At 36.2% G+C, this 272,426-nt stretch overlaps 43 protein-coding genes, 2 long non-coding RNA genes, 1 other non-coding gene and 2 pseudogenes across 79 annotated transcripts in view; 27 read left to right on the top strand and 21 right to left on the bottom strand.

The window, feature by feature from the left end:
• Positions 1-3,924: 3,924 nt before the first annotated feature.
• LOC147534465 (putative transferase At4g12130, mitochondrial) lies at positions 3,925-7,621 on the top strand. The gene is made up of 6 exons (XM_086648208.1): positions 3,925-4,181; positions 4,857-5,670; positions 6,215-6,468; positions 6,593-6,691; positions 6,888-7,046; positions 7,239-7,621. The coding sequence occupies exons 2-6, from the start codon at positions 5,171-5,173 to the stop codon at positions 7,481-7,483; spliced, it is 1,257 nt and encodes a 418-aa protein (XP_086504334.1). The 5' UTR covers positions 3,925-4,181; positions 4,857-5,170; the 3' UTR covers positions 7,484-7,621.
• A 2,381-nt stretch (positions 7,622-10,002) lies between these two features.
• LOC147534466 (putative calcium-binding protein CML13) lies at positions 10,003-10,755 on the top strand. Its single transcript, XM_086649118.1, has one exon. It carries the CDS (start codon positions 10,086-10,088, stop codon positions 10,527-10,529), a length of 444 nt encoding a protein of 147 aa, XP_086505244.1. The 5' UTR covers positions 10,003-10,085; the 3' UTR covers positions 10,530-10,755.
• A 2,475-nt stretch (positions 10,756-13,230) lies between these two features.
• LOC147534467 (small ribosomal subunit protein uS15-like) lies at positions 13,231-15,195 on the top strand. The gene is made up of 5 exons (XM_086646002.1): positions 13,231-13,449; positions 13,543-13,615; positions 13,714-13,852; positions 13,959-14,145; positions 14,978-15,195. The coding sequence occupies exons 1-5, from the start codon at positions 13,427-13,429 to the stop codon at positions 15,009-15,011; spliced, it is 456 nt and encodes a 151-aa protein (XP_086502128.1). The 5' UTR covers positions 13,231-13,426; the 3' UTR covers positions 15,012-15,195.
• Positions 15,196-15,588: 393 nt separating this feature from the next.
• Positions 15,589-17,857, top strand: LOC147534468 (chloride conductance regulatory protein ICln-like). The gene is made up of 7 exons (XM_086650130.1): positions 15,589-15,968; positions 16,064-16,187; positions 16,353-16,470; positions 16,579-16,638; positions 16,736-16,759; positions 16,908-16,987; positions 17,702-17,857. The coding sequence occupies exons 1-7, from the start codon at positions 15,802-15,804 to the stop codon at positions 17,771-17,773; spliced, it is 645 nt and encodes a 214-aa protein (XP_086506256.1). The 5' UTR covers positions 15,589-15,801; the 3' UTR covers positions 17,774-17,857.
• A 2,974-nt stretch (positions 17,858-20,831) lies between these two features.
• On the bottom strand, positions 20,832-23,306 carry LOC147534469 (UDP-glucuronate 4-epimerase 3-like). The gene has a single exon (XM_086646000.1). It carries the CDS (start codon positions 22,374-22,376, stop codon positions 21,066-21,068), a length of 1,311 nt encoding a protein of 436 aa, XP_086502126.1. The 5' UTR covers positions 22,377-23,306; the 3' UTR covers positions 20,832-21,065.
• A 1,950-nt stretch (positions 23,307-25,256) lies between these two features.
• On the bottom strand, positions 25,257-29,808 carry LOC147534470 (3-phosphoshikimate 1-carboxyvinyltransferase 2-like). The gene is made up of 9 exons (XM_086646858.1): positions 28,993-29,808; positions 28,103-28,669; positions 27,437-27,681; positions 27,065-27,218; positions 26,735-26,949; positions 26,533-26,650; positions 26,219-26,429; positions 25,708-25,769; positions 25,257-25,608 (listed from the first exon to the last, which is right to left on the bottom strand). The coding sequence occupies exons 2-9, from the start codon at positions 28,445-28,447 to the stop codon at positions 25,390-25,392; spliced, it is 1,569 nt and encodes a 522-aa protein (XP_086502984.1). The 5' UTR covers positions 28,448-28,669; positions 28,993-29,808; the 3' UTR covers positions 25,257-25,389.
• Positions 29,809-32,090: 2,282 nt separating this feature from the next.
• Positions 32,091-35,174, bottom strand: LOC147534471 (uncharacterized). Of its 3 annotated transcripts, none has more exons than XR_015228290.1 (4): positions 35,069-35,174; positions 34,882-34,957; positions 33,808-33,894; positions 32,091-32,376 (listed from the first exon to the last, which is right to left on the bottom strand). It is a non-coding gene; the product is annotated as an uncharacterized LOC147534471 (long non-coding RNA). The 3 variants fall into 3 exon arrangements; XR_015228291.1 differs by having other exon boundaries at positions 33,808-33,891; positions 35,069-35,155; XR_015228289.1 differs by lacking the exons at positions 34,882-34,957; positions 35,069-35,174 and having other exon boundaries at positions 33,808-34,875.
• Positions 35,175-36,036: 862 nt separating this feature from the next.
• Positions 36,037-40,374, top strand: LOC147534472 (amine oxidase [copper-containing] gamma 1-like). 2 transcript variants are annotated; one of them, XM_086646860.1, is made up of 6 exons: positions 36,037-37,757; positions 38,149-38,262; positions 38,441-38,890; positions 39,107-39,204; positions 39,617-39,967; positions 40,291-40,374. In XM_086646860.1, exons 1-5 carry the CDS (start codon positions 36,414-36,416, stop codon positions 39,825-39,827), a joined length of 2,217 nt encoding a protein of 738 aa, XP_086502986.1. In that variant the 5' UTR covers positions 36,037-36,413; the 3' UTR covers positions 39,828-39,967; positions 40,291-40,374. The 2 variants fall into 2 exon arrangements, with proteins under 2 accessions (XP_086502986.1, XP_086502985.1); XM_086646859.1 differs by having other exon boundaries at positions 40,317-40,374.
• Positions 40,375-41,457: 1,083 nt separating this feature from the next.
• On the top strand, positions 41,458-51,352 carry LOC147534473 (putative serine/threonine protein kinase IRE). The gene is made up of 18 exons (XM_086646861.1): positions 41,458-41,513; positions 41,550-42,274; positions 42,414-42,481; positions 42,578-42,751; positions 42,864-44,219; positions 45,163-45,335; positions 45,546-45,798; positions 45,963-46,055; positions 46,139-46,279; positions 46,365-46,457; positions 47,101-47,302; positions 47,426-47,511; positions 48,036-48,124; positions 49,283-49,334; positions 49,418-49,474; positions 50,163-50,336; positions 50,424-50,504; positions 50,802-51,352. Exons 2-18 carry the CDS (start codon positions 41,803-41,805, stop codon positions 50,889-50,891), a joined length of 3,654 nt encoding a protein of 1,217 aa, XP_086502987.1. The 5' UTR covers positions 41,458-41,513; positions 41,550-41,802; the 3' UTR covers positions 50,892-51,352.
• Positions 51,353-52,078: 726 nt separating this feature from the next.
• Positions 52,079-55,507, bottom strand: LOC147534474 (uncharacterized). Its single transcript, XM_086650131.1, has one exon. The coding sequence runs from the start codon at positions 55,505-55,507 to the stop codon at positions 52,079-52,081; it is 3,429 nt and encodes a 1,142-aa protein (XP_086506257.1).
• Positions 55,508-55,982: 475 nt separating this feature from the next.
• On the top strand, positions 55,983-59,112 carry LOC147534475 (protein GRAVITROPIC IN THE LIGHT 1-like). Of its 2 annotated transcripts, XM_086647587.1 has the most exons (3): positions 55,983-56,299; positions 56,494-56,544; positions 57,542-59,112. In XM_086647587.1, the coding sequence occupies exon 3, from the start codon at positions 57,608-57,610 to the stop codon at positions 58,862-58,864; it is 1,257 nt and encodes a 418-aa protein (XP_086503713.1). In that variant the 5' UTR covers positions 55,983-56,299; positions 56,494-56,544; positions 57,542-57,607; the 3' UTR covers positions 58,865-59,112. The 2 variants fall into 2 exon arrangements, with proteins under 2 accessions (XP_086503713.1, XP_086503714.1); XM_086647588.1 differs by lacking the exon at positions 56,494-56,544.
• Positions 59,113-60,601: 1,489 nt separating this feature from the next.
• Positions 60,602-61,536, top strand: LOC147534476 (pectinesterase inhibitor 9 pseudogene; annotated as a pseudogene). The gene has a single exon (XR_015228238.1). The product of XR_015228238.1 is annotated as a pectinesterase inhibitor 9 pseudogene (transcript).
• A 2,493-nt stretch (positions 61,537-64,029) lies between these two features.
• LOC147534477 (uncharacterized) lies at positions 64,030-69,640 on the top strand. Of its 3 annotated transcripts, none has more exons than XM_086646862.1 (6): positions 64,030-64,150; positions 64,288-65,122; positions 65,394-67,573; positions 67,658-67,759; positions 68,336-68,513; positions 68,580-69,640. In XM_086646862.1, the coding sequence occupies exons 2-6, from the start codon at positions 64,315-64,317 to the stop codon at positions 69,362-69,364; spliced, it is 4,053 nt and encodes a 1,350-aa protein (XP_086502988.1). In that variant the 5' UTR covers positions 64,030-64,150; positions 64,288-64,314; the 3' UTR covers positions 69,365-69,640. The 3 variants fall into 3 exon arrangements, with proteins under 3 accessions (XP_086502988.1, XP_086502989.1, XP_086502991.1); XM_086646863.1 differs by having other exon boundaries at positions 68,583-69,640; XM_086646865.1 differs by having other exon boundaries at positions 68,598-69,640.
• An 876-nt stretch (positions 69,641-70,516) lies between these two features.
• Positions 70,517-71,282, bottom strand: LOC147534478 (auxin-responsive protein SAUR36 pseudogene; annotated as a pseudogene).
• Positions 71,283-73,630: 2,348 nt separating this feature from the next.
• On the top strand, positions 73,631-73,704 carry TRNAI-UAU (transfer RNA isoleucine (anticodon UAU)). Its single transcript has one exon. It is a non-coding gene; the product is annotated as a tRNA-Ile (tRNA).
• A 558-nt stretch (positions 73,705-74,262) lies between these two features.
• LOC147534480 (putative serine/threonine-protein kinase At1g54610) lies at positions 74,263-81,792 on the bottom strand. Of its 2 annotated transcripts, XM_086646867.1 has the most exons (9): positions 81,291-81,603; positions 79,910-80,499; positions 79,255-79,539; positions 78,149-78,466; positions 77,515-77,742; positions 76,653-76,753; positions 75,564-75,660; positions 75,069-75,485; positions 74,263-74,858 (listed from the first exon to the last, which is right to left on the bottom strand). In XM_086646867.1, exons 2-9 carry the CDS (start codon positions 80,375-80,377, stop codon positions 74,652-74,654), a joined length of 2,121 nt encoding a protein of 706 aa, XP_086502993.1. In that variant the 5' UTR covers positions 80,378-80,499; positions 81,291-81,603; the 3' UTR covers positions 74,263-74,651. The 2 variants fall into 2 exon arrangements, with proteins under 2 accessions (XP_086502993.1, XP_086502992.1); XM_086646866.1 differs by having other exon boundaries at positions 79,910-81,792.
• Positions 81,793-82,745: 953 nt separating this feature from the next.
• LOC147534481 (Acyl-CoA N-acyltransferases (NAT) superfamily protein) lies at positions 82,746-85,853 on the bottom strand. 2 transcript variants are annotated; one of them, XM_086646868.1, is made up of 5 exons: positions 85,319-85,853; positions 84,729-84,781; positions 84,138-84,320; positions 83,527-83,747; positions 82,746-83,064 (listed from the first exon to the last, which is right to left on the bottom strand). In XM_086646868.1, coding segments are annotated over exons 1-5 (915 nt in total). In that variant the 5' UTR covers positions 85,775-85,853; the 3' UTR covers positions 82,746-83,062. The 2 variants fall into 2 exon arrangements, 1 of the variants encoding a protein (XP_086502994.1); XR_015227402.1 differs by having other exon boundaries at positions 82,936-83,064; positions 83,527-83,978; positions 85,319-85,829.
• A 668-nt stretch (positions 85,854-86,521) lies between these two features.
• On the bottom strand, positions 86,522-87,915 carry LOC147534482 (uncharacterized). Its single transcript, XM_086650549.1, has 2 exons — positions 87,656-87,915; positions 86,522-87,297 (listed from the first exon to the last, which is right to left on the bottom strand). Exons 1-2 carry the CDS (start codon positions 87,846-87,848, stop codon positions 86,624-86,626), a joined length of 867 nt encoding a protein of 288 aa, XP_086506675.1. The 5' UTR covers positions 87,849-87,915; the 3' UTR covers positions 86,522-86,623.
• A 2,281-nt stretch (positions 87,916-90,196) lies between these two features.
• LOC147534483 (Mitochondrial transcription termination factor family protein) lies at positions 90,197-92,757 on the top strand. The gene has a single exon (XM_086646357.1). It carries the CDS (start codon positions 90,431-90,433, stop codon positions 91,802-91,804), a length of 1,374 nt encoding a protein of 457 aa, XP_086502483.1. The 5' UTR covers positions 90,197-90,430; the 3' UTR covers positions 91,805-92,757.
• Positions 92,758-93,520: 763 nt separating this feature from the next.
• Positions 93,521-99,257, bottom strand: PEL1 (Eukaryotic release factor 1 (eRF1) family protein). 2 transcript variants are annotated; one of them, XM_086646359.1, is made up of 17 exons: positions 99,040-99,257; positions 98,836-98,942; positions 98,677-98,759; positions 98,230-98,305; positions 97,903-97,977; positions 97,772-97,828; positions 97,531-97,576; positions 96,960-97,035; positions 96,285-96,360; positions 96,113-96,145; positions 95,923-95,991; positions 95,214-95,320; positions 94,939-95,011; positions 94,767-94,805; positions 94,486-94,580; positions 94,203-94,309; positions 93,521-93,895 (listed from the first exon to the last, which is right to left on the bottom strand). In XM_086646359.1, the coding sequence occupies exons 2-17, from the start codon at positions 98,884-98,886 to the stop codon at positions 93,822-93,824; spliced, it is 1,137 nt and encodes a 378-aa protein (XP_086502485.1). In that variant the 5' UTR covers positions 98,887-98,942; positions 99,040-99,257; the 3' UTR covers positions 93,521-93,821. The 2 variants fall into 2 exon arrangements, with proteins under 2 accessions (XP_086502485.1, XP_086502484.1); XM_086646358.1 differs by having other exon boundaries at positions 98,836-98,937; positions 99,040-99,215.
• Positions 99,258-99,838: 581 nt separating this feature from the next.
• On the bottom strand, positions 99,839-102,587 carry LOC147534485 (protein-S-isoprenylcysteine O-methyltransferase A-like). 2 transcript variants are annotated; one of them, XR_015227878.1, is made up of 4 exons: positions 102,278-102,514; positions 101,349-101,592; positions 100,413-100,783; positions 99,839-100,376 (listed from the first exon to the last, which is right to left on the bottom strand). XR_015227878.1 is itself a non-coding variant. In XM_086649023.1 (4 exons), exons 1-4 carry the CDS (start codon positions 102,408-102,410, stop codon positions 100,183-100,185), a joined length of 597 nt encoding a protein of 198 aa, XP_086505149.1. In that variant the 5' UTR covers positions 102,411-102,587; the 3' UTR covers positions 99,839-100,182. The 2 variants fall into 2 exon arrangements, 1 of the variants encoding a protein (XP_086505149.1); XM_086649023.1 differs by having other exon boundaries at positions 99,839-100,273; positions 100,655-100,783; positions 102,278-102,587.
• A 537-nt stretch (positions 102,588-103,124) lies between these two features.
• On the bottom strand, positions 103,125-105,659 carry LOC147534486 (uncharacterized). Its single transcript, XR_015227879.1, has 2 exons — positions 105,485-105,659; positions 103,125-103,903 (listed from the first exon to the last, which is right to left on the bottom strand). It is a non-coding gene; the product is annotated as an uncharacterized LOC147534486 (long non-coding RNA).
• Positions 105,660-109,964: 4,305 nt separating this feature from the next.
• Positions 109,965-116,777, bottom strand: LOC147534487 (uncharacterized). Its single transcript, XM_086649165.1, has 5 exons — positions 116,469-116,777; positions 113,472-113,671; positions 112,969-113,070; positions 110,292-110,343; positions 109,965-110,173 (listed from the first exon to the last, which is right to left on the bottom strand). Exons 1-5 carry the CDS (start codon positions 116,557-116,559, stop codon positions 110,061-110,063), a joined length of 558 nt encoding a protein of 185 aa, XP_086505291.1. The 5' UTR covers positions 116,560-116,777; the 3' UTR covers positions 109,965-110,060.
• Positions 116,778-117,678: 901 nt separating this feature from the next.
• LOC147534488 (protein NRT1/ PTR FAMILY 5.10-like) lies at positions 117,679-120,143 on the bottom strand. The gene is made up of 3 exons (XM_086648310.1): positions 119,620-120,143; positions 118,851-119,398; positions 117,679-118,739 (listed from the first exon to the last, which is right to left on the bottom strand). The coding sequence occupies exons 1-3, from the start codon at positions 120,016-120,018 to the stop codon at positions 117,911-117,913; spliced, it is 1,776 nt and encodes a 591-aa protein (XP_086504436.1). The 5' UTR covers positions 120,019-120,143; the 3' UTR covers positions 117,679-117,910.
• Positions 120,144-122,637: 2,494 nt separating this feature from the next.
• On the top strand, positions 122,638-125,543 carry LOC147534489 (protein NRT1/ PTR FAMILY 5.10-like). Its single transcript, XM_086647201.1, has 4 exons — positions 122,638-123,044; positions 123,181-123,424; positions 123,764-124,314; positions 124,461-125,543. Exons 2-4 carry the CDS (start codon positions 123,338-123,340, stop codon positions 125,272-125,274), a joined length of 1,452 nt encoding a protein of 483 aa, XP_086503327.1. The 5' UTR covers positions 122,638-123,044; positions 123,181-123,337; the 3' UTR covers positions 125,275-125,543.
• Positions 125,544-125,546: 3 nt separating this feature from the next.
• On the bottom strand, positions 125,547-128,708 carry LOC147534490 (protein NRT1/ PTR FAMILY 5.10-like). The gene is made up of 3 exons (XM_086647199.1): positions 128,053-128,708; positions 126,909-127,474; positions 125,547-126,375 (listed from the first exon to the last, which is right to left on the bottom strand). Exons 1-3 carry the CDS (start codon positions 128,452-128,454, stop codon positions 125,574-125,576), a joined length of 1,770 nt encoding a protein of 589 aa, XP_086503325.1. The 5' UTR covers positions 128,455-128,708; the 3' UTR covers positions 125,547-125,573.
• Positions 128,709-129,600: 892 nt separating this feature from the next.
• On the top strand, positions 129,601-132,087 carry LOC147534491 (protein NRT1/ PTR FAMILY 5.10-like). The gene is made up of 3 exons (XM_086647200.1): positions 129,601-130,113; positions 130,480-131,021; positions 131,247-132,087. Exons 1-3 carry the CDS (start codon positions 129,727-129,729, stop codon positions 132,055-132,057), a joined length of 1,740 nt encoding a protein of 579 aa, XP_086503326.1. The 5' UTR covers positions 129,601-129,726; the 3' UTR covers positions 132,058-132,087.
• A 4,825-nt stretch (positions 132,088-136,912) lies between these two features.
• LOC147534492 (exosome complex component RRP45A-like) lies at positions 136,913-142,685 on the top strand. Of its 2 annotated transcripts, none has more exons than XM_086647202.1 (10): positions 136,913-137,131; positions 137,354-137,500; positions 137,602-137,811; positions 138,276-138,371; positions 138,457-138,571; positions 138,678-138,758; positions 138,867-139,052; positions 140,285-140,565; positions 140,927-140,985; positions 142,091-142,685. In XM_086647202.1, the coding sequence occupies exons 2-10, from the start codon at positions 137,364-137,366 to the stop codon at positions 142,324-142,326; spliced, it is 1,401 nt and encodes a 466-aa protein (XP_086503328.1). In that variant the 5' UTR covers positions 136,913-137,131; positions 137,354-137,363; the 3' UTR covers positions 142,327-142,685. The 2 variants fall into 2 exon arrangements, with proteins under 2 accessions (XP_086503328.1, XP_086503329.1); XM_086647203.1 differs by having other exon boundaries at positions 136,931-137,131; positions 137,344-137,500.
• On the top strand, positions 142,091-149,441 carry LOC147534493 (TOM1-like protein 5). Of its 6 annotated transcripts, none has more exons than XM_086647204.1 (11): positions 142,091-143,826; positions 143,956-144,068; positions 144,402-144,607; positions 144,816-144,894; positions 145,137-145,235; positions 145,319-145,432; positions 145,636-145,793; positions 146,366-146,441; positions 147,499-147,584; positions 148,290-148,451; positions 148,610-149,441. In XM_086647204.1, the coding sequence occupies exons 3-11, from the start codon at positions 144,507-144,509 to the stop codon at positions 148,941-148,943; spliced, it is 1,209 nt and encodes a 402-aa protein (XP_086503330.1). In that variant the 5' UTR covers positions 142,091-143,826; positions 143,956-144,068; positions 144,402-144,506; the 3' UTR covers positions 148,944-149,441. The 6 variants fall into 6 exon arrangements, with proteins under 6 accessions (XP_086503330.1, XP_086503332.1, XP_086503335.1 ...); XM_086647206.1 differs by having other exon boundaries at positions 142,108-143,826; positions 144,405-144,607; XM_086647209.1 differs by having other exon boundaries at positions 143,498-143,826; positions 143,978-144,068; positions 144,405-144,607.
• A 1,552-nt stretch (positions 149,442-150,993) lies between these two features.
• Positions 150,994-156,434, bottom strand: LOC147534494 (Tetratricopeptide repeat (TPR)-like superfamily protein). 2 transcript variants are annotated; one of them, XM_086649075.1, is made up of 6 exons: positions 154,200-156,320; positions 152,429-153,443; positions 151,923-152,039; positions 151,576-151,779; positions 151,108-151,485; positions 150,994-151,024 (listed from the first exon to the last, which is right to left on the bottom strand). In XM_086649075.1, the coding sequence occupies exons 1-2, from the start codon at positions 155,954-155,956 to the stop codon at positions 152,690-152,692; spliced, it is 2,511 nt and encodes an 836-aa protein (XP_086505201.1). In that variant the 5' UTR covers positions 155,957-156,320; the 3' UTR covers positions 150,994-151,024; positions 151,108-151,485; positions 151,576-151,779; positions 151,923-152,039; positions 152,429-152,689. The 2 variants fall into 2 exon arrangements, with proteins under 2 accessions (XP_086505201.1, XP_086505200.1); XM_086649074.1 differs by having other exon boundaries at positions 151,923-153,443; positions 154,200-156,434.
• A 191-nt stretch (positions 156,435-156,625) lies between these two features.
• On the top strand, positions 156,626-162,419 carry LOC147534495 (MLO-like protein 4). Its single transcript, XM_086647213.1, has 14 exons — positions 156,626-157,490; positions 157,622-157,679; positions 158,378-158,622; positions 158,725-158,841; positions 158,943-159,000; positions 159,331-159,422; positions 159,555-159,629; positions 160,210-160,295; positions 160,417-160,466; positions 160,545-160,585; positions 160,682-160,885; positions 161,142-161,209; positions 161,297-161,357; positions 161,766-162,419. Exons 1-14 carry the CDS (start codon positions 157,365-157,367, stop codon positions 162,195-162,197), a joined length of 1,713 nt encoding a protein of 570 aa, XP_086503339.1. The 5' UTR covers positions 156,626-157,364; the 3' UTR covers positions 162,198-162,419.
• A 657-nt stretch (positions 162,420-163,076) lies between these two features.
• LOC147534496 (transmembrane 9 superfamily member 1) lies at positions 163,077-169,721 on the bottom strand. Of its 2 annotated transcripts, XM_086647212.1 has the most exons (13): positions 169,313-169,721; positions 167,892-168,084; positions 167,699-167,803; positions 167,457-167,474; positions 167,265-167,362; positions 167,033-167,185; positions 166,705-166,839; positions 166,286-166,452; positions 165,312-165,406; positions 164,733-165,106; positions 163,900-164,173; positions 163,339-163,455; positions 163,077-163,286 (listed from the first exon to the last, which is right to left on the bottom strand). In XM_086647212.1, exons 1-12 carry the CDS (start codon positions 169,406-169,408, stop codon positions 163,388-163,390), a joined length of 1,776 nt encoding a protein of 591 aa, XP_086503338.1. In that variant the 5' UTR covers positions 169,409-169,721; the 3' UTR covers positions 163,077-163,286; positions 163,339-163,387. The 2 variants fall into 2 exon arrangements, with proteins under 2 accessions (XP_086503338.1, XP_086503337.1); XM_086647211.1 differs by having other exon boundaries at positions 163,077-163,455.
• A 2,983-nt stretch (positions 169,722-172,704) lies between these two features.
• LOC147534497 (leucine-rich repeat transmembrane protein kinase family protein) lies at positions 172,705-176,491 on the top strand. Its single transcript, XM_086648068.1, has 2 exons — positions 172,705-175,588; positions 176,033-176,491. The coding sequence occupies exons 1-2, from the start codon at positions 173,050-173,052 to the stop codon at positions 176,338-176,340; spliced, it is 2,847 nt and encodes a 948-aa protein (XP_086504194.1). The 5' UTR covers positions 172,705-173,049; the 3' UTR covers positions 176,341-176,491.
• A 267-nt stretch (positions 176,492-176,758) lies between these two features.
• Positions 176,759-182,365, top strand: PTP1 (protein tyrosine phosphatase 1). 3 transcript variants are annotated; one of them, XM_086647218.1, is made up of 10 exons: positions 176,798-176,991; positions 177,075-177,166; positions 177,587-177,683; positions 177,827-177,909; positions 178,052-178,192; positions 179,241-179,375; positions 180,275-180,423; positions 180,499-180,640; positions 181,726-181,815; positions 181,964-182,365. In XM_086647218.1, the coding sequence occupies exons 1-9, from the start codon at positions 176,799-176,801 to the stop codon at positions 181,795-181,797; spliced, it is 1,104 nt and encodes a 367-aa protein (XP_086503344.1). In that variant the 5' UTR covers position 176,798; the 3' UTR covers positions 181,798-181,815; positions 181,964-182,365. The 3 variants fall into 3 exon arrangements, with proteins under 3 accessions (XP_086503345.1, XP_086503344.1, XP_086503342.1); XM_086647219.1 differs by having other exon boundaries at positions 176,759-177,166; XM_086647216.1 differs by having other exon boundaries at positions 176,811-177,166; positions 181,892-182,365.
• Positions 181,726-189,074, top strand: LOC147534499 (protein PSK SIMULATOR 1-like). 2 transcript variants are annotated; one of them, XM_086647215.1, is made up of 14 exons: positions 181,726-181,815; positions 181,964-182,025; positions 183,451-184,039; positions 184,735-185,060; positions 185,166-185,258; positions 185,347-185,437; positions 185,693-185,786; positions 186,466-186,563; positions 186,769-186,838; positions 187,192-187,295; positions 187,801-187,917; positions 188,003-188,079; positions 188,188-188,232; positions 188,339-189,074. In XM_086647215.1, exons 3-14 carry the CDS (start codon positions 183,734-183,736, stop codon positions 188,850-188,852), a joined length of 1,935 nt encoding a protein of 644 aa, XP_086503341.1. In that variant the 5' UTR covers positions 181,726-181,815; positions 181,964-182,025; positions 183,451-183,733; the 3' UTR covers positions 188,853-189,074. The 2 variants fall into 2 exon arrangements, with proteins under 2 accessions (XP_086503341.1, XP_086503340.1); XM_086647214.1 differs by lacking the exons at positions 181,726-181,815; positions 181,964-182,025 and adding an exon at positions 182,840-183,204.
• A 2,590-nt stretch (positions 189,075-191,664) lies between these two features.
• Positions 191,665-192,574, top strand: LOC147534500 (uncharacterized). The gene has a single exon (XM_086647220.1). It carries the CDS (start codon positions 191,700-191,702, stop codon positions 192,342-192,344), a length of 645 nt encoding a protein of 214 aa, XP_086503346.1. The 5' UTR covers positions 191,665-191,699; the 3' UTR covers positions 192,345-192,574.
• A 9,343-nt stretch (positions 192,575-201,917) lies between these two features.
• Positions 201,918-212,196, top strand: LOC147534501 (DDB1- and CUL4-associated factor homolog 1-like). 5 transcript variants are annotated; one of them, XM_086645679.1, is made up of 15 exons: positions 201,974-202,392; positions 203,189-203,270; positions 203,482-203,598; positions 203,701-203,879; positions 203,977-204,718; positions 204,802-204,899; positions 205,005-205,428; positions 205,526-206,128; positions 206,228-206,410; positions 206,530-207,102; positions 208,622-208,732; positions 208,848-208,966; positions 209,063-210,659; positions 211,318-211,976; positions 212,099-212,196. In XM_086645679.1, exons 1-14 carry the CDS (start codon positions 202,226-202,228, stop codon positions 211,969-211,971), a joined length of 5,649 nt encoding a protein of 1,882 aa, XP_086501805.1. In that variant the 5' UTR covers positions 201,974-202,225; the 3' UTR covers positions 211,972-211,976; positions 212,099-212,196. The 5 variants fall into 5 exon arrangements, with proteins under 5 accessions (XP_086501803.1, XP_086501805.1, XP_086501801.1 ...); XM_086645676.1 differs by having other exon boundaries at positions 202,027-202,392; positions 205,002-205,428; XM_086645677.1 differs by having other exon boundaries at positions 201,918-202,392; positions 211,318-212,196.
• Positions 212,197-217,997: 5,801 nt separating this feature from the next.
• On the top strand, positions 217,998-219,083 carry LOC147534502 (Cox19 family protein (CHCH motif)). The gene is made up of 2 exons (XM_086650279.1): positions 217,998-218,172; positions 218,978-219,083. The coding sequence occupies exons 1-2, from the start codon at positions 218,087-218,089 to the stop codon at positions 219,081-219,083; spliced, it is 192 nt and encodes a 63-aa protein (XP_086506405.1). The 5' UTR covers positions 217,998-218,086.
• Positions 219,084-223,458: 4,375 nt separating this feature from the next.
• LOC147534503 (putative magnesium transporter NIPA4) lies at positions 223,459-228,039 on the bottom strand. The gene is made up of 9 exons (XM_086648650.1): positions 227,576-228,039; positions 226,833-226,889; positions 225,988-226,078; positions 225,753-225,913; positions 225,508-225,635; positions 225,267-225,404; positions 224,665-224,757; positions 224,313-224,418; positions 223,459-224,047 (listed from the first exon to the last, which is right to left on the bottom strand). Exons 1-9 carry the CDS (start codon positions 227,739-227,741, stop codon positions 223,950-223,952), a joined length of 1,038 nt encoding a protein of 345 aa, XP_086504776.1. The 5' UTR covers positions 227,742-228,039; the 3' UTR covers positions 223,459-223,949.
• Positions 228,040-230,977: 2,938 nt separating this feature from the next.
• LOC147534504 (uncharacterized) lies at positions 230,978-237,988 on the top strand. Its single transcript, XM_086645692.1, has 8 exons — positions 230,978-231,848; positions 233,528-233,619; positions 234,098-234,245; positions 234,876-235,007; positions 235,097-235,246; positions 235,424-236,914; positions 237,036-237,166; positions 237,420-237,988. Exons 1-8 carry the CDS (start codon positions 231,738-231,740, stop codon positions 237,565-237,567), a joined length of 2,403 nt encoding a protein of 800 aa, XP_086501818.1. The 5' UTR covers positions 230,978-231,737; the 3' UTR covers positions 237,568-237,988.
• Positions 237,989-238,177: 189 nt separating this feature from the next.
• NDHT (Chaperone DnaJ-domain superfamily protein) lies at positions 238,178-239,487 on the bottom strand. 2 transcript variants are annotated; one of them, XM_086645699.1, is made up of 3 exons: positions 238,910-239,374; positions 238,817-238,879; positions 238,178-238,710 (listed from the first exon to the last, which is right to left on the bottom strand). In XM_086645699.1, the coding sequence occupies exons 1-3, from the start codon at positions 239,302-239,304 to the stop codon at positions 238,290-238,292; spliced, it is 879 nt and encodes a 292-aa protein (XP_086501825.1). In that variant the 5' UTR covers positions 239,305-239,374; the 3' UTR covers positions 238,178-238,289. The 2 variants fall into 2 exon arrangements, with proteins under 2 accessions (XP_086501825.1, XP_086501823.1); XM_086645697.1 differs by having other exon boundaries at positions 238,817-239,487.
• Positions 239,488-239,649: 162 nt separating this feature from the next.
• On the top strand, positions 239,650-241,684 carry LOC147534506 (uncharacterized). Its single transcript, XM_086645700.1, has 2 exons — positions 239,650-239,809; positions 241,187-241,684. The coding sequence occupies exons 1-2, from the start codon at positions 239,737-239,739 to the stop codon at positions 241,399-241,401; spliced, it is 288 nt and encodes a 95-aa protein (XP_086501826.1). The 5' UTR covers positions 239,650-239,736; the 3' UTR covers positions 241,402-241,684.
• A 300-nt stretch (positions 241,685-241,984) lies between these two features.
• Positions 241,985-245,184, bottom strand: LOC147534507 (putative alkaline/neutral invertase D). 4 transcript variants are annotated; one of them, XM_086645693.1, is made up of 6 exons: positions 244,956-245,184; positions 244,580-244,913; positions 243,748-244,530; positions 243,221-243,652; positions 242,569-243,127; positions 241,985-242,432 (listed from the first exon to the last, which is right to left on the bottom strand). In XM_086645693.1, exons 3-6 carry the CDS (start codon positions 244,159-244,161, stop codon positions 242,137-242,139), a joined length of 1,701 nt encoding a protein of 566 aa, XP_086501819.1. In that variant the 5' UTR covers positions 244,162-244,530; positions 244,580-244,913; positions 244,956-245,184; the 3' UTR covers positions 241,985-242,136. The 4 variants fall into 4 exon arrangements, with proteins under 4 accessions (XP_086501819.1, XP_086501820.1, XP_086501821.1 ...); XM_086645694.1 differs by lacking the exon at positions 244,956-245,184 and having other exon boundaries at positions 243,748-244,383; positions 244,654-244,900; XM_086645695.1 differs by lacking the exon at positions 244,956-245,184 and having other exon boundaries at positions 243,748-244,269; positions 244,654-244,899.
• A 3,071-nt stretch (positions 245,185-248,255) lies between these two features.
• On the bottom strand, positions 248,256-252,012 carry LOC147534508 (uncharacterized). Its single transcript, XM_086649407.1, has 3 exons — positions 251,706-252,012; positions 250,136-251,271; positions 248,256-249,832 (listed from the first exon to the last, which is right to left on the bottom strand). Exons 2-3 carry the CDS (start codon positions 251,224-251,226, stop codon positions 248,593-248,595), a joined length of 2,331 nt encoding a protein of 776 aa, XP_086505533.1. The 5' UTR covers positions 251,227-251,271; positions 251,706-252,012; the 3' UTR covers positions 248,256-248,592.
• Positions 252,013-255,121: 3,109 nt separating this feature from the next.
• On the bottom strand, positions 255,122-258,661 carry LOC147534509 (uncharacterized). Of its 3 annotated transcripts, none has more exons than XM_086650821.1 (3): positions 258,493-258,661; positions 257,132-258,238; positions 255,122-256,822 (listed from the first exon to the last, which is right to left on the bottom strand). In XM_086650821.1, the coding sequence occupies exons 2-3, from the start codon at positions 258,226-258,228 to the stop codon at positions 255,580-255,582; spliced, it is 2,340 nt and encodes a 779-aa protein (XP_086506947.1). In that variant the 5' UTR covers positions 258,229-258,238; positions 258,493-258,661; the 3' UTR covers positions 255,122-255,579. The 3 variants fall into 3 exon arrangements, with proteins under 3 accessions (XP_086506947.1, XP_086506948.1, XP_086506946.1); XM_086650822.1 differs by having other exon boundaries at positions 257,132-258,241; positions 258,493-258,654; XM_086650820.1 differs by having other exon boundaries at positions 257,132-258,656.
• A 249-nt stretch (positions 258,662-258,910) lies between these two features.
• LOC147534510 (lysM domain-containing GPI-anchored protein 1-like) lies at positions 258,911-262,005 on the top strand. The gene is made up of 5 exons (XM_086649408.1): positions 258,911-259,741; positions 260,775-260,892; positions 261,018-261,179; positions 261,288-261,319; positions 261,581-262,005. The coding sequence occupies exons 1-5, from the start codon at positions 259,063-259,065 to the stop codon at positions 261,826-261,828; spliced, it is 1,239 nt and encodes a 412-aa protein (XP_086505534.1). The 5' UTR covers positions 258,911-259,062; the 3' UTR covers positions 261,829-262,005.
• A 1,456-nt stretch (positions 262,006-263,461) lies between these two features.
• LOC147534511 (basal transcription factor complex subunit-like protein) lies at positions 263,462-270,101 on the top strand. The gene is made up of 13 exons (XM_086647605.1): positions 263,462-263,801; positions 264,365-264,539; positions 264,915-265,018; positions 265,117-265,393; positions 265,526-265,572; positions 266,048-266,085; positions 266,163-266,208; positions 267,008-267,061; positions 267,165-267,233; positions 267,832-267,908; positions 268,840-268,935; positions 269,472-269,588; positions 269,735-270,101. Exons 2-12 carry the CDS (start codon positions 264,509-264,511, stop codon positions 269,542-269,544), a joined length of 912 nt encoding a protein of 303 aa, XP_086503731.1. The 5' UTR covers positions 263,462-263,801; positions 264,365-264,508; the 3' UTR covers positions 269,545-269,588; positions 269,735-270,101.
• Positions 270,102-271,486: 1,385 nt separating this feature from the next.
• LOC147534512 (elongation factor) overlaps positions 271,487-272,426 on the top strand; it is a 2,587-nt gene continuing 1,647 nt past the window's right edge. Inside the window, exons 1-2 of one of the 2 annotated variants that reach the window (XM_086647607.1) lie at positions 271,487-271,640; positions 271,683-271,982. In XM_086647607.1, coding sequence (XP_086503733.1) covers positions 271,698-271,982 — 285 coding nt within the window. In that variant the 5' untranslated portion in view covers positions 271,487-271,640; positions 271,683-271,697. Of the gene's footprint in view, positions 271,643-271,674; positions 271,983-272,426 lie in introns of both variants that reach the window. The other variant, XM_086647606.1, reaches the window with a different exon arrangement.

The raw sequence follows: 272,426 nt of genomic DNA on the forward strand, positions 1-272,426 counted from the left end.
TTATACAAAATTTGTATTTGGATGTGATGTATGTGGCATTATTTGAGTTGCGTATATACATACAATACTAAGTTCATACAAAATTGTGCTCGATTTTATGTCTGTATGCTTCTTTGTGTGCATAACATTTATGCGCCCAAGTGTTTTTGTTGTATTTTAGAATTAATATTCTGTGAAACTATTGTGTTACAATTATGTGTGTTTAGCAACAAAAAGATCTGTGTTTATGGGTGCAGGTAATGAATTATACCGTGGTATTTTTTTTTTTCTTTTTTGAATTTGCTATTTTCAGATGAGGAGATTTTATACAAATATAAACTTTTGTCATGTGATTGTTTGAGTACAAATACTAAATTATGTTTGTGTCTGGCGTGCTACATTTTTACGTCTGTACATGCAAGAGTTGTTTTCTGCTGTAATTTTTCGATTGTTTGATTCAATTTCCTTTACTGGGTCATTTATATGTTTGGCTATTGTTTTGAAAAAGCACATGAAGTTACAACTCAAATAGTTAGGGTAATGTAAATTGTACCCAGATCTTATGCCTGGCACCGGCATGAATATTAATCCAGAAGCTTTCGTGCTAAGTACAAAAAAAGTGAAAAAGACTGATTCGTCTGATTTCACATACACATGATTCAGGCACAACATATTTGTTGAAAAGGAAATGCCTAGCGGTCAAATCAACTTCTTTCTTAAACTCCAAATGTTTTGCATGATCATCTTGCTCAACTTGCTTACCGACATTGGGTTCAGTCTCTATATCCATTTGTCTTCTTAGTTTTGTTGGTTAACTTAAATCTACACTTGTTTTAGTTCCGTATTCTTCTCTCATTTGCGCAGCAAGTGTACCAAGGAGCTTCGGCTTATATCTAGGAATTGCACTTCCTTGCTAAGTTTCTTTTCTTCGGTAAAATGTATGATAAGGTTTTAGCAGTATCTATTAATTGATTTAATATTTTTGCTATCTATTTAGAACAGTACCTTTTTATGTAAATTAGTATTTTGGTCGACTTTTCTTTATCTTCGTCACTGGATTTATAGTTTATGCGAAATTATTATTTCGATGTGTTGTAATTGTGTGGAGTAGTATATATATTGCTTGATGTTTTTGAATATCATGCGTAAATAATAGTTTGTTGGTTGTTTGTATTAGGATAGTTTGTTGGTTGTTTGTATTAGGATTTATTGATTTAATCTTTTTCTGTTTGTACGAGTAGTATGTTATTGGATGTGTTGTAACTATATTATTGTTTTAGTATATGTCCGATATCAATTTTGTCCTTTGGTTAATGTGCTCCACTTTTTGTTTGTATTCTTCTTTTTGTGCATAAAGATTGTTTGTACGAAGTGTTTTGAAGTATTTCGTATTTTAGATTCATTATTTTGGTGTATTTTGGGTTTTCTTTTGTCTTGGAAGCTACATTAATGTTGAAACCACTTAGATCTTGCCTCTCAGTGATATGTTAGGAACCATATATAGACTACATAAACTTAATTGAATCAGATGATTACTTAGGTGGTGTTTGTTTTTTTTCTTGAGTCTGAATCTGAATTGGCTGAATTATTTTACAAATTAGATGTTTGTTTTATGAATCTGAATTATTAGGTCTGAAATAAAATTTTGACAATTATACCCTTAATACCCTTAATTAACATTTCGGGTCACAAGAAAGAAGAAAATCCCATCCCTCTCTCTTTACATGGAAGTCTGAATAAAAACATAGCATATTAGGGTTTTTGTAGAGCCTGACATATTAGGGTTCTTTTCTCCATCCTTTTCACATTCCCAATGAAAACAGTCCCCCTCTTCATCCCTCTCCTTCTCCCTCATCCTCGATATGTAGATGGGTTCGAAGATCTGACGAGGGTTTACAAATCTTTCCGAGATGGTTGTGTTGTGTGCTCTGATTGTAGTCACGGTGTGTGGTGGTGGCGATCTATTGTCTTGGTGGTGGTTTGTTTCTTTCTCTATCTCTCTGCCTCCCTCTTTTTCTTTCTATACAATCGAAAATCAACAGCTACATTTTGCGGCGGCAGTGGTGTATTTTGTGGTGGTTGTGATTTGGACGATTTATCTTGTATAAATTTCAAGGTTCATAGATCCGATGAGGGTTCCCTTTAGATCCGAGTTCTAGCAAGACTACTACTGCTTTATAGTGGTCCTGGTGGTCCGGTTTGTGGTGGTGTGGTTTCTAGTGGTGGTGCACTTTGTTTGTGGTGGTTGTGGAAATTTGTTTATGGTGGTGGCGGTGGTGCAATCTTGGTTGTGGTGGTGGTGGCGGCAGAATAAATATGAGAGATTTGTTTTTTAAAAATTACATGGGTACAATTGTCATTTCATTAATTTCAGAAATTTGGTTTGGTTTTCAGACTTGTTTTGAAGTCTGAAATAATTGGGCTCTTTTTCAGCCCATTCAGTCAATTTTATAATTCAGCTAACTGTTCAGATTTTTATAAATTAAAACACAAACATCTGAAATCTGAATCGAGTCTCAATTCAGATTTCAGATCTGAAAAAATTAAAAAACAAACAGCACCTTACTGTATTGAATGCTTCTGAGTCCATGAAAGTGAACCCTAAAATCCATAGTAACAACCCTTCTATAGGTCATGAACAAGTATCGAATGCTTTTGAGTCCATGAAAGTGAACCCTAAAATCCATAGTAAAAACCCTTCTATAGGTCATGAACAAGTACCTATGGAAGGATGCTACAAGCCTTTCAGTTGTAGTTCATCTTGAAATAGTCCATGACAGAGCAAATATTGGATGATTTCCCTTACAAATCTCATTTCAAAATATTAAGCAGCAAATATGCGGAGATTAAGGTGGGAATTGGTTTAATCACAAATACTGGTAGGGAGCTGGTTTATTCTTGTGCTTTGACATATGATTTTGGAGGTGTTTGTTCGGTTTACGCTTATGGTTAATGCCTCTGTTTGTTTGGTCTTAATCATCAATAATAAAGAAAAGAAGAGATTGAAGCAGAACTAATGTCAATCATGTCGCGTCTATTTCAGAGTCAAGTGTGGTCATCATAGGAAAAAGAAAAAAATGGTATGGAACAAGAAAAATTAGACAGACTCCAAATCAAAATCTAATATGGCTTGTTACAATTCGTGCTTCCGATGATTTTGATCTACTGAATCGCGAATCACGCGAACCCACATAAATTTTTTACCTCGAGTCTGTCTAGTTTTTTCTTGTTCCCTTACGATACACATTTGAAATTGTCGTCCAAGTTGATAAAACAAAATCCTATTACAAAGTGCACTGAAAAGTAGTAATTCATGAACCCTAATCTTGAACCCTAATCTTGTAGTGCATAAAACTAATGTTTACTAAGAAGTTTAATTCTCTCAACATTTCCTTAAAAGAAAGGTTCATGGCCCAAAATCTAAAACAACCCAAACTGCTGCCACTTTCATCACTGCACAAAGAAATATTCTCTGCAATTTCTCCAAACGGTTGTAAGAAATAGAGTAAAGGCAACAGCTTCTTCGTTGGAGTTGGCCGAGGAAAGAATCATGAAGGTTTCCTTCTTCATCTTGGAATCCTATATCTTTGGTTTGGTTCTTCATCAAAGGTTGATTTTTGATCATGCAGTTGCAAGTCTGCATATGAAAAGCAAGCAGTGTGATAAGTTGATTTTCAAATAGTTGCATATAACCCATAATTGATAATTTTTATAACTACCAAGCATCTCAGCAAGTTTTATTGGAAAAGGGTTCAAGCCTTTGTAGTTATCTGCATTGTTCTAGCTTTTTAATGCCCAAACCCAAATCTATGGGTATGGAGTTTTATTCGCAGTGAAGACTCCACGAACCCACCCAAAATGGCTCAACACATGTTAAGTTTGAGCACACACCAATAGGGCAGGCTATAGGCGCTTAAGAACCGTCAAATAGAGATGGGTGAATTCGATCTATTTGAAAACTTTACTCTTCGTTCCGCATTGACAATCTGAATGTCCTAAAAAGGAAAAGCAGAAGCTGGAGCAAAGAGGAATATACATAAGTACATAACTGTAAAATGGAGAAAACTAGGGCAAGTCGAACTGTAAGCAGAGTTACTGCCTACTTCCTCTTTTGGTCGAGTCTCGGGATCTGACGGACGGATTTTAGTTTCTGCACGAAAAAGTCTTTCCATGAGATATCAGATTTGTGGGGGTGTCTTTAGGCTTTAGCAGCGCCCTTAGGGGTGGGAAAAAGATCCGGAAGACCGCTATCCGACCCGTTCGACCGAGATAAAAAGTGTCCATGGACACCCGATGGTCATAACGGTCAGTGTCCGACCGGCCCGAAAGAATTGGCGGACGGTCACGGTCAAAATTCTATGTCGAAGGACCGACCGCTGACCGACCGGTACGAGTGACCGAATAGGTTGACCGACTAAATTGTCCTCATTTTTAGAAGTTGACCGTTGAATTTTATAGACATATGAATATATGATGATCGTTGGCTATAGTCATATAGTCCTCTGGAAGACCAAACATTAGTGCATGGCTTAATTATATCTTGTCAAATGATGATCCACTGTGTTTTTTCTTTTTTATATTTACTTTTGATTTCTTGGCTAAACATCTTCATTTGTAAGTAATTTTGTTTGTGGTAATAAAAATAAAGTTCTGAATTAAGTAAATTTATTGGAAAGTCCGGACCGAGACCGTCCGGTGTCCGACTGGACCGGTAAAATAAACGGTCTTGGACGGTCAATGGACAAAGAATTCTTGAGAGTGACCGTCCGAGTCCGCCCGAGTAAATAGGTGGTCACCAACAGTTTATGTCCGAGTCGACCGGTTCGATGAAGTTAGAGTCCGATACCGACCGGTCCGGACCGATTCCCACCCCTAAGCGCCCTTGCACTGAAATTTTTTCTGTCAGATTTGCTTTAAAATGTAAAAAAATTCTCCGTTTGACTTTAATGTAACAGTGAATCAGCTCACATTACCAGATGTCTGAATTCGGATCCGATTTCCTGACCCGGTAGAGTACTTGGCAAAACCCCACAAACTCTTTCTCTCCACGTATCAAATTTTCTGATGAGGAGGTAAAGGTATTCATCAATCTCTCCTTCCAAAACTCTAATCTTCATTTCTTGAATCCCCTTCCCCATCAAAACCTACAAAATTAAAATTACACTAAAATTTCTTGATTACCCACAAAATTATGATGAACAATTTCAAGAACCCATCTTCTCAAATCTACAGAACTTTTCTCTGTTACAGAAGAAACCTCCATAGCTCATCTCAGAAGCTTTACCCTAATAATCATCAAGAACAAGAGAAAACCCATCTTCAAAATGTGGGTCCAATGGCTTCTCTTCTTAAATCTCGATCTATTATTCGATTTCGAGGTCCTGATACTGTTAAATTCCTTAAAGGGTTATTAACAAATGATATTCGAAGATTTAGTGAACCGATTGGGGAAAAAACATCTTCTCTCTCTACACCTAATCTGTCTACAGTATCAGAACCTCCACTTTATACTGCTATGCTTACTCCCCAAGGGAGATTTCTTTATGATTTGTTCCTTTATAGACCTTCTAGGTCTTGTGAGAAGCTTGATAGAACTGGGTCTGGACCTGGTTCAGACCCAGATGAACAGTTTGATTTGTTTGCTGATGTTGATGCTACAGTATTGGATGAGCTCTTGGATTGCTTCAAGAAGTAAGTTTGTCACCCATTTTCTTTGTTTGGGTATTTGAAGTTTTGCTTAATTTAACTGTTTAGAAATGGGTTATTCTGATTTCTATATATATGGTTGCCATTGATTTAACTGTGACATGGACAGTGGTAATGGTAGTGCTATCAGTATGAGATGTTGGGTACGATAACTCTAGGAAAGTCGTACAGGCACGGGCACACGATAAAGGATATAAATGCGTCATAGATTATAGTTCTTATTCTACTAGTAACGTTTTCACTTCACAGTCAACAATGTTATATTGTACGTTAATGGCAGTAGCCTGAGTCGTATTAATCTCACATTGTACCCATTATCCACTGCATTGAGTAATACAATTGCCGTAGTATCAGATATGGGTATTTGTATCTCACATTAGAACCATTATCCATGTAATATAAGACGCTAACACATTGAAATCCGACCTAACTAAATTCATAGACATCCATTATGGTGTAACGGACCTTATCTGAGGTTAGTAAGCAAGCTTTAGTAGTATACATTCTCTTATGCATTTCGGTGCTGCAGATACAGATTGAGAGCAAATGTTGATATTGAGAATATGACCGAGGAGTTCTCGTGCTGGCAACGTTTCGGTGGAAACGTTGCAAGCAAGTCTGCTTCCTCAGAAGAACCTGAGGCTGCGACTCTTGGTTGGGGTGGTGGTGTTGACAAAGCCGGTGCATCATCCTCAAGAGGAAACAATCTTGGGTGGCAGTGGTACAAGGATCCCAGATTGGATATTCTTGGTTTCAGGGGGATTTTTCCCTCAAATACAATACGTAAGTTTGTCCCTGAATTTTTTCTTTCCCTTTATGTACAAGTTGTTCAGCTTCACCATTTGCGTAATAGATTCATAAATCCCATGGTCGGTTATGAACTCCAAAGATTGGTTGTCCCTTTCAGCACCATTGGTTGAGGCAGACAAAGAAGCCGATGAACGCAATTACTTGGAATGGAGGGTAGAAAAAGGAGTTGCAGAGGGCTCAACTGAGATACCAAAAGGTATATTTATTTGTTTCCTCAGTTGGCAGCTCTTCTAGGCCATTCCTTTCTGGGTTTGTTTTTACGGCCAGTTGTTTCCAACTTGTCTATTTGTTTAATTTGAGGAAGATTAAGCTGAGTTGGTTTAATTGGACTAGTTCTGACTACTTGTTTTACTACTAGCCTTGTTCTGAACTTTTTATTCTTCCTTTCTTAGGTGAGGCTATTCCACTTGAATACAATCTTGTTGGTTTAAAAGCTATAAGCTTCGACAAAGGATGCTATGTGGGCCAAGAGTTTGTAGCTCGTACACACCACCGTGGTGTTATTCGCAAGCGCTTGATTCCTCTTAAATTTGTCGATAAGAATGGAAAAGGTAAATATTACACTTAGGTAGTGGTTGTTTTTCCTCTAAGTCAGATCTGAAGTCGAAGTTTGAATTGACTCTGGTGTTATCCTCGTCCGAATATCTAAGTTGGATTGATTTTGGGTCCATTTGATTTAGATTAGACAACGACAAAAAAACAACAGCTTAATAATTCTTCTTTGGCTTTGGACACAATTGCAGAAGTACAGCAGAAGGTAGCTCCAGGATCAGAAGTGGTGGATACTTCATCGGAGAAGAAAGTCGGGAATGTCACGACTGCACTGGGATGCAGGGGGATGGGTCTATTGAGGTTAGAGGAAGCCTTTAAAGGGTCAGGCAACCTAGGTATAAAAGGACAAGATGATGTGAAGATCGACGTTATTCGACCCGAATGGTGGCCTCCTGAATGGTTATCAGATTATCAACATCAGAGTGCTGTTGCTTAGAATTTGTAATTCTTGGGGTAGTGAAGAGATAAAATTTTGCCAATCATAATATGTGCTATAAACATGTATCTCTCATGAGGTAAGATTAGTACCTCACTGAACCATAAAATAATAAGTTATCTAGATCAAGTTATAGCATCTTCCTTGTCTAATTCAGTTTCTGCTGTATTAATCCAAGTTTTTCATTAGTACCAAAGATCAGAATCTGAACTGTGGCAAATGAAGCTCAAAAAGCAGTTAAGTTCAACCTTAGATTTCTCACTTAACATCTTAAATAATTATTTAAATATAATTCATAACAAATTCTATAGCAATTTGAAATATATAATCCAAGATTTTTGGTAGTTCAGTCATCTGGCTCTTACTAAATTAGTTATAATAGCAGTAATTGGATTTTTCACATGAAGTATAGCTTTCGTGATTAGTAGGAAAAATTACTAAATAACAAGTTTTAAAAAGAACTGATAAATAATTGATATCCGATATTCTTTTTTTGAAGTAATTGATATCGGATATAATACACGCATTTTATTAGATTTTGGGTTTGGATCTTTGTATTATAGAACCGAAACTAGACTTATAATTTTTAGTGGGTTCCGCTTCTACATAAGTCACATATCCGATAGCTGCTATCAACTTGTTGACAATCGTTGCAAGTTTTTCTTCGATGATCTTTAGTCTAACATCTTTCAAACTTGCGCTCTATATTTTTCAGGGTGAGCCCCTATATGTAAGGGGTTTCTAGCTCAAATTTTTTTCGGGGTGAGCCCCTATATGTAAGGGATTCTAGTTCAATTTTTTTTTCGAGGTGCACCCCTTTAAGGGGTTTGTAATTCGATTCTAAGGGCTAAGACTCCCTTATCCCCTTTCCCATTCTTTTCTCAATGAATGTGTGTAGGTCACGCTTCAAAAAGGCCATTCAAGACCTTCACTTACTTGTGTGATTCCCTATCCGCTCGCGCTTTTTATCAGCAATCAGACGCTTTGCCGGGACACACCATAGGTTGGACCAACAAGCCATTGGTTCTGCACAATAGCAGGAAATTTTTTATTGAATAGGCAAGCTAGCCTCATACAAGTTTCTCAATTGCTTTTCTTTATCCTATTGCATATATTTCTACAATTCAAGAATCACATCTCCCCATAATTCTCTTTCTCCATTGATTTATTTGCCTCCTCTCTCTGTTTATCATTGTCTTGGGTTGTTGTATTGTATGACATTGTATATAATGTCTCTTATGGTCGTGCTAATACATCTTTTTACATGTAAACTGATTCTGAGAAAGCGACAAAAATTGAACGCTAGAGATATACCACTTTTCATAATTTACACTTATAAACTACAAGAGATAACATCCATCAAAACTCACATCTTTTTTTGAAGTACATCTCCCAGAACCGTAGGGTGAGGAATGGACAACCCATTGAACTACAACTTATTGAACTACAACCTAATGGGCGGTGCCATCGAGCTGTCCGGGTACGCGAAATTTATCTTTTAATATGGAATCTAACGGAAAACACTAATTAGGATCCAACTCTTAATCGAATAATTAACCACTTAATCCGGAACTAAACCTCCTTTTGTGTTTAAAATTAAAAAGAAAGCAGCATAATAAAACACACGAAAAATTGAATAAAACGAAGGTGGTTAGTATAGGGACATGGATAAATAGTATAGGGACATGACCAAAACATCATATTTTTAGATTTAAAGTCCCTTTACCAATTAGCAAATAGACATTGTTTTTAGAGATTTAAATCGAATAAATTAATTTTTATTTGGATAAAAACTAAGATTAAAACAATACAAGTATCCATGTTTTCTTTTATTTTCATGTTCTTCCTTAGATCCACAAATCCTATTTTTAACCTAAAAACAACCATCATCTACAAACAACCTATTCTATAAAACAACCATCACTTATAAACACTACATTATTATTTACTTTTAATTGTTCTCCAAACAAAATCCTATTTTTAAGACATTTGATATTTAATCTTATTAGTGTGTAATGTTGATTAAATCTCTTAAAAAGTAAATATTTCGGCTACTATGTTTACTTATTTTTATTTGTCTCCAGAATTTCGGTCATTGTGGTCGAAATATTAAACATATTTCGACCATAGTGGTTCAAAATATGTCCAAAATTTCGATCAATATTCATATTTCGACAATAGTGGGCGAAAGTTTGCGCATATTTCGACTATATTGGTCGAAATTTTGGCCATATTTCGATTACGTTGTCCGAAATTTTTCTGTCAAATTTGATTTCATTATTTGTTCCGTGCTTTTAGATAGAGGAAGAGATTTTGACTATTAAAATATTTTATCTTTTTGTGGTTAATTTTAAATATGAAATTATTATCAATATTGTCATTCGAAAATCGAAAGTGGATATATAATGATTTATTTAGTTTTTCTGAAAAAAATGTCTACTTACTAAAAGGACTAATGTCCCTTTGCTAATCGTGTCCCAATACACTAGAGACAGGTCCCTTTACCAAAGACCAAAACGAAGGAGCGCCACTCGCATCATTTAGAGAGAGAAACAAAAAGTTGTAGAGAGAGAAAGAGATCCATTAATTTGCAGAGAAGAAGATGGGTAAAGATCTAAACGAAGATCAAGTAGCTTCAATGAAAGAAGCTTTTACTCTATTTGATACAGATGGTGATGGTAAAATAGCAGCATCTGAATTAGGGATCTTAATGAGATCTCTTGGAGGTAACCCAACACAAGCTCAACTCAAAGAAATTGTTGCTCAAGAAAATCTTTCTTCCCCATTTGATTTCCCTAGATTCCTTGACCTAATGAGCAAACACATGAAACCTGAACCATTTGATCGTCAACTTCGTGATGCATTCAAAGTTCTTGACAAAGAATCAACTGGGTTTGTCTCCGTTTCTGATCTCCGTCACGTTTTAACTAGTATCGGCGAGAAACTTGATCCTGCTGAATTTGATGAGTGGATCCGTGAAGTTGATGTTGGATCTGATGGTCGGATTCGTTACGATGATTTCATCATTCGAATGGTCGCCAAGTAAATCGAAATCAAAAACCCTATCCCTAATTCTAATACTATCTGTTTGCTTTTATTTGGAATTTCTAGGGTTTGTTTTCAATGCTTTTTCTCTAATCTAATTGTTGTTTTTCCCTTCATTATGTATTAGGGTTTCGTTTTGTGTGCATAACATAAATATAAGTATCTTGTTTGTGGGTCTTATGGAAACTTTTCTTAAGCAATGAAATTTCTACTTTTGCTTGTTCTTATCTCTAATTGTGTTTGTTTTCTAATTGAGCTTCCATAGTTTATCTTTGAGTTATGTCAATTGATGAAAATTTTAATTTAAATAGTTTTAATCTTTGTAACTTGATCATTAGTTGAAGCATTGTTAGAAATCATTTAGTAGCACAATTATGGTTGTAAACAAATCTCATTTTCCTCATGGATTTAAGGCATAAGAAGATTGTGTTTGAGAGCATTTATTTTCATGGAAATAGGTATGTTTAAGAGAAATCGGCTAGTTTCCATTGTCGTCTTGGAACGTGGCCACGTGGGCCTCCTAACTTAAAAAATTAAAACGTTTCCGTAGGATCAATGCAGAAAAGGATTTTCCATGTCGATGTAGTTGTTTTTAACAATGGGAGGCGGTCCTTCGAGGTAGTAAAGGACAATAGGAGTTGTCACTTGATTGACTTGTCGCTCAAAAGGACGATTGAGTGCTGTTACGGTACACTTATATTTTGCCTTGAGACGTGCACATTGATGTGCATCTAATGTGCCTTTTCAAACATTGCATAGGATTTACGTATTTGGTGTCTGCACGAAATCATTTCCATGAAACTTACGGAAATCATTTGAATGAATATTGTTTCTTGCAGTTGCCAACATATACAATCTCAGAGGCAAGCCTATGTAACATCAAAATCTTATAGGGATATTGGCTTAAGGTGTTAAACCCGTTCGATAAAAAATGGAACTTTGATCAACAATTTTGGTTGTTTACATGGTTTTGTTTTTCCAACAGAGTTAGATCCCAAAACAAGTCTTCCTCTCTAAAACTCAATAGATGTCCCTTTGGATCTGTAATTAAGTCTGAATATGGCGGGAATCTTGCTTAAAGAGTTTAGTAGAGCTAAATGCTTGGAAGGATCAAAACTATAGAAGTAATTTACACACAGCTTAGATTTCGAACGCAAGTCGATGAATCCGTTGCGAAAATAAACACAGTAAGTAGTTGATATTGAGCAGCAGCAGATCATATTGACCGTAGGATGACTCTCGATATGACCTACATATTGGGGATAATGTCGGAAAATATGGGGGGAAAATATAGCACTGCAGTTTGAGCACTTCAGGTAGCTTTGCTTGTTCAGAACTATGCTATGTTTGTGCTTTCATTCTGAAGAAGGCGGTAACTTTGCTTGTCCAGAGCGATGGTGAGTTTGTGCCTTCATTGTTCAGAAGGTGTTAGTGCTGCCGGCTTAGAGGTCAGAGCTATGTATCGTGAATCGTTACTTCATTCAGCAGGAAGCGGTAGTGTTGCCTGCAGCAGAAGGGGGAAGCTTTTGGTTTGATTCAGTTTTCGGTCTCAATCTAACTGATATCTGTTAGTTTTGGAGAGATTACAGTTTGTTTATAGTTGTTCATAATGATCTGAAACTCTTTTACTTCTTGCTGCCAACTCTATTTAGGAAAAAGAATGTGCTATTTCAAATCACTTGGAACAGATTTGTAGATTAGTAAAACTAAGTTCACTAACATAAGATCTGCACTGTTTTAACATGTCTTTTAGCAAAAATGAACAGGAAATAGGATCGTCATTTCGCGATGTCGCCCAACTTTTTTTTTTTTTTTTTTTTAAGGTCGAATGAGTTGTATTACCGAAGTAACTGTATTAAAATAAGGGCGTTCTGTGCTATCTGCTTACTGACTTCCTTTTTCGGAAGGAACACAATTGCTTTCACTTCTACCATATCTTGTAAACGTAGTAGTCTTCATGGTTACTCTGTTCTTTTTCCATAACACATTATTGGGTGATATAGTCTCCCAGTGTCTCCACTTCATGTTCTACATCAGTATGTTCAATTGCCGAAAGCAACTTTTGTTTTTTTCTTCCCATTAACTAGTTTTTATCGAGTACTTAAGTGTCAAGATTCACGCTACTTATGTGCCGTAGAATTAGGTGATCAATTGATCTTAGTTCATACTTCGTGTACTTAGTTTTTATCGAGTACTTAAGTGTCAAGATTCACGCTACTTATGTGCCGTAGAATTAGGTGATCAATTGATCTTAGTTCATACTTCGTGTACTTAGTTTTTATCGAGTACTTAAGTGTCAAGATTCACGCTACTTATGTGCCGTAGAATTAGGTGATCAATTGATCTTAGTTCATACTTCAAGAAGGTATCAATTGGAAATCAGACATAATTGTTACATTGGATGAATGACAAAAAAAAGATGTAAGTACCACAACAACCTGCGAGATAGTGTCTCCGACATAACCGAACAATTACAAATGTTGGTACAATGGACAAAATCGTCTACAGTTTTGGACATTTATTTTGTATTAGTTATGGGAGTGTATAAACCTAAACATAAGTAGTTATTTTGCTATGAAATGAAGTTCCAAAGGATGTATTGAACAAACAAAAGGGACCAAAACGTCTAATAGTCAATATGTAGGGACTCATCGGAAATTTGCTTTTATTGAAAGCGTGTTTAGTAATCGTGTGAGCCTGATGAGGGGTAGCTAGGGAATTACGAGAAAAGGTTGAGTTAACTAGTAGGGTTTGAGGAAATTCCATGATAAAAACCCTAGCATTTTCTTTTTCGTATATTAGGGTTTCTGGTGTTGAAGGTAAGTTCCAGCTGCGGGTTAGCGAGAGAGAACCAGAGAAGCAAAGAGACGAAGATCAGAACAACCTCAATCGTCAATCATGGGTCGTATGCACTCAAAAGGGTACCTCTTAATCTCTTCATTCCTTACTGATTTCTGGTTTTAATGGTGTTCTTATCTCTAAACCTATGTTTCTCTCTCTTCTTCCCTTCACAGTAAGGGTATGTCCTCATCGGCTTTGCCGTACAAGAGGACCCCTCCCAGTTGGTTGAAGATTTCATCTCCAGATGTAAGAAACTCTAAAAACCCTAACTTTTATTAACATTATATCTTAAAATGCATTAAAACCCTAAAACTGAAATGGGTTTCTTTGTTTTGATTTTCTAGGTTGAAGAGAACATCACCAAGTTTGCAAAGAAAGGTTTAACTCCTTCCCAGATTGGTGTGATTCTTCGTGATTCTCACGGTATTGCTCAGGTTAAGAGTGTTACTGGAAGCAAGATCTTGCGTATCCTCAAAGCAAAAGGTATAAAATTGTATAATTAAATCTTGGATTTGTTCATTTTGAAGTTTGATTTGTGAACTTTGAAAAAGTTGAGATTTTTAATTTGTATTTGTTCTGTTTTATATAGGACTTGCACCTGAAATCCCTGAGGATCTTTACCATCTGATCAAGAAGGCTGTTGCAATTAGGAAGCATTTGGAGAGGAACAGGAAGGATAAGGACTCTAAGTTCCGTTTGATTCTTGTCGAGAGCAGGATTCATCGTCTAGCTCGTTACTACAAGAGGACTAAGAAGCTTACCCCTACCTGGAGATAGTAAGTCCTTCTAACCCCAGCTTATATCTTCAGTTAAATTTCGCTTTAGTAATTCCTTATATTTATAGATCTATCTTACTGCATTATATCTGATTAGACCGAATTAAAACATAGTGAGGTCTATTAGTGTACATAATCGTGTTGGGTTTGTTTGTTCGTAATTTATGTTTGTTGTGATTAGATATGTGGGTGTCTTATGTCAATCAATCTTACAAACGTAGTACGCAAATAGGTTTTCTGCTTAAATTTGGATGTTCGTAAAGAAATATGTAACATGGTTTTGAATACGATCGGTTTCTTTCTAGAAAATAAAACCATAGCTTGTATTTTACACGGACATTGTTGGAGACAATCTATCCTAGAGGTTTTCTGATTTATATTTTGGTGCCAACTAAGAACCCATTAGCTGGTTAGAGTCTAACTTGCAATTCATCGAGTTGGAGAATCTGACTTTCCAAACCTTGTATAGATTTTCACTATTTATCTAATGTAAAATTCTACTCCTAGCCTGACAAAATTTTCTCTTAGACCGACCTTAATAGCTTCTAGTACTTTTGACTTGTACTAATGTAATCAAACTGCGGGGTAGCCTTCATTGACCGGCTCTCTATATCTGCACAATAGCCGAAGATTTAACTTTTGGAAGTACTAGTTCAATATAGCTGAGTGTTTCAATTTTCAAGTGTGAATGTGTGATGGAAGTAGTCTTGTGATTAATTGTTATGTAGTTTGGATCTAGATTAATAATTGCCGAGCGAATCTGCCATTCAAGCATTTTGATGTTCTTATTAGTAGGCAAATATTCACTCAGAAATTGATTTCTGTTTTGCAGCGAATCAACCACTGCTAGCACTCTTGTGGCTTAGAGGAGGGAGGTAGATTGTATCACATCAACCAGAAGGAAGTTTTATTGGAATTTATTTCTAGATGAAGAATTTATTTTTGTTAAGATGAGCACCTTTAAAGAACAGTTTTGTTTTGAATGTTCTCTTTGTGTTAGCACAATCAACCTTAATTTGACAACCTAAATTGTTTCTTTTTTGTTTGGTATTTGCTGCTCTGATAATTACTTCCGTTGTCTTAGACTTTGTTTGAGTTCTAGTAATGGCCTAATGGAAGCTTGTGTTTGTGGAAGAAATATGTTGTAGAAGAGGTTACGTGGTAGCGGTGAATGAAAATCGTTGTGGTATACACTTCACCCTAAAACCCTCAGGAATCTTGGGTAGGTCTCCTAGAGATATTTTGTGGCAGACCACCATGAATTCTGTCAAGGTCCTGGAAGAACTTGATAGTCTTTGAACTTGCAAAATGACTTATGTTATGTGGATAACTAATTATCCTATACGGTTTTTATTTTTCGTTGTTGAAAAAGACATGCATGACCACGAGTCACGACACGTTTAAGTGACTATGGATCACAGAGCACTATTGATGCCAACAAATGAAATGGTTTGAGGAAGGGGTTGAATCTCAACCCTGTTCAAGAAATGAACTCTCCAATATGTATCATGACGCTCAATGAGCACCATTATCTGTAGAATCGGTTCTCTATTCTGGTTCGGTTCTGATACGACGTATTTTGCCGCCTGAAAATCATAAAATCCCAAAACACCTTCCAAAATCAAACAACATTCTGAAGTAGGGAGGGTTTAAGAAATGGTTACTGGTTTAAGGAATTTCACAGACCGAGTCGGAGATGGTGCCGGAAAACCACTTCTTCATACTGAAAACGGCGAGGAATTGATTCATGTCCAATCCGGAGTCGCCATTGTTCTCGGAAGCCGACCTCCTGAATCGTCTGGAACTCTTCACATATCTTCCAAGTAATTTCCCATTTTTTTTTATCTTGAGAATCTCTGTTTTCTCTGCCCTCTTGGTTTTTTGCACTGAAACTGTTGTGAGTGGTAATTTTGTGCAGGAAAGTGGTGTGGTTGAGTGATGTAGAGAGAGAAAGAGGTTATGCTGTTGATTTCTTATCTATATCTCTTCACGCTGTCTCTAGAGATCCTGAAGCTTATTTCGCCCCTTGTGTTTACATTCAAGTACTCTCAATTTTCTCTTCTTTCCAATTGGTTTATTTGATGATCTCCATGGGGTTTCTAATCCTGGTCTTCTTTGATGAAGAAAAAAGTTAGGGTTTTTCTCAGTTTGGGAAGGAATGGTTCTAAATTTTGTCAACTTCTTTTTTTCTTTTCTTTTCTTGGTAGATTGAGACAGAAGAAGAAGAAGAAGATTCAGATTCAGACTCGGACACAGAAATTAATGAAACACTTGACTTATCCAAGATAACTGAAATGAGGCTTATTCCATCTGATCCTAACCAATGTACCCCTTCAAGTCTCCATCTTGCATTTTTTTCAGTTCAAACTATTAGATGAAGAGTATGTACCTTTTGACGTGAAAACCCTAAATTTGTTCTTTGTTATTGTGTAGTGGATGATCTTTTTGACATTTTCTGTCAATGTGCTGAGCTAAATCCTGACCCCGATCAAGGTTCTTTAACTTCATCGTCTCCTACTAGTATTACTATTATTATGGGGATATGCGAAGTTGAACTTCTTGTGACTAGTCTATGTTTGTCTCTCTTCAGATCATGATGATGAAGAAGATGACTAGATGAGCATAACTGGGGTTTTGGTGGTGCTGAGATGGACGGAGATGGTATGGTTTTAGCTCAGTTTAATAAAGATTGATATATCTCTCAAATCATCTTCTTATTCGGTGCTAATTATTTGGATTGATATGCATTTTCCTCTTTCTAGACGATGAGGATCCCGAATGGCTTGCAAATCCAATTGGTCAATCAAATGAGGATCATGATCTATCACGTTCAGTGCTTGAGGTATGGGTTCTGTCACTAATCGTCACTTCAAATGAAATTCTTTACTGTCTACGTAGGATGCTTGTTGAGTAGATTTTGCTTTGCCTTCCACTATCATCCCTTTTCTTCAGTTTAACCGGATAACCTAGTTCTACTGAGTTTTGGTATCTTTACCGTACCATGACTATATTGTTTTCTTGGTGGGTGTACTCTATCGAATAAGAACTAGAACAGATATACCCGTCAGTTGAACCCTTCGTGACTGGTTATATATGATGTGCTTTCTTTTACCTTGGAGTAATAATACCCTTAGCCACCTCACATCATCTAAGGAACAAAAAAAACCGCATTGAACTATGGATATAGTTTTTCTGATGAGAGTCTGAGGCAAAGAGGGGTCTTGGTGAAAGTCAAATTGGTGTATATTGCTCTTCCGAGGACCGCATTATGACTATAATAGACTCGATAAGATAAAGAACAGCAAGATATCCTTCAATCTCCATGATAAGCCTAGATATGAGCACTCATACTGACCAAGGTATCTTGGATTCATCGTTGATGAATTTATACATCGAAGTAAGGAACTAAGGATTATATGAGCTGTTTCACCATTTCTTCCTGTACATACAATTTTGAATGAGCATAAATACAGCTTTTTAACACTTTCCAGTTCTGAAAACTATATTCTTATAGTTTTGTTTTTTGAATGATTTATCTTCTTTGTACACATAACAGCTTCAAATTGAGGATCAACGCTTTGAAGATGCCGAGGAAACCGTAAGTGGGGAAGGAAGAGGACCAAATTGAGCTTTTTGACTATCAATTTTGAACCCTTTTCTGTATTTCTCAACTGATTTTGTTTGTTTTGTTGCCGTTGAGAGTAGATTATGAATTCGGTTTGTAATTTTTCAGCGTTCGGTTTCTTTGTAGTCAGCATAATGTCAAGGCTCATAAACTCATAACAAAAAAAGGGTTGACTATACAACCACTTAAATATGCAATTAGAGTAACAACTTTGTTGGGCTTTGATATGAAGTCCTTTTTGTGTGAACTAATGCTCACAAGAATAACAGATGAAATGACTAATCCGATTTGTTCGTGGAGTTCTTCCAGTTGATTAGATCACAAGTCTATGCAGCATTTGATGATGGCCCTTTCACTCTGTTTTGGATTTAGATATAATTTGAATATTCATTTTCTCTTCTTCTCTACTGACTTCAAATACATAAAAGCTGATGCTCTTAAGAGTGTAACTGGAGTGTTTTCTGCTCTTACAATCAGGTTTCAGAAGTATTCAATGAACTTTGATCTAACCAAGTTCTTTTTCTTTTTGATTAACTATTGATCTAAAAGTTCTTAAATATGATAATTGGAGAAAGGAAGATTGTGTGTGTTTTATGTGGACGTGAAGTTTTCTAGATTAATCTTCGTATGGTGACGCGTTGACACTGTTAAACCCAGTACGCAACCTGACTCGATCTAAAAGAGCCTTTCCAATTGAAATTTAATTAAATTCCACATGATTTTTAGAATTTAAAGACAACTCTTGGATGCAAAATTTAAAATTATGTTGTGAAGATAATGTGACACTATTTAATTTTAAGATGTTTAAACTAGTACCAATGTTTTCTCAACAAAAAAAAAAAAAAACTAGTACCAATGTTTGCAATATTAAAAAGAAAAAGAAAATACTCCATCGTCACTAAGTAATTTCTAGAGTGCCGCTTTGGAAATATCTTTTAAATAGAAAATTTAAAGTTGTGCCACGAAAGAACATCTAAAACTTAAAGACGAGAGTTTTCTTGAATTATACAGTGGAGATGTTCTAACTTTAAATCTAAATCTAGTACTCGTCTCGATCAAAGTGGTCATGGTCTAAATTTATTAGCTTATAGCTCTGCTTGAGCCTGCCTGATCTTAGTTGCCAGAGTTCGGATTTTTTTGGTCTAAAGAAATGATAGTCAGCTTGGACAATGGGTTACTTTTTTTGTTGCAAGAGCCTAGATATATTATAAGGCCAAGGATGAAATTCCCTCTCCTTCACGAAGACTGCAGAACTCCACATAGTACGGACTTCAAACCTACTAGATGATAGCCAACAGACGATGGGGCAGAAACTCACTCAAGCAAAAAATGTACTTCTCTTTTTGTTAGTGACTCGAATGCTAAAACAACAATCAAGACAAAATTCGAAGGTGGTGCTGAGATGGACTATCTAATAAAATCTCGTTCTCTTATTATTCTTCCCCTTTCAACCAAGAGAGCGTCTCGTTAACTTAATTACCCACTCTTCAACTGACATGCTACCCATTACAATTTATTTTCAGCACCGATTATCCCGTTCCGTGTTAGTAAAATGGATTTGATCTAATCAAACACTTCTACTCGTATCTTCTCTTTCTAGCATCCTGGGTTTCACGATGCAATTCTAGAACCTGCAATTTATATCAAACCTATGTTCTGCACACGTTGGTATTTTTGTGTCGCATGCTAAGATATTAAGAATGGACCACCTGTTGTAAACTTGTAATTGCATAGTTATCTTTCCTACTTCTGTTCCCACCTCCTAAGTCTACGTGTGTTACTTTCACTTCCCATATTGTTTTCTAGAGAGTCTATCCCAGCAAGATATAGACAAAGTAAAAAGGAAAGGGATACTAGATCTACTCAAATTTCTAGTGAAATCCACTTCACAAATACTTTGAAAGAAGAAACTCGTAGAAAATCTGTAAATAACTCACCTTCAAAATCCAACTTAAAGAGGAAGAGATGGAGATTGACATTCTCCGAGGGCGAACAAAACGTGCAACCGATCAGGTAGCACACATCGGAAGTGGAACACCAGATCGCCGAGAGTCTACCAGAAGGTGAATCATCTCTTAGCACATTCTAACAGCTTCTGTAGTTCATGACCAGGCCATGTTGTTGAAACTGGTTAACTTGATGTAGCAAAGGAAACAACAAGACGTGTTAAACTATTTCAACCTCCACGAAAACTATTTAGCTCTCGAAGAGGCAACTCTTCAACATCCTCAAAATCTAACATATTTTGATATCGCATAATAACCATATTCCATATTAGCACAATTACATTTATCAATACCGGCTAATTTTGGTAACTTTCATGGATAGTTTACACTCATAATGAAAAAATTCATCCAGAAGTAATGAGAAGATGCGACTAGAAACTGCAAGACAACTACTACAACGGAAGGGTCATGGATAATGAGTAACATATGTACATCCCCATTGTTGATTAACAAATCGAAAAAACATTCATACAGCCCAATTACAACAAATATAAACAAGATTCATTTTCTATGAACACGTTTGATCCACCTCATTTTCATTTAATGTTTTATAGTTTCAAAATTTGTGGAAAACAATATCAGCCACATAATAGAGTCTGTTGTATTATTGGTGTGTTAATGGAATCACTCTTAACAAATCGTGGATTCAATAAGCTACACCTGCATTGTTATAAAGATAATGACTTATAAAGCGTGAAAGGAAACAGTAAGGATGACATGGAACTAGTTTATTAAGAAAATGAATAACATAAGAGTTAAAGCGAAGGGAAGAAGTCAAAAATGGAAAGACTTAATATACCACAATCATAATGTTTTCGACCGATTTAATCACTAAGACTACGAAATAACGTGAACAGGTGTAGTTTAACTATTTAGGAAAACTAACTATTACCCAAAGTAACATAACGATGTTTTATTGGAATCATGTCAAAGATATCCATCAAACAGCATATGCGTGTTTTTTGACGACGTGAACTTTACAATTCCAAAGCTACAAATAACATTCCTAAAGCTAATAAATGAACACTAAAAACAGAAAAAGGAAAGAAGTAATATGTGATGCTTATGATTTTCTTTCGATTCGGAACTAGAAATAACCTGCAAACCATGGCAAACGTCCACGAAAACCTTTCCCTCGCATAATTCTCATTTCCTCTTTATAGGACAGTATTAGAATATATTGAAAAAGAGAAACAGACAAAAGAAAGGTAAATGGCAAAAAAAAAAATATAAGAATCGAAAGCAGAATTTAAATGGATCTACCAAACAGCACCAGAGTAAGCATAGATTCACCCGGCGCTTTTCTTCCCAGTGCCATAGTAACTAAGGTACCACCTCACAAATTTCTTCAACCCCGTTTGTAGATCTGTAGTGGGTTTATAACCAAGCTCCATCTGAGCCAGAGTTATGTTAGCATGGGTAAATTGCACATCTCCATTTCTCGGCATTTTCAACATAACCCGATTAGCTTTTACCTTCAAAAGCCTCTCCAAAATGCTAACTAGCTTTGTTACAGGCACGGGCGAAGTGTTCCCCAAATTGAAAATCCTTAATTGAGCAGGTCCTTTCTTCTTCCCACCAGTACCAGTACTTTTCTCAGCAGTATCTAATGAACCCAAACATCCCTTGACAATATCATCAATGTAAGTAAAATCCCTAGCAACAGTTCCATGATTTGGACCTTCAAAGATCGGAATCGATTTCCCTTTCAAAATATCTTTAGTAAAGAAAAAATAAGCCATGTCTGGTCTTCCCCAAGGACCATAAACTGTAAAAAACCTCAACCCGGTAATCGAAAGACCGTAGATATGATTATAAGTATGAGCAATTTCTTCACCAGCTTTTTTTGTAGCAGCATAAAGACTAGCTGGTTGATCAGTTCTATCTGTTTCTGAAAATGGTACTTTAGAATTCAATCCATAAACAGAACTAGATGATGCCCAAACAATGGCAGGTTGTGGGTTTGCAGATTTACAAATTTCAAAAAGATTAACTAAACCAGCAATGTTACTATTAACATAAGAACTAGGGTTTTCCATTGCATACCTAACACCTGCTTGAGCAGCAAGATGCATCACATGAGTAAATGGAACAACATCAAAAAGCTTCTTCAGAAGAACTGAATCATTAATATCTCCTTCAACTACGAAAACACCACTTCTTTCAAGCAAAGCTTGGCGAGATCTTTTCAGAGAAATTTCATAATAGTCATTGAAATTATCAAGACCAAGAACTCCATCACCACGGCGTTTCAAAGCAGCGGAAACATGAGTTCCGACGAAACCAGCGGCACCGGTGACAAGTACAGTAAATCCATTCCGAGATCTAACACGAGCAGAAGATCGAACTCGTTTTTCCCAATTAGAACCTCCCCAAGTTGAAGAAAGATATCTTCGTGAAGAATCATTGGAAGATGAAGGTGATGATCTGAGGAAGAATAAGATTATCAAACCAACAAAAAGACATGACCAAAAAGTAAGCTTGGCGAGAGAAAATTGCCATCGAAGACGATTTATGTATGGAGATTTGTCCATTTTGAACTTTCCAGGTGTAGAAGGAATGTTATCGAGATGTGATGAATTTAGTTTCAGCTGTGTCATTTGCAGATTAAAAATATCTTCCCTTTAAAACCCTACCTCTTCTCAATTTCTTCTTCTTCTTCTACAAAACTGATAATTAGGGTTTCCAGAATTAGGGTTAAGGTTAGAAATTTCCTTTTCTTCTTCAATTCTCTTTTCTTGTTTGCTCAAAGGGGTAAAGTTTGTAAATTTGGATCTTCTTCTTCACTCTTCTTCTTCCTTACATATTTTTGGGAATCTTATGGTTGGTTATTTGGAGGAAGGGTTCTTGCTTTTTCTCTCTTTGGGGGTGATTTTTTTTTTTTAGAGAGAGAAAGAAAGATGAGAGGAGAAAAGATGATGATAGAAGGAGGAAGACAAGAAGGCAAAGAAGGTCATGTGGTTGTGATTTGATTTTATCTAAAAAAAATTTACTCTCTCTCTCTCTCTAGATTTGGTTGCACTATTAATGGGGGGGTGGGGTTATCTAAAACCAATCTGAATGATCAAATGAAGAGGTGTTTAAATGTGTTAATTGATTGGATGGATGACCTTGAATTTCTCAATTCTTTGTTTTCTATTCTCCTCCTTTGGTTTTTGATTCATATAGTGAGTGGCAAGGATGATGACTAAATAGTGGGTGTTGGGATTTGAGTCTTTTAGGGTTTGGTGGAGATCATTTTTCAAACATTACTTATAAGGAAATGCAGTTAGAAGTCACCATGGATTTTCATCAAAAAAAAAAAAAAAGTCACCATGGATACTGACAGGAGCAACTTCGTCGGTCACAAATTTTGAAGTCATGATCGATACTGACAAGAGCAACTTCGTCGGTCATGTGATCACCACCTATTAGAAGAATAAAAATCACGGCCAACAGTTATATTCTATATTGACTCCAAGTCATGAATTTTGAGAATTTGTATAATAATGTTACAAAGAATTTGCGCCTAGTACATATATTGGCAATACTTCACATGGTCATTATCATTCCTTTTGCCGCTTTCATTTAGTTGGGTTTCAATATGTGATGGTTTTGAAATTGTTATGTATTTGTAGTTTCTACTTTATACATACATACATACATACGATAATAATGACCGCGACAAGATTGAGAAAATGTGATGACAAATTTGTTTGTTGTACTACTCGCAATTCTTAACTAGATACGTGTTAAGTTAAATATTGTTTCTAGTTTTGACAAATAATTTCGAATACCTTATTGAATGTGTGAATGTGTCAATTCCAAAATTTCTTTGTTAAATGTAAAGCTCTTTACAATTTACACATGTGCAAAAAATTATAAAATTTATAAGGCTAATTTACTTGTAATGAGAGAATTATAATAATCATAGGGTGGGATTTGATATTTTTTTGTTATTAATTACTATAGCGATTCAACAGTTATTTCTGCATTATAATTATATATATATATAATATAATATTGTCGAATGCTTCACAGGGAAATATTTAAACAGGTTGAGAAATATCTTTAAGTTTGGTTTAGGAGATAAGTGATCTTATAATATAATTAATAGATGTCTTATAAGGCCACCTACCACAAAAGAAAATTAAGAAAGAGGAGAGAGAGAGAGATAATTTTGAAAGAAAAAAAAAATTATGTAATGTTTAGCTGACGAGATGTTAATTTAGGGACCAAATGATCCAATGGAACAATCGAATTACTGGATCCAAAATAATAATAGTTTCAATTCAAACCTTTTTTTTTTTGGTGAATATAATATGCACTTCTTGAAGAAAGTAAAGGGGTAGAAAATTATCCTGAAAAAACTAAGTTATCTATAAAATCAACTTTTGGTGGATACTTAGCATTGAAGCTATATTATACTTTTTGTATGTTTGCTTAGGAAACAATCAAAACATACAACTTTTCAATATTTTGTACTTAAAACTCGTAATCGATATCAATAACAGAAAATGAAAAGTTAGTGCTAAGTATACATACTATTAAATTGAATGTTTTGATAGAATTCTATGACATGATTTCAACGGTTGATTTGTTGATCATTTAAAATTTCAGATGTTACATCCATCAATCCTAAAAATCAAAATTTGCAATTTCACTTCAACACATTGTAATAGATGTAATATTGGATGGGTGGGGGAACATCATTCAACGTAATTGAGGCATTAAGAAGGTAAACGATAAAAGTTTCTTCTTTTATTATTGTTACTTTGATTTCACTGGACCAAAGATTCCATGATTCAGCCTTGATTGTGTAGGTTAACAGATTAATAAACAATGGAGATCTCAAGTTTCTAGACTAATAGAAATGTCAATGCAAATTAGAAAGGTAAAATTCATGTTTGGCCCCTACTTTATGACCACGAAGTGACATTTACTCCCTCCTAGTTTGTTGTAGTTCGGCTTTTCTGACTATTACATCCAATTTTTGTTAGTGGTAACTTTTTGTCCCATAATTACCCTATCCTATCTTCTCTATCTTCGTTTTTATGTTCTCCATGCTTTCTCTCATCCTCTTCTTCTTCTTCTTTCAACTTCTTAGTCCTCTCCGTTTCATCTTCTTCTCGAATGAACCCTAAGAATCTCTATTGATGGAAGTTTTCAACAAAAAAAACACAAGGGACACAAGAGACGATTGCCTTCGCCTCTTTGATATCTTTTGAAAATAATTAACGTGAAAGATAAAAGCGCCTGTCTTCATAACATTTCTCTAGTAATATAAGGCACATGTCTAGCGAAGTCTCGAGTCAATATATTGATAAAACAAACTTACAACAGTTATTCAAGAGTTCATTTTTATATGAAATCTCACAAATCTCTCTTTATCCCCACCTTGAAAACTATATGTATAAATTACACATCAATCCATGCTAACATCAAACCTAGATATTGGAATAATTTAAAAGAGAGACAGAGACAATTAATAGAAAGGCTAATGTGGAATTTGTAAGAACATATTATAAAAGCAAATCAATGGTAAGTTGTGGTAACAAATACTTAATTCCTCACTTCAATTACTAAAATTTGATATTACAACAAGGCACATATTTCTCTCTAATGTTTCATTGTTCAATGCTTTGTAAACTTTTTAAGAACTTCGAAGTAGTCAGGAAAAGTCTTACGAGTACACCCGGGATCTTTAATGGTGACTGGAACATCTGCACAAGCAGCAAGCGAGAATGCCATAGCCATTCTGTGATCATCATATGTGTCAATTGCCGTTACGTTTAGTCTCTCTGGTGGAGTTATAATGCAGTAATCAGGTCCTTCCTCCACAGTTGCACCAAGCTAGAAAATAAATCCAAACGCGAGAAATTCAACAACATGATCGATAAAACCCTAAGCAGAACTAGATTAAATGGGTAAAGTTAATGACAGGAAACTAACCTTCCTCAGTTCAGTACATATTGCGATCATTCGTTCAGTTTCCTTCACTCTCCAGCTTGCCACTGACAAAAAGGAAAGATGAGTAAGGATCGAAGTAACATAGTTTACTGTGTTAATATAAGCGATGTAGAGTAACTTGATGATTAAATACTATGTTGGTTGTTCAATTTTCAAAACTCACCCTTCGCTAAAAATCCCACCGGCAGTTGTTACTAATTAGGTTTTTGAACTACTAGGTTAGTAACTCAAAACTTACTGTCGGCTAAAAGGCCCACGGTCTGTTGTTACTTATCACTAATTTTGAACTACTAGATTGGTTGTTCAAAACTAGATTGGTTGTTCAAAACTTACCTAAACCCTAGTTTTTGTTTAGGTAAAAAAACATTATGTTAGCTTTGTTATTTGTCATCCAAACCAACTATGGAACACATCAAATGGTAAGTGTGAAAAATGTAGAAGGATACAAAAAGGTTATTATGTACTCTTCAATGAAACCTTAGCGACAACTTACCATCTCTTATAGCAGTTGGGCCATCAGCGAAAAGTGCAACTACAGCAAGAGTCATGGCAACATCAGGCATTTTGTTCATGTTGACATCAATGGCGCGCAAGTGTTTCCTTCGGGAAGGATCTCGTGGCGGGCCTGTGACAGTTACACTATTTTCGGTCCAACTCACTTTAGCTCCCATCTTTTCAAGAACTTCAGCAAATTTCACATCTCCCTACAGTACCAGGTAAGAAATTTTGGGTCATGAGAATACAATAAAATAGATAAATTAGGGTTTAAAGCCAGATGCAAAGATGCATAAGAAGCCCCATTAGTACCTGCAGACTGCTAGTTCCACAACCTTCTACGGTGACAGTGCCACCGGTAACTGCTGCACCTGCGAGGAAGTAACTAGCACTTGATGCATCTCCTTCTACATAAGCCTTTCCTGGAGACCTGTTTAATATTTTTCGCTTTGGTTACTTTCGACTAACTATGGTTGCACAAAGGATTTGAATGATTTTACTAAATCAAACTTACTTGTACTTTTGACCACCTTTAACCGAAAATCTATCCCAGCTATCATTGTGTTCCACTCTGACACCGAATCGTTCCATCAATTTTAAGGTCATCTCGACGTAAGGGACAGAGATTAGTTTATCGATAATCTCAATCTCCACGTCTCCTAGAGCCAAAGGAGCTGCCATTAGCAAAGCTGTCAAGTATTGACTACTAATAGATCCAGAGAGTTTCACCTGTAAATGGAAGCATAGAATATAAGCATGAACAATTCAGGCGTTTGAGGAAGATGATTTTAATAACAAATTTACCAGAAAAAGAACACGCGGAGAAGATAGATATAAACCTCACCTTTCCTCCAGGAAGGCCACCATTTGCATTAATACGAACAGGAGGACAGTTAGTGCCCAAGGAACAATCTGCATCCGCACCAAGCTGCTTTAGACCCACAACCAAGTCCATTATTGGTCTCTCTCTCATTCGTGGGACTCCATCAAGCACATAACTATATTAATTCAAATTTAAGAAAGTAGTCAGATTAGTAATCTTAATGAAAACATAACTGTTTATTATGATTCGGAACACTCTCTATGTGCCTCTAACAGGTCAGTTGGCTAGAATATGAGAAAGACAAACAATTTCAAAAGAAGCATCGATTTTCTCGATACAAATCATCTTCTTACTATATCTTTATCTAAAAGTAATTAAATTGAGATAGATAACCTGGCATTTCCACCAGCAACAGTAACTGCAGCAGTCAATGGACGCATTGCTGTCCCAGCATTCCCCAGAAAAAGCTGAATTTCCTCTTTCGCTTCTTTTGCGACAGGAAATTGTCCACTGCAACCTTCTACAGTCGCTCTTTTATTCTCTTTGTCTTCTTCGACACGTAAGCCAAGTACTTCCAGAGCACGAAGCATATAATGGATATCTTCACTATCTAACAAGTTGTCCACCACAGTAGTTCCCTGATAAACAATAGAGGGAATGTAAAGTTTATTTTGAAAGCTTATACGATAAAAATAAAGCGAACACTACAATAATGCAAGACTTTAGAAGGTTAGCCTAATTTGGTTGAATTCACAGAAGATGTATAGAATATCAACTTTGATCCAGAACCTAATCTGAACATATAATTATATCAAAATTCACAAGCAAACAGCTGAATGAGACTAATCATGATTCATGATTTGATTAGATTATGAAAACACAAAAGGGCTATAAATCAAATAACTCAAATTTCAATCCTACTTCTCCAATATAAAAAAGATCGAACACAATCTCTAACCCAACTCTCTAATTCATATTATAACTCAATTAGCAAACATGAAATTAATTAAAAATTGAAACTTTAGATAGAAATGAGGAGAGAGAGAAGAAGAGATTAACCTCAGAAAGAGCAGCAAGAAGTAAGATCCGATTCGACAATGATTTAGAACCAGGTAGCTTAACAGTACCAGAAATTTCATTAATTGGTTGTAACAAGATCTCAGGTAAACTTGAAGAAGATTTCTCTTTCATTTTAGCAGCAATTGAAGCAGAAACCCTTAATGGAAGAAAATTTCTACCTGATGAATCTCCAATAACCCTTTCATACTTCAAATTACCACCATTTTTTCTCAATCCAGTTCCAATCCAAACATAATTTAAAAGAGATTTGGGTTTATGGGTTTTAGGGAGAGTATTGAAATTGCAATTACTCCTTTGAATAATGTTGTTACTAACTTGCGCCATCTCTCTCTCTCTCTCTCTCTACTTTCTCTCTAATGGTGGTTGTAATTTAACCTACCAAAAAAACTCCCTCCTGTAAAACGAGTATTTGAATAATGAAGGGTGCGCACGTTAAGCTGAGAGTTGCCTCCTTCTACGTCTCTATCTTTCTGTCTACTCTCTTACCTACCCAACCTCAAGATCTCATGAGGACCCGTTTACCCGGAATTATTGACCCGGTTGGTACTGGTTTATTTGGGACTTGGACCATTAAAACATCATTTTACCAAAATTCAATAAATCATAGATCTTCGTTAGACAATCGAATATGTGATCTTCGAGTTTCAGAGTGGATGACCAACCACTACACCAAAATATAGTGAATGTTTGTTTTTATTTTTTTGTCGAAGTTCATTAGGGTTAGTATAATGAAATTTTAAATCAACATAACTATATAATAAGCCAGTAAGTACATTATTTTATAATAATATCACATAGTTCAGTAGATTTGTGGTCATCTAACTCAAAACTATTTGACAATGATTGGAGTGAACCTTCGCATTTGTTACTTTTTTTTTTTTTGTTGTTACTTACTCAAATCAACTGTTTTCTGTGAGTTTGTTCTCACGCGCTTTATTCATATGTGACATTTTTCAGTCTAACACGTGTCTTTTTTTTTAGTATAGGAAACATGTGCAACTTCTAAATTTATCACTTTTGGTCTAACTTTATGCCATGATAAGTTTGTAGCCATCAAATTCAAAAATTAATTGGCGATGAATGAAGGATGAACTACTCTAAGTGATTAGACCGCCATTTTTTCGTGCAAGATTATTGTCGAATATATAGGTTCAATTGATGAAATACTTCCTTAGTTCCTCTCACCCCATAGATAGAATGTGTGAAAGAATTCGGGTTTATGTTTCAATAACCAAACCCAATATCAAAGCCTCTCCCACATGTGTCCAATGCTCCAATATGGGGTTGGTGAGTTTTTGTGTGGTCGAAATGGGGACGAAACTGATGAGAATTGAAACCTACCAACCTACCAAATGCTACACAAAACCTAAAAACCCACGTGCACTAAACAATTTCTCTCTTAGACTCACGTGCATAGTTATTCTCCTCCTCTGTGGGTATAGGAAGGTGAAGGTTTATCTGGATTGGCCATGGGTTTTCATCTTCTATCTCTCCTTCTCTATGTTTACTTGTTTAGGCTTGTAGAAAAACCAGTTGAACAGTTTTGAGTCCTCTACCATTTTTATGCCCATGAAGACGAAGTGAAAGGGTGGAGAAGGAGTATTTCGTCAAGCAAGTGAAGGTACTAGTTAAGCCTTGCTCGAGTGAAATAAGCGCGCGGATAATAGACAATGATTTCTTTATAGCGCACTAATTTTGGACATAAACTAAAATATACAAAGCTTGAAGGAGTAAAAGTAAAACAATCCTTTTAACATTTTATTTACGTGGAGTCTCATTCATATCTTGCGCAGGTCTTATTATAGTTGGTGCATGACAACTAAATGAATCATAAGAAAGTTCAGTTTTCCCCCTAAAAAGTTGTGCCACTTCCATTTGTAGAGAATGATTTATAAGATAATCTAGGGTTTAGTTATGTTTAATTGAAAGGTCTCGTATAACAAAGAATCACAAGAGTCCAAATGTTTATGGGTATCTAATTTCCTTAATATATAAAACTATATTAGTTTTCTATTTTCACATATTTAGGATGGAAGGGAGTAGAGTTGAGATGTTGGAGGAATCTGAATTGAATTTATTGAAAACAAAACTTCAGGTAATAACTTCCTCTCCAGAAAGTGACGGATGAGTTTTTTTTTCCTTGCTGAATGAATCTAACAGAGGGATTTTACTATTGATGGCTTGTTCCCTCTTCTTCCAACTAAGACACACTTATGGAGCCCAGTTTAAATTGCTTTGAGATGGTTTTAAACTACTGCCTCAATTTTAAAACCAAATGAAGCCAAATATGTGAAGAGAAATGCTGTTTGGAGCCCGAGGGAAAAGCGAGGTGAAAAGCGAACTAATAGGATGACGGCACCTGGCGAAAATCACGTGCAATTCTGAAATTATACAGAATTTACATTTAGATCCTCAACTTCACCGTGTTTAGCAATAAGTTCTTATTCTAAAATATGATCTGGACCGTTGAGGAGGCCAACCGTCCAGATCATTTCTCTCGTAAAGCAACTACCCAACCCAATCTCTCTCTCCTGTTCATTTGTGACATCAATCTAATAATCTTTAAGCAAACCTAATAAAATTATTTAGATCAATATCACCTCCTCCATTAGTTAACTATTCTTAACCTGAAAACAAGAATTTATTACTGTTGATGATGACGTCGCTGTTGCGGTCGCCCTTTGTTGTTGTTGTTGTTCTTGTTGATCCAATGAAGCAGCAAGATCGAACGACGATTCGGTTGATTTTGAATTCAAAATAAGATCATTCATCTTTATTGATGGTGACATAGGAAACAGAGGAATATGATTAATTACCTTCATATGATTTTTTTTTTGTTTCATCAGATAATTGCTCAACTGGGATTAATTCAAGTTAAGAATAATCGATGTTCTTCTTCCGTCCATGGAGTCCCTAATCAACCATTACAAAACCCTAAATCAAAGCAATTTGACACATAAAGACACAGAGAGAGAACTGAAATTTACCTCGTTTCCTATCACGGATTTCGGTGGACTTATGAACAACATCATCAAAGGCATAACCGGCGGCAACATCGAGATTTGATACATGAAGTTGTTTATACAGAGAAAGATTACAAACTAACACACTTGACAAATCGGATTCGGATTAGAGAGAAAAATAAATTAGGGTTGTGTAGTTGATTTAAGAGAGAAATGATCTGGACGGTTGGCCTCCTCAATGGTCCAAATCATATGTTAGAATTAGGACTTATTGCTAAACACGGTGAAATTGAGGATCTAAATGTAAGTTCTGTATAATTTCAGAATTGCACGTGATTTTCGCCAGGTGTCGTCATCCTATTGGTTCGCTTTTCACCTCGCTTTTCCCTCTCGCTCCAAACAACGTTTCTCATATGTGAACTATTTAGTAATAGAGTATACTGACTCATTCAAAGTTAGACTCACTCAAGATAAGTTTAAGTTTGTTTTTTCGTTATTATTTGATAAGCATATATAGTTATTGTAAATCTTATGTCTGTACATCAGTTACTAAAAGATATTGGAGATTGAGAGAGAACGTAGAGAAAAAAGGTTTCTCAAGAAGGAAGCGTGTGGGAAGACTTCGAGATGTGCTTAAAGAGGGGAGGCGCCTATAGACGCTCTCTTAAAGGAAATGAGCAAAATATAACAGGGATGGTCCGGGCCCAAACAACCAAAGCGGTCACTTTGCGCCCCAACCATATAAGGGCCTCCTATTTCTATTTTTGCATGTCATTTTGCAAATAGTTACAGTATTATATTTTTAACAAATTTTAGACATAAATTGTGACGCCCCGTGTTCCGAGACACGGTTTGCCCGGCAGTTTATAAAAGAAACTAAGTCTCAGTCTCGCTTAAACAGAGTTTCTAAAATAAACCAAAGCCAACACACTTATCTCTGTTATCAAACAAATAAAATGAAGCAGCGGAAATCTAATAAGAAATCATAGTTTTTGAAAACGAACTAAAAGTCAAAAAGACGAGACTAAATTTCGGCAGAGTTTCCTCTGTAAATTGAGTCTATAAAACCTGTAAAACCTGCCAAAACATACATATATACATGCACATAAACTCATATCACGACAAAACAAACTACAAACCCCAAACATCTCGCACCTACTATATACTACAGTGATACATATATATTCTTCGTTCTGATAATATACATAACTTCAAAATATACAAAAACAAATCGATCTCACATCACCAGTTGCTCACAAGCAAGATTAGATCGATCTGGAACTATAGTACCTGAACAAAAACAAATGAAGGAGTGAGATAACTCGAAAGTTAGCTCAGTAGGATACCTAGACATCCTACCCGCACCACACAGCAACATTTTAATAAAACAATAGTTTAGGTGATACAATATTACAAATAGATATTATGCACATCAAGCAAGGCAATACAGCAAGATAATTCTTCTAGCTTACCAAGATCATGACTGAATACGCCCTCAGTCGGGGTCACCTACTATTCGGCTAGGAAGAACCGTTAGGCCTTTGTTAGTACGTAGGCAGGCGGCGCCTTATCTAACAGTTGACTACTGCAGTGTACACATGGATCCACGTAATACCCCGGTAAGAGCTTCCGTAACTCTCCCTTCGTCATCATCGCCCATCGGGCTGGCTTGTGATCTCAATACGCATCGAATAGTAAATCTCACCCAAACAATGATACGCTTAGAATATGTCATGACTTACCCAGACGACTATAAGAGTATCGTCGCTTAGTAGAGCCATATACCCACGGCGATACAATTATCTCGTCTTGAGGCGCGTCCTATCTCCGGCCAGATCTGACGCTTCCTCGCAAGGTAACTCATTGACCATTCGAAGAATACCCAAACATATGCATGAACCTATAATAATATTAAATGATCTGATAGGCTCCCAAAGCTACAAGAACAGAGCCCTCCTAACAAGTCCCATCAACCGAAGGAGAAGCGCGTTCTTGTGTCTCAAGGTAGGGTAAACCCTGTTTAAAGCCAAGCTTTTACAAGTTTTCACTTTCAGGGATTAAGTATTTTCTTTTAAGAAAACTTGGGTAAACACCCTCTTTCGGTTCGGTGAAACATTGTACGTATCAAACACAAGACATTACAGAATTCAAACCACACTTACCAGTGGCTTCGCAGAATAAATAAACAAACATGGCATTGGGTCAGTCCCCTAATCACTCCAAGGGTCGGAATACCCCAACTCCCATCCTCTCAGGACCCCATTCCGGGTAAACTAGAATGGTCGTTACCAAACGGCTGGCCATGCACCGAGTGTAACCCTTGACATAATTCATGGCTAATCCATAACGTAAAATAAACAAGGGGACCAACCAATGCCCGTCGTAAAACAACCATTACACGTAACACAGATCAAGCGATTCCGCCTCCATGTTATACACGCCGCTCAAGCGATTCCGCCACCACGTGTTTACAATTCACACAAAACGATCACACAGATCAAGCGATTCCGCCTCCATGTGATTATTTTTTCAGAAAAACCAATTTGTTTTTAAAAGAGAAACATCCATAACATAGAGCACACCACATACATACATATCATACCATATCATATCATAAATTGAACTAGAGAACTATAAAAGGAAGAAAATGACTAACTATATATATATATAATGGTGAAACGGGGAATACCCGTGCTCCAAGTAAGATTCATAGGATCCTACCTCAGATGTAGTACACTTCCGGTTCGTTGTCGTCCACCTGAGATTCGGACTCCTCGGGTCTCTCTTCTACGTAGTATTCGCTTCCTGCTGAAAGTACAAGGAACAAGACGGTCAATTGACAGTCAGAAAACTGTCTGAGGAGATCTTGCAAACTAAGAAGACAATATATCTGAAGAACCCATAAACGATATAACATTCATTACTTAGCTTGCGTCCTAAACCATTGGACGATTCCATAAAGTCTATTATGTGATTCCGAGGTCACAAGAGTCACCTTCACTCTGACAACACGAATATCTTATTCACACCCTTAATATACAAATCCAACCTATATTAGGTTCCGTTATAAACCAAACTATTCTGAAGTTGTTCCTTGTAACGAAATCGACTATACCGAGTACTTTCGACCATTTAAAAACTTTCGTTGTCATACTCAATTAAGTTGAATCATATATCGCTTAAAGTATATTTATGCCCTTAACATGTTCTATCGGTTCTCTTTGCTAAAATCCGAATGAACCGTATCCAAAATGCATAAACACACAAAGTAGTCTTAATTGCGCACTGCGCACTCAAACAAACAATACTCTTTAGTCCTTAATCCGATTCAACTGATTCTTAAGTTTTCGGAAAGTTAACTTCACTCCTAGCGTTTCATTCTCAGGTGTCTTCTCCTAATTACGACTAAAACATACCGGAAAAACGTAAAAGATACGCAGCAGTGCATCAGTTTTACTGCTCGTATGCTGCATACTCTAACCATCATATCATCCTCATCCGAACTCCGAATAATCATTATAATATGTTTCTGGAATCGGAACGAGACGAGCTATAATATCTATGAAGACTCGAAATTCTTCCGAAGCCTTTAGGACTGTCTAAACACCCAAAAACAGTAGCAGTTTTGTTCTTAAACCTACTGTTTTTCATCAAGTCTTGACCTATTCATCCACTTGATTCTTCATACATAACTTCATAACTCTTTAAGTTAACTAACATCATAGAATCACACATAAAGGTAAGGAAATACCCTTAAAAATTCATTATACAACCATAGGGATCAAAATTTCTTACCTTGATTCCAATAAAATCGATTTCAATAGCTTTCCCTTGATTATTCTCTTCCAATTCCTCCTCAATTCACCAAGTTCTTCAAGTAGTAAAGAAAACTTCCATTAGAACTCAATTAATCAATCATAGAGAGAGAAAATTAAGTTTCCATCAAAAACCTAAACAAAAAAAACTGAAGAACAACACTTACTTCTTGATTGAACTCAAAATTTCTCTTTAAAATTCACCCAAACTCTCAATCTTAATCAATTTCTTCCCTTGAGCTTAAGCCCTAATTTCAGTCAGTTTGAAAGAGAGAAAGAAAATCTGATTTTTTTTTTTTTGGTTTCTCTCTTATCCAATCGAATTTACAGTTTAGTCCCTCAATTTCTATAAACTTGCAAAGCAACCCCTAAATATTTCCTGGTCGTAGAAAACACCCTATTTTCTGCACCAGTTGTTTATTTAGTCCTTGTCCTAACTTTCTCTAAACTTCAAATGGCCCTTCGCCTAACCTTAGTCTTATATTTTCTGAATCGAAAGCACGGGACGTTACATAAATCAAGTTGTAGCTTAGTGGTTAGGTGTTTAAAACTTGAGTAGAAGGTTGAGGGTTCAACTTTTCTCATCTAATTTTGTTTCATTTTTGAATTTTTCAAGTACTCTTCGTTACAATCTAATTTGGTTAGGTGTTTACTAACCAAACTTGAGCAGAAGGTTGAGGGTTCAACTTTTCTCATCTAATTTGGTTAGGTGTTTACTAACAAACCCTCACGGACTAAGAGTTTCGTAGACAATCTCAAGAGTTTAACTTTTCTCATCTAATTTTGTTTAATTTTTAAAACTTTCAAGTACTCTTCGTTACATGCTAAAATACACCATTGATGTCTCGTTTAGGGAATACGTCTGCAACGATATTTTGCATATTCTTCTTGGTCCGTAATAATAGCATCCAGAAAAGCTTCTTCCATACAAGAAAGTCATGTGTGAAACAACCAAGCAAACGTCTCCGTGTCTTCACTAACAGAAAAGCCATGTGTTAAACTCTATCAAATTCCATCCCAACCTGCTCTAACCCCCCAATCTACACCTTCATGTTGGTTGCACGTGTGCATATTGTACTTTTCACGTAGAATTTTGGTGTATCAAAATACAAGTAATTTCAAACCTTATGTAGTTATGCGAAGTAGTTGAAATTTGATTTTGGCCCGCCCAATACACCCTTTATAGAACATATTAACACAAAGTATATTGTTTCAACAACAACAAAAGAAAAAATTTCAACAAAAAAAAAAAAACAACAAAAGAAAAAAAGTATATGATGTATAAACAGCAGAAGGGTCGAACCCACAAGAATATTCTCAGTCCCCACTCTGAGTCATATCCCACCAACCCTATAAACAAACTTTTTCCATTTGGTGATGTAATTGTGAAAGAACCCAAAGTTTCATGACTCATCCCTCTCCTCTTGTCACTCCCCTTCACTTGTTCCACCTCTATAAATCAGTGTATATCTTCACAAACTCTTATCATCTATTTCTAGAGAGAGAAGAATCATGGAAGCAAGATCTCTTATCCGTTTCTTGTTTATCTTACTAGTAACTACTCTTCTACTTCTCCTCTTTACTCGTTCATGGCTTCATATTATCTCAAATAAAACCAACTTAGTTGATCTCAATTGTTTCAATTACTCTCCATGGTGCACCTCAAAAAACCGATTCCAACCCAAATCCCATAATCTTGTTCTTAATCCAAATGAAAAAACAAGAACCAAATCAACCCAAAATCATAAAACTCAAATTCCACATCACCCTTTAGACCCACTAACAATTCAAGAAATCAACAAAGCTAAAACCATTCTCTTATCTTACCCACCTTTCACTTCATCTTCATCTTTCACAATTCAATCTTTAACTTTAGAAGAACCACAAAAATCCCAAGTCTTAAATTGGAAGAAAGGTAACCCACTTTTACCTAGAAAAGCCTCAATTATTGCAATTCTCAAAAGTCAAACTCATTCTCTAATCGTTGACTTAAAGTCAAACAAAGTCATTAGCCATGAAATTAGTCAACCCAAAAATGGGTATCCTACTATGACTATAGAAGATATGAATTCAGCAACATGGGCTCCACTTTCTGATCCTAATTTCAACCGTACGATCATTAATCGTGGGGTTGATCTTAAAGATCTTGCTTGTTTACCAATCTCAACCGGTTGGTTTGGTAAAAAAGAAGAAGAAAGAAGGTTGATTAAAGTCCAATGCTATAATATGAAAGGTACAGCCAATTTTTACATGAGACCAATTGAGGGTTTGACAGTTTTGATTGATATTGATACAAAAGAAGTAGTGGAAATATCAGATTTTGGCCTCGAGATACCAATTCCAAACGGGTCGGGTACAGATTACCGATTTTCAAAGCAGAACAAACCATTACATATGCGGGTTCTTAACCCGATTTCGATTGAACAACCTAAAGGTCCAAGTTTTGTTATTGAAGATGGGCATATGGTTAAATGGGCCAATTGGGAGTTTCATTTAAAACCCGACCCGAGAGCTGGTGTGATTATATCTAAGGTTATGGTTAAAGATTCAGAAAGTGGGGTCTTAAGAAATGTTATGTATAAAGGACTTACTTCTGAATTATTTGTTCCTTATATGGATCCTACTGATGCTTGGTATTTTAAGACGTATATGGATGCGGGTGAATATGGGTTCGGGTTAACAGCTATGTCACTTGACCCGCTTAATGATTGCCCTCGATATTCTCGTTATATGGACGGAGTGTTTACTGCTTCTGATGGGACACCATTTGTTCGATCGAATATGATTTGTATTTTTGAGAGTTATGCTGGTGATATTGGTTGGAGACATGCTGAAAGTCCTATAACTGGAATGGAGGTAAGATCCAACGAATAGACAGTAATTGCCAGACAGTGTTAAAAGAAAAGATATTCGTGTTTACTATTGGAACTATCGTCTAAACAATGGTTTTAACTTTTAAGCAACGTAACAAAATTGATTTTACCACAAATAACAAGTGCTTTTGAGTAACTTTAGAAGACAAGTTTTGATATGGTTTTTCGCCGTACGATAATTAAAAAAATCCTTCCCAATATGTTTTTAGGGTTATCAAAATAGTAACCATTCGACCGTTCAAACAAGATAATAGAAACGATTATAAAATCTCTCTATTCTTTTTCATAGTTCCAATAATGTGTACAATTTTCTTTTTTGATGTTGAGATATTGACGTATGGTGAATTGAAGGTTTTGGAATATTTGGTTTTCAGATAAGAGAAGTGAGGCCAAAAGTAAAGTTAGTGGTTAGAATGGCAGCATCTGTCGCTAACTATGACTATATTGTCGATTGGGAGTTTCAAACTGATGGACTTATTCGTATCAAGGTAGTATTCGTCCGCTTTACTTTCTAAATTATTCTTATTCAATTTAATATTCTTTATTTAATATTATAATACTAGTCTTATTAGAAGATTCAATGGAATCTATTAAAATAACTTTGTCTAAAATGGAATATATCTCTAGTTGCATAATAAAAAATCTAACCATGAATAATTCTAACAGGTTGGGCTTAGTGGAATTCTTATGGTGAAAGGTACCCCATACGACAACATGAACAAGGTACCCGAAAATGAGAAACTTTACGGTACCCTTTTATCAGAAAATGTCATCGGTGTAATCCACGATCACTACATAACATTCTACCTTGACATGGACATTGATGGTACCAACAACTCCTTTGTAAAGGTAAATCTAATAAGAGAAAATACTTCGCCGAAAGAATCACCAAGAAGAAGCTACTTGAAAGTTGCTAAACATATAGCCAAAACAGAAAAAGAAGCTCAAATTAAGTTGAAGTTATACGAACCATCGGAATTTCATGTCATTAATCCATCTAAAGAGACTAGAATCGGGAACCCGGTTGGTTATAAAGTTGTTCCTGGTGGTACTGCTGCTAGTTTACTTGATCATAATGATCCACCACAGAAGAGAGGAGCTTTCACTAATAACCAGGTGAGAAAACAGTTTCCAAGATAGTGTTTTGTTTTTCCTCTAAGTTAGAACTGAAATGTAACTCGAGTCATGAGTGTTTGTTTTAAGTGATTCGTTATGTCTGACCAGTCTGAATGGTTGATTTTGAGCTCGACTATTCAGATTCAGACGAGTCAAAAGAGTATTATGTATATGAAACATGAATGCATTTGTTAATCTGTGTTTGGTAAAAATCAGATATGGGTGACACCTTACAACCCTAGCGAGCAATGGGCAGGAGGATTATTTGTGTACCAGAGCCATGGGGAAGACACTCTAGCTGTTTGGTCTGAGAGGTGAGATTCATTTGTCATCTTATAACGTTCTTATTTTCAGTCTAAGGTATTTTTTTTTTCTCTATATCAAATCTGAGACTTGACTCGATGTTAAACTGACTCCAGTTGGATTTCAGAATGTTTGTTTTTGTCTTACTCGTCGAATAGCTAATTTGGGTTGACTTTGAATCATAATTTGCTCAAGTTCACACATATTATATAAGCTTTGCACATAATTGGCATGTCTGTTTCACTAAGACTGACAGGAACTTGGAGTTTCAGAACCGAACAAGGCTCTGGCTCAACCCGGGCCAAGTCAGGGCCGCGTCACGAGCCCAACTGCTTAGAGATATAATATGGTTCTTGTTTTTGGCTTCTATACTACATTACTCCTTATATAATTGTACCTAAATGGGATTGCTATAAACTGCAGGGATCGACCGATAGAGAATAAAGACATTGTGTTGTGGTACACATTAGGATTTCATCACATACCTTGCCAAGAGGATTACCCAATCATGCCGACTGTATCATCGAGCTTCGACCTAAAGCCAGTAAATTTCTTCGAAAGCAATCCGATCCTCCGAATGCCACCGAACCTTGAGAAGGATCTACCTGTTTGCAAAGCTGCTGCTTCTGCTTGAGTTGACGTGTAGTTTAGTAATTACATTAGATTTAAAATGTGTGTGCATCTATGTAAGAGTATGAATCTCTATATGTATGAAGAACAAAGTCAGAGGACACATCAAGTAGATCTTATGTTATTCTATGTGTGTTTGTATATGTATCTACTATTATAAGGCAGCTGAGAAATAATATGGACACATAATTTTCACGATTATATCTCTTGTCGATTCAATTTAAAGGGTAGCCAGAAAAATTGAAGTGCTTTAAATTATGAGTAGATGTTATATCAGTTCCAGAAGATGATTATGATTTGTGGAAATGGTCTACAAAATATAAAATATTGTTGCGGGAAAAAACAAAAAAATATGCCTCATTTCATGAATGTGGGTTTGTTTCAACACAAGAAAATTCATGAATGGGAGTCTATATTCAAGTTTAGATGTTCAACAAAAAAAAAAAATATTCAAGTTTAGATGTCAGTGTCACTCTTTTGGACGTTTGTAAAGATATTTCTCTATTTTTGTACCCATCAACTTTGAGGACGTTATAGACTGAATTATGTCATTTTTGTCGAAGCTAACCACAGGTGGTCCACTTTACTTTTTTTTTTGTTGAAATGTGGTCCACTTTACTTTTTTTTTTGTTGAAATGTGGTCCACTTTACTTATTAAAAAAAGTTAAAATCATATAAAAGGACTAGGTGTAGACGGGTGTGGTGAAAATCATATTACTACAAGGATATTTTTTTCATCAAAAAAAAAAAAAAAGGATATTTTTCTATTTTTTCTTGGAATCTGAAGAAATAGAAAGAAAATAAATTAGAAGATGAAGACAAAAATATGTAACTGATTTAAGTATAAGAGGGTGGGTGGGAGCGATTGTGAAGAAGTATTTTTTGAATAGAAATTATAGAATCAATTTTCCGAGTGAATATATGCTAGACATGTTATAGAATTACAAAAGATAATCATTAAGAATAAAATTTATGGAAATGAGTTTTGGCCTCCATTAATTGAAGTCCTTCGAAACAAGAAGGATAAATAAAGAAGATGATGATGAAGAAGAAAGAGAAAAAAACTCGAGAAAGGTAAATAAGAAAGTGAGCTAGATGAAGGTATTTAAAGAAACATCAAAAAAAGAAATCAATCAATGGATGGATGCTTTTAAACATAGGGCCACCCAATCATAAACTTCACAGCACTAAGCCAAAATGGACATCACTAGTGTCTGATCTATTTTCTCATTTGTTTTCTAATACAATTATTATAGGCTGTCTGAATATTTGGGGCAAGATCCAAGGTGGATGATCATATCGCCCAAGTCCCAACCAATTGACATCGACATCTTTAGTACGATTTTCTCATCTGTTTTCTAATACAATTGTAATACGGTGTCTGAATATTTGGGGCAAAATCCAAGGTGGGCGATCATATCGCCCAACTAATCAAAAAGAGAGAAAAATAGGGAGCAAAATCTAGTTGTCCACCGGCCCAAAATTTGAAACCATTGTTTATGTCTGGGTGCCTCTATAGCCGTTGCTTTCGTGTTATCCTTCGCTCGATCCGAGGACCATGGATAAGGCGGTCCGAGGACACTCGCAATGTGCTGAATTCGTATTGTTTAAGTCCAATATAGATTAGACCCAGTAGGAGTGGCTTGGGATTGTCATTCATGTTTCTGATACAGATGTGCAACGTGACAAGGTATAAGTTGAAGTTTTTTTTTTGTTTGTTGGCAAGGTATAAGTTGGAGTTGGATGAGATATCGTCAGCTCACCCACTCAAACTTTCAAACCGTCTTGACAAACAAATGTTTCAGTTAATCTATTCCGCATATCAACCGTCGATGTTCGAATTTCCCGCGAAAAACTCATACCCTCTTTCCCCTCTCTCTCTCTCTCTGTCTACTTTCTCTCTCTATTCTCTTCCACCATTACTCAATCACAGACTCTGATCAACCCCCCATGAACAACTGAAACAACACTAATCATCGATGTCCATCAATCCATCCCCAACATCATCATCATCATCATTAGATGATCCAATCGACGATCAACAAGACGGTGAGTCCAAAGATCAAGAAGATTCATCTGAACCACCAACACCATCGGAAAAGAAAGATTTAATTTCTGTTACCAAATCCAAGCTCAGAAAAATCCCTCCAATCCCAATTCATCGACTCAACAGTCATAAAGACGAAACCCTAGATCGAATTTCTGAAAATGAAGAAGAAGGAGAAGATACTAATAGCGATGACTATAATGATGAATCTGGTGGTGGTCTTGATAATTCTTATCTTATTCTTGCTTCAGCTCTTGGACTCAATCATATTAAAACTCGATCTGATTCTCCTTCTTCTATTCTTTCACGATTTTCAACCCCTTCTACCGTTTCCCCTCTTGCCGACAAGATTGATCAAGATTCAGCTAATGTGATACCTAAATCGAGTCTTCCTCGTGAATCAGGTAACGAAACCCTAACCAAAAAGATCAAAATTTTTTTTGTTGATTTGTTCTTAAAATGTAGATTATGGATGTGTGGTTTGATCAATTTATTGAACTTGTAACTGTAAATTTGACCTAGCTTGAATAAATTATATTGCAGTGAGAAAGAATCAATTGATCCATTCAAAGTCAGTAAGAATTCCATTTGTTTGTTCTCCAGAATTGCAGGTAAATATTTAATACTAGATGGAGATTATTCTATTTGAAGATGGGGATAAGTTGAAATTTTGTAGCTCAAAATGTTTGATGATTTACTTTGTTTAGGATTTCCACACTGCCAAGGAAATGCAGTCTCCACATTTTCAGGCTATAGTGAGGGTTAGAAGTGGTCGGCGGAAGAGAACTCCTGCTGACATTAAGAGCTTCTCTCATGAACTAAACTCGAAAGGTGTCCGTCCTATTCCATTTTGGAAGTCTCGCACATTAGCTCATCCCGAGGTAACTTTGGAGTTTTTTGTTCAGCTTCTTAGCAACCCTTTTTGTTGCTTAAATTTCTTGGAATTACTTATCTTGATATGTGTAAGTATTTTTTCTACTCTCAACCTTGCAGGAGGTTATGGCCATTATTAGGACAAAATTTGATCAACTAAAGGAAGAAGTTAATTGTGATTTAGGTATCTTGGCCGGTGATTTAGTGAGCTTACTCGAGAAGAATAGGCAGGAAAGTTCAGAGTGGAGAGAGACTTTGGAAGATTTGTTGGTTCTAGCCAGGCAGTGCGCTATGATGTCGCCTAGTGAGTTTTGGACGAAATGTGAAGGAATAGTTCAGAAACTAGATGATCGGCGTCAAGAACTTCCGTCGGGGATCCTTAAACAAGCTCATACCAGGACTCTATTTATCCTCACCCGGTGCACTCGTCTCCTGCAATTCCAGAATGAGAACATTTACCAAGATGAACTTGGACAAAATCAGCTGAGTGATTTACGGGTCTATCCTGGAAAACGTTCTGGTGATGCGCGTCAGGGCTTTACGAGCTCATTCAGCGGAGAGGAAATTAATCAGAAACACGAGAAGAAGTCCCAAGAACATGAAAAAAGCAGTCCGAACCAAGAACACAATTATCAAGATTTGAGTAACTCTAGTGGTCCTGCTGATACTGGGACTCCTAAAAGTGTTGATTCTTGCAGGAACCGTATCTCCTCTTGGAAGAAACTCCCATCTGCCGCTGAGAGGAGCCAAAAGAAGGGCCGTAGTGAGGTTAGTACCCCTTGCAAAAGAAACTTGGACTCCTTGAAACATTTAGATATAACAGGATTTGGCGTCGATGAGAATAATGAAAATGTCAATACCCCGGACTGCTTCAGTGAAAGTGAAGATTTTGATACAAATGTGAAGAAGGTAACATGGGGTAAATTGGGTGATCAGCAAAGCGTACTATATGAGAATTCAATGATATGTCGGATTTGTGAGGTTGAAATACCAACGGTGCATGTTGAATTTCACTCTAAAATCTGCGCAATTGCTGATAGATGTGATCTGAATGGCTTAACAGTGGATGAGCGTCTTGAAAGAGTTGCTGAAACTCTTGAAAGGATACTCGAAACATACACACCAAAGAGCTCAGAAGGATGTCCTGAGGTTGCTAGAACATCTACCTCTAGTACAACTGAAGAGGCTGATATTTTATCTCCTAGACACAATAACTTGTGTCACGGGTATTCCGAGCACATGGCGGACAGGGTGGACTCTGTTTCTGAGGCCGATGATGCATTTGTGACGAATGAGTGGAAGGCTTCAGTTACCATGCCGCGTAAAAAACATTCTATTTTTATACCTGATCAGAGTATAAGAGCTTCATCAGGAAGCATGACCCCTCGCTCCACGCTGTTGACACCACGGACTAGTCAGCTTGAATTATTACTGAGTGGAAGGACATTGTTTTCGGAGCATGAAAACTTTCAGCAGGTATCTTCTTATTATTATGTGTATCCTTCTCTATCTCCCGACAGAGAATTTCTTAGTTAGTATAATCTCCGAAAAAAATGAACAATGCTAATGCCAAAACATCCAAACCTGGAGTAGCCATTATTTCGGAGTTTCCAAATCTGACAGATTTTCATAGAATGGTTGTTTTTAGGATTTTTGTTTGACTCTAAACAAGAAAATAACTTGGTGTAAGTGAGGATCAACAGCTGACTAACTCATTTGGTTAAGTAACCTTTTGTGCTTCCCAGTTTTCATATATCTCGTCTTTATCTCTATGAAAATTAACCTTGGAATTGACTGATGTGAATTAGTTAAAAACTGGAAAACATAACTTCCTACCCGTAGATCTCAGACTTACCTACATTAACTTAATCTTTTGATGTACCCGAGTTTTAAATTTTGTTCATTCTATATCTCGGTCGGTCAGTTTGGAAATGGAAATGTTTTGTGGGACATTTTTTTTATTCTCCAAATAACTTTTATGGCAGCACAGGCAGGGATATTAAACATTAAAGCAACATAAAAAGCATATTATTTTGCTGTAGTAATAATTAATGAGCATAAATGAAAAGTAGTTAATAATTACTTTAGTAGCGAGAGAATCAAAACTTTAATTTGATTCTCTTTCCACGTATAAGAAAGACTCTCCATTCACCAGCTATGATCACAAAATGATCCAAAGTAAATACATTTAGGAGGATGTCCTCAAGAAAGTGATATTATATTTCTTTCATTAGCATAGTACTTTCTTTATCTGAATTTACTACCACAACATCTCTATGACATATTTCTTTATCGAGGAGTTTATACCAAACAAAATTCAATACTTGTCACAAATACAAACAAATACTATCCATATTTTCTTTGTTATAAACTGATAAGTATTGCTATACTAAAATATTCATTTACATTTGAGTGGCAGATACACCAACTATTGGATATTGCTCGTTGTGTTGCCAGTGTGAACGCCACTGACTACAACGCGTTGGAATATTTGGTTGATCGCTTGGAAGACTTAAAATATGCTATACAGGATAGAAAAGTTGATGCACTTCTTGTTGAGACATTTGGAAGACGGATAGAGAAACTGTCACAGTAAGTTAAATTCTTACTACAAATCGAATCCTCAACTATTATACTGGAATATTGTGCAACTGATGCTTGTTGTTGGATTATCTTTGTGGTAGTATTAAGAAATTTCTTCCATTTTGTTACTAAATTAGCTTTTTTTATTCTGTATTATCTACCAAAGTAGAAATGTAATGTTCAGTATATTTGATCTAAAAAGTGTCTTGAACTCCACAGGGAGAAATATGTACATCTCTGTGGGCAGATAGATGATGAAAAAGTATATTCATCTGGTAGTATAGTTGATGAAGATAGTTCAGTGGAAGATGAAACGGTCCGTAACAGCCACAGAGCAAGCCATTTGAGTAAAAATGGCAAGGAGAGAACATCTATAGAAGATTTTGAAATAATAAAACCAATCAGTCGTGGTGCTTTTGGTCGAGTATTCCTCGCAAGGAAAAGAGCAACTGGTGACCTATTTGCTGTAAAGGTGTGTGAACAAACATCCTCGCCTCATCTAGTTTGAAATTTATTAGTTTCATGATTATGTTGTCTCCAATCTTTTCTATAAATCCCAAGCACTAATGGGTTGAACTATTCTTAGTGAATTACTCCTTAACGACTAATAGAACATGACCATGAAAATTTGTATAGGTTCTGAAGAAGGCGGACACGATTCTGAAAAATGCAGTTGAGAGTATTTTAGCTGAGCGTAACATCCTAATGTCAGTTCGCAATCCTTTTGTGGTGAGTGTTCTGTTGATTTTGAACCCTTTGAGATTACTTTAAATCGTTTCTCTAATCTGTGTTCGAAATCCTATCATGAACAGGTCCGGTTCTTCTACTCCTTCACTTGCAAGGAAAATCTATATTTAGTTATGGAGTACTTGAATGGAGGAGATCTGTACTCTTTATTGAGAAACTTAGGTTGTTTGGAGGAAGATATGGCACGTGTGTATATGGCAGAACTCGTAAGGACATTTTCCTTCACATAGTGTAGCTCAAATATCTTAATGCTTGATTCTTTTTTTCTTTCCTATTTTTTACTTCACTCAGGTTCTTGCGTTGGAGTATTTGCATTCCGTGAATGTGATTCATAGAGACCTAAAGCCAGACAACTTATTGATAGCTCATGATGGTCATATCAAGGTCTATCTTGCAATTCTATTTTTTTCTCTTTATTTAACATGCTTGTGTCTCTACCGTGACGCTAGCATAGGTTGTGGTACTTGTATGCTGACTCGCATGATTTGATAAAATTTATGATAATTTGCTTTTCCTGATTCAGTCTTTTCTGATCATGCCATATGTAAAGGATATTGGGTTCACCTGTTCTATAGCACTCGAATGGTCTTAGGCCTGGACTTGAGCAACTTATTTACATCAAAAGATCTGACCACACCCTAATACACCCTGCTATCACCCATAGTTTGATTTCCAGCCACAACAAATGCTGATTCGGACTGGATTTGCCTGTATAAATGTCGCCAATCCTGCATGGAAGACTCAGGAACTTATCTTTGTGCTTATACTTGATCTGTTTGACCTCAGTTACGTTACAAGATACCCCACTGAACCGTAGGACCGTCACCCATTTGGATTTCGAAACACTTCCAACTAGTTTCTTGAATTAAGCTTCTTAACTTGGTGGTGCTTTAAGTGAAATTTGTAATCTGGCCCATCTATGACACTGCTGCCGGCGCATTTTTTTTCAAGACCTTTACTCTGGTCATTAAGTGTTACTTTATGCCGCATCTCACAAGTCCTAAATTCACACTCTCTTTTGTTACAGTTGACAGATTTTGGGCTTTCGAAAGTGGGTCTTATTAATAGTACTGACGATCTATCAGGTCCGGCAAATACTGCTCCTCTAGGAGACGATGAACCAAAAAGTGCAGCAAAACAAACAGCTCAACGAGAACAGCGCCAAAAGCAAGCAGCTGTCGGTACCCCTGATTATTTGGCGCCTGAGATACTTCTAGGAATGGGACATGGTTTGTAGCTTCTATATGTTCACTGGAGGTTATATGTTTAATATGGACCAGTTTTCTTGATCTTTCCCTCGATTGTTACATTGACTGTTGCTTGCCTTTTGTACTGGGTTTTTGGTTTTTTAGGGACTACTGCAGATTGGTGGTCTGCTGGTGTAATTCTTTTTGAGCTTCTTGTTGGCATTCCACCTTTTAATGCTGAGACCCCACAGGTAGACTTATGATCTTTGAAGGAAGAAAGACTTTCTAAATGTTTCTGTTACCGCTTCGTTTGATTAATAACTTTCCCTCCTTGCTAAGGTTATTCACAATACTTTCCAAATATTTCTGGAGAATTTGTTATTCTTCATTTTCAAAAATGAAATACATATTCTTGATGAGAAATGCATAAAGAGATCGTAGAATTTGAATGAAATGTAGTATCTTTTCTTGGTTTTTTTTTTTCTGACAGAGGCATTAATGAATTGGAAGATAGTCGCCATGTTCGCTTTTTTCATAGTATCAGATCCTTGAAGGAATGTACTGGTTCTTTTAGATTCTAGTTTCTCTTATAATGGCTGATTTAGATATCCTCCCATACTCTTACCAATTTTTTATTTTGCCACCACCAACGCTGTATCAGCACCATATAGGGGAGTACATGTTTTTGGATCTCTTGGTGATTGAGATTTTCTGATATCATCTCATATTGCTTGGTCAAAAGTTGATTACTAATAGATTGTATTTTACTTCACAGCAAATTTTTGATAACATAATGAACAGAGATATAACTTGGCCTCAAGTACCAGAGGAAATGAGCCCTGAAGCATACGATTTGATTAACCAGTAAGATCAACTAAATCTTTTCCTTTTTTTTTTTTTTTTTTATAAATATAATTATGAAATATTTTATCTGTAATGGGGAAAAGTTTGAGCATGTAAGGGGGTCGAGATAGAAGATTGCAAAAGCGGTAGTCCAAGGATACCCCATAGTGACCTTTAGGAGACACAATATAAAGCATTGGACTCTGTCCGAGCACCATTTGTGGATACGTTCTATTTTAGGACATGTCAGCATGGTTCTGAAAGAGGACCAAAATCTGACCACCGAGGATCGAGAGCTGCTCTCAGTGGAAAGCAACATGATGCCACCTAACCAAGTTGAGTTTCTTTCTCGCAAATATGTCGACGTATAGGAATTTGCACCGCCTACTAAATTGCTTTTGTTATTGGAGCCTGTTCAGTATGTTAGTTTTTCTTTCATTTCAAAGGGAATACAATTGAGGCACCACGGAGACAGTAACCGGAGTACGACATTACCATCACTCACTACACACATGATCTAAGATCTCGTAACAACTTAACATTTTGGTTAAATGAAAACCAAGACATTTTGGTTAGGCTCATCGGCAGTAGAAGTTGGAACCAGGACTTTCTCAAAGGAAGCGATACAGTTTACCAACTGGGATAGGCAACTGTCTAGTGCTCCTTTATTAGTTATCTTTCTTGTTTTCTCTTTCTCTTTCAACAGTTTCTTAATATAAGATCTACTCAAATGTGGCAGTATATAATCAGTTTGTATTCCATGTTTCAACTTTTCCGTATTTGTTCCTATGCTTCGAATGGGCCACCTATAGCATCTGTCGCCATGACATTCTATTTTCTTATGCACTTCCTAAGGGAAGAAAAGATTATCCACGTATGGTACCCCTCCTTTCTTGCTCTACGTGGAAGTTGTAGAGGTGGGGTCTCCAGTTATATATGTAGTATTTATGATTTTATCTGGTAGGTGGATTTGAGGTTTCCATTATGGAGGCCTAGTGTTGTAGAAATTGATAGTCTCTTGCTTTATATGGAATATTTGGACAACAGATTATAGATGCATGATAGGGCCTAGTCTGTTTTTCTTTTTAAATGATTAATAGGACGCTGCTTCTCCGGTAGGTACCAAGTCACCATTTTTACAATTCTTAGAATGCTGATCTTTTTTTCCTTTCTCGTTAGGCTACTTAACGAAAATCCTGTCCAGAGACTTGGAGCAACAGGAGCCAAAGAGGTAAGATCGTAAATATCATTGTGTGTAGTTACTGCCCGTTTGTTGTAAAACAATAGTATCACGATTTACGACCATTATGGCAGGTAAAGAGGCACCCTTTCTTCAAGAACATCAACTGGGATACCCTAGCAAGACAGAAGGTGATCCGATTAAACTCAGCTAACATATTACTTTAAATTATCCAATTTTACAACACAAATGGAATTCCTAATTCTGTCTCCAGCTTGTTTTAGTACAGAGTCTTGACATTAATAAGTACCTGGATAGCTTATACCAGAACCTTTAGTTACTGTAAAGCTGTGTTTTGTAGCGCCTTTTCATTCCCGTGGAAATAGATGACGTCCAAAGAAATAGGATAGTTTCTATTGTTTGATAACAATAATATTCACATGGCAGTCTGGGCATATTAACTTAAAAATAGTAAAAGAAAGTATGGTTTTTAACATCTTCCGCGGAATCCACTTCTTCACTTTCTCCATGGAATCACTTCCAAATAACTCGTCGAAATAAAAACAGTTCCATAGAACACATTCCCTGTTACCAAAACAACATTTGAAAAGATAACCAAATGGATCGGAACCACAACGCAAAATTTCATTATTCTTTTCATCCCACAGTTGCCTTGCAACATTTCTTTGTTGTACCTTTGTATGTAAAAAGTTTTTATACTGACTAACAGAAGATTAATACCTCGGTTCTTGTTACACCTTTACTTAGAATTTGTAATTGTCAATTAAATGAGTTCCCGCTTCCACAAAGTTCAATATCTATCCTAAACTGAACCCTTTGACAACTCTTAAGATTCTCGGGACAATTCTTTATTTGCAGGCTGCTTTTATTCCAGCAACAGAGTGTGCATACGATACAAGTTATTTCACAAGTCGTTATATATGGAATACAACAGACGAACATCTCAGTGTAGCAGCTAGCGATTTTGATGACATGACGGAATCCAGTTTGTCATGTAGCAGCAGCTCCTACAGCAACCAGCATGATGAAGATGTACTCCTAACAAAATTCATATTTTTAGCACATAATTCTGATGTTTTCTTGAACTTCCCATTTAACTATTGTATTGGCATGAATCAGGGCGACGAATGTGGCAATCTGGCAGAATTTGGAAAACCTAGTCTTCAAGGGAACTACTCCTTCAGTAATTTCTCCTTCAAGGTAAAATCTCCCTACCCTAGTACTTTTTTCTTGCAGTTCCGAGTGGTTTTCTTAATTGGATTAGACGAAGTCCTTAAAGTTAAAACTTCATTGTTTTTCAGAACAATCAAACTTCCTATTTGTTTGGTAAACCTTGTGTCAAGAATGTTTCATGATCATTCAGTTTTGAATTATAATTAGGTCTAGAACTAGAAGAAGTTCTCATGATAAGGATTTCCATATGATATCCGAAATTCAGTAACTCAAAATCTTCATATAAATTTTGTAATCTCATATTACATCTTGTTATGTGATCAGAACTTGTCTCAGCTGGCTTCAATCAATTACGACTATCTAGTAAAGAGTAGCCAAGAATCAGCAGAAGGCTCCAAAAACTTGGTCCCATGACTACATCAACTGTCGCTTCAGAACAAGGTTGCTTCATCCCAATCCACTTACTATATGCTTAAGTGCTTAACCATCTATTATCTCAGGCCATTCTTATCGAATGGCAGTTATTTGAAGGAAGTTCGAAGCCATATCGTTTTTTTAGCAATTTACAATGATAAAGCTGGCCAAATATTAACCGCTTCTTCACCATTTCACCTATTCTTTCATTCTTCACCATTTCACCATATCCTTACTTTCGTTGCAACATTGCGATTTTCTTCTTTTGAAATGTTAGCCATATAGCCTGTGTATATATGTGTATGTGTGTGTGTATGTGTGCCCTCTCTCGTGATATCAATTTAAATTCAGAAATGTTATCCTTTTATTTTTCAATTTATTGTCACATCAAATCCAATATTACTTTTTCTATAGCATTGGCAATATAATATGGAATTTATAAAGCTAGTAAAATGTGATAATCTCACATTGTAAGGGAGAGAATCCAAAACTTGGGTGATAAATGCACGTTCAAGTTTATAAAGGAGAAGTGTCAAGATATTTTGGGTAGGTCTGTTAGTCTTTGTTAAAAATAAAATTTTGTATATGTTGAATGGGTCGGAGTGTCTAAAAGCTAGAACAACATAATATAGATTCACCATGATATTTTCACTTCTACTATTCAGCCGGCCGTGTGAGGGCCTGATGGGGGTCCGGGTTGAACGCCCATACTGGCCCCCCACCAATAGGGGCACATGTCCCATTTGGGCATTTCCTTAAAAGGTTCAAACCGGTTATATAGAAAAAAAAATGCTTGCTAAAACAGAAATATTTCTTAGCTTAATTGGTCAAGAGCGCGAGTTTCACATTTGCGATGCGAGTTCGAATGTGACTTTATGTATGGTGTGCTTTCATAAGCTGGGTCCTTTTTATTGTACGAAAAGGCTCAGATTCAAATTTAGTACGGCCTCCGGATTCTCAACAGCGGATTAGATGCCCGGCCAACTCAACATATAGTAGTTTACATAATTTGGTAAAGTTTTTTTTTTTTTTTTTTTTTTTTTTTTTTTTTTTTTTTTTGAGTAAAACCTTACTAAACCAAATAGTATGTTACATCATAAAGCCCCAAAAGAAACTACAACTAACCAGTTAACTTAGGGAGCACAACATAACAAAGATTAACATCACAAGGTACTAAAATTTAACTTTTAAGATTGAAGGGGGTAAACCGAAGAAGCCAGAAGGTGTGCATCCTTATTCTGTATTCTCGGACAATAACTGATAGACACGTGTTGTCTATTAGCCCTCACTCTTAAACCATCGATTTCTCTGATCAATCTCCACGGCGGATCAATATCTGCCGTTGAAATTAGGTCTAGCAACACTCGGCAGTCTCCTTCTACTAAATATTCTTGCAACCCTAGATCTTGTCCTAACTCCAATCCACATTCGAATCCCTTCATTTCCGCATGCAAAGCTGAGCTTGGTTCCAGACTCCATGTTTTCGTCCCAATCGTTATCCCTTCACTATTTCTAGCTAAGGCCGCACAAGATGCTCGATCTCCTCTAAAAGAGCCATCAAAGTTTACTTTGATTTGCCCCATCGGAGGAGGGATCCACTCGGTTATCTGCAAAACAGAGTTAGGGGATGAAGGAGGAAGAAGATCAGTAACATACCTCATATTCTCTTTTGCCGACCACCAACATTTATTCAAATCAACCGATTCATGTCTGAAATGACGATTGTTTCGAGTCTTCCACCACTCCCACATAAGATAAGTCAGCTTAAACCAGCTTTCTTTCCCATTTTGCTTTTGTTCTAATAATGAATGCAGTGTTCTTACCGGATCTTCATGGATATGTTGCAGATGTTGAAGTCCTGCTTCTTGAATAAGTTCCTTGTATTTCGAACACTGGGCAAAAAGATGGGTCGAGGTTTCATGTTCGTTTTCACTGCACATTAAACATACCTGAGGTATATGTTGAACTCTTCTTCCTATATTGTTAAGGGTAGGTAAGCCCTCATGAACTAGTCGCCAAATAAAGAGTTGTATCTTCGGATTCATATCTGGAATATTCCAGAACCTCTTCCATTGAAATGTTTGAACTTGATTTGACATTAGAGGGATGGTTTTGATCTCGGTATAGTATGATTTAGGAGAAAATTTGCCATTTTCTTTCGGACACCAAATAAGGGTGTCACTTTGAACTCCATTACCAATGGCCGTTTGTCTAATTGCTTGAATAGATTCTGTTGTAAAGTACATTTCTATTAGCTCCATATTCCACTGTCTTGTGTCTTGTCTGATCAAATCAGAAACCAAAGTGACATTAGTAGGAAGATTAATGACTAACATTGGGACTTTATCAATCAAATTAGGGACCCAAGGGTCCTCAAGAATATTGATCGATCGACCATCACCTATTAACCAAATCACATTCTTTCTCATAATAATTTTAGAGTTATTTATCGCCTTCCAAAAAGGGGAGGAAGTTTGATTTGGGTTAGATAACCAAAAACTTGCACCTTTGAGATATTTTGCCTCTAAAAGCTTTACCCAGATTGCATTTGGAGAGGTTAGAAATCTCCATACTATCTTTGCTATCAATGATTGATTTACTTCCCTGATTGATCTTATACCCAGTCCTCCTTTCTGCTTAGCCGTAGTGATGATCTCCCAATTTGTGAAATGGATTTTTCTTTCATGTTGAGATTGATCCCACCAGAATTCTCTTTCAATTCTTTCTAATTTGTCAACCACTTGGATAGGTAACAGTTGATAACTACATGGATAGGTGCAAAACGACCCTAAAATTGCTTTAACTAGTACTGTCTTGCCTGCTTGTGAAATGAACTTCTGTTTCCATCCTGCTAGAGCACTTTCAAATTTTTCAATTAACCACTTATGATTCTGTACTTTGTTTCCTGGTTTGAGTATTAATGCCCCCAGATATTTTTCTCGATCATTCATAAGAGGAGCTCGGAGTCTAGTGGTGAATTGATTCCTTGTTGCTTCTGGTACACCTCGGCTAAAATATAATGAAGACTTTGAATAGTTTACCTGCTGACCTGAAAAGCTTGCGTATTCATTCATAATTTGTATAATAGCATTTAAATTTTCAGTAGTAGCTTTACCGAAAATAATCAGATCATCAGCAAAGAGTAAATGTGTAATACTCGGGCTGGTCTGATTAATTTTGTAACCTGTAAACACTTTTTGATTCTCATAATGATTAATCAGGAGAGAGAGAGACTGGGAGGATAGAATGAAGAGATAGGGTGAAAGAGGGCAACCCTGTCTTAGGCCTCTAGAGGCCTTAAAATTTCCAACCCTCTTTCCATTAATTTGGATGTTAAAGGTAGCCGAGGAGATACATGACATAATGAGACTCAAAATGAGTCCATTAAAACCAGAGGCCTTGAGGACAAGTTCTAGATAAGGCCAGCTTACTCTATCGTACGCTTTGGCCATGTCCATTTTCAGCGAGAAAGTCCCTTTTTTAGCTTTTGAGTTATGCATAGAATGCAGGAGTTCTTTGGTAATTATGATATTGTCCATTATCTGTCGATCCGGGACAAATGCATTCTGGTTCCACGCAATATTGTTTTCTAAAAAAGGTCGGATTCGGTTAGCTATTAATTTTGTGATGAACTTATAAACCGAATTGCATAAGGAAATCGGCCGGAATTGAGAGGCCATACTCGGGTTTCTAACCTTTGGGATCAAGGCAATTGTAGTAAAATTTAGAGACGGATTGATACTACCTGATTGAAACGCCTCCTGGATATACTGAATAAGCTCTGTTCCAATAATCTCCCAATTATGTTGAAAGAAGAAGCATGGGAGACCGTCTGGTCCTGGACTCTTTATTGACCCCATTTCCATAACTACTGCCTTGATTTCCTCAGCCGAAGGGACCCTCGAGATGTTGGCCATCTGTTCCGTCGTAAAAACCTTGTAAGCATTGATGATTTCGGTTGGAGGTGGGATTACCTGCTCCTCATTAAATAAGTTCTGAAAATAATCAATCAATTCACTAGATATTTCATCCTCATTCCTGGATAGTTGACCATTTGACCGCATAAGTTGATGAATCTGATTTTTCTGTCTCCTAGTAGACATTGCAACATGGAAGGCCCTTGTATTCCTATCCCCGTTTCTCACCCATTTCGTTCTGGCTCTTTGTTCCGCTTTAGTACATTGGATATTTTCAAGATAAATGATTTCTTCTTGAATTTTGCTCTCGATGTGGAGTAAGTTATCAGTTGGGGTTAGTTGTTGGATATCCAGCAGTCTATTTCTTAAAAAAGTTAATCTGTTTTTAATAAGCCCGAAAGCTTTCCTACTCCACCTTTTAATTGAGTCTTTAACCTTTTGAATTTTTTCAAGAAAAGATCCTGTTTCTGCTTCCCATTTTGTTTGAAAGACGTTTGAATACTGTTCATGCTTTGTCCAGAATGTCTCAAACTTTGCTATTGTTTGAATTGGTTGACCTTGGACTTGTAATTTCAAGAGAATCGGACAATGATCGCTATTGTAACATGGTAAGTGAAATACACCGGCCTCCGGATAGTGAGTAAGCCATGTTGCGTCACACAATACTCTATCCAATCTCTCTTTTGTTAGATGATGCATTGCCTTCCTGTTTGTCCATGTAAACGCCGGTCCATTAAATCCCAAGTCCAATAGATGGGCGTCTCGAATAAAATTCTGAAAAGAATTCAAAAAAGGAATGTTAGGTGAGCCCCCCCACTTATCTGCCTTATCCGCTATTGCATTCAGATCTCCAATACAACAATAAGGAGTATTAAGATTTTGAATAGTTGTTTTTAAGTGGTCCCAAAATTGTTGTCTATCTTGAATTCTAGGTGGCCCATAAATACAAAAAAGATTCCAGCAAATCACACCCTGAGGATAAGCAATAGTAACATGAATTAGATTCGGTGAATGGGATATAATAGTAACATCAAGAGAATTGCACCAGTGGAGTATTAACCCACCACTTCTACCAACTGAAGGTACATAAAAATACTTAGATAAATTATTATTAATAAAACAAGAAAACGGATTATAAGTGGAAATTTTAGTTTCGGAAAGAAAAACCAGTGACGGTTTGGTAAAGTTAGAAGACCAATTTGAGAGGGCAACCGACCAGATCGGATTCGTTTCTTTCTGCCTATTCCCCAAAAAACTCTAACCCTTAAAATTTGGGGCCATTCGAACTCGAGGAAGAGGAAACCTCTGACTCTTCAGACTTGGCTCTCTCAGGTGGTGTAGAGAGAGAGAGAGAGAGAGAGAGAGAGAGAGAGAGAGAGAGAGAAGAGTGCGTGTGGAGGAAAGAACTCTGAAAGGAGCAACTAATTTGAGTAAAGAAGAGAAGAACTCCCCCGAGTCACTGATTATTTCAGTCAGCTATTTAAGTTTTAGGTAAATAAATCTTCATCTTTTACACTCAAATTATATTATGCTTTTACTTTATAGTTCTAATGGAGTACTGTGATTATCTGTCTAAGATTCTTATGGTCTTTGTGGTATGGGTTAGGGAAGACTGTTCTTGAGGAAGATTTATATGATGTGAATAAAAATACCCAGTAATTGTTTTCTTCTATTGTTTGATTTAGGTTTATTATGTTCGTTGGGTACTTTCCATTGTTAGGATGCCATTGATTTAGGTCAGTATATACACTCCTTTTAATACTTCATTTTTGTTTATTTTTCTTGCTGAAAAAGTGTTTATAGATGTCTCAAATTGGTTATATGTGTTCATTTGACTATGGTGGTTAGTGAATCTGGTTATCAAGCTCTATCTATATCAGTACATTGATCCTTTTTTTTATCTCGCCGAAGTTTTGATCTTGGATCAAGAGGCTTCTTTAGTTCATATTCTCATCTTCAAAACCCATATAGGGTTTCTGAATTGTAAAAATGTGGGGTTTATCATAACCTAAACCTTGAATACCGATCGGTTTTGAGTAGGAATACTAATGTCTCAACAATAGATTGCTTGGGTTAATATTTTAGCTCTCCCTTTCTTGTATATGCACTTAGGATCTTAAATAACTTCTTTCATATGGATTATAAATGGATTAGGGTATTGTTGGCCCAATATTTTGAAATTAGGATTGTTCTTTTAGGGTCTCAAAATATGTAGTACAGAGGATTCTGAATATTGCGGGTGCGGGATAGAGTGGCAAGACGATAGTTCAGAGGACTAGGTGTTTGGCATCTCATCGAAAACACACTTGCACCCTTCTAAGTTCTAAACATGCAGCCTCAGCCCTCAAGATTTGACTGAAAATGTGGCATACCATTTCTTTGATTTTGTGAATCATGACTCATTATTAATAGTTTTAGTTTAGCGTGATTGGTAATATTTTTCAATGTTGTTTTGGTCTTTCCATTTTGTATCAAAATCGTTGTCAGCAATATGCTTCTTCTTTTCAGAAGTATCATGTCATAATAATGTTTGAACATACGTTTCAAAAAAAATAATGTCTGAAAATTCAAGTCTCATGCTCTCTAGCATTTCCATAGGAATGTGCTTCTTTTTGTTCTTTAGCATAATATATTTTGTGTTGGCTGGCTTCCAAAACTGATACGCAATATTATTAGATTTGTCTGATTTTGAATCCTAAAGGATGATATCTATAATTGTTGGTGATTTTACAGGTTTAGTTTGAGTGTTGTTTTCTCCGACGCCAAACCAAGCCTTAAACTTGCTCGGACGTAGAAGCTATGCTACCCACAGGATCAAAAGATACACAAGTTCATGATAGCAACAACCAAAAAGTTCATCCTCAACCCATGGAAGAAACTATGAATCAGAAACCAGAACCAACTGAAGCTCTGATATCTAAGGTTTTTAATAATATCTCTGCTCTGAAATCAGCCTACGTCCAGCTCCAAGCTGCTCACACTCCTTATGACCCTGACAAGATTCAAGCTGCTGATAAACTTGTGATTTCCGAGCTTAAGAATCTATCTGAACTCAAGCATTCCTACAGAGACAACAACCCAAAACCTGTTTCTGTTTCTCCTCAGGACTCCCGTCTCGTTGCAGAAATCCAAGAACAACAGAGTTTGTTGAAGACCTATGAAGTCATGGTGAAGAAATTTCAATCACAGATTCAAACAAAAGATTCTGAGATACAACAGTTGCAGCAAAGGATTCACGAATCAAACCAGAAACGGGTGAAACTGGAGAGGAAGCTCAGGCTGAGAAGCTCGTCAACGATAGGATCAGAAGACCTTGGAGACGAAAATGGATTCTTCTCAACAGAGTTAACACCAGATCTCTTTACATCTGCTGTAGAATCAGCTTTCAAAGCCATCCATGATTTCTCTAAACCATTAATCAACATGATGAAAGCAGCAGGTTGGGACCTCGATGCAGCAGCTCATTCAATCGAACCCTCAGTTGTTTATGTCAAAAGAGCGCACAAGAAATATGCATTTGAATCCCATGTCTGCCAAAGAATGTTCACTGGGTTCCAAGAAGAAAGCTTTGGGATTAAGCAGGAGAACCTCACAATCTCCGGCGACAGTTTCTTCCATCAGTACCTGGCAATGAGAACTATGGATCCTTTAGATATCTTGACCCAAAATCCTGATTCCATTTTTGGAAAATTCTGCAGGAGTAAGTACTTGTTAGTTGTTCCCCTAAAGATGGAGGCTTCATTCTTCGGAAATGTGGACCAGAGGAACTATGTTCTAGGTGGCGGGCACCCGAGGACACCTTTCTATCAGGCGTTTTTGAAACTGGCAAAGTCAATCTGGTTGTTGCACCGGCTAGCTTATTCTTTTGATCCAAAAGTCAAGGTTTTTCAAGTTAAGAGAGGTAGTGACTTCTCCGAGGTATATATGGAGAATGTGGTGAAAAATGTATCTGGGGATGAGAGTGGCGATGAGAACCTGAAAGTTGGACTCATGGTTATGCCTGGCTTTTGGGTAGGAGGTAGTGTGATCCAGTCTCGTGTTTACCTCTCGGCGTGAAGTGCATTGGGGGGGGTTCAGCTCATCATATATAAATATATGTATTTTGATTATTTATTTGTTGTTGCTTTGATTTTCTCTGTAAAATATGTCTTGGGAGGTCTGATTTCTGTTGTCACAAATAATAGGATCTTGTTAATGTTTAAGATTAAGATGGTTTGTAATGAAAACTAGAATTAGATCTGAATTGTGGTGTTTAGTGGTGGAAGAGATCAATGTGGAATATATTAGATCTTGTTTTGTTAAAATTTCTATTTTTTTATGTATCTTATTTGGGTGTGCTGGGATCTTATTGAAGAGAACTTTTAGGGTTGTATAAAGAGTGTTTCTAGATGAAACACAAAACACTCTTTTGTATGTACAAGTAAGCATCAAACTTTCAACTTTAGTTTCATTTTAAAGCATCAAAATTTATCAAAAACATTCTTTCAACTTTACATCTACCTTACACCTTATATATAAAATATACAAAACTACCCGAAAACAAAAGAAACCCTTTCGAAAACAATTCTCAAACCAACCCCATTGCACAAACTTACTTAACTTTTCTCCTTTTCCTCCTCAATGTAATTAACATAAACATTTTGGTGCAACTGACGGTCATACAAAAAATCTTGTTGTGTAATCGAAATACCCAATTTAATGCTATGAATTAGTACTATATTCATAAGAGATGAAGTTCAAGGAAGTCTCAAAAGGTTAGCTCAACTTGCATTATCACTGAGTGAATCAAATGCAAGTTCCACTAAAAATTTCATAATTAGGTTGACAAAAGATAATGGGGTCAAAGATCAAGAACAAGAAGCTGCTAAAGAATGTTATGGTATATATTTGGCCCTCTTTAAAATTGGCTAACTTCTGCACTTCTTAAAATATCCTTCAATTTAAAAAAAAAAGAAAAAATATCCTTCAAAAATTTAGACTTTGGTTGAAAAGGATTTATACACTTTTTATAGGCTTCAGCTCCCCGTGGTATTTTTGTAAAATATCTAAGAGAGGAAAGACGAAATTGACCTTATTGACCAAAACGCAATAGTTTGAAATATTAGGGCTGCTATTAGAATAGAGTTGTTAGGGTTGCACAAATGACTAGCGTTACACTTGCTTTGGTTAATATGTTTGGTAATTGGTACCAGGCCCTATTAAAATTAGGTTGCAATCGTATTAGAGCATCTCCAATGCAACACTCATTCTTAAAATTCAATTTAGATTTTGAAGATGATGTGGCAGTAGTTAAATAGAAGTTTTTCAAGAAGAGACTCTATTTTCAAAGTATTGTCGTCTTGAGATATCTCTAATTGTTTAACTCATTACTTTTATAATTTACACCAATAATATTTAGTCTTCATATATCTTCAAAATAACTGATTATTGCTTTACAAAAATTATCATGCCACATATGTAAACCAAACAAAGTGATAGTCTGAATTGAAATTTGACACATAGGACGAATAAAGTTTTGCACTGAAGATGCTCTTAGTATAGTTAGAGTTTATCTCTAAGTATAAAATCAAGAACATCTTTAGTTATCATTTTTATACCTCCAAAAGATTGCAAGGTCTGTAAGACCATAAAAAGGACTTGAAAAAGAATACCATCAATAAAGTTGTATTATTCAATGAAATTGGTAGGACAATATCCACTTTCATCCAAGAAAAAAATGTAAAACTTTGAAGTATCAAATATCAACTTTTTAACTTTATAGCTTTCGTGTACACATTGACACAATAACATTAACATACATCTACATAAACCTCAACTCTCTTTCTTATTATCTCCCATCTCCACTTTCAAAAGCCACACATCTCCAAAAAAACCCATGGCAAAAATTAACCTACTTCCATTTCTCCTTTTCCTCTTCCACCTTCTCCACACATCTTCAGCCACAACTCTCCCTAAAAACTCCGGCCGCCCTACCGATTTCATTGAAACATCTTGTGGTTCGACCGAATACCCGGAGTTGTGCTTTCAATCACTCTCTGTATATGCAACCAAAATTCAACAAAGTTCCAAACAATTAGCTCAAACAGCCTTGAAAGTGAGCCTAGCAAGTGCAAGATCTGCTAAAAACTATATCTTGGGTATGATGAAAGCTAAAGGAATTAAAGGAAGAGATATCCAAGCTATGAAAGATTGTGTTGATAATATGGGTGATAGTGTTGATAGGTTGAGCAAATCCATAAAGGAATTCGGGCAAATGGGTAGTAGGGTCAAGGGAAGACAGAATTTCATGTGGCATATGAGTAATGTTCAAACTTGGGTAAGTGCTGCACTTACTGATGAGAATACTTGTGGTGATGGGTTTTCGGGTCGTGGGTCGGATCCACAACTTAAGGCTGCTATTATGAATAGGGTTGTTAAGGTTGCTCAAGTTACTAGCAATGCTCTTGCTTTGGTTAATCAGTTTGCTGATGACAAACATCATTAGCTAGATCCTTAACTTAGTTAGGGACTTAGGGTTTTGTTTATGTTCCATCCACGTTTGATATAAGTGTCATATGTGTGTGTGTGCGCGTGTTTTTATGAAGGCGTGTTTTGTGAAATTTGATGAATCTGTAATAAGTGCTAATGTAACATAATACAAAGCATTATCTGTATTTGTTTCTCCCTTCTGTTTAAGCTTGTATTGTTTAGTAAAATATCTCCTTTAATGCTATAAATTTGTAACAAAATATCCATCATGCTTTGTCCTTTATGTTGTCTTTAAATTTTACATATGAAAAGATAAGATCAAATTATTTTTGGGTATAACTTTTCAATCCTTATCATATTAACGACGAAAAACACTTAATGTTGCTATTGCAGCGCAAAAGAAGAAAAAGTGCTCGGAGAGCGTGTGCTTGATTGAAACAAACAAAAACTCCAAAACCCAATCGGGGGGTGACTGAAATAGGTAAAGTGAGAAGATTATGGTACTTAGTTCCAGTGAGAGCCGCGAGCCGCTCATTGCGGAGTCAGAGGTAGGAAGTACGATAATAGTTTATTTTCTAATTAATTATATTATTCAAAAGGAATTGAGGGGGCCGATTGGTGAAAATTTGTATTGTGCAAGTTGGTCCCATGAAACAATAAAGACAATGAAGATTGTGTGTAGAATATAACATAACCTTGGGGTTATCCAAGGGGACAAACCTGGGTAACCATGAGAGTGACTAATGTTTTTGGTAGAAGTTAGCACATTTTTGTTTGGTTATAACAAGTGGGGTGGAGTTTAGTTGAGTGAAAGAAAGGATTAGAGACTGACAAGTTTTATGAAACAGACCAGATTCAACAATATCTGTTTTTTTTTTACTGTTATGAGTAATTAAAGATTTGGAAGCCATAGAAAATTAGTGAACCCTAAGATTGAGTCTCCCATTTTTTTCATTTATATTATGAATACCTTAAGCTACAAATACTTAACAATGATTTAGAGTTATACCAACCAAAACACAATTATTTAGAGTTGTAACCAATTTTAGTTTGGAGATTTGATTACTTTCTAACACTATGTTTTTCAACTATGCATTAGTGAAAGAAAGTTAGGTTTTTCATCCATCACATATATTCACATGTAGAAACATGTCTAGAAGTTCATCATATTGGATAAAATATTGGTTGAGAGAACTTTGATATCGCAACGCAACTGTTTCTTGAGATAGTAAGAACTTCTCCGAAAATGACATTAGATTATTAGTCTTCGAGCATGTGACATGTCTCTTAATGCCATTAAAAAATTCCTTGACCATTTTAAAATTTGAGGAAATGGGTTTAACCTTTTCAAAGCAATTAATGGTTGAACCAAAAAGAAAATTGTGTTATAGAGATTTGGAAGTACAAGCACCAAACATGCATCTCCAATGCAAAACTAAAAAAAAAAAACAAATTGTCTGGTGTGTCAAGGTTCAATTGAATTTCTCTTTTTCCTAGATCTCAGTGTTGAGATCTTCAATTCAAATGACATCTTCAATGCAACACTCTAAAAACTTAAAAATAATTTAGGTGGCATTTTCTTAATGGTTAGATTTGCTTTTAATATTGAGTGACCAAGTGAGATCCTCAAAAGAAATCTCAAATATTGAGTTTCTTCTTAACATATCTCAACATTAAATGATGCCACGTCATTTTGAGATCTAAATTGAGTGTTGCATTGGAGAGGAGTTTTTTATAAAAAATTCAAAAAAAATCTTAGGTGGCACTTTGAGTTTTTCAATTTGAATGCTGCATTGGAGATGCTCTTAGGTGACACTATTGGGATTCTTAATTCAAAATACTTCTCCAATGCAACACAAAAGAAAATCAACATTTACTTCAGAGTTACTCTTGTTTTTTTTTTTTTTATATTTTATATATAAAATAATTGATGTGGACCAATTGAGATACAACAATAATGTTGATATATACTAAAAAAAAGTCAACAGTTGAGTTTTCTTTTGAGATTCAAGTTGAGTGTTTCATTGAAGAGTGTTTTTTTTGTTAAAAACTCAAGTGCCAATTTGAATTTTTAAAGTTGAGTGTTGCATTGGAGATGTTGTTACACGTATCTCAAAGTAACATATTTCTTTTACTTTTATCAAGTTAAAGTTAATTTTTCTTCACTAATTATATCAATTCAAGATTTGAAATTTCGAAAGCGTCCCATAAGTGTTAAAAGTGTCTCAGTCTCTCACAAACTTCCTTCCAATAGTTCAACCTAAAAAGGGAGATGCGTTTGTACCAGCATTCAAAATTTCTAGCAGTATTGTCCGCTTTGACATTCTACCTCGTGAATTTAAAATCCTTGACTAGGAAGGGTTACTTGAGCCTTTATCAAGGACACTACACTTCGTTTCTCATCACTTTGAAATTGTTTTTGAACAAAAAAGAAAATGTACAAAGTCAATCCTCCTTAAAGAATTTTTGTTTTGTGGAAGAGAAATGTGTATGTATTGTATGAATTGTGCAAAGTATTATTCTAAGAAAGATATCCTCCTCGGTTATTAGACATTTATATGAAAGAAATAGTGAGGGAAAGGGACTTAGGAGTGCAAAACAGTGAGGAGGGTCTATAGTTATATTGGCTGTTTGGACTTTGGAGGTGCATTTAGTAAGGGTGCCTTGTGTGAGCCCAACTCGAGAATTGGGTCCAAATGATTTTATAGGCAGGACTTGGGGGGTTTATTTGATAAGCATATCAAGAGTCGAACAGAGAGGTTAGTTCGGATCTAGATAATAAAATATTCATTTCTTCTGAAACGAGGAGAGAGAAAGAGAAGAGAGTGGCACAAGGAAACAAGAGAGAGAGAGAGAGAGAGTTTGCTTTTACAGGTAGATTTTTGTAACTATTTGATTGTGCTTTTTTATCTTCTACTTGGGGTTTTGATTGTTCATATAGAAGTTTACATCTTTTTCCCCTTTTCATTTTGATTTGTGATATTTGTTCATCTTCTTTGTGATCATTACAGTTTGGCTTGATTATCTGTTGAATTGAAATGATGGGTCTTGGTTCTTTTGATTATGGTGGTGGTGGTGGATCTTCCACTGCTTCCTCATCAACCTCAAATTTGTCTCCTTTAGCTCCACCTTTTACCATCGATCATTCTCTCCCTAAACCTAACTCCATACCCTACCGATTTGATCAATCCCCTTTTCAAAACCCTTTTCGCTTCTCATCTTCTGCTTCTAGCGGCAATGACTGGTCCAATCTTCACCCTTCTCCACCACCAAAACAACCATCTCTCCCACCTCTTACTTCATTTTCCGACCACCCCAATTTGGAATTTGATTCCTCAACTTATGCAACTAATCTTGATCCTAATAGCACTAGGAGCGGAGGATATGTTCATCATAAACCCTACTACTACGATTCTCCACCTGTTAACAACCTTGGTGGTGGTGGTGGTGGCAGTGGTACCCCTACTTCTAATTCGACCTCCTATTGTTTTCCACACAGTCAAAATTTGGGTAAAGCATCAAACAATTATTATAATGAAGTGGGTGCTGATATTTACTATAATCCGACTCAACTCTCGCCAGCAATTGGCGAAAGAAAAACTAGTCATGTAGTAATCAAAAACCGTGATGGTTCCGATGTCTTAACAATGTCGAGTGGAACCCCTTTTGAGATGTCGACTCCTGTGCTTAACACCCACAACTTTTCTGATGTGGGCTATCATCCGCCATGGGGTGGCTTGTGGAATGGGAGTAATGCATGGAGCGAGCAAGGTACTGGGAATAATCTTGAAGATGGGTGCTTCGGCTGGAACGAGAAGTTACATACTGGTTCATCATCTTTCCAAGGTATTATCGTTTTTCTCTCTCGTGGCGTTGGGTATAGTGCATTTTAAAGTTTTTCATATTCTTCACTCATCAATTGTTGATTCTTTCATGAGATACCTCCTGTTTGATAAATGGATGACTGTCGATCCATGTAACCTATTGGTAACCGTACTTAAATATAATACTTTCATTCTTTCAGTATGTGATGGAATTATATTATCCCTTTGATTAATGAATATACGCCAACCTTTAGCTATGCCACAACTTCTTATTTGGTTTTTCACTGTTACAGGAGCTCAAACTGAAGCCGATACTGTTGCTTGTAACAAAGAGTCTGGGGTTTTGCTGACAAAACCTAACGAGTCTTTAGCAGGGAAATTCCACATTGGGCCAAGAGACACAAACATGCTAAATCTGAATTGCTCATCATCAATGTTTGGCTCCTCTTCAGAGTTTCCCCAAATGTCTGAAACTCTTTATCCTGAGGGGTCGTACCCAGGAGGTGTCATTAACACATGGAATCAGCTTAATGCAAACAGAAACCCATCAAACATGGGCTTGTCCCTGCTAGATTCTTATGCAGGTGATCAGACGATCTTTTATCCATCCACGACAAGGTCTCCAGTGGGTTCAATATCTAAATTTCCAACCCACGGCACAACTATTTCCGCGCCTAAGATCTCACATATATCTCCAAATGAGCTCATGGACCAGCGTGGAAATGCGTTAAGCGACGATGCGAACCCTGCAAATTATTCTTACTTCAACACCAAAACGAAGGATCCTCCTATACTTCCTAAGATCTCACATATATCTCCAAATGAGCTCATGGACCAGCGTGGAAATGCGTTAAGCGACGATGCGAACCCTGCAAATTATTCTTACTTCAACACCAAAACGAAGGATCCTCCTATACCACCTAAGATCTCACATATATCTCCAAATGAGCTCATGGACCAGCGTGGAAATGCGTTAAGCGACGATGCGAACCCTGCAAATTATTCTTACTTCAACACCAAAACGAAGGATCCTCCTATACCACCTAAGATCTCACATATATCTCCAAATGAGCTCATGGACCAGTGTGGAAATGCGTTAAGCAACGATGCGAACCCTGCAAATTATTCTTACTTCAACACCAAAACGAAGGATCCTCCTATACCACCTAAGATCTCACATATATCTCCAAATGAGCTCATGAACAAGTGTGGAAATGCCTTAAGCAACGATGCGAACCCTGCAAATTATTCTTACTTCAACACCAACACGAAGAATCCTCCTATACAACCTAAGATCTCACATGTATCTCCAAATGAGCTCATTGACCAGTCTGGGAATGTGTTTGGCAACAAGGAGAGTCGGGCAGATTATTCTTACTTCAACACGAACAGGAAGGATCCTCTTATCCGGTTGAGTGTTGTACGCGAAGAAAATATTGCTGATTTAGGTAGTGTACAAAACTTGATGGATAAAACCAATCACACTTTTACTTCCCCAGGAAAAGGTTTTCCTTTAAACAGTAATCCAACTGCCGACAAGTCCTGGAAAAACGATTTCAATCGAAAAGCATATCAAGTTAACCAATTTAACTTCGCTGATGATTCGACTTTGACACCTGCAGCAGCTGCTGCTGTAGCTGTAGCAGGGGATTCTGTGGATACATTTGATCAGTTTAATCCTGCTGTGGATTCACCTTGTTGGAAGGGAGCTCCCACTTTTCATTCTTCTCCATTTATGTGCCAGGAAGCTGGGAATTCGTCTAATGCTTTCAAATTTCAAGCGTCTCAGGACTGTCCCGTCAATGATGGATGCCCTATAACCATTTCTTCCGGAAACATAGTTTCTAATGACACTGATCTCTCGGTGGATTGTAATTTGTCATTTGCTTCCGCAAAACCGTCTGTGGACGTGAGCAACAAGAATACGATTCACTTTTCTTCTAGCACTTTTCTGCCTGCCGACTCAAAATGTAATTCAGACATCAATATTTTCCAAATGGTTCAATCGAGTAATGAAGAAGTCGAAGATACTTCTTCTAAAGAGATTAGGTCAAAGCGTAAAGTTGGAGTTTCTGGGATTGACATCAACATTGCTCCACAGAATGGTTCATCTCCTGTGCAATCCAATGCTGAGCTAAAGCTCTCAACTTCTCCATGCTCTGAAGTTACTGAAACTATTGAGAATATTGAAGTACTTGATGAAGATTCTGATATTTCAGCTAATAAATTGGAACCAAAGTTAGATACTCGTCTGCTAGTTAATTCAATGCATAACCTGTCAGAGTTGCTTCTTGCTACTTGTTCAAATGGTGGGAACGAATTAGAGGAACACGACAGAGAGGTTCTTATGCGTGTCATTAATAATCTTAATACCTGTTTTTCTATGAAGGTTGGGCTACTAAAACCAATGCCCAAGACACATTTTCCACAATCGACGGGATCTTGTGTCAGAGTGTCATCTCATCTTGACAAGGTATGGTAATTTGATTATTTAAAAAATATATGGAACTGTTAATCATCTTCAGTGGAGGTTATTTTGGTTTTCCTTATAATACAGGTCGCATCTTTGGTCAGTAAGAAACATGGCATTCTCTACGATTTTCATCCCCAAATTGGTAATCCAGATAAAGACTCTGAGAAAGATAATGGTGTTGCCCAGGTATTATTGGAGCTATTTTTAGTAACAACATTTGCCAGTCCGGAGTTCAATTTTGAAACTCTTCTTCAAATAGTAAAAGTACTTTAATCTATTCATATATATATATATATATATATATTGAAACTGGTTCTGGTGCTGGTATTGGCATTTGACATCGACACGAGATTACGAGGTGTCGAATACTGCAGCCTAAAAAGATCCCACAATGGGGATACGATTTCTTGTCTTAGATATTAGTACATTTATTTTGCAGTCATAATTTATTTTTTTACGGTTGGATCGACCTTTGTTAACTTTTACTTGAGGTAAGATTAACATAAAGTTACATTTTGTGGAGGTAAGATGATTATTTGCAAGTACACACGAGATCTAAAAACAAACTACTCATTTGTATACATTGAAGGGCTTGTTTGACTGTGAGTATCCAACAAGTACCTACTATAATATACTTCTACCTGTGTTCAGCACAGTGAAAAATACATAATGGAAGAGTATTTCAAGTTACGTAGTTACACTTAAAATTTGAGAAAAAAACTGACTAAGACAGAAATTATATCCTCTTGTTCCAATATGTAGCTCAAAAATGTGCTTTTGAAAGAACACGTTCATGACAAGGAAGAACCAGTCCTTGGTATTCAAGTGTACAAGAATTTATGGCTCGAGGCAGAAGCTGCATTATGCTCCATGAGATACAACACTCGCCTTGAAAGCATGAAACTTAAGATAGCGGAATACAAGCTGCAACAGGAAAAAGGTGATTAATTTTTTCCCTTAATCTGATTCTTAATCCCTTTTTGTGGTATTATAAAGATTTCTGTAGCAGGATCATATATAGCAGAGGAGTTCGCTAATGTAGATAAACAATCAAGCTTGAAGGTCACCCATGATCAGAGCAACTTTAAAACATCATCGTCCAATATTAAAGGCACTATTACAAAGACTTCTACCCAAAAAGCAAATCAGTCGAGTACCGCGAAACAAGATGACATTGATACTTCAGTGATGGCCAGACTCCAAATTCTGAAATGCCGGGTTGACAACTCCAGTAGTTCAATGACTATGACAGGGGTGGGATCAATCAAGGATGGACTCAATGCAGAGAGCGTGGCTACAAAGACTTCTTTTACCCAGGAAGCAAATCAGTCGACTGCTAACAAACAAGATGAAATCGATGCTTCTGTTATGGCCAGACTCCACATACTGAAATGTCGGGTTGACAACTCTGGTAGTTCCATGACTACGACGGAGAAACAAATTCCGGGATCAGCCAGTAACGGACTCAATGCAGATGCTGCCGAGAAATCATTCGGCTCATGTGACGGATGGATCAAACCTAGGTCCATCACCCAGGACATATCAGAAGATGGATCATCAGTTGGATCATCAGATGGATCATCAGATGTGAATGCTCAATCCACAAGTTCAAATTCCTCCAAAGCCGAACCTGCGCTTGATCATGATGTCCCTCGAGAACAAGTAACAGAAAAAGAGTTCAGAATATGCATCTCAGACGAAGCCATTATTGAGTCGTACATACTTCCAGGTGGTAGATATGATCATCCCTCATCAGACTGGGAGCATGTTCTTAAAGACGAGCTCATCTGAACCGAACCACATTTGGATCAAAACCTTTTGGTAGGTACCTCTTGACAAACTTCTTTACAGTATTTGCATAGAATATGTGGTTGGAAGTTTAAACTTGGCACATTAGAATTGACAGCTCTATCTGCAACAAGCTTGTGTATACATCTCAAACTTATTTGCGTGTTCAGTTTTAACTTGCATATCATTAAGCTTTCATTTTCTTTGTCAATACTCTATTAGTTCAGAACTTCAGATGACTTCTGTTCTTTATGTATATAGTATAATTTTCTTGAACAAGCTTTGCTATGCTCCTCTTTGAGTTGATCACGAAATTAGTTTTGAAATTTGAAATGTGTTCTTAAGCCTGTCCTTAAAGAGACTTCACTTACTACCATACTAGTATAGATAGTGGTAGTCGATTGTCGCTTAAGAGAGGGTTTAGAACCTGAGTTAAAGGTGTGTGCTCAAGTTTGATAATTGTCAAGGCTTTGTGGGCATGTTTGTAGAACCCTCACTAGGAAGGGAAGTTCTGTACCCATGGACTTGGTCTAGGTCTCAAAAGTGGGTACAATGTAGATTACTTGCTAGACCTTGGGACAAAGATGTTGAAAGCAAAAATTGATGAGAGAAATAAAAAGTGCAGGGCTTTGGGGAAAGCTAAATAGTTTCTGGGGTGCGAAGACTTGGTCAAAAATTGGTCAATTTTGTTTGACAATTTTATTTAGGGGGAAAGCAAAATAGTTTCTTCACCTCAGCTCCCTCTCTCCACCTCACTTCTCTCTCTCCACCTCATCTTCTCTCTCCCTACCATTCTCTCTCTCTCTTCTCCGATTAGGTCGCTGGCCAGAAAATTTCCCGGGCGGCGAATTTTCCGAGCGGCGACTATGAAAAAATAAAATAAAGAAATTTCACTCACTCTCTCTCTCTCTCTCTCTCTAAACTCCCTCCTTCGCTGGAGTTCCGATTTGTTGAAGAAGAAAAAATAATTAGGGCTGTCTGGAGAAGTCAAAATAGCAAACGGTTGATTGATCAAACCGTTTATAGATGAGGTCAAACTCCTTTTTATCCATTTAGGAGGAAGACAAAAGGACTAAGAATCATAACATGGGTGAAAGTCACCCCAATCCACTCCATAGTTTTGAAATAACATTTACAGTGAGTAACAAAAGACAATGACGAAAATGCCCTTTTGTTTTTTTCATAAGGGATCTGAACGTTAAAAACTCAAAGAAACAAGTCCTTTAAACTAATCTAAAATCCTCTATTACATCCAATATTAACAGAAAATTATAAAAGAGGACAAACACGAAACCAAAAGATTGAAACAACTAGGTTCTATTATCTAATAACCCATCACAGTGAGATCTATTTATTTGCCATAATAACTTCTGCCAGCGTCGATTCTTGTTTTCACAATCTCAAACTCAGAAATCTCACAAGGAATCGTAATTCCACCAGGATGTTCAAATCCGTATTCCTTTTCAGCTTCTCTAAGTAGCTTACCGAATAATGGGTGGTTAAAATAAAAAACCGGAACCAAGACCCTATAATTATCATCATCATCTTTATCTCCTATGTAAACAGCTAAGTGTCCTTTAGGAACCGAAACGGGTTTCGGGTTATTAAACGGATCATCATGACCCAATCGACTATAATCTCTAGCTGAACTTTTAGATAAACAGAGTTCTTTAGCTCCTCGTTTCAAAGACTTCCCCCAGTTGTAAATTTTCGCCATTGTCTTGCTTCTATTTTGATTATTTGAATAACCTAATTGATGGTACCCATATTGTTTTCTTCTGGGTTTTAAAACCCATTTGAAGACCCGACAAATTCTTCGCCCAATTAGCTTGAATCCTCTTGTTCTTCTCATAATTTGCTTTTTTTTTGTAAGAGTTTGAGTAGAGAGAGAAAATGGGTATGTAATAGTGAGACAAGGATAGAAGTTAGGATAATTTTCTGATTCAAATGAAGCTTTAAATGATCTGATTTATAAGGAGTTATTGGGTTGAGACTTGAGAGTACTAATAAATACTAAGTAGAGAGAGAGAGAAAATGGTCGGCAGGTGATGAGGAGTCAATTTGTCTAGAGAGAGAGAGAGAGAGAGGTTGGAGAAGAAGGAAGATCTGAGAAGATTATTTAAAATTAGATACTAGAAGAATGGATGCTTCGAGGGAGCCAGTAGAATTGGAACTCAACGTTTTAAAAAACGGTTAAAAAAAGAATAAGGTGTGAGTCAACTATACCTGTCTAAATCTCATAAAAAGGCTATAGTTGTTGCTACTCGTGGCTCTCAGTCTCAGGGAACAAGATCATTAACTATCAACATTATACAAGTAATTTAATTAGAATACTATTATAACCCATAATGTAAGAAATGGGTAAATTTGTTTTTTTTGGAAACTTAACTCCATATAACAAAAATGGGTAAATTTGTTGTATAGAAATTAGATAGATAGAACTACTCAAATATTTATTTGATCTTTGAGTGTTAGGAACAAATAGTTATTTTTGATCAACCGTCCATTTGACTGTAGATTAACTTACCTATTGTACTTATTTTGCACATTCTATAAAAACTCAACACGGATTGAGGCTAACCTGAGTCTCATCAGACTGCTCAGTCTGAGACCTACGAGAAATGTCAAGAGTAAAGGTGGCCCCGAAGGGGCGACTTTAGAGGTGGCAATTCTTTGTTGTGTTTTTGTGTTTTGTAAGTACTTATTATTCGTTTCTACGTGAATTTGTTGTTTTTTCGTGTTTTGTAAGTACTTATTATTTATTTCCATGTGAATAGTAAGACTTGGATTAAACTAGAGAAAGAAAGAAAATAAGGTGCCCTTCTCAAATTGACCAGTCTAAGACAATGCTATGGGCCTTAGACTAAACCAATCTGAGGGTCTCAAACCCTTCCAGCTAGGTCTCAGATCCGAAGAAATAAAGAAGAAAACATCAAACTCTCCAAGCTAGGGACTCGAGCCCTTGCATCAACAACCCTTTTGTTGTATAAAAGAAGAAGAAAAAACGAAACCATCTATAAGCAAGCTTAGAACTTCAAGCTCCAAAGGTAGTCTTAGGTTTGTCTTGCAAGATCTTTGAAGAGAGAGAAAGTAGAAGAAACAAAGAAGAAGGGTCTAGGGGTTGCGTTCGGAGGTCCCTAGAACAACTTTGGGGTCTGTATGGAAGTATCTACAAAAGGAGGCCCTAAGAGCAATTTGGTTATTTTTAACAAAAGACCATCACCATTTCCGGTGGATCAAAAACAACAAAAAGTCTCATGGTTGGAAAACAAATGTTAAAAGATTAGAAGAAAGAGAGGTGGAAATAGGGAGAATGAGAGGGTGAGGGAGGCAGGGTGAGAGAGAGAGAGACATCTCTTTTAAGTAAATCCCCTATGTTGGGATAAGTCGGTCCATTAAAGAGCATGGTCTTATCTACTTAGGACTATTTGGATATGGGCCGTCCAAATGATATAACCATGTTGGTCCTACAACATATTTCTTTTTTTTTATTTTTGTTGTTATGTTTGTATTTCTTTTTTGTATCTCAAGTGTTTTATGATAACATGGTATTTCAACTTCAGCCCTTCTCTCTCGTAAAAAAAAAAAACTTCAGCCCTTCTAAATGCAAGATATATAACTTAACTACTACATCCTTACGGCATGGTTGTTATAATAATGAAAAAGGAAAGATATTTTATATCACTGAAGAGCCAAATGCACGGATGAAACATTTTCTAATTACAAACAGGTCAGACAAGAAAAATACACTAACAAATCAGAGTTTGGTTGTTGTTAGACTGGATTACTCGTGGAACGAATCTTGGGGTTAGTGTGGGGACTCGACAAATCAGAACTTTTTTTATATGGATGCTTCACCTTCCATAGACCCTAAAATTCTGCTGCCCCATTCTATATAATAACGAAATTGATATTTAATTAATAAATTTTCTTTACCCAAAATAAGCTTAGTTAGTATAATTCTCTTAATTTGGACGAAAAAGGATGAGAAAAAGAATAAGAAGTCAAATTCTAATCATATAATGAATAATTCACTCTTTGCCGACTATTTGATCCAACTACAATCCATATTATGTGTATTTTTATATAACTTACTAAACTTTTGACATATTTTATATATGAAAATTTATAAAAGCAAAACACTTCATTATTGACATGGAAAAATTAGTCAAACTTCAAATTCTAATATAGAATAGGGACAACGTAGGATTCAGTGAAGGAAGAACATCAGAGGATACTTATAAGTTAACTAGTAACTTATATATCAGAAGTCCCGTAGCTCAGTTGGTTAGAGCGTTGGTCTTATGAGCCGAAGGTCGCGGGTTCGAGCCCCGCCGGGACTATTAGTATATTATTATTCTTTTTTGCCGTCACTAGTTTTCAGCTTACCCAATTGACAAAATAGCTCTAGCAGAAGCAAACCTCATCATTTGTGACCATCTCACGTAGATGTAGACCTATTATCACCTTGGTTGAGAAGCACTCTGAACATTTCTGATATTTCAGATGATGTTACGTGCTATAGAGTGTGCAGGCCGACCAATATCATAGTAACGAAGGGCTAATGAGTCTTCTCATTTTGGTATGGGTTTTAGATTTGTCACCAAACTTAGTAAATATCGGAATCTTTTGGGGGAACTAGTAATTTTCACCGAGAACAAAACTCTATGCATGTTCGACCTAGGTGTTAAAAGCGAAGACAATGTCGATAACTGCAATCGCTTTGAAGCATCAAAAATGTGAAGTTACACTTGAAACGAGTGAACATAATAACCCTCAAAATAGTTCAACATAAAATATAAGATTCTCCGCAATCTTTAAAAAGAGTTGAACTTAAATTGGGGAAGAGGACTAGAGAGAATAATATAACCACAAATCAGTAGAGTAAGCTAAATCAAATATATGGTACCTGTATTCATAAATTTACTAAACTTAGGAAAATTGGTTCTCCATTACATTGAAACTAAACTTTTTTTCCTGTACAAAAGATGATTCCTTGCCACCAGAAATACACAAACGGAAACGAATCCGTAAAGATCCCTAGACAATAGATCTTGAATTACATTGACCAATGATGGTGAGGTAAAATTAGTTCTTGGTTAGTTGGTATACTGAAACGACACAATCTTTCTTTCAAAAAGTCGATACCTACTTACCCAAATAGCAAAAAAAGTGTAATATTAGCTCTTCTTTTTGTTGAAATGAGAAAAAGATTTGAAGTGAGAGCACAACTCCCGTCCGGACAGACCAGTGAGGACTCGAATAAACAATGTAAAAGCAGTTCAAATATTTATTTACTGCAGTTTCTTAGGGCAAGAAGTGCTTCAGACTGGCCATTGTCATCATAGGTTTTCTTCATCTTTGACCTGTCGATACGAGCTTTGCGGACAGCCTCTTGAATTTGCCGCTCGTGCTCTTCAAGTATTTCATCCATGTTTCCTCCTGGAGGCATTAGAAGTCCAGAGAAATTGATCTTGTTCTTCTTACTGACATAATCCTGAGATCACAAAAGGCAAATTTTAAGTACATCACAACTTAACTGCACATTATAAACATCCAAATAGTGTCCAATATTGTCATGTGATGCATCTAAAATGCATCATCTATTTGGGATTGCCAAAATATTTTCTAATATTGCAAGAATTAGATTCTTCCTGGCTTAAGAACTAAAATTGAGCTACTTTGTATTGATTAAGTTACTACTTACTGTTGTGGAGTCCTTCCTGTACACTCTATCGACTTTCATAAAGGAAGAAGTTGGGCCATTCATCAAATGGTGGGTCCGCTCCCGTCTTTCAGATGGATCGACATCATCGCGTTGATTATGTCTTCCACTCAGTTTATGTTCAGACAATATGGCTTCCTCAGACATGCGAGATTTCCTAGTCGTTGACTCTGGGCCATTTCTAGAACCCGGCACGTGAACATGGGCCTCCTGAGTATCGAACTCCACTGTTTTCAGCCTCGAAGATCCAAATACACCAGAGTTCATCAAGGGACCAGAAAGAGAAAAACCATTTTGTGCAGTCCCTCGGGGAGGTTTAATAGGAAATTTCGATCCACCATCCTTGTGTTCATTGTATTTTTGGCTAGTGCTTTTTGGGCTTGTGCATTCATGACGTTTCTGAAACATCCAAAGATACTCAAGGTAAGACAAGAAATCACAGAAACCATTAGAATCTGAAAGAGCCAAGTAAGAGACCTCAGCATTAGAGTCTGGTGCTAGCACTGCTTGAGGATCTCTAGAACCCCTTCTCAGAGATCCAGATCCATGACCTTTTACTGCCGCTGCTCTTTGCCTGATACCAAGAAAGTTTAAGTGAATGTTAACAAAAGAAACCCTACTTCCATTGTACAGCATGAAATTATCGCTACCCTTGTTCGGATATTTTGCGAATCTACAACTCCAAATTTGGCATACTAAAATCTTCAGCCTCAATTTACCAATTCCTTATTTTTTTGTGAACATATAAAGATAAAATAATTGAGTAGTTAAGTACAAGATTGCGTAGTGAACTAGTTAAAATGGTTGAGCTTTTGAGTTTTATGGAGATGAAATTGTTTCAGAGTAATTGCATCTATTCTGCTGCATGTATATGCACCATAAAAACATATATCTGCTCTAGAAAATGCTCCAAACTGTGCCACGTCAAGAAAGTAGCATATTGAAGACATACAAGTGTATATGCCTTGGTACCACATAATGAGCATGGTAGCATATCGCACATGGGTACCCATACTACATAGACGAGTAACGCTAGGCTAGGTAATGATGTCACTCGGAACGTATAATAGCATATCGCACATTGGTACCCACCTGGGTGAGAGAAGTTAAGTGAAATATGTTCGGAAGGAGGAAAAAAAGACAAGAGAATTTCAAGGTAAGAGCGATAAGGCTATCAAGACAGACGGTTCTTCATCTAATCCCTTGTGACCGTGTCTCTCATCTCATTTCAAGAAGAAAACAGTCGATCATTATCCAGACCTAGAATGAGTAGCAGGGAAAACTAGGACTTCCGAGTAATCAACTGACACTAAACCTGTCTCACTGGTGCCTACATCGGCGAATCTGAGTGAGGAGCAAGATCCAGGTACTCACCAATCACCACAAACAGGCATCATTAAATATATGAAGGAACAAAATATTATTTGACTCTAATCGCGGCTATTAAAGTGCATCATACGGTAGTGCAAGCAACCTTCACACATCAGAATTTCCCTTCCCGTCATTTCTGTGAGGAGATACATGCATACAAAAAAAAATTGTACAGAATTTGATAAAACCACATACCTTCTAGCTTCATCACCACGAAGTTTGGCATCGAACTCCTTGCTAGGTCGGTATTTAGGCAAACTGGATGGATCACAGGGATAAGGCCTTGTTGTAAAAAACTGGACAAAAAAGGATATCAGGTGAAGTAGTTGGAGCAAGTAAATACGACAGTGTTCAAAAAATCATGTTTTTGTCCAAAGAAGTCAGACATGCAGCATGAAGATCCAAGTTAAATCTTAAAACAAATGGGAAGTTTCTATAGGTATATTCCTACACTATGTAGTCTATCTCGGCCGAGATGGCCGAGAATCTCGTGTCTCGGCTCGGTCTCGGACCTCTCCCGAGACGATACTCGACCGAAACACCGACTTAGGGTTTGGCCAAGTTTCTCGTCTATCTCGACAGATCTAGACCGAGACGACGCTACTTGGCTTAGGCCGAACAGCAGCTTTAAATTTTCTGGAGTTTTCTTTTTGGACACTTTTAATCCTAATTGCATTACTGACTATTTATTACCTTCTTAACTATTTACTATATTTCCAATCAATCTAAGATAATTAGCGATAATATAGTATAGATAGTTTAGGTCTTTTGCCTAATAGGAGCTAAAGAAGAGTGAAGGTTATCTTTTAGGTCTTGGTGCAGGAAAATATTGTACTTGCTGTCTCGGCCGCTTTTATCGGCCTAACTCAGTCTCGGAACGGTCTTGGCCTTCGGGCGGACCGAGACCAACGACATAGCTCCTAAAAAACATTATAACAGGTATTCAACTTCAAATCATGCAATACCAATAATTTTTCCTCCACAAATGTTACAAGCAACTATTTTATTGAAAACAATTTCTTGGCAAAATTGAACCTGGAAAGGAAAACAAAATTACCTCACTTTTGAGTGCTGAAGTTGCTGATTTCCGACCTTCTGGTTCTATTGAGAGGAGGACTTCAATGAGGGACAAAGAGGTAGAAGGTATGTCCTTGAAAAACTCAGCCACACACCGCCTATAAGGTTGTTGAGGTTTGAAAATTGTAGTATGAGGTAATCTTGCCTTTCTCCAATATTCCTCAGATGGGGAACCACAAAGTTTAAAGATCTTATGCAGTTGCTCAACCTATTAAGTATTAACATGAACAAAAAATCTTCAAACACAGACGAGGCCCCGCAAAAAGATCAAACAAATGCATGTTAGTGTATTTCTATGGGCAACAAAATTTGCTTCTTAGCAAGAGATCTACCAAAATTTCATAGTTAAGAGCCAATTTATACATTTGGCTTATAAGATTTTTATTTTGAAACTCCACATGAATTATATCTTATGCAGTTGCTTCAAAATTGACCCACAAATCTAGGTATCAAACTGTAGTACCAGTGTGGTTGAAGAATTGGTGCGTAGGATGTGAAATGCAGTAGACTAAGATAGGAAAATCAAGAACCCGAAAAGAGAATACGAAGTTGTTTTTATACCTAAAAGTTCAAGCAATAAGCAATTCAGCTAGGGGTGTATGAAAATGATATACCTCCGTTCTTCCTGGCATTATAGGCTTTCCAACAAGCAATTCAGCAAGAATGCAACCAGCACTCCATAGATCTACACCAGCCCCATATTGTGTCGCACCGAGCAAAAGCTCAGGAGGCCGATACCAAAGAGTTACGACACGACTTGTCAATGGCTGTTTCTGGTCAAAACGGAAAAATGTTGCCAGACCAAAGTCAGCTATCTTGAGGATACCATTATTGTCAATCAGAAGATTTGAACCTTTGATGTCTCGATGCAGGATGCCACGACTATGACAGTGTTCAAGCCCGCAAAGTAGTTGTTGCATATAGCACTTGATCTGCAATTTCAGCACAGGCACTTCCAAAATGAGACAACACTAAATAATTTTACAACCAAAGAGTGTTCATATGCCAAAAGTAATTTAATAAGCTAAATCAAGCTTATCAACAATTGTCCTGTTCTGTTTTGCTTTCTAGTAAATCGAGTTACTTGTCTAGAAAAAAGACTATTGCGATATCCTTGAGATTTAACTACTAAGTAGGTGTGATGTTGGATATCAGACCATATCACCCCAAGAGGCGATCAATGATAAAGGAAATTTGTCCAAAGAACTACTTTCCTGTTGGTCTTGGTTAAAAATACATTCCATATTTTTCTAGCATCGTGCATACCTGCGCATACTTGTGCAGACTATGTATGTGCATATCGTAGAACTACATAATAGAAGTGAAGCTATGAAACCATTACTTTGTGGCCTGTGCATACCTTACACAGAAAGTTGACGCAAAAAAGAATTAATGGATCCTCTCGAGAGAAAAAAAAAAATTGGCCTCGGAACTTACTGTCAATTTTCCTTAAATTTTAATGCGAATCTATATGGTAAAATAATACGAGAATACAAGGATATGTACATTTATTTTGGAAGTATATACAAACATTTATAGATAATATCACAACATCAAGTCATCAACAACATTGAGTATGATTAACACGTGTTACTGTCCAGAATATGTCAATGTTTTGCTCATCATATAACTTGACAAATACTACTTCCTGATTAAAATATGCACATGTAGAAATTCAAAATGCATCATTTCAAAAAAATGTAAAAGAGAAAGCATATACCTGTGATTCAGTGAAGTTAATATCAGGTGATGCTGCCAGTCCAGTAAGATCGTGATCCATGTATTCAAATACAAGATACAAGCTAGAAGACATCCGGGATGTGACAAGACCCTCAAGCTTTATAATATTTGGGTGATCAAGCCTACGCAGAATGTGAATTTCCCTCGCCATAAATCTAACACTCTCAGGATCCATATTAACAAACTTAACTTTCTTTAGTGCAACAATTTTTCCCGTTTCAAGGTCGCGGGCTCTGTATACACTGCTATAAGTTCCCTGCCCAATCTGCAGAAATGCAATGCCACTCGATTAAAACCAACGAACATGACCTTTTTGCTTATTCCGAGTTTCATGGATTCAGAGAATGTACATTTTTTCCTTAAACAAAAATAACAGAGATTCTAGCAAAAAGATCTTCGCATTTAGCATGGATTCAGCTCATATTTGAAATGAAGATAATTGCCCAGTATCTCACTGACGAAAAATATAAGTATAACGACTCCAATCCTCATCAGAACCAAAACTATATGTTATCAAACCTCTATCGAAATGCGAACTTTTACAGTCAGTAAGTATATATTTAACAACAATCAACTTGATATAACCTAATTTACAAAAAAGAAGCAATGGAGCTAACAAATTAACAATGACTTACTTGGTCTAATTTCTCAAACGAGTCCGCTCTTCTAGGCACCCACCCTTTAATAGCTTCCGCAGCAACTGATGTGAGCCAAGATGGCCAACCAGCAGCAACCTGTTCTCTCTCAGCAGCACGAGGCATACTAACAATCCTCGATACAGGTGGTTCTACTATATGCAACTCATTATCTGTTGTTGCCCGTCTTTCATGGTGAATTGTAATGGGTTTCTCCTCAACTAATGGCCTCTTCTCTCCAGCATCGGATAAAATCGAACTAGAGGGCACAATTTCTTCGGATGATCCATTCGATAATAACCTCATTCTTGCTGCATTAGACCCATTAGTACTACCATCACCATCGATCGGTAATTTGATTGGCTCTCTCTTAGAGGAAGCAACCAATGATTTCGAAGATTTCCCCCTCCTTTGAGTTTCGACATACCCATCTATGTTTGAAGCCCTTTTTGAAGAAACACAACCCATAATCCTAATTCACATAGACCAATTCTTAAACAGGTAAGGAGCAAGTTCCTATAATTCTCCCCAAAATTTTGTCCTGTAATTCGAGCAGATATATCTCCCTGAATGACTGAATAACATCACCCCTGAAATCCAAAATTCAAGTTAACCAAAGCAAAGCTCTGATCGCCTGCGATTTTTGAATCTAAAACCCTAAATTTCACACAAATTCACGACTTCCACCCAATATACCTCTAGACAAACCAGCTTACAGATCCCCAAAACCCTATAATAGCAAAAACTAATTGTAAATATTTCTAAATGTCAAGTATTCAATAAACCCCAATAGGAATCATTTGATAAAGAAAAGGTTCCAAGTCCTGAAATATCCAAATTCTTTTTCAAATCAGAATTTTTTAAGAAATAGAAACCCAGATCCTCAAATTTGAACCAGTCAAGTAAAATCAATTTAATTGACAAAGAAAACAAATGAAAGGTTGAAATTTTCAAAACCCCAGATTAAGTGATTGAAAAAACAAAAGGGTGAAACCGGATCAGAACTTCATCTAATGAAAACAGGAATTCAATCAAAACCCAAGCTTATAAAAGCTTAGGGTTTTTTTTTTTCTAGACTTCAATCTGAGGAAACAAAATTCTCTATTCACTACAAATTCTCGAAATCAGAAATAAATTAAATAAATAAAACTGACATAAATAACAAATTTAAAATACCAAAAAAAAGGGCAAAACATTAAATAAACGAAAAATCGTGTTCGAAAAAAAAGATTGGGTTGGAGTATAATGATGAATGAGGTGGTAAATTTTAGGAGAGAAGAGATAGAGATAGAATGAGAATTTTTAGGATATGGGTGGAACCCTAAAACCGGATTGGATAGCTGGGAGATAGATAATAAAGAGATGGGCGAAGCTGACGCACTTGTTTGTATATCTGTTTCTTTATCTTCCCTCACTTCTTCTTCTTCTTCTTCTACTTGTTAGAGAGAGAAAGTCTACAGCTTTGTTTCAGTCAGTCATTGAAGTAGGTAATTTTAGTTTAGAGAGAGAAAGTAAATGGAGAAGAAGGTGTTAGAGAGAGAAGGACGAGACCTTCCCGCGAGGGAAGGAGTGGAAATGGGCGGAAGCACCGCGGGAGCGAGCCCATCTGGTCTCTCACACCAGACGTGATTGCTCGTTTTGGGTCCCATGGTGGTCTCTCACACCAGAGTTGTGATACAGATTTATGTGACTTTGAGTGATTCGCGTCCTCGACAAGCAATATAAGATTTCTGTTTAGAGGTTCTCTAATTCTTTTCGTTCTCTAGAATTGTTCTTAATGGGTTGAATTGGACAGGAATGAGACGTTTATCAGTAGATTGTTTGATTAACGATTATAAAAATTGGAGAATCGTAAATCCGCTCATTTTCGAAATTTGGATTCTAACTCTAAGCAAAAATCTTATTGTATTCGAAAATGTGATTCATGATATATGTTTGTATACTAACAGTCATTGTAGTATGTGATTTGTGGTAATAATTTTGCATTGAACCACAAAAACCATAGCTTAAGAGTGTTTCTTCGAGATATTTTGTAGTTGTATCAAAATAATTTTTTTAGATGTGACATTATAACACTTTTTTGTTTTTGGCGTTGGGATGTGGACTAACCAAACACTCTTTTGATTTGCGGTTGGGATGTAGACTAACTAAAGACTATGCCACTATTTTTGTTTTTGCCGTAGGGATGTGGACTAACCAGACACTCTTTTGATTTGCGGTTGGGATGTAGACTAACTAAAGACTATGCCACTATTTTTGTTTTTGGCGTTCGGATGTGGCTAACCAAACACTCTTTTGATTTGCGGTTGGGATGTGGACTAACTAAAGACTCCTTTGACTGTCACTAACACCAGTTCTTTGCTTTCCATCATTTACAATGTACCTGTCGACATTATGGCCTGCGATATACAACGTTTGCCACGAGTTTCTTTCGTTGTCGGGAACCTTTTACCCTACTGTAGGATATTCTTCTTTTTCCAAATGAGCGAGAACTTCTGAAGGAAAAAAACGAATCTCTGTAAACCTGGAGTTAGTAGCACATAAAGAGGCAACTCAAATGATCCATAAAGGTTACTTGTTGCCTCTTTACTTTCTAAGGAGCTATTCCCTTTTAGGATGGAGCTAATGGCAGAGTTGGCAGAGAAACGCGACTTTGCCAAGAAAGTCTTTTTCATGCATTGAGCCGACTATACTTGGGTCTGCTTGGTTAAAGGTATTGGAATGACCAAATAGGCTACACGTATTAGTTTGACATCTTAATCAAAACATACATGACATGTTGAACAAAAAAAAAAACTAAATTTCGGGTTTGGCGTGGAGACACTTATACATGATATGCCAGTAACATCGGTATGTAAACCTGATAAATAATGCAACTGAGCAACGTTATTACACATTGTAAACTATGAAAGATTAAGCATTGGCGAACAAAACATTTATGTTGCGACCAGAGAAATCTTTGGTTTACGTATGACTATAACTGCAAAAACTAGAAAAGGGTGACCCTGCAGCCGCAGTTAGAAGTGTTATAGAAAATGATGTCAATTTTACTCCAATGTGATATTTTATACACCATTAATCTTGGATATTACATAATGGATTCTTCCAAAGCACTATGATATGGAAATATAGTTCTCTTTAAATCTTTACAAGTTCTGCAAAAGAAACACCATAGCCAAAGCATTAGTCTTTAGTTCAAACACATGCCACAATGAAATGTACAAAGTCTAGGTGTTGGGTGGTCTTGGGCCTCTCTTACTCCAAAAGCTATATCAAGAGGTAAGGCTTCTCCCACACTTATTAACGCACCCCCTGCCCCTTCCACAACCAATGTGGGATTAACCTAACACTAGGTAGTGGGGTTATTTCTTTTCTCAATATCTGAATCTGACTCATATTCGACATACTTATATTTCGATTCAGACTCAAAATAAGTCTGATAGGCCGAAGATAACTGCTTTGATGAGTTGAAAGGTGGCGTGGAATTGGATATATTGGTCGAAGTCAGTACCCCGAGTTAGACTTCAGATATGTAAACTTCCAAGTGTTCCATTTTCATATGTTTCGAATTGCAGAACTAAAACTAAATAGAAAAAAATGTTAGATTGTATACATACAAGAAGTAGAATATCGTTTGATCATAAGAACACGCCTCTTTCTTCCGATCCAAGTGGTCAACCAGACAGGATCTTTTGAAACTATTTTATACCCAGCATTGAAGTACAATTTACATGCTGCCGAGTCATCTTCATAGGCCCTTAAAGCAAGGTACTCGAAACCCCAATGCTTTGATAAGAAGTCACAACCTTTAAGCAAAGCAGTCCCTACTTTTTGCCTCCTGTAATAAACAAAACCCAAATTAACCTCCTCAAAATGTAACTCATTAGCATGCTGTAACCACATAGCTCGGGCATCAGAGTTTCTGAAGTCGATAAGCCTTGGGCATTCTTTCCTCATCAGCTGGTTTTCAGAGAGAATTAGGCCCAATGCCATGGAATCTAACATGCTATTAGACCTAGCGTGTCAGGGATGTGAAGGTTTGTTCTCGTACTGTCAAGTGACTCTAACCCTGCCATTAAGGGAGGGGGGTCTTAGCTTTATCCCACATTGCCTGAGCAATAATTTGTAAAGTTGATAATTATTTTGGCAAATAGGCTCTCGAACCAGAGACTAGAGGGTGAACAACAACTCGGCAACCACTCCATTCAAAGACGGTTGTCAAATTTACCTGAACTCTTTGAACACGGCTATCCCAGAAACATAAAGATATTCTTCAGCTCCTTCGAGATGCTGAAGCACCTCTTTGTCTCTCAAGACTGTGACATCGGCAACCCCGACAAGTCGGCTGCCTTGCTCCGGCCTAGGAAATGTATTAGAAGCATCTGCAGGCTCGGCAACCAAACAAGCATACCTGACAAGCAAATACCCACTTTAATTCAAGCACCAAGCCGATGATCTCTGGGAAACAAAAAACTGCATTCATGACCTTTTTAAGGAACCCTGAAACAAATGGAAAGTCCCACACGATGAAATTTGCCATCAAAGAAGCTCGAATTCATAGATGTTCTCTTCCACTATTAGCATTGAGGCCCTTTTGAGCTAAACTTCCGCACTTAACCCCGAAGAGGTGAAGTTGACTATTCATTTACTTAATATGTCGATCATTAGAACCGATTTGAAGACCAGTAAAGCAAGATTAGGCAATTGACGACTAAAACGGCTCAGCGAGTTAGAGACTGCTCTTTGTGGTGGTCCTCCACCAAAAAGAGAGTGCCTTTAGCAACAAAGTGGAAGAAAAAGTACTAGTTTGGTGTCTTACCTGTTAGGTGCTGAGTTTCTAATCTTGTATAGAAGTCCAGAGAGTACTTCAGCCTGTATTGATATAATGTTAATTAAGATATGATCATAAGGGAAATGTATTGCACAACATTTTAGGTCTGCCATTGTCTTACGTCTGAAATATTTTAGCGAGTCAAGACATGATATATATGGCATCTTTTAATAGAAGTCCTTCTGTGATTGAAAAATATTAGGCACATTCACTCTACGTACGCAAAATATAACGTTACTAATCTCTATACAAGTTCGAGTTTTTAGATAAAACAACTGCTAAATATGATGTCAGTGTGGGTAGATGAGGGATTGGGAACCTAGTTATATAAAGAAATGTACAAAAAGTTTTGACTTAACTTTTGACTTGCTGACTCATTTTCTTACGTATTAAAGCCCTAAAGGGGTTGAAAGTTTGACCACAATCTAGGCGGTTCATTATTGAAAAGTGAGCCAATAAGTCAAAAATTAAGTTTTACATTTATATATAGAGAGAAAGAGAGACTATGCATTTGTTATTTGGGAGGAAATGGAGAAGGATGAAAATCAACCTTGAACTACTTTGTAAAGTGTACTAACCTTGAAAAATTCAAAGAAGATATCATTGAAGAAGGGCATTGGGTCATGAAATGCTTCAGCTTGAATTTGAACTACTTCTCTCATCTCTTCATTATCCTCTTTAACCAACCTTCTCACTTCCCACCCAAACTCACTAACTCCAAAAATATCCTCATCCTCAATAAACCCAATTGTTGAGGAGGTGGTATTAGAAGAAGAAGAAGAAGAAACAATAACACCCCTTCCATGTTTTCTCTCCAAATTAACCTTCCTCAGCTCCTTCTTACTTTCTCTCTCATCCCCACCAAAAATGTCACAATTTACACCCAAATATACCAACTTAATATTACTACTTTTATATCTATAATTACAATTACTAGTTGAATGCCATCTTGAAAAATTAGCCTCGTTTGAGTTTGATTTTAGATGAGGGAAGAAGACAGGAGGGTCTATGAACATGGAATGGAACTTCAACATGAAGGATAAATCTAGCAAATTGATTCTCAAATATTGATACCCTTAACTTAATTCAAGTAAGATTATGTATACTAGACACTTGGCACTAATCTACTGGTTAGGTAATCTAATAAATTCTTATCAAGTCTTGGGTCTAGGCAATTGTAGACCATACACGTGACAAGATGTTGTAGGTTATGTGGGGTGTGTGGTACAAGGTGGGAAAGGACAAGTATGATGGAGATGGAGATGGAGTTGGTGAGTGCTTTCAAGTTTAAAATGGTCCAAATTTTAGTAGATTCTAAACCCTAAATAGACTGTGGTCTGAATTTTGGGTTTGTATGTGAGTTTTGCAAATTTGTGCCAACTTTGTACAAACTTCTCAAAACTACTCTGTTAGTATTTTAAGGGTTTATTTTTATCTTCGTAAGGTATAATTATTTTGCGCTTTTAAGTTAGAATTTTTGACTAATGAAAATTTTGCACAAATTTGTAGTAATATGTACTATATTAATCTGTGTCAATCTTACTTTCTGCAGAGTTACCAACTTCTTTTTTCTCAAAAAATGGTTTCAAAGAGTTTTGACCATTTTTCACTTTTCTAATTACAAAAGATAGCATTTGACAATTCGATTTATGAAGTTTGGGCTAGTTTACTAAAATCAAGTTTAAACTTCAATTTTATGCCAGTGGTATTATGATTATCATCCTTTTTCTAATTTACAACATCACATTAAATAACATGGATACACGATGAAGATATAATAGTATACAGTTGACATTTACACAATCACTAGACTACAGACGAAACGAAACTCCACAAACAGAAGAACAAATTTACTTAGAAGTCTTGTAATTAAACACCATCTATCAGCTCGAGCTTAAAGGGCTTTGATCCATCTGAAACCTCCCAATATCAGTTTGACCAACTGATAATGTTGTAACTAGTCTTTGACAACGTCTTTTATACAGATTTTGTTGTCTTGATGATTGATAAAATGGGGTTTCATTAGAAGGATGACATTGATAATGGTGATTAAGATTACCAAGATTGTATAGTGATGAAGAACTATTGACTCTTTCAATCTCCTTAGTGACATTATTCTGAATCTTCTGATAATTGTTTGATATGAAATTACCTTCATGTTGATTGTTAATATCAAATGGGTGGTTTTCATGGTGAATTGATCTTGGGGATGATTCATTTGAAGAACTAATACCGAAGATTGATCTACTCATATTATTCTTCAAGTTACAAGAATAATTCCCATTTATGGCTTCGATATAGCGTTTTTCAATATCGAATCTATCTGGAAAAACTTGGGTGTTGATGAATATTGGGGTTGAAGGGAATAAGAATGCACGAAATCTTGACGTATTTCCATATTGGGATGATTTTGTTTCCCAGAGATCATACTCATCAAACATGTGGTAAAGATCATTATCACAAGTGACAGAGACTAAAATCTCTAAGTCTTCTGGTATAACTTGGTATTTGAGTACCATTTCGCCATTAGAGAAGGTATTAAGCTTCTTCATGAGCTCTGTAAAGGACCAGAGGAAATACAAATAAATGGTTAATTGTTAGTTTGGATTGCCATAAGCTAGCAAACCTTTTACCTCTAAAATGTGGAACAAGGCGATGGTCTATATTTGTCAAAAATACTATACACCCCAAGACGGCTCCAACGACCCTAGGTCGAGGACCCTCCATGGCGATCCATAGGTCGAAGACCGAGGTGGTGGTCTATGTAGGATGTCTAGTCCTCGTGGAAGGATGACGAATTCGAAATTTTACAATTAGGCCCTCTTTTGCCAGGTCCCTGACATGACATGGGCATATGAATTAAATATTCGGCCTGAAATGACCCTATGAGAAAAAGAGAGAGAGAGAGAGATTGCTTGAGAAAGTAATGTCGCGTTCAATAGACACAACACGAGTCTCCCCTCCAAAATATTTTAGTTGACCATCTGATGCTCTCGGCAATATTTTTCCGCCATGGCTGCACAAAAACTTCACTTTATTCCTCGGCGAACACACTGGTGTCATCATTGTAACCTCCACCACCTCTCTTCCACCTCCAATTGCTTCCATCACAACCCTAATAAAATGTCTAAAACAACCTCTTGAAATTGATCAGTTTACAAAGTAAATTGCTTAAACTCAGAGATAGAGGAATAACAAGTTCTCTTTTGGAGGAAAAGTATAAGAAAAATTTATGATTTTCATAAACAATTTCTGGTTTTATAAGTAAGAAACTAAATTAACAAATTTGCTTTTTGGATTAGTTATCCCAGATTAGAAGATTGTGGTTTTTTACATTTAGTAAATAAAATGGATAAATTAGTGCTTGGCCATTGAAGATGAATCAGTACAGTTGGGCTAACTGATTCTAAGATAGTATAAAACTTATCCTAATCTTTTTGGTTAATTTAGTTTGCTTTTAACAAGGGATAATGACATAATGTGGACAACTATAAATATTTGGGATAAATCGGCACAAGAGTTTGACAGATTACAAAAATGCATTTGTTCCAAGTGATAGACATAAAATGATTTTCAACAAAAAAAAAAAAAAAACATAATATGATGAACAAAATGTTATGAATCTTTCAAATGTTATTTATGTAAATTATGTAGTAAGTACACCACCTCTTACTGCTGTTGTGGTTGGACATCCACTCTAATTGTCCGGATGTCACAAATTTAGGGTAAATATTGATCTGTAGGGTATTTTGTTTGACCTCTAGAGTCTACGATTAGACGTTATGATAATGTCTGAATCGAATGAAAACAATGAGTAGCAGACAGGGGGGAAATAAGGAAGCCTAATCCGCTATTAAGGTTCATGCTAGGTGATCCTTCTAGTGTGTTGCCAGACCCGTATAGTATATCCTTTACGCAAAGCTAACAAACTTGACATGTGACATGTCTTACGTCTAAGCAAACCAGGCCAGTTTTAGGCGGAACAACGGAGTTACATGCCAACCAGACCCAGACCATTGATCGACACTTATTTTAAACACAATATATTATATATTTAGTTTCCGGAAATTCTAGATAAACTAGTAAATTCAACCCACTTGACAAATTGATCAAGAAAATCCAATACATGTTTTGAAAGGTTCACGATCGTTACTACTGAAACAACCAATCTCTCGTTTACAAAACGGGATCATAGAAATCAATAAATTCACTTCAGATTCCTCCAACATCTTAAATCTACCCCTATTTAAAAATTTGAAAACTAATATAGTTTTATATATAAAGAAAATTAGATACACAAACATTATTGTGATTCTTTGTTGTAACTTGTAAGAGACCTTTCAATTATACTCAAGTGAACCCTAGATTATCTTATAATAATTCTCCAGACAATTTTAGAACTTTTCATATGATTCATCTAGTTATCATGCGCGAACTATAATATAGTTGAGCAAGATACGAATGAGACTCCATGTAAATAAAATGTTAGATTACTTTACTCCTTTAAGCTTTACATAATTTAGTTTATGTTCAAAATTAATGCGCTATAGATAAATCATCGTCTACTGGCTACGATCACACAATTCAAGTAAAAGAAGAGGCAATCCCTGCCGGCATTTGAACAGACAGAACGTCTCGCCCTCGCGAAGCACAGTTGGAATCATCATCCTACCTATTTCACTCGAGCAAAGCTTAGCTAGAATTTTCATTTGTTTAACAAAATACCCTTTCTCGGTCCCTTCATTTCAATAATTAAACTATGTAAGAGAAGTCTAAAATTTGGGCCCAAATACAAAAAAAATCCACTCGGGAATAATAATGTAAAAAAAAAATCCAATTTTTAAATTGTTGGCAACACTTTTAAAACTGTTGACAACGCTTTTGAAACTGTGACAACATATATAATTATGTTTTTTTTTTACAACATATATAATTATGTCGATATTGCGGATTAGCCCTTATGTTGTTAATTTTGTTACATATTGGTCCTTTATTGTTTTACTTAACTGTAATTCGTAACTGAACCATGTAACTTCTTTTTGATGTAATGTATTTGGCTCAAAAAAAAACAAGACAAATCTATTTTTTTCAGTAATCTCACTTTTACCCTTCTATATTTTTTTTATGAGATATATTAGAAGCAAATCACTACAATATTCTCACTCTTACCCTTCTATGTTGACAACATATACAATAACGTCATGACTTGTTATCAAATGTTAACAATATATATAATTGTGGTGACTTGTTATAAAATGTTTACGACATATATCATTATGCTCTTAACAACATATATAATTGTCGTGACTTGTTATAAAATGTTTACACATATACCATTATATTCTTAACAACGTATATAATTGTCGTGACTTGTTACAAAATGTAAGTGTCAGTCAATGTGTTTGTCAAATGAAAAGAAAAAATCCAAATATTTTCAAAAAAAATTTTGAACAAAAACAAATTTGTTGACACATTTACAAAATTAAATTGTTGAGAGCAAACTGTGATTTGTGCAGAAATTTTCAAAAATGTTTAAGTAAAATTGTATCCGGAGAAAATGGATATTTTGTCAAAACCCAAACGCCGTTCTAAGGTAAACCTTCACCTAGCCTTCCATGCAATTCGAGTGATTTTTGTTTGTCCACTGCCACCAATTTCAATTCTTCTCTCAAATCGGTGAAGCACCAAAAATGGGGACTAGGGTTTTCACTGGAGTGGCTTTTAGTCGATGGATTTCATCTTTCCATCGAAACCCTATTAACCCTAAACTCAGTATCCGTTGCTTTTCCATCAACCTTGTTCATGCTGTCGATATATGCCCACAATTTAATGACGAGCTAAAGCAAATAAGTTCAATTTCTAATCTGTTGCAGAGGTATGGGTTTCCCTCATCTCAAAGTCATTACTTTCTGCAAAAAAATCCATTTCTGTTGAATTTCTATGTGCTAGATGTGGAAAAATCTCTGGGTATTCTCTCATCATCGTTTAGATTATCACCTAAATCAATTATATCATTATTGTCTGCTTGCCCAGGGATTATAGAACTAGAATTCATGATGAAATGGAAAATGGGGTTTAAGGAATTAGGGTTTTCTACTGTTTCTCCATTTCTAATTCAGAGTGTTCTTGAACACAGTAGGAAATTTCAGCTAGAGCCTACTGATTTGAACACTAGTTTACAGATCCTTAAAGATGTTGGTTTTAGTGATAAGACTATAACTAGGGTTTTAGAAGAGTTACCTAGAGTAATCAGAATGAAGAAGCATGATATCCAATGCCAGGTTGAGTTTTTCAAGAGAATTGGGTTTCAGGCTAATGAAATTGACAAGATTTTCAGTCTGGCTCCAATTATTTTAGGATTTAGTATTGATGGTAGGATGACACCTCTATTTAGGGAATTCACTGATTTAGGTTTTAAAACTGATGAAGTGAAGAGAGAGATCGTCAAAAACCCTAAAATTCTGACCATGGAATTAGGTGAGCTCTCTCGATGTCTCGATCTTTTGAAATCTTTGAAATGTCGAACTCCGATTCAGGCTAAAATTCAAAGTATAGGAGCTTTTCGAGCTGCCATGGAAGTAAAACTGAAAATCGATTGCCTCTGTAAACATGGATTGATACACAGAGACGCGTTTAAGGTGGTGTTGTACGAACCCAGAGTCATTATATACAAACTGGAAGATGTAGAAAAGAAGATTGAGTTTTTGACACAAAAGATGGGTTTGAATATCAATTGTTTGATTGAAGTTCCAGAGTATTTAGGAGTGAATTTTGATAAACAGATTGTACCTCGATTCAATGTAATTGAGTTTTTGAAATCAAGAGGTGGTCTTGGTAGAGAAGTGGGTTTAGAGGGTCTTATAAAACCTAGTCGGCTTAAGTTCTACAATATGTATGTGAAGCCATATCCGGAATGTGAGAAAATCTACTGCAGATTCTCAACAGAGAGCGAAATTAAACCACGGCATTCAGTTGGACTATGGAAGTTGTTCAAGCCTCCAAGTTACATAGATTCTGATGATGATTTGAGAAATATGAAATCGTTTATGAAGAATCTTGTTTGATATCACTACTATGTCTTGCTCTATTTGGTACCTCTTAAGTTGAAACTATACTCGCTCTTTCTTTTGCCTTTTAAGTTCTCACATGCACATTTGTGATGTGAACTCTGTGGATATCCTGATATAGTTGAGGTGGCTTCTCTCCTGTTGAAGCAGTTCTTAGAACTTGTGGAAACATGGCCAAGTTTTATATTGGTCGATGTTTTGGGGAGAGAAGAAAAGTTTCCGGAATACAAAGTTTCATAGGGTGTGGAAGTCGGATATTTTTTCCCAAACAGACTTTTTTTTTATGTTGCCGGCATGGAATCATGCACGGGTTCTGCACAAGCCATTAATGTGTGAACGAGTCGGATTCCTGTTTCTTGAGAGTCGACAAGAACAAGAGGATGAAAATGAAGTTGGTCCTCCTGATCCCGGTGAGATGAGGTTTTCAATAGTTTCTTTACTGGTTCACGAATTGCTCCTCCAAGAATACCAGAAGAGGGTTCCGACAAAGGGGCAATCCCCCTCACCTGAACCATGAGAGAAGAAAGAGAAGAAAAGAAGAGGGAAGAGAAAGGAAAGAGGGAAGAAAAAAGAAAGAGGGGAAGAAGAGAGAGGCCGCAGTTGGTAGCGGAAGTGTGGTTGGAGTTGATGGTGGTGGTGGGAGGGGTGGTGGGAGGGGAAGATGAAAAAAGGAAAAAATTGAATAAAAGTATTAGGAGTGGATGTTGGAGGAAACAAGAGTCCTAATTTATTTTTATTTCCACCTAAATTTGTTTACTTCGGAAAAAAAATTTATTTCCTCAGAGGGGCAGCAGCCTTGATATATTAGGGAAATAATATGCACTTAGAAATTTAGGCAGTTGTACTACTTACAAGTAATAACGGCTATATATTTATACTAGCATTGTGATTTTTTTTGTGGTATCAGACTTTTTAATTAAATTCAAGTAAATTCTAGATTAGCTTATAAAGGATTCTCTAGAAGTAAAATTGGGGAAGTTTGTGAGTAAAAAATGAAAACATTTCTTATTGATTCATTAAGTTGTCATGCACAAACTCTAATAATAGCTCTTTTTCAACCAATTGAAAAAAAGTTTTAGCCTTCCGCCCTAGAAGTCAAGGGTTCGAGGCGCGCTCACAATAAAAAAAAAAAAAAATTACTCACAGAGGGACAACTAAAATAGAGTATAATTCTAAAACAAAACTTGGAGCCAAATCGATCAGTTGGTAACAAATTTTGGGTCAAAACAAAATTAACCTAATTAGATGTATGCATATTTATTTTCTTCCTCTCCTTGGATAAGGGAAGAGATAGAAAAAAAAATAGAGGCTTTTCTGTTCTTTTCTCTAAGATGGAGGTTGCCGATTAAGAAATTTAAGCCGAGAACCTTCTGCCAGAGAAGAAGGGTGAGCTAGAGAAACAAAGTAAAGGTAGATGAGAATGAGATGAAGAGGAAGAGAGATGAGAAGATAATGTTGGTACTAATATTTTAACATTTTCTCGGGAATAATTCCATTTGGCCTCCAAGGATGCTTCCAGAAAGAAAGTTCACTTTAAAAGCCCAATTACACTATCAGAAACTTATAGGGTCAAAAGGCGAGTTGGTCACAAATAGGGGACTTAAGCAGAATTCACTATTACAAGAAATCAAGAATAATCCATGGTTAAACAAATATAAAGAAAAGCAACTAAAACAAGTAATTGCATCCAAACAAATAAAAACACCAAAGATATTTTATCAGACTTGATACTTGATAGCCATAATGAATGTAAAGTTTCATGTATTCACAAATTTTTTTAATACAAATACCTCCGATTAACGAGCAATTATAACCTATTACTGTTACACTCCTCAAGTCATGACTGCTACTCCCTGCTTTCGATTCCAACATCAATAATATATAAAAATGTATAAAGAAACGATCATTTAGCATAAATATTTTATGTTTATTGTACAAAGCAATGAGAAGACCAAATAATTCTTTCTTTTTAACAACAAATCTCATCTCTGCAAAATTAATCCTCATTCCTTACTCACACCTCGATATCTTCCAGATCCGGGAGGGGGAATCGAAGAATAGCTGCAATCCCTGTCAGTTGTGCCAACTCTGTTTTTCATAACAAAATGCATACAGAAAAGAAAAAAAAATCAAAATACAACATTTAAGTGCAAAATAAAATGAATTTCACTCGAGAAAAAAAAATTGATCAATTGTTCATAAACGTCGCATGTTCTTTTATCTTAAGAGTCAAAGTAAATGGTTTGATCTTACTTCAATTCAAAGCGCCTCCATGTTTTGTGAACACTTTCTCACTTTTCTTTGTGCATCTTGGTTTAAAGTAATGATCGCTTGAGTTTTAAAGACCATGAAAAAGATTTACTGAGAACGAAAAGCGAAGTAAGAGAGAGCTTACGTTCTCCAGAGACATGCATTGAAGAAAATACATAAGCATTTCCACCCATATCTTTGACAGACTTCACCAAATTAACGTATTTGCGCCTTGTTGCTACGTCAGCGTTTCTGCAGTTAAGATCACACGCAGTGTTAGCAATGGGTGGAGCTGGTAGCAGCCAAGAAACTAAGTTTCGATGAGCTTACGGGCCCGGGTTTTCATTCTAACAATATAGAATTCTTTTTCTTCTATACAGTAATTTGTTTCTATAACTCAATTCATTAAAAGGATTGTGCATGATTACCTTAAAAGATCATCTGTAATAAGAAGTGTTTGGACAGCCATCCTCTCATGGGCAACCTCAACATGCTTTGGACCGTAGCAGGCACGATCTTGATCCTACAAATCAACAAACTCAATCGAATTATGCAAGAAAGACAAGACTTTGCAGACTACATAACCGAAATTGGGGAATCAATGGAAAGTAGTGTGCCAGTCAGGAAACCAAAAAGGCAGCACAATTAGCGGCTATACAGAACCATAGATTAGCTGAATTAAAAAAAAAATAAGAGAGATTGAACATACATTTGAGAGCATGTTGAAGAAATCCTTTAGGGCACGAACCTGAATTAGAAAAGACCAGATGGAATATGTGAATATAATACTGCTTATATATGAATTACAGCTTGTGTGAAATAATGAAAATAAAAATTGCAGAAGAGAGAATCAAGAAATTAAGAGTTCAGTCGATCATTACCTCTTTAGCTGCTTTTGTATCTTTTATCATATTCATAACGTTTGGAGCATCCAGAACCTCCCTTAAACTATGCCTATGCACCATCAAATTGATTTGTCCAAGTAAGGAACATGCTACTAACGAGTAATTAACTTGGCAGTTCGAAACCACAACATGCTTATGAGAGAAATTAGAGATCAAGTATCTGGCGATACAATCATAAATATGAATGTCAAACCAAATTGTGATCTCTGGTTCAGACAAGCTACTAAAAAGCTCAGAATTCAAAAGCATACCTGTATCCAGAAGTTGTATGAACGAGTATTATACGTGATTTATTTTCAATGATTGATCTCAACTGTCTTCTTTCTGCCTCCAGTAGCAAGTATTTATGGAATTGTTCCTACGATACATGGAGTACTTAGTAACTGTTTCAAGATGAACGATACTGGAGTACAAAAAAAAAAAAGAAACAAAAAAGAGAGAACGACTTTCCAGGCTTGGACGAAAAGAAAACCTCGATCATCTATTTGCAACTGAGGTATACCATGATAATGTGAAATATTTCGTAGTTTCATTGTAATATGCAAGTTATTTAAACTAACAGTGCAGATCGGTATCTCATCTTTACTGAGATAACAAAATAAAAGGAACTTAAAAGCATTTAAGAAGTCTAGCTGCTACAAGTAACAAAAAGAGTCTTCGCGTCTACACCAAAACCAAGGCGTTTCGTTATATATATCACAACTGAGTTGGAAAACTTTGTCCAATTGAAGACAACTAGAGGTACATGAATATACAAGACTAAATGAGACCAAAAATTAACTAAAGATAAATAAATAAAAGCTACAGTTTTCTTTTCAATTTTGACATCATAGGGTATGACGACGAGCCCATCCAAGGGGTTTCATTAATAAGACATGTAGTAAAATGAACTCAGAGGAGGTTAAGAGTTAAGACTTCCACTAAGAAAGTAAAAATAAAATGTACGAAGTTAATGCATACCCTTGTGAATCCTGGACTTGCAATGACAACACATCTTACAACCTTAAAATCAACCTGCCTCAAGAAAGTCTGAAACAATGCATAATTTAACACTGTTAGGAAGCTGCATCATTGATTCAATAGTGTGCAGAACATAACAACCGCTCTTCCACCCCAAAACAAGCAGTTAAGAAATATAAGTAAAACAAACCTGTAAAACATTCTCGAAGAACTTATTCAATGCCTGCAAAATATAAATTACAAAGTCAGATACATCCGTTATTCCAATCATCCCTCTCTACGATGTATTATCATCCCACCATGGCATTTAAGTAATAAGAGGTTCCAAGTTGGAGATACACATAAGGAGCTCAAGAGCTTACCGTCTCATAACCAGCAATGGCAGGACCATGTTTTCGTGGTATAGAATTTTCAATCCTGGAACTGGATGTTGTAACACTGTTTAAGAAACACCCATGTTAAAACTAGTACCACATTATATACCATGCAACATGATCACTTTCCAGTCGATATTGCTAATTTGTTTGAATAATGAATACATTACATTTAGGTTCAAACTTGAAAAGAAATAAAGTTCATTGGAAATAGCATGTGCTGTAAAAAAAAATTGGCAAACTAAGAAATCCTTGGTCTTCAGTCTATGACTGTACAGTTGTAGCAACCAGATAAATTGTCTAAAAGAATGCCATATTTCTCTTTAGGAATCTTAAGAATAAAAAGAATGGATATTACTGCGCTACTTCGTCTTGAGCTATAAAACACGTTTCTTTAACCAAAAGACATGTGACGATAGCTGGCTAAACAAAAGATCTTTGTCAAGAAAGAAGGTATATTGGGGCAACATTGCAGTCTCACATATCAAATTCTGATATCTACTTCACACCTAAGCATATAGAGATTCTTTTTGGTTTATTAATCAATGAATAAACAGATATATTCAACTAGAAGTAAATTACTCTACATTCTACACACGTCATTAACACCTAAGTCCCCCAAACAAAAATGTAACCTCAACAAATTAAATAACAGTAATCTACCTTTTGCCAACAAGAAATATTTGTGCTAATCCTTCTTGCATCAAAGCCACAGCGAGGTCAGCACTTGCAGAAGGATCTGGAGTTTGGGACAACAAAATTCTATGTAATGATATTCGCTCAAAATAATGGTTTACAGCTGTGTACATTGTTCAAACAAATCGTCTGACTGCAAAAAGAAGTATGGGTCTCACTTCGTAGTCTTCTTAACAGAACACAACATTACTAAGAGGACTAGAAGGCCAAAAAAAAAAGGTGGATTTATCTACCAGCAAACACTTCATAGACTATTCTTATAAAATCAACTATTTTTTACAAAAAAATTGAAAGTTCACCGGTAAAGAAACTATCACTTTGACTATAGAATTTAAACCAAACTTCGTAGTTCCCGAGTGAAGATTATCTATTCTGAAAATTATGTTGATGTTACTGCGGAACTCTTTTTCCGATAAAAGCAAATAACAGCTTGTATTACACAAACAGAAAGCTTCCATGATACTCCTGTCGTGTAACAAAAATATAAAAGTTTCCAAGATTATAGTTACATCATGTGAGAGAGAGAGAGAGAGCGTACCACAGGCTTGCTGGAGCACATCTAGTGCGAAGGAGTCCCAGACAACCTATGTTGTGATGGAAATGGAAAAATCGTAACTGGTTAGTACTATATAGCAACTATCTAGTTACAATGTTGTCTTTAAATACAATACGAAGAACCGTTGGTGCAACTGAAGAAAAAGTGCTTTGTGCTTAAACAAAATTCTAAGAGATAATATATTTGAGAGGAGTAAAGGGGAAACTAAACCAATACCACATACCTTTCTTAGGACAAAATATCGATGTAGCTCGACTTCAAGGGTATGGTAAGACCCAATCTAGAAACATGAGAACACGTGTCAGCAGCAGTAGTTCGTGAAGCAAATAGCTTTTTGGGGGGCACAAATCTCACCTTCACATGTTCATTCTCCAAAATATTCTTTCCACGTATACGAAGGACACCCCCTTCTTTGTCATATTCGACGGCCTACGTTAACAATACCAGATAAGGATATACGAACTTGCAAAAGAAAAGAAGACCTAATAAGACATAAGAAGATGTTGTCGAATGTCGATATATACTCTATCTTTTTATTCATTACTAAACAACCTAAAATCTAGTTTATAATTCAAAGAAGAAAAACAATAACAAAACAGGATCTTACACAAAACCTAAACTATTTGAAGCTCATGTAACCTTTTTTTTGATATTTTATTATTGGCCTAAGCATTGATTTACCTCAACTCTAACTTCCAGCTTGAGCTTAAGACGCTCTGCGTCCCTTCCTCCAGAAGCATCCTCTCTGAGAACTTTTCTGTAGCGAACAACGAAATAATTATAAATAGCCCAAATTTGTACATCAAATAAAATACCCATAGGAACCATCACTAAGGGCCAACCGCCAATCAAAGAAGAAAATAATCTCATCAAATTTTCATTAAGGGATTCCAAAGTTAATATTATTTTGCTTTTCTCCAGTATCACGCACTTAGATTCAATAGATATTGTTAATTAGAATCATACCCAGTTAGCTAATTTAAAATTCTGAGTCATAGTTATTCAAGGCTACTCTTAAGCAGATAAATTCTACCCTTCTCTCTCTATATATATATATCTCTAGAGTCTAGATAGATAGCTTAGAGAGAGATATATCAGAAAAGATTGAAGAACAGAATTAAAGAATACCTGACTGTAATAGCCAAAACAGTATCTCCTCTAGCTATCAAGTTATAAGCAGTCCATAAATCATCAGGTTCCTCAGGAATCATCTGTAAAACAAACAAATTGAATTAAAAACAGCTACTTTACTTTAAAAAATCATTTTTTTTCTCCAATTTTGTTTACCTTGACACTTCCAGGACCATCAGTAACGACATCTTTACGAACTATCTTCATTGTTAAAACCAATTCAGAGAAATTCAATCTTCTTCACTCCACCCTAAAACCCTAAACTAACAGTATAATCAAACAAATATATCAATTAATTAAAAACACTAGTCAAAAGAAACCCTAATTTGATTTCATACTTGTTGAAGTAACTATTTTTACCTGATTTGTTGTTTTTCAGCGAAGGCACGGAGATGATTTAGGGTTTTTGAAGGAGGTGAATCTCAGAATTCTTCGATTGAGAAAGTAATTGAGAAGATAAATCCGAAAAACTTGTGAAGTAGGAAAACTCCTTTCCTTTTCGGAGAAGTATCCAATTTCCAGTCTAGTCAGCTTATGAGGTGGACTCAGAATTTTGTAGTATGAATATCTGACCGGTCAGTAGTGAACGGTTGAGATTCTATCAATGTCCAAGCATAGGGTGGAAGAAATATAACACTTAAAACTCCAATTCGGTTGACCTAAGTCATTTGTTTTTTTCTCTCAACAAAAAAATAAAAATAAAAGTCATTCGTTTTTTTATTTCAAAGAGTAATTCTTTTATCATGTTAGTACTTTTTATATGGCTTTTGTTGTTTGACCCACCTTTTGTTTGTCATTTTTTGTAAAGATTTAAAAGCGAAAAAATAGAGTCCAGTATGTGTCAGGAAATGGACAATTAGTCTTTGACAATGCGAAGGCTAACCTTAAATTTTGGACAAATTTACTCGGCAAAACAAAATAATGGATGGGAGGTCTAAAATTAATTTTTGTGACAAAAAAACTCATCCACTTGTGGAGCTCCTTGAGTTCCCTCGATGCATTGTGTTCGTCCATAATACATTATGAATTTTCCGTGAATTCCTAGAATGCATTATGATTTTGTTTTTTTAACTCAAATACAGTATCATTTTTCCTCCTAAACTGATTTTTTGTGTTTGTTTTCGTCATAATGCGTTAGGAACAAAAATAATACCCTATGAAAAAACAACACAACATAATATTGTTTATAATAAGTTAAGAGCTGAAAATAAATTCAGACAACTATATCAAAATGAATCCATCTACTTGTTTGATAAGCTTTCAACGCGATTATCCATTAGAGACAAAAATTTACAATTAGTTCATCCCTAATTCTCTCAACATGAACAAGAACCCAATTCCGATTCTGTTTGATAACTAAACCAAGGCAGTACGCTGCAGAAACTTCAGCTCACCATGTTATTTGTTCAGCCTTGTCAGAATACACCATATAAATAGAGTTGAAGCTTGTTCAAGTAGTGATACAATGTTGATGGGGAAGGAGCTTGTCAGTTTTGCAAGTATTCATTTCACGAATGGCACACCTGATGGAACTCGATTCGCATATTCCTCGTACTGAGATCCGAAAAATTGCCTCAAGAAGAACTCCTCATATCTGTTTCTCAAAATTAAAGAAATCACCTCAGCATTAAAGAGCACAATGCCCTTCGGGGTAAAATATATAGTACTTCGCCCATGAATGATTCATTACAGTGTCGCTCTCCTGTATATATATATATACACACACACACTACCTGCTTCCTTGATTCAGATATTCTGTAATAGAGATTTTGAGGCTCAAATTCAAATCAATCCTTGAACACAAGTTGTTCGTATACGAGGCTCAACAAGAAACTAGCAGAAATGGACGGTTCAGCGTAATTTGGTAGTAAAGAATCTAGAATGGAAGTTAATAACCTCGTTGATATAGTATGGTGTTATAGTTCTGTGACTATGAGTTACTTTTTCTTTATTTGTAATATAAAGGAAAGGATACGGTATTCGGGTTGAAAAGAAGCGCCAAGTAACAAGCAAAAATGCCACCGTGCATAGAGGATTGCAAAGCATTATCTGGGTTGCAGTTGCCCAGATGAAAAATCCACAGTATCCAGGATGACGCATATACCTGTTAATCACAAAGGGCAAAAAGGAACACCCATCTTTTTAATTCAAGCTAGACTATGGAGAAAGAAAATGATACTACAAAGGTTGACAGCCAAAAAGTAACGGAGTTTTTAAACAATGCCATCACATAAAAGTATTTGGACGTACAAAAGAAGCAGCCATTAGCCTCAACTGATGGCATTCGTTTTTATTAGATGGTTTACCAATACAGACACCATACAGTTGAAACTTCACAATAAGAGTAGATCTTGATGCCAAAGATTTGCATGAATTCACATCTTCCCTCTAAAATTTTGTAGGAAAATATTTTTATTTCCACAAAGTGCCGGCTTTACATAAACACAATGTTCAACCCCCCGCCTCAGCAACCCTAGATTGTCAAGTCTTTTGTTATATTCCTTGACGATCCATCACTTTTACTTTTCCCCTTTTTAAACAAACTAAGTACTTGTTACTTTTTTGTAAAATTAAGGCGGCTAACGATTATAAAGAGCCTCAAACGCTCCATACCATGATAAAACACTTCTAAAGGTGAAATTTAAATGTACTCACAAATTTGAAGTTACCTGTAAATTCCATGAGTAACCAACTGATGATGGTCTTCGTGATAAATCTTGATCAAGTGTGTGAACGCACGACCGGCCGTTATTATTGCAACTTTACGTATGATCTCGCCAACTACCACCAAGAGAAGGCCAATGTTGCTTATCCACCAGTGCTCTTTCAATTGAGGGAAAAAAGATACCTCAACTATGTACTCGAGCACAGAGAACCCCATTGCCAGAACATACTGCTTGCTGATCAAAAGAGCTGCAGATAAATCAAGATCTCTAAATTCCCTTATACAGTAACTACCCTCTTTTGAAACTTAATTAGCTAGGTGTTTTTCTGTTATACAGTTATACTCCTATGTATTCTGACTTCTGAGAAGACAAATTGGTAAAAATTATACAATCACAAGTAATAAGAACCATCTTATGTCTATATGCAATGTCAGATGTCTTGTGTTCGAAGCTGTTGAAAGTCATAATCGAACACTAGTCAGTCGACCAAGGAGTAGCAGCTAGTTGAGAACTAGTCCCCATGGTCAGCATTGGTCAGCCATATATATAGTCACAATAGGAATCGATATTATGATGAAATAAGACAACTTTAGCATATCGAAATGAATATCGACATAATTAAACTAAATATCATTTTCCTTGATCTACTTGGCAAACTCAAATCTTTAAGAATCATGTTTCCCCAAGGAATTCCACGAAATTCCTTGGTTTGAGAGGATTGTGGTTAAAATGAGGAACCAAAAATTCCCAACTGCGCCAAAAATTTATAGATAAGTTTCTCTCACTCCTGATGGAATTTCTGATATTCTGAGGATTGGCTGAACTATAGATGGATTCATCCAAAATAGTGGAAATTGAAACAAGGAATCATTCAATACGACCAAATAAAAAATGAAGTTTAAAACTGAAGAAGAAGAAAAAGAAGAACTTACAGCTAAGAGGAACGTTAAATTTTCCATGGAAAATAATCGCTAACAAGTACTCAGAACTGTGAAAGAATGCGATAGTCGTGAACATCTGGGATAACTGCCTCCGAGCTGTATAATTGCTTAAGATTTCTTCCATTCTCCTCTGAAGAATTATCCAAATCTTCTCCGTGATGAATCTATTATGAAATTTTTAGGGTTTATTCAGTTGAGAAAGAGAGAGAGAGAGAAGAATCCGATTCCCCTTCTTTTTCTTCTTTCTTCCCCACCCAACAGTTCTCACAAGCTTTTGAGTTTTATTTGCAACTTACCCCTCGCATAATGTGATCAATTGAAAAAGACCCCTTTTTAATTGGTAATTTTAGACTCACCCCTTCTAATTGAAGGATTCCGTCCAATAAAGTAATTTCATCTGTGGCCAAATTGATATTACCTCCTTCTCTCTCTTATCATTTATCTTCTTCACTCAAGTGTAATCTCCTCACCTCTTTTTCTGAAGTGTAAGACAAGGCCAATTATTATGTTGACCCTCATTAAAGTTCTCAAGATATTTTCGAGATCGACATATGTATTGATACAAAATGCTAACAAAGAGTCGAGGTATGATGCAGCACCCTTGGCTAGCTAATTGAGCATCTCCAAGGTACAAGCGATCTTTAGAAGAATATGACAGTTTTAGTGGCACTCCCAAAATTCTTTTATTCCCCTAAAAAGCTTGCTTTTCCACGTTTCATTTTTCATTGCAATACCCTCTTCTTCTCATAATGACTGCAGTATTCTTTTCGATCACATTTTTCTTTACATTTGAGAGCAGCAGAACACATTGAGTATCAAGAGGGAAAACAACAACAAATTTCGGCAATTTGGAGGTTGATTACAAATTTCTTTCCTCTGTTCCTCTAAAGAATTGAATAAAGTGACAGATTGAAGTTCTAAAAGAAAATGACAGATTAAAGCATTTTCTGTCATCCAAACAAAAGAAACAATATAAACCAAGATAAGGAAGAAATTCTCCAACAAACCCACAAGTAACCCGACAAATTACCCGAGAACGGTTCCATTCTATTAACAAAGTTGTGATCAACAAAATGTAATTCATGTCTAAATACCAAACAAGATGAATCTCACCAAGGAGTCCGAGTTAGTAATACCTTAAACCATGGAAGTGGGGATATTGTTACACTTCCCTTCCAACCATGTCAATCTTCTTTCACTTTTCAGAGATATGAAGGTCTCTCTAGCATTTGGATTCTCAAATAGATCCAATGCATCAAAGTATACTCGTTGGTCGATTCCCTGAATCTCGTCTAACACTTTAATACAAGTGCTGATAGAAAACCGATCTTCATTTTTCGCCATTGCAGCTGCCCTAGCCTTTGAAGCAGCTGCTATTTCTAACATAGCTTCAACTATAGCGTCACCGGGACCTTTACGGGTTTTCTTTCGACGACCTGGACTTGAAGCAGCTGTAGATCGACGCTTGTTCTTTCCGTTTGATATATCTATATCATCTCCAGAGCTTGAAGAAGCATCACCTTGGGGAGCCATCATCAGACCACCAGGACTAATAGGAATATTTGCGGTTTTAGCACGTTCGAACAGATCCAAATCCCACAAACTCTATGTCGCTGTCTTTGTAATACCAAAAAGATTATCATTTTCAGATTGTTATGGTTACAAAAATATTCAATTCAGTTAATAAAAAGAAATAAAACAGAGAAGGTGTATTAAGTTCAGTAGCATTCTAGCTTTGCATCAATATTATCAAATAATAAAACCGGAAAACTCTGTTTATCTTAACTCAGTAGTAAGTACATAGTACAAATAATGATTTTTCTCAAGTTAATGATAAGGCAAGTAAATTTATGGTTTCCGTTGAGGAACAGAGAACACATTTAATTGCATAAGAGCTAGAAACACCTCATGAACCGAGAAACCCAAACTTTAAGAAACTTAAAGACTAAGTTTACCAAGACATCTTATATCTTCACCCAAACCTTAATAAACCGAGAAACCCCTAACAACCCGAGAAACCCAAACCTCGATGACATGAGCCATACAATAGCAATCAGGAATTCAGGATCAAGGAAAACAGACTTTTATCTAATTGTGGGATCTTTAAGCTGGCATAGCCTGACCCTATGTAGCAAAGTCAAATCAGAGGAAATAACAATTATTTTAAGCCTAAGACTGAACAACAATAGTGATAATGTCTATATCTTGGGGCCTTGTGAAGTATCTCGGCTTCTAGGTAATGTTGTTTTCGACATGGGACTCCAAGAGTCATTACATTCATTAATCATTATGGCATGGAGCCATGGATACATAATGAATATATAATATGAAGATACATCATAAATTGAATAAGCCTGATGACTGGCATAAAGACATATAAAGACCCTTACGGCCATCCCAAGGGGTTTAAAGCACATTTCTTCACCATACCTTTAGGTTATTGATAATAATTGATATCCTAACAGAAGTCAATAAATGGTGGAATTCTGCTTCCATCGTGAATCGAACATGTGACGTCCATGTTTTCGGAGTAGATGCACAACCAACTGAGCAAGCAGTTGTTTGCGCCTTCTGGGTAATGTTCGACAAAGTTCCTATGAGGTTATGAGTCATATAATGACCAGCCACTTTACCTAGTTCAACTAACATCGTATACGAAAAAGGACCAGAAAACACTTTTATGTAATTGTTGTGTGATTTCGAGTTCATTAAGAAAAAACGTATTTTACAAAAAGTTCTAAAGACATTAAACATAGAGAACTACTCCATATAAAAGTAAATTGACAATTAATCAATTTCAGTACTAACAACTAAACGGATGAAAAATAGCTTGTTCTTATAAGTTACGACAAACAATTGTTTAGTGATCTTGTTATGACAAACTAAATACCCACCACGTATCTAGGAGAAAACAAACTTATTCAAACCCTAATAGTACTACTAAACCCTAATACAGGTACCAAATTCAGACCTTTATATATCTTTCAAATTGGAACCCTAAAAGTATTCAGATAACTTTCTTCTCCAAAATTACTGAACAATCAGTAATCGTTAATGCAAGTCAAGTAGAAAGCACTTTATTGAATAATTTCGAAGAATAATCTTAAAATTAGAACCAAGAAATAACGAAAAGAAACAAATACTAACCTAAACAACTAAAGATAAGAAAACGTCGTAACCCTAAACGAAGGAACTTACCTCTTTTTTCCTCCCTCTCTTTCTCTCCTCCGGCCGCGTCTGTCTTCTGATAGTTCAAACTCGGTCAAGAAAATAAAGGGTTATTTCTTGACTGGGCCAATAAAATGGGACCAGTTTTCTATATGGCCCCTAAGTTTGGAGAAATGTCGAAATGACTCCGTTTTGAGTTATCTCGATTATTTGATTGCAAGTCCAAAGTAAGTCAGATTTGATTTATGAGGGCAAGCGAGAAACTTGTCATACTTTGGAGGATCAATCGGACAATAAGCCAAAAAACAAAATAAAGAGACAGATGTTATAGGATGGTGCGAACCAGCCTTCCGGGCTGCTAGTGATACTGTTCATTTTGGCACACCTGAGCTTCACGGTTTTAAAAGTCTCACTAAGGAAGGGTGCTTAACCTCTTAAGAGGAGCACCACACTCCGTCTCGCCACCAATGTCGGATTGCTTTACAACAACATCGTTAGTTTTGGTTATTTCGATTCTGGTGCAGAGTTCTTGTAGACCCAGTAGTAGGAAGGGCGTGGCCTATTGATGGGAGGGAAAAGCCCGATCGTTGACACGTTTGTTCGAGTTTAGTGAGGCCCGTAAGCGCCCAAACCCTGGTATTAGAAATTACCCAATGTCATACAGAAAGCCCAATGTACCAAATCATCTACATGCTCATATATCTCGTGCTTGGGCAAGTTATGTTGGATTGATGGTAGTATTTGAACAAAAGTTTGCTCGGCGATCCCTCCAAAAGTCGCATGGCTTGCCGAATTTTGTGCACAATCATCTTTGGTAAAAGCTTCCTTGAGCTATTTCAACCAAGGATTCCACCTTTTTGTAATGGTTGAACTACATAATGTTAAGCTGAGTTCTATGTATTACTTAACCTTCCAATTCTGTTGTGTAGATTTGCAACCTTGTAATCTTGTTTCTCATTTTGCTAAATTAAAGTTTAGTCAAAGTAGCTAGTAGAAATTTATAAAAGATAATTAAAGAATTAAGGGGAGTTAAATAGAAAATAATATGAAAACCTTAAATCGACGATACAATTCTATTTTCGTTCGACTTCACTTACATTTGAAAACCCAATACCCAAACACCTAATGTCCAGCTGATTTGGTGGGTCTTCGTCCGGGCTTTGAGCTGTCCAGCTGATTTGGTGGGTCTCTGTCCAGGCTTTGAGCAAGAGAGATTTGAAAAAACCCACCTGAATACCCTAGTAGCCGAAGAGAAAATTCATCGCACCCGCCTCAACCCGATACATCACTCACTACCCATGGCTACATGTGATCAGTAGACCGTTTGACCCTCTTTAGCATTTCTATCAGTAAACTGTTAGATCAACTTTTTAACGTTCGTTCTGCCTCTCTTCAGTTTTCTTTCCCATCTCTGACTCTTTCTGTCTCATTGCAGAACATATTTGAGATAGAGCCCTTTTTAAGCGAAGAAAGCCCTAGATGGTTAAAGTCGTCTGCTTTGCCAGGGTTGAGCTCCTCGCATGTCCATAACAAATTGATAATTATAGCAATTTGAATACAGCTTTTGGTATCAAGGAATACAAGTCTTAGACATAGATTCATTTTCTTTTTTTGTTGAAACTAGACAGATATGTTAATGATTTCATAAATCCGAGAATCATTTCTTACTAATTTTCTCTATGAAATCTTCGCAAGATGTGGTAAAGTTGATGCTCAATCACCACTGTTCTATTTAACCTCATTCCTCATTTAGGTCATATAAGATTTTCTTTCCTTTAGGTGGACATGGATCACACCAGTATGAGCAATGAGCCTCTTCTTGGTCATGTTTTCTCTAGGTGGATCACAAGAATATGGCCTCATAACTAGGAATTCCAAGAAAAAAAGAATAACGTAAGCCACGGAAAAGAACCCTACTTACTTCCACTTTCACCATGATAATAAAGGTTGTGCTGCATGTACAATCCCAGAAGAAATCCGAAAATCTTAACATCTTCTCTATCTAAATGCAGAAATAATGTACAAAGTATATACTCGAACGACAAGGTAAGTTTTTTTTGAGGACATACATGATAGGTTTGTTAAAATAAAAAACAATAATCATAGAGAAGAAGGAAGAGGAGAAACATTGTGGAGGCTATGAATTTCATTCTCTTAAACTAGGGTTACAACTTAACAAATATATATTAATGATAAAAGACTAAAAGGCCCTTAAAGGGCAAATTACTAAACAACTCCTAACTATTATATATATTATTCTAACACCCTCCCTCAAACTCACGATGCGACTTTGAAAAGTATCGAGAGTTTGCTAACTAAGCAACGAAAGCGTGGAACCGAGTGTGACTTGGTGAACAAGTCACTGCGAAAACAAATACTGCAAAACTGCTAAACCAAAATCCAATATCCGATACTGCCAACCAAAGTCCAATATTGCAACTGCCAACCAAAATCCAAAAACTCGATGTTGCCAACCAAAATCCAATATCCAATACTGCAAACCAAAATCCCTAAAACTACTAAACCAAAATCCGATATTACGAACCAAAATTCAATACTGCAAATTACTGTCAAACTGCAAACGGAGAAGAAGATGCGATCGTTGGAGAGAAGAAGATGCAAATGCAATATTGCCCAAAGGAGGAAGAAGATGCAAATACAATATTGCCCAAAGAAGGAAGAAGATGCAAATGCAATATTGGCCAAAGAAGGAAGAAGATGCAAATGTAATATTGCCCAAAGAAGAGAAGATTCAAATGCAATATTGCCCAAAGGAGGAGAAGAAGATTGAATGCAATATTGTCCAAAGGAGGAGGAAGAAGATGCAAATGCAATATTGCCCAAAGAGGAAAAGAAGATTCAAATGCAATATTGCCCAAAGAGAAGAAGAAGATTCAATGCAATATTGCTCGAAGGAGAGAAGAAGATGCAAATGCAATATTGCCAACATTCAAATGCAAATCAAAATCGCCAACAAATTCACTGCCAACAAGTTTCATGACAAATCCAAAACTACTTTCAAATTTTCAGTAATACCACCTCCTCCAAATTCTAGAACCACCTTATCCAAAACCACTCAAATCAAATCCCAACCAAAACTATCATTCAATTACTTCCTAAACCATTCAATTTCAATACCGCCAACAATTTTAAATCGCCGAAACCATTCAATACTACCAATTAATACCATTAAAAACTACGGATCAAATCAAAACAGGATTTCAAAACTAAACCACCTTCTTCTACCCCCAAAAATCACCAAACAGACTATCTAAGGAAATACAAAGAAGAAGTAGGAAGTAACAATACCAGATCTGCAATGAGAAATTTTCTTGCGGAAGCCAAACGATCCGTTGAGAAATATAATTCTCCAGCTAGCGAAACAAACTCCCCTTCTTCTCCAACAATGAAACCACCCAAAACAAAACCACATTCTCTAAAACCGCCTCCTTATCCCCATGAGAACAACCAACAAATCCCACTTTATAAACCACCATCAAATCCTCTTCTTCCTTATTTTTCAAAACCTCTTTAAAAACTACCTTCTCTTACCTCCAAGAAAACAAAACTATTACCTAAATCAAATCCCAAACTTCCCTCCAACAAAAATTACCCAGCAAAAATAAAACAACCAACTACTGTTTTCTTGTTCTTGATCCGTCAAAACCGGCCTTGGGAAAACCACCTGGCAATTTCCAAATCAAAACCACCTAAAAAAACTACCCAACAAAAATCAAAACTGCCCAACTCAAAAAACCGGCAACACGTCCAACCCTTCTTCTACCATACAAACCAAAAACCATAATCCAAAAACCACATTTTCCAAAACCACCTAAGTGCCGATTCTTTCAAAAACCGCAGACCACCTTACCAAATCAAAATTAAACCACCTATCAATCTCGTCAACACCACCTCTTCCTTTATTACTAGCTCAAAAACGCCTCTTCCTTTAATCCACCAAATCATATCCATCCAATTCCAAAATCAAAAACGCCCAAACTTCTTTTTCAAATCCCACAAAACAGCCACTTCACAATTCCACCAAACAAGAATACCTTGTCCGAATTCCCAACAAACCAGTCAAGCCTTCCACAAACTAACCTTATTCCTTCGCACTAAACAAATCAACAAACCACCTCACCAAAAGGCCAACCAAATCTCCAAACAAAAAAACAACCTAAATATACTACCTAACAAACTTCTTTCTAATACACCCTAATGATGAAAAAACTTTCTGAGATGTAAGGCTCTGATACCATGTGAAAATCAATAACAATAATCATAGAGAAGAAGGAAGAGGAGAAACATTGTGGAGGCTATGAATTTCATTCTCTTAAACTAGGGTTACAACTTAACAAATATATATTAATGATAAAAGACTAAAAGGCCCTTAAAGGGCAAATTACTAAACAACTCCTAACTATTATATATATTATTCTAACAAGGTTCTTCAATAGGAAACTAATTCTCTATAGAAACTCATAGTACTCTGTTTCAGTGTCATCTCGTCTAGTGATATCATGCCAGTAGTAGAATCTATATTGATTCTGTATGTGTTCTTCAGACACTAGTTCCAACTTACAACATGGCCATATTCAGAAGGGTGTTACCTACCTCCATACCGTGAAACAAGTGCCGAACGATAAATTGCAGCAATATGAAGGCAAAAGATGAGGACTATGATAATATCGTCCAAAAGTCCAATTACTCCGAAGATTGCTGTAGCAAATAAGAGAATCCTCGGTGTAAGTTTGTAGCAGACAGACATCCCACAAGTTCAAATACATAGTTACTTGCATAAATAGGGGTTGGGACTATATGGTATAGAGTAAAATACCTTCAGGAATTATGTCGATTGGGCTGATTACGTAGACGACACTCAACAACATCTGCAAATATTAGTCAGTCAGGTATAGCTGGAGACACAGGAAAAAAAATCTAGAAGTGCAGATAATTTAATCGAATGCCAATATAGACAATTCTAATGCAGTTTTAGCAACAGAAGCAATTACTTTTCAGTTTTCATATGGAAACAGGAAATTGAATTTACTACAAAATATTTGGAAAGCTTCAAAATGGTTTAACGGATCTGCATGCACATGGAGAAGACTTCAGCAAGAACTTAATTCCTAGATTAAGAGAGTATTAACTACAGTGGCCGAGGTATATGTTTTTAAAGAGGATAATCTCTATGGTGGAAAACAATGACATGCGTATACAGTACAAAAACTAAGTTCAGTATCCTTTTCCGTTCCACGATTTGTAAAAACAAGAAGAAATCAAAACCATTGAAGCATATCGCATAGCGTTTATATTGCGTTTCCGGATATTACTTTCCGTATCAAACACAATAAATAGGAAGCTGGTTAGCCAAGTTAGCACCTACGAATGAAGTAAAAAGTTCAAGTATACAATATGTCAAATAACTTTAGCAGATTAATACCATAAAAGAATAATTAGACTGTTTTCTATGTTGTTCTTTTCAATAGTTAACAATGTAAAAGGAAAGATCAAATGATTAATTTGACAAGACATTCTGATGGCAAAGGAAGACAAGTAAAATGCTGATAGGTAAAAAGACTCGAATTATATATATTCATGATGGGGATTGGAGGAGAAACAATTCAAACGAGCAATAACTACGATTATATGCAAAGGGATCATACTAAATCAACAACCCGAAGATGAGTTATGACGTAGGGACGCGAGCAATTCACGCAACTTGAATGACCTCAACTACTTGTTTTACATCTATTCACTTTTCAGTTATTACAGTCGGTTATTCTAGTTTGATTTACCTTCCAAATGTCCTAGGAACTAGCTATTTGCGCAAGTACTGTATGATTGACAATAAACATCCTCTTGTGCATATCGTGTATTAATGCCCTACTATTTGTGCAAGTACTTAGATTAAGAAGAAGCATCATCTTGTGCAAAATTTTAACTCGGTCATTCTAGAGTTAATGTAACTATGGGATAACTACTTTCACAAATTACTGCTCCATTGCTAGAATGGAGATGTAACTATACAAGAACCTGTGATTGGATTTTTAAGTAATTTCAAAATAAACGATTCTCAACAAAATCTTTCAATTTCTTAGGTTACTTAATGTTATGAAATATTGTATCCCTCGCCCCGTACCGCGTACTAAATTCCTCGTACCCTTTTTGGGTGGGTTCACGTTCAAATACTCCATATTTGGTGCACTGGAATTCTCTGTCTTAATTAGACCAATTTCTTTGTAAGAATTTATAAGCTCGATAGGTTGAGTAGTTAACTATAAGATTTTCTTCTTCAGCTAGTTAAGAACTTAAGATATTATTATTCAAAAAAAAACTTAAGATTTTAAATTTTATGGAGATAAACGTCTAAAAGTTGATGTAGCTAATATATATGTATCCTGAAGAGTATATTTGGGTTTGAAAAATAATCTAAAATGCATTGCAACAAATTAGTGTATCGAAGAGGTATACCCTTAGTGTACCAGATACTCCCATGGTAGTGTACCGCGTATCAGTACCCATACCACGTAACGGAGCAATCCGCGTACCTAATATTGGAACGTTACCGTGTCAATTCTGTGCATTTCTATCTCTATATAGTACATTGAATGTACAATTGTACATAAATGGCTATAATAGAGTTCATATTAGGCGTATCAACAATTACTCTAAGAGGAATGCTTAAAGTGGTGCTAAGGACTTAACAACTATCCTGTATTGTGCTTATCCTCAACCTGGACAAGCTTCACATTGAGGCATTGACAAATAACAAAAATTTCCTCTCGTAGAGATGCTAGGATCATGAAAGATCACAATCGAAGACTTCAATATTTGTAAACACTTACCATCTGTAGGGGTTTCATGAAAAACCAAGATGGGCACAACTAATGTTGCGGAATGATGAAATCGTGTACCTGTTTATATTCTAGAATCGTACCAGGAATTCATATTTTTGGATATATCCACATAAATCCTAGGTTATTTTCTATTTCGTACTAAGTTAATCCAAGACTCTTTTCCACGGATGATTTTCTAGTCACACTTGCCTAGATAATACGTAGAATACGATAATTTCATGTACGTCGTACTAGGTTATTCTGTAAGGTGTTAACTCGTGTGTTCTAGTGAATTCCGCCCTTTCCCTTAATTTTTCCTTTTTTGGTCGAGACTCTAAGAAGCCCTAAGCCCCTCATATTACGGTAGCTTGAATATAGATGTTTCACATTGTAACTGAATCCCATGGTTAATGATTCAACTCACGATTTTACAATTTAGTAAACGATTCAGCAAGAAAGTAGTTAGATCCAGTTGAGAACGGATCAACTAAGTTATCTGAATCGATTTGGTTGCGATCTGATTCGACTCATGATTTAAATCACAAAATGTAAGATTTTAACATCACTAGGAACACCAACAAAATAAGCAAATTGTATGATTTCAACATCACTACGCACAGCAACAAAATAACCAAAATTCAGAAGTTTATCATATAGTTATTCCATGAACTTAACTGCAAACAACACGCGAGCCCTGATAACAAGAGGAAGAGATCTTTGAGGATCCAGCAGTTCCCGGAACAACCGTCGCAGGAAAAACGGTAAATCCCGCACTCTCTGTGTAAAACATGTATCAGAAGCAAATGTAGTACATAAAATATCCACCGGATCTACCATTAGCTTCCTGGCAAAAAGTAATTGATAAATGAGCAGAGACTTGTGGACCAGAAACTGACATGGTAATATAAGGGATCGGATGAATAATTAGAACTACAGTTAAGAGAAACTAATAATCGCATACAGCAGCCTTTAGCAACACAATAAGAACCAACATAGATCTTTAATAACTTCCAAGAAGCTAACTTTGAAACTGCAGAACAGCAGCGGGTACAAGTAGACAGAAATATGATAATCTTGTTTCACTTCTAGACTACACTTAAGGTAATGCATGCAACAAACATGATGAAATATGTCATCTGAAGAAAGCTGGGAAGTATCATGGATATATAAGGCCTTACCTGACTAAGATTACGCGTTCGTCCACCAAATAAGCGATTGTACCTTTCGACATTTGCCCGAACCTCGCTAGCCTCTGTATCATCCTGATCTTCGGCAGATGCCTCGGAAGGTACCAGCAAATTTATCAAACGACGACATATAGGGCACTTGCATGGTTGAACTGCAGACCCATAATGCCAAACACGAAGTATACAGCTACCTGAAATGATATAACTAATAATGTATACTAATAGTAGGAGTTAAAACTAATAATTTACAATTATATATTAGAGGGAAAACATGCTCCTCTAATTAAAACTACGCTTAAACTAACAGATATAGTGAACATGAATTTGTGCCTAGAGGCAGCTTAATGTAGATTTAAAAATATCAATTTAGGTTTACGTAGATCAAGAATTGCATTTCGGAAGCAAGTTCGGAAGTTACTTCAACGTGTGTTCCTTACAATGGCACAGTCTGGATGATATGACTATAAAACTGACTCTATAAGTATCTCGGTCTTCACTTTTACTGGAAAGAAAAGGTGAAAAGAACAGACAGTCTATAGCTCCTGAAACCTGATCAGTTTTCTTTATCACTACAGTTAGCTAAACTTACACGATCCTGCTCATAAGTTACTACTATTAGAAGGATAGAAACTTCCTATACAAATGTACATAATACAACATAGAGATAGGAAAAACTAGAGACGTATGCCTATTACAGAGGTGCATTTTCATACCTCGATGCTTACAAGTACCTGACCAACTACTGAGTCATTTCAGCGTCTCGGGGCAACATTGTAAAAGTCTGGATCCATGATACTATATACACATAATATAACCACTTTAGCCATGTCTGTATTCTATATCTCTTGTCTATCTACTCTAAGTCACCATGACATGAACACGACCCAGAAGTTACTAAGGTTTGTGCACACTGCACATTTCGAAACTTCCAGTCATTGCTGCTACTTATAAACATGATAAGGTATACCAGAGCACCAACTACAAAATGGATATTGTCAACTCATAAACCACCAATATCGTCTTGAAATCTCATTCTCGCAATTGGACACTCATGGATAATTTCAAAATCATAGTATAAACTATCAAGGTTCCCTTTGGGTACCAACACGACAGAGCTCTCATCGAGTTTAGAAACATGTGTAACAGGTTTGGTGGTAACATAAGGTAGTCAGCCTTTTGAGGCTTATGCATGTTCAAATATCTACAACTCGGTTACCAAAGATACTAGTTTTCTCGAACAATTTGCGCTAAAATTGTTTATACAATCAGATGCTCCATCAAAATCGTTCAAAACGAAGAAATAGAGGAATCGCGTCATGTGATTAGTTGATCAAGCTATATTTCACAATTCCATCTTATAAGTTCTACTAGTAAGTGTATCCTCAGTCAGTGAGCAGTGTTATTTATTTAAGTGTGAACCCATGTGCCATTTACTGATCAGCACGCATGAACTTGGCAAAATAGGAGTCAATATATCTATATCTCTGGCTCTGCCATCTAGGGATCTTTTGCAAATCTTTGCATCCCATTTATGCCTTTAGTGGTGTTTATTTAAGTTGGACCAACTTCTGATCATCACACTTGAAAAAATAGACGTGGACATTAGTAACTAAGTTTAAAACAACTTTAAATACCAAATTTTGTCATGAATCTCGCTTTGGTTGAGTGATAACATGTATGTCTCTCGAATGGAGAACCCGAGGTTCGAATCTTACCATTTCCCCAAAAACAAACAAATTTTGTCAAATTCAAATGGGTAACTAGGAATTGGTCAATACCATAACACTCTCAATTGCACAAACAGGAATTGAATATTTTGCAGAAATTCTTATATACCATGCAAAGGCTTAAAGTTTATCTCCGGATTGGGGTTGTCCTAATTAGCATGAACAATGTCATTATTGTACAAAAAGAAACCCTAAAATTGTTAGTTAAAGAAGAACATAAATAGAGTTTCACTATATTGGCATAATCTCTATATTTTATTAGTTTTAAATTTATAACTTATTATTTTCACTCCTTAAATAGAGTTTCACTCCAAACGTCCAACCTCTATATTGGCATAATCTCTATATTGGCATAATCTCTATATTGGCATAATCACTATATTGGCATAATCTCTATATTGGCATCTCCAAACGTCCAACCTCTATATTGGCATAATCTCTATATTTTCACTCCTTAAATAGAGTTTCACTCCAAACGCAAAACACTATTCAAGTCTCTATATAGGCATCTTTGTTATTTTATTAGTTTTAAATTTATAACTTATTATTTTTATTACTTATAACTTCTAAAATTTGATAAATTAAATATAATTAATATAGATTACATATAAAAACATTATATTAAAAAATACATATAATATTAGAGATATTACAATGCGTACGTTACTACAAATCTTAGAGATATTACAATGCGTACATTACTACAAATTACAAAAATATAAACTAATATTGTTACGTAACTACTCTCGTAAAATTATTTAGTACTCATGTAAGTCTCCACCTTCGCCTCCACTTCTAGATTCGCCTCCATACCCACCTTCGTCTACACCTCCATACCCACCTCCGTATCCACCACTTCCGTATCTACCAATTTTGTATTTTGTTACGTATTTTATGTTTATTAATAAAATTTTAATTATGGCCATTTATAATTATATAATTAATTAAATAGTATTATTAGTTTACTAGAATACAAAAGTAATAGGACACAAGTGTCAATTCATAAAAGATATTAAGGACTCAAGTATAAATTTTATGGCAACCAAGGACCAAAAATCTATTATGTCAAATCAGCTCTATATTATAGAGAAGTAGAGGAGCCTTTGGAGCTTCAAAATCTCTATTTATGAAGAAATAGAGCACTTTTGGAGATGCTCTAAACATACTAGAACAATGGAGAGTGAAGGTTGCAGAATAAAAGATCACCATAAAACGTTAACATCTAGGGTTTAATGAGATTTGAAAAGGGGTAAAAACTTACTGCAAAACCAGTGAGAGCAGTTAGCTTGGCAAGGAAGGTTGAAATTATCATGGCAAACAGAACAAATATCATTCTCAGGAGGTCCTTCCATCTCTGCTCTCTATCTTCTTCTTCTTCTCTCTTCTCGCCTGTGATTTTCTTGATGATTCAAATGCAAATTACCATCTATCTATCTATCTATCTATTTCTCTCTCTCTCATATTCTGACAGTCTTTCAGTTTCCTAGCAAAAATTCAAAAGAGTCGGTTTCTGGATTGAATGAAAAGACCTGACAATTTGAGGCACCTGGTAGGTGATACTCATGGACTCTCACTCAGACACTCCATTGATAAATGGGATTTTTGAGTTTACCCCCTAAAAAATTGTTAATTGAGTTTACCCCTCAAAATTGGTAATGGGGGTTACCAATTTGGACCAACTACTTTTGCCAACAACACTAATAAGCTTATGTTTGTAATCTCAACAAAAAAAAAATATGTCTGTCATACTAGAAAAGAATGCAATTACAAGGAAAGGAATAGTGATCCTATAATGTAATATCTGCTTTAATGTTTTGGTTAGAAATAAGCTTGGTAGAGATTAATGTTTGTTTCTACTAAATTTCATAATAGTGTTCAGACATAGAAAGAAGTGAGACTTCTAATGAGAGGGGAGAATCCTAACCGAGACAAAATCATTTTTTGCTGATTTTATCTTTGATAGAACTACACAACAAAGTACTTAGTAACTAGATATAGCGTGTGCCTTCAGTATAAATACTATCATTACAAATTACAAAATCATATTACGCCGATTTTATTTCTGAACCCGATACATTACTACCTCTGTATGCCTATATATGCCGCCCAATTCACCCTAGCCTACCCTATATACACTACGGAATAACTCTCCAAATTTACTATTTCGTAGTTTTGCCCCATACGAAATTATCCTTAGGCCACCACATGTGATAAGTAGATCGTTGACCCCCTTTTTAACATTTCTATCAGTGAAATGTTAGATCTACTTTCTAACTTCCGTTCTGCTTCTATTAAGTTTTCTTTCCCATCTCATACTCTCTTTCTGTCTCCATTATGAAGTATTTATACTGAAGTCACACGTTATATCAGTCTAATGAAGCTTATAAACATCAAATAGCAACAAGAACAGTTGGGTAGCTAAGAAATTATAGCATTAATATAACCAGGCAAACCATAATAAAAGCTAAAAAGACCTAAAACTACCTACTTCATTTCATCATTTGTACAAAAAACTTAATAACTACATGGCTTTTTTTCCCGATAAAATATCAATCTCGTGCAAACCAAATCTATGACCTCCCCCCTTAAGAGGAGGTGTCCAATGCAGCTTAAACCACTGTGAGCATTAAACACATGCCATTTATTCTTCAACATGTAGTATCTATAATTGAATTATCACTGGTATTACAATATAACGCACTCTTAATCTGAAAGACATCTCTTATACAAATATATTTTTGAAAAATATATGTGAGCAGATAATTGTACTACGCACAGTCCAGCAAGAAGCCAATAGAAATAATCAAGATGCCCTCGGTTTAAATTGTTCGAAAACCAACCATCTTGACCACTTCCACTAGTTACCTTCTCAATGATAGATATGAGGATTCCACTAAGGAAGCTCCCAATGCCAAGGATGCTCAAGTATATGGAAACACCTACACTCCTTAACCCATCAGGTACTTGGTCATAGAAGAATTCTTGCATCCCAATCATGGTAAAGACTTGAGTTAATCCAAGCAAAACATATTGTGGAACCAACCACCATATACTCATAGGAATAATTTTTTCGGGTGAGTCCATTAACCCGAACTTCCCAACTATTTCTAGTCTTCTCTTTTCTATTAAAGCTGCTACAACCATGGATATTATCGAGACAAACATGCCACAACCAATTCTTTGAAGAATTGAAATGCCGTTCGGTATTTTAGTAAAAGTTCGGGAGAAGGGAACGAAGATTCGATCGTAAATTGGAATAAATAGAACAAGAGATAAGTATATAAAGGTTTGAAGTGATGCAGGTGGTATTTGGAAATTTGGTGTTATTGATCTGTCCATTGTACTACCTTGTTTGGTGAAGAAAGTCCAAGATTGAGCAAGCACAACTGCATACATCAAACAAGTAGCCCAAATTGGTGTCAAACGCAATAGTGTCTTTGCATCTTCCACTTGGCTAATTTTACATTTGTTTCCTTGCTTTCTTGAATCACCTAGTTCATTTGGTACATCAATCAATGCTTTGTCTAGGAACCTATCAATGACAAAGAGATGAGTCAGAAATCATGAGTCAAACAAAAACAAACATTTTGGAATCGGACTTCAATAAATACAGACTCCGAGTCAGAAAAATTGCTTATCTTACTTGAATTGATGAGTACCAACTCGAATACTGTGCGACTTTCCACTTTCCTCATCTTGGTCAATGGGCGAGTCGGCTGATGTCATTCTCCAATTCTTGGCTGCTAGAACAAATACTTGGGCTATTCCTAATAACGGATTTTCCTTTTCTTCGTTCACACTATATCGATAAGTTTTCGTTCCTAGTAACAAAATAATGAGTGCTATTGCCATGGCAATGCAAGGAATACCATATCCAACGCCCCAACTAAAATTATCTTGAATATAGATCACAAGCAAGAGAGAAATGCAACTACTAATGCATATAGTAAAGTACCACCAATTGAAGAATGAACTCTTCGACTTGGATTCTACGATATTTTGTCCATCAAATTGATCTGCTCCGAAAGCTTGTGCACATGGCTTGAATCCAGCCTTACCAATTGCTACCAAATATAATGAAAAGAAGAAGAAGGCGACTCGAAAAGAATTGCAAGAAGTGTCTTTGAGACTATTATTTTTAGTACATTCATGAGATGGAAGAACTGCTGAAATAGTTACCAATCCAAGTCCCTAAACACAACGCAAAAGAACATAATTTATGTACTTGTTAGAAAGACTTCACTAGCTAGCCATACCAAAATTAAAGAAGCCAATAAAGCCATTCACTAGTGCCAAATTCGTCACGAAAAGTAAAACTGTCTAATGCTATAAGTTTTCAGTATACGTAAATTGATGTAAACTTGTTGGCAGTAAGAAAACAGCTAAAAGTAGAGAGTAAAAATCGAACGAACCAAAACGTAGATAAGAGAAGAGAAGAAGATGGTATGAAATCGACCGAGATAAGAATCAGCAACAAATGCACCAAAAAGAGGAAGCATCCATGAAACACCAGTCCAAGCATTTATGCCGACAACAGCATCAACAGTTGATTGTTGAAGAGGACCAGTCAAATATGTTATGAGATTTGAAGAAACTCCATGAAAAGCAAAAGTTTCTCCAAACTCAGCTGCAACTACTAGTGAAGCTGATTTCCATCTACCAAACTTTGTTCTATCATTCACTTTCTCCCCTCTATAATCTACCACCCCTTCTATATACTCAATACTACTCTTCTTCAACAAAGGTTCATTCATGTACCCACTTTCATCAACCATAAGTTCATTGGCAACAACATTAGCATTCATGGTCATTCTCTTTCTCTCTCTAACTCTTGTCCTTCCTCTCTCTCTCTCTCTCTCTCTCTCTCTCTCTCTCTAAAGCTAAAGCACAAAAATTGGGACCTTCAAGGCAATCAAGATCCAGTTAGGGGACCTCTAAAATCTAGCACTTCCCTTTTTATTATATAAGAGGCAAATTCCCAAATAGACCCCTAGTTTATGACCAATTTTTCTTTTGGTCTCTTACATTTCGGGATACTCTAATTTGGTCATCTTTTCTAACTTCCTAAGCTTTCGTTGTTAAATGGTTCTTTTATTTCCGGTTCAGCCGTCGTATTAATTTGTTTTTTAACTTCGTTTCTTCTCTTGCATCTCCACCTCCATCTCCTGGATATTTGTTAGTGGAGGTTCATGTATTTTTCAATTTCTGACTATTTTCTCCTCATTTTTCTCTTTGTGTTTTTAATACAGTTATTTTTAGTATCCACATTGATCTATGTGATTTCAGCAACGAAGAGTTTAGGATTCCTTCCCTCAGAAAGATCGCCTTCCTGGGAAAAGAAAACCCTTCACCATGAAGGAGATCTTACGCTTCCTTGAAAAACATAGAGATAAAAGGAAATGAGATTTTAGAACAAGGATAAAGAGGAAAAGCGGTAGAATCCTTCGTGAAGGATCTTCCTCCTGGCGAAAGATAAAGAGTACAAACAAATGTTAAATCATAACTTTTTTTAATAAATGAATATTCAATTTCGTTCAACTATAACTGATCATACAATGTGTTCTTAGTTTTTTTTTTTTTTTTTTGATGAAAACAATGTGTTCTTAGTTAAAATTTGGTAAAATTTATTTCTTATCGCGTATCTTAACATCTAATACATGAGAAATACTACATTTCTTAATATTCAAACTAAAAATAGAGAATTTTACAATACAAACATTTCTTGTTATATCTATCAAACATTATTCTAACCATATCGTTCCACAAATTTTTAATAAAGTTGCAATTGGTTCATAGATTTCATTTCCATATTAAAACAGGGACCGACAAATAAAATGTTGCCGTGCAAAAGAGGGGATTTTTATCCTACAAAGAGAAAAGTGATATTTGACTCTGACATTAGTAATAGGTTAGCTATTTAACAAGTTTAGGTATATTTTCATGACAATTCCAAACTTAAATGCCTTGAATTGTGTGATGTCAAAATCAGTGCTACTTCCTATGTCTTACACAACAAAGTCCGTGAGTTGCTTAACAAAAACAAAAGGTTAGTGTATTTTTTTCAGTTTGCCCCCTAAATTGCAACTAACTAGCTGTCTTGCCCCATATCTGTTAAGGTTTGTTTTGGTCCCAAAGGTTAAAAGTTTTGAAATCATCTTTCTATCTCTCTCTTACACTTCACTTTCTCACTCTTCTACTTCATCTTTCCTCCCTACCTCATCTCTTCTCTATCACTAAAGTCGTCGGCAGAAGGTCGTCGACCAACAACTTTCTTCAAGGATTTTAAAAAAAAATCTTCTTCTTTTTCCTCCCACCACTATCACCACCTTTTAAATGATCTTAATAAGATAGAAGAGCTAACGTGCAAACTCTAATGGTAACAAGAAAATCACAATATGTTCCCAATATGAATGGAGAAGCTAGGGCGACATAAATGAAGTTCACCCTACTGTTAATTCACTTCCATTCAATTACAGCAAGAGTTCTACCTCTACTTGAATCTAAAAGGAGGTAACTTGCATGAATTCGAGGCAAATTTCAAAATGAATTTTGGGGGACAAATGTTGAATTTTGACAGTTGATGTAAGGAAGACAAGGAAATTGAGACCAAATTGGAATTAAAAGGAGAGATGAAGAAGGAAATTGACTACCATGACTAAACGTCTATGACTATCATCTGCATATCTCATATGTCTGATACGCTAAATTTAGTTATTTGAAATGAAAAAAAAAAGATGATAGTCAAAATTTTCCACGGCTTTACCCAACACTAGAACTTGAATTACTGATAAGAAAAAATCCATCCCACGAAAAAAAAAATTTGGTTTTCACGTCTAAGTATTTTCACAATAGAACCCACCCTAAAAGAAAGCATTATTTAAAAGTCACACAAAGTTGTAATTGAAACCTAGTAAACCTATAAGTGTATATACTACAGTTGTATTTTATTCACATTGTAAATCTTTTCTGTATTAGAATTTGTTGCTCCTCTTTAGGGCAGCTTGACCATTACATTTACATGGTATCAAGAGCCGCCTAGCACCCTTCATCAAAAAAAAAAAGAGCCGCCTAGCCTAGGGTTACTCAATATTCTTATTGTTTTAAGTGTCATCATTCCTTGGGTTTTCTTCTTTTCTTTTCTCTCATGGCCGATTCTACTCAACATCCTTCTTCTCCAAGTTTGAAACTAAAACTATATTGATACTACTATAAACTTGGGTTTCTCAATATGTGTTGTTTGGACTTGCTGATGTGCCGAAAGCAGTATTTGACAAATCAAATGCACTACCTTTGCTAAAAATTGCTCTTCCTATACCAAAAGCCAATAATAAGTATTCAACTCTCTTAGTGATTGTAACAATTTTAGTGTCTTATGTGCTTAAAAAAAGCATATTACGAAACCCAAGTTTATAATAGTATCTTTTTTTTGTGAGAAAGTTTATAGTAGTATCATAACTTCAAAATATAGTGTTAGCAACCAGAATATCACATAAATGAAATTTGTGTTTGTCAATAGGATAACTCTTCACCTATAAGGGTAGTTGTGTGGGTTGTCAGAAGAAGTGAGATTCTTCATGTCTCTGGCTTACACAAGAGACATTCCTAAGACAGTGTTTAGAAACAAAAGGGATTATGGCAAGTTGATATCCATTTCTAGAAGTTTTTACTTAGAAAGTGATGACTTCATTACTTAATTTGATGAATGATTTAATTCTGTTTAGCCCAAAAAGGATTCCACTAATTGCTCCAAATGAAGTTTTTAAATTCATAAGTTCAAAGAAAATGGGTTAGTCTTTAAAGAAAAAAAAGGGTGGTGGAATGGTGAACTCCGTCGGAGGTGGTGGTTCTAGTGGTGATGGTGGTTCTAGTGGTGGTGGTGGTGTAGTGGGCGAGAATATTAATGATGAGTATGTAGTGGAAGGAGTGGTTGATTATAAGGGAAGGAAAGTTACAAACAGATATAAATTTGGTAGATGGAGATCTGCTGGTTTTATTTATGGAATTCAGATTGCTGAGAGTTTGGCTATCTTTGGCATTGGTAGTAACCTTATAACTTATCTCACTGGTCCTCTTGGCCAGTCCACTACTTCTGCTGCTAAGAATGTTAATGCTTTATATGGTGTTGCTTCTATGCTACCCCTACTTGGTGCATTTGTTGCTGATTCTTATATTGGCCGATTTCGTACTATCTTCATTTCTTCTCTTCTCTTCATCCTGGTCAGTCTCTCTCTCTGTCTCTTGGCCGATCATCGAATTTCATGTTGATTTTGGTTAAAAAGACATGTTAATATCTCTTTAGGTTTGAATTTCCTATGCAAACTGTGCAAAACCGCGCAAAATCATAAAAACTACGTACCGACCTTAAACAGTACATACTTGTACAAATCTTACTTTACGCAGATCCGTCCGTACAAAACCTTATATAGGGATCGAGCTAAAGCTTTAAAAAAATTGAGGGATCGATCCTTTTTGACAAAAAAAGAGTTGATCTAGAGAGTTTTGGCTATTTTCACATCATTCGAAATGTTATTTAAAATTATTTGTATGCAATTGTAGGGACTTGGGATATTAACAGCACAACCAATACTTCTATCTCATGGAGGCTCAAACCATGAAAAGACCACCTCTTCCTCAAATCGATTACAATCAGTCATATTCTTCATATCTCTATATATAATAGTAATTGCTCAAGGTGGATACCAACCGTGTTCCCTAACTTTTGCAGCAGATCAGTTTGATGGATTAGACCCAGAAGAATCCAAGTACAAGAGCACATTTTTCAATTGGTGGTTCTTTGGATCATGTGCTTGTAATACAGTTTCAATCTTGATCTTGAACTATATTCAAGATAATTTGAGTTGGGGTCTTAGTTTTGGTATTTCATGTATTTGCATGACTTTGGGGTTTATTATTTTCTTGCTTGGAACCAAGACTTATCGATATAGTATAAAAAAAGATGGTACCAATCCATTTTTAAGGATTTGTCAAGTATTTGTTGCAGCGTCAAAGAATCGGAAAACTGATATTTCACATGTTAGTGACGATGTTGAAGAATCGGGAAATAGAAGGCCTTCTGCCATTAATGACAGTAGTTCTCAGCAATTCAAGTAAGTAATATTCAAAGAAAATTTGTTTAAGCAAAAATGACGTGGAAATTAACCATTGAGACATATCGATTCGATATGGGCATCTCATAAATCTAAAAAGTGCCTCATATGTGATATCATTGTATCCTTTTTTTATATTGATATAGGTTTCTTGACAAAGCCTTGATAGCAAATGGTTCAAGAAATGGTCCAACCATAACTTTGAGTCAAGTAGAAGAAGCAAAGGCAGTGTTAAGGTTGGTTCCCATATGGGCTAGTTGTTTACTATATGGAGTTGTGTTTGCCCAAGCATCAACATTCTTCACCAAACAAGGCAATACCATGGAGAGATCAATAACACAAAATTTCAAAATACCAGCTTCGGCACTCCAATCATTTATCGGCATATCGATAGTTGTCTTTCTTCCTATTTATGACCGAATTTTTGTTCCGATAGCAAGAAAGTTTACAGGTGACAATTCGGGTATAACAATGCTTCAAAGGGTCGGTTGTGGAATGGTTTTGTCAGTGATCTCCATGGTTGTAGCAGCTATAGTTGAAAAGAAAAGACTTCAAACTGCTTTAGACTTCGGGTTAGTTGATGTGCCGAAAGCAACAGTTCCGATGAGCATTTGGTGGTTGGTTCCTCAATATGTATTGTTTGGACTTGCTGATGTCTTTGCCTTGGTTGGTTTACAAGAATTCTTCTATGACCAAGTTCCAGATGAGTTGAGAAGCGTTGGTGTTTCTCTCTACTTGAGTATCCTTGGCTTAGGAAGCCTATTTAGTGGACTTATGGTATCGATCATCGAAAGCATAACAAGCAAGGAAGGAACTCAATATAGTTGGTTTCAAAACAATCTCAATCGAGCACATCTTAATTTGTTTTATTGGCTTCTTGCCGGACTTAGCGTGATTGAGTTGGTTGCCTACTTGTACTTTTCAAAATCTTATAAGTATAAGAAAAAAGACTCATTGTGAGGGATTAGTTTCAATCTTATGGGTTTGAAAGTATATAGTTGAAAATTGTTTTGATTATAGATGTTTGATTCTTTGGCCCTGCCCATTTATGTTTTGTTACTTTAGTCATATAAGGATGGTTATCAATCAATCAATGTATTGACCATTCCGGTCCGTTTGTTTCGAGAGATAGATGATTTCTATGAAATAGAGAATTCATTGATCATGTACTTCTAAACCCACAGACTTATATACTCTTAAGATTTTGATTATTCGGTTGATTTGCTTAATTGTGTTAAAACTTAAAGTAGTCTGATTCTTTATTTTCTTTTATACACATAAGATTGTGAAAAGTACAAATAAGCAGCGAACTCTATTATACTTAGTCCAGCAAGAAGCCAATAATAGAAATCAAGATGAGCTCCATCGAGATTGTCCGAAAACCAACTACACCTACTGCCCATGCTTGTTACATTTTCGATGATAGATACGATAGCGCCACTAAGTAAGCTTCCTATACCGAGGATACTCAAGTAAAAAGAAACACCCACACTTCTTAATTGATCTGGCACTTGATCATAGAAGAATTCTTGTAAACCAACCAAGGCAAAGACATCAGCAAATCCAAACAAGACATATTGAGGAATCAACCACCAAATGCTCATTGGTACGGTTGCACTCGCCATGTCAACTACACCGAATTTTAGAGCAGTTTGAAGTCTTTTCTTTTCAACTATAGCTGCTACAACCATGGAGATCACTGACAAAACCATTCCACAACCAATCCTTTGAAGCATTGTTATACCCGAAGTTTTGCCAGTGCAAATTCTTGCAATCGGAACAAAAATTCTGTCGTAAATGGGAAGAAAGAGAACAATAGATATACCAATAAATGACTGAAGTGATGCAGCTGGTATCTTGAACCCTTGTGTTATTGATCTGTCCATGCCATTGCCTTGCTTGGTGAAGAATGTTGATGCTTGGCCAAACACAACTCCATATATTAAACAACAAGCCCATATTGGAACCAACCTTAGGATTGCCTTCGCTTCTTCCACCTGACTCAAACTTATGGTTGGACCATTTTTTGAACCATTTGGAATTAAGGCTTTGTCGAGAAACCTATATCAATAACACATTGACTCTCGTATCAGGTTATTTAGCATACCATATAAATTGGAAGTGATAGACTCCTTAATTAGAAATTTACTCTGAGTCTGAACCGAATGACTACTGACACAATCTAAGCTTTTGAAAATATAATTGATCACGAAAATATGTGGTTTAGTAAGTTTCAAGGTCTTTTTCATGGGTTAGTGGATCTTTTGCTAGGAACAAAATCCTGTAGGGCTTGGGTTTGGGTGTCTAAAGTAAGATAATATCAATTACTGCTAAGGCTTGAGTCGTTGCAGGTGAATACAACTCATCTATGATGTAGCTTGTGCTATAGGTGCAAGCACAAGCTTAGTAGATTTTGAGGCCTTTTGTGGGGTGGTGAATCCTTCTGCACTGCACAAACCCTGTACCTGTTGGGCTTGGACTTGGGAGTTTAAGCAAGACAATATTTATAACTGTTAAGACTTTTCGTGACATCAATGCTAAGTTAGACTCTTATTAAAACTCTAAGAAATGAAAGTTCTTCGAATTGAACTTACTTGAATTGGTGGTGAGCACCAATAAGGAATGAAGACTTTGTGTTTTCTTCTTCAACATCATCAAACCCACATGATGCATCAATCTTCCAATTCTTTGCAGCTACAATAAAAACTTGGCAAACCCTAAAAAAATGATTTGTCTCATCATCTTTGAGAGTATTACTATATCTATAACTCTTAGATCCAACCAAGAAAATAACAAGTCCACAAGCAATTGAAATACATGAAATGCCAAAACTAAGACCCCATCTTTGGCTATCTTGAAAATAATTCAAGATTAAGATTGAAGTTGTATTGCCTAAGCACAATGCAAAGAACCACCAGTTAAAGAATGAGCTCCTATACTTTGATTCTTCTATGTCTCTCCCATCAAATTGATCTGCTGCAAAAGTTTGTAAACATGGCTTATATCCACCTTGAGCAATGGCAATGATATATAGAGATGAGTAAAATATGATTAACTTTAATGGAGTTGAATTAGGGCAAGAAGAGGTATTCTCAGTGCTACTGCAGTATGCTTGGTTGCTAGATGGTAGAACAGCTGATAGAGCCAATAACCCAATCCCCTGCCATTACACCCAAGTACTTATAAGTTAACATTTTTATGAAAAAAAAAAGAGAAAGGGAATTTCTATAGCCTCCCCTGTTCCATATGTAACCCTATAACACAATCACTTGGTGTCTGGTCTCGAGTTATGCGTTAAGCAAAAGATATACTAACAAAATGCTAAACAACCCATGTAGTTATTTAGGGATTCTGGAATTTGTATTATTTGATTAACCAGAATTGCTTTGAGATTTTTTTTTGTTAGAAATTTTAAGCTTAAAACCAACTATATATGATATATGGCCTCGAAGTCCCTTTGTGGTTTCAAGCTGAGGCATGCATGGCTTTCAGGACGGACCCAAGTATTTCAGGCCAAAATCTCTGGTCATGTCCTTATCACTATTGTTAAAAATTATTAACATCCCCATTACATAGGAATATCTCGCGTATTTAAATCATCGGATAATTAATTTGGGGCCTCTTCCGCCTGGGCCAAAAGCAGCCTAGGCGGGTCCTGCTCACTTTGCACCAGAGCCGGCACAGAGAGAGAGAGAGAGAGAGAGAGAGGGAAAGTAGTGAGAGGGAGAGATGACCGACCAGAAGGTAAAAGATAGAAGAGATGAAGATGGTACGAAATCGTCCAAGATAAGAATCAGCAACAAAAGCACCAAGCAAGGGAAGCAAGGAAGCAACACCAGCCCATACATTAATATTCTCAGCAGCAGAAGTAGTAGACTGGCCAAGAGGGCCAGTAAGATAATTCATGAGGTTTGAAGATATCCCACAAATAGCAAAACTCTCAGTAATCTGACATCCAATAACAAAACCAGCTGATTTCCATCTCCCATATTTATATCTATCTATCACTTTCCTTCCCTTATAATCAACCACTCCTACTATCACTTTATTGTTATTATTACTATTATTCTCCCCCAACAACAACAAAACTTCATCACTTCCACCAGCACCACCATTTGTGTCAGAGTACTCCATAGTCATCTCACCGCTGCTCCTGGCTCAGGCTCTACCGGAGGAAACCTTCTCTCCGTTTCTCTACTTATATTGAAATAAAAGTGTCTCTTCCAGATGTGTTCTTAGTTTCATTTTATGTGTCCACACTAGGTGAAGAACGTTATAAATCAATTAATGAGTGGTGGGTCCAACCAATTCGACAAATATTTGAGTTTTTGCCCGAAAAAGTGGATCAGAATCATAAGAAAAACCAAACTGGACGGCCGATTTAGCATATGATCTGTCTCTCTAAGATATACGGGCGAAATAAGTCTATCCACCTCAGATTTCAACTTGATATTCGGCCTAGTTTTTTGGACACGATATCAAAAGTTTCATATCAAAAAGTGTAATATGATATAACGAGGGCATTTACCATTTACTCAAAATATGACTTTGAGGATGATATTAGATCACTATCTAGTGTAATAGTAGTAGATAATTATAAGAGATTTCCTAAATATATGAAATTATATCTTTTGGATCTTCAAATATTTTATACTCTTCTTGGTTGTTGGATCTCTCCTATTATCAGTTTGTCTGATATTATGTACTTTTCTCATTAATGTTTGTTGATTTCGATCTCATTAGATTGAGGTTCCTTTTGAAAATTAATGAAATAGAGTTAGTTTCCTAGATCATATTGTGGGAGCTTCTTTGTACTAACTCATATTTAGGAAGAAATAATATAGATTTGGCTGAAAAAACAAACAAAATCCTACAATATTATTTCACAGTATCCAAGAAGCTTCATTCCCCTTTCAACAAAAAAAAAAAAAAAAAAAAAAAAAAAAAAAAGAAGCTTCATTCCCATGTATTTTTGTCCTAATATTGAAATAGGTATTGGCTCTTTTTAGTCACTAAAAATATAAAACATTATGACTAAGATCTCTCCCATCATTATTTGTAGAGACAAGAAAATCCTAGGCATATTTGAGGGGGAATTCCAAATCTATGGTTGGGATTTCCCTAAGAGGAAGTTAACAAATCAATCTCAGCTATGGATTTGGGATTCCTCTTAAATGTGTATGAGATTTCCTTGGCTTATGTCTATATTATATTTATATGGGCTATGTGACACTTTGTTGGCAGCCCTACCAGGATTTATTGGATAACCTTAACCCTTAATATTTTGTTGTGCCAATTTCAAAACTATGAAACCAAAAGATGTCTTTTTGACACATAAGTTGCCAGGTTTGTAAATCCAGCACTTCTAAACAAGAACAAGCAAAGAGAGCTGAGCAGAAGAGGGGTGGTGGGATGTTTGACTCTGCCAGAGATGGTGGTGGTGGTGGAAGTTCTGAATCTCTATTGTTGGGGAAGAATAGTAGTAGTAGTAGTATGGTGGAAGGAGTAGTTGATTACAAGAAAAGGAGAGTGATTAATAGAAACAAGTTTGGTAGATGGAGATCGGCTGGTTTACTTATTGGAGTTCAAATTGCTGAGGGTTTTGCTTTTTGTGGGATATCTTCAAACCTCATAACTTATCTCACTGTTTCTCTTGGAAAATCTACTACTTCTGCTGTTGAGATTGTTAATGTCTGGTCTGGGGTTGCTTCCATGCTTCCTCTTGTTGGAGCTTTTGTTGCTGATTCTTATCTTGGTCGATATCGAACCATCCTTATCTCTTGTCTTCTCTATCTCCTGGTTAGTTTCATTATGTTCTTCGGAAAATGTTATTTGGCCTAACAAAAAGCGACCCCAACCAAGGCAAATTGTTGATGTCATTCTGACATGTCATGTGCAAAATTTGCTTTGTCAGACCACTTTTTATCGGGCCAAGTAGCATCGTTGATGTGCTTTTTTACTTTTTCTCCTTCTCTTTAATTAAGGTTGTGAATAGGGCCCGGCTAGGTGAACAGGCCAGTGGACTAGGGATGGGCTCGCCGTTTGGGAAGCTGAAACCTGGATCTAGGCCGGGCCGGTTTACACCACTACTTTCTTATATATGTCTAAGCAAGTTTGGTTTATTTCTGAAAAAACTCACTAAAACTTTTCTGCATGGAAATGTAGGGGCTTAGTCTATTAAGTCTATCAGCTATTCTACCTTCTAAAGGGCCAGAGAGTTGGAATGACAATGAAAAGATAACTTCTCCTTCCCCTTCTTCATCTCCATTACAATTAATCATATTCTTCTCATCTCTTTATATAGTAGCAATTGCTCAGGGTGGATTTAAACCATGTGTTCAAGCTTTTGCAGCAGATCAATTTGATAAACGAGATAAAGAAGAACGCAAATCGAAGAGCTCATTTTTTAATTTGTATTGCTTTGCTTTATGCTCGGCTGATACGGCTTCAGTCTTGATTATGAACTACATTGAAGAAAATCTTAGTTGGGGTCTTAGTTTTGCTACTTCATTTGTTTCAATGGGTGTGGGATTAGTTTGTCTCTTGCTTGGAACCAAGACATATCGATATAGTCTCGAAGAAGATAAGATAAACCCAATTCTAAGAATTGGTCAAGTGTTTGTTGCAACTGCAAAGAATTGGAGAATTGAAACTCCATGCATTCTTGAGGATGTCGAGGAAGACGGAGAAGGGGATGAGCATCTCAAGTAAGTTAAAAATTCCCTAAATTGCCTAGGTACTACCTCCGATATATAGGTGCCAAAATATCGTAGTAACTAGACTTCTTACTTTGCAATCTCTGAACTACTACTTTTCGTTAATCATCGTAATAAACTTGAACGTATGTTTACTTTCAGAGCGGCTAACTCTTGTCTTTGTACCATTGCTAAGGTATCGTGAACCTCTAATGTTGATTTATATTGATGATATAGGTTTCTCAACAAGGCCTTAATTCCAAATGGTTCACAAACTAGTCAAACCATAAGCTTGAGTCAGGTGGAAGAAGCAAAGACAGTGTTAAGATTGGTTCCTATATGGTCTTGTTGTTTAATATATGGAATTCTGGCTGCACAACCGTCAACATTCTTCGTTAAGCAAGGCGACACCATGGACAGATCAATAACACCAACTTTCAAGATACCATCTGCATCACTTCAGTCCTTTATTGGCATATCTCTTCTTTTCTCTGTTCTCATTTACGATCGAGTTTTGGTTCCAATAGCAAGAATTTTCACTGGCGAACCTTCTGGCTTAACAACACTTCAAAGAATTGGTTGTGGAATAGTTCTGTCCGAGATTACCATTTTAATAGCAGCTATAGTTGAAAAAAGAAGACTTCAAATTGCTCTTGAATTAGGGTTAGTTGACATGCCAAACGCGACAATACCAATGAGCATTTGGTGGTTGGTTCCTCAATATGTCTTATGTGGACTTACTGATGTCTTTTTTATGGTTGGTATGCAAGAATTCTTTTATGATCAAGTGCCGGATGGGTTGAGAAGTATAGGGCTTGCTCTATACTTGAGTATCCTCGGTGTAGGCAGCTTACTCAGTGGAGTTCTTGTATCTATTCTTGATAAGGTAACAAGCACAACTTGTCAGTATAGTTGGTTTTCGAACAATCTCAATCGAGCACATCTTGATTTCTTTTATTGGTTTCTTGCCGGACTTACCATAGCAGAGTTCGTTGCATATTTGTACTTCTCGAGATTGTATGTGTATAACAGAAAATACTTGGAATGAATTAAGAATTGTTTTTATTGCTAAACAAAAGTTTTGAACAATAATAATATAAATCAATGTGTGGAGTTTTGATTTTAAATTTTGAGTGACTAGGCAGAGTTAAGCGTACCCCGATTCACAGGTAGTATGTGTTCATGTGATTCACAAGTGTGACTAAAGTCCAACATAGTCTCCTCGTTAAATCAATCAAAATGGTTGTAACTATTGTCAAACTTGTCATTGTGTGCTACTAAGCACAACAAAACCTAAACGATTTAAAAACTACTGCCAGAACCACCATGTAAAATTTCAAATCTCCTAGATCATGTTTCACCAACTAATGCTTCCTCTCCGATGATACAGTCATACGAAGGAAATGATTACATTTCCAGACTATTAAGTAAGTGGAGTAAATAGTGTGAGAAGGGTAACTAGCAACCAAGAATATAATGTCTAGGTCCTCTCCAATCATTGCCAATTAGTTTTGAGTTGGATGACCAATAATTTAAGAAATAGAACATAATATGGACACTGTCACATCACTTATTCTACTAGATCTTTTGACGCAACAGGAAATATGATACAAAGCTTAGAACGTCGACTAAAGCTTTGAGATTGATAAAATCTCTCACTTCGGATGAAAAAAACAAAACAAAAAACTCTATCGAATAAACTGGCTTGATTGATTGACTGTTTAAAACTTGTAGAGAAATCTCTTTGTATAAGAATTAGGTTTCCCAACTCTAAACATTTCCTAGATCACATTCTAAACTAATACTATAAAAATTGAATCCAAAACCTAGATAGTTCCCTAAAAACATAAAACTAGTAAAGTATGATATTTTTCTATTAACTTAAAATATTAAACTATTAAAATTACTTAATCCTAATTATCACATATTCATGAAATATCTCCTGAAAAACTCCCAACCTAAACAAGACAAATTCTTTGTGATACCCTAAGAGTGTAATGTCGCTTTTACTTCATTTGAGTTTGTCTTTTAATAGAAATATATTTGATACAGTATTATATCAGATTTATTTATAGTAGTAATATATCCATTTTGAGTTTCCTAGATAATATTGTTAGATTTCTATGATCATTAAGTGTTTCAATTTAATTCATTTCCATGAAGAAAACCATAAAGATTTGGCTGAGAGAAATTAACAAAATCCTACATTTTAATTAGTGTCTTGACAAACACAATATTTTGATCCGACACCATTGACAGAGTTGAGCGAAAGAGCGGTGGCAGGATGACGAACTTCGGCGAAGATGTTAATGGTGGTGGCGGTGAAGTTTTGTTGTTGGGGGGAGAATGATAGGAGTATAGTAGAAGTTGTTTTTTTTTTTTTTTTGTTGAACTAGAAGGAGTAGTTGATTACAAAAAAAGGAAAGTGACTAATAGATATAAGTTTGGTGGATGGAAATCTGTTGGTTATCTTTTTGGACTTCAAATTATCTGAGTCTTTTGCTTTTGTTGGGATATCTTCAAACCTTATAACTTTTTTTTTAATTGGTCAGCGTGTCTCGAACCCCTGACCTCTAGGATGGTAGACTATAACTCTTACCACTTCAAACAAACCTTATAACTTATCTCACTGACAATTTAGGACAATCTACTACTTCTGCCGTCGAGAACATAAATGTCTGGCATGGTGTTGCTTCCATGCTTCATTTGCTTGGAGCTTTCGTTGCTGATTCTTATCTTGGTCGATATCGAGCTATCTCCATCTCTTGCCTACTTTACCTCCTGGTTAGTCTCACTCTGTCTCAAACCTCTCTGGGCTTGCCCATTGGCATCCAATTCTTTTTAAGAACAGAGTTTTAGCAAAACAGAAATCCTGGTTTCCAACATAGAATTATGCCAGAGACAAAATTTGGGTTGGTCTTACTTAAGAATTTGTCAATATTTTTTTCGGCTAGGAAAAATCTGAGCAAACTATGAGGCATTCTTCCATTTTACGGAGTCTATTCAACTTAGGTGTTGTTTGTTTTTTTTTAAATTTCAGATCTGAAATCTGAATTGAACTCCATTTCAGATTTCAGATGTTTGTTTTTTTATTTGAGAAAATCTGAAATGTAAGCTGAATTAAGCTCATGTCTGAATAAGCTGAAAACTAGTCCATATTTTTCAGATTTCAAAAGAAGTCTGAAACAAGGGCCCAACATCTGAAATATGGTCAATGTCGATTATACCCTCGTCATTAAAAATGTTCTCATGTTCAACTCTTTCACCACCGCCAGTAAGCAGACCACCACCACTAGGCCGCCGCCGGACCGCCGCCGCCGCCACCACAAAACAACAACAACAACAACACCACCACTAGACAAGAACACCCCCACAAAATAACACCACCACAAAACCACCACTAGACAAGAACACCACCAAACACCACCACCACAAAACCACCACCAGACAAGAACACCACCAAACACCGCCACAAAACCACCACCAGACAAGAACACCGCCACCACCACAAATCCACAACCAGATAACAACACCAGTAGTCGCACCAGACAATAACACCCTAACCCACGACAAACCACCACCTTAAAACTTTTTAACTTCCCCAATCTGTCGTTAGAGAAAGAAAGAGATCAAGAGAGAGAGAGGTCTTGTCAGATCTTAGTAGAGAAAACCGAGAGATCTCACAGACTATTCGATTCGAGAGAGAGAGAGGATGAAAGAAAGATCCAGTCGGATCTTTGTTACTGTTATAGAGAGAGGAACTTGCCGGATATTGTTTACCGTCAGAGAGAGAGGGGCTAGAAAATAACTCATCGGATCTTCCATTACTGCCTCGCCGGAGAGACTGATATAGAGAGATTTGGAGAGAGAATGGTTGTAGAGAAGTGGAGGAAGAGAGAGAGAGAGAGGATTAGGGTTTCTCATTTATTCAGAAGAGATTTTTAAGGGTATGTTATTCGTTCAGAGTTTTTTACTAAATTTTTTTTTTGTTCCGGACTTCCAAGATCTCATAACTTCTAAGTGTTCTGGCACATAAATGTTCAAAACTTTAAAGGTTCAGAAACTTTAAAGTTTGAAACTTTTAAAAGTCCGGGACATTAAAGTTTTTAATCATTAAGTTCGGAAACCTTTTTATTAAAAACTTTGAAAATCAGAAATTTTTTGTTAAAATCAAACTATATTATTTCAAATCTTAGCCGTCCAAACTAATGTTTGATATTACAATGAACGTTATATTATTTTAAGAGCTAAACTAGATTTTTGAATGAAAGCTCAGGACGTTTTCATATTACTAGCTATAATATTCCAATAAATAGAGTTTAATTTATATGTACAAAGTATTATTTTAAAATTTAAGAAGAAAATAAAAAGGTAGGCTCCCAAAATAAATACTAAACACATAGACGTCTTCGACTCGCGTAAAAAGAATTAATAAAAGTAAAAAAAAAAAAAAAAAAAAATCAATTGCTTATATGAAAAAATAAATTTTTTAAAAGAGGTGGATGTTATGGAGACAAACAAATTATATTAGGAGTTCGGGGAGGGGGGGGGGGGGGGGGGGGAGAGTTTTGAGATAAGGAGAAATCAACAACATTAAAGAGATAAGAAAAAAAAAATATTTTTAGGTACACTCAAAGTAGGAATTCAAAGATCCACCTGTTTAGGTGGATCTTTGAATTTGACTAATTTATGAATAAATTTGTCTCAAAAAGTCCTTGGGCCAGATCTTTGATTAAAAGTTCTTAATTTTTCATAAAAAATGAATAACGCGTTCTTTTAAAATTCTTAAAAAAAGATCTGAACCAATAACACGAAACTTTAAAGTTCTTAAATAAAGGTCTGAACCAATAACACAAAACTTCGAAGCTCTTAAAAAAAGGCCGAAACCAATAACGCCAAACTTCAAAGGTCTTCAGAACTTTGTTGTGAAAGAATTAGGGTTTTTTTATTTTTAGAAATGTCTTTTTGCCTTATATATGTCATTGGGGGTATAAATGTCCAAACCTTAATTCAGACCTAGTAATTCAGATTTAGAAAACAAACATCTGACTTGCAAAATAATCCAGCTAATTCAGATTCAGCTAATTCAGTTCAGCAAATTCAGATTCAGCAGTTTCAGATTCAGACATAAAAAAAAAACAAACAGCACCTTACCCATTTGCGTAGATGGTCAACTGAGTGTGCCTTTGTAACGAAGAAATGTTAAAAGATCTGAAAAATAGGGTCGATGGCAGGCTTAATTCTTAAAAGAAATTCTAAAATTAAGTTTCTTGTATTGAATTGTAGGGTTTCTGTATATTAACTCTATCAACTACTCTACCTTCTCAAGGCCCGGGAAATTGCAATAGCAATGAATAAATCACCTCCTCCTGCCATTCTTCATCTCAATTACAATTAATCATGTTCTTCTCATCTCTATATATAATAGCAATGGCTCAGGGTGGATACAAGCCATGTATACAAGCTTTTGCAGCAGATCAATTCGATAAACGAGATTGAAATGAATGTGAATCCAAGAGCTCATTTTTCAATTGGTGGTTCTTCGCAATATGCGCGGGTAATTCAACCGCGGGCACCATCATGAACTACATTCAAGATAGTATAAGTTGGAGTCGTAGTTTTAGTCTTTCATGTGTTTTCAAATTTTCTCCATTATTATTTTTTTTGTTTTTATATTTATCTTTGTAAAATTCTCTCTACGATAACATCAAATTAAATTTTATATTTGAAACTAATAATTTATAGTTAAAAATTTAAATCAAAATTTCACACACGTACATCAATCACGTATATAATTTGGATTTGAAAGCTTATGTTGAGAGTCCAATTTGGAGTTGAAAAAATTCAAAGACCCTCAAAATTGGTAGGCCGAGCGAGCCCCTTCATTTGGACGTGCTCTTAGAGAAGACTGAAGAGAAAGAGGGTGTTTATACGAAAATTGAATTTTTGGGTCGAGAACTGTCCAGGCCCACTCAACTTGACCTGTGATGAAATCAGTCTCTCTCTCTCTTCCTTTAGCCCTAATCGATCAACACAGTAGAGAGAGATAGAGAGGAAAACGAAGAACACTTCTCTTCTCCAACTGTAATCTTCTTCTTCTTCTTCCATCATCTAACTTCAAGGTAACTCTTTTTCTTTGTTTTCATCATCTTCAATAGTTCTATCTCTTCTCCCCACTTATCTTACTCTTTTTTCCCCCTATGTTTTTGCCTCTTCTTCAACAAGTTTTCAGCAACAATTAGTACAGGTTTTGGGGTTGGTTGTTTCTTCTCTTATACTATCAAATAAGTCTTAGAAACAGTATAATTTCTATAAATGATTCAAGTTTTTTTAGTTTATTGCAGAAACTAAAAAATGGAGCAAAGATTAGCTAATAAGTGGCATATGACAGTTAATGAGAAGAAATTCATCGAGACTGCTTTGCTTTCTGACCTTAGAGTTGATGGTCGTCGTCCTTTTGATTATCGTCGCTTAACTGTTAAATTTGGGAGGTAACGTCTCACCTTTCAACCCATACTTGTATATTGGTCCTTAATTTCTTCCTTGTAGGGAACTCTCAATCTACATTTTATTTGTTTTTGTTGCATTACAGGGAGGATGGTTCATCAGAAGTGCAGCTAGGTCAGACCCACGTAATGGGTTTCGTCACTTCTCAACTAGTACAGCCTTACCGCGACAGGCCAAATGAAGGGACACTTCAAATATATACTGAGTTTTCACCAATGGCTGATCCTTCTTTTGAGACTGGACGTCCTGGAGAGTTTGCAGTTGAACTAGGACGTATCATAGACCGTGGTCTTAGGTGAAACATCTTGGTCTAATGAAATTCTCAGCGATGAAATTACTCAAATAGGTTCTTTGTCACGAGGAAAATCTCAACTCTGAATAAGAGATAAGGGTTGGAAATTTGAGTTCGATAAATCTAGATTATTCATCATGCGAATCTCATGATATTACTTAAGTACCATACATCTTGTTTCTTTTGCACTCTTTTGAATCTTACGTATGAAACTTGATGTCTATATTCTGGAAAAGTAAAACAGTCAGTTGGTAAACTTTGCTAGGCATTATATCTATTTTTATACGGGCAGTAATTGCTAAGCTACTATTACGTGAAATATATGCCGAGTTATGGAGTCTCACCGATTCGCACTAGGTAGATCAGATAAAGTAGGTGTCTTTTTGGATTTCTACGAAATCACCCTAAGCAGGATAATTGTTATGGGCTTCATATTGAGTTTTGAAATTCTAATGCTGGGGCTGCAGGGAAAGCAGGGCAGTTGATACAGAGTCTTTGTGTGTCCTAGCTGGAAAGTTTGTGTGGTCCATTCGTCTTGATCTTCACATTCTAGACAATGGAGGGTAAGAAGGTTAAAGCCCTATATTTTAACCATTCTTAATATTTGTCATAGACGGTAACTGATAATTTCATCTGTTTATACATCAGAAATCTTGTTGATGCTGCTAATATTGCTGCTTTGGCTGCACTAATGACATTCCGGAGGCCTGATTGTACATTAGAGGGAGAAGATGGTCAGGAAGTGATAATACATTCACCAGAGGTGATACCTTAATCAAAAACTAGATTTTACCTGTTAACTAGGGTTCATTATCAATGAGAAACCTAACTCAACTTACGTTGTGTTATTGTCTTATTTATATTGATAGGTTAAAGAGCCACTACCTTTGATAATACATCACCTTCCCGTAGCAGTTACTTTTGCATTTTTTGGTGATGGGAACGTTGTGGTAATGGAAGACCGACCTGGTTCCTTAAAACTTGTTTTATTTTTACTCATCCATATGAAGTTTTTGTATATTACTTTTTCATTATTACTATTGTGGGATGCTATATAGGTTATTGATCCAACTCATAACGAGGAGGTTGTGATGGTAGGAAGGCTGACTGCTACATTAAATGCAAATGGTGAAGTATGTTCCATCCAAAAAGTTGGAGAAGGTGTCATGCAAAGTGCCATCATGCAATGTTTACGTATTGCTTCTGTGAAAGCTTCTGATATAACAAGCAAAATAAAAGATGCTGTGAGTTTTCATATGAACACTCTTCTTTGCAGTATATTTGCTACTTGAATCATTTTAAAAGAGATGCAACTCGAGGACTTCCCAGGAGGGGTTTATTCATCTCCATTTACTAGTACCATTTTAACGACTTCGTGCAGTTTGTGGACTTGAGCATGTGTCTGTTGTTGTAGTTATTTTTTCAAGCTTTAACGGTGCAGGCTCGTAATCTATGCTTCTTGAGCAAGACCCATAGTAACGAAAAATAAACTACAATGGCGCAATATCTCCAATCTATCATCTCTTGTAGCAACTACGCTTCATATAGTTAATTGTATGACTTCCCCCATAACCTTCAAAGGACCTAACTTGATTAGCTTCAATCTAAGAATGTGGATATACTTTTTAGATTTTTATCGAGTGGAATAATTGAATTTGTGTCAGATGTTTGGACACTCTTGCGGCCTTGCCACTCTAATCTTTTCGATGAGTATAAACTACAATGCAAGAATATATATGTTCATAATGTATGAACTATCACGTAATAGATCGTGATTGAACCATAAAAGACCTTATAACTTAGACAAAAAATTACGTGAATATCTCTTGTCTTGTATTGACCTTTTTCAGTTCATAGTATTTGAACAACTCCTGCCAGTTTTAGGTACTGATGCCTGTTCATTAATCCATGTTACATAGGTTTCAATTTAATTGCAATTTTAACATAGAACAATTTGTGGAGATTTATTCTGCAGAGCCCTGAGTTTTGACAAAAATTGAGCAACTCCCTGAGATGGGATTTAGTCAGTCGATCCGCGAGTCACATGGTCCGCGGTTGACCTTCTAAAAATAAAGTAGATTTAGAAAAAGTTCTTCTTTAGTTTTTGAGTGGGAGGAGGAGCAGTCGCATAGATTTAGAGAGGTTTTCTTCTTCGATTTTGTACAGAGAGGGAGTGAAGACGAGCCCTGGCAGACTGGTCTTCTTCAGCAATAAACTAGTCAAGTGAGGTGGCAATTGCTGCCATGGCCCATAATAGAGGCCATAGAGAGAAACCCTTAAATTAGTGATCATCAGAGAAAAAGAGGCAGAAAAACTGATGAAGGCATGCATGATTAGATGAGCATTTATGGCAGCAAAATACCAATTCTAAAGATATCGTTCAGTTTGAACAACATTTGGTTCGTGGTTGTTCATTGGATCGTTTCATAATTCATACTTTGTTTATGTCTGTCTCTTCTAATACAAACTTGTTCAGGTAGAAGCACACAATACAGAGAGAGCTCTAAGGAAGATTAAGCGTCACTCATCAGTGGTTGCTGTGGATGTTCATGAACGAGATACTACAATGAAGGATAGAGACCAACCTATTCAAAAAGGAGTCGGTGACACTCCATGGAATCATGTGGACAGATTAGCAGATAAGCTAGAAGAGAGCTGCAGCCATAGTGCTGGGGGCAAACCCCAATCTTCACAGAAAGTAGCGAATGCAGGAAGAGGTGAAAATGTTACAGCTTCTGTGGGAGGCCCTTCAAGCTGGTAAGATATGTCTTACTGGGTGTTCAGCTCGTGTTTTGATTTGATCTGCTTCTGAGCATAAGTTTCATTTGGACTTTCCTAATTAAAGCGACAACCAGATAGCTCTTAAGCATACTTTAACGTTGGTTGACTAAAAAATCACGATGTCTCCACAGTTTCTGGGACAGCCTAAACCAACATCAAGTGTCTGGTCCTTGTCAACCCAACATTCTAATTTTTGATACATGTTGGTATAAAATGAATCATGTGTTTACAGTATAAATGTCGTAAATTGTAATAGATGATGTAATTGTGACTCACTGCTCCATTTCTAATTTAATTTGTTTATCAAGTAAATGTTTTCCTCCTTTTCTTTTGGCAGGGATCCGTATTCAAAGGGTGTTGACGCAACTTCCCTCAAGACGTCTCTAGCTTTGTCTGGTAATTAGCTTTTTATGTCTTAATATTGGTTGGTATCAGATTTTATCAGTTTCAATGCTTGTTCTGAACTTGCTCGCTTGTTGAGTTATTTGGTGGGAAATTTTATGTGGCCCGAGCTTTTTTGTTATTCTCCCTGCAATAACAGTTAGGAAGAGGAAATTAAGCCACTCCAGGGTGTATAACAAAAACTTGCGGTGCATATAAAATTTCCCTTATTTGGTTAATGTGTTTGTCATTGTCGAAGTTGAAGCCGAATGTGGAGATTGATATGGTTTAAGTCATATTGGCTTGACTAATATAACCGAGTCAGATCAGAACCAAAGGTTCAATTTTTATTTTTATATACCTTCTGTATTATGTTTTTCTTACTTTGAGGTCACATCCCTATATTATGCAACTACAGAGCAACAACTTTAGGAAGTTGTCTTTGTGATAAATTATATATCCGTCATCTTAATAAGTTAATATTCATTTCTACTGAATGGAGAGTGCTCCATCGTTCTCTGTTCTAAGTATATATTTAACAAATAAGTTTGTTGGTGAACTTATACATTTATGGATCTTCTAGTCACTGCTATCAGTGAAACAGTAGATTTTGCGGCACTTTTAGTCACTAGTTCCTATCAGAGGAAATGAAAAAGAGAGATTTGCTTGTTAGATTTTGTAAAATAAAGAATGTTGGTTCCGAAAAATGGACCTAATTGAAAGTTAGGTGAACGTCACATGTTAGTGAAAAAGGTACATTCAGAGAAAACTAAGTATGAAAATTACAACATATATATCTTTTTTTGATAGGCAAATAATTCTGAAACGTGGGGATGGTTTGAGTCAAGTTTTCTTTTCCGAGGTATCATATCTGTAAATATGTTTTCAATACGACGAAATGTGTTCTATTACTGTGTTGGAACACGGTAATGGTGCTTTCTTTGGAGGCCTGATTTCCTATCTTTTTTTGTACTAAGTAAAGATTACTGTGAAATTCCTACTGGTATTTCAAACATGTCACTTTTTGAAGCTGGCAGAATATTCCATTTAGAATGTTTCTACAAAGTAAGAGTCCCCACAAAAAATAACTTTCCTTGATATCTTCACATGAAATGTGCAGGAAGACTAACACCAAGTAGGGAACAAAAGGAGTCGACCACCGATGATAAAAGCTCGATCGATGTCAAGCTCGAGGAACCAGCTTCCGGTCTCGACACTCGTAACTCTATACCAAATGAAGCAGCAGAAAGTCGAGTCACAGGTGAACCACTTAGTGGAGTAAAGACTCTAAAGGATGCCGTGAAGCCAAAAAACAAGAGAAAGAAGAAGTCCGCATCCACCAACAATGGAAGCTAATTTCAACTTCACTAATAGGGACCCTCGATTGCATGTTTCAATCAAACAATACATTTATGCTGGATATAGTCTGGTAAAGAAAGTTTCGATTATGTTGCATGGGATCCTAAAATCTTATTTAGGGATATTGCTTGTTTGCCTACAAAAGCAAAGATCACTCACTCAATCTTGTAACTTTTTTTTTCACTCGGGGTACTTTTAGGAGAATATTAGTGGGTATTCTTGTAGTCGATGAGGATGTCCTGTTGAAATGTACAAAATTTTGGTAATGTAGGCATTATTTTTTACAAACTTGTTAGTTTCTTTTGTACTTTCAAGAATCTTCGTTTTGAATCAAACAATATCCAAAACCAATTTTTTTTTATACATGTGTCCTTGTATGGTTTAGATTTGATGTTCGACGGGAGGCTACTAAGATTGCATTTGCAGATAAAACTTAAAAGGAAGTGATTCTCTTACTTCTATGTCTAGCACAGTGCTTTATCGGGTATAAGTGAACCGCCAAACAGATACACATTATGATTTACATCCGAGATGAAAGGGAAAATACAACGTGATTGGACGCAACAATATTACCGCTATTGTGATTGACATGAAAGATGAATAGGAAAATATATGGCAGATAAGTTTCTAATAAGCCTGCATCAAATCCCCAACTTAGGCTACGAAATAGTGGACATATATGGTGGTGGTCGACCGTAGTGGTGTTCGGATGTGATGGTGCTTACTGCTCAGCAGTGGCGGGGATGGTGATGAAGGTGGAGAAAGAAGGGTATAGGAACCTCTAAAACAAGTGGCACCCTAAACGTTTTCGTCCTCATAAAATCTGGGAAATTGTGTGTGGAAGTCGACTTGTCACCTTTTTCCACACTTTTTTCAATGAGAAAACGACTTTCAATCACTCTTTATCCAACCAAACCGTAGAAGATTAATACGATTTTCCAACTCTTTCTTCACACGTATCAAAGGAGACTGATACACAAATTTAGGTGCAAGTCATTATGCTTTGCCACAAAGGCGAAGCATCATGTGGTGTCAATTCGTCTCCCAACTTCATCGATTTTTTCAGTTAAAAACAGCAAATGGCTGTAAAACTCTGCTCTTTCGAGCTAATATAGTAGTAGTAGTTATAAACACCATCTACTATAGTAGTAGTAAGTTAAAAAAAAAAACATAGGCAGGCATCCAACATCATCAAACCAACAACCCATACCACTGAAAAAAGAAGAAAGCCCCAGCCAGACTGAACAAACACGTCTACTTTACTTTTTCTCTCTCTATAATTCTATAAACAACTAATAGAGAGAGTAAGAGAGAGACATCGAAGAAGAAGAAGAAAGAACTCCCATACCAAAAGCAAAAGTGAAAAAGCAAAACCCTAAAACTTAGCACTGGAACAGTTTTCGAGCAAGTAAAGATCGTGCTATTGCTTTTCTGCAAATTCTGAATCAACCATGTGCTGCTTCTCTTCTTTCAACTTCTTTCTCTTCATCTTCTCAAGTACGTTAATTGTCAACTAGATCTGAGCTTCTTTTTTTTACCAGTTTGTATCATTTCAAGACTCAAGTACGATTCTTTACCTTACTTGAATGAAGAATGTTTGATTTTGAGACATTTGATATTCTACAGGTTGATCAATTTGATTCTTTAGGTTTAGCTTCATTTGCAAATCAAGAAAGTTGATTGAGATTCGATTTACTCTTTCACACATTTCTTGTTTATCAGAGACTGGTGATTCCCTGGTAAATTTTAGCTAGTATTTTGAATTTAGTTAATTTTGGAAGTTCGTTCTTTGGTGATTTGGATTTTATTAATTTCAAATTTATAACCTTGATTTTTTGCGGGAAAATGTTTATTTGAAGATTTTGGTGCTTCATTAATATAGTTTTAATTTTGAGCTAAAGTTTCAAAAAAAATTGGTTAGGGTTTGGTTCATTTGACTTTATCAATGTTTGAGAGTTTTTTTTATCACTTGGCTTTTGATGATTGTCTGAGTTAATTTGGTCATAACTTCTGTGATTTTCTATTTTTTATATTTGGATCTAGTTAATTTGTTTGTTCTTTATTTCTACTAGAAGGTGGTGATTAGCCCGTCAATTGACATCTATCACTGTTCGATCACGGCTGAGAATCCGAGATAACAAATCTGTTTTAGAGCTGGGTTCTTGTCGTTGGGGGAAATGGCTGCCGAGCTTATCAATTTAGCTACAAGTGATAAATTGAAGGAAATGGATTGGATGAAGAACATTGAAATTTGTGAAATAGTTTCACGTGATCCAGGGTATGTTGGGCTTGCTTTTGTGTTTTGATTCAATACTCACAAGTATCTGGTGATTGTGTTTTTATTTTAATTCTAACTTATTTTCAATCTGTGGTTGCTGTTAAACATCGTACACTTAACAATTTCTTCATGTGATTATTCAGCTTGGGTTGAGATATATTTTTGAATAGCTTATGTCATTTCTTGACAAGTTTTTTCTTCTATACAGGCAAGCTAAAGATGTAGTAAAAGCTATTAAAAAACGTTTGGGACACAAAAGTTCAAATACCCAACTTTTTGCTGTCTTGGTGAGTTCTGATTCCGATACTGATTTTGTTTCACTTGTGTGTGATAACGCAATGTCTCTCTAATGTGGTGGCACCGTAGTTTCTTCTGCAATCTTGTAAAGTACAATCTCATTATGTTGAATAATGGGAACCTCTTATGCTTGGCGATTGACATCCTTTCGTAGTCATAAAGTAGCATAGATGAGTACATTGCTTCTGAGGATAAATTGGATATAACTATACAATTTTCTCTCAATTTGCAGTTATTGGAGATGTTGATGAATAATTGTGGGGAGCATATCCACAAGCAGGTGATTGATACTGGAATTCTCCCAATTCTGGTGAAGATAGTAAAGAAAAAGGTTGACCCCGTTGACTATCACGCATTTGTCAACTTTTGAATAATTTTTTTCCAATTGCTTCGTAATGTCATGTTTCATTACAGACAGATCTGCCAGTGAGAGAGAAGATATTTCTTCTTCTAGATGCCATGCAGACTTCCCATGGTGGGGCATCTGGACAGTTCCCTCAGTACTATGCTGCATACTATGAGTTGGTGGTAGGTGCACCACTTTGACTCATAATGCTTTTTCCTGTTAAACGATTTTATTTCTGTGATGTGCCATCTAGTCTCTCATAATACCTAAATATGGTCCCAAGTACCTGATGCTGTTAGTGCACGCAATCTGAATTCCAGTAATTTCCATTTTTCTTAAGCAGATCCCACTATGATGTGCTTATTGTAATGATTGTTTTCTTCAGAGTGCAGGGGTAAAATTTACTCACGCACCACGGCTTCTTCCCTCAGATATTCCCACTTCAGAGGGACATGAAAATAATAGACCCAACCACAGGCCCGTCTCTCCAAAACAGGAAGGGGTTGCAAAACAATCAGACGCTGAAACCATACCAGAATCAAGGTATCGTTAGATGCCTTCCTGCTATTTTTTTCTCGTCTGGATAGTATCGAGAATTTCATCCCTTAGGAACCGCAACGTATGAAGGAAGTATTTTTAGATTATGTAGCAAAAGTTGTTATAAGTTATAACCTGATTAATAGACCTTTATTGTTTAACCAAGTCGGAACTTGGTATGGTCAACTTGACTTACTACTCAATGTGAAGAACCAAAGCTGGACTTGACCAGGTGTAGGTCCTAGCCTCCTAGTCCCTGGGTTTGATCGTTGAAGATGAAAGTTAAACTATTGAAAAAACTAACTTCAACCTCATCCTTTTGGTCTTCTAAACTTTCTAATTGCGAGTATAATAATTAGTTCCATATCGAGCCTGATCAAAATTAAGCAGTAGCTGGCAAAGACCTAAAGACTTGACTTGGATGATGCCTGATTGGAGCACATCAACCTTGACATAAGCTTGACTTGACCTGTTACGGTCCTTTATATGAACAGCGGTAGCTTGGTACTCCGAAATGCTTCAGCAAATTGAGGGTTTGTTGCCATATCTCTTTTTTGATATACTACTCTTAAATGCAGTATAATCCAGAAGGCTGCTAGTACGTTGGAGGTTTTGAGAGAAGTGTTGGATGCTGTTGATTCTCAACATTGTGAGGTATGAGCTTAGTGAACCTTCTTTATGTAGATTTCAATCTAATCGTGGTAAAACATTCATGGACGCTTTGTTCATGCAACTTGCAAGACATCAACTTTTTCTGAACTTCAGATGCCTCATGACTTTTAAGCTGGAAGAGCTGGACTGCATTTAGATTCTCGGTTCCTTCTGGAGTATACTCAGTTCCTTAATTTATTTAGGTAGTTAAGAAGTATGTGCAGTTATCTTGTAAAGCAAATATATAAGAAACCTAGTTAAGACGAATTTGTATCGAACTTCTCAAATCCTATTGGAATAAAATCCATTTTCTTAATTTGCACAAAGTTTCGGCGATTGAGGAGAAATTTGTTTACCTTTCATGAAAGAATTTAATCTCTAAAGGAGCCCGATTATCCTAATGAAAATTATTTGGTTCAATGGTCACTCTCCTCGGCCTAGATTTATCATAAATCTCATTCATGTGGATAGCACAAGATGCTATTTCACACGCTTGAACTTACAAGTTACACCCAACTATGGTCCATGACCAAGTTATGTGCATGCAAAATCAATTCAGGAAAAGGGTTAACTGGCATGACTTTACGCCTCAAATATGATACATCTCTAATCTCCCTCACTCTTTGAGTTATCACATATGCACTTTTAGCATCATTTCAGTCTTTCAGCTTCCCAGAAGCTATAGTAACAGATATTCTCTCATCTTGAAGTTTATGCTATTTCTGAAACTTAGAGAAGTGAAGGGTTACAAAAGTGAAAAGACATTCATGTTGTCCCCAAACAGAAATCGGCCATCATACTGTAAACCCAGTCATCTACATATGTTCATAAACCTTTGGACTAACTTATGATTTCTTAGAGAAAAATTTTGAGCATCAAGACTTCTGATTATACTTCTATCACCATATAGGAAATACATTAGTTTTTCTATGTTGAAACTTGAAAGATTATTTTCTTGCAAATACATTGGTACAGATTTAGAATATGCTTTTACCTGGTGGCTGGCTGATAGAGTGGGTCCGTTGTAATCTAAGCTAAGGTTGCCACTGTCATTTTGTAGGGAGCAAAAGATGAGTTCACTTTAGATCTTGTGGAACAATGTACGTTTCAAAAGCAACGAGTAATGCATCTTGTCCTGACCTCTCAGTAAGACTTTCTTTCCCTTGCTTAGACTTTGGGTTTGGATGATGTTTATGCATAATTACCTTATGTTTCCATTTCTTCAATGTGATTTTGTATTCCTTGACATGAAAAAAATATGACTCTTGCAAGGGTATGCTTCGATTTTGTGACGGATTTAAATCCTACATTTTTCAATTTGATTGACCTCGGTAACATTCAAGCGAATTATTGCAGCTTTTCCAAAACATTTCCAGTAAACGTCCGAGTGAAGCCTCGAGATGTTTCTGTAGAACGTTCTTATTTAGTATAGTCCTGTCCGCAAACTTTATTTTTGTTCATACGAGTCATTGTTCTTCCTCACCTAGCTGTCCAACTTTCTTACTTCAAGAGTGAAATACATCTTTTTCAAGTTTCGTACACTTGGTTAAGCATTAAAACTGACACGTAAATTCCCTTAAAATAAGGCCGGTAAATTGCTTGAAGGTATAATCTAGTTTTTGAGCACAGTGTATGTGTTTGTTTTCTTGTCTGAACTAGCTTGGGTTGATAAGGAGAAAGGGTCATCTTCTTTGGAGTTGTTTGTGAATCATGATGTTGATTAAAATATGTGAAGTTTCAGATTTAGTCACAGATAGTAGTGGTTGTTATGAATTCATTAAAAGCATCAATAATGAATAATCCTTGATATAGTGCTATCCACATAATTAAAGTTAACCTGTATTTTCTCAGGGATGAGAAAGTGGTTTCTCGAGCAATTGAACTGAATGAGCAAATGCATAAATTACTATCGAGGCATGACGCACTTCTTTCATCATCGGATACCTCTCTTGCTACTCATTTGGTTCATGAAGCAATAGAGGAGGAAGATGACGATGAAGGACTATTCCGCAGGTATTTTTCCCTATCAATACCCTAATGCATATAGAAAAAGAAGCAACTAAGTTCTACATTTATTCGCGATTCCGTTTTTCAATTTATCGATTGTATTTTCTAACGGAGCACTGTCTTTCTCTTCTGATTAAACCATTATTGCTTCCTGATGTTTACAGGATTAGAAAGGGAAAAGCTTGCATGAGACCCGAAGAAGAAGAACATATGAAGCAGCCAGCGGGTGCAATCCACGAGTCCGTTCAAGCTGAAAGGCTACACCGTCCTCTAATACGTCCTCTGTGTCTGGAATCTCAGGAATCCAGTCCACCACCACCTCCTCTTGGTGCCACCGTAATAATTCCTCCACCACCTGCCAAACACGTTGAGAGAGAAAAATTCTTTCAAGAAAAACGGGTAGACGGCCAAACTTTGTCAGGTCATATGAGGGGCTTATCGTTGCATAGCCGAAACGCAAGCAGCTCATATAGTGAAAGTGTCGACTCAAATGAATAACGAGACAGTTCCTCGTCTTGGTTTCCGGGTTTATGTTTGGAGTGGTGGAAATCTTCCTCCTGAAGGCGATTTGCTTGTTTACATTTAATTAACATCTCGGCTGTGGTGTATGGAAGGTGTCATTATGTTATCCCAGGGAGACCATGCTCAAAGTCTCATCCACCCTTCTTTTTTATCTATAGTGGGTGTTACAGGGAGCCGCGATCACCAACTTTTAGAGTAAGCTGTGAAGGCGAGCAGGACCAATTTATGAAATATATAGAATTTGATTGTACTTTTAAAAAAACCCTAATTTAATTCAAGAGTACATTGCTTATTGTCTGTAAGGATTTCTTTTCTCCTGGTTTAAGATGTTGCTACTTGTAGAGACAGGAGCGAGCTTCTCCTAAATTGTTCGAATCCGAATCTGCTAGGTCTGACTTGTTTTGTCTAAGGTACAACATTCACTTTAGGTTATTTGAGATCATATATAGATTTTTAAGTTTTCTTTTCAAGCAACTAAAGAAGCGTCCATCTACTAAACAAAAATTATATTTCCCAATTTTCTTTTCCTATTCCACTACACGGAAACAGAACTTGAACAATGAAATTGAAAAGAAAGTGTTTAATGTTTTATCAAGTGAAATATGAATACATAACTTGAACAAAAAAAAAAAAAAAATCTAATCGATGTCGATAATTCGTTAACTATTATGGCTTTCTTTTCAATTTCAGCACTTTGTTCTTCTATACCTCTCTAGCTTCATCTTCTACTTCGTCTTCTTCATGCTTTTACGATATTGATAGCAAAACAAAGCTCTGAATTTTGTCCTTCCACAGGTATTCTAAAGCTCCATAACTGAATTTTGTCGCCTATTTCTAAGTTAAAGTTTTTAACTATGTCATTCCATCCCTTGGTTAAGATGTGAATATTAAAAGTTGAAAATTTCTTGAAATCAAGCTTCCACACTTTACCCTCATGATCTACCACCTTCACCTCGATTCCGTCATTTTCATTCCCCAACTTATCTTGTGAAATCTCTATTTTCGACCTTTCGTTCTTAGTCAAGTAAGCCTCTAATATTTGAGACTTTGGTATAAGGAATCTACATTGGCGAAGATCTACATCGCTTTCGAAAAGCGTTTTCTCGTCTATCCATGTGATGTTGGTACCATTCAGTTCGCTAATTGCTTCTCTCATCAATGGAGTCATCATCACTTTTAATAAGAAGATGTTATGAGAAACAGAGTTAACCCTAGCTGTTTATATACAATAGTATGTGTTTCTATATATTTTTTTTTTTAAAATACTACTACTACTCCACTGTTTTCAGAATTAAACAAGAACTCGGAGGACTTCCTAATCTTTATCTCAATTTCTCTCCTCTCCTGTTTAAATTAGGTTTCCTGGGCGAATGCATCATCAACCTGACTAGGGTTTGAATTCTTATTTCTAAAACTAGTTGATAACAATGGAAATATTTCCAAAAATAACTTCAGTCGAGTTGGCTCGTTTTAGGAGTTGGGGTATTTTTCGCGCGCGGATCGCAACTAACTGTTGCTATAAAAATGACATAATTGTCCCTCTTTCTATAATTTCTTTACAACTTAGCATTATAATTAAAAAAGAAATACATTCTAACAAATAAAATAAGTAAGAAAGTATATAAAAAAAATGAGTAATAAGTTTATGTAAACTTGTTTTATCTTTTAACCAATGATAGGGGTGGGATTTTGGCCAGGAGCCCCGAAACCCGCCCACGACCGTCCCAGCCCGAAGGGTCCGTGACCGTTCGATGCCCGAATCAGTTCGTACCCACCCGATCGAAAGAGCTTAAGTGGACGTACCATATATGACATGTACCTCTCTACATTAAAATAAGCCAACTCATACACAAGCATCGGTTGAACCAAGCGTCATAGTAAGTTGCAAATAACTTACATCATTATTCGCTTGGGACCGAGTCATGATAGTTTCGAATCACCCAAATGAACCTATGAGGTAACTTTAAGTCGTACGGTTGTGAAAAAATATGAAGCATTGAATCATTAGTTTGGGACTAAAAGAATATGTAAAAGAGATGCATCATTATTATGACCATCTTTTGTGATAGTAAACCCATCCTCATTTTTAATTCCCCTTTATCAGAATAAAAACGCCCACTCGATTAAAAACATGATAAACTAAGAGTAATCCAGAATGTGTACATGGTTACAGATAATTGAACAATTTCGAGACGCAAGATGACATTCGAACTTCTTTGTCTGTCTGCATACTTTTACAGTACTCAAAACCTACTGAAATCTGTTTACATAACAATTTTGCAGGTTCAGCATTTAGATACATTTGAATATTTGATAGCAAACCAGAACTCACAACGCAAACAAACAAACATTAATCATTTACAGTGGTTCAATGGGAATCAGCTATCAGGTTTGACGACACAAAACACCTTGATCTTTGAAACTAATTAGTAATAGGTAATATTAAAAGAAATGAACCAGATAGATCACAGATCCACTTTGTGAGCTTAAATTTCTGAAGTTCCTCGGGTGTTAATTTCTGCGAGTGAGAGGTAGAAGAGACACATTAGATAACAGAAAAGCTAAACAAAATAAGTAAGATCACGGAGTTCTTAAGATAGACATCAACCTTAGCTTTCAGGTTGGAGATAATGCATTTTGCCATGAAATTAGCAAACACCCTCGACAACATCTTCTTCAGTAACAACTACATAACTTTCTTCACCGATTCCACTCCTCTCTTCAACACAATTAGAGTGTGTCGCATCAGTAACACATACCAACCAACTCGGTTCACCATTGACTAGAATTTTCACCGACAGCAAATCAGCTTCTGCCTCAAAATTAAAAAGTTAAAAACCGTGTCATTATGATGCCAAGTTTCTGCAAATATCACAATCTATTATTCAAGTATAACAGTTGTAGAAGTTCACAGAAAATTACACTGAAATTAAATGATTCAAGACAGGAAATAACCTGTGGCTTTTTCGAAAGAAAAGTTATTCGTTAATGGATCTGTTGACGCTTGACGGAGAGATTCAAGCTAAGTCACAAACTTTTTGGAGTCCACGCAGCAACAAGGCATGTATAGAGCTACAAATGGACAAGAAATTGTATATTCTGTATTCTGGATTAATTATAACTTCTATTCGCTAAAAGTTAGTCCATACTCAATAACAAACAAGGCATAGTAAATAAACCCTTCAGCTTTCAAAAGTACTTTAGCAGTATAGCTTCTAACAAGAATCAAACTTGCTCAAGCAGACAGCAGCTATTTTGGTTTTTATGTGTGTCTATATATATATACATGCATAGTGAGAAAGACACCGAATCGGTTCATCCAGTATCAAGGTATAAAGTACACAATGAAACAAGGAAGAGCATTAGCTGAGGTTCGAAAATATACTGATTTACTTAAACTACCATAACTAGACCCATCACACTAATTTACTGTGATTCTTTTTTTTCTCCTGCTAGCTTACCCGAATTTTGCAATTTAACTGAGCTTCAAATCATTGTTTTTGTCGAAACAGTGCAATCCTTCGTCTATCACTCTATCTCACTCATAACTTAACAGTATCACTGCTGGATTATTCCCAAGCAACAAGCTCTTTACTTGATCAAGCGACGAATTCTCCATCGCCTGTCTCTATATTAATAAGAAATGGTCTCTTTCTCTCTCACACTCTCATCGGTGTAGGGAATTTACACTAATAATCATGAACTGCCGATGTGTCGCTCTGCTACCAATAGTCGTTACATGAACAAGAACCATCTCTGAATCGATGAAACCGAATTGGGTCTCTGAGAATAATCTCCCTCTTTTCCACAAGTGAAATAAACTTCATTGTTGTATGACAATCTTGACAGACTCTCAAGTTTTTCATCACTCTTATAGGAGCTGACTTGGGTAAGCTTATGATACCTAGAGTTACAGCTAACTTTTCACTGTGGTAATTCACAACCACACTGTCCTTGCTTTCTTTCTCAGAATCATTAGGAACAACCTTCTCATCAATATAACCTATTTTCTTGATCTTTTCTATCATTTCTTCCAACTTACTATAAATCATTTGGCTCTGAGGATGAGACTTATCACCCACAACAAATGAATGAACGTTTGTCCCGATCTCTATCCAACTTAGACCTGGTTCTTTCTTAACTCCTCGATCCTTCATCAAATCTCTGATTTTTGTGGCTGGTAGTTGTATTCCAGCTTCTGAGTAAATGTTGTAGAGAAGAACATAAGATGCTGCTGCTTGAGGCTCAAGTTGAATCACACGTTCTGCGACACGTTTTGCAGTGACAGGGTCCTTATGGACCCGACAAGCACCCAATAAGGCCCGCCACATTACAGGGTCATCTTCGAATTCTGAGCTCATGATAAAACTCTCAGCATCAGCTAATTTTCCAGCACGGCCGAGAAGATCGACAATGCAAGAATAATGCTTTACATTAGGGGTCAAGTTGTAATCGTTTTCCATGCTATCGAAGTACCTATAATTGATAAACCAATGTAAGAAAATTGTGGGTTCTTGAAACTGAAACAAATGAAAGAAAATTTATGTAATACTGACTTATACCAATTTGGAAGAGTAAAAAAGAGCAAAACTTGGCTTCAGTCTTGGTGCTATACACGTGGTGATCCCTGATAGTTTACTGGCCTGTGTAGACTAGTCGGGTGCTTTAATAAACCCACATACCACATTCCAAAAGGGCAACTCCCACACAAGATGGGTAACACATGTGGTGATAAGGATAAAAATTTTGCACAACAGTTGACCTCATCTTTTGCCTTGATTAATTACATTGAACCACTCAAATATACTAAGTATCGTGCAAAATCAAAGAAACAATACTAACTCATCTTTTCATGGGGGGTGCAATCTATATGTACTCACTACTTGCAACCCTAATATCCTATATTTAAACCACTGCAAAGCCCACTTTTGTTGGATGGTAACATGATTGTCTTTCCACTGAGGGGAGAACGAGGTAAAACTCTTAGTCGTCGAGGTTCATGGTCCTCTACAAAACCACTCTATCATTTCAAAATATATATATATATATATATATATATATATATATATATATGTGTATATAAACCATTTCAAACTTGTGAAATTAGCTATAAAAAGTAGGGTTATATTTTATAGGAAACCTGTTCTTTCTTTCAAAACAATGTGGGCCTTGCATAATTGAAAGTAAATGCAGCAATAAGACAACAATTCCTCACATATAGTGAAAACTTACCCAAATCCTTCCTCGACAAGCCCTCCATGACTACAAGCAGTGAGGACTCCGAGAAATGTCACGTGGTTTGGTGCAATACCAGAACTCTTCATTTCCTCGAAGAGGCTCAAAGCTTCTCTTGCAGAACCATGTTGTGCATAACTTGAGATCATCACAGACCATGATACGACATCACGGTATTGTGTCGCTTTAAATGTCAAATTAGCCGCATCAATATCTCCCGACTTCGCATACATGCAAATTTGTGAGTTCCCCACAACTGAGAACAATCCAATTCCCGTTTTCAAAGCATATCCTTGTATCTGTTCACCTGATCTTGCAGCAGCCAAATTTGCACAAGCACTCAACATACTCGATATCATGAACTCATCTGGTTTTCTCGCAGAAGCAAGAAGTTCATAAAATAAACTGAGTGCTTGTTCACATTGCCCATTTTGAACACACCCTGCAACTATCGAAGTCCACGAAACAATGTCTAATCTTGGTGTTGACCGAAAACATTTCAAACTCTCGTCAATCGAACCCGAAATTGCATATAAGTTAATAAGTGAGCTTCCAATAAACTCATCAGATTGGAGATTGTTTTTTAAGATATGAGCATGAATTTGCTTCCCGTATTCATGATCTTCTACTGCATTACAAGCTTTAAGTATACTTGAGAATGTATACTTTGAGGGCTTTATTCCTGTTCTTTGCATCTCAGAAAATAGATTCAATGCTTGATCTGCAAACTCTTCATCAATTTCAGTCTCTGATCTAAAGAATCCGGCAATCATCGCATTAAACATGACATGATTCCGGTTGGGGATAAATTTAAACACCTTAGTTGCATTCCCTAGATCACCAATCTTGGCATACATATCAAGCAAAGCAGTCCCAACAACAACATCTAAATCTAATCCAAGTTTGACTACACATCCATGAATCGTTCGTCCGAGTTCCTTTGAACTATCGGAGCACGAAGAGCACGCCTTTAAGACACTACCAAGTGCAGAAGTATCCAATTTTATTCCACATTTATGCATCCTTATAAAAAATTTAATCGCTTCTTCATGTAAACCAATTCGAACATAACCAGCAATCAAAGAATTCCATGTTACATCATCTAAATCATCTGAATTATCAAACACCAACATTGCTTGATCGATCCGACCACATTTAGAGTACATATCAATAAGAGAATTAACCAAGAAAACTCTGAAACCCAATCCATCAATAACAATCAACCCATGAACCAACTTACCCAATTGAAGATCCCCTGTTCGAGCACACACTTTTAAAACACTAGAGTAACTGAATTTATCAAGTTTGATAGAAGTTAATCTTGCTTCAGTAAACAAGTTCACTGCTTTTTCATAAAACCCTTTCTGTGAATACCCAGAAATCAAAGAATTCCATGAAACAACATCTCGTTTAGACATTTGGTCGAACAGTTGTTGAGCAACTTGAATTTCTCCGCATTTTGAATACAAATCGAGAAACATGTTTTGAAGGAAAAGACATGGACGGAAAGATGATTTGATAATATGGGCATGGATGAGTTTTCCATGAATCCAAGATTCAGATTTGATCGAGTTTTTAAGGAGTTTGATGTAAGTTGGGGAATCGATTGAGATTGAATTCTGGTGATAATTGATGAGATTAAGAGAAGTGGTTAAGCAATTTTTGAAGATTAATCTGTAAAAAATGAAGCTTTCAGACAAACCCAAGGAGGAATTTGGAAAAGGATTGCATCTGAGTAGTCTTCTTATCAACATTCAAACTTTTTTTTGCCCGGGAAATTATTTTGTGCCTCAACGTTCCAATTTCTTTGATTGTGTCCTGATTTCAGTAGTTACATATTTAGAAAGAAGTCCTTGTAACAATATCTCTTAGGGTCCGTTTGTTACATCGGAAAAGTTTGGGTGTGAAAATGAACTTTATCTTATAGAAAAGAAAATCAAAATTTTCACGTGTGAATTAAGTTTTATAGTGTTTAATAAGAGCGTAGGAAAATGATATACTTATGTTGATGATGAGGATGATGAGCCCTGGAAGTTGACCCATCGGCCTACAACATTGACGAGGCTTATACAAGAACTCTTCAAGAGATCGATTGAGAAAGAAAGATTAACCCAAGTTGGAGAAAATTGAGAGATAGAGAGAGAGAGATCTGAGAATGGAGATGGAATTGAGAGAGAGAGAAGGACTGAAGAGAATGAGGGGGAAAGATACCGAGAAGGAGAGGAAGAAATCTTTGTTTTCTTACTTTCTTTTACAACGTGAAATCGATTTCGCACTCTTTTGGCCCAATTTAATACTAAAAAATCGACTTTTCTACGAAAACAACCTTCCCGACTCTATTTTCCTGCCAATCAAACGGATCCTTAAGGTGAAAAGGGTTTTTGGTAGCTCATTTTGAAGCATGTGGTAAATACCAATGGACTACTCATGTAGCACAACGAAAATGATGTTATGCCCGGGCAGAATCCCGGTGGTGGGGTACTTGGAAGGTTCACATCTAGTGAGAGAAAAACAGACACTTCGTCTCACTATATCTAAACCGGCTAAGTACCTCTGTCTAGATTCGGCCGGAATATTGGTCAGACATAATATCATGGTCGCTCGCACAAACCTTACTTATTGATCATCATCTCATGTCAAATTGAGTGTGGGATTTTACTTATCGAGGGTGTCTTTTTTGGACTTCTAAGCATTTTCTAAGAGCACAGAGGGGTAGAAGATCTGAAAAAAAAAAAAAGTTGCATCCATGCAACCCCCTAAAATATTCATCATACTAATAAATTACTAATAGATAGAGATGATATCAGAGTTGCATCTGACTGATATATTTTAAATTACTTTCTCTCACTACTCTCCCCATGTGAAGGCCGTTTTTAGTGGTTTTCCTCTTTGCGAGGAAAATCAACAAGACGACGAAGAATCAGCACCATTACCCTGGCCTCATCCTCCTTGAGTCAATAGGAGAGACATTATTATTCAGTACTACGATGAGATGATGAATCTCAATAATAAACAAATATTATTATACTACTTACTAGAAAGAGAAAGAGAACTAGAGGGTTGATCTGTTTGTTTGGGGTATCTACTAGTATATTTTCATTTCATGGGTGATACAAGTAACCAAGAGTAGTAGTGAAGTGGGGGGTTCTTGTGAAAATAAAAATGGAGGGGAATGTGGTGGAAGGAAGATCCTTGGCTGAAACTCCAACTTGGGCAGTTGCTACTGTCACTACTGTTATGGTTTTCGTCTGTTTATTTGTTCAAAGATCTATCTACCGTTTTGGGAAGGTAACCAACTCTATCATATTTCATATCATATATATATATATATATATATATATATAGAGAGAGAGAGAGAGAGTGTCTGAAGAAATTACTTTGTTTTTTTCTCATTTGATTTGTGTTATTTGGTTTTGTAGTGGTTGAAGAAGACAAGAAGAAAGGCTCTTTTAGCTTCATTAGTTAAGATCAAAGAGGGTAATTGGTTCTTCTACTTTAGATTTTCCCTATTTATCTGTTGAGTCAATAATCCCTATAAATCTATGTGTGAGAAGAAATACCCAATTCAAAATATCCCCTATTATCCATGTTTAATCCAATGTTAACAGATAGGCTACTCCTTGGGTACTGGATTCCCCCTATTCATTTTTGGGTGAGTTTGTCGTTCGTGGTGGTCGGGTACCCCAAATTTGGCGTACCGGAGTCTTCAGTTGTATTTAATTTAATTTCTTTGTAAAAATGTATAAGTTGGGGTAGTTGAGTAGGTAACTGCAAAAAAAAATTAGTTAGCTAGTTAGGGTTTTGAGCTTTATGGAGATTGAATGTGCCTGCGAATAGGTGTATCTATTATATATGCATCATATGAAGGTTTAGGAAAATAGTCCAAAATGTATTGCAACATTAAGTGGCATACCCCTAACATGTCCGATACTCACATGGTAGTGTACCACATGCCGGTGCCCTGTAGCAGGTACCTAAGTGAACAGTTTACTATGTAACATTGGTGTAATCCATGTTTTCTATAATTAGAACCAATACATCGGACCCTCTCTAGTTCAATGGGGTGAAATTATATTGGTCCTGGGTGAAACGAATAATCTGTGTTACTATTCTTTTTCGTCTATGTTTCTGTAATTCATCTTAAATTCTTAACCATTTGGAAATTTTGATTTCAGAGTTGATGTTTCTTGGGCTTATATCTTTGATGTTGGTACAATGGGCAAGGTGGATATCAGAGATTTGTGTTGATTCATCTCTTTTCGATAGTCGATTTTATCTTTGTTCCGAGCATGACTTCGAAGGGGAACATGATAGTATTGTCTCATTTATGTATTCAAGTTTAGAGACTCATTCAAATCAGACAGTAAGTACCAAAGTTCCTTTAGAAGGACATGCTTCGCCCGCTCATATATGTGGTGAGGTAAATTTCTTAAGGTTCTTCTTGTGCACCTCTGGTTAGTTATTTTAATATTGGGTAGGGAGGCCAGAAAATAAACTAGTGGTATTGCTCTTTATGGTTTAGGGACGTGAGCCATTTGTTTCATATGAAGGTTTGGAGCAGCTACATCGTTTCTTGTTTGTGCTTGGTATAACCCATGTGCTATATAGTGGTGTTGCAGTTGGTTTGGCTATGTTCAAGGTGTGTTTCCTATCCATACTCTTAGGTTTTTCACTTTTATATGAAATTCATGTGCCTTGGAAAGATCAAAAAGCTTATAATTTCATACTTTCATCTCATAGATTTATAGCTGGAGAAAATGGGAAGGTCAAGCGTACTTGCTAGCCGAGGAGATGCAAGGTGAGAATTTATCTATAGTAAAATAACTGCCCTCTTGGAATTTCCTTCCCAAATATTTGCTAAATTTAGGCGAAAAGTACAAGGTGATCATCCTTAGAGAAATGAACCATTGATAGATTTTCGTAGCCAATTTGGCTTTGAACTGTGTGACTTGAGATCGAGGCTACATCCTGTGAAATGTGCTGAAAGCTTTTGATTCGGTCTTCTAATGCAGAGGTGGTTCTAGAGCCAAATTCATTAATTTAATGGATATATTGTGTTTCTTTTGCTTCTTGTGTATAATAGTAGAATTCCTCCGAAAATTGAGTCTGAAGTTGCTTTTTTCCCCAGCAAAAAGGAACAAAGTGATGAGGCGACAGTCTACTTTCCTTGTTCACCAGACATCTCATCCATGGAGCAGGAACAGGATTCTTATTTGGATGGTAATATTTCATACTTTTGGAGTCGTTTTTCTCCACATAAATGCTCGGCCTATTTGTTCGTCACGTGCAATTTCTTGAGTGAGTTTTGCTCTTTTAAGGTCAAAATGATGATAACAGTAATTCGTAATGCAGCTTTGCTTTCTTCGACAATTTAAGAGTTCAATTGAAAAGTCAGACTATATGGCATTACGCCTGGGTTTCATTACCGTGAGTATCTAACTTTACTTAACCTTTTCGTTGGTTTCTTATATCTTCATTGTTTGGACCTCCTCCCTTAGAACTTCTAAATAGTACTAGTTGAAGCTTTTGCAGTTAGTTGACACTTGACCATAACAATATCCAAGATATGGTGTCAGACCAATATTCTCTCTGTGGTTACGAAAATACTTTATAGTAATGATCAAGAGTCGTAACTCAGCTCAAGAAAAGAGTTTGTTTGAATCTTTAGGTGGCCTCTTTAAGGGCCCAAGCTCTAGCAGCTACTGGTATTGTTTGCGCTTTTCCCATCTAGACTGAAGCCTAATAGCTGCAGAATTATATTCTTGGCAAAAGCTACACGAGCGCACACAAAAGATATCTAGTTTTACCAAGCTTCAGCTCACATCATAGTCCAGTCTCCAGACGCTTGCCTAAATGATGTTGGATATTGTACCTCCCTTTCGGTCAAATTTGAAGAAAAAAACACCCAAAACTGCTCAAGTAAAGCGTGAAAATTGAAGAATACGATTTTATAACTTATACTTCCCATCCAAATTATATGTGTTTCACCTCATGCTGCGATTTTCAGAATCACAAATTGCCACTTTCTTATGATTTCCACAAATATATGGTTCGGAGCATGGAGGACGATTTTCATGGCATTGTTGGTATCAGGTATTCTCATATACTCGAACTTTACTTATCATTTGACTTGTCACAAATAGTTTGAAGTTCCATGATACTCCTAGACGATACTTAAACAAGTTCAGAATTATTTTATTCTTTAATTGTGCAGTTGGCCACTTTGGGGTTATGCCATACTATGCATATTTGTGAACATCCATGGTAAAATTACTATTTCAGTTCTTTTCCTCTGTCATAGTTGAGTTCTTCAAAGTAATAAAACATAACCTTTTTTTACAGGGCTAAATATCTATTTCTGGCTTTCGTTCATTCCGGTTATTGTAAGTAGATATATTCTTGTTTATTTTCACTAAATTATATATATGCCTTAATGGTAATAACAATTATTCCATCTTTTTATCGTTTAAATTTCAAAGCTGGTCATGTTGGTGGGAACAAAACTTCGACATGTAGTCTCTCTACTAGCTCTTGAAATCGTCGAAGCAACAGGTCCGCCTGGGACTCAAGTAAAGCCGCGTGATGATCATTTTTGGTTCAGAAAGCCTGAAATGTTGTTATGGTTGATTCAGTTCATCTCCTTCCAGAATGCGTTTGAAATGGCAACCTTTATCTGGTCTCTGGTATGTGATATTTATTCCAAGTATCGGTTAGGGTTATTCATCTTGAGATCATTTAGAGCAATCAATGTTAATATGTGATTTTAACCCACACCACCCAAATTGAAATTAAGATCAAGATCATATTTCTATGGATTAGTTTTAATTGTTAAATGTTGTCATATATCGAAATCAACTATTTGGCCCAATTTTATGTATGTCTTGCTAGATCAATTGCAAATTTAGTTCGAAACTTTTCATGAGTTATTTGTTTGTTTAGTGGGGAATAAAGCAACGATCGTGTTTCATGAAGAACCATAGCATGGTCACTATCCGCTTAGTCTCTGGGTATGTTTCTTTTTCCCCTTTATTTCTACTCGTTTTTTAGGTTTGATAGATTGATTCGTTTGCGAATTTGAATTTTGGAAAATGCAGGGTACTTGTTCAATTTTGGTGCAGCTATAGCACAGTACCTCTGAATGTCATCATTACTCAGGTTTGCATAAATTCCAAGTTTTTGTTATTAAGACTTTAAATTCATATAAGGTCATTACCCCAAGATATGTTAAAATAAATTTCCATATTTGTGTTTTAACAAAAAAAATTCTTCATTATAGAGATATAAAATAGTACTAAATACACCTTATAACAGCGTGAAGATTACTCGTATTACCATGCGCTCACATACCCAACATTAGTATGTTCTTTTACTTCGAAGTTCTTATTTTTTTTCTCATTATCTAAATGTGAATCGTTTGAACCTGAATCATCTGACTTGAATGAACCCAAAATCATCCTGAGTCCGCAATTCAGCCGAGTCACGAGTCAGACAAAGCTAATTCAGACCTCAAAATCTGACTTAAAGAAGAAACAATAACTACCTAACATTCTTTTTGTATTTCAGATGGGATCTAAGTGTAAGAAAGCCTTGATTGCTGAGAGTGTTCGAGACTCATTACATAGTTGGTGTAAAAGAGTGAAGGAGAAATCTAAACGCGATTCTTTACATTCTAAAACAACAAGATCTGTATGTTCAATTGAATCTACTATAGATGAGACAGATGAAATAATCACAGTTGGTTCTGGGACTTTATCTCGGTCCAGTTCAGCCGCTTCATTGACTCATGTTAGTACAGAGCTTAAGGAACAAAAAGGAAAAATTTTCGAGATATCGGATAATCCCATATATGATGATTCTTCATTACAAGTTTCTGAAAATCCATTAAGCTCAAGTAATGAAGCATCTGATCTTCCTATTGACACGTTCGAAAACAATGTAGAAGAAACCGGGTATGTCTTTGAAACGACTCTTCTTGAACTATTTAAGAAAACTTGAATTCTTGATCTTTTTTGTGTGTTTTAAGCAGTCTTAGAGGAACTCAGTTTTGCACAACTTTACCAATTGCTAGTAAGAATATCTTGAATAGTTTGTAACTCCTTAAGATAGATACATTATTCTCTCATTTGTTCATTGTTATTTTATGTTAAAGATATTGACTTTATCGATGAAGCTCGATGATACTTTTAGATATGAATTGAGTTCTTGATCTTGAATAAATTTGTTTACACAACTATATTAATCAAGAAAACCATGGAGAAAAACATTGAGGAATATTCAGAAATCGGTCTGATTCTATTTCCGTATGTTATGTTTGAAAATGAAAGGAGATTTTATACAACCTATATTTTACATATTGATGTGATATCTTGGTGTTCTCAAAGTCTAGCTTTATGAAAAGAACAAGCAAAAGCTTACTTTCAAGGTAATGGTTGTGTTTTGTCCATTGCTTATCGGAATTGGCTTTTTGACATTATTGCTTAATGAGAATTCAAAATATTTATTTTTCTAGGATCGTCTAAATGGTTGAATCCAACTGATTTTAACGACATAAAAGATATCTAATTGTCTAATACTTGCAAAACCTCTTCAAAAGATGTTAATTTACCAAATTATGCTATGGCTATAAACACAACTACCTATATTCTAAAGATGTTTGACCAAATTCATGTCTAACTAAAAATCTTTTATACCAGAGCTCTTAACTACATGAATATCAAGCCAGAAATGGGGCAGAACAGAATTGAGACAAAATTTCAAGGACCTAAGGGAAAATATGAGCAGCAAAAATTACATCAGACTACTTGTTCATGGAGAAATTCAAAAAAAATACAGTGAATGTGGCTCAGAAAAAAAATTTATAAGACAAGCCCAGAATTGAGGTATGAGAGTGAAAATTAGAATCTAATATAAGTGATCGAAGTTAATACAGAACAATCTCTAAACTCTAAATTATACGACAAAAAGGTTTTCACTTATACAAGTCAAGCAAAATTATATGAAGGCTTCCTACATTCAGAATTACATAAACGAAAGCAAAAAAATTACTCATCTTTTCAACCCCGGATGGATGGATTTTGTAATCATCGGCAGAGTTCTTTGTCGGGCAACCAGGTAGGCTGCTCAAAACAATTTGTTACGGCAACAAAACTGCTGAAAGCATTCCTGGAAATAGTTCATCCTCCTTGTTAGTCACATTTGATGTTTCTGTAAATCCTTCTAACGAACAAAGTTGAACCAAGATAACCAACGGCACCTGCAGAATTCAAAAGAAAATATAATTAAATGAGTACCACTCATTTTAACACTAAATTTGATAGACGTTGAATAGTTTCACAAACATTCGATTTTCCCCGAATGATTATCATGGTAAAGAGATTATCTTAACAAAACCAAGCCCTTCGGTTTCTCCATCTTCATCCTCAATTGCGATAGTGAAATGGTTCCGTAATGGTGTTTCTATTCAGACGGGGTAAGGAGACGGCAAATACAAATAACCGTTATGACCATAAAGCAGCCTTTCTAACGAAGTACCGATCCCCATTTTTAAATACTTTATTCACACTAACGAAAAGTTAAAGGTCAAAAAACCAGTGTCAGAAAAGAATAGTTGTAACAGTTATAACAGCCATGTTGGGAAAAAAAGGAATTTTCGCAAAAAAAGAAGCAATCAACTACAACAATTGAACTGGAAACTCACCGCAGAGGATACCCAAACCGAGACAGAACATCAGAGTGTATCCAAAATAGAAGCTGGTCTGGAAAAAGCCTGACATCTTGGTCTTAACATAGTAGTAGTAAATTGAGTAGAGGTAGACATAGATTGCAGTTGAAGCAGCAGAGAAGAATGAAGTCCATTGCCAGTGGTAGTTCTCCGCATTCAACAAGAAATATGTTCCGACGATTGTGACACATACAGTAACGATAACGAGAATCACAAAAACCAGCAACATAAATCCATATACATAGTATACCTGACAGCAAAAATTAGGTATATAAGAACTATAAATGTAAATGATTGGCCAGAAATATGATTGCGGGACAATGAGATATAGCGTTCGACAAATCATCGAGATATACTGAGATATGATAAGTGACGTGATATATCTGAGATTGTTTTCTTCGTAAGAGGTTTTATCCAAAAGATTGCCCAAAATACTATAAGAGTACATCATAATATGGATAGCTACTCAGAACATCTTCTTTAGTTTACTTTCAATTAGTTACGCTAGTTTTCGGTGTCCAGTTTTAGCAGTCTTATCATTGTACAGAAGGCTAATAGAAGAATCCAAACCCAGAGATATCCCCAAGGACTGTTCAGATATTCTTCGGGTTATATTTTTTCCAGATTAAAGCTACTTTACACAGAAATATCATCTGATTAACAATTTCGTGATACTAAGAAGGAAACTGAAGCGGAGATTTCTGATAGTATGGATGGCACATGTAACTAATGCCTCCAAGGGAGTAATTAGGGGAATGCCAACACCTTCTGCTTGAGATTTTCGAACTGAAGAAAGGGTAGAAATTTACCTTGTAATTCCAGAAGGATGTGAAGACAAAATACATCTCAATAAATATGCTGCCAAAGGGAAGCAGACCACCCATCAATGAGACAACAGATGGTGTGAGATACCATTTCTTTTCAGGGATGGGACGAGGAATGGTCTTTACACGACATGGATTATTTGGGGCACCACTCCAGTTTCTTCCAACCACTGTACCAAGAAGAGCTAGAGGGAAGGAAATAAAAGCCCATATAACAAAAACAACAACCATTGTGCCAAATGGAATAGCTGCAAGAGATCCGTAGAATATAGCGACTGTGTTCAAAATAAAGCCAATTCCAAAGCACATGAATGGAAAAAGTGATGCCGTCAGGATCATGGACTTTATCCAACTCTTACCTAATAAGCAGAAACAAAGAAAGGATATAAAAGTTGGATGAATAAATAAAACGTATAAGAAGAAATAATATATAAACAGGTCTTAAGGGTACTGAAAGCTTAAAAAGTATTCAGCAGTTCAGAAGATGAAGAAAGTTAATCAAAAGATACAGAGAAAAAAAGGGCCAAACTGGAAGGAAAAAAGAGTAAAGGAATGGAGACGTACCACCGCTACGTGAATACAACCCACCGCTCACATAACCCGAAATGAATGATGTAAGAGCATAACACACGATAAATGTTGTGACAATTGCTCCTCTCCTAAGACACGTAAAAAAACTCAGATTGTACTTCAAATTGTCATGGAGATAGAATAAAGGGGAGATAAAATTAAGCAAATTTAATCAGAAGAAGAGAATCTTATAACACTTGAAAATAAAAATCAACTTATGCATATAGCAGAAAGTACCAGAACATTAACATGGCATACAGTGTGACGTGAATCAAGCCTGAGGCCCTGAACAACCCACATACAATGATACAAGTCTAAATTACGATGGACTTTGTATTTCTACTTTATCCTCTCATGTTTCCTATTTTAATTAGGTTTGAGAATTGGGTTTCCTTTATTTAGATAACACAGAAAATTAATCACTAATCTATATATATGGTATGCTGAACCCTACATGGAAGATCAACAAAAACCCTCTTTCGTAGGATGGTAACACGTAACACTGTCCACAGCATTGGCCGTAATCTGATATATAGGGGAGATCCAGGAGACTTAAATCAGGTTGCAGTTTTATTCAAGTTATAGAAAGAGAACTGAGTTCCAGTTGTTCTTCAATTCAGTTTTATTCATCTGTTAATTGTTTTAAGAATTCTTCTGAATTCGCATTAAACTTTGTTATTTTTAACGACACCAAACCTACATTGAACCTTCAGTCAACTAGTTTCCATCATAGTTTCTTCACAATAAGAGAGAGTTAGCTAGAACGAGCAACTATAAAGAGCTGATGACAGAAGAATTCAGGAGATTGACACTTTCAGAGTGTAAAACGGCTTTTACCCATACAAGAGCATATACCATTCTTTTTTACCAAAGAAAGGAATACCCTATTCTGGATAAAATAAACTTCGACGAATGAAACTGTGCCTGGGCTAGAGTAAATTCCATATCCCAGCTGCTTTTCAACATACCCGATGTACAACATTCCAATGATTGCTAATATGATGACGAGGAACACAAGCATTGCAAGCTGAGCACCTGTTCCAACAACTGCTGAAAGTATAACCAGATTGCGGGGAGATCGGAAGACATCTCCATGGACAAGTTTCCAGCCAGATTCTTCACTTACATCTCTTTCCTGAAGAACAAGTATTGCAAATCATCACTATCACTCGAAAACTAACATGGCTTGAGAAATGCCATGCCTCATTGCTGGAACTGAATCTTCCTTACGCCTATTAAGAAGGAATATATATATATATATATATATATATATATATATATATATATATATATATATATATATATATATATATATATATATATATATATATATATATATATATGTATATGTATATATATAACCTAAGAGAAATTAAGAAAGGAATACCAGAGTCTCAAGATCATCATCTTCCCGAGCATATTTTGCATAGTCATTTCTGAGAGTCCGCATTAGTATCATAGATACCAAGCCGGTGAGGAAGATAACCATCATGAAAGAATTGAAGATAGAAAACCAATGAATCTGCAAATAACAGTTCCACCATAACTTTTAGCAAGCTCGTATAAGTATTAAATGCTCAAAGTAATAAAGAAAACTACCGATCCTTAACACAGAGAAATGTTTGTATTATATAGTGACTATTAAATACCAAAGAGCACTTATATCATGACTGAAATTCAGAAGACACGTGTCATTGTACAAAAATAACCATCACCTGATGCTCAAAGAAGGGGTAGTCCAAGTAAACATCAAATCGTCGTCCGAAAGTAATATTCGTCGGAACCCATTTGACTGAATATGTCATGTCAAATGTTTTCCCTGCTTCTACGAGTTTAGGGTTCTCTTGAGTGAGATTAACATGAATTATCTGCACAAACAAAAATAAGTTAGGCTAATAAAAGGAAGTAAGTCATGGAGAAATTAATAAGATGGTAAGAGCCATAAACCTGATCTTCATTGTATTTCACAAGAATATTTTTATGCGTGTAAAGAAAATGCTTGTGATTTTCATCATTCCTCCCAGGATGTAGTTCACCAACATAACCTGCCATTAATAAGATACTCCACGCATAAGAAACCAGAACAAACTGAGTGAATGGACTCTGAATTGAAGAAATAAAAGAGATATTTGCACATACCCCATAGAGGAAGGTCATCTGGGAAGTGTGTGGTGTATCAAGCATGGAAGAAACAAAGAAGGGTTAGTAACATCTAAAAAACCAGAGAAATACATGCTACAAGCCCAAAACAGGTTTTCACATTACAAAAGAAATGCACGCCCAAACCAAAACAGGTTTTCACATTAAAAAAGGAAGAAAAACTAGTTCCAACTTGCCAAAACTTAAAGCATCTTCAAACATATAGAAATGAAAAAACTTACCTATGAAGAATTCGAACCAATATGTATTCTCAATTGCATCCTTGAACTGTTGAACCTTAGCAGCATCCAGTTGAAGTTCACATATTGAGTTCTTGTCCACATTTTCTGGATATAAAGTATTGTCAAAACAGTGTAATGTTTGTTTTGCACATCACAATATTGAAAATAGGGGAAACACAAGAAATTTACATACTTCCAAACTTTATCTCAATTTGGCTATCAATGAGCTCATTTCCACCCAAAACCTCACCAAGTCCTCCCCACTTGTGAGCTGCACTACCAGAAGGCTGGCAAAATGGAAGGATGTAGTAGTTATATGTTTCTTGAGGATTATTGTATGGACCAACCTTGTTTACCCAGAGCGTAACTGGATCTTCTAGTCGATACTGCATGTACAAAAGACATCTATAAATAGAAGCCAAAAGGATGCATCATAGACCTTAACCATCTAAAGTTGGCAAATGATAAAATATTTACTGTTTCCTGTAATAACTGACCAAAGGTGTACTAGTACAAATCCTTCGACTCTAATGCTCAGTTAACCCGGTTATATCAGAATAGTCAGTTCTTTGAGCAAAGTGATTTGTTAAGTTCCCACAGTGGATAATTTTAGATAGAGGGGAGCATTATCCTATGGCATGGAAGCTTTTATGCTCTTCCTTTGGTGGTCATTGAGTCACCCTAAATTATCTGAATTTATGCATTGAGAATATTAAGGTTGTCTCAGTCAGCAAGACTAGAAGAAAATTTTAGAGGCTAATGCTTCAGGCATTGATTTGGACTTTATGTATAGGGACGAACAGATTTAAATACAATGGTGGTAATAATGATCTTGAGCATGTCAAATTGGGATGCCTCTCTCTTATGTTTGGTGTAAGAGAAAGCATTGGGACACCTCGGTTTCATATAGGGATTTCACCGTGAAATGGAAGCTGACATTGTAATTTTTGTGTTTTCGCTTTGTGCTTTGTGTGGCTTATACCTCATTTTTCTATGGGATTGGAAATAAAAAGCAATGAAATTTCATAATATCTTCACTAGAAAAACTTGCTACATAAAATGCACTACTCCATCTCCTTGGAAGTTGGAAAAACATAATCTCTACTCTCAACAACCAGTTAGTCAGTGCAAGCAAGCAGCTTCTTGTTCGGTATCTATGTCATAAGGAAACCGAAAACAAAGCTAGACTAATAAGGTAAAAAACCTAAATACTAGCTTAGGAAAGTTAGAACCTTATGAAGCTCCTGAAGGCCTAAAATGTTAATTCTCCACAACTAAAACACAGCAATTTTGTGGGGAGGCACTAGAAAGATAATTCAATGACAAGATACCAAGACAAGTAATAGAAACGTAAAAACACTCAGATCAGAGCTTACAAAAATCAACTAAACCCTAACTTTTTTTAGATCTAACACTCTAAAAATCATAACTTTGATATAAAACCAAAACAACTAGTAAAAAACTAAAACTTGTCGGTGACAAATAATTCCGTAAACCATAACATTATCACAAATTACTGACAAGATCTAAGCAAACAAAAAAAAAAATTAAAATGAAATGACAGATTACAATAAAGATCTAAACGTTTTATAATCTAAAAAGTGTTATATTTACCTTGTGATCAGACTCAGAAGCCAAGTTTGGGGAAACGAAGAAGAATAAGAGTGAAGATAGAACGAATAGATAACAATATTGAACGGTGGAGAACATTGTGGTTCGATCTCTACTCTCTCTCTCTCTCTAAGATGATGATGATGATGAAGACGAAGAGAGATTGTTTTGTTTTCTTTTCAGAAGCTTTCTTACTTTCTCTCTCTAAAACTTTTATGAATCTTCTTTTTTTGTTGGATCTTGATTGACACCTTTTCCTTCTTTACAAGCGAGTAGAGAGAGAGAGAGAGAGTATGGCCTCTCTGGTTTTGATTTCAATCGGCTTCTCTCTTTCAGATGAGCAAGCAGTGCCAAGTTAACTTGCACCTGTGTCTCGTAACGCGTTTTTAGTAACAAAACGTGCGAATTCATTTCGGGATTTTAATTACGTTACGTAAAAGAGGAAAAGATAACAGAAACGTTATTTTGTAGGGCCGGTGGGAGAACCCCCAGGCCCCAGCCCAATGGAGCTCATGGACGAAGGACTATCGGGTGGGCAGAGCCGCTGGAGAAGCAGTTGAGTACGCAGGTGGTGTTGCACACCAGTTCTGGCAGTCCCCGACTCCCCGCTCCTATGATAGGAGCATGTTTGAGGGATTTGACGGCACACAGTCACCCTGAGTCCCCTCAAATCACAAACAAAATTCAGACAACCCTACAACTTGACTAAAAAAATAAATTCATTAGCGTATAGATGAAAACCAACCACAAACATCCTGTGGTTTTGCCCAACCACGATATGTTTCGTCGTTGGCCGACCAAGAGATTTTTATGACCGAACTCGTGGTCGACCGACACAAAACCTTTGGTCGAGGGATCTGAACCCCTCGTCGATGGTTTTAGGGTTTCAAGCAAAATTCTTCCATTTTGTCGCGACAAAGGAGTTCTAGAGAAGGAAACCATTTTCTCTAGGGAACAGTGAGGATGAAGAGTGTGAGAGATTTAGCTGTGAGAGAGAGACAAATAGAGATAGCGGTGGTCGAATGAGAAGAGAAGTAGAGAGAGTTTCTCCAAAAGAAGAGTTTAAAGATCGTCGACAATGACAGTTTGCTTACAACCCTTACAAGCATGGAAAAGAAATAATGATGGAGTTGGTGGAAAGAAAAAAAAATTACTTAAAATTTTGTGTCTCGAAAATTTTGCTTCTCTCCATAAAAAAAAATAGTCTTTTACAGTTTTACTACGTACTAATTTCCAGTTCAACAAAAAAATAAAATAAAAATAAATAGATATATGGTCATCCAGATCCTCATTTATTTAAGATAAACACAATGAAAGTTCGATTCTTTTGGACTTCTACTACGATGTCAGACAACACGCCATGACCCATGTGTTACCATGGCCCATGTGTTACATTAGCGGATGAAGGCCATAATAAAATTGGCCCAGACCTCTCAATTTTCAATCACATCATTGCATTTTGTGGAATGAGAACTCTTCCTTTTTATTAGCTTCTTTTACTTCAACTTCTTCTCATTCCTCTGTCATCTTTTTCTTCTTTTGTCTTTGTTTTGTTCTTCAACATGGATATAGGAGGACCCAATAGTTCAATCTCCTCAATCCTAGTGAAAAGCTCTTCGCCGCACCTCTAGCATAACTTTAGCCTAAACGGGGGCGCCTTTTAAATTTTGTTTGGGTTATTGATTGATGCTTTATATGGGCACCACGGTTTTTACTGTGGAGACCCATAGTCACCCCCATTGAACTGGGCTTTTTCATCAAGGCAACCTTTTACTCGTATAAATCAGTTCATCGCCACCACCATCATCACCAACTAGGCAACCACCACTGTCACCAGCCTCACCACCAACATGGCAACGTATTTGTCGAATTCAACTTGGACTTAAGTTCTCCCGGGTCGATGTAACGAACTACCAATATTATCTTCTTAAAATTAATATGTTGGAATACGTCAAGAGACGTATCATATTTCTCTTAATCCATTTAGAGATCCGACTTGAAAATATACATCAAGAACTTCCAAGATCTACTTTATATATGTAGATGTCTTCATCTTTGTGTTCACTATTGTAATATTGTACATCTATTGGACCACTTCTAAATTGTTGCTCGATAATTTTGTTAGAATTGTTTATGTTCTAGTATAATTTTTGTTGATAAATTGTCATAGTACTTACCAATAATTTTTCTTCATTAATTAGAAATGACTTTTAAGGAGGAGAATAAATTAAAAAAGAAAAACAATTCCTCCCCCAAAAGTCATAGCTTTAGTCATTTTCACGACTTAAAGTGACAAACCCATCTTTTTTTTTTCTTGTTGAAAGAATGACAAACCCATCTTCAACAAAGAAAAGTGACAAACCCATTAACCCCCCTTTATATTTGCATGGTTGACTTGTGGTCCTATACTCAGTCTTTTCATATCCTTACCAACAGACTTTTCTTTAGGGTTAACAAACAAAAGAACAGACCTTTCTTTAGCGTGTGGTAAATGCAAATTCTGCTAGAAAACAAAATGGATTATTTAAGTGCAATCTAGTGCTTTTTGATTTGTAGAAGCCCTTAACTCCGAGTTGATACTGCTGATTTACCCGGCACAGAACAACTGAGTATGATGAAAAAAATTATCATGTCTGAAATTAAAAGTGTGCAGCGAAATCTAACCTTATATTCTGGATGTGCTTCTTTCAAACATCTTTTAAAATCTCTTACATGCACTTGGCGCGAGCATATAGTCCGTCTATCTCACGTGAGTGTTAGCGCAAGAAGTCATTATATCTAGAATTTACATGCATTCTCTGAAACAAAATAGACTTCTTTTTAGCCTGTGATACATACAAATTCTACAAAAATCAAAATTGATAATTTCCTCCAATCAAGTTTGTTGAGATTTTTGGGACTACATAGGTGCAATCAACTGATTTTTTATTTGTAAAAGTCCTTAACTAAGAGAGTCTAGTAATCGACTTTGAGCACCCGAATCTTATAGAAAAAAACTATTTTGTTTGAAACTTGAAGTGTGGAGTGACACTTGACCCAATATCCTAGATGTACTACTCTCAAGCATCTTTCAAAATCTCTTACACGCACTTGGCACGAGCATATAGTTCGCCTATCCCACATGAGTGTTAACAAGCAACAAGTATATGTCATCATATCTACAATTTACAAACTGACATAGTTTTCCCGACTTATGCAAAGAGGCCAAACCTAAAAAGATGTTATCATCTCTTCCTTGACAAAAAAACCCAATCTTTTGTATAGGATTTACTCCAATTTGCACATACTTGCAAAGATTTGGACGGTTTAAGTTTACAGATGAATTTGGTTCTTTCACCACCACCACCCCACCGGCCCACCCTACCAATTTTATGTATAGGTAACTGTGTTCAAACACTCCAAGACACACTTCACAGTCTCGAAGTGTTTGTTACGATGAGAAAGCTGAAGTCTTTATCATCTTATTCAGTCAGTCAAGGAAGTAAATTTCAAGAAACTCTCTCTCTATATATATATGTGTTTGAAAAGTTGTCATGAAGTTATTAGTCAAAGTCTTTCCAGTCAACATTGACTCCATCTTCTTCTTCTTCTTCTTCTTTTTCTCTTCCCTCCTAAAAATCATCATCACTCAGTCACCACAACTCCTACTGACTGATATACAAATATTACCTCCTCCTTCCTCTTCTCTTTTCTGTCTCTGAGAGCCAAACACGGCGTAGGTTAAGCTCCAATTTACTAAAATGAACTGGTATGTACATGTTCAATCATCTTTCTTCTTCTTATTCTTCTTCAGTTTGTTTTCTCTGGGTTTTTCTCAACTTCCTTCTAACCAGATAGAAGCCATGAAAAATTTTCAAAACTTCAACAACAATACCACAAAGAATCAAATCTGGGATTCAAAAAACCCTAACCCATGTTACTGGAAAGGAGTAAATTGTAGTAAAAGTAATACTAGTAGTTTTATTACTCATATTTCTCTCTCTAAGTTTAGTCTTTCCTCTTCTGATTCTCTCACTTATTTATGTCAGATTGATACATTAGAGTCTCTTGATCTTTCTTGTAATAGTTTGGATTCAATACCCCCTCGGTTTATTATTGATTGTGGAAAAATTAGTAGTTTAAAGATGTTAAATTTCAGTAACAATAGTTTATCTGGGGTTTTGCCTAAATTTCAAGGTTTCCCTGGTTTGGAAACTTTGGATTTATCTGTCAATTCTTTTAGGGGAAGTGTTGATTTGCAGTTAGATGAATTGATAGGAATTAAAAATTTGATCTTGAATCAGAATTTCTTTAATGGACCTATTCCTATTCATCTTGGTAAATCCATGGTTTTAGAGAAATTACAGCTCTCAAAAAATCATTTTGAGGGTCAAATCCCAAATGAGCTTTTCAATTATCAAAGATTATCTCTGATTGATCTTAGTTTTAATAACATTTCTGGGTTAGTTCCAAAATCTATTGGGAATTTATCCAAATTGGAAACACTTCTCCTTTCTTCCAATAGTTTGAGTGGTGAAATCCCAGAAAACCTTACGGGAATCGTAACCCTAGCTCGTCTAGCTGCAAACCAGAATAACTTTAATGGTATAATTCCTCGTCGAATTTCACAATCTGTGAAGAACTTAGACCTCAGTTATAACGGTTTAGTAGGACAGATAAATGCTGATCTTCTTTCTTCTCGAAATTTAGAGTCTGTTGATCTATCTTACAATTCCCTTGTTGGTCCTATCCCCGAAAATCTTTCTCAGAATCTATTCCGATTACGACTAGGAAGCAACTTGCTTAATGGAAGTATTCCTTCATCATCAATAGGAAAACTTGGTCGTTTGACGTATCTCGAATTACAGAATAATAGTTTGAGTGGTGAAATTCCAAAGGAGTTGGGTAACTGTGTTAAATTGGAATTGTTAAATCTTGCCGAGAATAAGTTAACGGGCTTTTTGCCGAAGGAGATGGGTAATCTGGGACAACTTCATGTTCTGAAACTTCAATCTAACCAGTTGACCGGAGAAATTCCCACGCAGTTTGCTGAGTTACAGAACTTGTTATTGTTAAATATCAGTCAGAATTCACTCACTGGTTCCATTCCGTCCATGATTTCCAACTTGCGGAAGCTACAAAGTATCAATCTTCAAGATAATAAACTCAATGGGTCAATACCAAATTCGATTGGTAGCTTGAATTTGCTCTTAGAACTCCAACTCGGGAAAAACTGTCTTAGTGGAAATATTCCAAATATGCCTTCTATTTTGCAGATTGCACTTAACCTTAGTCACAACTGCTTTGAAGGACCGATCCCTGAGACACTTTCCAGTTTATATTCATTAGAAGTTCTTGATCTCTCATACAATAAATTTTCAGGCAAGATTCCGATATTTCTCACCAAACTGACGAGCCTAACACGGCTTTTGCTTTCACATAATCAGCTCTCTGGAAGTATCCCATTGTTCATGCCGTACGTTCTCGTTGATACCTCCGGAAATAAAGGCCTTGCCAATTCAACCGTTGTTTACTCACATAAAAATAGACTTTCAGTTTCCATCGCTATTCTAATTGCAGTAAGTGTTTTTCTTGGTATTATGATGATGGGTTTGATTCTTTTGTTCGTTTGGAGAAGATTTTATCGAGTTAATGATGCAAATCTATATTCAGAAGAACAACTTTCTCTTCCACAAGTTATCAATGGCCAACTGTTAACTACAAATAGCATCCATAGATCGAGTATTGATTTCACAACAGCCATTAAAGCAGTTAGTAATCCCGCAAATATTACTATCAAAAACAGATTTTCGACTTACTATAAAGCTCTAATGCCTTGTGGGAGAGATTATTATATCAAGAAGCTTAATTGGGATGATAAAATACTCCAAAGGGGAAGCCATGAAAGATTTGGGAGAGAAATTGAAGTCTTAGGAAGACTGAATAATTCAAATGTCATGGTTCCCTTGGCATATGTTTTGACTGTTGATAGTGCTTATATCTTTTACGAGTTCGCGCAAAAAGGAACTCTCTTCGATGTTCTTCACGGAGACTCGGCAAAGGCGTTGGACTGGACGAGTCGATATAGTATAGCTGTTGGAGTAGCTCAAGGATTATCTTATCTTCATGGATGCATCAGTGGGTCGGTACTCCTTCTCGATCTTTCAACAAAAAGTATCTTCTTGAAGTCCCTCAAGGAACCTCAAATTGGAGATATTGAACTCTTTGAAGTAATTGATCCTACAAAAAGTAATGGCAGTAATTCGACTCTTGCTGGTTCTGTTGGATATATTCCTCCAGGTAAAACTACAATTATGCAATATTTGTTAAATGAATATTTGTTTGCAAATGTGAGAATTTGTCTCGTAATTCAAATTACAATTATGCTAAGTTGCTATGTATTTTGGTGTTACTACTGAGTCCGAACCGATCCATGGCCTAACCCCCAGAGTGAGGGGTTCCTAAGCCCAAGCCGACCCATGGCCGAACCCTCATGACAGGGGTTGGCGAGTACCTCTAGAGACTCGACAATGGTAGTAACTCAACTCAAGGGACCCTATGGTATCATCTCATTATTCATTACCAATTTTTATGGAGACGCACATCTTCAAATCGCAAACCCACTAAGCGATGGTAGGGTGAACCAGAGGGTCAATTATGGGGTAAATCTAGCTTTATTTTCTTCATTAACAAGCACCAGAATTCAGTTTTCGGAGTTAATTCTTGATTTCTTCTGATTTCCAGAGTACGCTTATACGATGAGAATGACACTGCCTGGAAATGTTTATAGCTTTGGGGTTATCTTGCTGGAATTGCTGACAGGAAAGGCAGCAGTAACGGAGGGGAATGAGTTGGCAAAATGGGTATTAAGTAATTCAATTAATCGGGAGAATTTGGATCAAATTCTCGACTATAATGTCAGTAAAACATCACATTCGGTTCGAATTCAGATGCTATCAGTTCTGAAGGTTGCTCTGCTTTGTGTAAATGTTTCACCCGAAGCAAGACCAAAGATGAAAACTGTGCTAAGTATGCTCCTTAATGCGAAATAAACTCTGCAAGTATATAGTTTCTCGTTAGACCCACTTTATGTGTGTTCTTCGTATAAAATGAGAGGTTTTGGTCTTATCGTATATATGTATAGATGGCAATTCTTGTTGTATTCTACATTATCATAATCTATGTAATATAATCGTTCATCAAGCTTATCATCTCTAAAGAGGTTGTTGTGATGTTATATCGATAAACTTGTTACTTATTTCAGTATAGTACTAAAGTATCATGGTTTTTGACTAGGTGGTGATTGAAATGATCTATTCTCTAGCTAGGGAAAACAAACTTATGTTCGAGATTCGACCTGGTTCTCAGTGATATTAGAGTAAATAATTTGATATAATAATCCTGCTTAGTTAACAAAACTTAACAGGAAAAAGGTAACAAGAGAAATAAGCAGAGTGCATTTAACCGATTGAAGTCAAGCTTTTATATTATATGAAATCTGGCAGTCCGGATGGGCCGACCCGTCTTACTGTTGTTCTATAAATGCTTTTCCCGGATTCCCTGGAGTGGCGTAGTAGAGAGAGAAAGAGAGAAGGAAACACAACGACCTCTAGAGAGAGAAAGAGAGAGACGGGGAACGCAAGCTTTCTCTGTGGCAGCCGAAGATCGGCAATGGCTGCTACTTCAGGAAACCCCACCTTTAGGTATTCATCTTCTTCTTCTACTCCTCCTAAAGAACCCTACGTCTTCTCTTCCGACTATCCTTCGAAACCCATTCTCTCTCCAGATCAGTTGTTTTACTGCTCTGAAGCGCTCAAATCATTAAAGGAGAAGATTCGAACACCATCGATAATAAATCAGGAATTCCTTCGTTTACAGGTTCGAATCTCTCTTTCTCTCTCAGCTTTATGATGAAGAAATGAGTCATGGAGTTTTGAATTTTATGTTTTAAAGTATTAAATCAGTTCCGAAGTCCTTTCATTCTGTGGAAGAGATGAAATATTGATTAGAAATGTGATTATTCAAACACTTTAGAAGATTGGGGATTAAAATCAAGAGACAAACCAAAGATGGTGTTTTCTGGGGGTACTCTTCATTAAAGGGAAAGAAAACGCAAATTGTTGATCAAAATAGTATGAAGATTTGTCTTATTAAACTAAAAATGACATCTAAATGAATCATCATGCCGGAAAGTTTATATTTTGAGCATCTGGGGTTTCAATCAAACAGAATTGTTTCATATTGAGCACTCTCCAACACTATTATCTCCTTCTTTAAATTTTAAATTGATGCTTTCAGGCCAACAGGATGAAGAAAGTTGATACGATGGAAAGCTGCGGAGAAGCTCTTAAAGATGTCAATTTAAGGAAAAATCGCTATACTGATGTTATACCATGTATTATGACCCGCTTTCTTCTGCTTGAAGAGTTCAAATTAAAATTCCCGTTTTGTAGATACTAGATAATAAGTGCTTCTAGTAGTGCATTGAAAAAAAAACGAGTTGATCAAGCCGGTTCTTATCTCTCATTGATTTTTCAGTTGACAACAACAGGGTTGTTCTTAAGCCAAGTAAGGACTCCAGGTCAAGAGGGAGCGATTATATCAACGCAAGCTATATCGAGGTATACATTCTACGCGCCCTGAATTATGAGCGCATTATTAGCATATTGTTGCTTGCTGTCCATCTTGGTCTGTGTGACTTAATATTTGGTATTGAAAGCTTCATGTTTGGCTTCACCACTAAGAAAATTCTTTTTCGTGTAGGTTGGTTCCTCTGAAAATGTTTCACGGTTCATTGCCACTCAAGGTCCGTTGCCACAAACTTGTGAGGACTTCTGGGAGATGGTAATCCAGAATCACGCTCCTGTGATCGTGATGCTTACTCAGTTAGTCGACAATCACAAGGTACTTCATTGTGTACGGTTCGTTTTAAATTTTGCTTATTAACTAATGATAATTGATTTAAGAAATATGAAATCTTATTATAATTTCTTATTACGCGAGCATTAAAATATTTATAACTTACCTTGTTGGAATCATTTTTTCTCTTTAATGGAATTCTTAAAGTGTAGCCAGTATACCACGTGTCATTTGAGCAATTCTTTCTTGTAATGTGTTTCTCCGTGTACTTTTATCCCCTTCCCCTTCAGGCATCTTTCCCTGTATTATGAAGACATTGTCTTGTCTTTAGTGTGATCAGTTTGGCGCTTTAAGTTTCCTCTTAGGTGAAAAAATTTGACAGCCTCGTGGCTTCCACTTTGGGCCATGGGTCTCAATATGTACATGCAAATTCTGAATGTCTGATATATAACGTTATAGTATGGTCACTCAAAGGCGCTAAATCGGGTGACTAAATATAAAACAAAGCCTTTTAGAGCTGCAAATCTGCAATGTCAACTTTGGTGTCATAACAGTGCAGATTGCAATTGTTTTGTGTGTAAAAGCGATGGTGGAAGCATCAAAAAAACTTAAAACATGTTTGCTGATTGACTGCTTCTCCGAGCTGGCGTGGGCTTGGGCCTGCGTACTTTGCTAGAACACATAAGTTCTGAATGATATTAATGAAGCAATTGGTAAACTTTGATGTTGATAAATGGTGAACATCATCTCCTTTTGATTTACGTCATTTTCTACTGGACTAGATTTTATGATGCTTCTCATGTTGAAATATGAATGGAAACTTAATGTTAACGAGTCTTTATGAGCTGTCTTAACTCTGTACTCGTCCTGGAGGTGGTTATCATTTATACCAGTTATTATTTAACCCAGTAATAAATGCAACTTATACTCACGGGCGTGGCTACTGATAGTGATTCGTGATATTACGCCTCTTTGCGTTGTAAATGAAGCTTACTAAATAAATATGTTCTGAGGATGCCATTAAGTCCATATCTTCTCACAATTGTTGATTTTATAAGATTGTTTGCCCTTATAATGGATTTTTTTCATGCAGTTTGTCAAATGTGGGGATTATTTCCAATCAGATGATGGTCCTAGAGAATTTGGAAACATACTTATCATCACTAAATGGAAAAAAACCACAGATGCTTCGTTAGTGTTGCGCTGTTTGGAGGTGAAGCACAAGGAGGTAATGTGAAATCCATGTGGATATATATTAGTGATCTCTTCTTTAACAAGGTTACTAACAAATTTTGATACTCTAAAAGAAAGAAAGTAGATAACTTCTTGGAATTGAGTTTGGAAACATATCTTGAGAGATCCTAGTTAATTAGAAATAACTATTCTCCTATATGTGTGGACTCCTAGATAAATTAGAGAGGGTAATTGAGAGAGCCATTACTTCGTCGTCTTAAGAGACGCTTCCTTGGGTTGGGAAGTGATTCAAGTGGCAGCTTGCCTGAGTAAACTATCCTGAATCCCTGGTTATGGATTTTACTCAGAAATATACTATAAAATTTGTGGCTCGTAACTCTTAGAAAAAAAAAATGAGACCAAAAATTTCAGTGTATATGGGAAATTAGGCTGAAGCATGAAGACCATACTTCGTGTGTCTTGGTTAAAAAGATATGCCAATACTTTTTTTTCGCTTGGGCTCTATGTTCAATTATTTTAGCCTTGGGCTCCCTATGTAAACCCGTTCAAACTAAGTGCAAAATATGTGTGAATTTGCATGCCTCTGCAAATCCCTGTAAATCTTCTGGGGAGTTAAAGCCTAAAAAAGTTGTCGGATCCTTTCTGAGAAAAGAAAATTGGCTTAGGGAGTTTTGACCAGTTTTCTTTATGCAATATTAATTATCCTTTTCTTCGTCACCGTCTAAAATTGTTCTTGATTTGAAGGGAGTTTTAGTCCCCCCATGTTCTCTCACCTGTACATGATACACTTGGTCGGCACCGAGATTGTTTTGGTTGGTGCCAAGATTACTTTACTTTGACTCGTATTATTTTGTCATTAACATACTAATAAGTATTCACTCCTCCGAACTAATGAACGATTATTTTTTGCTCCGGGTGCTTATGCTTTTAAAGTCAGACGAGCCACCCCACTCTGTTTTACATATCCAGTATCCTGAATGGCCAGATCATGGAGTGCCGGACAGCACAGTTGCAGTTCGTGAGATTGTGAAGAGAATATATCATATAACCCCTGATTTGGGCCCCATAGTTGTGCACTGCAGGTTTTGCTCTTTATCATTTCTCTGTGGTCTACACCATTTGTCATGTATACTGACATGTTTTGTTTGTTTTCTCAGTGCAGGTATTGGGAGAACGGGTGCATTTTGTGCAATACTTAATACAATCCAAAGAATTCTTGATGGAAATATGACTGCTTTAAATCTCGCTCATACTGTCAGCACTTTCAGAGCTCAACGTATTGGAATGGTACAAACAGAGGTACATTTTCTTCCTGAACTAGTTTATTGGGGTCGATCTTGTATATGTATAAGTTACCAATTTGAGTATATAGTAGTCAAATTATGAAATTTCTTTGTTGCCATGCACTTTTTTGTTGGTGTTGAGTTTCTGGCATTGATATCTAGATTTCTGAATTTAGTTAAACGAGTTTCGAATTACTAGCTCGATATCTTTACCGTGTTTAGTATTTTACAATTAGCCTGGTCAGGGCGTCAGGCTGGTCCACACTTCATAGTCATCCTAAACAAATGGTTCTGGTACCACATTTCTCTCACGGTTTTAGGTGGTGTTTGTTTGTTTTTCTAAATTTAGATCTGACTCAGGTGATTTTGAGAATGTTTATTTTCTGTTTAAGACTTTAAATGGTTTGACTCGAGCTGATTTTGGGTCCATTGGAGTTAGACATAAAATACGTTTGAGTTAAGAATGCATTACCTGAATTATCCTGAAATTACTATTGTATCCCTAACCTAAACAAGTCAGATTCAGACAAATAACAAAAGAATTCATGTTTACTGTTTATCATGTATGAACTGTGGGACAAACGCCACTTCCTTTAGTATTCTTTTTGTTTGCAGATACTGAAAATTGTCTATATAAGAACTTCTGCTAACCCTTCTTTAATGTGTATCTGCTGTACAAAATATATAGCACCATATCATTTTTACGAACTCAGTAATTTACATATCAGTCGTATGCTATGTAACTTGAGTACTCTTATAGCCAATACGATATCGTCCTTGGGTATTTCTGTATAATACTCCTCTGACTTCAGTGGTATAAGGTGAGATTTTTATGTATGTTTTATGTGAATTTGAACACCATCATGCTAGGACCATAAATGCAATTATAGACTAACTTTTTTTTTGTGTATGATGTGTAAAATAAGCAAAACACTGTAAGTAAAACCAAGCGGCTTAATTGTGCAATCATATTTGTGCTATACACCGATAGTTCTATGTTGTGTACATATACGTAGCGTAATTGACTGTCATTTCTGTACTAAGTATTAGTTACAAAGAGCATATTAATGGATATGATAATCTTTTTTACAAAATTTTCAGGAACAATTCTTCTTCTGCTATAAAGCCATAGCTGATGAATTGGAAGAGCTGGTTTCAGAGTCCAATCTCTAACTAGAGGAACTCTTCATGGTAATATTCGTATCACTTTGTTAGTCATGTATTAATGTCTTAATGCATTAATACATTTTTTGTACAAAAATCACAGGCGAAAGGCGAAATCAAACTCCAAGTCTATGTGATGATGTCTTAATGCACTATATTTTTTGCACTTTTGCAGCTCAACTAAAGCTTACCAACTGATTGATTATTCGAAATCATGAACAACAAAAAAAACTGAAGGTTAAGTCTCAATGCCCTATTCAAGCAAGAAACCACTTTGGCTTTGCCCATGTTTGTCCGGAACTTGCTTGAAAGAGATTTGGTTTTTTCAATTTGCTTGCTTGGGATGACATGACGCTTTTGTCGAGCTGTAATATTTATATATGTATGTCCACAGTGGATTGGGATTTGAATCTCACCGATTCTAAAAAATAATTTGCTTACTTGAGTAAAAATCTGTAACCAATTCAAGGTATTTTTTCACGAACCTATTTGTCTAGGAAATGCAATTCAACTTTGTCATTGTATGTTAGATTTCAACTACTTTTATATAATTTGTTTCGATGAAGTTTGGTTTTCATTTTACTGAGTTGGGTAAGATGGAAATGTCTGTTTATACCGCAACTAATTATGCAACCTCTAATTTACAATACATTATGGAGTGAAAAACAAAATTAAATCTTAAAATGGTAGTAAATCAGAAAACCAGAAGAGAGTAGGATGGTGGAAACTCCTTTCCTCAGAAAACCTTGTAGATCAATAAATAGTTTCAATAGGTTTTAGATTTGATAATAACTTGTCAACTATAACTATCAGTGTTGAATTCAACACGGGAACAAATATTTCCAAGTTCCCAAGTACGTTTGACGGGCTCCATTATAGATGATGTAGACGTAGAAAGACAACATTTGTCTTCCTTCGTTCTATGAAGTTTGGGTAATCTGGGCCAGACGGGAAATTTTTGTGAAAAACTGATCAATCTAGTTTCATCTAATTTTATTTTACAAAAGATTTCAAGAATTATTACATGATCGTGGATCTAATTTTAATTACCGTTCAATTCATTACCACACGTATGTTCAGACGACGGAGATTCCCGGTTTAACAAGGGATCGTTTCGAGGTGACTGACAGTGGTGGATGGGCGGGAGGGGAGGTCTAACTAAAGTCAGTCAAGTAGTTGAGGGTGTGTGGTCACAACTTTGACCATCTCTCTCTCTGTTCTCTACTTTCTCTCACTAGTTTGTCGCAACTCGCAAGTCCCAAGTCCAAGTCCCCGTCCTAACCCCGTCGTCTCTCTCTCTCTCTCTATCTACATTTTTCATTCTCATTCCTCTCTGCTGTAATTCAAAACACCACCATTATTCTCTCTTCTGTCTCACGTATCCCCCAAATTAACCTCTCTCTCTCTCTCTCGACGGTAACTCTCTCTAAAATCATATTCTAGTTTTTTGCTCCGATTGTATTTACTTGCTCTATAAGTTTGATTCTGATGTTGTTGGTTTCTATTCTATCTCTAAATTTATGTATTCATGTCTTTCTTTCTGTTCATATCAAATACTTTTGGTTTGTTCTTCATATTTTAACTTTGATTGTTAAACCTTTATCTTTGTTTTAATTTTGCTTACACTTCTCTTTTTTGTCTTATGTTTGAGTAATTTTACAGTTTGGAGCAGATGGACTGAAACCCCTATAGTGCTCGAAATCGCAACTTTCTCATTCCATGTTCAAAATCACAATTTTGAACTTAGGTGGGTATTATTGAGGTCCTGGTATCTGTAATGGCCTCTCTCAGTATTTGTAATCAGACTAATTAGACATGATTTGAGTTCTTTAACTTCTAATACTAGGGTTAGTTTTTATTTTTCTGCCAAGATATTGAGTTTTATCTTTTGTATGATAAGTAAGCTTCACCAATAAGTGAGGTTTTGTTTTTAGTTTTTGAAATAATGGGAGGAATTTGTTCAAAGAGATCAACAGTTAAACATGCTTTCAGTGGAAAATTACCAATTCCTACCATTCATGTTGATCATGAATCTTATGGGTTGCCATCCAAAACGAGTTATGTTACGGAACTTCCTACTAATAGGGAAAGCACAGATAATCAGCTGCAAGAACCATTTCCGTCTTCGGATATGAATACGAATGCATATGTTACCAATCAGAATGATATTGATGACGGAATCCCACGTCTATCTAGAGTTCATTCTCACAAATCTAGGTCAACTAAGTTGGGGCCTGCTGCAGTTGCAAAGGTAAAATCTACGTGAATTTCCATTTAAATATGTATTCTTGTTTTATATTTGTGAAATTTCTTTTCTACAAGGATTATTATAGAATGTTCGTTTAAGTTCATTCTTGTGTTGGTTGTGAGTTTGGTTTGAATTTAGAGCCTGAGATTGCTTATATTCATGTACTCGTATGATTCTGAAAGCTTCAAAAGTTCAAAGTTTGTTGGTTATGATTTTATGAACAATTTCTTTGCCAGAAACGAAAAGTAAATGAAGGATGGACACTAAATATTTTGCCTATATCAAGATTTTTATCGATAAGTTTGGCTTCATAATATATCTTTGTAATTTGTGCTAACTACTATAAATATTGTAGACTTGTAGTTTGTATCGGTGTCTCTTGGTAGGTTTTTTGGGTTTACATATAGCTGAAAGAGTGACGATAGTGTATTTAAGTTCCGTGGGGAATGACTACGCTAAGTAGAATGATTTACAATTACTAGTAGCCGGGGTATGATGTTCCACAAGTTGGATCCAAACCCTTAAGCGAAGAACGAAACAGAGTATCACACAATGACTATACTATGGATATAATTACACCTTTTAATGCGATAAAGACTAGTGATCGGGATGGAGTTGTAGTATTAACTATTACATACTATGGTTGTTGGTGAAACTGGAATTTTATATTTCTATGAGAACTTTCGTCTATGTAACAGGTTTCAGAAGTTAGCTCGCGTTTGGGTAGAGCTGGTACCGCAGGGCTTGGTAAGGCAGTGGATGTGTTGGACACTGTTGGAAGTAGTATCACAAGTTTGAATGCAAGTAGTGGATTTGTCTCGGGTGTCACAATGAAAGGCAACAAAATATCAATTTTGGCATTTGAAGTAGCCAACACAATTGTCAAGGGTGCTACCCTTGTGAACTCACTTTCAAAGGAAAACATTAAGCATATGAAAGAAGTAGTGCTTCCTTCAGAAGGTGTACAACATTTAGTCTCAAAAGATATTGACGAACTCTTAAAGATCGCTGCTGCTGACAAGAGGTGGTTGAATAATTGTACATATTTTCTTATAACTTAATTTTACGTTTTATCCATCAACTCCAATTCCTCCCTTGCAAGAATGAACTTGTGATTTAATATCCGCAGGGAAGAGTTGAAAGTATTTTCAGGAGAAGTTGTCCGATTTGGAAATCGTTGCAAGGATCCTCAGTGGCATAACTTGGAGCGCTATTTTGAGAAGTAATGTTATTTACTTCAGTTACACTTAGCTTTTATCCTGTACTACACTATGGATTTACTTCTCATGATTTCTATTGCGATCTTCCAGTTTGTGTTCAGAACTTACTCCTCAAAAGCATATCAAAGAAGAAGCTGAAATAGTTCTGCAGCAATTGATGAACTTAGTTCAGTATACAGCCGTAAGTATTTCTTCGTTAATTTGGTTCTATTAAAAGATAGAAACTGCTACTAAAGGAGTAATATTGATGTTTCTTTCTTAGTCCTAGTGCACTACTACGGTAGATTTAGATGGACGATGGGTTTGTGATACATTACCATTCAACTTCTGCTTAACATATATATATATATATATATATATATATATATATATATATATTATCTCAGTCTTTTTCTTGAACCTATATAGAAGGAGGTTTAATATTCTTTTCCAACAGGAATTATACCATGAGTTGCATGCCATGGACAGATTGGAACAAGATTATCAACGCAAGCTTCATGAAGAGGATAATCCAAATGCTGCTCAAAAAGGTACAGTAGTCTTTGTAACTTTGGTCACATACATTGGCTTAATTGTTGAAATGATACTGTTGTGGACAAGTTAATGCCTTTCTCAGATGTAAAGCGCCATAGGCAAAACATGATGCTTACCCTGTATTTATAGATCGTATGGAGACATTGATAATCTGGTACTAGATGTTCTTCTCAGGATATGTAAAAAGTATTGGTTTCAACTTTGGGGCAAATAATACTTAAGCTAAGGCATTAAATGTTGCAGAGGCACTAGAAAGCATTTCTACAGAAAAATAAATAAATAGAAAAGAAACAAATTACTGTAAAAAAAAGCCCACTAGGGAGATCAATATTCGAGTCTTGCGATTTTTAGAAAATGTACTTCTAACGCCTTCACCCACTGGGATGGAGATTGTCATCAAAATATCACTTTTACTAGATTCTCAGGTAAAAATTAACTTGAATAGAACAGCTCCAGATGCAAATTTGGGGATTTACATTTAAATGACATCGATCATCTTTTGTCAAGTAATTACAATTTATTTTCTAAAACAAGTATGAAGATTTTCATTCAAATCATGCTATAAGTGATAGAAGCAACAAAAAACACATTTTGCTTGGTGTTACATATGAGTGAATTTTTTTGTTAAAATTATTAGCTAAAGAACTATACAGTGAATGCTATTATGGCATGTAGGAGACAGCTTTGCAATCTTGAAGGCCGAGCTCAAAAGCCAGAAGAAACATGTAATAGGTTTGAAGAAGAAATCCCTTTGGTCTAGGACTTTGGAAGAGGTAATCACGATCATGCTCCTTACTAATTGACTGGATATTTTTTATTTTGTGCTTGTATGTACAACTGTAATTAGATAAGGTTCTGGATCTCGTAAATTCTGTTCCTAGTCCATCTTTTAGTAGCGAAAATAGTGCCTCTCAGTGAAGCATTGTTGGGCATTACATTAGTTGGTATATAAAGAATTACAAAATCCATGTATTTCAGGTCATGGAGAAGCTTGTAGACATTGTCCACTTCTTACACCTTGAGATATATGAAGCTTTTAGCAGTCCTGGTATTTATTCGAAATTTCTTTAATTTAATTCTAAGTAAATGCTAATTTTCTCTCACATCACTGTATTAGAGTGCCTTACTACACCTGTAAATCGTATTGCATCATCATAACATAATATTTAAGAAGTCTCTGGATGTTATATAAGATAATAAAATTTGAAACAACAAAATTGAACTTCTAGTTGATTGTATACATTTATTTCTAAAAAGTTAACCAGCAACTGGCAAGAAGCTTGTTTTCTTTTTTATCTTGCTGTTAGCCTGTTAGTGATAGACCAGTAGAAGGAGCTTTTGTTATATGCTCTGGATAACTTTATCTTTCTCATTGCATCGTTATTGCGGATGACCTTGCAGAAAGCGATAGAACAGAAAAAGAAACTACCAAAAGACATCAAAGACTGGGGCCTGCTGGTCTTGCTTTGCATTATGCAAATATTATCACTCAAATAGATACTCTTGTAAGTCCTTTCTCCCTTCAATCATGCTGTAGACAATTAGCCTGTCCTTATTCAGTTTCCTTTTTTCTTTTCTTTCTAAACTTCCCCGTAAGTTTGTACCGTTAGTTCGACACTTCGGCTACCGTATACGGTGAAGAGCAATATCCGAATTTTCGGATGTCTCTGGATAAATGAAGAATCGGTTACAATTTTTAACTATCCGTTGACAAGTCTATAAGATATTAAAAACCTTATACCTCCTGTGTCCTATCTGTGAATGGCGAGCACAGAAATAACCTTAACTAAAGGCTTGATATGCATCACAATTAGCCTATTTTTAAGGAAAATGGCGATATTCTGCAATAGTATTTTATTCTTCATTTCTCCGTGCACCTTACCCCAACCTAATATCTATTTGCAATTTTTTGGAATGATCGGTAAGAATGTAAGATTGGATGATGTGATCCGACTCCTGTAATATTATATCTGATTTTTTTTCTGCTGAATCATCTATAAATATGATCAGGTATCTAGGTCAAGTTCAGTGCCCCAAAGTATGAGGGACAATTTATACCAGGGACTCCCACCTAGTGTGAGGTCAGCTTTACGGTCCAAGCTACAGACATTTGAGGTCAATGAAGAGGTATATGAATATGCATTTGTTCCTATGTTTCATTTATGCATTCATAGTTACCTTCTAACTGCTTACTTTACATTTTTTACTTGAGCTCACTGTTCCACAAATTAAAGCTGAAATGGAGAAAACCTTGCAGTGGCTTGTTCCGATTGCCACAAACACAACAAGGTAAACGTTTGTGAATACTTTATGGATCTCTTACTAAATCCCTTATTTCCTGATTTATAATTTATTCAATTTTCCGTTGTTCGATATCTTCTTTATGATTTGAACCAGGGCCCATCATGGTTTCGGTTGGGTTGGAGAATGGGCTAATACCAGGTAATCACACGACAATCAGTTGTTATTCTAAAAGACTTCAGTAATCTTTTATGTCTAATCGACTTAACTACACAAAGACAACAACCTCAAATCACAATTTTTTCAGGTCGGAGATAAACAAAAAACCAGCTGGACAGACTGAACTAATTCGAATCGAAACCCTTCACCATGCAGATAAGGAGAAGACTGAATATTATATACTCGAACTAATAGTTTGGCTTCACTATCTTGTTAGTCAATCAAGGCATGGCCCTGGAATTAGATCTCCAATTAAATCTCCAATTCGATCACCGAACCAGAAAACATGTCAACTCTCCCCAAACCAACCTAATCCCTCTTCACCAATGTTAACCGTCGAAGATCAGCTAATGCTACGAGATGTTAGTAAAAGAAAGTTGATACCCGGAATAAGCAAAAGTCAAGAATTCGATACTGTGAAGAGAAGATTGAGTAAACATAATAGATTAAGCAAGAGTAATAGCCATTCGCCCACGACTGGTTTTAATAACGAGTTCTTCCCCATCAGAAGAGCTTCTACACTTCCGGTCATTGATTTTGATATCGACAGGATCAAAGCCTTGGATGTCATTGACAGAGTCGATACCCTGAGAAATTTATAGCATCTCTTGCTGATTTCAGACTGGAGCAAAATCTTTTGGTACGTATTTTTATGGCTTTAAAGTGTTCATCTTCTTAGTTTTATACATGTGCTAATATAAGATATGAAAAGGATAATAAGAAGATACGATGTTAGGATGTTAAAAATGTATAATAGTACTTATGTTCGGTACGACGGTGATATAATTATAGTAATAATAATATAAGGGCCACATTATTGTACAGAGGTATTTCTTGTTCAACCAGATAAAAAAAAGGTGGTCATAGGATAGTTATAATGGCCTCGAGGATAGTTCTGATGGCCATGAACATTGGTAATTTTGTGCGTATTATATGCATATAAAAGTATTTGTTCATGCCTTCGATCATCATACTATACATCTTTAATGCTATAATCTCACATTTCCCTCTGAATTTGTTGATTTATGATATTGTTTTTGGTCTCGGTCGTTTTTTCCACTTTATAGTAACACTGAGTTAAATCAAACTTAACGAAGGAAGCATCTATTAATCCTTACGAAAGAAATCGACAACTAGTCCTAGATTATTTTCTCCATTAAGGACGACAATTCGAAGTCCAAAGATATATTTTATTTCTTAGATTAGTCAAGATCTGCATAAGGATTACAATTAGGTGTTAAAAAATTGTTATACCATGCTTAGAATTGAAGCATCAAAGTACTACTATGAAAGAGGAATGGGTCCCAATACTCCTAGTTTCTTTGTTCTTTCTTCTCGTGAATAGGGAATGTGGGATTATTTAATTTTAGTTGATGATGAAAACCAAGCTAGATCACAAGTTACAGGAGACAACAAGATAAGCAAAATATGATCAAATCTCACAGAAGAATGTATAAAGTTTTCTTGAGCCCGTCAATAAACAAACAAACAAATTAATAATGATAAGACATAAATGATTCTCGTGAAGAAAGAAAAATAGAAAACCCATGATGGACATAGGGCACTAATGCCTTTAGTGGAACATGTATTCTATTTTATTCTTTTCTTTTTTTTTTTTTTTGTTGAAAATTATTCTTTTCTTTTTAGTATTAGGGTTTATGGTCTTTACTTTTTATGTTTCTACTATTTTGGAACACTAGAGAGAATGATGAAAATACAAAATGTAGAAGTCAACCTTCTCACTGTTATAATGAACTTGAGGGAAACCAAGTGTAATGGAAAGCAAGAGAAAAAAAAATATGCAATAAAAATATGTTGTTTTCCATTGCAAATCTCAGATCACAGTATAGTTATTTGGCTTGTAATAAGTGTCACCTATTTTCAACAAAAAAAATAAGTGTCACCTATAATTGTGCACATACAATAAAAGTATAAAACTAATGATGAGAAGCATATAGTATGCATTAAACTATCTAAAATGGGCCATGAGAATACATAAAGTCATGGGACACCGTCAAAAAGACAATAAAGTTGTCTAGTACATGATTTAAGACTTACCTATCATTATATTTTTACTCAGTATTCCTAAGCACTCCGACAACTACACCGACTTATTTTTGGTGAAAAAAAATTGTAGTAGGTTAAAATTACAACTAAGGGTGAATGTTTGATTGTTCAAATGGTTGATAGTAAATTCTAAAATCCTACAAGTCTCGGGTTCAATTTCTGAAGAGGTTGAATCCATGGTTATTGAGCTTGAGTTATTAAAGATGTAAATAAAGTAATTTAGTTGGACAAAGACGTCGTTTAGTTGACTTTAGGCCGTACACTAGTTAGGTTATAGTTCGGTTCTGTAAGAGTTCAAATTTGACAGTTATCGTGATCGTCGCATCTTATTGATGTAGCAATGCTATTGCATTGACTATCGTTTTCATTTTCTAAAAAATGAATTGCAATTAAGGGGGACCGGTGGATGACAATATGAGCGTGGATGACGATATGTGCGTGAATCACACTCTATTCAGACAAATAAGCAACATTGATGTGGTTAATGCAATTAGTTCACTACCGAACGTTTTTCTTTTGTTGGAATCTACCGAAGTTAATACTCCGTATATGGTTTACCACCTTTGGTGCAGCGGTTGGACGCCCCTCTAAAGCCCATGAGATAGCGGGATCAAATCTCGGTGGAAGCAGTTTGCCATCAAGACTAATCGCATATAATTTAGACAATGCATAATAAATTTGTCGGGTCGAGTTTTAGGCCTCTTTCATGTTCTCGGGTTTTAGACTTCTTTCATTATAGTTTAAATTATACAGTTATCGTGCTCATCACATCTTTAATGAGGTATCAATGTTTTGTAACGACTAACGTAGATCGTGATTGATTTGTCAAAAAAAACAAAAATACTCTGTATATAGTTGGTGTAATTATAGTGTACCTATTTTTATGAGACAATCAACAATAACATTTTTTTTATAGAGTGGCTAGACTTCTCCTTAACAAGAAAAAAAGAGTGGCCAACATAAAAAAAAAAAAAAAAGAAAAAGAAAAAAAGAGTGCTAGACTTCCATATATATGAACTAGTATTTACTAAACAATCAAAAAAAAGTATTTACTAAACAATCGACTATACAAACAAGACAAGGTGAAAACAAACATTTGATTTTTAGACCCACACCTCACATGCAAAATAAACTCAAACGATACCGTACTACTAGGTATACAATAATACATAACAAACGTCATAATTTTGTCGTCATCTCGTCATTTTATCACTCCCTAAGCTCAACTAAAAGCTAGTGGCATTTTATTTAATTTCACAAGCTTAAAGAGGTCAATTTCGTCATTATATTTTAAACATTCCCTCCCCCTCTATAAATACAAAACCCTCCGCCAAAATTTTCATAAATCAACTCCTCCTCTTCATCTTCTTCTTCCTATATCAATGTCTTCCTCCACCAGCTCCGCCCCCTCCGGTGGCGCCACCGCCGACGAATTATCCCCAATTCGAAAAGACCGACGGTCTAGGCTCTCCGGAAACTCGTTCTCATCATCTTCATTTGGATCTCCATCATCATCATTATCATCATCTTTCTCTTCAAATGAATCTCCAACAAATTTAACTTCATCTTCTTCAATTCGATACTCCGGAATTCCATTCTCATGGGAACAACAACCAGGAATTCCAAAGAAACTTATTAATCGTTCACAAAAGAACAAATTAGACCCATCTTTGATTTTACTCCCATTACCTCCTTCTGCTCACTCAAAACATTTCAATTTCGAATCAATTCCCCCAATTCCAAAGAAATCTGTTATTACTAGTAATCAAAAGAACAAATTAGATCCGTTTGTTACAGCATTAATAGAGTGTTCTAAAGGCAAAGATAATGATGATGATCATAGAGAAGGTCTAATCGTTAAGGATTATCGACCCGTTTTGAAATCGTTAAGTAATCGGTTGGGGTTTTTCGATCAAATTGTTTCGTGTAGGAGTTCTTGTTCAGTATTGGAATCAAAGGTTTTAATTCCAAGATCAACTAGAAGAAGTGTTTCTAATTATAATCGATTAATTCGAAGATCGAGATGAAAACGAGAGGATAATAATAGATAAAAATGTTGTTAATTAAGGTTAATTTTGTTTAATTGTAAGTTGTTTGATGTATAAAGGTAGTTAAAATTAGTTAAGAGGACAAGGTTGGTAGGACAGTTAATTATGTGGATGACTCTTCTTAATAATTGTTGGGCCTATAAGAGAGTGGGGAATATGTTTGTTTTTCTTTAATTATTAAAGGTAAATAGGCCCCCAATGACTTTGAATTCGTGGGTGTTGTTATTCCTCAAAACTACTCATTAGCCTAATATTTTGGATCGTGAAAAGAAATGATTGATTGGTGGTTCCACTATGTATGTACGAACTAAGAGAATTAAAAATAGGGTTAATATTGTATTGGACATACATCTATGTGAAAAAAATTGTATCTATTGTGTTTTTGACAACTGAAGCGCTACTAGTTACTTACAGTATTTGTCTCTGCTTTGACCTTGTAGTCTTAGTCTCAAAATCTAATAAATACAAAATTTTAATTTTCGTTAAAACTTTACGAACATATTCAGAAAACCTCAAGATGCATTACGTTTGAGCTTCCACTTATAATATAGCTTTGGACACTGGTTAAAGCATGTCGGAGTCATTCGTTTATCTCTTAGTAATGTTACTCTACAATTTGAGTCAAGATAGAGTTTTTTTTTTTTTTTTGTTGAAGGTCAATAGAGAGTTTTAATGGAGCCTTTTCCTTAATTTTTCTTGTTGGAGTGAGTATATGGGGTGGTGTACTGGTGTGGGTCTTCCTCATTTGGAGAGATGGGATTGATGTTGAAACTAGAGGATAAGGCTAGGCATGTGGTATGTTGGACATTTGGACTACTAGTGTGTCAGCAGTTTTGAGATTTGGGCATATGTGCTTCACAGAGCCAGAGCCATCAAGGCAGGGACTTTTATGGTAGATGGCTGGGCCAGACTTTTATGGTGTGGGACTTTTTTTCTAGGTTATAAAAGGAAAAAAAAAATCAATTTTATCATGTGTTCTTGAGGCATGTAATTGGGATACATATATCCCTCCATCTTACATTTTTTTCTTTTTTGTTGAGGATCCCTCCATCTTACATGCCTTACCAAACACATGATATGTGAGGGTCGATGGAACTGATGATTTTAAAACACTACTATGCAAGTGGATTATGAGTAATGAAGATGAGAAGGTTATCGTGTTGAGATTATATGTTACGTGGGCTTTATGGAAAGCGCGTAACAAATGCACCTTTGAGAAAATACAACCGAATAGTTATAGAATAATACAAGATGCTCAAACAATGTTTCATGACTTCTCAAGTTATAACACAAGTAGAGATACACAGGACGAGATTGTATCAAGACAACTAGAACGTTTTGGGTCCCTCCACGCTCAGACTTACTTAAAATAAATTGCGATGCAGCTTTTGAGCATGGAGAAGCAATGGTTGCAGCTATATGTCGGAATAGCAAAGGAGAGTTTGTAATGGCTGCTGTGAGAAGTTGTGTAGCTTCAACGACAATGGAGGCTGAAGCTAGAGGGATACAATTGGTTGTATACGTGGCGAAACAAATTCCTGAGTATGGGTGTGTCATTTGAAGGAAATGCATTGACTATTATAAAAGCTTGTTCAGATCACCCGGATAATGCACCATGGAGGATTCGATCTATTATAACTGAGATTCAAGATGATTCGGCGAAACTTCAACAAGTGAAATTCAAGTATTGTCCTCGAGAAGCAAATAATGTCGCTCATTCATTAGTAAAATTCAATTTTAAGCTTAAATTAAATCAAATTATGGAGACCTATGAGACTCCGAATTGCATTGTAAGCTCGTTGGCGGCAGATTTAGCCAACATTAATTTTTGCTCAAGTAGCTAATAAATAAGGCAATTGCCTCCGTTCATCAAAAAAAAAAGAACACATGATAAAATTAACTTTTGTTATAACCTAGAAATCTTGAAGATGTAGGCAGCTAACTTGTGTGTTGTAAGCACCCAAGTGGAGTTGTCGATGTAAGATGGGCTTATACATTTTATGTGTGCTCTATGCAAAATAGAGCAAGTACAAGGCCCATACCTAAATGTCCCATACAATCAAGGCCCATAAAGGAGTGGGCTTAAGAAAAACTCAATCCAATATAATCTATAAGCTTGAGAGGACACTTGTCTTGTGTCTACACCAAATGGCTTGTTGGTTGACACATAAGAGGACACTTGTCTTGTGTCTACACCAAATGGTTTGTAGTTTGACACATAAGAGGACACTTGTCTTGTGTCTAAACCTAATGGCTTGTTGTTTGACACATAAGAGGACACTTGTCTTGTGTCTACACCAAGTGGCTTCTTGTTTGGTGCATTAAGGGACACTTGCCACTCATATAGCTTCTTATACAACCTCTATGATGGATTAGAGACTTGTATAAATAGAGATGGAGTTTAGAGAAAGAAAGCTAGGGGCTCTTGCTCTAGAAAGTCTAGTTCTTGTCCATCACTTAGAGAGCTAGAGAAGAGAAAGAGAAAAGAGTCTTCTTCATCTCTACTTACTATACTCCATCTCATATAAAAGCAAGAAGGTGAAGGATTGAAAGAAGTGAAGAAAGTTGAAGATAAAGATTAAATAAACCATCTACTACAATGGAGAAAGGTACATACATTTTTATCTTGATTTTTCTTTATTTCTACTCATGTAACTTGTAACAAGCATGAGATTCAAAGATCAAGGGATTAGTGTTTTAGTTGGTTGTTATGATGAAACCAACATGAAAGTGCTAACATGTGGTATCAGAGCCATGGTTGGTGAATCTCATGTTTGTTCTTGAAAGGAGAGTAGTTATATATATAGATTTATAGTTGCATGCATAATTTAGATATGATATTATTTAGAGAGATGTTAGTATACAAGCATGAGTTACTATTATGTATAAGAAGTTCATGCATGTGTATATTATGGTTATTTATGGAAAATGCATCTCTATAATTTTGCGGTGACCGGAGTGGTTTTCCGGTGATCGGAGAAAGGTTTTCCGATAGACCCTTAATTGCTTGTAGAGATTTGCAATTAAGTGTTAATATGTGTATTCATGTATTATTTTCTTCATGGAGAAAGGTGGAGGCAAGTTATGTCATAGTAGTTCATTATTTTATTACTTTGAAATTAAGTAATATGATAAAAATTTGTGAAGATATGAATAAGGTTAAACCAATGTTTGGTAATTATTGGTTGCATGGTGAGAACTAATTAATGGTCATAGTTCTTACATACTTGCTACTACTCCTATGCACATGAATACATAATTAAAGAAACATGAGTATGTGTGATTAATTAAATACCTTAATGTTTGTATTTAGTGTGACTCATGATTTATTTAAATAACATGAGATCTTAGTGAACAATAAACTATGTGTTGAACCATTATGAAAGATTGCCAAAGCAATCTATGGAGTAGAGAAACACATATGTTATAGTTCATTATAGTCTTATGCATGAAATGTTGTGACATCATTAATTAATTGGTCGATTATTATTGTCTTATGATTTGTCCAAAGATGAATTACAATAATTAATCGATGTGTGGTATTGTATGACTTAACCAACTTGGTTTGTGTTGCCCAAAGGTGACAAACCTTTTTGTGGTTAGATGATACAATAAATGAATGATTAATGATGATCACTTGTGTTGTTTGCACGTATGTCATAATTTAGTCCCAAAGGATAAATTATGATGGTGCCATTTTTGTTTATAGGATAATTTGCTATCGATCCTAATATTTTTTTATTAGTTGCTTATAATATAATGTGATGGTTGATGTTTGCAGTTTCAGCTCCTATATCACTTCATTCGCAAGCTGCATCTGTTCCCATGCTCACAGGCTCAAACTTTTCTGAATGGAGTGAACATGTCAGATTCACCTTAGGTGTTCTTGACTTGGATCGCTCATTATTATATGATAAACCCACTGCTCTTACTGTCTCTAGTAGTGTGGATGAAAAGAACTTGTTTGAGGCCTGGGAGAGATCGAACAGATTAAGCCTAATGTTTATGCGAATGACAATTGCGAGCAACATAAAGTCTTCTCTTCCTCAAATTGATGATGCTAAAGAATTCATCAAGGAAATTGAGGAAAGATTTCGTGCTGCTGATAAGTCTTTAGCTGGCACATTAATGGCTCAACTAACTACCATGAAGTTTAATGGTACTAAGGGAATGCAAGAGCATATTATAGAAATGACAAGCATTGCAGCAAAGTTGAAAGGACTTGGTATGAACGTGGATGAACCTTTCATTGTTCGCTTTATTTTGAACTCCTTGCCTCCTCAGTATGGTACATTCCAAATGAATTATAATTCACTGAAAGAACAATGGAATGTAAATGAACTCTCAAGTATGTTAGTTCAAGAGGAGACAAGGCTTAAGCAACAAGAAAGTTTTTCAGTTCATATGGTCTCTCAAGAAGTAAAGAAAAATAAATGGAAGCCAAAGAAAGGAAAGAAAATTAATTCACCAAAGTATGATGGACCTGCTCAAGTATCTCAGGGCCATATTCAGAAGAAGGTTAAATGGAAATGTCATTTCTGTAGAAAGAAAGGACATTTTCTAGCTGACTGTCCAAAACGTAAGGCTTGGTTTGAAAAGAAAGGTGAGCTTTTAGCTCTAACAAATTTCGAATCAAATCTTATTGAAGTTCCTTCTAATACTTGGTGGATTGATACTGGCGCTAATATTCATATTTCCAAAATAATGCAGGGATTCCTTACAAGCAGAACCCCAAGTCCGACTGAGCGTTTTATTTTAATGGGAAACGAGTCCCCTTCTGAAGTTTTTGCTATAGGCACTTATCGTTTGGTTTTAAAAACTGGTTACATTTTGGACTTGGCTGATACTCTTTTTGTTCCTTCGATGTCTCGAAATTTGATATCTATGTTTCAATTAGATCTTTTGGGGTACTTTTTGAATTTAGGTAACCAGCGTTTTGATCTTGTTAAAAACTCTTCGGTTGTGGGTTCTGGTATTGTAAGTGGTAAACATTATAAAATCAGTCTTGATGATCAGTTTGCAAAAACTCTTTTAACCCTGCATTATAATGTTAATTTTGGAATTAAACGTAACAGGATTAAAGAAAATTCTGCTAACTTGTGGCATAAAAGATTGGGACATGTCTCGAAAGAAAGAATGGAAAGATTAGTGAAGGATGGGATTCTTACGAACCTAGACTTCACTGATTTTGGGACATGTGTTGATTGTATAAAAGGAAAAACAACAACACACACCAAGAAAGGAGCCACAAGAAGCAGAAATCTTCTTGAGATCATTCATACCGATATTTGTGGACCTTTCTCCACTTCTTCTATTGGTGGAGAAAAATATTTTATCACCTTTATAGATGATTTTTCACGTTATGGATACATATATTTGTTGCATGATAAATCTCAAGCGGTAAGTGTAGCTGAGGTATTTATCACTGAAGTTGAAAGGCAACTAGAAAGAAAAGTGAAAATCATCAGATCGGATAGGGGAGGTGAATATTATGGCAGATACGATGAATCGGGTCAACATCCCGGTCCATTTGCCAAACTCCTTGAAAAGCTTGGCATTTGTGCACAATATTCAATGCCTGGAACGCCGCAGCAGAATGGTGTTGCTGAAAGGCGTAATCGAACCTTAATGGATATGGTTAGGAGCATGATATCTAGTTCCACTCTACCCGTTATGTTGTGGGGAGATGCTCTTAAGACGGCTGTATATGTCTTAAACCGAGTTCCTAGTAAGTCAGTTCCCAAAACTCCATTTGAGTTGTGGACTGGAAGGAAACCCAGTTTGAGACATTTACATGTTTGGGGTTGCGCAGCGGAAGCTAGGATTTATAACCCAAATGAAAAGAACTTGGATTCAAGAACAGTCAGTGGATTCTTTATTGGATACCCTGATAAATCCAAAGGGTATAGATTTTATTGTCCTAACCATACAACTCGAATTGTTGAAACTGGTAATGCTAAATTCCTGGAGGATTTTGAGACTAGTGGGAGTCCTGAACCACGAAATGTGGTTATTGAAGAAGTAAGGGTAGCAGTTCCTATTCCCTTACACTCTGAAAAGATTGTTGTTCCTATTGGGAGTCATCACACTGATGATGTTGAACAACAAATGACTGACCCACAACCTCATAATCCATTAGAGCTACGCAGGTCTCAGAGAATAAGAAAGCCTGCTATCTCGCCTGATTATTTGGTGTACCTTCAGGAATCTGAATACGACATTGGAACGAGTAAAGAAGACCCAGTTTCATTTTCACAAGCAATTGAAAGTGATGATTCTTCTAAGTGGATTGATGCAATAAATGAAGAGTTGAAATCGATGAAACAGAACAAAGTTTGGGATCTAGTTCAATTGCCTGAAGGGTGTAAGAAAATCGGGTGTAAATGGGTCTTTAAGACTAAACTCGACTCTAAGGGCAAAATTGAACGATATAAGGCCAGACTTGTTGCAAAGGGTTTCACTCAGAAAGAGGGCATCGATTATCATGATACATTTTCGCCTGTATCTAGAAAGGACTCTTTTAGAATCATTATGGCTTTGGTGGCTCATTATGATCTAGAGCTTCATCAAATGGATGTGAAAACAGCTTTTCTGAATGGGAGTTTAGATGAAGAGGTCTACATGGAGCAGCCAGAAGGCTACTCAGAAGCAGGGATGGAACATATGGTGTGTAAGCTTAATAAATCAATATATGGACTTAAGCAAGCCTCCCGACAATGGTTCCTTAAGTTTAATGATACCATTACAGCTTTCGGATTTAAAGAAAACATTGTTGACCAATGTATATACCAGAAGGCTAGTGGGAGTAAGTTCATATATTTGGTTTTATACGTGGATGATATTCTTCTTGCCACTAATGATCTTGGTTTATTGTATGACACCAAGAAATTTCTCTCTATGAACTTTGAAATGAAAGACATGGATGAGGCAAACTTTGTTATCGGAATTGAAATTTTCCGAGATCGCAAACAAGGTTTATTAGGATTGTCTCAGAAGAAGTATATCGAAAGAGTTCTAGAGAGATTTGGCATGAAAGAGTGTTCACCAATCGAAACACCAATAATGAAAGGGGATAAGTTCAATCTCATGCAATGCCCACAAAATGATCTTGAAAAGAAAGGAATGGAAAATATTCCTTATGCCTCTGCCATAGGGAGCCTTATGTATGCTCAGATTTGTACCCGTCCTGATATTAGCTTTATAGTGGGTATGCTTGGACGTTACCAAAGTAACCCAGGAATGGCTCACTGGAAAGCTGCAAAGAGGGTGATGCGGTACTTGCAAGGAACCAAAGATTATAAGCTTATTTTCAGAAGAACTGATAATCTGGAAGTAAAGGGTTACTCAGACTCTGATTTTGCTGGATGTGCTGATAGCAGAAAGTCTACTTCAGGATATGTGTTTCTTTTAGCAGGTGGAGCCATATCTTGGAGAAGCATTAAGCAAAGCATATATGCGTCGTGCACGATGGAGGCTGAGTTCGTGGCATGTTATGAAGCCACGATTCATGCTTTATGGCTGCGGAATTTTATCTCAGGGCTTGGAACCGTCGACTCTATAGACAAGCCGCTGAGAATTTATTGTGATAACAATGCCGCAGTATACTTCTCTAAGAATGATAAGTATTCGAGCTCAAGGGGAAGCAAACACCTCGAACTCAAATATCTTATCGTTAAAGAGGAGGTTCGGAAACATACAGTGATTATAGAACATGTTAGTACTATGCTTATGGTAGCTGATCCATTAACTAAGGGTTTGAACACTAAGACATTTAAGGAACATGTTGCAACAATGGGTCTTAGTAATCCTTATAATGATATGGATTGAATAAGCATGAAGTTTCTATAAACACTTTTGAGATCTCGTGATATTATGTTTCTATATTCTTGTTTACTCATATATGCACATAATTGAAAATGAGTTGAAAAGCAACAAGAATAGTCTTAGCAAGATAGAAATTGTCTTGATAAGATTTCTAGCTGAATTGAAGCAAATCTAGTTATGTATATAGATTTGTAACTATACTCCTAATGATGATCATGATAGGTGGGTTGTTGTGTTGTGGTACATGGAAGGAAACGTGTCGTTTTAAGACGTGTAACCGCCATGACTCGCATTAGCAACTTTCTTATTGATGATATTATGATGTACTAGATATGGATTGAGATGTTTGTTAAAAATGCGCGCATGTCTGTTTTCTTAGTCTTAAGCCCTTAATCGAGTCTTTCGAAAAACCAATTTTATTAAAAATAAATCTATTTTGTTTTGCCTTAGATTGTATGGGCCAAGTGGGAGAATGTAAGATGGGCTTATACATTTTATGTGTGCTCTATGCAAAATAGAGCAAGTACAAGGCCCATACCTAAATGTCCCATACAATCAAGGCCCATAAAGGAGTGGGCTTAAGAAAAACTCAATCCAATATAATCTATAAGCTTGAGAGGACACTTGTCTTGTGTCTACACCAAATGGCTTGTTGGTTGACACATAAGAGGACACTTGTCTTGTGTCTACACCAAATGGTTTGTAGTTTGACACATAAGAGGACACTTGTCTTGTGTCTAAACCTAATGGCTTGTTGTTTGACACATAAGAGGACACTTGTCTTGTGTCTACACCAAGTGGCTTCTTGTTTGGTGCATTAAGGGACACTTGCCACTCATATAGCTTCTTATACAACCTCTATGATGGATTAGAGACTTGTATAAATAGAGATGGAGTTTAGAGAAAGAAAGCTAGGGGCTCTTGCTCTAGAAAGTCTAGTTCTTGTCCATCACTTAGAGAGCTAGAGAAGAGAAAGAGAAAAGAGTCTTCTTCATCTCTACTTACTATACTCCATCTCATATAAAAGCAAGAAGGTGAAGGATTGAAAGAAGTGAAGAAAGTTGAAGATAAAGATTAAATAAACCATCTACTACAATGGAGAAAGGTACATACATTTTTATCTTGATTTTTCTTTATTTCTACTCATGTAACTTGTAACAAGCATGAGATTCAAAGATCAAGGGATTAGTGTTTTAGTTGGTTGTTATGATGAAACCAACATGAAAGTGCTAACAGTCGACTCAAGACAATCCATTTTTATTGAAAGAATTGTTGTATGCGTCTTTCCCGGAGACTATCCCGTCCGAAAATATACTCTCAAATTAGAACCCATCTGCTTAGGCTTTTGGACTAGATATCTCGATACCTGCATATGATCTTAGACTGTAATGAGTTTGAGACCATTCATAAAATGATTTTGAAAAATTCATTATTATTTACAAATCACTCTTGAATCGCTCTAAAATCAATCTAAAATCGATGATAAACACTTTCCGATGAAAGATTTAACCATTTCCAAAACCTTCCAAACACAAGATTAGAAAGATGAAACCATGAAAAAAATGTTTCTACGGTATTTAATTGAAAATTGAGATTTTTGAAACTTTTCTTTAATCTGTTTCTTCTTTGAATAAAATACAAATAACACCTTAAAAAAACACGAAAAATTAAGGGGGGTCCGAGACGTTTACACTTTACAGAAATAGGTGTAAATGTATTTTTACCTATACAATGACAGACCTTTTTAGCGCCTATAAACTCAGCCCATCTTTCTTTTTTTAGCTGCAATATTATTTAAGTGACTCGTTCAAATTGGAAATTATTTAATGACACAAAAAGGGTAAGTTGGCAAGGGTTTCACATTATATAGCGCAGGCAGCATTTTCTTCAACAGAGAAACAAAAGAGAGAGAGAGCTCGTCTTTCCTGTTCTTTGGAACATTCATCTTATTCCCGGCGAACCCCAAAGAAAACCTAAAAAAAACAGATTTTGAAAGAGATTTTTATATTTTAAATTTCTAAATTATCGCTTTGTTAATGGAGGCGGCAGAATCAGAACAGTCAAACAATGAAAACTTCGTTAATGACGAGAATTTGATTTCCAGGGCTCAAGAATTGATCACCAAGATTATCTCTTCTCAGGAAAACCCTAACCCTAATCTCATTCATGCCCTAGCTTCATTGCTCGAGAGTCAAGAAACCAGGTTTCTATCTCAATTCCCACTTCTCTGTCTCTCTCTCTATATCTCCAGTTTTTATGATTAAAATGACTATGATTATGATCTATTAGAGTAATTCATTAACTAATACTAATTCTGTTATGTAATTAGGTTTTGGTTGGATTAGGGTGTATACATTATTATAAATAGATACACAGAAGCTTAAAGCTCTTATATTTATGCCCTTCTCAATAATCACCATTATGGGCACATTTGTTGTCAATTGTTTGGTTTGATGTTGATCAGTGATTTGTTTCTTGAAAATAGAGTTTTTCTTTTACCTCTTCTAGATAGATGACTTCGAATAAGTCTTGAAACACTTAAAATTGGCAGAATCAGGGTTAGATGACTAGGCTAAAGGTACCCATAATGGTGACTGTTGAATGTATGGGCAAATGCCCCATCTGCTCAATCGATGAGTCCATAGTGGAGAAAGTGTCTGCCATACTAAATGAGGGTGTTCAATTTATATATTAGTATTTTTCGCTCATATGCATTTCTTTGCTTGGTGTCTTGCGAGTCTTGGTGTCACAAGGCACATGTTAAGTAGTTGGGCTCTTGCAGCTAATGTTAATCAATTTTGCACACAAGAAAGACAACGCAGTTTTGCTTTGCAAATGTTGACGTCAATAACTGATGTTTTCAAGAAAACATAACTCATTAATATTGTTAATGTGAAGATTGTGCGACTTTATGCATTACTCATTTCCTCACGCAATTTTATTTTACATGCCATTCATAATTCATTCCAGAGTTTCTTCATTTTTGTGTTGTTATTCAGATACAAGGAGGAAACTTCTCATTTTTCCCCAAACACTGGAAGGGGTGCTCACAGTATTGGAAGACTCTGGGACTTAATCCAGGTAATTGATCATAGATTAACGTTTTGCTGGTGTGTGTGTGTGTTTTCTGATTCGTGCATGTATATAACTATGTACTTGCAACTTAATATGCTGAGTACACTAACACTGGCTTATGCTATCCTCATCGTCTGTCTGTATGTTTGGATATATGCGCGTCATTCGGTGGTTTAGTAACCTTTCTATTCTCTGAGATTCTCCTTTTATTTTTCAGGAGAATGATGAGTTTTTTGAGTTAATATCTTCTACATATCTTTCTGAAACTAGATATTCAACTGGTGTTAAATCAGCAGCAGCACGATTACTTCTCAGTTGTTCGGTCTCATGGAATGTGAGTTTGACTTACTGTTTCCTTATATTTTATTATTCCTGGAAAACATGGAATCAATATCTGTGGACTTATGGATGTCTGTGATTTTCAAATGAAATACAGTATCCTCATGTTTTTGAAGACGGTGTATTGGAGAACCTAAAGAACTGGGTCGCGGATGACAGTGCACGATTATCTGCTGATGATGGCAACAGGGAGCATAGTTTCGGAAGGAACAAACCAACAGACTCCGAAATGCTGAAGACTTATGCTACAGGACTTCTTAGCGTATACTTATCAACGTATGCATCTTTTTACTAGAATGTCTAATTCTCCTGTCATCACAGTTACTTGTACTATTTGTTTTTAATAGTTTTATGCTTCAAATGATGCTTTCAGGCGTAGAAATGATCAAACTGTGGTGGATGATGTGTTGACACTCGGACTACCTGCCAAGCTTATGCATTATCTTCGTATTCGGGTTCTTGGGGAGCTAAATGTAAGTCAGAGAGATGCTAGCTGTAGGACGGAGGGTATGAACATGGATGATAACAGGGACTCAACAAGACCTCACAGATTAGTGGGTACTTCCGCTGATGGGATTGGTATAAATGATGTAGATAGAGATGATAACGAACAGATTGGTGAGGAAGGATACTCCAACCATGATTTACTTGATGGGATGGAACCATACAATGAAAGTTGCAGTTCAAGTAGAGCTACAAGAAATGACGACGATAATGGAGGAGATGATCCAAGGCGCAGGCCGAGGAGATATAAAGGACAAGGAAGGACTCGTGAAGGGATTGAAAGGGCTTTGGCATCTGCAAGTTCTGGAATTCAATTGGGAGAGGTACGAGATACCAGGGAGGTAAATCTAATAAAACATGTAGATACCGAAGGCGTGGGAGATGCCAAAAAGGAATCAGAAATGACTTATTCTGATGAAATTTTTGCTACAGAAGAAGATAACAATGGTTGTTTTGAAGAATGCAAAGTAGGTACACGCAATATCTCTCACTTGGTACGAAAAGCAATCAGAGCTGCTGATGCCGAAGCTACAGCAGCAAATGCATCTGCTTTAGCTGTCCAAGCAGCTAGAGATGCTGCTGCAGAACTCGTGAAGACTGCTGCATTAGAGGTACACTTGGGTCTCAGATCCTTCCACTTCTTAGTTCACTTTAATGTACTGAATCTTTGGGCATTTCTTGACTTTATATTTAGGAATTAGAACGTACCAATGACGAAGAAGCTGCATTTTTTGCTGCATCTAGAGCTGCTTGTGCAGTTGTCGATGCTGCTATTGCAACTCAAGTCTCACGGTATGTTAAAGTCCAAATAGCCATTTCAATTCCTTTTCTCTTGCTTGGCAAATTCTTTTGACTCTCGCAATGTTTCTTGACTACTCTTTTCACTTCGGACAGCAGGAATCCCAGGGAAGGCAATGAAGACCCGACAAGTTCAAAATCTGGGGGATCGGAAACAAATGTGGATTTAGAAGAATCTTTTATATTGGATAATCAGTCACTTGCTTTGTTGAGAGAAAAATACAGCATTCAATGTCTCGAGGCTGTAGGAGAATATATTCTAGTTCTAGGACCTGTTTTGCATGAAAAGGGAGTGGATGTTTGTCTTGTGCTGCTGCAGCGAAGTTCTAAACTTCGAGATACGTGCAGCCCTATGGTACTTCTGCCTGATGTATTGAAGCTAATTAGTGCTTTAGTTGCACACCGGAAATTTGGCGCACTATTTGTGGACCGCGGCGGCATTCAAAAACTTCTCGCTGTGCCAAGAGTTGCCAATACTTTCTTTGGGCTCTCCTCATGCTTATTTTCTATTGGTTCTCTTCAAGTAAGTTATCAGGATTTTCCTCTTTTGCTTCTTCACCAACACTGGAGATGCACACGTAACTACTGTTTTAGTTCTTACATGTAGTGCATTCTTTCAGGGGATAATGGAACGGGTGTGTGCACTCCCTTCAGATGATGTTTATCGTGTGGTTGAGTTAGCTCTCCAGCTTCTAGAGTGCCCTCAAGATCATGCCAGAAAAAATGCTGCTCTATTTTTCTCTGCTGCATTTGTCTTTAGGGTGGTCCTTGATTTCTTTGATGCTCAGGATGGTTTAACAAAGTTACTTCACCCTTTACACATTGCTGCATCAGTAAGATCAGGAGGTAATTCAGGGGGATTGGGACTGTCTTATCCTGGGTCACCTCAAAATGATCGCTCTGCGGCCGACGGACTGACAGCATCAGAGAAGCAGGTGGCATTCCATTCATGTTTTGCACTTCGACAATATTACAGGGCCGAACTTCTCTTGCTTGTGGATTCCCTTCGTCCAAATAAAAATCTACGCGGTGGGCCTTGCAGTATTCCTAGTTCCAGGGCTGCTTATAAGCCACTTGACATCAGCGATGAGGCTATGGATGCTGTATTTTTTCAGATACAGAGGGATCGGAAGCTTGGCCCTGCATTTGTGAAATCTAGTTGGGCCGCTGTGGATAGATTCTTAGGCTCTAATGGACATACTGTGATGCTGGAATTGTGTCAGGTATGATTCCGAAAGATACTTGAGTATATTTTAATATTTTTTCATGTATATGTTTTAACCCACTTGGTCACTGAAGTTATGTTTAACTCTATCCCTTAGGCCCTACCTGCTGAGCGGTATTTGCATGAGTTGCCTCCATATGCGTTGGGCGTTCTCCACATTGTTACTTTGGTACCTTACAGTCGTAAGTTGATTGTGAATGCTGCATTGAGCAATAATCGTGTGGGTATGTCAGTTCTAATGGATGCTGTGAATGGTTCCGGCTACGAAGTAGATCCTGCGGTAAAGAGCTTATATTTTAATCTTTTCTTTTTTATTGTAAATTTGGATGCTGAGATGGATCTGTTGGAGCAATTCATATATTTTGGCACTCTAATTGTCTAGCTCATATTTGGATGCAGTCGGCCACGTCTCCTCAGGTTGTTCAACCAGCATTAAATGTATTAGTTAATCTGGTCTGCCCTCCTCCATCAATCAGCAACAAACCTCCCTCTCTTGCACAAGGTCAGCAGCATGTGGCAGTTCCAACCTCAAATAGTTCTTCGGAGAGTAGGGCAAGGCCCTCTGAAAGACGAGTCTCTGAACGTCCAGTTCACTTGACTGCCAGTAGTGAACTCAAGGAGCAAAACGCAGAAGAACAGGGAACCTCAACTGTTTCTGGTACTCCATCATTAGGCAGTTGCTCACAAATAACTGTTCCTACGGTCAGTTCAGGAGTTGGAGATCGTAAAATATCCTTAGGTCCTGGAGCAGGGTGCTCTGGACTTGCTGCACAATTAGAGCAAGGGTATAATCAAGCAAGGGTGGCTGTTCGCTCCAACAATGGTATAAAGGTCCTTTTGAATCTCCTTAATTCTCGCATAGTCATACCAACTGCTGTCCTTGACTGTCTTCGTGCAAGAACTCTTGCGTGTCGGGTCCTGCTTGGCTTAGCTAGAGACAATACCATTGCACAAATATTGACGAAGCTTCAGGTTTGCAGCTCACTAAATTTTTCTTTTTATCTATGATTTGTTTTACTAAAAAAGATTCCTTGTTCTCACCTTTTTATCTATGGCCGGTAAAATTTCTGAAGTGGACGAAAACAATTAGGCGCCTGCAACCCCCACCTCCATCTGCCACCGACTGCTGTCCACAACCATCTTCATCTTCTTCTTTACCACCAGCACCATTTTCTGTATTTTCTCTATCATCCCCCACCCTCATCTTCATCACCACGAACACATCACCCTCTTCTCTCTCTTTTCAATATGTTTTTGAGGGTAACCCTGTTGCAGGCTGACAGAGGGGTTTTTCTCCTTCGTGAAAGACGAAGGGGAATCAGCTCGTTTGTGGGAAGGCCTTCAAACCCGTCTGTGATGAAGAGGAAGAACTCCTACGCCGCCGGCATAGGGGTTACCTAACAAAAGGAGGAGAGAGAGAGAGAGGGGGGGGGGGGGGGGGGGGGGGGAGATGAAGAGGGGATGATACTTGATAGAGAAATTGAAGGAGATTGTGGTAGTTCAGAGGGAAGATGGCTGGTGAATGTGGTGATGAAGAAGAATTAGATATTCAGTTTTAGGTCTTTTAATTTGATTGGGCAAAACTAAAATAGTTTGAGCCTAATTATTTCTGTCCACTTAGGAAAATTTACCGGCCATATATGGGCAGAGCCATATGTGACCCAAGAAAGTATAGAGACTTTCTTGTTCTTTAGTTTTAACGTACCATATTAGCTATATGCATATAAGGTGATAGCTCTACAGCTAAGATCCATCTTCAATCTGTGTTGGTTGGAAGTTTGTATTTTACCCCAAATAGTTCTCATATATTCAATGTTCTTTTTAGTTATTATTGACAGTCTTTCGACAGATAACTGGCTTGAATTTGTTACTAGAAGATGAATATCTGATTTATGTGCATGTGACTATCGTATGTGTGATGTATGCTTCTAGTCTTTTTATTTTTTTTTCGTTGGAGAAGTGGCTGTAGTTATCGACCTATCATTCATTATATAGCAATATAGCATTATGTGGAAGTCTGGAACACATCAAGCGTGGATTGGGAACTAAATCAATTAATTTAGAACGTGTACGCCATTGAGAGATTACTCATGATGAAGTGTCGGACACTTGTCTCTTAAGAAAGGTGCCGAACATTAGAATATTCTACTTAAAATATTGCTGAAATTACGATCTAATCAACTATTTAATTCTTTTTGAAGGTTTTGTTTGTAAGATGATACCGAAAGTGACCTTCTACTGACACTGAGTTTTGTCAACCTCTTTAAAACAAGTTCGCCTGTTATTTTTAAATGTGACCCAGTTATCTTATCATGATATAGTTCCCAAGTGATATGAAACTCTAAAAGTGTAATAGTGATTGGTTTTCTTTCTCCATTGATCCCATTACAATAAATACTCTGTTACTGCTATCAGTCTATCATTTAATTTCAATTACGTAATGATAGCTAAAAGTGATCAACAGATTCTTGTCTGTATCTTCGATGTTTAGGTGGGGAAGACGCTGTCAGAATTAATTCGAGATTCGGGGAGTCAAACACCGGGAAGCGAGCAGGCTAGATGGCAAGCTGAACTTTCGCAATTGGCGATTGAGTTAATTGCAGTAAGCATCTAAAGGACCAAAACTATCATGTCAAGTAAAATATGTAGTTCTCAAATTGTATGTTTTCAGTTTCTAGAAGTACAACCCTAAGTATTCTTTTTCATCAACTTTATAGGTTGTCACAAATGCTGGGCGAGCATGTACATTAGCAGCGACTGATGCTGCTGCTAGTACTTTAAATCGTTTAGAAAGGGCAGCTATAGCTGCTGCCACTCCTATTACCTACCATTCCAGGTTAAGTTCAGAGTATCACTTTGTTTTGCACGTTATTTGCTTCTAATAAATATTATCCTCCTTTCTGTGCTCTAATTTTCTCTCTCATACTTTCAGGGAGCTGTTACAACTCATACACGAACATCTCTTGGTTTCTGGCTTGTCTACAACTGCTGATGCACTGCTTAAAGAGGCTCAGTTGAAACCTTTGTCACTCTCTACCTCACCAACGCCTCTCATACATCAAAATTCTATTCAAAAAACGCCATCAGTACAATTTCATTGGCCATCTGGCCGTGCTCCTCCTGGCTTTCTTTCAAATATATCGAAGGATACTTTGCAAGGAGAGGCTTCCCGCCGAAATTCTGATTCTGTTTTCTCTTCTTCAAAGAAAAAGCCATTGGTTATCTCATGTAACCTCAAATCTCAACAAAGGAACCAACTTTCTCATTCCTCATCAGTTAACAGGACGTTTGGAGCCTTGAGAAAACCTTCTGCTTCTACCGGAGTACCAGATACACAATCAGAAACTCTGCCCAATCGCAATACAGATGTAGAGCGTCAGATTCAGACACCGGTCTCACTACCAATGAAACGTAAGCTAGAGTCAACTGATACTGAATCTGTTTCACAAAGGAAACGATTGGGTACGGGTGAGCATGGGTTTCACTCGCCAGTATGCCTGACACCTAATCTCGTCCGAAGGAGCAATCTGTCAATAGATGTTACACCTGGTTCTAACCAGAGAGATCATTTCGCTCGATCAACTGCTGGTGGTGATATTCAGATCGACAGTATTTATGAGAACCGGAACAATATGCCTCCCATTAGTACCACTTCCCAACATGGTCATTTAGCTGATTCTCAACCAGTCAATTCAGAAAGAGTAACCCTGGACTCTCTTGTGGTGCAGTATCTTAGACACCAGCACCGCCAATGCCAGGCTCCCATAACCACTTTACCACCACTTTCTCTTTTACATTCTCACTCGTGCCCAGAACCAGGATGCAGCATTGATGCTCCTATAAATGTCACCTCTAGGCTAAGCACACGAGAATTCAGAAACTGTTATAGTCGTATGGATGCTAATCGTAGGGATCGTAGGTTTGTCTACAGCAGGTTCAGGCCATGGCGTAGTTGCCGTGACGAATCTTCACTTATTACATCCCTAACTTTTCTAGGAGATTTTTCTCAGATTGCAACTGGTAATCAGTCTGGTGAAGTAAAGATTTATGACTCAAATAGTGGTAACATGTTGGAAACTCACATGAGTCACCAGTCATCTGTGACTCTTGTTCAATCTGCGCTTTTGGATAACAGAAGTCTGGTACTTTCATCGGGGTCTTCAGATGTTCGTTTATGTAATGCTTCTTCAGACTTAGGTGGACCAGCACATTCATTTAAAGGGTGCAAGTTTGCTAGATTTAGCACCTCAGGAACCACATTTGCTGCTGTATCAACTGAGTCGTCTCCTCGTGAAATTCTCCTATATGACGTCCAGACCTACACTGAGGAACTGCGCCTTTCTGATCCCTCAATTGGTGCTACAGCATCTGGGAGGGCACATTTGCAGTTCCCAATACATTTTAGTCCTTCTGACTCAATGCTATTGTGGAATGGGGTTTTATGGGATCGGAGGAGTTCCGATGTTGTCTATCGTTTTGATCAGTTTACAGATTTTGGAGGTGGTGGTTTTCATCCGGGTGGAAATGAGGTACACTTCACTTCAATTCGGTGTTGCAATCTTGTTACCTTCTTTTACTTATCGTTCTTTACATAATTACATATACTCACTGTGGGCACAAGTAGTTGCGATCGGCCTATCCACCTAGGTCTTTTCTTAAATGGCCAAGCTGCCTACCTAACTCATGGGTTGGGTCGGGTAGGGGGGGGGGGTATCAGGAGTCAACCCATTGCGGAACCCCTCAAGTTTTTATGGTGAAAGGCTGAGTTGATGAAGTTTAATATGAATTGTTAAGACCTAAGAGTAGAGTTTGTGGCGTATCAGCGTATGTAATAAAGTAGATCTTGTTTGCACACACACACACACATATATATGTCAGGACTTGTATAGGTATGTCAGGACTTAGTGAATACATGGCCGAAACTCTGCCAAGTTACTCGGATTGGAGATTAATCTGTCCTATTCTGCTCCAACTGCTTAGGCGTGGGCACATGAATGACGTGTCAATTGTGATAAGAGAAGTGAAATATGGACTCCTATGCTTATTATAGAGTTCAGTTTTTCTGTATATATATATATATATATATATCTCAACAGCGACACCATCTTTCTGGAATCTGGGTTCCGTTTAGTTTTTCTGTATACCTATTTTATTTTATTCTATTCTATTCTATTCTATTCTTTTCAGGTAATTATAAATTCAGAGGTTTGGGATCTCCGGAAGTTGAAGCTCCTCCGAAACGTGCCTTCCTTGGACCAGACTGTGATAAAATTTAATGCTCATGGGGACGTAATTTATGCAACGTTGAAGAGGAACATCGAAGATATAACATTAGCAGTTAACCAACGCCGTGCAAGGAACCCACTCTTTTCTGCATTTCGTACAATCGATGCTTCCAACTACGCAGACATTGCTACTGTCCCAGTTGATCGATGCGTTCTTGACTTCGCGGTAGAATCAACGGACTCCTTTGTTGGACTAGTTACCATGGATGACAATGAAGAAATGTTTTCCTCTGCAAGGCTGTACGAAATAGGTCGACGGAGAACCAACAACGACGATTCTGATCCTGACGATGCAGAAACTGAGGAAGACGATGACGAAGTTGATGACTCAGAGGCTGATGAAGACCCAATCTTGGGTGGAGACTTGGATAGTGACGCTGAAGATTTGAGCAACGACGAAGAAGAAGATTATGACAGTGTGGATGATGATAATGACTTCGCGATGAATGGTATTGACTTTGATGGAGGTAATGAAGTTATTCTAACAGACGGTGAAGATGAGGATGATGATGATATTAGTGAAGCAGATGAACCTCTCAGTAGTGATGACGAGTAAAATTTGTGAGTAATAATAATTTTTTCTAACATTTAGAAATTTACATATTCTTAATGGTTAAAAGGTGAAAATTAAATGATGTAATTAGACTAATCTCATGATTCTTTTCCCAATTTTGTGGATTCAGGATTTCATTATTTGGTTCTCCAGGGGGAGACAGTTTCACTATTAGAGATTTTTGGGAAGGACATGGGGATGTAAATAAAAGATTTTCCTAGTCCTAAATGCTTTTTTCCTTGTCTAAAATTATGATTTTCCTAGTTCTCTTTTGAGATAGCAATTCTTCTTTCACCTACTTTTTCTCTATATCGTATGGGGTTCGAAGGTGTTACTTAACCAAGTGACTCATATTTGAGTGTTGGAGCGACTGGCTAGTTCCTCTACGATCCACTTGGCTATAAGAAGTTTAATTGGACTATTTAACATTTTACAACTTTTTTTTTTTTTAATGATTTCTAACTACATATTTACACCTAAGCGGATTTTGATCATTTAATCAAATTGGTCTTTGGTATGGGAAGGGCATGATTTGGTTCTTCCTATACCAAATTAGATTAAGGAGAGTGTTATGAAGACCATTTAATAAATAACTAAAAATGAAATTTAATTTTTTAGACCATTTAATAAATAACTAAGAATGAAATTAAATTTTTTCCGACATAAACAACTGAACTTAATATTGATGACTACTATCAACATCACCGAAAACATAACAAAAACTACGAAATACAGAAGTTTTTGTTTTTTAGGGTATGTTGCTTGTTAGGGTTTCCTTTTATCTATGTTATTTTTGGTTTTTTATAAGTTAAATCTGAAATTTGATTTGATTTGGATTAGATTTTAGATTGTTTTTGTGCGACTTGTGGTGCTGACCCGTCTGGGTCGTTCACACAACGGGGTGATTTCAAATCTAATAACATTTTAACTTACTTTCAGAATCTTTTGGATTAGTGCCTCCATGAGATACGATAAGTCGTTACATTACATAGATATACATAAACATATAATATGAGGATAAATTATGGAAAGCATTGTAATCGTTATTATTAAGACATTTTGGATACTAAAAGTTATTTACAGATGATGGAGGCCGTTCTAGGAGGCCTTAAAGTCCGTTCATTATTAGTTTTACTCTATCTATATGGGACAAATCTTAGGCATAAACTGCTTCCACCGCTATTTGAATCCAGAACCTCATGAACCTGCGAATGAGTGTTTAACCATTAAACTGAAAGATGGCGGAACGTGACGAGGATGATTTTATATAGTGAACGTGATCAACTTTGACATCAAATGTCCGAGCGTTAAATAAGTATAACAATAGCCAAACAGAAGAGAACTATAGATCTGAATAAACCAGATGAAATATTTACTAGGTACCAATACCATTAAACCAAAAAGATATAATACAGAAAAATGGAACGAAGAAACCATAAAACAAATCAACTATTATCCTCGTTAGTGATTATGCAACTCTATTGAGAAGAGTGAAAACAAAACAAGAAGAATCAGAATTCCAATACATTCCTATCTCATCACCAACTTTCAAGTTCCTACGTTTAACAAAATCAGAATTCCATTTTCCTTGTAATATATAAGATTTAGTGGCTACCCACTTTTTAAAAACCAATTGATGATCAGTTTTTGTATCAAAATCTTTCACCAAAAGCGCCAAAAACCCACCATTGTCTTCAATATGATTAACCATTGCGGGATTCCAATATGAAAATATGAATTCCTTCACATTATTAAATAGTAGAAGAAGTCGACTAGAAGCATTAACATCACTAACACTAAGAATTTTTTTGATCACCCATTCTTCTTGATTATTATTATTGTTGCTATCAGGATGAATTGGAAAAAGTTGAAGAAGTCTAATCGGTGAACTGGCAATGGGTATTTCCATATTTTTCTCACATGTAAAGCCAATGTCCTTTGAGTTATATTTCATCATTATATTTTGTTCATCTTCGATAGAATCTTTTTCATCAGGGAAAAAGTGATGGTATGTAATAGTTTTTGTACCAGATGATGACGCTGATGAAGAAGGTGACGTCATTGAGTGATGCTCAAGTTGTAGAGAGTCAAAGTCACAGAGAAAAAAAGAGAGTTCGAGAGAGAGAGACAGAGGATTGTGAGATGGAAGGAGAAGGCATGGAAAAGGTTTATAAAGAGTGGACCTGTATGGGAAATTGAATAGAAATAGGAATCCCAATCATATTATGTTTTAAACTTTATATTATATTTTTATGTAAATAAAAATAAATGAAAAACCGGAGACCCCCAAAACGGTGGCCTAATGAAATAACCGGGAACCAAGAAAACTTCGGAGTTCCTGGGCCATCGGGTCTGACCGGACAAGAGACCGTGATACACTTCGCGCCTTGTTCACTCTCTCCCCTACCGTCTTCCGTGACATATGCTAAAAGCCGTGTTTTTTGTCTTGAGTAGTGTGAGTTGTGTAACACCTTAAAATTAAGGAAAAGAAAATAGACGGGGACTCTACTAACCGGTGGAGGAAAGTTTTTTTTTTTTTGAATTGTTCGGCGTGTGCCTGAACCCTTGACCTCTAGGTGGAAGATTATACTTCTTACCACTCCAACCAAGGGTTGTTGGCCAGTGGAGGAAAGTTTGGGTAGGTGATGGGACCTTAATGGCTTAAGGCTTTTAATCTCATTCTTCTTGGTTTAGTTGAAATAACTCTGAACACTTGATTCATTTCTTTCTTGCTTCTAACACTGAATATACTCTTCCATAGTTCCATTTCTTTCAAATTTTTCATTGCAACCAAGTTTCATAACTACAAGTAATGAAAATCTATATATTATAACTAAAGAGAGCAGTGAAACTATATTGAAGTAGTTGTGAAGGTTAATACTTTAAAGTAGTAAATGATGAAGAATCAACAAGTTTCCACAGTAATGTATGGAAGATTAAAGATGGAGAAGAAGGTTAAAGATTTGGTATAAGAAGGCTAAAGATGAAGTATTTTGGTAGGTGAGAGAGTAGAGGCTTATTTGGAAGAAAGTGAAATGAGGGATGAAATTTATCAACTGTTTGGTAAGATTTGCTTTTTGTCGGTTTTTTAATATTCTGTTTGGTAAGATTTGCTTTTTGTCGGTTTTTTAATATTCTGTTTGGTAAGATGAATGGCTAGATTTTATCAACATTTAATGAACGGATCTAAATCAAAGGGTTGGGGGGAGTGAACAGTTTCCACGGTAGAGCAGGGAGTGTGGTTGGAGGGCCGTTTATCATTTTCCAGAGAGAGTATAGTGAACATTGTTCATTTGAAGTGGTAGTTTGGTTCCTATGCAGTATTTAACTTTTCGGCAATCAAACAAGAAAATCATTACCCCATGAAATATAAGTACTATTCATATACTCGTGTCGAAGAGTCGAAGACTCAGATACCCGTGCCCGACACTCGGGTTCTCTTGTCATATAATGGTAATCATATCAATAGGGTGTAATGTGAGACTCTGTACATAAAAATTGTGTATATATATATATATACTTGTAGGCAATGTTTAAAAAGGCGCATAAAATACACATCGAGGCATACGGCTCGAGACAAGATATAGGTGGACCTCATCAAAATTTACACTTCCGTGTTGTAGTAACTTTCTTTGTTGCTTTTTTAACTTCAAAAGGTAATCAAAAGGGTAGAAATGACCGAAAGCATTCGTAAACTTTAACTTTACTATTAAATAATAAATTTTCTATAGTAGTACAAACAAATTCAATAAATTATATACTATTAATAAGATAAGATGCTATAACTATATCAACATATATGAGGGTGAAGCTATGCCTCTTTACCGCCTCGAGGCACCGCCTCGCATTGTCAAAAAAACCTGCATTGAGGTGTAAAAACGTTTTTTTAAACATATCTTGTAGGTAATTGGATTTGGACGGTAGGTTAACGTCCTTATCTCGTGATGGTGTTGTTCCACTAACTCTTTCCGGGTGTGGTACCTTGTATACCGAATTACTTGATCTTTAAGCTGAAACCCTTTGTTAAAACTTAAATGAATGCACTTTGATATTTGTACATTTTCTAGGTGTCTGAGAGTCATTGAACTTCTGCGAGACTGCAATCATGCTGCGAGAGATGCAAGTATGACTGCGCTTCTGTCTCTGACCTTAAACAAAGTAAAAAGTAAGATCTCTATTACATTTATCAAGCATCTGTCAGATAGTAGTTGTTGAAGTTCGAGGGCAGATGCTCATTGTCTTAGTTTCTTGTAGGAATATTAAGGAGAGGAAATCTTAGATATGGTCTCTGATAGTCCTTAACTCTGAAGTTGCAAAGGAAACAACTAAAGAAGATCAACTAAAAAGAGCCGTGAGCTTTTGTAAGTAACCTTGGAAAACATTGAAGAATCGGGGTTACTCTCCTCGTATTTCATTAAGATTCAATTAACATATAGCTTCTATTATAATTAGTATGTTTTTTATTCTCATTTTTCATCCGTAAAACTAGTCATGTATCTTGTCATCATTAACTTTTCATGTAATGTATTTGGTTAGGTCATAGGTGTTCGCGATGGATGGCATCCCATCCCCTAGACACGAGTCAAATCGACATAATAAAATCTCATAGTTTCACAAAGAGTGCTTGTTAACTTAAGTTCTGCTTTGTTACCAATTCTAGTTTTGAACTGTGGAATTCTTCGTTACTTATTGTGAAAGATTACTTTTTAAGCCTTAAATATCTCTTGTCATGAATATTTCTGTTAATTTTGATTATGGGCGGTCGGCTTGTCGCGACATCCTGCCCTCGTTTAGTAACGTTTGGATCAGCATAACCTGGTTCTTTGGCTTCTAGCGTTCCGGAGTCATAAATATGTTACATTAATATGATTCAATCATTTACAGAAGTTGTGCCTCGAATCCAGTGGAGAGAAGCTTAAAGACATTAGATAAAATCTCAGTTGCACAAAGTTGCTAATATTAAGCTTTTAGGGCGAAAAAAACAGTGTCACACTGTTACTGGTAAAAAAATAAAACCTGTAAGGTCTCTCTCTAAGGGATATCAGGAGATGATGTTTTGGTTGTTTTGCGCCTAAAGATGGTGCACATAATATATGATTGTTTGGGTCTTGTTTCCTCTATGTTTTAAACTTGCATACCAAATACATTACTAAAAAAAACTTAGTACCATTACCGTTCCACCAAAAAATACAATATTGGAAAAGGAAGGAACAAAGCAATAAAATATTTCTCAAAAAAAAAAAGTAAATCAATAATTATCCTCGTTAGTAACTATGCAACTCTCTTGAGAAGAGTGAAAATAAAACAAGAAGAAGTAGAATTCCAATACATTCCAATCTCATCACCAACTTTCAAGTTCCTGCGTTTAACAAAATCAGAATTCCATTTTCCTTGTAATATATAAGATTTACTGGTTATCCACTTGTTAAAAACTAATTGATGATCAGTTTTTGTGTCGAAATCTTTCACCAAAAGCGTCAAAGACCCATCATTGTTGTCAATATAATCAACCATTGCGGAATTCCAATTTGGAAATATGAATTCCGTCACATTCTTAATTGGTAGAAGAAGACGACTAGCAGCATTAACATCACTAGTAGTAAGAGTTTTCTTGATCACCCAATCTTCTTGATTATTATTATTGTTGCTACGAGGATGAACCGGAAAAAGTTCAAGAAGTTTAGTCGGTGAATTGGTAATGGGTATTTCTATATATTCTTTTTTTATAAAGTCAACCTTGTTTGTGTTATATTCCATCATCATATTTTTTTCGCCTTCAATAGTATGGTTTTCATCTGGGAGAAAGTGATAGTATGTAATAGTTTTTGTACCCGATGATGACGTTGATGAAGAAGATGACGCCATCGAATGATGGTAAAGAGAGAAAAAAAAAAAAAACAAAGTTTGAGAGAGTGAGAGTATTTTGAGAATGCATATAAAGAGTGGTTGTTTATGGGAAATTGAATAGAAGTAGGAATCTCAATCATATTAAACTTTCTATTTTTATGTAAATAATGAAAAAACGGGAGGCCCCCAAACCAAACCGAGAACCAAATAAAACCTGGGAGTTCCCGGGCCATCATAGGGTCTGACCGGACAAAGGAGTATAGAGAGAGAGATGGGGAAGGAGATCAAAGAACCATGCAAGAAGGAAGCTTGTGATATTCAAGCTTGCCTCACCAAGAACAATTTCATCCCACAAAGGTAGGTAGGTAGGTACCCATCCTAGGGGTTTGACTGATTCCATGATCAACTGATCGTTTCTCCATTTATTGATATAATTTCCTTGGAATTTTTAATCCAATCCAACTGATCCATTTTTCATATTTTGGGTATCAATTACTCACCTAAAAGCTTCCCCTAGTAACATTTTTATCAATTTGATCCATTTAAATGATGGTAATAGCTCTTTTTGTTGCTCTTTTTGAAGATTGAGATCTAATTCTTTAAAACCTTTTTGGTTAGAGAATTGCTTGTTTGACTTGTATCGTGCAATTGAAGTTTTTTTTTTCAAAGAGCCATATATCAATTTCATTAGTATTTAGGGCAACCCTTTGGTTCTAATGAAATCATTGTTCATTTGAAGTGGTAGTTTGGTTTTTTATGCAGTATTTAACTTTTGGGCAATCAAACAAGAAAATTAATGACCCTATGAAATATAAGTACTACACATATACTCGTGCCGGACGCTCGTGTACTCGTGTGGGGACGCTCATGTACTCGTGTAGGGGCGCTTATGTACTCGTGTCAAATACTAATAGTCGTATCAATAGGGTATAATATGAGACTTTGTACATACAAATTGTGTATACTTGGAGGTAATTTGATTTGGACAAGAGAATACACCTCTAGGTAAACGTCCTTATCTCGTGATAGTGTTGTTCCACTAACTCTCCCCGGTACCTTGTATAGCGAATTACTTGATCTTAATGTCACACTGAAACCCTTTGTTAAAACTTAAATGACGATATTGAAATGACATACACTTTGACATTTGTACATTTTCTAGGTGTTTGAAAGTCATTGAACTTCTGCAATCATGCTGTGAGAGATGCAAGTATGACTCAACACATTGCGCTTCTGTCTCTGACCTACTTAAACAAAGTAAAAAGTAAGATCTCTACTACATTTGTCCAGCATCTGTCAGATTGTAGTTGTTGAAGTTCGAAGGTAGATGCTTATTCTCTTCGTTTCTTGTAGGAATATTAAGGAGCGGAAATCTTAGATATGGTCTCTGATACTTCGTAACTCTAAAGTTGCAAAGGAAACAACGAAGGAAGATCAACTAAAAACAGCCGGGAGCTTTTGTAAGTAACCTTGGAAAACATTGAAGAATCGGAGTTACTCTCCTCGTAGTTCATTAAGATTCAATTAAAACATAGCTTCTCTTATAATTAGTATGTCTTTTTCTCATTTTTCATGCGTAAAACTAGTCATGTTATCACCATCGTTAACTTTTCATGTAATGTATTTGGTTAGGTCATAGGTGTCGGTGATGGGTGGCATCCCATCCCCTACACACGAGTCAAATCAACATAATAAAATTTCATAGTTTCACAAAGAGTGCTCGTTAAGTTCTGCTTTGTTACCAATTCTAGTTTTGAACTGGGGAATCCTTCGTTACTTATTTGAGGATTACTTTTTAAGCCTTAAATATCTCTTGTCATGATATTTCTGTAAATTTTGATCATGCATTGCACCGAGTGGTCGTGAGATCCTACCCTCTTGGATCAGCATAACCTGGTTCTTTGACTTCGAGCGTTCCAGCGTCATAAATATGTTACCATTTAGGTTGCATTAATATGATTCAAACATTTACTGAAGTCGTGCCCCGAATCCAGTGGAAGGAAGCTTAAAGACATTTAATAAAATCTTAGTTGCTCAAAGTTGCTAATATTAAGCTTTTAGGGCGAAAAAACAGTGTCACTGGTCAAAATAAAACCTGTAAGGTCTCTCTAAGGGATATCAGGAGATGATGTTTTCGTTTTTTTTGCGCCTAAAGATGGTGCACATAATATATTATTGTTTTGGTCTTGTTTCTTCTGTTTTAAGCTCGAATACCAAATAGATTACTAAAAGAACATGAGAGTCTGCTCCAGTTTATGGACTGCAGAAACATTTAAGCCAGACAAGTTAAAGCATCAGGTCCTACAAAAATTGAACTTTTATTCTGCTGAGGCAAAAGTATCAAAAGAACCTGAAATGGTTGCATTCAAATGGTTCTAATTTCTAGTGGTTCTGACGGAGTACTGAAATTATTAGGTTAAGAAGAAGATGTGAGACCACAAGATACTCTCTCCCCTTGCATACCACTTATGGGATTCCACGTACACTTCTAAGTGGCTTCGCAATCTGGTACTCCAAATCTGGCATACGGGGAGTCTCCAAGCTTAGTTAATCCAAATTCTTAGTAAAAATCTATTCGGTAAACTATTTAAGTTGTTATGTAAAAGATATTGTGACTAGTTAAGATTTTAAGTTCAATAGAGATAAAACGGCTGAATAGTAAGTGTACTTATTCTATATCGATCAATCATCATAAGGAGTAACTGTCTAGTAAAAATAGTCCAAAACATACCAAATCCTAAAATTTCGTATCGAAGAGGGATACCCCTAGTGTACCGCATACTCACATGGTAGCATATCGCGTACTGGTATCTGTACTACGTACCGGAGCGAACTGCGTTCTAGCCTTCCAGTTAACATTGAGTAAGATATACCAGAACCGAAGAGGATAGAGAAACTAGAGAAATATAACTATAACTTAGTTATGTGAAGCCTTTAGAATTTCAATACAATTGTGAGTTGTAAAACAATCTTAACTATATTAATTACACAAGACTGCAGGTTTCCTTACAAAAAAAAGAACAGAAATCCATCATCCGTTAATCAAATTTTCGATATTCTCTCCCACTATGCACAATTTATATTTATATTTGTATATATATATATATATATATGTTAATATATCTTCATTTAATCGAACTGATATTAGAATAGATCGATGGGTGTGTTGTTCTTATGACAATGAGCATTTTGTAGCAAGAAAAGCTTCTTTAAGACCTTTAATATCAGTAACAAGTTTGGTCTCCTAGCAGATAACAGAGAACTAGTACTGATTCTACCTGGCACACAAGAAAGCTCTACCTTCTCTTCATTCATGTTTGAATCAAAGTCTGAACCCAATAACTTACCTATCTCTCTCTTCTTTAAAGAACTTACCCGGCTTAATTCGACATCATTGAAATTCTCCCACAACATATCCATCTTCTCTTCTTCACTGCCGGCCGATCTCTTTGCATCATTAATTATCGAAGCTATCTTTTCTTGCAAATTCTCTTCTGTTTGGAATTCAGCAGGATCTTCTCTTTCGTCACTACTCTTTCTTTGATAATCATCGTCTGTTTTGATTGTAGAATAGTCTTCTGTTGTTCCTTCATTACTGTTTGTTAGAAAATTCTCTTCTGGTTTGAAGGTAGAAAGAACTTTTATCTTAGTATTGTTTCTCTGGTAATCTTCTTCTTTTGGTTTGTGGGTGGGAGAATAATCTTGCTCTTTCCGACTGTTGCTATCGAAATTCTCTTCTGCTGCATCATCTTCATGAAAACAATCTCCAAAAACCGCAGAAGGAACTCGCCATAACGATGTTGATGCAGCATAATTTGGTCTTTGCGGATTGATTATGGTGGGGAAGCTAAAATCATCTGTAACCATGATTACAGGATTAGGGTTTAAAGTTTAGATTCTTGGCAATGACTATGTGGGAGAATTGAAGATGAAGGAGAAGAGAGGTTAAGGGACTTTTGGTTCTACTGATTTTGAGTTTCAATTTTTATACATGTTTGTGTGTGAAAAGGGTTGGGTAGAATTTAAGAATTGATTGTTGGGTCCCTACTTGTTTTGATATTTGAGAAATTAGGACATCTCATCCACCACCAAGAGAGATGAGAGAGAAGGGGGTCTTGAAAGTCTTGGATTAAAATTTGGTTCTTGATTTTTGATAGAGACTCACAACCCCCACACAAGAAGTGTGGAAGATGGTTTCTACAAGAAAAAAGTAGCCGGTGGCCTAATCCATTAAAGATGAGGAGGGGTTTGTGTTGCTAAATATAAGTTGGTGTAACTACTATAATTATACATTAACTCTATATATTGATAACATATTAGATATTTTTGTTATGATATAATAAATCACTTGTGGGGCTTATAGTTGCACGGTTTACGCATAAAGATTCTTTCGAGATATTGTACAATGGTGTATGTCGTCGATGTCTATCTGTCTTCAATAATGTTTCGTTGATGTGGATTTTTGAAAGATATAATTGTTCCTCCTATCAAAAGGATAAGAAAATGAGCTAAAAGTGGCGGGTGATCTTCGACATGCTTATTAAAGTACTGAAATTGACTGATGGTTGAGAATCATACTCAGACTACTATTGTCCTATTGAAGGCGGTGAATAAAGGTGTACATGAGGGTGTACGTTAAACATTTTCGCTACATAATTAAGGCAAGAATTGGCCTCAATTGAAGAAGGAAGGTTGTGGCAATTTGAAGTTACTCGAATGATGGAAGTAATTGGTTTGTGACACATGCACGAATGGCCAACTTTTGCCGTCTCTTATTTTCATATTGTTTAGATCTGACTCGTTTGACTCAAATTAACCAAAAATTAGCCTAAGTCAGAGTTTGGACAAGTCAAACAAAAACAAAAATTCTGAAACCCGAGATAGACAATTCAGACCTCGAGGCTAATTTCATGTCTGACTTAAATAAGATGGACAACCTTACCTTCGTCATCCCATGTGTGTTAGTGTGAGATTGGGAGTAAAATGAGAATTGTCCCTAAAAATGTAACAAGGTTGAAAAAATCTAACTTTTATATTCAAAAGAGTCAAAACCAAGATCCTTATGTTCTGCCGCAGATGAGGGTGTTACAAAAGAATAGCAATCCTCATGTACTTGCAAAGTCATCTAGGGTTTTGACTTTGTATTTTTGTGGCGCATCCACTACCTCTATGATTAGGTCAATTAAGGTCAATTTGATAATGATAGAAGAAATGACCCCTATTTTCTTTCTATAATCATTTTATTGAAAAGCTAAAGTCCTGTTTATATTTTTAATAACTTTGAATACTCAATTATATAATGTGTGTTTTCTACCAAAAACAAAAAATCTGAATTCGAAAAACTTATTTAAAGATCTGAATTTACTAGAGAAGTAAATGGATACAGAAACTCAAATTATACAAACTGAAAGAAGAGCCATTTCAAACATTTCCATCAGACATGGTAATCAAAAAATGTTCCTAGTGAGCTATAATTTTTATGTTATGAAAGTTCAAAAAGAAAAGTAAAGGAAATGTAATACAACAATTAAACTAAAATGATAACTACACGATACTATATATAATAGATTGCAAGAAACCCTACTAATAAAATAATTATGTTTCAACAGCAGACAAGTGAGTACTCTAAATTGCTAAATGCAGTCGAACAAATCCCCTCAAAAGGGCAGAATGAATTATTAAAAAAAAAATTACGATTTCGACAATTTAGAATACAACTTTTGTCTATTTCGTCTCTCGCCCAAAAAATTGTGAACCTTACGTGTACAAACAATCAATAGAACAACAAGTTCTGAGTTTCGAATTCACGGCGAGGGTAAGAAAGAGATCTAAGCTCCGCACAAATAGAAGCGTAGTTACACTATATAATATGTGTGTATATATATATATATAAATGATGTGTAGAATTATATTTGGTAATTTCCGAGGGAGAGGGCACGCAAAGGAACGAGTAGGTAACTAAACACTCAAACGCAGTCGATAAACTCCTCCTTGCATCGCTTAAGCCATTAAGAAGGAATATGATAAACTTCGGTGAAGAACTAGGCGAGGTAATAGATGAAGAAATGCGAGCCCCTTTTCCCCGATGAGCATGAGATGAGAATCTGAAGGTATAAAATGGAGTGAGAAATACATTACGTAGATCGAAATGAACCTTGGCTTTTCAGAGGGATGCTCTCGATATTCAAATCGTTATCCACGTTAGTGTATACGGGTAGGTGCATCGGTAAACCTGCAAAAGGTTGTAACAGCGTTATGACTTTGATAAAAACATAAATGATTACATCCATCAGTACAACGATAAAATTTGAAAGCGAAAAATTCTTCCTTCACTTTAGCAAGAAATGTTTTTTTCTCGTCATTGTGGGTTTAGGGTTTGTTGTTATTGTTTGCTTCCCAACAGAGCTCCTACTTTTAGGGACACTTGCATAAGCACACATGCAGAATTCACATACTCCCATCAAGTAAAGAATAATAGAAAACAGAAAGAGAAGTACCATCAACCATGTCCTTTGTTTTGTGAAGAAGAAATGTTCCAGAAAGGATCGTCACGAACCCACACATCTCTGTGAGAATCTGAGTTGGGTTTTGTCTATCCCAGTCCTGATTGGAGAGCCATAACATAAGTAGATTAAAGCAGAGCAGACAACGATAAATTCGAAAGTAGATCAGGGCTTGTTCAATAGCTCTGTCATTTGATGCCTTTTAACCTTGTTAGATTCCCTTCGAGACATCAAATAGCAGTCCATACACATACTGGTAAGCTTGTAGCATCCACTATTAAGATATAATAGTTGGAAAACAGCTAATCAAACAACTGTAAAATGGTCGGATAAGAAAAAAGAATACCTTAAACATAATGACACTCGCTAAAATGGTGAACGACGTAAACATCACGTAATATATTGGTGAGACAATAGCTGTGTTGAATGTATCGAGTGCCTGTTATTGATATTCAAATACATTAAGTTCACTGTGAAGGAAAATCCCAAGCATGGTAAATGTGGCATAATAAAAGAATCTGTAAAGCAGAATTATACGCTTCCAAGGTGATATTTGGAATAAAAAGCGATATTGAACTCAGGAAGAGGTGTCTATATTTGCCGCTTCATCTAGCTCAGGGTCATTTGGATGTGGCTTGAGTAACCAACACGAAATGTAAGTTTTAAACAACACTGAATTCCAATATATAATTGGTCAAAAATCAGGAAACGCTACCAACTGCACTTCAATCAACTTTTCCAAGGGAGCAGATGGTAGCCATACATGCAAGTCATTTCTAAGACATGATAATAGGCCGAATAGAATTTAAGAGCAGCCAAAGGATTCAAACAACTAAGAGACATATTGATGTGTTCGCGCGGGAATCATTATACGTTTTCCAGGTTTAGGTAACACCCTTAAAGTATAAAATTTCAAACATGCTTGATTGTCACTAGGAGACTAAATACCTTGTTCAAATAGTTCAACTGAGTCACCACACAAATAACTACAACCATCGCAAAAACCCATGTCTGGGGATATATTAACTGATTCATTCCTGAGAAAGTTAACTTCAGGGCAATACTGAGTGCTTTCACACTCATGACCTGCAATAGCACAAAATAACTTTGTTAGTGCTTAATGCAACTAAGCAAGTCATGCAGAAAACGTAAATCACAATAAGAAAGTCAATGTCTATCAACTGCGTACAGAAAGAGAACCAGCAAGCGAACATATCCCGATGTAAACCATTATATGTGTTTGTCCGTACTGTGGTACAAAATGGAATATAAGTGTATGAACACCAGCTATCACCAAAGCTGCATAGAATAGAAAAGCTGCAGAAAACAGGTAACCTCTGGGTTAATATTAGTATCCATCATCGTAGAACTATAGGTGAGGTTGAAGACGAACACAAAGTTCGACTAGTTTAGCAACCTAAAAAAGGCAAGTACCTGGCTCTGTCGCAAGATCCCATACTTCCTTGACGGATTGAATCTCTTGTTCTTGAGGAGCATGTAAAACAATTGTTGTAGACCCCACAACGCAAAGAACGCAACCAAGAATACCGAATACATTTAGCTTCTCCCGTAGAATAACGTGAGCTAGTGCGGCGCTGCAAGAAATTATGGTCGTTAGCTCTGAATATCAGTGGCAACCAACAATTCAGGAAACAAATTCTCTGTATGCCTGATAATAATGCTGAGTGCACCAAGAGGAGTGACCAAAATAGCTGGTGCGAATGCATAAGCCGCAAAATTAGCAACTTCCCCAACAATCACTGCACGGGTGGAATCACATAATTGGTACTTTCACATCAAAAAACTACGTTTAAATTCATCAGCTTAATGTCATTAATATAACTGAATAATATGTTCTACCAGTGTATCGAACTTTGAAAGATTGCAGTTGAAATGACTGAAATGTTTCAGTTTTCATGTCCACAAACATGAAATTCAACATACCGTGACACTAGCGTTTCCGTGATTTTGTAAAGCAGTATCCCATTTCGAGATAAACAACAATTTCGACAAAATATTTATTGAAGCAAAAAACTAAGAAAATATTATCTTGGTGGAAATTATAGCTCATTTCAGCTGATGTATTTCGATCTTAAGAAATGAAAAATTAATTTACCTTGTTGAATAAATATTAAATCTTCATTTTGGAGTCAACAAAGTGCAATAAATTTTGTTAGTAAATTAAATATATCACCAAATATTTCATGTAACAACTTCCCACCTCACACTAGTGTCTAACAAAATGCATATTTTCATTTCTACACATCAAGATTATAGTTAGAACTTCAAAACATGTTCTTTATGAGTCTATATTGTTCGCTAAGTTTCCAACCAAACTCTCCATAATAATTTATACCACGTCACAATCTAAACATCTCCTTGAAATATTTCGGCTTTCAAGGGACCAAAATTTATAGAGAACGCCAGTTAACCGCTTAACATCCATCGTAAACACCATACAACACCATAGCAAGACTAGTTTGTAAACCAGGGGTCATGGTCAAGCAAACTCACTTGTTATCATTCCTGCCCACCACAGTGGCTCATATAAGTAAGAATATCCACCAACTCCTGCAACATTAATCAATATAATTAGTCATGTATCAAGGGATCATTCAAATAGTGAAACAAGAAGTAAGGTTAATTTTGTCGGCGGGAGAACATATTATTTTATCTGGTCATTCTCAGGGATTTCAAGGAAGGCTCTTTACCCAAATCTAGAAGAGCCTTTCACCCGAATGTGAAAGGCATTAGACAAGATAAGACTGGATAGGTACATTATGAATCGAACTAAGGCAGGATTCTCCGTGCTATAACACCAAGTAAAATTCCTCATACCCCACTTTCCGACTCCGAAAACCTTGCCCTGATTTCAAATGTTACTTCTGTAAATGGACCCAGATATTACTCCTTACCCCATAACAACAACAGTGACTAGTAGAACAACATTGTATGGACATTTTCGAGTGATTAGCTAAAAAGTTACTACTTTGACTACCCAGTCCACTAAAAGTTGATCTCACAAACAACCCACTCAAACACATCAAGATTACAATAATTGAGCTAACTACCAAAAACATTTTCATCTTCTTCAAAAGGGGAACTAAAATTTCTAAATAACAAGATTAAGTAAACCAATTGATACCCAATATCAATAGATCTACTAACAAAATCTATAAAAAAACAATTCAACATCAATTAATCAACTAAATTTCAAAATAATTAACCAATCTTTCAGACAGATTTTTTTTTTTTACCTGCCCTGGTTCCAGAAGCACCAGCTTTCTTCAAACCCTTTTTCTTAACGATGAAGCTAGCACCGATAAATATACTTGAAGATAATGCTAAAATCAAACCCTTGATGTTATCAGAAGACATTCCTTTATAAGAACTTGCCCAACTTTGAGCATCTTTCGCCTCCATTATTAAAAAGAATCTCACTCACTACACTGAATTTTTTTTTTTAAAAATGAACTTTTCAGTAGATCCCTAGCTACAAAATTACAGCTTCACCGGAAGTTCTTCTCCGGCAACTATCTTTTTGAAATTAAATGCTGATTTTGCGAAGATCCGACGGCGGTAGAGTGAAGGAAAAGGAAGATAACGGCAAGAGAGAGAGAGAGAAGAGAGAGATTTAGGAAACAAGTGAGTTGTGAGTTGTGACTTGTTGGAAATAAAAATGTTGGGTAAGAGAGCACATTAAATAAAAATCTTGTGTGGTGTTTTTGGTACATAAATTATCATGTGTATTCATTGGTGAGTAGTGACCATAGAATGTAAAAGTGATGTTTAGTGCCTTTTGGCACATATGACATTTTATATGGTATTTTTGGGTGTGTTTTGGCCCATATACCAACTACAACCAAATGGACCTAATTCTAGGTTTTTCAATTTGTATTATGGATATTTGAGGTATGTGTTTTTCTATCTTGAAATATGTTTAAATAATAAGTGTGTTGTCTGTCGACATAAGCATAAAGTAGTTCGTTTTACTTGCTTAAATAGAGAAGTAAACATGTTAACTTGGTAATTCAAAAATATTTTATTTCACTTAAATTTAACATACACAAATTTTACTTCATTGAATTTTTATCTACTTTGACTCAACCACATTTACACCACCACCATCTCATTTCCACTGCCACCATCGACTACAACCATCATACTTCTACCACTACCAGATAACAACCACTGACGTTATCACCACAGTTCAACCACCGTCATTATACATCCACCATTGAATAATTACTGAACTTCCACCACCGCCACAACTCACTCGGCACCATTGTCTCCGGACCGCCAGGTGTCCACCGTCACCATAGCTCCACCAACACCAATACCTTTACAATTGCCAAACCTTAACCTTCACCACCACCATAGCATATAACGATCAACAAACTCTGACACGATACTTCCAAGACTCACACACCAATAACACTTCTATTACCACCGGCACCACCAGTCCACCACCATTACTTCTCCCACAATAGTCTCTTAAAAAAGGTTTTACGTGGGAGGTAACTAAGAACAAGGAATGAAAATAACAATTTATTAGGTTAGGGGCTAACCTGAAACAATACAGTGAAATTAGGTGGGTGAGTTGAACAAAATTAACTTAAGACAGTTATGTAAGGGGGTAAAAGTTGATCATGTAAAAAGAATACAAAACATCCATGATGATGTGCTTGTTTCATAGCAAATTTAATCCTCCCTTACATAAACTCTAGCCAAAATTCCCAAATGTAACTGTCGACCGACTCCTCCCCCTCCATCTATTTCTAGATTCTTTTTTTTTGTTGAACATCTATTTCTAGATTCTTTAAAAAAAAAAATTCAACAAAAAAAAAAGATTCTTTGAAAAAATAAAACTCCAAAAAAAGTAAGATGGATAGATGGAGGAATAAGTGAAAAAATCACTTGAGAAAAATATTTAGAAGAATTGAATATCTCTGACACAAAATTTCTACTTTTTTTTTTTTATGAACTTAGGCTTTCATTAATAGCAAATGTTTCATTAGTTGTTACATTAGTAATCATCTCTAAGTTCAGAGCTCTTACAATATAATGTGGTGGTTCATCTATTCCCCACTCACCACTAACTTGATTAGCTAAAGTTTCTTTTGCTAAAGAATTTGCAACACTATTGTGATCTCTTGAAATGTGATAGAACTTCACTTTATCCATGTATCTTGTTTCATTCCTGATATCACTGATTATGTTTCGAATTTTCCAAGGTACATGATTAGCTTCAGTTTCACATGCTTGTATGACTGTCTTTGAGTCTCCTTCTATGATAACTTTCTTCATTAGTAATCTTTTAGCAAGTCGCAGTCCAATTAAGACCGCTTTTGCTTCTGATTCAAGAGCACTACTTGCCATATAATAATCTGTCTCAGCTGCCATGAATGCCCCTTCAAAGTTTCTAATAACTGCAGCCGAAGCTCCTTCACCATATTTGAAAGCACCATCAACGTTAATTCGAACTTCATCTTCTAAAGCATTTGTCCCTTGAGCATGTTGTGGTTGTATGGGACTATTATTCTCATAAAGTGAATCTTCTGTTTCTTAAATTTCTACTTGTAAGATAGATTTCACTATTAATTTCATCAAAAAAAAAAACTTAGAATATAATGTCTAGGTCCTTTTACTCATTGCCAATCGATTTTTAACCGAACAACCACAAATTTATCATGGTAATAGAACTAGACAGACAAGTAATTGGTTTAAAAGCTACATGTATTTCACGACCTTTAAAAAGAAAAAAACACGTGTTAGGTTCAAAGAATGACACACGTAAAAGGCCCTGTGAAATTAGTCCCACATTGGATAAGAGGGTATAATTACTAAAATTTATTGTCTAGGTCATCTATACTCACTTATTTGGGCTTGAGACGGGATGATCACAAGATTAAGAGTTTTTTTTTTTGTTAAAAATTTCTTTAGGTTAAGTTGATATCAAATAGTACATTTCTTTAGTTTTATTTGATTTTTTGTAAGGTTCATCAAACGCTTAACCACTCATAATGGCTAATACTGGTCAATTTTGTCCAAGTTGAAGAAAGAAAAAGAAATTGAATAATTTGGATATTTGAATAATTTGTAAGTGTAGACAAAGTGAAAAAGGAAAAAGAAAATCAACCACCATTCTTAGACATCTAAATTAGAGAAAGAACAGTAGGTATGGGGAGTGGAGACAGAGAGAATGAGAGGTAGAAATGAGAGGAAAGGGGAAGAAAGTTGGACAGATTTATAGTGAGTAAAGATCTTGTATGTAACTCAAGTCTCCTTTAACCTAGATTTTTTTTTTTTTTTTGTTAAGACCTTTAACCTAGATGATAAATATCAAAATCTATAGAGAGGGTTATAGCAGGAAATAGAAATGTCATTTCTCTTAAATTTATATGAAATCAATCTGTTTTTATTAATAGCTCTATCTAAATCAATATAAGTTATATACAAAATCAAATCCAACTTTGTTCTACACTATTTTCATTTATATATCCAAAATCCAAATATTTAACTAAATAAATTTCAAATCTAAACTATTTTCATTTATATATCCAAAATCCAAATTAACCCTAAATCTATTTCAAAAGATTTTCAATATGAAATCAAATAGATTTCAATTACCCAAATTGAACCCAACATCAAGTATAAATAACCACACACAAAATGAAATTTCCAAGCCACTCATTTTATACTATCTTCATTTTCAATCGATCTTCTCAGAAAAAATTAGAATAAGAAGAAACAAAGTTATCTGATTAGTTTATGTTATCAACGATCAACACAGTCAACGTCAGTCTATGTCAACAAAATTTCTAATCGTGCTCCAAAGCACCATCCCAAAACCTTTTCAAAATTTTTTTTCTTTTCAATTTTTTTTTCTTTTAAATAGAATATTATCAAGAATTAGAGAAGGAGTTTTTGGAGAGAGAGTGAGAAGAGAAGGAGAAGAGTTAGCCATAGCCCATAGAGACAAAAGGGCATAAAAAGTGGGGTAAAATTTTGAGTTAGTAGCTCATAAGTTTGGGGATAATTTGGTAATTTAGAGGTTAAATAGTAGTAAAGTCAAACTAAAGACAAAATTAGACTAGTAAACAAGAGAAAAGGTAACGGAGAAGAAGAAATCAGATAGAAACAAAAAGAAGGATAAGTAAAAGTTTCAACGTCCCCACTTGAAGCTTTCTTTCCTTCTCTTTTACAAAGTAGAGAGAGAAAGAAACCTTCTTGATTGTGAAGAAGAAGAAGTTCTAGAGAGAGAGAGAGAGAGAGGCAAAAAGTTCACCACTGAAAGTTTTTTCGAATTTCCCATTTGTTTAATTCTTCACTTTTTTAGTAAGAGATCTAAAAAGTTTTGAATCCTTGTGAGTGGGTCTCACTGTAATTGGGTTACTAATTAAAGAGAGAGAGAGAGAGATGGGTGGAACTTCTGATTCTCCTGAAATTCGTAGAATCTCCATAGATTCTATTTCGCCTTCTGCTTTAGCTGAAACCAACTTTCGGGAACTTGATGATGTATTCTTGCAGGTAAATTGTTAAATTACTTTTCATTTGGTTGATTATGATTAAATGTATCTGATTTCGTGTATTCTTGGTTTAATGGTCTTTATTGGATTGATAGAACTAGGGTTTTGTCCTTGTTTTTTCAGTTAAGTTGAGGGGTTGGGATGATATGGTTATTGGGTTATCCAGCATTAGCTAATGTTGAACGGGTAGTGACTAATTTGGGGAAAAATGTTTTCTTGGTTGAAAAGTTTTCAAATTTTTCCAACAGAGTGATGGGAATTGAAGAGTTGGAATTTGGGATTTTTTTCAATTCAGACCTTTTATTTGGTTGACCAAACAGCAAGGGTCTTCTTGATTATCCTCAAGAAGACCATGTTTTAGTTCATGTACTTTTAGTTTTTTCCTTTCAGAAAGTTGAAAACTTGTTGGTTTAGTAATGCAATAAGAAATGTAGTCGGCTATCCAGACTACAAGAATAGGTACCCACATTATGAAGTCCAATTCTATGTGCCCTTGGTGCACATTGCGGCTTCTTTCAATGGCGTAAATGATGGTATGATAATTGGAGTAAAAGGGAGTGGATATGTGAGACGATCAAGCAATCAGAAGAACCGAAGGTGCACATGCAGTTGCAAGGGGATGAACAAAATCACTTACTTTATGTACCTTAGTTCTAACTAGTGAACTGAAAACATCTTGTGGATGCATATTTAAGAGCACTCCTTGGATTGCATTCATCCTGAGATGCTGACCCCATAGGCAAGTAGCCCTTAGGTGCTGAGTAGCATTCTTTAGTCAAAATAGGCGACTCTAATGGTCATCGCTTGTGAGTTGAATTTTCATGGTATCCTTGTTCTATTGGAGATGACCTCCTTTATCCACGAAGTAACTGTTTGAAGGTTCACTACAACCACCAATACAGGTGAACACTCAGATTTCAGCCCACCAAAGTAGATATCTACTTACTCATTTGCCGACATTTTAGTGATGCGTATAAGATGTTGTCTTAAATGTGGTTTCTAGATGTTTCTTCAGAAATAGGTACTTCATGAGTTGCACCTCATCATCTTAGACGTGCTGGTTAGAATTAAATGAGACGTTTCAAAGTCTCATAACTAGTGTGTGCACGTTTGGTTGTTCATTATTTAGAACTGCGTTTAGGTGCTGCCATATTGGTGATGAGCTCCTTGTTCCGTAGCGCACCTTTTTGGAAGTCCATTACAACCACTAAACATTTGGGGGAGAAGGCGGCCATTCAGTTATTTTCTGTATACTAAAAATAAAATAGAAGTGATTTTGAAAATTAGAAGTTAGAAAAAGGAAAGAAGAATTATTTTCCCTTTCTCATTGCTCCAACCAATGGCTGCCACATGTACATTTTAGAGTTGAATAACTACCGAAGTAAACTTCTTTCCATAGGATCACAAACCAATAAGGGATGTCCATCTGCTAGTTGTCGATGGCTCTCATTTGACTAAAACGTAACATAGCTAATGAATGCAGTTGGCTATACTCTAAAGTTATTTAAATTAGAAAGTGAGGTCGTCTGGCTGGTCGAAAGACAAATAAGAATTCCCACTTTGAAAATTAACTATCTGACGAGGAGTCCTATAAAAGATTGCGAGAACCTATATGTAGTTATTTACTGCTCCTTTGGCTGCATTTTAACTGTATGATCGAATTTGGTATTCAACATGCAGACTCAAACAAGAATATGGCTTGGGGAAGTCCTGCATACGAGATTGGATGAGGATATGGTTATTGCTGATTTGCTTGCAGATGGGAAACTATTGTACGTGCTTTACATTTTCTTTCATATTCGTTTAAGTTTTAAACATGAATGATACATAAGAGCAAGGTTTAGCATAGTTTTTTTTGGGTGTTTCTTTTATGGGCTACCGGGCAAACAGTCTGAACATCTTGTTGATATAGTTGCAACATCAGCATATTATTTATACGATGTTTTACCAAGTAAAGCAAACTTCGGTATATATTTACAAGGACAAAGTTAAAATTTAAGAACAATATAGTGCATGTATTGTAGGTAAACTTCTTTTTCCTACAAATATGAGTCTTTTCTTCTCTTCCCGACTTGTTATACAGTTCTTCCTGTAGTAAAAATGTGATACAGCATATGTCATCTAGCTCGCTTATGTCTACAATTTCCTTTTTTCAGAAGTCAGTACTACTCTCTTCATTTCTGACTTAGTTGAACTTGTTTTGATTTCAATTATTCTCTTCTTATTTCTGTTTCTTAATTTTTTAAATAGGTTTCAAATATCGAAGGTAGTTTGGAAAATGCTTTTGACAAAATGTATGGAGCTCAGAAACTCAAAAGCATATATATGTGAAAAGGCCGCATTTGGTAAGAGAAGTACGAGATACATGCCTTATTCTAATGTGGACTCCTTTTTGAAGGTAAGCTCTAGTGCTCTACTATATGTTTTCTACTCCTTGTTTTCTGCCCATTCGATATATAAGATGAATACTGTAGGTCAACATCACCTTGTTTTATAACTCTGAATTTCAAGAACATTATATGTGATAGGGCATGAAACTCCCTATATATGTAGCTTACCAGTATTTTAAGTAACATGGAACATGTACATGTATCTGTACAGACAACCTGTATAGGGTAAGATATGCAACCTAAAAATTCCCAATATGTGGAGGCGAAGTAAACATATATTTCACTGTCATAGTTGTCCTACACCTTAACAATTATTATTATTTTCGAATCAAAAGTTGTTATATAATACAAACATTAAATTTACCCTTTCTTTATTGGCCTTAATGTGACTTTTTGCAAGTATAGCCAAGATATACATACTAAATCTCACATTTTACCCATTGAAGTGACAGTTTGAAAAGTGTCCGAGAATCTGATACGAGTATCTGTATTCTGTACCAACATGAAAATAATACTGAAAGGAGTATCCTTGCATTGTCATAGAGTCACATGCAGAATTGTACTCTCTATCGTGTGTGAACTTGTCAATCAACTGAAAAAATCTGGTTCTAATTGTTCTTTCTTTCCCATGTCCACAGATCTGCCAAATCTTGGGTTTGAAAAGTATCGACCTCTTCTCCCCATCAGATGTTGTTGAGAAGAAAGACAGTCGCAGAGTTTGTATGTGCATTCGTTCTCTCTCAAAGAAAGCCAGGTCCAAAGGTTTAAATGTAAGAAATGGGATCATAAATAATGTTATCTAGAAACAGAGTTGTTAGCTAAGCTAATGGGAGTGGGAATGTTTTTATTCTTTTGGTAGGTTCCGGATTTTGATGTTGTTACGTATACATTAGTCATGCCAACGAATTTGGTTGGAGGCTTACGCAGAAGCTTGGAGAAATCACAGAGTAAATTTTTTAGTGCGGCTGTTTGTGGTCCAAGCTTGGAACAGAAACCAAAACACACACAGGTATGCTTAATAAAATCATTAATTCAAATATCACAGACTTTAGTTTTTCGACAGGATTATATTCAGTAATAACTTTCATACCCGGTTATACTTGAGGTGGTCCGTAGTTATGTAATTTCTCTTTAACAAAACTGAACCACACTTGTTTTACTCCAATTCTTCAATTTTCCATTGTAGAAAAACTGGGGTGCTGATTTTGGTACTCAGAATGATTCATATTCTGAAGAGTCAGATGACGCAGAGAGTAGTTATAATGTATTTGAATTTGATAGCCCAGCTTCAAACACTTCACTCCGTGATGCATCATTATTAGGTCCCAGTATCGAAACTTCGCTCGGAGGAAATTTGGTTGGTGAAAATGGTATTCCGACTCATAGCACAATTATGTTAGATGTTCAAGACAAAGAAAACGTTGAAAGCCCTTACAAACCGGTAAGCTCATTACAAATGAAATGTTCCTCTCTTAATGGTGACGCGGGCCTTAGCCTTTCGGGAGACGAAGGCAGTAATGCTGCTTTTACGGGAGAAATTATGGAAGAGTTTATATCAGAACAAAATTACGTTGGATGTGGGTCAGGTATTTCAAATTTTGCGACTCACGCAGAGGGAAACACGATGTTTAATTTATTTTCTGAGACAAAATTTCATGGTTCAAGATATGAGCTTATGAGGAGTTCTTCTGAGGAAATTGAAGATGATGAAGTATCATCTACTGGCAGCCTGAACTCAATCTCTGGTAAAGTAGGCACAATAGATTATGACGATCAATCTGATGAGGATAACGATCTCAATGTCCAATTTCTACAGCTTCAGCATCCAGATACTGTTTATGTGGATGCCAAATCTGTGAATGATTGTGATGCCGACAAATCTGATGCAATATCCAACTGTGGTGTCGGGTTAAAGAGCATTGGTGTTTTGAGAAACATGTATCTGGATAAAACCGAGATATTGCCTGGACAATCTGATGGTTCTTTTCATATTCAGAATAAATGGAACGAGAACCACAAACCCTCAGATGCCATAATAGTGGATGAAAATAATGGCGTCCTTCTGCCTCTAGAGGCAATGTCTGATGATACTGTTTCTCACTCTCGTAAAGAAGTTTCAGAAGATAATAGTAATTTCGTTATAGAAGATGGTGTGAATGTGATTTGCACCCTGTCAATTGGTCGAGATGTGAAAACGATGGAGAACTTAAACAGTTCAACTCTCTCAAGAGATTCTTCAAGTAACAACAAAGAAATCACGTGTGAACTCGATATCTGCTCCATTGAATCTGAAATTGCAGAATTGTCCTCTAGTCTTGTGGGAACTTCATCAGCCAATAGCTCTGGAGGTGAAGGCAAAGCTTTTTCATGTAACAACATAATGAGCTCATTATCAGGGAAAGACCAATCGAGACTCCAAGAACACCTTCATGTTGGCAAAGACGAAAGTGTAACACTTATAAATAGTATAGTTGGAAGCTCAAATTCGGGTGAAGGGATATCACATCTCAATGATACCTCCGATATTTGCGAGCTGGAGATTGTGGAGACGGGGTCTGATGTTACTAGCCATGATAAGTTGTGTGAAATTTCCTCTTCTTCAGAACATGTTGGGAACGATAACAGTGATAAGAACAACTTGCAAACGGGTCATCTAGCGTGTACAGATAAAAACAAGGTGAATTGCCAAGTACTCCTACTTGTTCTTTCTTTGATTAGAGAATTAGTTAGAATATTAAGGAGAATATCCTTTTGTCTATTCTCTGTTTAAAATAAATCACACTCTTGAATCATTATAGGACAAAGAAAACATTGGAGAAGTGGATAGAAACATTGAAGCATCAAAGAGTAAGCGGCGGACAAAGGTACTTCTGAAATCAGTTGCCGGGGGAGTAACACTGATTGGTGTCTTCTTGTTATTTCAACTCAGGTAAGTCTCTCATCATCATTCCCTTTTAGACGAGCAGAACCAAGAATTTCTAGAGTGCGAAGTGATTTTGTATAGGTTCATTAGTATAAACCGAGAAAAGTTGAACTTATTAGGCCCTTCTCCTTTAGTACGCTTGCCTGAGCTAGATCCCAAGTTAGTATACTTGTGGTTCTGCCCCTTGCTTCTAAGGTATTACTAGTTCTTTGCTTATTTATGTAAAATTGAATCCCTCTTTCCTTTTGTTATCTCATAGAAAGAAAAGTGGTGGAGAGAAGGTCAGTGAAGCAGGTATTCCGTCTATTCGTATTAGCAAGAAGGGCTCAAATGAAAGTTCAAGACAGAACAAACAACAGGGAGGCAAGGCCGACAAGTTTTATCCTGGAGAAAAGTTGAAATTCTAGGCTGAAGGAGTATAGCAGTAAGAAGACGGAGAGAGAAATATACTTAAAGATACAGATATTTGACATTTATTTAGGTCCTCGATCAAAATCATTTTAAAATAGTATTCAACGACACAATTGAAACTTCTGGTTTCTTATGAAGGCTCGAAAGCTTCGGAATCAAGAGTTGTAGCTGGTAAAGAAGATCACAATGAGCTTTCTGCTGTTGGATAATTTCATCTCATCTAGAAGGAGATTGCAACCCTTATGCATTCATTTTTGTAGTTAGAATTACAAATAATCCAAAAAGATAAACCTATAAATTCATGAAAGGTAAACAATTGTTGCATATTTCTATGTAGCATGAATGGGACAGAAACCCATTCATTTCTGTAGAACAATTTTCTCAAAATATAATTAAGCAGTAATCTTCATATAGTAATTATACTCTGTCCGAGTTTTGATGCTTTCGATACCACATAGATAATATCACTTCTGTATTGGTCTTGGTTAAAAAGACATGTCAATATTTTTTTTGTCTGAATTCTATGTGCAAATCATGCGAAAAACTATGTGCAAAATCTGACATAAAATGTACTTACAAGAACCACAAATGAAACAAATTTAGGTATGAACAAAAATCAAAGTTGTTATTTTCTATACAATATAGCTTATGGCAAGAATATAGAGCCCTAACCTTATAAGTACAATTAGTCCCACATTGTTCAATGACAACTATTAAATCAATACGGTTCCTTAATGAAAACTACATAAATTATACAACAAATAGAGAAGATTAATATTGCAGCATCAATGGTAAGAGCAGACATAGCTTGATCACTCAACTTCATATTCCTTCCACCAAGTCTATCAACCATATCTGGTACTGATTCCCAATTTCTCACCTCTTGTTCATAAGGATCTTCTAATTTCATCTTCATCTTTTCAGCTTGAAGACTCGCAGCTTCTTGAGCTAATGTCCAGTCGTAGAAACGACGAGTTTCTTCATTGCTTAATACGTCGTATACTTCTTTAAGTTTCATGAATTTTTCTGATGCAGCTCTTAATGGAAGGATTGTTGTGTCTGGATGATATTCCTTCGACAATCTTCGATAAGCTGCTTTTATCTCTTCTAAGTCTGCTTCTGCTGATATTCCTAAAAACCTGGCACAGTAAAAAAAAAAAGAACTTTGTAAATAAAAACCAACATCAGTTTCTAAGTCAAACTCTGATTAGTAAGGAGCTTTAAAGAAAGAAATGGGGGACTCACTGATAATGAGAATCATTAGAAACACTATTGAGCAAATCAGGGAACTCTTGGCCTAGGAAACTCTGTTGTTGTTGTTGTTGTTGTTGTTGTTGTTGTTGTTGTTGGCCTATTTCTTGATCTTGGTCTTCCTCAGTCCCTGTTGGTGATTGTGAATTGGTGGTGGGAACTCCAAGCCAACCATCGTCAGGATTGTCCCAATGGATTCTTGTATCTACTCCTGGTTGTGGAATGCTCCCTGGCTGCTGCTGCTGCTGGGTAGAATTCGTCGAGGCTTCTCTGTCCGATGAGGCGTAAATACGAACACTAAAACCACCACCGCTGCCGCTGCCATGGCGAAGAATTTGCTGGTTTATTCTGCTGCTAAAAGATCTTCTACTTGTTCTAGGAAGTAATTGGGTTCCCACTAAACTACTACTAACCCTTAGGAGCTTGTTATTATGTAGGAGTTTGAAGGCTGGCCCAGGAGTTGTTATAGTTGTAGAAGCCATTAATGGTTATTACTCTTGTCCAGGGAAAGATGAAAGAAAAACAGAGGATTTTTTCCTTCTCTCTCTCTCTCTCTCTCTCTCTCTCTCTCTTTCTATGTGTGGCTGAGAGAGAGAGAGAGAGAGAGAGAGAGAGAGAGCAAGAGAGAAAAATTGGTCCATCAATCTAGAGAAGTTGATCCATCAATCTGGGAGAGTGAGAAAAAAAGGCGCTATTAACACATTTAGGAGGCGCCTTTAAAAGTGATCCATCAATCTAGAGAAGTTGATCCATCAATCTGGGAGAGTCAGTAACTTTTAAAATATACAACGGGTTACACCGAATAAGTAATTCAGTACCATTTGGGTCACTGTAAATTGAAATTAGGGCACATACAGTAGCATTGTTTCGTCGACCAAGTTCTAGATAGAGAGAGAAGAAAGAGAAGAGCATCAATGGCTTTGAACAGTGGACTGAGATCCGGCGTGAAATTGTTGACTTCTTCTGAAGCAGTTTTATCAAAATCAGGTCAGTTTCTCTCTCTAAAATACCCTAATCAATTTTTTATACTTTCCAATGTTTCAAGATCGATTCATACACTCTTTAAATCGGGATTACCCTAATCACAGAAACATCTGTGTTGGTTTCTCGTTTCTTCATGATTCTTTTAGAATGGATTCATTTGCTTGAATTTTTATCTGGTATACTACTGGTAGGATTATTGCATCCAAATCGTTTTCTTAGAAATTTTGCAATATGAAACCCTATCATCAGTAGATTCAGGACGGACGATAAATCCTTTTCTTTGGATGAATAAATGTTAGGAAGAACTTTGGGTAATCATGAGAAATTCCAGTTTGTGAGGAAGCACCTTCTTGATAGAGTGATGAAATCTTAAATTATGAAAGTGGGTGTAGAATAATATGCAAATGAAATCTGATCTATGTGTTCTTTTAGTGTCATATGCGAAGAAGTAACCCATGCTCGAACACAAACGAGTTAAATTAAGTTTGGTATCATATGCATATTTTATCTCTTATGGGAGTTATAGGATTGTTGCATAATGGGCATATTAGTCTATGACAAAAAATATTAGCTTGTCGCACTTATCCTACCAGTCTGGGACCAACTCTGAATATTGGGTCGCATTTCTGTCCAACTTAGCCCTATAACTGCTTTGGCTTGTGGGAAAATGAGGTCGCATTAAGCGCATTTGTTATGCAAATTGATACAAGGGAATGTTTTTCTAGGGTTTTGATTTAGAGGAGTTATTATGAGGAAACATGTTGAAGGGGATGTTATATAGATCCCTTATCTATGAGGCATACGTCACCTTATTTTCACTCTTGTAAACTAATAATTCTCATTACCAAATACCCCCGTCTGAGAGGATAAAATGGAACTTCCAAAGCTTTCTTCTAGCACTAAGCCACTCAATTTGTTTTGCCGATTCTATAAGGTCATCCTAGTCTTCCTGCCTTCACCCCAATGTTAACTAAATATAGAAGTAAAAGAAGAAACATCCTTGTCAAGGTCATACTCATGACTACTAAAGCATTTTCTTTCCAGTTTGACTGAATGTCTTTTTTGTTAAAAAGCCGCGTTCAAATGATATATGGGGTCATAAAATGTCAATGGTACGAACTGATCATATAAAATATACTTCCTCGTGATCACGAGACCAATGATGGAGGTCCTGCGTGATGGGTGTCTTCTTGTCTTGTAAAATAGTATGGTGAAAGCCAATTATACCTTTCTGCTTTACTGGTTTAACTACATTATGGCAGTTGCTTGCACATGCCTCTTATAGTTGATTGCCTCAGTTTCTTATATGTTGCTTATACTTGCTTGGTTTCTAGAAAAATATGCTCACCGTAGGCAATACCTTTTTTTTACTAATGGCAGTTAGCCGAGGGTTCCACTCAACTGGAGTTAAAAGAATGGGAGGACATGGGCATGATGAGCCCTACTACCTTCATGCCAAACACATGTATAACTTGGACAGGATGAAGTATCAGGCATTGAAGATGAGTCTTGGAGTGTTTACTGCCTTCAGCATTGGCGTTGGTGTCCCAATTTATGCTGTCATTTTCCAACAAAAGAAGACTGCTTCTGGTTGACCAGAGAGTTCTGTCTTGACTATCTCACGAACCGCAATAAGAAATGCTTTATGTTTTTTCAGATATCTGCATTGTGAAGATCTCTAAACACTATTAGCTAAACCTTTTTGAGTTTCTTACAGTTACTTCCCATTGGCAAATTGTGTTGCAAATGGGACTTAATCTTGTTTCTACTTCAAGTTCAGTTTTTGTTGCTTTCTTGGAAGTTGATCTGTCTGAATAAATACAATTTATGTTGAGAATGTCATTTATTTGAGCTACAATAGAATGCAATTATCAAGCATAGCTATCTTGTAGTGCGACTCTTGGTACTTGCAACGTGTTTCTGTATCTGGTTTGGTCAAGAATGTGATCGTATATAGTCAAGAACTACGATTCTGAAAATCTTGAGTTTTACGAAATTCTCTAGATCAGTCACACTGTTTAGTCCTCTTTATGTTCCTGAATCTTTTAAAGTTTTTCTATGTGGGTCAGCAAACTGCTAGGTACATCGAATCGAAGAATGTTTTTATAGTTTCCTACTACCGTCTTGATATAGATGCGAAGTTTAAACTATAACTATGGAAAAAAGAAGCAGAACACAAACATCAAAATGAAAATCTATTACATCAAATGAGAAAACCCTGGAAAAGAGTACAAATTAGCACTCAAAAAAGATCAAATCATCAAACAACAGTTCTGATAAATAAAAATATATTTTTGCTACTATTACTTTCAATTTTATGAACTGGTTTATTAGCCAGACCAAGAAGTTGATCTTTTCATCAAAGGCTTAATGGTCTTATCTTCTTCCAAAGAGATCATACCCAAATGTGATGGATCTTCTAGCAACATCTTCGACACCAGATATCCAGCGATCGACCATGTTTGATATTTCCTTGCTTGTTTTCCAATATACCTCCCTACCTTTCCGTCATAGTATTCTGGCCAGCTGTCCTTCGACAAACGACTTTCAATAAGATCAATTGCCCGTCTTGCAATTTGTGGCCTTCCTGTCTTGATGCATGCCGCCGTTAAAAACCACAACAGAACTGTAACAAGAATTAGATAATTTCAGATTATATGATCAAGCCAACAGGCCGTGTTGAGCCCAGCACGGCCTTTTAGAAACGTGTAGGCTGCATCCTAAAAGCAGAGCTACGAAGGAAAGTTAAAAGATGAACTAACCTGGCCAAGAGCCTCCGTTATGGTAACTCCATCTAGTATTCTTTGGATCACAACCTGTCACGATTCGCCATTCATGGTTTTCGATTGTCGGGTAACATATTTTCAGAGGCATTTCTCCAATAAGTTCTTCCCATCTTGACTCAATAAGATCCATGATAGCCGTGGATTGCTCAGGAGTAGCCATACAAGATAGAATGGCAACACAGTTAGCTAAAGCAAACCATCGAAAGTCCATCCTAGCCGGACTAACATTTCCGACAAAGTAACCTCCTTGGTTAGGCATAAAATCAAGAATCCATTCCGGGATTGAATCCGGCATAACATTAAACTTGTTAACTGCAGTGTGAGAGTACTCCTCGGTTTTGTAACGATATATATTATTGAGTTGCTCAAAATCGATCCAATAATAACTCCTCATATGATAACTCAATGCGTGTAATCTCTTCAATATTCTGTCGACGAATTCTTTTCCTTCTGTGTCATGTTTAAGCAACACCAAAGCACACCTCAATACCATAAAGAAAAGTGCTTGAATTTCAATAGGATACCCATATATACCCTGTAAATAAATTTTCAGATAGATAAGAAACTAGATTAAGGAAAACTCGATGTGTTTGAAGATGGAGAGTTATGTATAAGATTAAACTATTACCATTTGTCTATCAACCATACAGCATCCATCGGCACATAGCAAAGTCGGGAACGTATCAAATCCTTCAGACAGACATAGAGTTAGTATAAGTCTCATACCCTTTTGACATTCAGGTGTTTCCGCCAAAGTTGAATCTCCGGTGGACTTAGTATATGCTCGAAGCAAAATGATCCACCAAAGTCCAGAGTCAACCGGAGCAACTCGCCCAATAGCATACTCACCAAAATCTGCAACTAAAGTATCAGTTTTTCGATTTGGCTTATGAAGAACCTTAAAACTTGCAGGCATTACACCATCACCAAGCTTGAATCTATCTACCCTTTTCTCCCATCCTTGTAAGTACAGAGTTTTCAAGAGAAAATTCTTTACTATCTCCGGTTCGCCATTCATTAAAAAAGCGAGTGCACTGGGCACAAAATCTCGTACGAAAACCTATACCACAACAAAATTGAGTTAAGAAATTATTTCAATTCATTCATCACGTATCTCTGAAACTCAAAGTGGGAGTAATCGAAAAAATCAATTACCTGATCGTAATTGAGTGCTTCCTCGGACGAGTCACTGGCAGCAATAGTCCCAACCGGTTGACCATTGAAGAGAACAATAGAATTCCTTAGAGCTTCCCAAGCTTCGGCAAACATAGGATGGGGCTCAAACGAATTATAAGCAGAAGAACGAGGAGTTCCGAATGATCCTAAGAATGATTTTCCCCCAGGTGAACCACCTAAGTTATCTGTGCTACCCAAACCTCGAGTTAGGCCAGTTGTTATCTCAGTTACCGATTTTTCCTCGAAGGAACTCTTTCTTTCGATGTTCAATGGTCTTGGTGGCTTGTCCAGAAGCTTAGATAGGTCAGAATCATCCAATTCCGATAGCGAAGCACGTGAATCTACCTTCCGAATACCTAGCTCCGATCGAGATCCCACCTTCCTCAGACCCATTTCTTTACTCTCTATCTCTCACTCTTTATGTATAGGATAGAGAGAAAGAGAACCCTCTCCCTGTCTCTTTCAGAACCCTTGTCTAATAAACTTTTGTTCCTCTTATCCCTAGATATTGGAAGCAAAAGCAAGAACAAGGAAAACCCAGAAAGGAAACGAAATTATTGAAGAAGGGAATGTTTCTCTTGTGTAAAACAAATCAAAGTTGACAAAATTAGAAACCTAAAAAGATAGAGATAAACATGAAACTCAGAATTAAACTATATATAGAACAATAAAAATTAGCAAATATAATCTCCAAAACAAGATTGCCTTTAAATCTATAAAAAGGAATTTATATCCAATTTAAAATGACCCACAAGTCAACAACTACATATTAGTAAAAATTAAGAGCTTATCCAGAAGAGAAATCAAATACTACTACATATTAGTAAAAATTACTAAGAGATTAAGAAAGAATCACTGAGTGGAGGGGATGAAAATTTTCTTAACCTTGAGGAGCTGAAATGGCAGGGGACAAGTTTCTTCTCTCTAAACCTTGTTTGATGAATGAATGGGTCGAGATGACTCCTCGAAAGTCGGAAGGGTTAAAGAGAAGATGGGAAGAAGGAAAATTTTCATAGTTGGAGGAGGTTGTGTATTTATAAGAAGAGAGAGAGAGAGAGAGAGAGAGAGAGTTTGGTGACAAATTCTAATTGTACTTTTTTCAAATTTGATGATTTCTATGAACACTACTTTTAATGATCTAACTACTACTACAATTTCTTTTCAACAAAAAAAAAAAAAAAAACTACTACTACAATTTTAAGGGTCATTTTCCAATTAGCCCCTGATGTTATGACTACTTCTCTGTGTGGCCCCCTATATTAGAGGGAATGACAGAAAGGACTTCTTTATTTCAATTTCTAGAACCGTCAAATATCGGTAGACCTGCGAATCTATTTGCAATTCCTTTGGAAATATTACCCGAATGATATTTCTTTCCTTATTTAATTTCAAATACTCCGTACAATACCAAATAAGTTATTGGGAGTTTTGATGCATCGTCTCGTTAGTCAAACAAACACTTTATAATCTTTTTTTCTTTGTAAAAAAATTTTTTGTTTAAAGAATCCGTTCAAATTTGTTAGTGATCTACTCTTCACAAACAAACCTCTCTTCTTTACGAATAGATCTTTGTTCTTAACAAACATATTTGGAACTATTTTGATCTCTTTTAGAGTTTATTTTGTTTTAACCTTCAATTGTGTCAGGATTTCCGTCTTGGCCCCTATTTATTTGCGACTGTTTGTTTGGCTTCCAATCTTTGTCAAACCTATCAATTTTTACCTTGTGATATTTCTATAAATAATTTGTTGTTCAAGTTTTTAAAAAAAAAAGTTTTAAATATTTATTTGCGACTGTTTGTTTGGCTTCAAATTTTTGTCAAACCTATCAATTTTTACCTTGTGATATTTCTATAAATAATTTGTTGTTCCAGTTTTAAATATCTCTGACAAGGGGTGTTGATCGACGACCTTAATCGACGATTGTGCAAATGGGAATATAAGATGTCGTGGAGGAGTGATGAAGTGGATGAAATTAGGTGGAGAAAAAAAATGAGAGATTAGGTGGAACATATAAGAAAGAAAGATAAAAAGAATTTTAAAAATAACCAAAAAACTATTTACAAAAAAGGTTACAAGAGAAGAAGTGGTGACTTTGACAAAAAGTGGAGGCTAAAATGAACTGCGAGACACAATTAAGGTTCAAAATAGTAGTTGATCACTAATTAGAAGCCAAAACAGAATTAATTTTTTTATTGAAGACCTAGAGATCCCTATAGAGAGAGAAATTTAAAAAAAAAAATTGGAAGAAGATTGAGAGACAGTGTATCTAAATTTTTATTTAAAAATAAAATCTTTTTACCCAAAAAAAAGTACTCACCTTCACTAAACTAAAGGAGGGTTTTCGTAGTAATTAAAAAAAAAAAAAAAATGAAGTGAAAAGTGAAAAAACAGAAACATAATAGACTAAAATGTAAATAAGGAGAGCAAAATAAGATGTTTTTCTATTGACTAATGAACTAACAAATAAAAAATTACACAATAGAAGGAGATAACTCACACTAAAACTTTGTTATGCAATTAGCATTTCAGGAGGAAAAAATTATTTTACATTTACGATATAGTAGTCGATAAAGAAGAATACAAAACAGATATATAAAGTAGACAAAATCCACTATATACAATAATATTGATTTGTGGGGTGATACATTTTATTTATTGTTAGATAAATTATTAAAACATAAATATAAATCACATGATACATATATTGAAATTATTTACTCATAATAGATTGAGTCAAGTTGTTCACCATTGTTAATAAGACATGGAAGTGAGTCGTTATTATCTACCTACTAAATTGTCGCCCACTAGCCCTAGATTGCTTGATTGGAAAAAGAGTTCACTTATTTTTATTTCTTCAAGAAAGATTAGTGAACACAATATTTCTTTTGTTTAGTGTCTATTTAATTATTGGGGTCGGTGGCATAGCCACCCAGGCATGAGTAGGAAAATGTATTGACCACTCTAACTCGCATTAGTGGATGGGAATTAGGGTTGTGGTTTTGAGATTAATGTTGATAGGTAAAGTTAATTATAAATGTTGTTTCATTAACTTATCAAGTTTTAGTACTATTCGCGTCATTCGATGTGAACATTGGAGTTTTGTTAGTTGACTTGAGAGACTTGTATGAGTTTTGTGTAAAGCAAGATGTACGCTTACAAAATAATGTATCGTGCTTCACGGGACATGTGAAAATAGAAGTCCACAACTCTTTTGTTTAATTCATTAATATATGTCGATATTAAAAAAAAAATGATATAATGTTGCGCATATCTCACGCATTAACGCATGCCTTCAAATATCTAATTCTTTTCTTTTATTCCAAATCTTGGAATGGATCTTGCAATATTAGAATGTATTATTTTATACTAAGTTTCTTCATTATTTTTCTTCTTTTGTTTTACGACTAAATCCAAATCGAGGTATTAAATTACGAAGCCACACAACTATCATGCTTATTTTACCTCTTAAATTTATATTTGTGGAACAGTAAGTCTGGGTCAACTAGATCATCCACTCATCAAATACTATTATTAGATTGAAAGATCATAGTCTTGGACATCATGATCTATCAGAGATAGCAAATAGACTAGTAGACAAACCTTATGTCATGATATCTTTGTATAACCAAAGAAGAGAAAAATCCAACTTATAAGGGCGCAATTACGATTATTGTTAACCTAAGATAACATTTTGTGGAAATACATATTTTGACCAGAAAATCAAATGCTCGAGGAAGAAGAAATTCAAGAAGTGTAAAAGGCAGGGGGGGCACTGATAAAGCTCTATGTCCTAATAAATATTAGATGATTTTCTACAGAAGTGTTGGAACTTAATACATTTTTTTTGTTGAAAGATTGGAAGTTAATACATGATGAGGTGAAGTCTCAAACTCGAAAAAAAAATAGTTTCTGCTCTTTTCTTTAAAAAAAGATAAAAAAACAGATAGTTTAGTTGACTTTAGATTCATACAGAAGGTTTGAATATGAACATGGGTCTACAAATATGAAAGTGTATGAACTGGCATAAATGTACTACTTTAAAGCACATACTACTACTTGTTGTGAAAGTTTAATTCTAGCTAAATCAAACCCTAACATGCCAGTTCCTCCAACAGCTGAACTAGCTACAAGTAGTACCACAGGGCAGTTCCCTGTGCAGAATAGTTCTTCCATTCATCTCACATTTCTCTCTCTCTCTCTCTCTCTCTCTCTCTCTCTCTCTCTCTCTCTCTCTCTCTCTTTTCGCTCAAGTCGGTAGGGGGAACCCGTGTGCGGACCACAGTTTTTCTTACTCTTTTTTCTTATTTACATATGTCAGTGTCTTCTCATACTAGAGCTTAGAACATTAAAGAATTAGAAAAAACTAAGGAAATCCCCCACAAACCAAATGCTACTAGAATGTGCCAGGTTTAACAATGACTATAAATTTATATCAAGATTGCCGGGTTCAAGAATATACCAAAAAAAGTAAGGAAGAAATATATCTAGGTATGTAAATCTGATTCATATATAAACAGAACCAACTAACTTCACTGCTTCAGCGTGGAACCGTTACATAAGAAAGAAACAAAAAAGAACGATCGCCTACGAGTTGAGGTCAAATTTTTTAAAAAAAGTAGTAAGTTATCCTTACTCTGAGCAGTTCCAATCGCAATATTAAACCTCTTATGCCATTCCAAAAATCGACGATGAATCGTATTATTTGGCTCTTTCATCCATTCATTCATTTATTCATCAAAGTGAGAGAATCTGATAAGAGTAAATCAATGTTACCAATCAAGTCCAGTGCTTCTGACAGAACTCAAGATGGGGTACTTGATATTCAAGCTTCAACATCAGTGTCACCATTTTCAACTCCATGTTCATCTAATTTATCAAGCCAGTTGAGCTCTTGAACTGTGTTCTTCGACCAAATAGGTTCAATCCAACTGCAATATAATTGTTCTTCGGAGTTGATCAAATCCTTAGCGGAATGTTGACCCCCAACAGAGTGATACATACCTGTGTCGAGGGAGAAAAATATTATCTTTTCCTCGTGAAAACTGGACAAATATATCCTGTTCCCCATAGAAGTATTCGGAGCAATTACTGACAAACACGAGGTACTGCTGATAAATAGCATATTCTTCTGTAAACTTTTAACTTCAACCCAGAGTTTCTCTTCCCAATCCAAGCTGAAAACTCGAATCCACTTTCCAGAATAACCAACAAATACAGATAGAAGCTTTTCATCACACTCCACCAAGTAACACTGATAAATTGAATTGCATGGTATCTGGGACTTGGCAAGTACTTTCCAACTAAAGTTTACGGGAGAAAAAACTCCTATAGTTCCTTTAGGATCTAGGTAATACAAGCTCTCATTGCAGAAAATTGGATTACTAGACGTTAGCCAGAATTCCATGCCTAACACAGTATGAGGAACGATTTGATGGTCCCAAGCAGCATCACCTCGTGAAATAATGAAGAGAGAAACAGTAGTTGTGAACCATGGGCATTTTTTTGTTAAGGCAAAAACTTTACAGTCAGAAGAGGTAGGTAAGTACGAGAATGATATTCCAGCAACCATCTCATAAGGTTGAATTGGTAAGTCTGGAAGTTGGATTATAGCCCTTGAGAAAGGATTAAAGAAGAACAAAGATTTATGTCCTCTAGACATTATTAACCAACCACCCTTTGAAAAATGTATCGTGAAATCCAACAAAAACTCAGAAAGGTTGATAAGATACCTTTGGTTATTAAACGTCGGATCTACAAAGTTATAGATGGTATCTCTTTTCCTAGAGAAAAGCCATGGAGGTAAAGTGGCATGTAAGATACCTCCACAAAAAATTCTCGACTTCACTTCAGGGATTGCCAATCGGCTTTCTTTACAAATTGAACGGAAACGCAAGTAATCTGCTGCATCGAGATAACTGGCAATTAAGCCTATGACATTTTCATTAAGAGTAGCCCAAGCTCCAGTCTGTATTATGCTGGTTTCTTCAACCTCGGTTCTTATAATCAAATCTTCATCCTTATAGTTGCCTAACATATTTGCCTCTATACTTCCCTCATCGATCCTACAAAATTTAAGTGCAACCATTATTAACTATTAGACAGATATAATAAAGCAAAAAAGAGCAATCGAAATTACTCAATAATGTAACATGAAGTATATAACGAGTTTAATATCAAACAAAACTATATTAGGAAATTCATGTTGTTCTTCAAGAATGGCCGATAGTCATCTATGATCAAATAAATCAAACAATATAAGTTTAACTCATCAAAATTTAACAAATATATCACTTCTTAAACAATGTATATAACTGTAAACCCAAAGCCATTTATACGTCCTAATATGTGTTACTGGTCAAAATTACCTGAAATTTGAAGGCATTGACATCCAATACGGATAATAATATGGCGTCGTTAGATTCAAGCATGATAAAGAAACTGAAATTCTTTGCCATTCTGGATCAAATTTGTACAAGATATTATGGGGATATGCAGTGTAATAGATACAACCCTTTTTAAGACCCAACTTTGTACACGATAAAGAAGCTGAAGTCTGTCGACCCAAAAACAGTACATGATCACCCAAATCATCAACTTCTTCCCACTCCATCAGAGAAAAATTCATCTTAAAGACTTTAATGTCAACAATCTTACGTAACTTAGATACTTGAAGATATTGAATAACCATAAATATTTCTTTACTAGATCCTATATAGAGTCTCTTTTCATAAACCAAACTTAGTGATCCTAATGCTAAACCTTCGATTTTAATGCTTACGTTAAACGACAATACAGATAGACTTTCATCACCACCATCATCTTCAAGATCAAGTGTTTTCTCCACAACCATGTGACCATACTTGTTGTGAAAGTAGTAAGGAATGTGTAACTTACCATCAATACAAACCATAGATGGAGGTATAAAACCAAAAACCGTGTCATAGTCAATAGGGAGCTTTTGGGTTCTCCATTGTTTGTCTTTTCCAGGCCGGCAAAACATAAGATTAGTAGTATTTCTTACGATGAAATAAACCATGGAATCAGAATTAGTTGGAGGTGAGGATAATACAAACCCATAAACTCCGTCAAAGTCGGGTTTTTGGACCCATTGAAGCATATTGGGTAGCTCAACTGTTTCGAGAGACTCTGGATTCCATAAAAAACAATCACCAAATTTCCACCAATTTGAGTAAATATAATTTGGGCACTCACAAAGTACAATGAACCATCCTTGATGAGAGTTATATTGCCAAAAAGAACTTCCACTACCCAACTCAGGTATAGACTTCTTGTAAACTCTGTTGTGGGGATCACATAGATTGACGAAATTTTGATCGTTGTCGTTGTTTCCAACATCAAAGACGAGCCAAGGTGCGGCCATAGGACGTGGTGGCCTACGACGTAATGTCCTCTTTCCCTTTTCTGCTACTGGTAGTACTACTAAACTCTTCTCCATGGATTAGAGAGTGTGAGAGAGAAATTTGTTGAGAATGTCTTCTTCCTATTAAAACAATGTTTATAAGAATACTAAACCTTTTTATAGGAAAGAGTGGGATTTATTTGGTAATCTCTCATGATTCCTAATGAATTGAAATTCCTTCTCTTTGTAATTTCTATATTGGAGTCCAAAATTCTATTCTCTGCTAGAGTGGTAGAAAAATAGGAAACATAACTTTTATTTTTTAAAATAAGGTCCCTCCAGAATTCTATTAATCAAAACGTCAACTCTATTTGAATCTAATCTGGACCGTCCAGTGAACTCAACTAAACTATCACCTAAAATCCATATAACTATGGCCCAAATTTCTATTACCTTGATACGAGGACCTTGAGGGACTTCTCGAGATTATGTCAACACTTTAAATCATTAGGTCAAGCAAGTGTTGACGATAATATGCTAATTATAGTATAATGAAGAAATCAAACTTCTATTACCTTGGTATAAGTTGTTTTGGGCAGGAGTTGGATCCATCATTGTATTTGTTTCAGCTGTTGCTGCTTCGGCAGAATAAAAGTAAGGATAAGGATCAGTTTGATGGTTGTTGTGAATTGAGGGAAGAAGATGTGTTATAGTAGTACATCTTTTAGTAATTAGGGCAAAATGGGATTCTCATGCAACTAAATTCCCCGTCCCATTATGGGTTGACAATATATTCTTGAGGCCCCAACTATCTATCTATATAGGCTTGACATTCACCTTGTTTTCCAAGGCTGCCCCTCCTTTTTTTGGTGAGGATGGGCTGCTCCTCTTGACAAAACAAGAAAATGTTGCTGGTATCAGCATTTTTTTTTTTTTATATTGATAAGCGGGGTAAAACCCAAAACGTTACAAGAAATACGCCTAAATCAAACAAAAAAGCAAAAGATAATTACAAATAATTTCAGCCCTACCCTTTCCTTAATCGCACGGTCCCTCTCGTGTCCATACTAATTATGTGTTTCAACCCTTCTGGTAAATTTCTGACATCCAAAAACGTCTCTCCATTTCCTAGTTTCATTTTCGATAAGAGATCAACGGTTTGATTCGCTTCACGATATATGTGTTTCACTACACAACTGTCGAAGTGGTCTCTTAGTCGCTTTACTCGCACCCATACACCACGTGCCTTCCACGGCACCTTTGGAGTTGCTTTCTCAAAAAGATCCCTGGTGATAGAAGAATGATGTTACTGATCCCTAAATCAGAGGTCAGTTGTAGGCCCAATTCGACTCCTTGAAGTTCATGTATGAAAATAGTCTGCTTCTCTACCTTCACTGTGACTGCCTTTATCGCCTCCCAATCCGAATTTCAAACAATTGCCCTGTAACCGGCACTCTCCTCATCTAGAGCTCCATCCGTATTAAGTATAAACTTCCCTGGACCCGGCCTGCTCCACCAACATGCTTGGTGGGACTTGTGAGCCAGTGGAATCGGTAAATTCCACCGTTCAATAGTACATCTGTTTTCAATCGTGTCTTCTACACGTTTTGAACAGGAAGCTAGCCTAATTTTAACTTCCTCCTTGATGATACTTAAGATCCTTGTTGCCGGTGTTGGAGCTCTTTCGAAATTCCGTTTGTTGCGATCGCACCAAATGTGATAAATGTAGGCATTCACCACCAAACGGCCCAGCTTGGCTCCAATAGACTTACCCTTAGAGTGTTGAAGGCACCAATTTATTTTGTCCTCCCAGGTCTCGGCAGTCTTATATCTGTAGCCAAGGGAAGATATTAGTGCCTCCCAGGTTTCTTGTGTAAATGGACACCCAAATAGCAAGTGGTAGTCTGGTTCTTGCTCTTCGTTGCAGTAGACACATAGAGAGTAACCCTTACCCCATGCCAACAGTTTGTCCTTCGCTTTTAGTCGTCTAAGCATTGCCTGCCAAGAAATAAAGCTATGACGTGGAATACAACCGGGAAACCATATCAGTTCCGTCCACTCTAGGATTGGGGTGCGAGGTCGAATTGCCTCGTATGTATCCTTCAAACTAAACTCACCATATTTATTTGACAGCCACACGGTTTGATCAACACTACTAATATCCACTTCTACAATTCGTGCTTCCTCCACTATATCACCAAACGTATCGGCTATATGATCTGGGAAGTGCCAACCTGTCGGTCCTAAGAGAAACTGGGATGGATACCCTCATAGAAAGGCAACTCGAAGCAGAGCACGAGGAAAGAAAGATAGATCGAGATACCATACCTATAAACAGAATAACTGAAATCGAAGAGAAGAACAAGGAGAATAGCAGACCGAGAAAGAGAAGGATACATTTACACATTGAAACTGACTTGATGAGGAATCAGCCACCTTCGGATTCGCATTAAGATAAGAGTTGTAACGAAACCTATATTCGAATGCCTCAAAGAGTAGCCCCCTCGGGTGCCAAATACTAGTCCAGAACTTAGTATATATCCTTACCATCTCCTATCTGTGTGGTGATAAGTTGTTTAGCTCGATCCCTACTGCTTAGGATCCTTCTCTAGCACCACGTGCTCTCAGCTGGGATAGACATCGTCCAAAAATCACGGTGTTTAACTAGATTGCTCCTGAACCAGTTCATCCATAGTTTTGGTTTACCACTTACTATATCCTACACATGGCGTAAATTTGCTGCCTCAAACACCGGCTCTATATTTCTTATTCCCAATTCTCCCTCTTCTGTTGGCAAACAAATACTTTCCCACCTCACTGTCACTTTACCTCCCGATCATTTCTACCCCAGTCCACAAGAAACGTCCGAATTGAGAGTTTATTTCATTAATAGCCCGCTTCGGTAACACAAACACTGCTGCCCAATAAATTAACAAGCTGTTTAAACCACTTTAATCAAGAGAACCCTCCCCACATAAGATAGAAAGCGACTCTTCCAAGACTGAATCCGTTTTCGTATTTCATCAAGGAGCGGTAAACAATCCATATAGGATAGTCTTGTCGAAATAAGTGGAAAACCAAGATATTTTATCGGCAATGATCCTTCATTAAACCTGAGGGGAGCACCTATAACCTGTTTAACTTCGTTCGCAAGCCCAACATAAAATATTGAGCTCTTATTAGTGTTAGCCTTCAAGCCCGTAGCGTAAGAGAAATCTGCCATCACTCGTTGAAGTGCTTTTGCTGAATCAGTGTTACCTTTGAAGAAAACCATAAGATCGTCGGCGAAGCACAAATGAGAGACTTTTGGATTCCTGCACCTTGGATGTAGGCTAAAGTGACCTGCAGGTTCCTCTCTATGAATAAGTGAGGCAAAAACTTCCATCATCATCACAAACAACCGTGACAAGTTATTATTATTTTTGGATTCCACCATTTCTTCCATCATCATCACAAATGAGGGACTTTTGGATTCCACCATTTCTTCCCCATGCCAGACAAAAACCGTGACAAATTATTATTATTTTCTTGAATTGTTCAGCGTGCCTCGAATCCTTGACCTCTGAGGTGGAAGATTATACCTCTTACCACTCCAACCAAGGGTTGTTGGCAACCCTTCATTCTTTTCCCCATCTACTCTCTTGGGCAAACTCTTCACTTTTTTCTTAGATCTCCACATATGTTGTTCCTCCATTAGTTGAAACAGCTACAAGATCTACTGCAGAATAGTTCTTACTGCAGAATATATATATATATATATATATATATATATATATATATATATATATATATCTTTCTCATTGCGCTCGTCAGTAGTGGGGAACCCGTCTGCCAACTTCAGTTCTTCTTACCCTTTTTAAATGTGTATCGGGTGCCCTATGGCAGGCCTGTAACTCCAAATGTACCGAGTAATATGTGTAAAGCGTATGTACATATGTCACGAAACTAATAAAACCCCTACAAAGGAGAAGCAAGAGAGATCGACAACCAGTTTAACAATCACTTTATTAATTTATTCCAAGATCGCCAGGTTCAAGAATATACCATCAAAAAATGTAAGATATATATATATATATATATATATATATATATATATAGGTACGTATATCTGATTCATATATAAACAAAACAAACTAACTTCACTACTTCAGGGTAGATAATTAAGAATCTACGAAAACCAAACAAAAAAGAAAGAGAGAAAGATTGCAGTCGAGTTAGGTCAAAGTCTTCAAGAATACCACTACAAGTAGTAAGTTGTCCTTCCTCTGAGAAGTTCCAATTGCAATATCAAACCTCTTTGGCCATTCCAAAAATCGACGATAAATCGTATTATTTGGCTCTTTCATCCGTTCATTTATTTATCAAAGTGAGAGAATCTCATAAGAGTAAATGAATGTTACCAATCAAGTCCAGTGCTTCTGACAGAACTCAAGATGGGGTACTTGATATTCAAGCTTCAACATTAGTGTCACCATTTTCTACTCCATGTTCATCTAATTTATCAAGCCAGTTGAGCTCTTGAACTGTGTTCTTCGACCAAATAGGTTCAATCCAACTGCAATATAATTGTTCTTCGGAATTGATCAAATCCTTAGCGGAATGTTGACCCCCAACAGAGTGATACATACATGTGTCGAGGGAGAAAAATACTATCTTTTCCTCGTGAAAACTGGACAAATATATCCTGTTCTCCATAGAAGTATTCGGAGCAATTACTGACAAACACGAGGTACTGCTGATAAATAGCATATTCTTCTGTAAACTTTTAACTTCAACCCAGAGTTTCTCTTTCCAATCCAAGCTGAAAACTCGAATCCACTTTCCAGAATAACCAACAAATACTGATAGAAGCTTTTCTTCACACTCCACCAAGTAACACCGATAAATAGAATTACATGGTATCTGGGACTTGGCAAGTACTTTCCAACTAAAGTTTACGGGAGAAAAAACTCCTAAAGTTCCTTTAGGATCTAGGCAATACAAGCTCTCATTGCAGAAAATTGGATTACTAGACCTTGGCCAGAATTCCATGCCTAACACAGTATGAGGAACAGTTCGATGGTCCCAAGCAGCATCTCCTCGTGAAATGATGAAGATAGAAACAGTAGTTGTTACCCATTCACTTTGTTTTGTCAAGGCAAAAACTTTACAGTCAGAAGAGGTAGGTAAGGACGAGAATGATATTCCACCAACCATCTCATAAGGTTGAATTGGTAAGTCTGGAAGTTGGATCATAGCCCTTGTGAAAGGATTAAAGAAGAATAAAGACCTATGGCCTCTAGATATTAATAACCAACCAAGCTTTGAAAAATGTATAGTGGAATCTAACAAAAACTCAGAAAGGTTGATGAGATACCTTTGGTTATTACACATTGGTTCTATAAAGTTATAGATGGTATCTCTTTTTTTAGCGAAAACCAACCATGGAGGTAAAGTGGCATGTAAGATATTTGTACAAGACATTCTCGACTTCACTTCAGGGATTGACAATCGATTTGCTTCACAAATTGCACGGAAACGTAAGTAATCTGCTGCATGGAGATAACTAGCAATTAAGCCTATGACATTTTCATTAAGAATAGCCCAAGCTCCTCTCTGTTTTATGCTGGTTTCTTCAACCTTGGTTCCTATAACCAATTCTTCATCCTTATAGTTGTCTAACGTATTTGCTTCTATACTTCCCTCATCGACCCTACAAAATTTAAGTGCACCCGTTGTTAAATATTAGATAGTTAACATAAAGCAAAAAAAAAAGCAATCCAATTTACCCAAAAATGTAACATAAAGTATATGACGAGTTTAATATCAAACAAAACTACATTTAGGCAATTTGAGTTGTTCTTCAAGAATATCCGACGGTCATCTATGATCAACTAAAGCAAACAACAAAAGTTTAATTCATCAAAATCAAACAACATATCACTTGTTAAACAATGTATATAAGTAACTGTAAACCCAAAGCCATGTATACATCATAGTACGTGTTATTGTTCAAAATTACCTGAAATTTGTAGACATTGACATCCAATACGGAAAATAATATGGCGTCGCTATATTCAAGCATGATAAAGAAACTGAAATTCTTCGCCATTCTGGATCAAATTTGTACAAGATAATATGGGGATATTCAGTGAAATAGATACAACCCTTTTTAAGACCCAACTTTGTACACGATAAAGAAGCTGAAGTGTTTCGACCCAAAAACAGTACATGATCACCCAAATCATCAACTTCTTCCCACTCCATCAGAGAAAAATTCATCTTAAAGACTTTAATGGCAACAATCTTAAGTAACTCAGATCTTTCAAGATATCGAATAACCATAAATATTTCTTTACTAGATGCTATACAGTTTCTGCTTTCATAAACCAAACTTGGTCTTAATGCTGAATCTTCGATCTTAATGCTTACGTTAAATGACATAACAGAGAGACTTTCATCACCACCACCACCACCACCATCATTGCCAAGATCAAGTTTTTTCTCCACGACGAAGTAACCATATTTTCTGTAGGAGTAGTATGGAATGTGTAACTTACCATCAACACAAATCATAGATGAAGGAGTTCCATAACTAAAAACCCTGTCATCCTCAATAGGGATCTTCTGGGTTCTCCATTTTTTGTCTTTTCCAGGGCAGCAAAACATAAGATTCGTAGTCTTTCTTAGAATGAAATAAACCATGGAATCAGAATTAGTTGGAGGTGAAGATAATACAAACCCATAAACTCCGTTAAAGTCGGGTTTTTGGAGCCATTGAAGCATATTGGGCAGCTCAACTGTTTCGAGAGACTCTGGATTCCATAAAAAACAATCCCCAAATTTCCGATTTGAGCGATTATAATCTGGGTACTCAAAAAGTATAATGAACCATCCTTGATGAGAGTTATATTGCCAAAAAGAAGTTCCACCACCCAACTCAGGTATAGACTTCTTGTAAACTCTGTTGTGGGGATCACATAGGTTGACGAAATTTTGATCGTTGTCGTTGTTTCCAACAGTAAAGACGAGCCAAGGTGCGGCCATAGGACGTGGTGGTCTACGACGTAACGTTCTCTTTCCCTTTTCTGCTACTGGTACTACTGAACTGTCCTCCATGGATTGTCTTCTTCTTATGAAAACAAGGAAGAAGAAATGAAGAATACTAAACCTTTTTATAGGAAAAGAGTGAGATTTGGTAATCTCTTACTATTCCTAAATGATTGGATTTCATTCTCCTAGTAATTTCCCCATAATGGAATAAATAATAAACAAATCTTTTATTTTCAAAATGAGGTCCTTAAAAATATCAATCAAAATCAACTTAAAAGGAAACTCAATTGAATTATGCAAATTATAATGAAGAAATCAAACTTCTATTACCTTGAAATAAGTTGTTTGGGCAGGAGTTGGATTTTCCACAGTTGCTACTTCAGCAGAAGACATTTTGAGAAATTAGGGCTGGCGATTCCAGGGGAATCAAATCCCCCCAAGCACCGTCCTATAATGGGTGAAACCTTTTGACAAACAAGAAAAATTTGGAGGGTACAATAATTTTGGTGGAATTTTTTTTTTTTCCCACCAAGTGGGCGAAGATTTCCTTCGCGGGAAAATATGTGTGCCGTTTTTACAATACGCAGTGCCTTTAACACTTCCCGAGGGATAGATTATTATTTTTGGCGGGAAAATACAACTTGAGAAAAACAATGTCCTCTTTTGTCACAATGAAACTAAATCGAGGTCAATTTGGTCCAACAAAAATATATCTGACTCAAATATCAAGAAATCTGAAATTTCGGTCATTAATAGTACATTTGTCCCATTCCCTCTACAGGATTCTCTCTTCCTCTTGTCTCTTCTCTCTCTCTCTCTCCTCTTACTTCCCTCCAGCTGAAGAAGAACAAAACCCCCCCAAAACCCTAAAAAGCTAAAAAAAAACCTCTTAAACCCACAATGTCAAAAACCAAAATCTACCCCATGAACTTCTTCTTCTTCTTTTTGTTGGTTGTTTTCCCAAATGTTGTTCTTCTTCTTCAAGTAAACTCAAAATCAACAATAGAACCATGTTCAAACTCAGATTCTTGTAATGCATTATTAGGTTACACACTTTATACAGATCTTAAAGTTTCACAAGTATCAGCACTTTTCCAAATAGACCCCATTTCTCTATTAACTACAAATGCCATTGATATTTCTTACCCAAATGTTGAAAACCAAATTCTTCCATCAAAAACATTTCTCAAAATCCCTATTACTTGTTCTTGTGTTGATGGAATTCGTAAATCGGTTTCGACTCGGTATAAAACTCGTCCATCTGATACTCTTTCTTTGATTGCTGATAATGTGTACTCTGGGTTGGTTTCAGCTGATCAACTTAGAGAAGCTAATTCTGTTTCTGATCCATCTGTTCTTGATGTGGGTCAGATTCTTACTGTTCCTTTGCCATGTACTTGTTTTAACTCCACTGATAATTTGCTACCAGCAGTTTATCTTTCTTATGTTGTTAGGGCAATGGATACATTGTCTGGGATTGCTAATGGGTATTCGACTACCATTACTGATTTAATGAATGTTAATGCTATGGGTACTCAGGATGTTGATGCTGGGGATATTCTTGCAGTTCCAATTCCTGGTAATTTCTTGGCTTTCTAGATGAGTTTTACTCTTGGTTGCTAAATGTCTGATCTTTTTCAAAATTTTATGCTATTTTTAGTTGATTTGTAAGTTTATTTGTTTGCTGGTTGAGTTGTTTAAAGTATTCTTGACATTGTTTTTGTAACATCACAAGCCGAAGCATGTATCCATATGGCATATGTCCCGCTTTTGACACCATTCCAAGCCTAACAGATATGAGGTTTGTTTTTTACAAAGGTTCCACGAGCCTACCGAAAGGCCCGCCAGGCCGACACTTACTAAGCTTGAGCATACACCTATAGCCTAAGCTCAGGAATCTTCCTAAGCGATGGGGGACTATCACAATTTCTCTAGGTGATATTATTGTTGGGTATTGAAAGTGGTGTTTTGGTTACTGAATTGAATAATGTTTAGTGGATTCCTTTCCCGTGCATATGAATTTCTTATTGGATTTGAGTTAATTTAGTGTCCAATGCATCCTCAATAATTAGGTACCTGTAAAGTAATCGATGAATTTTGTGGAGTTCCCCAATAATTAATTTTGTGGAGTTTCCCAATAATAAAGGTTTTCGAGAAAATTTGCCTTCTCTCCAATTTAGGGTGTGAATCGATTTCCCGAGCAAAAGCAACTTCAACCCTGTATGATTTCTTAGAAAAGATGTTTGCTTCTATGAAGGAGCAAGACTTCCATTGAGGAGATATGTTAATGATCTCAGCTTTGAATGGAGCTCCTCCGTTCAAATCGTTGAGAAAAAATATTTTGAAGCTCCATTTATGGATAAATGGAGCTCTTCATATCAAGCTTTGTGGTGGTGATACGTCTCCTTTTACTTTAGGTCCTCAAGAGAATGCCTCCTTAAAACAAGAAATAAAATTGTTAAACTTATCAATATTTTTCTTTATCAGGAATATTTTAGTTCAATTGTCATCTTCTATTGATAATGGTACACTACAGCTGCATTTCCACTTATATTACTTTATCAGAGAACGAACTTTATCGATGCATACTTCCTTTTTGTTGTATATTACAGCATGTGCATCTAACTTCCCAAGGTCTTCCGACGATTTCGGGTTGATTGTACCAAATGGGAGTTATGCCATCACAGCGAGTCGCTGCGTTCAATGCAGTTGTGGACCGGGAAATCTCAAGTAACTATACCATTTCACTATCATTTTTTTTTCAACTTGTCCCTATTTTAACATTCATGTTGATATTAATTGCTCGAAGGAGTAAAACGTACAAATTAAGCTATTTTATATCAAACTTTGTGCAGTTTATATTGCACACCTGCATCATTGGCAGTTTCATGTTCAAGCATGCAATGTGGCAACAGTAATCTCATAGTCGGCAATGTTTCGAAGCAAGCTAGTAGTACTGGTTGTAATGTTTCTTCTTGTACTTATGGTGGTATTTCCAATGGCACAATCCTCACTAAGTGAGTTTTCTCATCGTCTTTTGCTTCTGTATCTATTTAGTTATAGCTCTAGTAGAATGGTTATGGTCCGCTTTTCTGAATGTCATTGTTTCTGTTTCATATCTGCAGTTTGTTTACATCTTCTCAACCCCAATGCCCTGGTAAATCACCGTGAACTTATGCAGATTACATTAACAATAATATAATTCGTCCCAAATGAAACCCGTGAGTTTTCATCCTGAGGCCCGTTGTGACGGGCCTGTTTATTGAGAAACTCCTAACTGGGTGTCGGATCGAATAACACATGGTTTCACCCGGGTTTCAATAGATACCAATAATATTGGTATTGCCTTAAACGGCCATGATTTTTCGTTTCTTGATTTATGCATATACTGACAATTTTTCGACATAAACTAATGCAGGCGATCATCAATCTCCTCCACTTATAGCACCAACTGCAATAAGAATCAGGGATTCAATGTCTACTCCGGGCCCTGCACCCTCACTATCGGAGGGAGTGAGATCCACAAATTCCACGTCTGGGCTCGGGCTTCCTCCCGCAAATGGGCCAAGTGGAAGTACTTCTAGTTCTCCGTCCTCGCTCAAATCTCTATCCAATTTGCTGAGTGGGATACCACTCTTGTGTCTATCTTTAAGTTGGTGGCTTTGATATTGTTACCGAAATTGTGCCTAAATTATGGGTTCTGTTTTGCCTAGTTTCGCGGTTTCTATCATGTCTGACTAGTTTATTTATCTCACTTTTGGTTTTCATCGGGGTAAACAGTCTATGTATGGATCAAATATTTGATTTTGGATTTATAACATACCCTATTGTCATTCTATGAAATTTTGTACTTGTCCTCCTTGTATTTGTTGTTCCTTCAAAGAGTTGCTCAAAGAAATTTGTGGTTCTTTCAGGCCAATCTAGTAAAACCCCTGGGTTCATATTGATTTCTCTTTGTTTTGGGGGTGTTTTTTTGAGGACCTGGAAATAATTAAATCTAATATGACCACCACCACTAATAACTCAAAGTTTGATTCTAATCAAACTTTACAAGGCTTGAATACTTCAAGATTGGGGACAGGCCTGTAGGGTTTATGTAAACCTTTGGGTTATTTTCCAAATAACCCCTAACTTTGTGACCAGCTTCCTGTTTAGCCCCTAATTTTATCAAAAATTCCTAAATGGACCCTTTTTTCAGTTATCGTTAGAACGTCGTTAACCAGTCATCAACTCTCTCTCCTACATCTCATCAGCTCTCTCTGCCACCTCGTCGTCTTCTCCGGCGAAGGTCGCCGACCAGCCAATTTTCCGGCAGGCGACCTTCAAACATAAAAAAAAATCTCTCCTCTCTCTCTCTAAAAATAATAATAATTTTTTGTCTTCTCTCCTCTCTCTCTCACTCTCTCTCTAAGAGGAGAGAAGTCAAAAAATTATTTTTTTAGAGGGAGAGAGATTTTTTTTATGTTTGAAGGTCGTCGGTCGGAAAATCGGTCGACCAGCGACCTTCGCCGGAGAAGACGATGAGGTGGCAGAGAGAGGTGATGAGATGTAGGAGAGAGAGTTGATGACTGATTAACGGTATTCTAACGGTAACTGAAAAAGAGACCATCTGAAAATATTTGATAAAATTAGGGGCTAGGCAGGAAGCTGTTCACAAAGTTAGGAGCTATTTGGGACCTAAACCCAAAAAGGGTTCGTTCAAGTTCAGCTACAGTTCAAAATAACTAAATGAAACTGTGGCAAATGTTTATAGTTTTTGAAATTGCCAGTTTTATGGGTATTTGGGTGAAAATATTTTACATAATAAGTAAGATTTGTAATAAAAATTTGATATTCAAAGCATTCGCACGTAAGATTTGCAAATGTGTAAATAGAGAAAAAGAATGAATGGATTGCGACTTTCTGTCCTCACATGCCCTGTGTAATGGGCCTAAGTGACAGAATCCTCTACGATGAGCCCAACACATCGTCCACCCCCCGTGGAGGCACAACACGCTCCGGAATGGTCTTTGTCTTTCTAGTCCATGTCGTTCCCGTCCGAGTAAAATTTGGATCGTGTTGGCGCAACCTGCTGGCCAACAGGACCAGACTCACACCACTGGCCTTGTTTACAGCATACCCAACACATGATATAAGAAAACCTAACACATGAAAAAAATTTATTTTAGAGAAAAAATTTCTCTTTTCTTTGGGAAAGTCGCCTATCAAACAGACTCAAAAAAGTATACTCATCCCACCTTGTGGGACTTCCACTTGAACCGCATGTGAGAGAAACCCTTGTTTCTCTCTCCTCTCACATGTCCAGTCACGTGGCGAGAGAAACTTTTGTTTCTCTCACGTGCGGTCCAAGTGGGAGTCCAAAAAAGGCGGGTTGTGTAGCGTTGTCGAACCTAACATTCATATACCAGACCCGAGAGAACCTATGCAGGCTATACTCCCAAACCCCACCTTCCCTCGTTTTCCATCAATACAAAAGCTTCTTCTTTTCTCTATATTTTGCCTCCCATTAAAGCTCCGATTAAACTTTTACCTTTTTCTCCCTCTCCCTATTCGCTAGATAAATTCTGTGATAAATCTATAACATTATAATTGAATAAGGTTCTAGGTTTTTCTCTGTTGGCTTCAATTTATCAGAACAAGTAAGTTCTCTCACTTTCCTTCTCCTTTTAAGTTATATTTGTTTTCTAGGGTTTTCAAAAATTAGTAAGGTTTAGTTCAGTTCAAGTTGAAGACAAAGATGAATACTTTTGGGGGTTTTTGGCATTTTTGTTCCTTGACTTGATTGTCATATTTTTAATGCGTATGCTTTGATTATAATTGGTGAGACATTAATCTGCTCGATTTCTTCTCTTCTTTGTCTAATTTGCAACTTTGTTTACTTGTCAACCATTACCAGTCAATACTCATTGATGAAATTGACCTAATTGGTGATGCATTTATGGACAACCTTTATTTTCCTAAAAAAGGTTCTTCATTTATCTTTCTGGTTGAAAAAATACAGAATATTTGGTCACCAGATTGGGTTTTCAGTTCATATCATAGTTGTAATTGTCAAATGAAATTGAGAGAGAAAGAGTGAGAGAGAGTCCACATAACTTGTTTGATGAAATGCCTGTAAGAGATATGATCTTATATTGTGTTCTTTGCTGTTTGATTTTTTCTAAATTTGCTTACCTTGAAGAAGCTAACAATATATTTACAGGGAGCATACTAAGCAGCACCCATAACTCGTGCTGAAAGTCTGCCCTTGTCCGGGATAAGGGAAGATACTCTAAGATCAAACACATACTGAAACCCTTTTTAGTTTTTTAAATCTCAATCCTCAATATCGGTCTCGGGTGCAGTCATGGCTTCAGTTCCATCAAAGCAGTATGCAGGTTCTCTCGTTCTCTAAATTTTTTTTGAAAAGTTGATTCAATTAAAAGAACAAGCAAGTTCAGATTATGGCCCCTGACGGGGCCGTAGCCCGGCCTCATGCAGGAGTGTCAAAAGAAATACCTTATATGTGAAAAACTAAAGCCTACCAATTGAAAATAAAATTGTAGAAATTTTATGTTTCCCCCATTTGTGTACCTGACTCCAGTGGTACAACATTCCTTTGACCTTCATGATAATGTCGTCTGTTAATACCCCTTGTCCTTGAAGATTTTGTGGTTTCTTTTTCTCCATACGGTCCAAATTGTTGCCGCGAAAGAAAGAAGATCAACTTATGCTTCATTTTTTTTAATATTATATTGATTTAATTCTTGCAGACGATGTTAGCCTTCTCATGGTTCTACTGGATACTAATCCATTCTTTTGGGGAGGATCAAACTCCACCACCAATGTTCTCTCCTTCTCAAGTTTTCTCACTCATGTAAGCTCCCTTTTCACGACTCTAGTTACTTAAATCAGAACTTCGGATATAAAGATAAAAATCTAACTTATCTATTTTTTTTTGTGATCTATTTGTAGGTAATTTCATTTATTAATTCTATTCTCCTCCTTAATCAACTCAACCAAGTTGTCGTCATTGCAACTGGATTCAACTCATGTGGTTACATTTTTGACTCATCCACTTCGGAGGCAATAACTGCGAGTTCGCATAATGGGAGAACACCCGCACTTAGCTCCAAAATGTTGCAAAAATTAGAGGAATTCGTCATTAGAGATGAAGAATTAAGCAAAGACAACTCTAAATCTGGGATTCCCTCTTCACTTCTATCAGGATCTTTGTCTCTGGCTCTTTGTTGTATCCTTGATGATTGATGTTTTGTTAATTACTTTTCCGTTCTATGTATTCTTTATCTATGTATTACTTTTCCTTTCTATGTATTCTTTGTCTATGTATTCCTTTCTATGTTTCATTTGACTCGGTATATAGACATCCAAAGAGTGTTTAGATCTGGACCACTTCATCCACATCCTAGAGTAAGTTTTCCGTTTCCATCCTAAGTGTATCGATGGGTCTGTGAGTTGAGAAGAATATTATATTCTTTTGGAACTTTATATGATTATATTGCAATGTTCCTTGAGGAAAGGTCTGAAGACTCTGCACATACTCAAGGTCACATATATTTATATATATAAGCTGAATTACATAAACAGTACTCTTGTTAACTATTCTGTCGAGTAATTTTTTATTATATTTACTCTCTTACTACAGCTTGTTAAAATTTGAAAAACAGAATGTATGAAACATGGAGTTCTTTTTTTAATGACTATGTAAAGTTCTTAACCATTTCCATATGTTTTTTATGATCTTTTCTTAATGTGCTTCTCCAATACATGTGGACCTGCTTACAGTCTTCACTGTCATGGTTAGCTTTGTGGGGATTAGATGGATATATTGTTGGTTATTAAGTGTTTTTGGGGATTTGACTATTTCACCGATTTCCATTGACAGATATTGTGCCTGCAAGGGTCTCCAGATGGTCCAGAACAGTATGTTACCCATGTTTTTTTAAAAATCATTTTTGGCTTATATAAATTGAGCTTTTTCTGAGACGATATCTTGGCAGATATGTTGCAGTGATGAATGCAATCTTCTCAGCACAACGTTCAATGGTATTGTATTATTTAATGTAATTATATCTTTTGTTTAGTCTTGCTTTATGAAGGGTATGTGTTTAATCTACTTATTGAACAAAATGGTAGTAGTGTAGTAAACCACATGATTTTCAAGAATAAGAAAGAAAAGCCGATGAACGTCAAGTTCCTTCTTGGTATCTAGAAACTCCAACAGTTTTACTTGGTGCCCTGGCAGGAGGCTTTGGCCCCTTGTCTCGCCAGACCTGATTTCACTTGCTGCTTAATAGATAGGGATATTCATGTGAACGTGTACGTGGAAGTTTTATACGAAGGTTCATACGTGATGATAGTCTAAGTTTTCTGATTAGAGTTGATTGTTAAACTCTCTAGTGTTAATCAAGCATCAAGGTCCTATACTATAGACTTTTAAATACGACTTCCATTTAGTTTAGGGAACTCCAGAATTCAAGAATTATCTAGAAATACAATAATAACAACTGTCCTTAAATTAAACAACAAATGAAGCAATTAATTTTTTTTAAATAATTAAAAACTTGTTGCATTGCTTGGGCCAGTGGCTGCCTAACGAGCTCGCCCTGGACTTTGGGCCTACCAGGTCTCGGATGTGCTTGGCACAAACATGCTCTTGATGTTCCCTTAAAATTCACCGGCATATTATATATCAGATATTTGCATTGCTGCTTCTGGGATTCAATTAAATGGTTATCGGACATGTTGAGAGTCACTCTATAGGAACCTCTTGCCGGCTTTTAAGCGTTATTTATGAAACTATGTTGTATTTATCAGTTGTTAATTTATTGTTGCTAATATGTAGGTGCCTATAGATTCGTGCATTATAGGGGCTCAACACTCTGCCTTCTTGCAACAGGTGACATAGGTTTCTTTCATATTCTATGGATTCCTGTTGTTGAGTTCTATCATATGCAATTAATAGGAGATATCCATTAGTTCCATACTTCTTGTGATAACAGGCTTCTTACATAACCAGCGGGGTCTATTTGAAGCCCCAACAATTGGATGGGCTTTTTCAATATCTCTCAGTAAGTTCTCTTGAAGATTTTATGCTTCTGCTGCTATATGAAATTATTAAAAAGTTTGTTCACCACAAAATCTAAGTAAATTTCTGAGTTTTGATTTGTAGAATCAGAGTTAAATGTTATCAAAAAGTTATACCATGCACCTCTCTTCGAGAAAGTAAATAACTAAAAGAACTTTGGCATGTAACTTAGCAAAATAATAGACATTCAACTCTTACTGGTTACTAAATCCTTATTTTGGTTCATGTCCAGTATATAAGATGGTTCAATTAAGTACATAAACCCAATAATTACGTGAAGGTATACTCTTTAGGGGTGTTGACGGATAGTTCTAGTTTCAACTTAAGCTACATCGCACTAGATATTGTAATTTGAACTGATCCATCTTGTGTTGGCTCTGGCTTTGGTCCTGACCTCCCAATCAGTTGGACTTGAAACAAAGTTTACTCGGTTGTGGTTCCAATTGAGTAGGAAATATTTGGTTTCGTACTGTGCATCTCCTTCCAAGTAAATAGGTTGAGGTGTTAAAAAGAGACATGCTTTTAGTTTTCTGCACTTCATCAACTTCGCGGATATTAAGCTGATTTTTTATGATATGCAGACAGTATTTGCAACTGATTTACAGTCACGGAGCTTTCTGCAACTTCCTAAACCTGTAGGGGTGGATTTTCGTGCTTCGTAAGTGCATCTTTTCGTACCTCATTCTTAATTATGTCCTACCATATTGTTCCTCCATGCATAAATTGTACTTGATTCTATTCTTGATGTTATGTATCATAAAACCTTTGAAGTAGCTGAAATGTCCTGCGTGTCTTTTGCAGGTTTATTTCATATCGTGCATATTATTTAACATATGAAATACATCGCATTTAACTCATGTCCAAGTCATGGTTACTGCAAGTTGTTACATGTATGGACTATGGAATAGTTACTTAGCTAACCTCTGGGTTCTGATGCATTTTGTTACTCCATTTTCTAGTGGTTCCTTGTTAGTAACGAACTAACGATCCAATCATCCAGAAACCACAATTGTGCATGCTAGCAGAGGAAGACTGATTCTTTCCATGATAATGCGACTGAGGTGTTTTGAGTACCATAGTGAATGATGATGTAGGTAACTTGGAGACTGGGTGCATGGCAACCAAATATAGCGAGTGATGTTATCGGATCCAAAAGAGTGAAGATTAAGAATCTTTTGGAAAGAACAAATGTGGACCTCATATATAAAATCAACATAGGACGTTGCTGGCTGAAACTGAATCGTTTTAGAATACATCCATATCTGGTTGTTTATTTCGTGTTGGGTAAAAGAAAATGTAATGGCTTCTCTTAGGGATTTAGAAAGCCTTTCTCTATTTTCTTGCGACATGGAATGCTTCAGTCACCAAGTTGGTTCACCATTTTCCTTGTTCTACTCCTTTCTTCTTCGCGTGGAATTGATGCATTGTGTTTAATTTAGGTTTCTAGCTTTCCTCGTTCTTTCATGATGAATTCTTGTACCATTTTTTAATTTGTGCGGAAGGAATCTCTGTGCAAATCCTTTTATTTTCATATGGGTAGTGTAATTAATTGCTTAATTTCTATTGCATGTTTGGAATGGGGCTTGCAGATGCTTTTGCCACAAAAAGACCATCGACATGGGGTACATCTGTTCTGTCTGTTTGTCCATATTCTGCAAGCATCACAAGAAATGTTCGACCTGTGGGTAAGTTACTTTTCACCATTAAGAGTTAGAAGTACAAATCGTTGTCTCCTTGATATTTATACTGTTTTGTATTTTTGTTTCATTTGTACCACTTTATCTGTTAAATAACTTTTCTATGCCACAAACCATCCTAAAATTCACATAACATTAGCTCAGAGAGCTTCCGTTTTCCTCAGACTATCATTCATGGTACTATAAGCATGAATAGGAAAGACGAGCATTAAAAGGAAAAATAGTATGAAATCACTAACGGTGTTGTTGACAGAAGAGTGATCCATTGTACATCTACATACTGTGAACTATTAGTTGCAATTTTGTGGGAACTTCTTGACTGCAATTTATGGTTGCAATTTTGAGGGAACTTGTCGACTGCAATTTATGGTTGCAATTTTGACGGAACTTCTCGACTGCAATTTATGGTTTTCGATTACACGAGTTTGGAATTTTATATCATTTTCGTTCATTGATAAGTTGGTCATATTATTATAGTGTTTCCATTGCTATCACTGAACCAAGAGCAATTTTGGCACATGCAGATCCGAGTTTGGGAAATCACAATCTGAAGTTAATTCAACACCTGATCGGAAGCGAAAAACTCCTGAAGTCTAACTAGGCTAGCCAGATCCACTATCAGATATTCCAATTATATATAGGTATGTTTGTATTGTCCTTCTCGATCACATCAACAGAAATATTTCCAAATTTAGTCCATCAATGTGATTATTAGTAGCCCTAAATTTTAAATCTACAACCAAACTTGGTCGATCCTTTACATATTTCTTGTCAACAACTTTTGCAGCAGAAAAAACAGGGTGAACCGACAGTAACAGGCGTCAATTGTTCATGAGAAAGATGTTAATTTATTCTTTTCACCCCCAGCAATCCAGAACAAAACTAACCAATCCAGCAAGATGTCATCCCAGTAACAAGGAGAGGAATCAGAAATCCAAGATGTTAAAAATCGGCGACGTGATCAAATATTTAGCTCCAGGTGGTTATATTTTCTTCATCAGACACAAGCAACTTCGATCTGTCTATGATATTATATAGTTTTGAGTGTTTCTCTTTTGGTTATCCTTAGTATTATCAGAATTTGAGGGAAGCAACCTGAACATTTCATCTTCAAATGGAATTTTGGTAGGAAAGAAAGAACTATTACTAGTTTCCATGATTGAACCTGAATTTGCAACTTGAAGGTAGAAATCTTGTTCCAGTTTCATTAATATTTAGGACATATCTTACTGCGAGACCACCGAAAAGTAGTAAGTTGCATCACCTTCTTGGACCATCTTGAATTCTTGATCTATGAAATAAATAGTAACAAAACACTATAACATATACAACTGAAAAAAACAAGGCTTATTAGGCAAAATACAAGGATGGAATAGGAATAACCATGATACAAAGATAAAATGGTTTCAAGATCTATTACATCACGAAATTGGCAATTATTCTTGATAGCTGATTAGTCAAAATTTTATAGACTGGTCTTAGTTTTAGGCTGGGGAAAAAATATAATTCATTCGAGATCCAAAACTAAATTTTTCTAGATTATAATGTTCTTTGTGCTTGTGAATTTCTGATAATTTCTGTAATGCATTGTAATTGTTCGTAAAATATATCGAACTGTCTTATTTTAAACAATAATATGTGTACGATGTCCCAAACCAACGACCTTTTGTCCGTGCAATCATTTCAAACGTATCTAAACCCATTTGCCAAACAATATGACTCACTAAGCATTGGGTCTTCACGCGGATTACAGACGCGACATATTTCTCTTGTAGCATCCTACAGTTGTTCCTTGCAGATTAATACTTTAATAATTTCAGTAGTCTTGATATTTAGATTCTAAAATCAATAAAGAAGAAATTTTTATGTCAGTCGTTGGATGTAATCTATATTAAACTTTCAATAAAAATAGACGGTCCGACTTATCCAAGAAACGGACCGAGTTGTATTTATAATAAAAATAATGATACCAGGAATCAGGATGATATTAAGCTATTTCAAGAAAAAAAAAAAGATGATATTAAGCTAGCTAGAAGCCCATGTTATGAGTTTGTGAATGTTCTTTGTGCTTGTGAATTTCTGATAATTTCTGTAATGCATTGTAATTGTTCGTAAAATATATCGAACTGTCTTATTTTAAACAATAATATGTGTACGATGTCCCAAACCAATGACCTTTTGTCCGTGCAATCATTTCAAACGTATCTAAACCCATTTGCCAAACAATATGACTCACTAAGCATTGGGTCTTCACACGGATTAGGTCTCCCGCGTCTTACAGACGCGACATATTTCTCTTGTAGCATCCTACAGTTGTTCCTTGCTGATTAATACTTTAATAATTTCAGTAGTCTTGATATTTAGATTCTAAAATCAATAAAGAAGAAATTTTTATGTCAGTCGTTGGATGTAATTTATATTAAACTTTCAATAAAAATAGACGGTCCGACTTATCCAAGAAACGGACCGAGTTGTATTTATAATAAAAATAATGATACCAGGAATCAGGATGATATTAAGCTAGCTAGAAGCCCATGTTATGAGTTTGTGAATGTGGCAATACTCTCTGACTTTCTCTATTATTTTCGACACGCCTCTCTTTCATCAAACAAGAAAAAACTCTCTTTCATCAAACAAGAAAAAACCCCCAAATTGCTAGGTTTTCTCCAACATCCAAATAACTGAATTTTTTTGTAGAGAGAGAGAGAGAGAGAGAGAGAGAGAGAGAGAGAGAGAGAGAGAGAGAGAGGATGACTCATGTTAGGATAGGTAATCCTATAGAAGTGGGGAAGACGGTGATTGAAGTTGCAGAGGTAGCTTGGTCAGCCATGGAGTTCACCCACAACCATCTCCACAAACATCATGATCAAAAGTCAGAAACCCATCATCATCAACTCTCTAGTTCAGAAGAGGAAGAAGAAATTGAGTCTTTACGTTCCGAGAATCGTCGTCTCAAAACAGTTCTTGAAGAAAATCTCAAACTTTTCCAAGACATCTCTCAATCTCAATCTCTATCAAAAGATTGCCCTTCCGATGTAAGTTAATAACCACAATTTCCAATTATTAGTTCATTCAATTGCTTTATATCAAATTGGATCTTATCTGTTGTTAACTTGTTATTTGAGTACTAATTAGTAATACCCATGATTGATTTTGAGTTTCTGGCATTTAATTATTAATACCCAATTGGGATTCTGTTCCAAATATGTTCACTTTAATCTTCTAGTCTCTTTATTCTGCTTGCTCTGTTCATAATGCCTAATGCTCTTATTTCATTGTTTACTTTTGACCTTGATACTTGATGAATCGGTTCGTTATAGACACACATGCGCAGGCACGCACACACTTACACACAAACCAAAATAGTTGATGTCTGCTTGAGCAAGTTTGGTTCTTGTTATATGCGTTAAAGTACTTTTGAAAGCTGAAGGGTTTCGTTACTATGCCTTGTTCTTTATTGGCTAACTTTTAGTGAATAT

Source organism: Eschscholzia californica, unplaced genomic scaffold (genome assembly GCF_041429995.1).
Source record: "Eschscholzia californica isolate CP2 unplaced genomic scaffold, dmEscCali1.0.p SCAF_6, whole genome shotgun sequence".
NCBI lineage: Eukaryota > Viridiplantae > Streptophyta > Magnoliopsida > Ranunculales > Papaveraceae > Eschscholzia > Eschscholzia californica.

Coding starts and splice junctions, on each gene's coding strand:
- LOC147534465 (XM_086648208.1), top strand. CDS start 5,171: ATGATGAACAATTTCAAGAACCCATCTTCTCAAATCTACAGAACTTTT. Junction 6,469..6,592: donor TTTTCCCTCAAATACAATAC/GTAAGTTTGTCC, acceptor TGTCCCTTTCAG/CACCATTGGTTGAGGCAGAC. Junction 6,692..6,887: donor CTCAACTGAGATACCAAAAG/GTATATTTATTT, acceptor TTCCTTTCTTAG/GTGAGGCTATTCCACTTGAA.
- LOC147534466 (XM_086649118.1), top strand. CDS start 10,086: ATGGGTAAAGATCTAAACGAAGATCAAGTAGCTTCAATGAAAGAAGCT.
- LOC147534467 (XM_086646002.1), top strand. CDS start 13,427: ATGGGTCGTATGCACTCAAAAGG. Junction 13,450..13,542: donor GGTCGTATGCACTCAAAAGG/GTACCTCTTAAT, acceptor TTCCCTTCACAG/TAAGGGTATGTCCTCATCGG. Junction 13,853..13,958: donor GCGTATCCTCAAAGCAAAAG/GTATAAAATTGT, acceptor TGTTTTATATAG/GACTTGCACCTGAAATCCCT.
- LOC147534468 (XM_086650130.1), top strand. CDS start 15,802: ATGGTTACTGGTTTAAGGAATTTCACAGACCGAGTCGGAGATGGTGCC. Junction 16,639..16,735: donor AAATCCTGACCCCGATCAAG/GTTCTTTAACTT, acceptor GTCTCTCTTCAG/ATCATGATGATGAAGAAGAT. Junction 16,988..17,701: donor TATCACGTTCAGTGCTTGAG/GTATGGGTTCTG, acceptor TACACATAACAG/CTTCAAATTGAGGATCAACG.
- LOC147534469 (XM_086646000.1), bottom strand. CDS start 22,376: ATGACACAGCTGAAACTAAATTCATCACATCTCGATAACATTCCTTCT.
- LOC147534470 (XM_086646858.1), bottom strand. CDS start 28,447: ATGGCGCAAGTTAGTAACAACATTATTCAAAGGAGTAATTGCAATTTC. Junction 26,950..27,064: donor GTGGCCTTCCTGGAGGAAAG/GTGAGGTTTATA, acceptor TTCCATTTACAG/GTGAAACTCTCTGGATCTAT. Junction 25,770..26,218: donor CCCAACTGCTATAAGAGATG/GTAAGTTGTCGC, acceptor CCTTTTTGTCAG/TGGCAAGCTGGAGAGTGAAG.
- LOC147534472 (XM_086646860.1), top strand. CDS start 36,414: ATGGAAGCAAGATCTCTTATCCGTTTCTTGTTTATCTTACTAGTAACT. Junction 38,891..39,106: donor GAGCTTTCACTAATAACCAG/GTGAGAAAACAG, acceptor GGTAAAAATCAG/ATATGGGTGACACCTTACAA. Junction 39,205..39,616: donor CTAGCTGTTTGGTCTGAGAG/GTGAGATTCATT, acceptor TATAAACTGCAG/GGATCGACCGATAGAGAATA.
- LOC147534473 (XM_086646861.1), top strand. CDS start 41,803: ATGTCCATCAATCCATCCCCAACATCATCATCATCATCATTAGATGAT. Junction 42,482..42,577: donor TTTGTTCTCCAGAATTGCAG/GTAAATATTTAA, acceptor TACTTTGTTTAG/GATTTCCACACTGCCAAGGA. Junction 47,512..48,035: donor TTAATGCTGAGACCCCACAG/GTAGACTTATGA, acceptor TTTACTTCACAG/CAAATTTTTGATAACATAAT.
- LOC147534474 (XM_086650131.1), bottom strand. CDS start 55,507: ATGCATCATCTAACAAAAGAGAGATTGGATAGAGTATTGTGTGACGCA.
- LOC147534475 (XM_086647587.1), top strand. CDS start 57,608: ATGCTACCCACAGGATCAAAAGATACACAAGTTCATGATAGCAACAAC.
- LOC147534477 (XM_086646862.1), top strand. CDS start 64,315: ATGATGGGTCTTGGTTCTTTTGATTATGGTGGTGGTGGTGGATCTTCC. Junction 65,123..65,393: donor TGGTTCATCATCTTTCCAAG/GTATTATCGTTT, acceptor TCACTGTTACAG/GAGCTCAAACTGAAGCCGAT. Junction 67,760..68,335: donor AAGATAATGGTGTTGCCCAG/GTATTATTGGAG, acceptor TCCAATATGTAG/CTCAAAAATGTGCTTTTGAA.
- LOC147534480 (XM_086646866.1), bottom strand. CDS start 80,377: ATGGGTTGTGTTTCTTCAAAAAGGGCTTCAAACATAGATGGGTATGTC. Junction 79,540..79,909: donor CGTTTGAGAAATTAGACCAA/GTAAGTCATTGT, acceptor GCATTTCTGCAG/ATTGGGCAGGGAACTTATAG. Junction 75,661..76,652: donor CGTGGTGATGAAGCTAGAAG/GTATGTGGTTTT, acceptor TCTTGGTATCAG/GCAAAGAGCAGCGGCAGTAA.
- LOC147534481 (XM_086646868.1), bottom strand. CDS start 85,774: ATGTTGAAGTTCCATTCCATGTTCATAGACCCTCCTGTCTTCTTCCCT. Junction 84,782..85,318: donor TCTTCTTTGAATTTTTCAAG/GTTAGTACACTT, acceptor ATATCAATACAG/GCTGAAGTACTCTCTGGACT. Junction 83,748..84,137: donor GCCGTGTTCAAAGAGTTCAG/GTAAATTTGACA, acceptor TGTTTATTACAG/GAGGCAAAAAGTAGGGACTG.
- LOC147534482 (XM_086650549.1), bottom strand. CDS start 87,848: ATGGAAGCAATTGGAGGTGGAAGAGAGGTGGTGGAGGTTACAATGATG. Junction 87,298..87,655: donor ACGCGACATTACTTTCTCAA/GCAATCTCTCTC, acceptor GGTCCTTTACAG/AGCTCATGAAGAAGCTTAAT.
- LOC147534483 (XM_086646357.1), top strand. CDS start 90,431: ATGGGGACTAGGGTTTTCACTGGAGTGGCTTTTAGTCGATGGATTTCA.
- PEL1 (XM_086646359.1), bottom strand. CDS start 98,886: ATGAAGATAGTTCGTAAAGATGTCGTTACTGATGGTCCTGGAAGTGTC. Junction 96,146..96,284: donor CCATTGCTGGTTATGAGACG/GTAAGCTCTTGA, acceptor TATATTTTGCAG/GCATTGAATAAGTTCTTCGA. Junction 94,310..94,485: donor ATTACAGATGATCTTTTAAG/GTAATCATGCAC, acceptor TCTTAACTGCAG/AAACGCTGACGTAGCAACAA.
- LOC147534485 (XM_086649023.1), bottom strand. CDS start 102,410: ATGGAAGAAATCTTAAGCAATTATACAGCTCGGAGGCAGTTATCCCAG. Junction 100,784..101,348: donor GTTACTCATGGAATTTACAG/GTAACTTCAAAT, acceptor TGTGATTAACAG/GTATATGCGTCATCCTGGAT. Junction 100,274..100,654: donor TTCTTTTCAACCCGAATACC/GTATCCTTTCCT, acceptor TTTGAGAAACAG/ATATGAGGAGTTCTTCTTGA.
- LOC147534487 (XM_086649165.1), bottom strand. CDS start 116,559: ATGGAAGGACCTCCTGAGAATGATATTTGTTCTGTTTGCCATGATAAT. Junction 110,344..112,968: donor GGGCTCGCGTGTTGTTTGCA/GTTAAGTTCATG, acceptor TAATATTTGCAG/ATGTTGTTGAGTGTCGTCTA. Junction 110,174..110,291: donor AATCGACATAATTCCTGAAG/GTATTTTACTCT, acceptor TATTTGCTACAG/CAATCTTCGGAGTAATTGGA.
- LOC147534488 (XM_086648310.1), bottom strand. CDS start 120,018: ATGACCATGAATGCTAATGTTGTTGCCAATGAACTTATGGTTGATGAA. Junction 119,399..119,619: donor CTTCTCTTATCTACGTTTTG/GTTCGTTCGATT, acceptor CGTTGTGTTTAG/GGACTTGGATTGGTAACTAT. Junction 118,740..118,850: donor GTTGGTACTCATCAATTCAA/GTAAGATAAGCA, acceptor TGTCATTGATAG/GTTCCTAGACAAAGCATTGA.
- LOC147534489 (XM_086647201.1), top strand. CDS start 123,338: ATGCTACCCCTACTTGGTGCATTTGTTGCTGATTCTTATATTGGCCGA. Junction 123,425..123,763: donor CTTCTCTTCTCTTCATCCTG/GTCAGTCTCTCT, acceptor ATGCAATTGTAG/GGACTTGGGATATTAACAGC. Junction 124,315..124,460: donor AGTAGTTCTCAGCAATTCAA/GTAAGTAATATT, acceptor ATATTGATATAG/GTTTCTTGACAAAGCCTTGA.
- LOC147534490 (XM_086647199.1), bottom strand. CDS start 128,454: ATGACTATGGAGTACTCTGACACAAATGGTGGTGCTGGTGGAAGTGAT. Junction 127,475..128,052: donor CTTCTATCTTTTACCTTCTG/GTCGGTCATCTC, acceptor GTGTAATGGCAG/GGGATTGGGTTATTGGCTCT. Junction 126,376..126,908: donor GGTGCTCACCACCAATTCAA/GTAAGTTCAATT, acceptor TTATTGATATAG/GTTTCTCGACAAAGCCTTAA.
- LOC147534491 (XM_086647200.1), top strand. CDS start 129,727: ATGTTTGACTCTGCCAGAGATGGTGGTGGTGGTGGAAGTTCTGAATCT. Junction 130,114..130,479: donor CTTGTCTTCTCTATCTCCTG/GTTAGTTTCATT, acceptor ATGGAAATGTAG/GGGCTTAGTCTATTAAGTCT. Junction 131,022..131,246: donor GAAGGGGATGAGCATCTCAA/GTAAGTTAAAAA, acceptor TTGATGATATAG/GTTTCTCAACAAGGCCTTAA.
- LOC147534492 (XM_086647202.1), top strand. CDS start 137,364: ATGGAGCAAAGATTAGCTAATAAGTGGCATATGACAGTTAATGAGAAG. Junction 137,812..138,275: donor ATCATAGACCGTGGTCTTAG/GTGAAACATCTT, acceptor CTGGGGCTGCAG/GGAAAGCAGGGCAGTTGATA. Junction 138,759..138,866: donor TTGGTGATGGGAACGTTGTG/GTAATGGAAGAC, acceptor GATGCTATATAG/GTTATTGATCCAACTCATAA.
- LOC147534493 (XM_086647204.1), top strand. CDS start 144,507: ATGGCTGCCGAGCTTATCAATTTAGCTACAAGTGATAAATTGAAGGAA. Junction 144,608..144,815: donor ATAGTTTCACGTGATCCAGG/GTATGTTGGGCT, acceptor TCTTCTATACAG/GCAAGCTAAAGATGTAGTAA. Junction 145,433..145,635: donor CTGCATACTATGAGTTGGTG/GTAGGTGCACCA, acceptor TGTTTTCTTCAG/AGTGCAGGGGTAAAATTTAC.
- LOC147534494 (XM_086649074.1), bottom strand. CDS start 155,956: ATGTTGATAAGAAGACTACTCAGATGCAATCCTTTTCCAAATTCCTCC. Junction 153,444..154,199: donor CTTGTCGAGGAAGGATTTGG/GTAAGTTTTCAC, acceptor TATCAATTATAG/GTACTTCGATAGCATGGAAA.
- LOC147534495 (XM_086647213.1), top strand. CDS start 157,365: ATGGAGGGGAATGTGGTGGAAGGAAGATCCTTGGCTGAAACTCCAACT. Junction 157,680..158,377: donor ATTAGTTAAGATCAAAGAGG/GTAATTGGTTCT, acceptor TTTTGATTTCAG/AGTTGATGTTTCTTGGGCTT. Junction 158,842..158,942: donor TTGGTTTGGCTATGTTCAAG/GTGTGTTTCCTA, acceptor TTCATCTCATAG/ATTTATAGCTGGAGAAAATG.
- LOC147534496 (XM_086647212.1), bottom strand. CDS start 169,408: ATGTTCTCCACCGTTCAATATTGTTATCTATTCGTTCTATCTTCACTC. Junction 165,407..166,285: donor ATTGGAATGTTGTACATCGG/GTATGTTGAAAA, acceptor TACGTGTCTTAG/GAGAGGAGCAATTGTCACAA. Junction 165,107..165,311: donor GTTGTATTCACGTAGCGGTG/GTACGTCTCCAT, acceptor TCTGCTTATTAG/GTAAGAGTTGGATAAAGTCC.
- LOC147534497 (XM_086648068.1), top strand. CDS start 173,050: ATGAACTGGTATGTACATGTTCAATCATCTTTCTTCTTCTTATTCTTC. Junction 175,589..176,032: donor TGTTGGATATATTCCTCCAG/GTAAAACTACAA, acceptor TCTGATTTCCAG/AGTACGCTTATACGATGAGA.
- PTP1 (XM_086647219.1), top strand. CDS start 176,831: ATGCTTTTCCCGGATTCCCTGGAGTGGCGTAGTAGAGAGAGAAAGAGA. Junction 177,167..177,586: donor AGGAATTCCTTCGTTTACAG/GTTCGAATCTCT, acceptor TGATGCTTTCAG/GCCAACAGGATGAAGAAAGT. Junction 177,684..177,826: donor CTATACTGATGTTATACCAT/GTATTATGACCC, acceptor TTGATTTTTCAG/TTGACAACAACAGGGTTGTT.
- LOC147534499 (XM_086647215.1), top strand. CDS start 183,734: ATGGGAGGAATTTGTTCAAAGAGATCAACAGTTAAACATGCTTTCAGT. Junction 185,787..186,465: donor TCCAAATGCTGCTCAAAAAG/GTACAGTAGTCT, acceptor TATGGCATGTAG/GAGACAGCTTTGCAATCTTG. Junction 188,080..188,187: donor ATTGCCACAAACACAACAAG/GTAAACGTTTGT, acceptor GATTTGAACCAG/GGCCCATCATGGTTTCGGTT.
- LOC147534500 (XM_086647220.1), top strand. CDS start 191,700: ATGTCTTCCTCCACCAGCTCCGCCCCCTCCGGTGGCGCCACCGCCGAC.
- LOC147534501 (XM_086645675.1), top strand. CDS start 202,226: ATGGAGGCGGCAGAATCAGAACAGTCAAACAATGAAAACTTCGTTAAT. Junction 204,900..205,001: donor ATTGCAACTCAAGTCTCACG/GTATGTTAAAGT, acceptor CACTTCGGACAG/CAGGAATCCCAGGGAAGGCA. Junction 210,660..211,317: donor TTCATCCGGGTGGAAATGAG/GTACACTTCACT, acceptor TATTCTTTTCAG/GTAATTATAAATTCAGAGGT.
- LOC147534502 (XM_086650279.1), top strand. CDS start 218,087: ATGGGGAAGGAGATCAAAGAACCATGCAAGAAGGAAGCTTGTGATATT. Junction 218,173..218,977: donor AACAATTTCATCCCACAAAG/GTAGGTAGGTAG, acceptor TACATTTTCTAG/GTGTTTGAAAGTCATTGAAC.
- LOC147534503 (XM_086648650.1), bottom strand. CDS start 227,741: ATGGAGGCGAAAGATGCTCAAAGTTGGGCAAGTTCTTATAAAGGAATG. Junction 226,079..226,832: donor GTGGGCAGGAATGATAACAA/GTGAGTTTGCTT, acceptor CCACCCGTGCAG/TGATTGTTGGGGAAGTTGCT. Junction 225,636..225,752: donor GGATCTTGCGACAGAGCCAG/GTACTTGCCTTT, acceptor TGTTTTCTGCAG/CTTTTCTATTCTATGCAGCT.
- LOC147534504 (XM_086645692.1), top strand. CDS start 231,738: ATGGGTGGAACTTCTGATTCTCCTGAAATTCGTAGAATCTCCATAGAT. Junction 234,246..234,875: donor ATGTGGACTCCTTTTTGAAG/GTAAGCTCTAGT, acceptor CCATGTCCACAG/ATCTGCCAAATCTTGGGTTT. Junction 235,247..235,423: donor AGAAACCAAAACACACACAG/GTATGCTTAATA, acceptor TTTCCATTGTAG/AAAAACTGGGGTGCTGATTT.
- NDHT (XM_086645697.1), bottom strand. CDS start 239,304: ATGGCTTCTACAACTATAACAACTCCTGGGCCAGCCTTCAAACTCCTA. Junction 238,711..238,816: donor TCTAATGATTCTCATTATCA/GTGAGTCCCCCA, acceptor TTACTGTGCCAG/GTTTTTAGGAATATCAGCAG.
- LOC147534506 (XM_086645700.1), top strand. CDS start 239,737: ATGGCTTTGAACAGTGGACTGAGATCCGGCGTGAAATTGTTGACTTCT. Junction 239,810..241,186: donor AGCAGTTTTATCAAAATCAG/GTCAGTTTCTCT, acceptor TACTAATGGCAG/TTAGCCGAGGGTTCCACTCA.
- LOC147534507 (XM_086645693.1), bottom strand. CDS start 244,161: ATGGGTCTGAGGAAGGTGGGATCTCGATCGGAGCTAGGTATTCGGAAG. Junction 243,653..243,747: donor AAGCACTCAATTACGATCAG/GTAATTGATTTT, acceptor GTTGTGGTATAG/GTTTTCGTACGAGATTTTGT. Junction 243,128..243,220: donor GTATGGTTGATAGACAAATG/GTAATAGTTTAA, acceptor ATTTATTTACAG/GGTATATATGGGTATCCTAT.
- LOC147534508 (XM_086649407.1), bottom strand. CDS start 251,226: ATGGAGAAGAGTTTAGTAGTACTACCAGTAGCAGAAAAGGGAAAGAGG. Junction 249,833..250,135: donor TCAATGCCTTCAAATTTCAG/GTAATTTTGACC, acceptor TAAATTTTGTAG/GATCGATGAGGGAAGTATAG.
- LOC147534509 (XM_086650821.1), bottom strand. CDS start 258,228: ATGGAGGACAGTTCAGTAGTACCAGTAGCAGAAAAGGGAAAGAGAACG. Junction 256,823..257,131: donor TCAATGTCTACAAATTTCAG/GTAATTTTGAAC, acceptor TAAATTTTGTAG/GGTCGATGAGGGAAGTATAG.
- LOC147534510 (XM_086649408.1), top strand. CDS start 259,063: ATGTCAAAAACCAAAATCTACCCCATGAACTTCTTCTTCTTCTTTTTG. Junction 261,180..261,287: donor AATGGCACAATCCTCACTAA/GTGAGTTTTCTC, acceptor TCATATCTGCAG/TTTGTTTACATCTTCTCAAC. Junction 261,320..261,580: donor TTCTCAACCCCAATGCCCTG/GTAAATCACCGT, acceptor AAACTAATGCAG/GCGATCATCAATCTCCTCCA.
- LOC147534511 (XM_086647605.1), top strand. CDS start 264,509: ATGGCTTCAGTTCCATCAAAGCAGTATGCAG. Junction 265,394..265,525: donor TTTGTCTCTGGCTCTTTGTT/GTATCCTTGATG, acceptor CTCGGTATATAG/ACATCCAAAGAGTGTTTAGA. Junction 267,234..267,831: donor GGCTTTTTCAATATCTCTCA/GTAAGTTCTCTT, acceptor TATGATATGCAG/ACAGTATTTGCAACTGATTT.